Below are 254,451 nucleotides of genomic sequence, written 5' to 3'. Positions count from 1 at the left end.
CTGTGCCTAGGGCCTACGAAAAATTTGGGGGCCTGCGAAAACTTGGGGGAGGGCCTACGAAAATACCGCAGTGTGCCATAACTGACGCTGTACAGCATGTATGCATTGGCCCTACTATACGTATAAAATGTACGTGTATATCGTTCTGAAGCACGGTGCCAACCATGGGCGTCGATCGGTGGGGAACGATCAAACATCACCCTCGGAATTTTATGGAAACTAAAAAATCGCATGATGAAAAAGAGAAATATCCTGCAATAACATGGACATGTCACTTCCGAAAACTTTCGTGTGGACTCGTGGAACTCGATCACTCGTTTGAGCATGAACATTCATGGAATATTTTTTTGGCAGACAATTTTTTTTTGAACAAACTTGAAGGATTTATTTTTATTTACAAACACATCTAAATGACCGTTGATAAGAACTGTATTAAAACGTGATCCAAACGAAATCCACAACTCCATCAGATGTAGGTAGGTATTAAAATCTCCGCGCCGTTATCATTTTCGTTCTCACGCAAGTAATGCGCGATGTGAAAACAGACGTGATCGAACAAGGAGACCTAAGTACGAAAATAGGTCGCTTTTGCCAATTTTCAACTGATTTCTCATCTATTCTTAGGCAATTTTGTCAGTGTTTTAAATAAACAGATCTTATAACTTCATCCGTTAAAACAGTTGATAAAATTATACACAAACTGATAGGTGTGATTTCTGAATTTTATGATTTCTTTCTTTCTGTCCTTTCATTTTTGCCGTATCCCAATAATTTTTGACTCGCCAGCCGGGCTACTTAAGGAATAGTTTGACTAGCATTTGGCTAGCATTTAGCTAGCGGGCTTCCACTAATTTCGAACCATGTATTATGTCTTCGCCGAGTTCAGCGATGCTGTTTATGGGTAACTAAGTGCCTAGAAAATGACACAGAAGTAAGAAGCATACAGGCACCACCAGCCAGCAACGTACTCGAGCGCCCTCTATACTCCCAAAACGTCACTATTACATCCGACAAGGAGGTCATGTTTTCATCGGCGTACTTTAGTTTCGTTGGTTGGTTTGTCTGTTAACAAGATGACTCAAAAAGTTATGGACGGATTTGCATGAAATTGTTTTTAAGGGTGGTCCTTGTATTTTTTGGAAGTTATCCGGATCTGGGTCTGGATCCAGGAATTTTTTTAATCATTCTTCACCATTGATGCGAGTATTTCTTTTTGGTGTGCTGACAATATGGCGGGGAATTGTTTAGCCTTGGCGGAGGTTTGCGCTCTCTGAGTGCTTTTCATTTTGTATTATTGCTACAAGCTGGTATCCATAAAACGCAGTGGCGTAATCAAATCCAATGCGTGGGGAACTTGGGTTCCTTGTTTTCTTTAGGGGGATACTATGACAATTTAAGGAAAGCCCAAGTTATGACCTTCTCATTACCATACGTTATTGAGACGATCCGTCTATATACCAAACTGCTCAATGCAAATTTGTGAATTGGAAACCCCAGAAGCTGCCTGTGATTACAAATGCATATGAATTTCAGACTGCACACTAGCATAGACTGTTTCACGGGTACCGCCATCTTTGTGATCACATGACAAAACATGGGGCATTGTATCCGAAGCATGATAGGACGTATTTTCAATGAAATACCCCCACAGATTGCCACATGATCGCAAAGATGGCGGTGTCCGTGAAACGGTAAATGGGTTTACATACAAACAAAATTTGCTCATCGGAAGACCGATGATTCTGTTGAATTCGCAGCTACTAATGGCGCCCTCTGCCATTCCTTCTACACAAAGTGACTTTGTAATAATAATAATGTATTTTTTTTTATCAATGAATTTTTGAGCACACACACACACACACATATCTTACTTCAATAAAGTTTGTACTGAGATCGTACATCTATTGTTGAAATTCTTTGACACAATTTCTGACTTCACTTGAATCACTTGAATTATGTCAGACAAAAGACAACTGTGTGTAATCGGAAGGTGTTGTTAACTGCGCTGGTTTCTCTTCAGTTAATCTCTATCATAACAATACCTCACTGCTTCGCAGACAATAAAGTGCAGGGATGCCTATTAAATACCAGCGTAGTTTATAACATCATTACAAATGACAAACGTCTATGTGAGGCAGCAAAACTATATATTATTAGTCGCGCTATTTTTTTCACATAATGGTGGCCATGGCAACGTCGAATGCGGCAAACCAGTCGATTAACAACAAGGTGTTTTGTCATCACCTTAATAACATCAAGGTCGGAAATGGCACGGCACTAACCGATGACCAGCGCGCACACGCGTGCGTGGAAACGGAAAATCCGCCCAGGTACCTAAAAGCAGTCCTCCGTCGAAAGAGAGCGGCATTGTGTGATCAGTTCGTGCGACGGCGATACCCGGTACGTGACGTACCGAGGCTGTTCAATACGGAGATGCTGTAAAACACTGAGCACTCGCTCACTAGCTACGGGAGCTGATCTCCAACGTAAAGCAGCAATCGGTAGACGATGGGTCCGCTTTGGGACAACACTAAGCAAGATGAGACAGGTTTGTGGAGCAGCATGGATGCTTTGAAGTACAGGTCTGAGAAGTCTCGGATAGGAGATTTCCTGGAAACAGTCCTATAGTCGCATCAGGACCGGAAAACTTTGGATTAATTTCAACTCCAAAGTAATTGCGAGAAAAAAGGTGTTAGTGTATTTAACCCCATCGCACAACGTCACAGGTTTTATACGTCAACATCAAGTGAATTTCTTGACAAAGTGTAGTAAAACAGACTTGATTGCCACGATTAATTCCTGGTATCTGCCAGTTTCGATGACTCTGCTGCCGTTCCACAACCCTATTCCGCTATGGGCTCCCTCCTTGAGGAGGGCATGTACAATTTAACACATTGGCACCTGACTGAGATCACCACCGGAGCCTTGGAAGTTTCTGACGACGAGGCCTGCGATGATTATCAAAACAATACATCGGAAGAGGCGGTCGAGGGAATCACTTACAGCGAGGGGCAAGCGGTGCTGGTCTCTGTATTCCTACCAATTATCATGACACTCGGAATAGTCAACAATATTGCCTTCATCTATGTGGTCATACGGGTCCCCCGCATGAGAACGGTCACCAATTGTTACCTGGTGGGTCTTGCAGTGGCTGATATACTCTTCCTGGTGTTTGCCATCGGAAGCAGAGTGTGGAGCTACGCTAACTCCCCTATCCACAGAGACGACACGCCCCTTGGTCTCTCAGGCTTTCTACTCACTCAGTTTGTCATCAATACCTCGTACTTTACCACCCTGTGTTTCATCACGCTGGTGTCGTGGGAGCGATACAATGGCGTCTGTAGACCCCATCGTAAGCGAGACACCAAACTAAGGGTCTTCAAGCTCATGGCTGTATCCTTTCTCGGATCCAGTTTGATGTCAGCGACGTTGTTGCTCAGTTTGACCAAGGTATATGTTGTATGTATAACCTGGCCGGACAGACCTACGTACATCGATTGGCCGAGGCAGAGGTATCACTATTTCCCAGTATATGACTGGGTGGATAAGTACTCCTACGGTGCACAGACGATACCTTTCTTCATTTCACTCATCATCAATGTGATTTTCTACCACCGGATCATCAAGGGGCTTGACAAGTCCATGCATCGCAGACACACCCATCCCAACCACCGCTGCAGTGGCGGAGACACCTCGACTCGGAACCAAATCGCCCGGATGCTAGTCATCAACGGGATAGCACTCTTCGCGCTCCTGGCACCCTTTGAGATCATGTCGCTGTTCCAGCTCATCGGCATGTTCCGGGGGTTTACCTTCTTGTTAACACTGGAAGTCAGGGGACATCTAGTGGAGGTTGCTAGGATCTTCTCCTATTTCAATGCCGTGGTGAATCCCGTAATATACACAGCTCTGAGCAGTAGGTACAGGGAGTCCTTTAAAATCACCTTCATGCCGGCACAATGCAGGCCGCATCAGCGCCAGAGAATTGAAAACTCGGTCCATGGTAGCACAGTTACTGTACAATGTGGAGTGACCTCTAAAGTTCACGAATCAAGAATGTAGTCACTGGACATCACGTCAACAATTTCGTGTCTAAACCTAGCGGTAAAAATAACATATCGTGAAGAATATTCCTAATATAAGTACAACCATACAACCTTTCCTAACCCATATTTATTATTTTTTGAAAGTTAATTGTATTTGCAACATTTTTTTCAAAATGTAGAATGCAAACAAGGTTTCTCTTATTCCAAATAAGGAAGTATAAGTATTCGCAACCACGGACGTTCGTATTTGTTCTAAGTGTTCAAAAATATGATTACCAATTGTGTGTGTTATGACATGGCTGCGGTGACTGTAGCTTTGTCGCTTAAGCTAGATAATATATTAACTTTGCACGTTAAGAATGAAACGCCCAGGCTTAAAACTTTTATACCAAAGTGTGTCAAAGTTTTTTGTTCACAGAAGGTAGGCCTACACCACTGTGACTGAACTATGTCAAGATCCAAGATGAAAGTAAAATTCCAATTTCTTTCATTAAGCATTGAAAGCGACTTCACGACATGTGTTTAATCCAAAGAGTATTCTCATGATTTCTTAAAATCGTATAGAAGCACGTTGAAAACACGCCTCTCGACGGCTGTTACATTATAACGGTGTAGCACTATTTTTATCAAAGCTAAGACACAACAGTCATGTATAGGGAATCACAATTACAATTTACAATTTACAAAAAGCCGTATATAGCAAAAACAAATGGAATGATACACATAAAATACTAAAGCTACCGGCTGACGGCTGTTGAAGTTGTGAAAAACGCTTTTGTATATAAAATGCACAATGTGATCCCTACAACCTGAGAAATCACATGTGAATACGGAAAGAGCCGTATATCAAATGTTGAATAGATACAGTGTATCCAGATATAGGCCTAGGTTGTTGCAAATTGATGTTAAAAATGCCTCATTGTATCACTCTCTGACCATCAGTGAATTTCAACTTCGTTAGGACTAGGTTTAAGACCATTCCAGCAAATTCAATTTCTCCAGGAAACAGCTCGTACTAGACCTAGAAGCTTTTTGATAGAAAGGCTGTTGTTTGCTGAGACAAATTGCTCATGATGAAGACAAATTGGTAACTATGAAATGCATGACAGTTGCCATAGAAAGACCCATTCTCCAGTGCACGTTTACATTCCGTACATGATTGATCATTCGAAAACGCTAACCTTAAGGAACGATTTTTGGTTAAAAAAAACATCTTATGAGTAGAGAGGGGAGCTTAATGTTATAGATTTCATATGACGTCAGTAAAGAAACCGGTCTTATTTCCCGCATTGACCGGACACGACAATGACTAGCGACAATGACACTGGTGACGAAAGGACATGAGTATACAGATCCCCTTAAGGTTTTAGAAGGACGTTGACAATGGCATTTCAAGCAAAAATAACCGAACAAAATCAACACCTCATAACACGCGACGGAAACCTTTGACGTACCAACCACAGGTTATATTTCACGGTAAGTTGTAACCCGAGCGGTAAATTCCTCCAAGGAATATAATCCTTGCACAGCTTACAGAATTATAACTTGATCTTTGATGTATTCTGTTTCGTTCCATTTCATAGCCCAAAATCTCGTGGATTAAAAAAAAAATATGAAATGTACGACATCAACAAAGCAAGCAACAGAAAATGAAGTTTAATGATGTTATTTTTCAAAATATTAATCCCGCATCCGAAGGCTGAAATATCGTGGAAATTCAAGAAGATTTCCAATTTATACGGGACTTGATATTTACACAAGGGAATGTAGTAAATTTTCCAGAAACTTCAGATAAGGTGTAGAGCACTTAGCTCAATTTCATCTCCTCCTCGCTCAACAAACATATGTCGGAACACGCTGTGCGTATTGTGGACACCAACGGCTTTTGAACTATTAGTGATTAAGATAAGTGCAGGCTAGCTATTCCCGCTTTTTTTGGTGAGGAAAAAAAAACTGGTGAAAGCAAAATGTCAAGCGGCCATCGGTACTAAAAATATAATTTGTTGAAAGATGTTTATCTTGAGTGATTTGGTTCAGCACGAAGCGGAGGGTTTCAACTTCAAATTCAATATATTTCCATACCCCTCTCCTTCTATTCACACCATTACTTTCCAGCTAACCGTACACACAATAAATGTATTTGTGAATGCATCTCGCCGTCTGCATTTTACGCATGACAACTTTATCAAAACGAACGAGGAAGTCAAAACAAAAATCTTGGACGTGCAGCCAGACGACAGCATCCACTTTCACCAATACTTCTGCTCCCATGTCGGGACCGAGTGTTTTTTCGATGGCCCTGTTTCCCCTCTAAATTTAGGTTCCGCCTAAACCTCTCCAAACATCAACCTAGTTTGGCCCGCATCTCTCGGGATATGTACATCGTGAAAATGGCATTTCGAGGACCGAAGTACTCGTAAAGATCAAAGTTCTTTTGAAGGTGTTAGCATCGAATGTTGACTGTGTTTCGTTGCCCAGCAGCGGGCGATGGCAGTTAGATGAAATAAGAAGGATCACTCATTATCACTCTCCAACAGCACTTAGTATATCTCTGCCATCTAGGCCTATTCTCTCATTAAGGACATGCATAATGACCTGCTGTTTCGACAGCAAAACACACATCCGCTCCCCGTAAAATGCATTTTAGTAAAGAACTATCGCACTCGTGAAATAAAATAAGTGAAACCGAGCAGTTTTGCTTTTCTGAAAATGAGAAACATTTTTTTGTTTGCAGGTAGAGAAACATAATTAGTGTGTGAGTTGGAACCCGACACATATTTACACCAAGACCGGATTTCTAAATCACCCTATGATTAGGCTGAAATTATGTCGGCTAATTCCACGGGGAGAAAGTACACTTGACCGAGACCGAGACCAGACGAAATATTCTGAAGGAAAAGTCAGTAGACTTCATTCAATGACTCTTCACTCCGAAGGGTCCAAGATCCATCACTGATCATTGTCCCGTATCGGGCACGTGCGTCGTGGTGTTTTTTTTTTTTTTTTTTTTTTTTTTAAATCTCTGCCTCAGCAAACTCACCCGAGCAATTGCTACAGAAATTCACATCACATCGAAAATGCGCCTAAATTGCAATGGAATGATAAATGGCTCCGGACAAATTAAGTCTCAGATTGAATAACGAAGCATCGGGGGCGACGGAATTCTTGGTCGGGGAGGATGGGGAAAAACAGCGGCAGTCGGGACCTCGTTTTTTAGTATCAACCCATTAAAAAACGACTTCTAAGGCCCAACTCCAATTCCCTGAATGTACATTGACTGCACTTACGAGAATATAAAGGCAATTTATCTGCAAGCAATTTGACCAAATTGTATCCGTCGTCACAATGTTACTGAAATATGGTACACGAATTTCAGCAAATACACATTAATGAAAACAGAAGGAAATGCCAAGTCCATACTTTGGGATCGACGCTGGTCATATGTTTTCTTTAAAGACCACGACAAGTTCTCAAACCCCTGGTATGTTGAAATATATTAAATATGAATAAAACACAAATATAATCAGAGGTAATAATTTTGTAGAAATTGCAAACTATTTAAGCCTACATGTGATCTTTCAATCTTGCACCATCGACAAAATCGACATCGATCTTTTATTTGACAATATTGATAACGATTTTAGGGAGCACCATTTCGCAAGTGACAGAAATGCTCAAGTGCTGTAAAATGACCCTTGATACAAAAAGGAAGTAGGAAATCCAATCACAAAGTCAATCAGAATACGTGTGAAGGGCGTCCTCATCAAACAAAAATAGACCTAGTCGTCCGGTAGACTATTTGAAGACGTGCGTTTTGCTGTTCGTTTAGAACAGATCAATAATTGACAGCGACTTTTATCCCAATCTTCCAAGGTCATGAACACTGGCACCTAGACCAGGGAGATGGTTTAAAATTAAGAGCGCGTAATTCTGACTGAATATTGAATTTTACGGTATAAGCGTTGGTTATCCAAAGAAAAATTTCATCTCCACTTAAGGTAGAGTAACTCCTGTAAATTGCTACATTTTTCCAATTACATTGAGCAATTCATCGTAAGAACAATTCGTTGGAGCTTCGAACTCATTTACGTTTGCTTGACATAGCGCACATTGACTCAGCCATTAACCTTTCAGCGACTTGCTGTTGACGACAATCTCGACACGACTGTTAACCGGTGACTAGCTTTCAACTAACCGTGGCAAAATCGAACTTCAATTCTGACCAATCTCGCCTCCAGACCAATTTTGGGGAAAGCGTTTATAGTTACTTTAGTACCGACAATGCGACCCTGACCAGACATGTGGGCGAAGCTGATGCCATTTGACGAGAAAACATCACGAAACGGTTCTTCTGAAACCAAGTCTCCATGTAATGTTGTGGGATGTATTTTTTTTTTACATTTTCCCTTATGGTTACGCTCGCTCTCTTGAAGATAATAACAACTTAACAGAAGGATATACTTCTGTCGCGTAAGAACGTAGGCTCGATGTTTTATAACAAGTACTTTTTCTGCAAAATATTTTGATAACTTCTGGTTGACTATGAAAAAAAGTAACTGTTCATATGAATGTGTTTTAATGCTGAAAAAACGTCAATTATATATATATATATTTGACAGGTAATCGTTGTTGTATGTACATTAAGGTTTAACTTCAAATCATGTTGAACCATTGTCGGTGTTTAAAACAATACAAGACGTCCTCGTTAAAATCAACATTAGGTCTTCACATTATGGATTTCAGAATGAATTCCAAATGCCATGTTTTCGAGGCAGTAGTTGTAATTAGAGTTGAAATGTGTATCACTTCACATGAACGTGTCACTGTTAATGTTATACATGTCTTTTGATCAATAAATATAATTGAGAACCAAATTTTGAATTCCGGTGGTTTTTTTTTAAATCGTCGTTTATAGACATTAAAGTTCAACTACCTCAGTGCTTTTGTGAACTTAGGATTACTTAAGAAGCCGTTTTCAACATTGAGTGAGAAGTCAATCCACAAGCAAAGCGGGTCCTATAGTTTATAAGTGCAAGCATTAGTTGGGTCAATAAATTCTTTCAATACTGACTGTTTCCACGGTAACGCCTTTTCATAACTTAATTTACATATACTAACAAAAATGACAATCCCACACTGATACCACGGTATAGTCAATTCCTTCATTAAAACCTTTCACCCTAATACTGCAATGGTAAATCAAGCATTAAATCAAATCGTGAGCGAAATCTCTTGGGATACAGTAAGATTTATTGGGTGGCGCTGTATTGGATTGTAGGTAAAACCGTCAGCACTAGATCTGATTCCACGACCTTGTGAGGTCTACAAGGTTTAGACAAATTGAACTCTGAGAATGTATAATGCCCGAGACGTCATGGTTTCTTGGCTGGATATATTTGAGAAGCTTCACTAACATTTTAACTACTGATCTAATTCAGAACGTGCCAATAAAATTTTTGAACTTCATTGCTACACGAGATGGTATGAATGCAAATCGTGCGTAATGGTACAATTGTGGACCATAATTCCAGGTAACGTTTAAGGAACCAAATGATACAAAACCGCCAGTTGGTACACTGACGGACTTCTAAAATCCATGTACCACGTGAAAATAAGTACAGTACACTGTAAAAAAGTTGGGCAAAATGGGTTGATAATTCGACCAGTGCTGGTCGAATTATCAACTGCCTACACTCTTGGGCAAATTCTTCCCAATAGTTTGACAGTTTTTACCCAATTCAGCCCAATATGAGGTAATTTCATACCAATGTCGGGTAAATTACATTGTCCAACAGTATTTTACCCAACGTTTTTACAGTGTAAGACCTCATTAAAATAGAATTACCTTAACAAGGCTAACATTCAGATTCGGGGTTTAAGTTTATAATTGTCCTTCAAGTTTTGTTTTTCCAGGAAAAGATAACACATATTTTTGTGACAGGCCGCAGTATAATGACCTTCAAATATTGTAGATATAGGCCAATATACAGAAGAACTCAGATTCATATCAACATAAAGCAAATCGAATCGATTGAGTTTCCAGATAGTTGAAAACCGCTGTCACTTTCAAGTATTTGGACCGTCGTCTCCTTCATCATAACTTTTCATTAATTTGCAGGGGTCCGAATGGAAATAATTCCCCAGGAATCTTCAATACCAATATAAATCAGACGGGATATCCCTGGTGATCACTGTGACCTTATAACGGTTACTGTGTTCCAATTGCCACGGGCACAGGGGCTTTACTCTTGTAGCAAGGCATGAGATATAAAAGGAGTCGGGATTGGGAAAGACAAGTCTGCTGGAGTATAATATACGGCCTCCAGGCCACTAATAAGGTCGTACAAATTTGACGCGGGAACACTGATCGCAGAGGGAGATAGCATGCTCAAAAGGAAGAGCGTTCCGTGCTGGGGCGACACTCGCATGTATACCCGGCCTATATACCCTGGTAATACACTGCCTTTACGATGAACCACTTCAGACCAATGCATACTGAAGACCAAGTCATGTGTTATATTGCAGCAGACATGACAGGAAACATTCATGAGATGTGACCAGAGCTATCGACTCTTTTCAATTAAAATCTGACAGCAGAACGCCATTTCTGAGGCTTTAGTTTTGAGACTGGGAGATTTCCTGAGGGACGTTGGACCGAGCTAATTCGACGCAACAGTCGGTCTCTTTTTGGGTTGGATATATTTGATTGGATTGGATAGTTTCATTTTGATAACAAAGTACGGGTCAAACGATTCGGGAAAATTGGCAGATCAATTTATCATACTCAATTGGTATCCGGCAGGTAGAAAACTAATATCAAATTTTCTTAAAGGGCATGTGTGCAAGAAGTGTCAAGAGAAAATATAAAGACTTGAACCTGTATAATTACACGGTACAGGCTAGAACCAATGCTCACGTAGGCAAACACATCGAATTGGAAGCCATCGTATCGTGAGCAAGGGTCACTTGCGATATCTGCGGGAAAGTGACAGCTTCATAGCCACATGGTTGATTTAAGCGCAACCATTCAACCAAAAGCACTAGTATAGCTTTGTTGTTTTCGGAGCTAACACAACGCTTGCGTTTATGTCAACAAGTAGAAATAATTGCCTCTCAATCAGAGAGCCAGGGTCTGGCAGATGATTCCCGGAGACTTCATTAAAGGTAACACAAAAAGCACTTGACTGAATTACTGTCAAAGCAGGTGCTTCATAGAGTCAATAAAACTTGCCGCCAGTCGCTTGGATTGCACTTAAAAAGCTAGACGAATTTCATAATCCATACCCCCTCAAGTCCATGTTTTTGCAGTGTTCACTTACAGTGAGACCCGGGCACCGTGTGACAGATATGGCTTAAAAACACTTGACGGGATGATTGGAGAGATATTGAAAAATGGGCTCAGATTTCAGCCCAGTCAGCAAAATGAAAGGTGCATTTATCTTCTAAGGGTTGGTGAAATGCCACTGGAAAACATATTGCTCACAGCTGGGGATTAGAAAAAAACAAACAGAACGTATGTTCTGCTTAAACAGTAGCTTTTACCAATATTCTAATTGCAGTCATTATTAAAGAGCAAAGTAATCATGTCTCGATTGGATGGTCCGTGCTTGGATGCTGTATCGGTTCGCAAGGGTATTCGTCTTCTCCCCTCATGGGTTACACCCCAGTAAATAGGCCAACAATCTGTCCGCCGAGCTCATGAATAAAAGCTACACACTCAAAATAGCCTTAGAGAGTTCTGAGAGCCATGGACTTCGGGAATTAAAGACATGTGACACCGCACCTCTGGCCTGGTCTTGACTTGGGGCTTCCAATTCTGAGCATTTTAGATGCAATTGGGTCCGAAAGTGGCGCTATTTAGCCATGTTGTGGAGGGATCCTTTTTCAAAATGGCTGCATTTCCAGTTTGGGAAACATCGTTCGTTTTAAGGGTGGTCTTCTTTGGGTGAGAGTTTCTCCAAAAAGTCATCGGTCAACCCACACCAAAAATTGAAAAGAAAATGAAAGATGACATGTTCATCATCATTTTTCGGTGCAGCCCCAACACCTGTAAGAGTTCTGAGTATGTTTAAAAGGATCTCGAAGTATGGCGATTTATCACTGGTGTCTATGGGGATTTTTTTTTATACTGGGGTATTCACCCTTAAAATGGCTGCAACTAGACGAGAAAAAATACACAATATTCCTTAAAAGAAATCATGCCTCGAGAGATGTACTACACGCGCTGGTGATGTAAGCCTAATTGGAAAATAATTCCATCGAACCGACCTGGTTTACTGTCCAGTTATGTCAAGTATAAGGTTCTTCAACTTGACGTAAAAATTGCTTCGAGCTGAAGACTTTTATCTGGATATCGAGCATTTCAAATTTAAGAAATTATTAAAAAAAATTACTTCCCTCACAGTGATTGCACAAACACGTGGAAAAAGCACTAAAATGTGGGGGCTGTATAAAAAAGTAATGTACTTCTGAGAAAAGAAATGCCTTTGCTTTTCTGTTGAAAAGCAACAAAATGTAGGAGGAAATCGCGTTGGCTAGTAACTTCTGAAGGCCAAATTAAAGTGTTTGTGAAATATGCAAATATCGGCGGGGTGAATGCTCTTTGGTGCAAACCCTTCCTTGAGGAATACAAGGGAAAAACAGCGAGTGCTTTCATCAACTGTTGCGAACAAGCCTACGGCTTAAGATGGCAGGCCAATCCGAGTGTAACCAGCCAGTGAGGGAAATCTCTGAAATGAAAGTCCACGCGTGTATTATAAAGGTCAGGCTGACATCAACTGATGACTTGTGAATTGTACTTTGACTGAGGTTAATGGCTGATCCATCAACTGATTCACGCAAGTGACTGTTATAAGCAGTTATGAAAGGCTAAAGATCATAATATCATTAAGAATTTGTGTTTTCTACAATCCTTGCTTTACTGCGACGCGTCATTTGATTCCATAACAAGATATAAAACAGTTGATAAACTCCTTTATCCTTCTCATTCATCCATGCCTCTTATTAACAACTTCCAACATAAAATCAAAACTTTTTGATTATCTTTCATTCAAGTGGATACTTTCAGTAATATTGCCGTATAAGCCTAAACCGTACCGTGACAAACCTCAAATGTTATCAAACGTTTCGAGTATCTTGCTTGTTCTTGTTTTTAAGTGTTTGGATGGAGTTCTATATAACTGAGCTGTGACTGAAGCGTGTGCGCTATTAATTTCATCCACATATTTCATCCATGAAAATATTTATCTAGGTAATGAAATTAAATACTGTTAGGGCTTGGATGGGATAAACAGCACAATTTTTATGAAACCCTTAAGTGCACAGCAAACAGAACAAATTTTAGAAAACCAAACATGCGTTCCTGACCAACTCTGAATCAATTCTTTCATTTTTTTAAGGGAACCCTCGGTTTCAATCAAGAGTTCAAATATTTGAAGTCTATAAGCTTCAACTCTCCACTTAGACAAAATTGCTACATTTCATTTAACGCTACATTACACATACTCCCTTCGCTGAAAAAAAACCCCAGCGCGTTGAGTCAAGAGAAGGCTGCCGCTCATAAATTGTCTTATATCAAACATTTAAACTGATCGATCTTATTAATACACAGCATATTCGTGCCCAGCAGGCGTCCGATAATAAACAAAGTAAGAAGTCGTAGATTCCCGACATAAGCCACTTGTCTGAGACAAAGATATGATACGTGTTGTCAATATCGCCACATGTACTTTACTGTACGACAATGCGACAATAACATTCTTGAGAGTATGTCGTCCGAAAATGCATTCTTATTCATTTCCCAATTTCTATATTTTTATTTCGTGAGTGTAACATTTTATGTTACACATTTTTATTTGTTAGCTATTTTTTTTTACTGTGTTATGTTCTTCCCAGATATCGCGTACCAAGTTCAATACACGCCACTGATGGACAGAAGCAATAATTTGAGACTTTTGTTTATATTTCAAAGTTTATGCCCCTAAGGTGTGATCCGGATGTAAATAAGACACGCGTGGGAAGTAATGGTCACCCTGTGATCCTTGGTTCTTTCTGTGCTTGGTAACTAGATATCGCTAGTCGTATTACACTCCGTGGCAGTTTATCGAATTCATAACACGATACTTTGTTAATAGCAAAACTGCAATAAACTGCGACAGGGGTATGTCAGAAGTGATGTCCTGACTGTAAAATCACACTCAGAGGTTTTGAATAATGGAATGGGCCTGTTTCTCGTTCAAGGATGAGGCGTGAGGCCTGAATCATTCCAGCTGACTGGAACAACAAATTGGTAATCACGGGATGCATCCCACAGTAAAATCCAAACGTGAGTTGTCCCTTATCAAACCTCTTGAGAATAGAAGCCCTCGATCACGATGCAAAAGTTTTATACTGCACTGTGATCATTAGATTGGTGCCTGTTATTGGTTCCGCGATTATTTTACCGTTAAACTGTCTGGAATGCATCAACAGACGAATACGTGTAGGGCCGGTATCTACAAACGATCTAATAATAACTAATGGCGCATTTTCAAGGAGGTCGTGCACTTGATTTAATCAAGATCCCAGATAGTGTATATCAGAGCAAAATTTTAGAAATGTTTCAGAAATTTGTAGAAATGTCTAAATGCTTTATTCAAATATTGGCCTGCATTATTTCTATTGATATACAGCCTCATGATCACTGCTTTCGGATAGAGCATAGAAATAATTACTGATGAAGACATTCCAAACATTCTACCCAATTTCATAAAACCAAAAAGATCTTTAAATTCCCAAATGCGCAGTACATAAAGAAATGCATACAATTCGCATACGTGCATAATTGGTGACCAAGCAGAGAGCTCAGCAAGACACAAATTATATCATACAAATGCAAGTATGTATAGCACCAAGTGCATACAGCTTTCCATATACATGGCATAAGGTAAAAGGGTAAAGGCAGTGTTCCATTGTCATCCTGAATACCGAAGTAGGTTATCTGGAGTCACACATGGTATAAGTGGTTTAGTGGCGGTCGTCTATAGGGCAGCACCTGCTACCTAGTTTAGTTTGCATTAATGGCAAGGCTTCGTTTACTTCTTTATGGCGACTTAATCATTAATTAATTTTCTTTGAAAGTAGGAGTGGCACTGGTTTCAAATGATGCGAATAATGTCTTATAAAGTACTATTTCTTGCACTGGTAGTTTCTGGTACGATTATTGTTGCGTCATTTGTGTTCAAACACTTGACAATATAAGGTAAGTTTGAACACAAACTCGACAAGACTTAAAAAATCAACATTAGCACAAAATGGTGTATATTACTTGGAATGACGCACAGTGTTCGAACATGAAAGTTCGTTTCCAGTCCATCTATTGAATCATATCAATGGAAATGTACCTTGTATGGGCCTTGAGCATAATACTACTTTCGAGAATGACTATCTATATGAGCAGATGATGGAAGAGTAAACAACGTTTTCTAGTTGGCCTAATTTCCATTCAAAAGTACTTAGGCCCAGCCTACATCGGTTCGACGCACTGTGTATTGTCCTCTACATGTAAGACATCGGCAAGAAATCGATTCCGTGGATGGAAAGAAAGGCGCGGACCGCGCGGTAGAGCATACAAGCATACAACAAACTCAATTTAACGGTGATAAATTGCAGGAACTCAATGCGAAGCCCGATCCAACGACACGTACACGACGCAACATTGGCTCACAGTGTGCATCATCAAATAAAGGGCGTGACTCGAGACTGAAAACAGGAATTGCCAGGAACACGGAAACTGCATCACGAATCTTGGCTGCGGAAATCCTCCCAGATCTACAATAACGAGGAAATTGGGAGACTACTTTGACAAATGGCATGTACACGGGAGGGTTAATTAAGAAGCCAATGTTGGATCCATAAGGTCCAAGATCCTAGGCAGACTCAGTGACTCCATTAATGCGTTCGCTCAATAACAGACGACGAAGACATCAAGACCGGTTACCGTTTATACACTTGAAAAACATTAGGGCCTATATGCATCCCTATCGACACAAAACTCGGTTCTTCCTTCTTTAAATAGTCGGATAAAAACAGGCTCTTACTGCAGTCTCAAGATTAAAGTATCCCTCTTTGTGTCTTCAATTCGAGTGTTAACACGGCCAATAGTGGTTAGAGTTTACGTCCCATCAGGCAAAGACCAGTTCTACAATTTCCCTGCTTGGCGGACTGCGCATTACACACCGCGCTATCTAATCATAATCTAATCATATTGGCTATAGGTCATACGCACGCCAGCAGTTTTTAAGGTTTATCCTTCGGTCAATACTGTCCAAAAGGAAACGTCTCAAGACGGTCTTGGGGGAAACCTGCGCTAGATGAACATCTTGACTCCCCGAGCGTTAGGCGGTACGATGAAGTGTCGTGAGGCTGAGCCCCAAGACGCTTTAATCTGGGAATATAAAGTCTGCTTTACCGGCGCCAGCACCTCCCACTTGAGGCTTGTAAACTTAAATAAATGCCACCCGAGTACTACTCAGCCAAAAGGCAGAATATTAGCAGTAATATACATCACCATTTAAGTGATACATGAACATTGTTATTTAGGTGGAAGTAGATTCAGGATAAAAGCCTTTTTATGGTTTACCTGGAAAAACCACATATCCTACTAAAATGGTTAAAAGGGATATGTTGTCTGAAAGAATGTATATAAAAAACACATAGATTCAAACGGGAAGCCCTGCCGTATCTAATCAATAAGATGAGTACTTTGCCTTTCTGCACGTCTTCCATCTTCGTTATCAGTGTATGTTTTCACAAAACAGTGACATACTCTGAAATGTCAGATGCCCTTTTTCCCGCTTTCATAAGCCCCTGACGTCCTTAATATGGCAAACATGGCCCATATTCAGTCTTTGAGGGAAAGACATGATCCGATCTCTTGCCCACTATCTGTCTCCCAGGGGTTGCATCCTGACATTCTGTACACAACAGACTGAGACGCTACATTCGCGCCTTTTCGTGAAGATTGAACACATTGTTCAAACACGGGTCTGAAAGGATTTTTCTCACGATGAATGGTAGACCAAACAAGATGTGACAACGAGTTTTGATGGGTTCGTCGATGATATTGATATTTACGTGTACTCAACGGTCTCATATTTTTGGCCATTACACACCGCGACAGCGTCACTCAAATGTTTAGGTTTTAACTAAATCTGTCGGAACAAACCTCAACTGGCATTGTTATGTCATTGATAAAATCTAGTTATATCATCAAAACAGTAAAAACGCCATTAAAAGGGGTTACAGAGTATTTTTAACTGGCTTGCCATGGTTGACGTAAATGGTAGTAGAATTGTTCAAACCAAATGTCATTAGGCCGACACCAAAAATATATGACTAAAATACAACCTAAGTGTATCATTGCATATATAAGTTTTGATTTTTAGGGGGAAAATGAGGCCTATTATTTTGGTTTATGTTTACGCTGCAATGCGAAAATGTCTGTAGTACTAACACCATGCACCTGTCGAATAAATACACAGGTGAAGAATCTTTGCAAAATCCCTGGTGTCATTTCATCACTACATATTTGAAGTGCGGCATCATTGTAACGGTTTCACCTACAAAACAAAACAATGTTTTGCGCTACAGAATCGATCTTGCTCAGCGTTACTTTGGCCCCCAAAACCTTGCTTGCAGAACTGAATCTGACACCAGGGAGCAAGTACAGGTCCAGTTAATGGAATCTATCGAACTCCTGCATGTACCAATCAATGGTCGGGAAGATTGTACACTCGCACCGTCAAACCTGTGGCACAGAATGTGCCACGAGGTCCGTCAATTACTGGAAAAGGACTAAGTGAATTGGACGAGGTTTGGAAGATTCGGGATGGGTCAGCGTAACACTAGACCCAGGTACACAATGCCCCATACCATGCCCTGCAGGCCTACCAACAAGCTTAAGGTGTGCTGGTCAGCGCCGGTTTATTCACATCCTACATCCCCTATATCAAATCATCGTGCTGCCCATGCAATGCAAGACTCAAGCTCACTCAACAGTACTTAGTGCTCCTGTCTGCAAATCGCTTATCGGGATTATAACTGCGAGCAATCTCACGCTGCAGGTTTACAGGAAGGGATCGGGCAGAATATTGACCGTGTCTACAGTAGAGGCAACGCTACTTCAAGGCGAACAAGTATGTGAAAAGTTGCACCAATTACGAAAGCAGTGCAGGTGCCTGCGCCTCTCATGTACGGCACAGACAAGAAATCAATGACCGCTACGGGGCATCGATGATTAACCAAAGGCAAATGAAAACAAGAAATGAGAATGATGTGACACATGAACAACACACGAACCTGCCCAATAGCACTCCAAACTTTATCGGAACAAAATGGAAAAGGCTTTCTGGCTTTCGATTACAGATGGACTGCCTTCGGTTTGAGAGATTCTGTCAATTTGATAAATGACTCTATTCACACGGACGTGCTGCATCAAGTATTATGGAACATTATAACTATCATAAGTGAACCTATAGACCTCCAAATACCCATTCTCCGGAATCACAAACATCAATCAGCTCCTAGATACATACCTTATATATAGGCGATGTAGGTGCAAATACATGCATCCACGCTATTAAAATCGCAGCAGAATGTCAAACATTATTTCAGATATACAAATGAATTTCATAACCACGTTTCAAACATTTACAAAATCTTTTGATAGGCACGGTCTGGATTTGGATGCCCTATTTTCCAGGGGAGGATTTAAATTTGTTTTCATATTACTTCCAACGTCTGAAGCCAGTACGTGAGTGGTAATACACTGGCCAAACGGCCCGTGCTTTATCGTATGACTCTCGGATATGGGAACGGCATTCAGAAAAACGCTATGCATATGGACCGGCTTATAAAATGTGAGTAAAATAATACAAACTGCCTTGGTATATGTCATGAAATGACGGTAATAGAGCATGAGATACCAGCATACAGCAAGGAACAGCGAGAAAGGGAACATGGGGAATGAAAAGCGTAGATTAAAAGCTATCTATAAAGCTACCTACGATTGGAACAAACACAACAAATCACATTAATTTTGTTATTTTCTTTCTTCTATGCCACTTTAAAGATTTCCAAAGTGAAACTTATCTTTTCCACATTTATTTTGTTTCAAATGTCAGTACAAATACTAAAAGGGTTAATCGAGTCTTGTGTTCATACAATATATCTCAATAACAATTAAGGGTCGGCAGTTAAATTGTAGGCAAAAGTCTAAAGAGACTTCGAACAGAAAAGCAATAATACAATCCGAGCTTCTTTCAATATTGCTCAATCTCCAGAAGTAATTTGGGGACGTAAAGTACAAAAGTATATCTAATGCTACGGTCATTCATCTTTGAAAATTGCTTTTTACCAAGAGAGACGTCCGAGCGACTGAGTGTTTGGTACTCAAAAACGAGACTTAATACAGACTTAAGTACAGATTAAATTAGTTATCCTGTAATAAAACTGTCGTCTTAATGGTTGAATTAATCAAAATAGCCACTAGGGAACAATGTCTCTTAAAGTACTCGCTCCAAGAGCTCAAAGTGGGTTTTTTTTTACGAGAGAGGGCATGTTTGAGCAGTTTTTTTTATCTTTTAATTCTATGGTAAGGTATTTGTCCATCAGCGTAAAATGATGATGAAATTAAAACTTGCGCATGATGAAATTAAAACTTGCTATAGGCCTATTCGTCGGGATTATCGTAAAACCTCCTCCATGTTCTGATTTCTTGTCAAGCAACTACGGCGTTGTAGAATCTTATTTTTATTGGTAAGTGTAAATCATTTACGTGATCGGACGCGATGACTGGAGTTTAGGCCTAATGTAATTTGCAAAATTAGATTCCAAAACACTGAAAAAGTCATGCACTCATTGGATTTGTCTAACCTTAATTTTAAAAAAATATACCAAAGATAACCCAAAGCAGGTAGAGTTTAGCACCTTTAGTGTATTAATATTCCATATAACAAAGCAATATCTAAAAGCAAACTGATAACACGACAAAGTATAATAACACACAAAAATCACCCCCCCCAAAAAAAAAACCCCACCTAATTTGAAGTGTAAGACCATTGCAAGCCATAAACAAGCCCAAAGTAATTCAATGAAGTCAATTAAAAAAGTTCTTAAATATATTCAATGTAAAAAAATATGATGTATGTAGCACGGATCGGCAACACGTAGAAAGTGGCTCCTTGCTATAGGTCTTGGTACGGATATGTAATTTCCAATTCATGTACTTTGGTAACAACTAAACAACTTCATGCAAACGAATGATCGATAAATCCATGAACTGCCAGCCGCAAGCCCCGTCTCAAACTCAGAGGATATGAAATGTATCCGGCAAATTGATCGTCGGTCTACCACCTGAACACAAGGCGGGAAGTATTGTCACAAACGATCAAAATCCTGTCATTTATGAAAATGAAACTCATAATGCTGAATTTTACTGACTTCATGTAACATGCTGTGCTATAGGTGTTCTGTTTTAATAATATGTTTACTGTTCTGGCAATATGTAGCAACTGTTTTCATACAGAGTTGATTACTTAATTTCTTCGAATAAATAGCTTAATTTCTGCGAATACTTAAAAGGCGATTGAGACGCAAATGATGGCCGTATCTTAAACTACAACAGCCAGATTTGACTGCTGCTTTGGCTGTCGATTCAACGCTTAATGCACTACTTCTAGGAAATCACATTTGCGTAAACTAGTAGTAAAGCGAATGAGCGAAGCGCGGTAATGGCTTTCTTGCAATTCACCCTCCGGCAAGGCTGAGCCCTCTAGTTTCATAAAGGACATGACATTAAGTTCACTGCAGAAGGTTCGCTTGCCATTTACAATACCCAAATGCGCGATTAGCACGCAAAAAAGAAAGAAAGGAAAAAAAAGGATTCTTGTTTGTTGTAAAACGATACTTGGCCTCAGGTATACTGAAAGTCCCATCTTGTCCAGGATTGGAAAGGTTTCCGGACCGCAAATCCTGGGAATAATCTAGCAAGAAGCGGAAGCTATATATATACGAACACCGGTTGTGATCCATTTTCCAGGGATTAACCTTATTTTCAAACGGTCAGCAAACCCTACCTAAATATTCCTATATGGTATTTCATTTCACTTCTGATATTATCGGAATTTGTATTAATACAAATGCAATATTACACCCATTCAACCTACCAACAAACCAAGCAACAAACTGACACGCCTATACCAACCAACACACGGACATCAACCGATCAACAAAGCAACCACCAAGCCCAACTTATAAAAAAAGTGATTGGAGAAAAAAAAAAAGGTCTATTCTCAGCTAAGCAATCAAAAGCTAGTGCATCTTTACGTCTGTATTTGGGGTTTGGCAAAGACACTGGCCTACTTAAACTCAAATGAATCGCAAAAAAAGTAAACTTGACGTATATTCTGCGATATCAAATTGAGAAAAACTTTCATGATTTCAAAAAGAGTGTCCTTTTGAATGTGTTCAAATTCTTTACAACGATGATAATAACTTAGGCAAAAAGGAAGTAACATCTCTGTCAAATCACTAAGGTATTCAAGCAATTCCTACGGATAAAAGTCTCCAAATGAGACGTCATAAAAACCAGACCCGACAGGACTGTGTACGAAGATGAACAAGATAACGATCCAATGGGAAATCATGAACGAATACCTTTTTTTCTATAAAGTGCACGGAACAATTCTGTCAATGTGACATCGTCAAGGTTGACGCTCCTGCACGAAGCTGACTTTTACAGGGAGCCGTGCACGACTCGCGAATATTATCGCAAAAGCAAAATCCACTCAGGATTTCTCACCGCTGCCAAATTGATGTACCAAATGCATGCGACCAAACGTATAACGTTTCCTATTTTCACACGGTGTTGAAAGCATGCCTTTTTTGAACCAACAATGTACAGCGGCCACTGTTTGTTTTTGCTGTCGTTGCGTTTTCCCCCAAGATGTTAAATTCACATCGCAAGACTGCTGATATTTTACAGGATGCTCTGTATGACCCAAATTGAACATGTTACAAGAGTTAGTCCACACGAGAAATCTCACCAACGCCAAGAGTTGATGCACCAAATGCATTTCAGATCTTGATCATCACAACAGAGTCTCCTTTTTAACCAAAGGGTACTGAACAGTCCATGCTTGTTTTGGCTACTTTTGCCTTTCTCCTCGTGGTTGTTTACGTACGCCATTAGCTAACACTTGAGGCAAGCGTCGACTTCCAATCTTTGTTAGGGAGTACTTTTTTAACGCAGTATGACGTCACAATTACGCCCTCAAGCATGGACGTTTTTTTTAGACTCGGCGCCAGCATGCTGCCGATAACACAGCCAGTCGGCGTTAGTCCTGTCGAGAGGCTTGTCACGATAACTGCAAGCGGCGGGAACCTATATGAGCGAGTCAAAGAAAGAAGATTCATTGACGCCCTTAGATGGGCAAGGAAACAAAATGTGTCTACAAATTTATCTGAAACTTTCAACAATGTCCACATAACACGTTAATAATCCCAAAAGAACGCCAATGATTCCAGAAAGATTCCATAAAAATTACAGAATGTTGAATTCAAACGTTCATTTTTAAAGACATTTCCTAAACATTGTTGGAGCAAAGGCTTTGATCCTCAAGGCCAAGGCCAAGGCCAAGGATTTGACCCTCAAGGCCAAGGCTTTTGCCCTCAAGCGTCAAGGCCAAGGCCAAGGCCCTAAAAACCAGCCTTAAGGCCAAGGCCCAGCATCAAGGCACTACATCACTGTTCTAAAAGTGTCTGATCATCAGCTTATTCTCAATATTGGTTTAAATTCAGCCTTCCAATGAAACGTTACACGGTACAGAGGTGATGCATCCACACTCAGAGATTCCCCACTACATATTTCCGTCTGTTTGTCGACACATCTTATAGGTCGTGCGGTCTGTTGTTACCCTCACTAGATACACGCACTTGAACGAAGACACAATCGATTCTTGTCTATACGCATTGGTACAGCTTGCCGCGTGTAAGTGATGATAAGCATTTGCTCCCACATGCTTGTGTGCGATAGCAGCCACAGGTTTTGAAGAAGAAAGAAAAAACAAATCACAAACACGTTTTACCAGTTAAATCACCACGTAAATATTAACGCCTTGTTGTATTCTGCAATAAATGACTTATGGTTAATCGAAAATGACGCGAGATTTCAAGGTAAGTTGCAACTTATATTAAATACAATAAATTAATAATAAATTGGAAAGAGTAAATAGTATGTACTTATGCCTAATAGTGTAATTGTCCGCAAAGTAAAATCCAGAAATACTTTAAGTGCAGGATATTTCCAAAAGCAATCAACGAACACATAAAGCAATCTCTTAGGCAAACCTCGTGCGTCAACAGCTATAGATTAGGAGGTTGATTTATGGCAATGTCCTGAGAAATAATATGACAGTGCTTTAGAAGTCCAAGAAAGTTCAACGTTCAATTGCAGATTCGGCGACCACTCCGGATCAGATTGATATTGACTCACAATGAGCACAAACAGCATTAAGTCATGCAAGTGAAAGGGTCATGTGTGCATGAAGGAATACATGAACCGTGACAGAAACATCGTAGATCACTGAAAACAGAAATGCCAACTTAAATGCTAATTTGGAATTTTAGAATCCTTAAAAAAACCTAAAATAACTTTTAAAAAAAGGAACAACAGAAAAAGACAATTATTTCAATTGTAGGCAAACTCGAGTTTAATCGATTACAACAGAAACATGCTTTAAGTAATTAAACAGAAGTGGATTTTTTATCAGATTAATACAACGTAAAATCAACGAAGTGCCGAAAAGCTTGTTTCAATTTTGTGTTCAAGTTACAAATTTCTGAAGCTGTTTCGACTTGCAGTCTTGAAAATGATAATATTCTTACTCGGATTGTCCGAAGAAGCTGTAAAATAATCTTAACAACTGGTCATCTTTTAAATTTCAACTGTGCTTGTCAAAACAAACTTTAGAGAATATCTAACATCAAGCTGCTCCTCAAGAATACATACAATAAATAACGTCAGACGTAATATTTTATTTTAAAATTATATTTAAATGTCATTTCATTTATATTTCTAGCTTCCGTTTTCCATATGTATCGGAATAAAATACAGTTTAAGTTAATAGAATCTGGACACTTTATAGCAGCATACATGTGATGATTTGCTCTATTGGTGTCACTTATTACGCATTCAAACGGAAGAAATCATAATTGAATCGTTTATGTTCCTATTGCAACATCCTTTCGTTTGGACTTAGATTCTCCCCGTCTTGAAAAGTGATTTAAAAGTTATTCGCCTTGTCGAGAGATATACTGCATTGGTTCTTGAATCACAAAGTTAATTGTAAACTTAAATATATGCCTGTGAAACGATGCTCAGTTCTTAGATGGTTTTAATTACGGTAGGTCAAATTCAACTCTTCTCCCACGTTTAACAAATTGCCACGGGAATGCACTCTCGTGGTATCTCCAGGGGCTCAGGTAGTATTTATTTCCGTGTTAATCCTCCGACTCGTACATGTTAAAATCTGGCACATGGGAGCGACAGAACCGCGACAGTCGGGTCATGAAGCTCCTCATGAAGGCATCATTCTGCGTGGTAAAGCACAGACAAAAACCATCGCGAATATCGTCAGAAGGGTACATCATTACGCCACAATCCTGTTTAGAATAAGTTTAGGTTTTGTTCTGCGTGGCGAAAACAGAAACAAAATCTTCCTGAGATCGTGAGTGGGTTAATGAATTACAAGGCATCATTCTCAAACTCAAAATCGTCTCCCACAAAATCAGAGAGGTACAAGACAACACAATCCTTGATTAAGAACATTCCACCAGCCGGACTTTTAGCACATAGGGATAACGAGTATGGGCCTCTCATCCTGCAACCTGTTGTGAAGAGCCCATCCATCATATTTAGCCGATGATAGTTTTTGATTGATTGGCCTGCTCGACTGACAGGGAGCACACACGTCCACTCATTTGTGCCACTCTTGGTGTCATCTTTGTCATCTGTTCTGTTATGCGCGTGTGCAAACTGCAGCACTTTACAGAAGCGTTATGCGATTTATTTTAGATGCCTCACTGCTAAAGTTGACACGTACAAAGGTTTTGTGTATATACTTTAAAAGATGTTGGCAAATCCCTTCGTGGAGTAATGGGCAAATTCCCACTGATGTTACACTGGCGATTGCACAACACTCTACATTCGTTATATACAGACCTCCTCCAAATTCATTTTGTACAATATACACAAATCGAGCTAATTCGAGCTAGATTCTGAATAAATTCGAGCTAAATTCAGAATGGTATCAAATGTCGCCAACAATTTCATTGTCAAATCCTTTGTACGGCAAAGTCTTCCTGAAACTACTTTCTCAAGATTTATAGAAAGGATTCGATTCTCGCAGAACAGCACGTCTATGGTCTTACACACATCTTCAGGATATGGGAAAAGAACGGCATTGTTTCACTTTTATCAGTTTTTGTGTGTAAATTCGAACTTTTTAAAAACACAAACCGGGCTTTTTGGTAATCGTGTTGTAAATAAAAGATAAAACGGCACAAAGGGAGACCCTGAGCCTACTTCTTGTCAAAAAGAAACACATTTTTCCACCTTGCCCTGAGACTTTTTGTGACACAGTGGGACAAAATATACAGGTAAATAATTAGATTTCACGCGGTCTCTTGATAATCTGGCTCTTGAATGTTAGCGCTTCTCAGGGAGTTCTTAAAAGGTGCTGTCCATTAACAAGCCGTATTGTTAGCCAACAGGAAACACATCAATACACAATGAAAGGCACATAAAAATGTGCTGGGAAGACAATGCCCAGCATGGCAATATTATCATGATAATTGCAACTTATATACGACACTTGTTTACCATTCTACCAAAAAAGGTTTTCATTTGTTACGAACTTAACATTTGTAAAAATGTATTTGAGGCATTCTTGTATTGCTATTAACCAGGTCAAATTTGGAATTCAACCTACTCATGAAACTCACTATTATTCCACCAATGTGACTAGATGTGACTGATAAAACTGAAAGTTCTACCTGTTAAAACTAATTTTTTCCCCTTCGAAAAACTTGGTAAATATCCCCTTTGCGACCACCATTGGTAACAGCCAGACATTTACAACGGAAGAACAGGAGCCATGGGTTCCTGTGCCCTGATGGACAAGGCAAGGCTAAGTTTACGGACAACATCACAACTGATAAAGTCAGCCGTAATCGTGCAACAAGACGCGTGTAATCATGCACATTAATCCATGCAACTTGAGAGGCTCTTACACATCGCCTAATGGCAAAGGCAATTTCCTTTCGCTTGCCTTCTGTAGCCCCGATTCCCAGGCAACATTGAGAATGAGAATCAATCTTGTCCACATCACCAAGAAATACATCGGAGCCTTAATACAAAATGTACAAGGGAGGGATGTTGCAAAGTGCTTTTGCCAAGGGATATAGAAGGAAGACTTTTCGATGTCTTTGAAGGCTTAAGACGACTTATCGGGGGAACTTAAGAAAATTTCTATCTTCCAGGAAGAAGTCATGGATGCACTCCTCATTTTATTTCTATTCTAAGAGACAAATCTTTGTCGTACATCCTTCTTACCACTAAGAATGTGAAGATTATACAACATGAAAATGTAATTGATACGGATTTTGACCTTTTTTTTTAAGTAGCAAGTGACTTACCTCTGGTCCCAAGTGCTCTGAAATGTTGCCATCCCTGAAGTGTGGCTTACTCTGGATATTCAAGATGGAGTATCCTGTAAAAAAAAGTACCATATTTTTGATTTATCATAGTTTTACTTTTTGTATCTTAAAACACTTCTTACAGTCTGTGTGGATTAAATAGATTTAAGATCAAGGTATTAGGCCTACGTGTTTGTTTAAGGTTTTAAATTCAGGCACGTAACTTAATTTTGTAGATACTCTTCTGATAACAGGTTATTATATTTTAATCTGATGCTTAAATTGACGTGTTTCAGATTTTGCTGATTTTCTTAATTCAGAAATAATAAAGTCAGAAATGTTAACCAAGTACTTACTGAAGACTGAGCATTAGAGGCAAATCTGGACTTTATCAACCAAATAATCAAAGTTTGGGATAGAGAAAGTATATAACAACTCTCTGGTTTTTCTCGCAGCAAAAAACAAAAAAACAACTAATGGGTAGCCTTTTCTGACCTAAAAAGTAGGATCCTTAACCTTAACAGGTATTTTTTTTGTATTATATTTCTGATAAAAGCCTCTGGAGGTGGTCAAGTGTCCCGAGGCCTTTTCTTCTCCAATGCACCTGCTTCTAAGCTTTTACCATATCTTGCTGTCACCGCCTCTTCGTATAGGAGCACCGCAAAGGCTGCATCCTCTTCAAGAACTGTGTTTCTCAGGTTGAGTTTAGCAAGTGCCCTTGACATACAAGCTCTGTAGGGTAATTTCATCAGGCAGCCTTGGCATTATAAAGTGCATTGTACAGAATTCTGTAATTGGAATGTCTGAGAAAAAACCAGTTCCTTCCTTCTAATTGTACAGTACAGTACTTTGAGAATCAGAGAGTTAACCTGTCTCTGACTCATGTCACTCCCTGCAGGTGCCTGATGTGAATGCAAATATGCAGGCGCAACAAATGTGAATACATACAAAACCAAAGTGAAAAAGAGTTTTTTTTAGTGTCATCCTGTGTTTCATTAAGACAATTATAAAGATATCATTTCATTGCTATTCCTAAGTGAAAACTTTTTTAATTGACTCAATTACGGGAAAGGCATGCTCTCTGAGTAAGATAATCTCATCCATTAAACTAAAAAAAAACACCTTTAAAAATACCTGAGAAGAAATTTCAAAATGATTTCATTTAGAAATTTGTATCTTGAATAAGTTTCCATAATGTAGTTCACTTGTTGCTTATGACACAGACAGTTGGAAAAAAGTTTATTATGAAGTTGACCGTATGGGTCAGTGTTCCATGAGTTTTACAGGCCTTTGATCCTAGATATTTTTTTGAAAGAAATCCAAAAACCAGAAATTAAGTGAATAAATTCAAGTGATTCTCCACAAAACTTACAGAGTCTGAAGTGCCATTGGTGGAAATGGAGTACCATGCACCCCAGATGAACGCACCCGCCTGCTCCCCACGAAGTAACCCTTCAGCAGCTGCTTTGCTGGTGCTGAAAACTCCACAGTTGTGGCAGAGGCAATTTCAAGGAACTGCAAGTAAGATGGATACATGAATCTCCTGACGACGGGCAGAGCATACTGTTCGAAACGTCGAGTCCCTCCGGTTCTTTTCAGAACCACGCATACTCACAAAAGAGATTTATTCACATGGTGCTACCGCAAACTTATCTTGTCTTAATACATGAATCAGTTTACAATCTCGCACTTCACTTCATTTTTTGTTATCAAGGTTTACAGTACAAAATGTAATATCTGACCAATCCTACTAACAGTCTCATGGTTTTGAGCAAGCATGAGACCTAGATCCACTTAGCAAAAAGCAGCATTCAAAAACAGTATTGATATTTGGCAGGATTTTTGAAGACTTCTTCTACAAGGGAACATTTATATCTCCTTTGATTAAATTACCTAAAATTGATTTGATATAGCTGAATATTTTTGTTTTGTATTTCAAGTACAAAGGCATTTTTGTGTTGATTTTATATTCTCTTTCCTTTTTTACACCTCAACAATTAGACCAATGTTATTTATGAAGTTTAACGCTGTGGAAAAAAACCCAAGGGAAACAATAATAAAAGTTCAATTAAGAAATAAGTCCGGATGTTTACTCTCCCTCGGCTACTGCAGTTCATAAGGTTTTCTATTATACATGCATGTTGATAGAGGGCTAAGCAGGTGCTATTCTTTATGCCTGGGGATGTTGTGATTAGTTTGATCAGTCTTCTCAAGAGGGTAAAACATGACCTGCCGAACATTTACAAATCTGGAACTAATGCTTTAATGTCACTTATGCCAGGCAATTTCAATTATAACACTATGCTCACCCCTGGCACTATTTTAATAGCTATACAAAATTGCATGGTGTTATTTTTTTAGGAATTAAATCTATTTCAGTGATTGCGTAAAGGTGAATGCCATTTTCTGCGATATCAATCTTGACAGTATTGCTGAGAAAGATTAAAACCACAATCTATTAACATAAATGTTGAGAACACAGAACGAAGTGCAAGCTTCTGTGTTCTCAACATTTATGTTAATAGATTGTGGTTTTAATCTTTCTCAGCAATACTGTCAAGATTGCAGAATCGCAGAAAATGGCATTCACCTTTACGCAATCACTGAAATAGATTTAATTCCTAAAAAATTACATAAATCCTTGACCAGGTTTAATTTTATGCCCATGTTAAACCAAGACCATATTAAAATTGGCCATGGATATTTGATTGTAGCCGCTGATTGGCCTCGATCGCTAACCTGTTTAATTTCACTTGGACCGATGATTGATTTCCGACCGCCCAGCTGATCCGGGTCTGCCATTGCTCCTAGTAGTGTCTGCTTGATGATATTTAGCTCTGCGTGCTCATTCATGGTAGGGTTTGGGCTATCACACACTAACACCATGGGGAAACTCCTGAATAAGCATAACAATTAATAATTTATTTAAATGACATTGCCAAGTGTATGTGATGTTTTGTTCGGTTTTCCCTGATTTCATTCTCAACTCGAGGCGAGTTTATAAATATTTACTTTTTTGAACTGAAAATCTGCCAATTGTCCTTTAAAATAATACTTTTGCCTATTTTCATTCCGTTTCAGCAATATAAACTAACTTTTCTGTAAAAGCACTTTGCGAACTTTCTCCCTAAAAATACAATTCAGCCCACAAGGACTATATTTAAATATGCAGCCTGCGTTTTCTCAACAAAAACACATTGAGCATTGCCTCATATTGAGCTCTTGCTTTACATCAACAAACAACCTGCTGTTTCAGCTGCAGGACAGCCTCCCTAGATATCCCAAGCTATAAGGCCCTGTTTTCCTGACATTCTTCAAAACTCCCTATTCCCTTATTTGTCATGATTTTGTGGGGGGAAAAATCCGAGGTGTGCATTGAATTTCGATGATTCACATAATTCTAGTCACATTTTATGTGAAATTAGATTGGCGTGTTTGGGCAAGTAATTTGATTAAGCACATCGGACCTAACTCATCATTGCATTAATATATGCAGGGTATACTTAAATGGGTGTTCACCACTTACCCGCGAGCGTTATGATACTGCACATAAAACTGATAAGGGAATATCATGTATAACGCTTTCGGCAAGGAGAGGTGTTACAGGGATAGCAGACACAGATACAAATTTAATTCTCTCGGGGATAACGCTCTGAGTTGGGAGTCTGGGGTGTCTGGAGATGGCAGGTTGATTAAAATGACAGGAGTTTGTCTACTAGTAGAACAGGTGTTTACTAACCGATGCTGGATTGTTTGGTCAAATAAATTCGTTGGCTGTAATTTTTCTGAGTTTAAATTAGGGCTGTGGAAGAAATTGGAAAAGAGTATAGGCTTGGAAAAACGCTTCATGAAAAGTTTGAAATGGTTCATGATAATTATTTCAACGGAAGAATTTGTTTTCAAAGAATCCCGACAGTGGTTGTTGAATGATCAAATCATTTTCAAATTTGATATACAATTGTTACCAGTTTCCTTGAATAATTACTAAATAATCATTGCATTCAGAGTGAATAACAGACATTTCAAATTACACATGCTCAAAAGATAAGTCATCCAACCCTCTTCCAAAGCTGTTTAAAATCCAATTTGTTCTGAATTTCTTATGATTCATTAAAAAGAAAGCCACTGTGGGGGGGGGGGGGGGGGCAGTTAAAACAAAATGATTACAGTTTTGCTGTTTGAACAAAATGATTAATTGGTTTTCTTTCTCCCAAGACTTTATTGCACTGTATTGCACAAGTCATAATACTTACTCCACAATAGATTGCTTCGGAGTCCTCTTGACTTCCTGTATGAACGGTTATAAACGAGGTATCAATTATATCAATTACAACTGAAGACAGGCCGGCGTCTGCTTTCAAAAGGGGAAACACTCTTTCCTATCTGTTGCTGAATTGTACGCTGGTTGGATGGCTATCCCACAACAATCATTTAAAATTTTTAGAATTACAACTGACATACAGAGACTAATTCATTACAAAGCAATGAATGATAAATAAACAATGACTGATAATACTTTTGCATATAACATGCTACAAGTGTCTGATATTGAAGACATTTTAGAATCATTGTATGCATGTTCATGTGAGAGAATATCTTGGATGTCAAATCGAGTTAGTTGCAAACCAATATTTAAAAGTGTTTTAAAACTTAATTGTAATCATTTAAATCAAAGTTACACATGACATCCTATGGCACTTAGTTCATTTGAGGGGTTGCTTCTTCAATATTTTACACAGAATTTATCTAGTGTTTAGAAGTTTGCATAACAAACTTACAGAGGCAGAAAATAAAGACTCCTCATCAACCTCCTGAGTTTTGTAAGAGTTTGCATAGCCCCACAGATTACACTCCACAGGGAATAATTGCTGCTGGGATGATCCACTACTTAATTGTCTTGGTAGATCTATTTGGATGACTCTGTGTTCCAGCACTGAACCAAACAAGGAGGGGAAAAAAACGTGTTTTCAAAAAATTTAGCCCCCTGCTGAAAATGGAGACCACAATTCAAAACCAAGGATTTTCAAATGTTTGGCTACTATGAAATGTTGATTTTGTTGCAGTTTGCATACAAATTGGTCCTCTGTTTTCCTTTTAAAATACATTTTCATATTCATAGAAATTTTACAGGGAATAATGCATGATTAAGAATTCTTAGCAAAGTTTCTTTGTTTGTGTCTAATCCTTGAAATGCTTTTCAATAAAATGTTGATCTGCCTTTCTCCCCAGTGCATCAACAAACATGTGACAATACATAACTTGTTTCCCTTAAAATATACAAATCTAAAACGTAGAGGATTCATATTTTTTAATTTTTAAACATCATAAAAACAGCACATTAGATTTTTACATCTGATACATATTATCGAGGTAATATTTTGACATTCCTGATCCTTGTCACAATACGCAAGAAAGCACTTAAAACCTCCGTGGGGAATGACTAAAGCCTGCAAGCGATGTTTTGTTAACCAGTCACATTGGGTATTCATATAATAACTTGCTTAAGTAGTGCTTCCTCCATGTTTTATCTTTGGTTTTCCCAACAGGATACACATCTATCCACCACTTTTGCCCACACATACTGAAAGTTGTATTCTTGTGGAGACATATTTCTTTGTTCTTGTGTAGGATTGTTTCGAGTTTGAAAGTGAAGTTTCAAAAAGCTCTTATTTCAACCAGAATTAATTTCCTTGGCTGAAATTCGGACTTCATATCCCTTTTCTAAAACTCTACCATTTGCGACTGATCAACCAACCTTGGAAATTCCTAGTTTTTGAGTAAAATCCATGTATCTATTTCGTGAAAATCTTGTGGAGACGTATTCAACTATTGAAATTGCCCTGCAGAGACGTATACAATCGTTTGTTCCCTATTTATGTGCACGTCTCCAGAGGGCACGGTATATCAGATCCCAAATACTGCCACAGTAAACACATTTGATAAGCTTACCATTTTGAAGCTTCTGTTTAGCATCTCTTTTCAGGCTGTCTATTTCCCCCAGCACACAAACACCTTGATGTGCTAACAATGTGGATCCACCTGCCATTAAGGGGAAAACACCTGTTCTCAATGACATCTATACAAAAATAGTGATCGATATAGCTAACCATCTCTTCACTTTATACAACAAGCAGGTGATCATATTTCTTTTTCAGAAATAATATTTAAGAGGTTTTAAGGAAAGCTGTCATAACAGACACGGGCAAAAACTGGTTCACAAATTGAAGTCAGCCTGACATCTAGGTTGAAAGTCTGAACCTAAAAGTTGAGTCAGGATTTTTGTAGCGAAGAAAAGAAATCTTTATCAGTTTCTAGCACCAGTAAAGCCAGAACAAGAAACGGGCTAAAAGTAAGCTTTTTTTGTGACAACTGTGTGGTATGTGATTATTAATATTGAGTAAAATGCTTAAAAGTCTTACACTTATATATTATCTAAGAAGTTTATATATTTAATTTTTGCCTGCCATAAAAGTATAAGAAGAGGTGAGACGTCAATTTGCATATTTTGTTTTAGTAAGGCAGCTTACTTTTCTTTTCAATATTATTGAGTAATATCTAGTTTTTGTTCTTTTTACAAAATTCTTTATAAGTGTGCAGAAGAAAACCACAATCCCTTTTTCCATGAGAAGTATAAAAATGTTTTCTACGGCATCCATCTAAAATATTCAGGTATGACTTACGATCATCATCATTGTAAACAGGCTCACATACTTCATCAAATAAACATCTTGAATTTAAGCCCAAAGGCTAGAAATGACATTTTATGTAACAGGATTCCTCCACTGCCACAAGCAACAGAAACATTACGTACATGATACATACACTACAGATATGACATTAACACAGTTGATATTAAAGGGCAGTACCACGGCAATAAAATACCACAAGGTGTAGGGGGGGGGAGGGGCTAGTGATAAAGAAATCTCGGAGGAGCAATACTTAAAGTAGGGTTGTCACTTTATCACAGGCAAAGGTGGCCTATCATGATCCCATGTAATTGGCTTCAGTTGAAACAATATCCATTCATTACTGGCACTATACTTCACGATCAGGAAGTCTTAAGATTGTATCAATGTACAAACAAAAATGTAATACTGTTTATGATGAGGGATTAAACAAAAGTTGAAATTCCTAATCACTGTCAATCTATGGTTTCCTCCGACTCTCTTATATATCTTGTCCTCACTTATTTGCCTTTCCACCTTCACATGATATCAGTTCATCTCACATGCTGCTCATCAGCAAACAGATATCGAGTGTCTAGTGCTAAGATTAGGAAAGGCACATAGTCTTGTAAATCCATGTGGCAGGTGGGGGATCGATAAAACTGCTCAAATTGCCTGGCCATGAAAGTTAAAACATTCAAGGGGGGGGGGTATTCTGGACACCACATTACACATGGGGGTGCTGTTCATGATGCAGATGTACATCTTATGTTTATTTGCTAGGCGAGTTTTAACCTTACATCAAAATGGCGCCTTTCAAGTTTTGTACTTTCATCTGTTTATCAGGGCTATTTAATACATTTTGGGTGTCGACATGTTTGAAACAATGCCTTAACATTTGATTGGTTTTTTTTTTTCACCACAAAAAAATTGGGGGGGGGAGAATGATCCAATGGCCATCTCCCCCTTGTCAAAAAGTTGGGGGGGGGGGGGCTGATATATGCCCCCGGGGTTTTTGCCCCTGGCATATGTCTCATAATCATACTACCCTGCTCTGATGACAGTGATCCAAAAATATTATATAGTGCACACCTTGCCATTAAAACCACCTCGTCACAAGGTCTCAGAATTTCAATATGCCATTATCACTTCAGATTTTCCTGTCTCAAATGAGTAAATGTATCAATGGGAAGAAATTGATAAAACTGCAGCAACCAGACAATCCAATTAACGAAACAACTGCCCGCACACCTGCTTTAAAGGATGCAGGAGTGACACTCACCGTCGATAGTATAACAACCTGGGCCACTGGGGTCTCTGTGGAGGGAGGCAAGCAGGGGTTGACTGCCACTGTGAATGATGGCTCTCCGCGCATAGGATGCACCGTAGATCAATAACCTCCGGATTAGATTTGAATCAGCACCAACAGCCACTAGATCTAGAAAACCCTGGGAGTCCTGCAATAAAAATCAATTAACAGTCACAATTTTTTAAAGATCGTTATGTGCATCTGCTATAAGTTTACACCAGAAGATATGCTAAACAAGTAAAATTGATTAGGTTGAAATTCATTTAAATGAAAATGAATCAAAATTCTGCTAACTGCTCACTGACTGGATTGACCTGAAATGTAGAAATCCAAAACTTAGAATGGCCTGATATTTCATCCTTGGCAAGGACTTCTTCAGAGGCAGAAGAAGTCCTTAAGGAATTCCTTAAGCATGACCTTGCTATATGAAATATCAGGCCACTCTAATTTTTTTATTTGAACTTCATCCTGAAATTTCTCCAGTTATAAGAAAACAAATCATCTCTTACTTGTTTATTTTAAATAAGTTAAATAATGACAAATATTGATCATGGAATGATTGTCTTTGAATTTTCATTGTACATCAAAGGAAATAGAAGGGCTTCTTAATTGTTTCATGTTACATCATGACAAGTACCCGATGTCTTATCGAAATTCTTGAGCTGTATAATTCATGTCCTAACCACATATAGAAAGTGATGAATTGCCCATAAATGAGGTCTATGCACTTACAAATTCTCATCCACTTTAACTTGCATAAGACTTTATGTCAATTACCATCCATAACCTGACGCACGTGTCAGAGTTTGTTTATCAAGAGGTGTTTTATAGCTTCATCTTTGAATAATTTACGAACTTTGATGAGTTTTTTTTTTCTCATCCGCTGCATGAAATAGCCTGAAAGATGCCATTAGCATGCAACTGGCATTCCCACAACTTGCTTAAAGTGCTTGCTGCAATTGTAATTGCACTTTGAATAAGCTGGTGTAAGTATTCAATGACATTGTCAAAGTCATTATCTTTACACATTAATCTTGATTTAAAGAAACAGATTGATGTGTCTGGGTCTACTGAGGAAGTAAATAAGTGATGAGGGATGAAGCTGGGTGCACAATGAGAGATAACAGGGACGGAAGATGTCTTAAGCCACGTCCTGATTACATGGCTACGGCTAACAATTACACATGCCCCTATGGAAGAAAACTGAAGCCACTTTCCCATAAACAGCCAGCCCTAGTCATTGGGACACTGGCTTAATAGATTACGTTTTTGTAAGATCGGGAGGTGGCATCAATGATGCTGAGAAGTATGCACAGCTTGAGGCGGTGATAGGTGCCTGGTGGAGTGACCCCCTCAGCAAAGAGGTAAGCTAGACTGGCACTGAAGCTCCACGGTGACTGGGCCCTGTCTGCAAGGTGATCAAGAGACATTCGAGAGCCATGGTGAGATCTCAATTGGGTCAAGGGGGTGCATTGGAGAGGCTGTCTGGTGCGGCAGACTGGAATCGATTGTGTGGATGTCCATGCAGACGGACATTTAATACACCTTGGAAATGTTGAAAGGGCATTGAATCCTGCAAACAGGGACATGAGTTAAAGGTGCTTAACTGGCTCAGGGATTAAGACATTATGAAAAACCCCTAAATTGTCTATAAAAACTTAAAGGGAAGATACAACATTTGCAAACATCAAAAAATGAAATTATCAAATTATCACGAAATACCTTACTGGAATGGTTAAGGAATGACAGTCTGAAGCATCCTGCAAAATCGTGGCTCCTGGTGTGCTGACATTTTCAAGAAAAACTGTATTTTTCCAACGCTGGTTGGCCGACCAGCGTTGGAGAAAACTGGCTATTTTTAAAAACTGCTCCTATTTTTTTATATTTAGTTATTCCGTATTTTCTTTGCAGTTGATTACACACCTGTGAAGGGGTACAAGCCAGCTAAACTGATTCTCTGAACTTACAATTCCCCAAAGTCTATAAATTGGAAGTTCATCTTAAGTGGAGTCAGGGAACCAGACTACAAGAACATAATTGGTTTTCTTGGTTTTTCCAGCATCTACAACCCCAAAACGTGAAACAAGTCAGTTTAACAATATTTGCTATAACATACTAATCCTCCAAATCCATTTATTTCTGAAAATTGCAGCAAAAGCAAATGTTGTACATTCCCTTTAAATGGTGCATATTTATGCACATTTTTAAAAATATAGATATCCAGTTCTAATTTTAAGCAGTTGAATAAGTAATGCTTTATATTATGAAATTAAAATAAGAAGTTAAAAAAGATGTTTATGATTCAGTGCCTAAAACTTACATTTCTGTATCTGTAATTTTTATTAGTACGAAACTTATTATTAAAAGTGGAAACTTTTCACCTACATAGAATTCCAGTCCAAGTACGCAACTGAACTAACTGTGTCCAGCAGGAATTTTGTGAATGGAGCAATTAAGTTGTCACACCATGATAATGAAAGAGGTTTCCTGGTACAGTATAATGACATTAGCAATTAGTAGCACGCCACACGATAGCCAAATTTGAAATCAGACACTAGTCAATGAAGAGTCACTGAACTCAACTTAAAATCCAAGTTGTTTTTAACAAGTTTTGCCTCTGGGTGTCCGAAGGTGTTATGTTAATGGTAATTGGTTTCTTCTCTGATGCAGTAGGTCAGGCTAATTATTTGCATCAGTTTCCTCTGACAACTGGGGGTGTCCATTATCTGAAATTTTTTTAACACTTGAGCTATTAAGAACTGATGCTTTAGGTGATATATCTTTTATAATGCAAAAAAAAATGAGCCAGATCTTTATTGACTCTATCAAAAGATAATTTGTCCAATTCACAGATGATGAAAGAGTTAAGTGGCTAAATTTGAGATGCCCACAGGAGGCATACTACAAGAGGAATGGTTTGCAGAATAAACGTGATCCCCAGTAGGGGAGTTTTGATTCAGAATGTGGTATTTATAGATGACAAACTTGGGTGGGGGGAGTGGCATTAGGGGAGTCAAAACAAATTATCGCACTGACCAAAAAGAGTCCCCCGAGATAGATAATGTGATCTATGGAAATTGAGTAGTGTAGCCTGGGGTACCGAGTTATACAGGTTGTCATATGTTATGCCATGTTTTGACACAAGTAGGTGCTGCAATTCTTTCATTTGAGCTTCTTCTTTTTTTATTTTGCACATCTTCACAAAGAGTTAACTTGCTTGTATTCACACAAATTTTGTGAGAACAGCATTTTTCACTGTTTTGTTCTCATTATTTCACAAAAAAATATAATAAGATGTATTAAAACAACAAACATTTCACTTCATTTTGGGTGTAAAGGGATCATTAACAGGTTAGGACTTATTACAAAATCTAATGTGAATACGGTAAAAGAATAATTGTAGACCTACTTGCTAAAAGCTGTCTCAAGGTTTCTGACAGATGGATTCTTGGCTCTGTTGGAATCCTTGGTTTCATCTGGAACAAACAGCAAGATATATGAAATTTGTATATCAAATAACAAAAAAGCAATTTCTAAAGCACATTTTAATGAAGTAAAAGTTTTGATGATCCTTTTATAAATTCCTGAAACCATTTTCCCAGAAGGTAATAGAATGGTACTAGAAATGTTTTTAAGAACAGAGTTTCCATTCTGTGCTTTAATTAAATGAATACAAGAAAGAACAAAAATACTGACCTTGAAAACGTTGTTTGCCTGAAATTGAAAGAAAACAATATTTAAACTGTATTACAAATATTATTTCCTCATATTTGTAAAAAAAAACATAAGCAGTAATGTAGGCAAATACATCAATAAATACAATATGGGCATTACATTCATATAATTATTGAGAATCTGTACAGCAATATGACAACATTTTGCTTGTACTAGCTTCTTCAAGCTTGCTCTAAAAATTATTTAGTTGCTTACAGATTTGGTAAACAAACAACTGCAACTGATTTAAAAATAATCACACTTATACTGACAAACTATGCTAAATAAAAATCTCACCTCAATCATTACAGAGACCGAAGAATTTCCAGTAAATTCCTTGACTGGGATTCCAATCACACAGTAGCAGCCACCCAATTGCATGTTGAAGAACTCATCTGATGAGTAACAAATTAGGAAAGTTTGTGAAAAGAGAAGACTCACTTAAGAAATAAAAGGAAGAGTAACATTAAGGTACTTAGCTTCCAGTCATAACTGCTCAAGATAATGCTCCCTGTTTGATCATTTCTGTTGGCCTACCTCTCAACATAACGGTGACAGATTGGCAGTATCTCCCCGAGTGTGTGTCTCCATCTTGACGCTGAAGAGGAAAGACATCCCCCTCTACCATCTGCACAGTCACTCTCTCTGGAAACACATCAAGAAAAAAAAATGTGACAATAAATCTGATGTTTTCTTCACAGGAGGTTCATTCAACAGGTAGGGTATTAGAAAATATAATCCTGGAAATGTGTTTAAATCAGGAAACAGTGATTCTCTCAGGAGTACATTACCTCAGAATAAACTACATGGGTTATCTCCTGCATCAAGAAAATGACAAGTTCATCTTCCTGTCTTCCAGGATTGCTGGCTCAAGTGCAATTATAAAATATCTTTAATGTGTCTTTGATTCTTCACCAGAAATGATTACACTCTCTCAATTGACTGGGGAAAAATCAGCAACGTTACCTCCTAAGACTCGACACGTCACATCTTCTTTTAAAATCGACCCACAGTACACACAGTTAAAGTCCCGTCTAGGAAAACACAACAAGAACAGAATATCAGCCAATTAAAGCATGGAAGAGCAAGAAACAGAAGTATTATTGAGGCATGTAGATTTGCACTGCTATTTCAATCGCTTCAAACACGCACTTTATATTTCTACCAGAATAAATTAAACTATAGAAACTTTCAAAACTAGATCACATTCATTATGCATGAATTGAACATCAATACACAAGAAAGAGGGAGATACAAACAAACTTTATCAGGTGAAAATGACATGAAAAGGACTTACATTTATCAAACCAGCCACATATCCTAATGGTTAAAATAATATTGAAAATAGGTGAATTGCTTGAAAAATGCATACTCTTTCAAGTTACCTGACTGTTTGCTGCTCTTTAGCCCCCTCAATGTGACACCTGATGTAGAAGTTATCTGCTGCACCGTAGCATTTGCTCTCAGGGCATCTGTATTTGGCACATCGTCTTTTGAAGAGCAAATATTAGAATTGATTACAAAAACCGAATTGAGACAAAACTGATGCTGAAAGAAATAATCCAACAAAGTCACATAATGCTTATAGAAAAGCCAGTGAACAAAATGTGGAGGCCTCAAAATTATAGGTCTGATCAGAATTGTACACAACATTCCAACAATACAGTGCAATGCAGAACTTTCTTTTAAAGTTATGAATATATAAAACATTGTCCAAGCCAAAACATGAAAGTACTTAAATGGGAACATTCTTATTCATACAACATAGCTTGAACAAATTCCTGCGTTTTGGAGAAAGCTAAATGGCCCTCCTATATGATTCAATTTGTCAGTGCCTGAGAGTCATGTTGCAACCATATTCGCGATGATGAATGTGTTTTTATCATACTTACGAATACTTTATGGGGGACGAAATGGAGCACACCGTCCCGGCAAATTTGTAGAAACGAGAGTCAAACTTGCAACCAAGCAATTCTGCAGTGCTTAATTGGTAACTGTGTCAAAAATATGTATGAGATCCAGGATTTGCATTTAAAAGCACCTTTTTTTTCATTTTTGAAAAAATTTATGGTCATAAATGGGCAAGTATGGTAAAAATTAATTTATTTCTCTTACAACCACACATATATAGGACCTTTGGGAGACACTTTGGCGCCGTAAAATTATATATATTTGGGAGACGTGGAATTAGGGACACATTTCAATGTCTCCCTTATGCCTAAGCCCCTATTTAGAGGCAAAATGTTTTATTGTCGCAAATAGGCTAGATCAATTGCTCGTGGTCCAATAAGTTAAACCACCAACATTTGTGAGGGTGTAGGATAAGGTAAAATTGGGGTTGTGGGTCATTAAAATTGGAAAAAAATATGTGCACAAGTCTAAGGGAATGTCTCCCGAGTCACCCATTATCGGTAAAAATATATTATTATTATTATGATTTTTACAATTTTAGGACATTTCTCTGGTCATGGAATTATAACTTTTGTTTCATTTCTATTTAAGGATTTGTCATTCAATTTGCTTCACCTTCAAGCGTAAAAAATTGTTTATAAAACAACAGAATAATAAAAAAAAACCTATACATAGTTAATTCATGCCAACAACAATATTTCAGGCTGGCACTGAGTACAAATCTAACTTGTACATGTGGACGATACTGTAGTTCACAGCTTTAATTTCCATTTGCCTTGTTTGGTTATAACCAAGGTTCCCAACAGATCATACAGAAGACCCCCAGAGTAAATTGATCTAACCTTTTTAGGTGTGGTAAATCTAATAGCTGCAAATTCACAAGAACTTGACTGCAGGTCACTTCAGCAGGCAGCAAATTCAGAGACGTCAAGCTGACATAGCAGACCTGTTTCCAATATTGAAGTCCGATCAAAACAAACATGGTTTGCAAAGACTACAAAGGATTCCTTGTTGTAATCATTTGTGTAAACACCTTTTCTTCCCGAGGAAACTTTGAATCTGGGGAAGCTAAATGTTTTGTTCAATACTGCATTTAAGAATAAATATTAACTTTAGGCCCCCCCAAAAAAATAGTCGGTCTCAGGTCAGACCGAAGTTCTGGAATTGATGCGGCGACGCGTTTTTTGTTTTTTTTGGTGACTTTTTTTTTTTTCAAGCTTGTATTGTGCAGACAAGGTTGGTACTATTTTACTTTTGTGTGTCCTCATTATACATTGGTGTCCCCCATAATTTGCCTTGGTGCCCTTTATCATTTGCCTTGGTGCAATTTCCCCATTCCTTGGTTCTCCTTGGTACAAACATTTGAGAAGGCGCGGCAATAGAGGGCGCTGTTGTAGCTTCCGTGTTAATTTGAAGAAAAAAAAAGGTTGACGCGCATAATTAAAATCGACGCGCGCACTGACCAGAGACCGAGTATTATTTTTTTTGGGCCTTATCATCAGTTTTATTACTCTGTTAATTAACATATTAAAGGGCCTCACTTAGAAATATAACAGTCCTCACTTAGAAATATAACAGTTGTATATTTGTTTTGTGTTAAATATAAGAACATTCTTCTTCTTAGTATTTTTTTTATTGTTTATTTACCTCCTGGAAAATCTTTCTTGCTTCTTGAGGCTGATGTAGTACTACATTTCCAAGGATTGCTACAGGAAATAGATAATTACGATGAACGTTCATGAGTATTATTGAAAAAAAAAAGTGAAAAATGATATTAGCTTTATTAATGTTTCACTGTATTTCTACATTTTTCAAATTAATACAGTGGAAAAACAAAAATGACAAAAATTACCTACCATCAATTTCAGTTATCTCTGTACAATCAATTTTGATGATGAACGGATATATTGTACTCTGAAAAGAGAAGATTACAGATGAGTTTTTTTTAAATCTCATTTCAGTAAAGACCAGCGACTATTAAATTCCATATCAAGTTTCATTGTGATAACTTTGAATAGTGTTGCAGCTGGCTATTTTAAGAAAATGTTTCAACAAGAAAATCATATTGAAGCCAACAATAATGGACGAAAAATATACCCCTATCTTTATTTTGTTATAAATTTAGATGTCGGAACCACTGCAAATTGTCTCAAAAATATAGTCCATTAATTAGAAAAAAAACCTGAAAAAAAATTGTTTTTAGAATACTTGTACCAAGGTTTCAAAATCTAAACTAAAGAAGTGTTTTCCATTTTTGTTAAGATGTAAAGTTGTAGTTGTTTCCGAAAAAGTTAACAAATAATGATGTAAAAAAAAACATATATGGTGAAATATGTTTGAAATATACTGTAACACAATTTTTCTTCTTTTTAATTATAGAAAATTGGAACGGGTTATTAAGGGAATCTTACACAAACCTCTTTGCTATCACTGTGAGCCAGGCATTCTTTTTTCAGCTTTTCAAGTTGTTGCGTTTTGTCCAAGTACTTTAAGGAAGATTCCTGAAGTTGCAATTGTGAGTCGCTGAATTGATCTTGCATGCTTATTCATCCATTCCTGTGTTTAATATAAATATATCAATTAAACAATTTGGAATACAAAGCATTTCCTGTGTAGGCCCTATGATCAATATGATTTTGCATGTTTTTCTTTCCAATTTACTTTTTAATAAGAAAGGTTTTTAATCTATTGACGAATTTTCGCCAAAATAAAATTAGAAGTAGGCTAACTTGTTAAAATGAGCAAAATATCTAGGCCTAACCCACATAAAAAGTGGCAAAATGTTATTTGACATCGACAAGATTATCTGACGAGACAGGCCCAAAACAATGTGATTTAGGCTCTTACAAAAATCTCTTAGCCTCATCAGCCAAGTCCTTTAAATAATGACATTGACAATACAGGCATCATAAAGGCATTACACAAAGAAATCAATTAATAAACACAAAAGAATCAGAAAGTAAAGGAAGTGCAGTCAGTAATGCACCACGTCCGACTCCGATTATGCAATCGATATGCGCGCCTATACTTTTCACAACTTACAAGTTACAGTACACAGTTAATGCCAACAATATCAAAATAACATTTTAAGTGCTTCCTACCTGAAATACGCTTGCTACATTTGCAGAGAGACAGTTTACAGACTTCTGAAAATTGTTGCCATCGGCTGATTTAGAAAAAAAATAGTTAAACTAGAAAAATGATGCGCGGAAATGCGAGCAGACGAATTACGAACTTTTCCCTTTTCATTTTAAGGAAAGCGCCTTATCAGAGTCGGTTTCTGTCTGTATTAAGTATAGTATATACGGTTAAGACGTCTGGGTATCAGTCGTATTTACGTTGTCTACTCAGTAGAGGGCGCTGTATCAAGACAACGGTGCCAGCAATAAATTATTTTTAGTATATAATTATTTCCTTTATCGTATATTTTTAGTATCTATAATTACGTTTTTATAGTTCATATAAATGGACTCTTTGAGAAATTTCAGGGGGAATTAGAGGAAGTCGCGCGTGTATGCTCGCAAAAAAGTGAGCAGACGAATACGATTTAGCAGACGATTTTTAAGGGTCTGTTGCCGTGCGTAACATATTTGTAAATAAGGTTGAAGAAGTCAGGGTACCAGTTGTCTTTATATTACGATTGTTTTAAAAGAGGGCGCACTATCAAGTTTACGGTGTCGACCTAGAATTGTATTGTTAAAGTCCTGACAGATAATGTCGATTTTTTTCCCCGAATATTTTCAATTAAAACACTTTTGAAAAGATTTAAGTGAAAAAGGGCATAATGCGCGGGTATGCCACTCAATTGGCAGGGCGGATCTGTAGGGTTCGCGATTCAAAGACGCCGGAAATTGGGGGATATGGTTTATTAGTACTTTTTTTAAAAACATAAAAGGTGAAAATTCCTTTGAAGGAAAACTTCGAACTTGTTGGAGAGAACAAAAGTTTGATTTGACTGTCACTAAGGGCTCCATCGAGAACACGCAGTGTCTTCCTTCAGTAATAAGTGGTACATTATTTGTATTTTTATAGTCCTGTCACACATAGTCTGCATTATACCGAGCGACAACTTGCAGACTTGTTAGAAAATCTCAACAAAAGACTCTCTGAAAAGTTTAAAGTGAATTAGAGAACGATTTTAATGGAGCAGACGAAAATAAACTGTAGCAGACGAAAATAAACTGTAGCAGACGATTTTTTTTTACGAGAGCGCCATGTAAAAGTCAGGTTTCGTGAATACAAGTATTATTAAATCCATTTCTAGACGTCAGGGTATAAGTTATCCTTACAACTAATACAAGCCTCGTCGGCTGAGGGCGCTCTATCGAAAACATGGCGCTGCCCATGGCGTTATGGCGGGAGTGTAAGTGTTTTTCCTGGAGTTTATATTTTCCAATAAAATAATGTTTTTAACAATTTAACAAAGATATTATAAGTAGGAAAGTTACTCATGTGTAGACATAATTAATTTTTATTGATAACTCCTCTAAAAACGACACTGACACTAGACAGTGGCAGCAATTAATTATGATCGACATTATTCATTCATCATTGATCATTTTTTGATGATCATGATGATGGCGGAGTCAGCTTAAGTTATAGAATTATGCTTGTCATGCTTGTGAATGTTAATGCAATTATGATCGTGTATTGTAATTGTACTGGGCCCGTTCCCTTTTTTGTTTAAGAGAACAAAATCCACTTTTAATTTATTTGACTTGGCAAACTTGGCTTATTGGCGACACTAACTGACTAAGAACAAACAAACATGCTAAGAATACTTGATAAATAATGATAGAGGACAGGGGCAGGGCTTTGAGTTTTAAGGGAAACTTGTGGGTAAAACTAAAAAAATAAAATGACGATGACTACGACGAAACGCAACACAAAAAATAAGATGGCAATCACAGCGATGTACCATGAGACGCAATACCGCTCTGAGTCGCATAAAAAAATTGCAATTTCTACCCCAAAAATTGTTCATATTTTTTTTTGAAGGTGTCATTAGAATTAAAAGAAGTCTGCTTCAGGTTGAAAAGGTCATTTTTGAAGGATACAAAATACCCTTGACTCTAATTTGATCAAAACTAAAGAGGGGCCCTACACTACACGATTGCTGCTAGTCTTACAATAAACTACACAGAAAGGCCTTACTGTTCCGACATGAAAGAGTTCACATTTCATAAACATACAAGTTTTTTTACCACTTTTTTTCAAAATTTGATGGATCACTTGATGTAAATCTTGAAAAATGAATTATTTGGACTTAGTTTTTCTGTGTGGTCCGCCCTTTTGGGTCCTTTCATGAAAACAAAGTTATTCAAGTAATGGACTTTATTTGACAATGTCTGAATATCTTTGGGTTTTTTTTACAGGACTGTAGAGTAACAGCTTAGCCTACATGTGCTCGTCAGTGCTCCCATCGGCATCCAAACATGCCTTCCAGAGCTTCCAATTCCCCCATCACCCAATTCCAGAACTGCCGCATCCTGTACAAGCATAAGATTATCCGGGAAGACCTGTGGGTGCGAGACGGAAAGATCCTCAATCCAGAATCACTCTTCTTTGTCGAGAAAGGCTACGCAGACTACAAGCTCGACTGTAACAACTGCATCATAAGCCCTGGCTTTATAGATGCTCAAATAAATGGTAAATCAAATCAAGGCAATTTCTGCAGATTCCTGGTTGTAAATGTATCATTTCTTTGTCAAATTTCTTTAATTATCATTAATTTTTTGTAATGACAAACATTCCAAGGCAAGCTTCAGGCATGCAACTTTTCCTCGGATCCACTGATTTCCTCGTTTTTTTACTGCTCATGAATGCCATTACATGATTACAAAATGAAAAACACTGTACAAAGTCTTGTGTGGTTTGGATTTTCCTCGTTTTTTCTAAATTCCCAGTTGCATGCCTGAAGCTTGCTCTGTTTTATAGATGTACTTCTGTTTTGTCAAAAAGATGTGATGATAAAGTCTGTTTTTAACCTTTCCACCATTATTGTGTTTCTTTACAAAGGTGCCTTTGGTGTAGACTTCTCCTCAGACCCAGATTCTCTTGCCGAAGGCCTGCAGAGAGTCTCCAAGAAACTCCTTGCTCACGGTGTGACCTCCTACTGCCCTACAATCATTACATCCAGCCCAGAGACGTATAGGCAGGTACGGTCAAATTCAGTCTTTGTATCTTACTATAATTCCGAGAATCTCTGTCTGTCTGTATTTCAATTATCTCCAGAACCGGGCACAGTATGACGTTGAAAATCGGCGGGTGTATTGCTCGGGACCCCAAAATGTGCAGTGCTAAATTTGAAGCTTTTTAAATGAGCGATTCTCAAAAAAAGCTGCAATAAAAGCAGCATTTTCTGAGCCTCAACATGGAAGATTATAGCCTAGAACACGCACAGTCCTTTTCAGTTGTTTACGTCATGTTTGAGCTAAAGCGTGCGTGCTTAATATGACGCAACAATGGAAAAAGGATGGGCACGTGCATTGTAGGGCGATCAGTGTCCAGAGTATTGGTGAATAGCATGCACTGCGTACCATGTTTCCGGAACTCACGTACGTGAGTAGTTGCACGGGCACATGCATTTTGCAGGAGACTGAGCAACCATCACTGTAGGGTGATACCATTGTCCAGTATGGGTGAATATCAGTGCCGGGGATGGCCTGGCGACATGTACAAAGTGCGTTCAACCTGTGAGTGTGAGTTCAACCTGTGAAAACAACACAATTGAATTGTGTGTGTTGTTTGCATGAGCAGTTTTAAATTGCCCCCACCGAACAGGCGCATTTTTCGACGGGCCCTGCACTAGTTACTTTAATAACCTGCCAAGAGTTCATGATTGCAAAGGAAAACAAAAATGTGGAGAGGGAGTTTTATTATTCAGAAGGAGTTTTGTTTCCTGAGTGAGTTCTTCTTAAAAGAACTAGTCAAGTCTGGTTCCTCTTAGTTAATCACAAGTTCAGAACCACACAATTCACTAGAGTAATCAACAGTACCCAAAATCCTTTTGATTGGCTCCTTAAGATTTTATAAACCTCAGAAAGTGAGCTTAAAAGGCACTTACCTTGCAGTTCAGGATTATTGGCAAATTTCTGTCTTTTTTCCCCCTGCTTTAGATTCTTCCCCAAATAAGGAGAACGAATGGAAGTCATAACGGTGCTGGCATCCTAGGTAAGCTAAAAATGTCCCAAAAAACGAACAACTAGTGGAGAATGTACGATACGTTAATCTGTATTAAGAGTGTGCCCTCTTCCTTAGTAGCTAAACCAATTACACAAGTTTTGATCTGAATTGTCAGAATTGAATTTTGTCTGGCAATCGTTTTTCAGTGGGAGCAGTATAAAGTTCCATTTTTGACATTGTTGGTGAAAGTATTCCCTGGATCCAACCCTTGCCCAGACAATCTTTCAGTATCCCCTCTCCACCAGTGCACCATTTTCTCATCGACAGGGATTCATGTGGAAGGGCCATTCATCAGTAAAGACAAGCCCGGAGCCCACCCGGTGGACCTGATCCACGACTGCAGCCAGCCGAGCGGCTTCCAGCAGTTCCTGGAGGTCTACCACTCACTGGACAATGTCGCCATCCTGACTCTTGCCCCAGAATCTTGCCAGTCTTCAGATGTAGTGACGAGGCTCACGAGAGAAGGAATAGTCGTTTCACTCGGTATGCATAATTTGCATTAGTTTGCCATTTGCACTTGGAGGTGTTTGGCTCTAGGCAAGCCAACCTCCATCAGAGTAAGTGCAGATGCACTCATTCTGTTACTCTGCAAAGAAGAGAGGCAATTAACCTTTTGCGGTAGAATCACGTCAATGCAGCTTGTGAAGTATTGGCCAATTATATGATATACAAATGGACGTGGAAATCTGAGACAAACAAACTTAACGTAAACAATTCCATAGAGTTGTCTAAGGGGCGTGTCTAACTCGAAAACGGCGATATTATTGTTGTAGACTGTCCTGCCCAAGGACACAAGCACTGTAATTCCTTGTCTGGTTTGGAAAATGGACTCCCGCTGCCTGGCATCAAGCAACATGCTTTGAACAATTTCACCATGACTTGGGTCAGGTAGCTCGGTCAAAACTTGGTGACAAGCACTGTGAGAAATATCCACACGAACTCAAACTTGGCGGGGCTTATAGTCAAATACAGAGGGGGCCACTTGTCAAATTGGCATAGCAGTGACGCATTATTTAACCCATTAGCCTTCAAAGCGCCCACAACCGCCCTGCCATTGTACTCCTCAAACCGCCCCAAACCGCCCAGCACTCTGTGGCTGTATTGAGTTATGGAGTAGTAAATAAAATGTAATACAATTTCACACGAGTGCTTAATTGAAGCCTAAGTCGTCACTTGTCCTGAATTGTTTTAGTAGGGTTTTTCTCCTTATTTTCAGGTCACTCTGTAGCCAATCTCCCTCAGGCCGAAGATGCTGTTAGAAACGGTGCTTCTTTTATCACGCATCTATTCAATGCAATGCTGCCTGTAAGTAGAGTTAGTGATAACATTTTTGGCTTGAAACTTATTGATATAAAAAGAACTTAAAGGGAATATACATCATTGGCTTTTGCTGTAATTTTCAGAAATGAACTATTTGAGGGGTTAGTATAATAGATCAAATATTGTTACACTGACAAGTTTGAAGTTTTGTGTTCGTAAATGCTGGAAAAACCAAAAAAAAAAAACTGTTCAAGTAGTCTGGTTCCCTGACTCCACTAAATTTAAAATGGATCAATTTAGAGATGCCGGAAAATTGTAAGGTAAGGGTACCAGTTTAGCTGGCCTGCACCCGTTCATGAACATGTAACCAATAGTGAACAAAATTTTGACTGAATTAATGGTGAACTTGGAGCAGTAGTTGAAAAATAGTTAGGTTTTTCCAACGGTGGTCGGCCGACCACTGCTGGAAATTTTTACAAAAATACCATTTTCTTGAAAATGACTTCACACCAGGTGCCATAAGTTTACAGGATGCTTTAGACTGTTATTTACCAACATCCTATTAAGGTATTTCATAAAAACTTGGTAGTTTTATTTTTCGATGTTTGCAAATGTTGTATATTCCCTTTAAAATCAAAACTTTTTGTTAACAACTTGGATGTGGGACAGAAGTTTGTTGAAATTTGTAGAGAGCATGAATTTTTTTCAAACTTGAAATCGTCCCACGGCTGCTTGGAGAAAATGGCCCCTTTCCCGGTGCACATCATAGCTGCAAAACGTTCTATGAGTTCTGTATTTTTGAAGTTTGTATTTGGGCATTATTACTTTTTCACAGTTTCACCATCGTGACCCTGGTATTGTCGGTCTACTCACCAGTGATCAGATCCCGCCAGGCCAGACAGTGTTCTATGGCATGATAGCTGACGGCATACACACCAATCCTGCTGCACTGAGGATTGCATATAGGGCACATCCTAAAGGTAGGTGGTTCACTTGTATTGGTGGTTTGGGTATTCTTCAAATACATGTACTTACCATTGCATGTATTTGTTCTCCAACTTTGAAAATTAAAGGTCGGTGCGCTGTCCAAAAGGGGAAGGGGGGGCGCTATAATTATGTTAGGGGCCTATTTGCAGTCATAGGGGCACTATTTGCAGATGAACATGTACATTATGTACGGATAACAGCTTTTAGGCCATTTCTAATACAGTAACACTAACAACTAAGTACAATACTGGCTCAGCATCATCTTTTTTAACACATCAGTGACCAGGGACTCTGAGGCAGTTTGGCCTTGAGACTTTTGACCTGATTGATTGCTACAATGGGCAGGCTTGTCAGTTTGACAAATGTTCTATGTTTGGCAGAGTTTCTGGCCAAAATGTACCCTAGAGGGTAAGGGTAGTCCCACTCGTTTTTCTTTTTGATTATTTTTTCCTTTTTTGTTTTAAGCATGGCGGGCAACTTTTTAAGCTTGGCAGCAGCTTTTGAAGGTTGGCAGGTGCCTCAGAAAGCTTGGCAGGGCACCAGGTTATATTTTCAGGTTGGAGAACACTGGAGGTTGATGGTTAATTTTCAAATGCAACTTGTTGTTTCTCATGCATCGACTAATGTGCATCAGCAAGATAATCTGAAAAATATAATCCACACCCCCCCCACACACACAATTGAACCTGATGTGCTCCGTTGTCACATTGGATTATTGTTGTGCTTTTGTTCAGGTATTGTGTTGGTAACCGATGCCATAGCGGCTACCGGTCTGCCGAGCGGCATACATCAACTGGGGAGTGTGACGGTGCAAGTTGATGATGACAGGGCCTACGTAGCGGGCACACAAACATTGAGTGGAAGGTAGGTGTTCTTTCCAACTTAATAAATTCAATACCAATGCCATGGTGGCCCTTATAAGGTGCATACCGATGTTCCCCAATACCAATGTTCCCCGAAATCCTTACCCTATAACCCTAATCCTAACCCTAATCCTAAGGATTTTGGGGAACATCGGTATTGGGGAACATCGGGTAGACCCCCTTACAAGTACCATATGAAAGAAAGAAGACATTTTCTGTCTAATTTTGACAATTTTTTTTTGGGGGGCACAATGTTTTAGCTCATCACAGTTAGTGCTGTCATATAAAAAAAGGCAGACTTCAATCTCAACCAAACTTGGTGACAATAGTCTTTGGGTCGGGAGACTTGAGATGACTTGAGACATCTGAGGTCAAAGGTCATCTAGGGGTCAAATGAGGTCATTGTTGATTTTGGTTAGGTCAACTGAAAAGTGTGGTCACTAACCAACTATACAGGGGTGTGAAATCTCAGCTTAAAAGCCGATTTAAGCTTTTTTTGTTTTGGATATCAGCATTTTTCCCTCACTTGCTGTGTACAAAAGTATAGGAGATTTCCGAAGTTCAGCTTTTTACACCTTTTTTCAGCTGTTTTCAGCTGTTTTCAGCTATTTTTATCAGTGGTCACTCACACCCCTGTGTATAAATACTGCCAGCATGCTAGGGGGACCCCGCAAGTTTAACTTCCAGTATTTTTGTTCTGTCCAATAGCATAGCCACAATGGACAGCTGTGTACGCCACTTCAAGCAAGCTACAGGCTGCAGCACCGTGCAAGCCTTAGAAGCCGCAAGCCTGCATCCAGCACAGCTCCTCAAGATAGATCACATCAAAGGAACCCTGGACTACGGGACAGAGGCAGATCTTGTTTTTCTGGATGACGATTTGAACGTTAAGAGGACCTACATAGGAGGCAAGATGGTGTGGGAAAGTGCTAGTATCCCAACAGAGCAACTGACAAGCAGGCCGTACCTATAATCATGGATTTCAAATCAAGACAAAACTGCAAAATTAAAGTGACCGGGTTCACTATTTTAACAGTATTATGCTCGATATTGATTGGACCAACTTTTTAATATATTGTTTGAATCTCCACGATAAAAGTCTTCTAAATTTCATTGCGGTCTCTCCGAAGGATCCGTCCGTCCCAAATATTGCCATAATCACAAGCTTCAGGCCAGTTTATCAGAAGAAACTTCCAATCCATTTTTAAGGGTTTGTGAAAGATTTAATGTGCGAAGTCAAGATCCTGTTGAAAGAAAGCTCCAAGGATAGCTTATAAGGAATCGGAAAACATTTAAATGCAGATTAAATCAGGGGTGTGAAATTTCAGCTTTAAAGCTAATTTCAGCTTTTTTTGTTTTGGATTTCAGCTTTTTTCTCTCACTAGCTGTTTTCAGCTATTTTTATCAGTGGTCACTCACACCCCTGTTAAATATGATTAGGGTTATTAATATTTTGTAAACTTGTGACTTCATCTTAGAAAATGTATAAAACCCACTATTTTTATACCTAGCATTTTAAACATTTGTCCATTATAATATATGTAGGAACAACCTTCAGGTCTCACTCAATTTGCAAGTGAATGTTCAATATAATCAAAATATAAACAAGAATGTGGGAAAAGTAAAGAATCGTTTTTTTTTCAGCCTAACAAGCTCACTTAATAGCAAGATAGGTCTGTATCACTGACCAGTTTCAAAAGTTACCGAGACAACACGGAACATACACATTTGTGGCAAGTAACAATTGGGACAAATTAAATTACTTTTTGTCACACCGCAGTTAATTGTTGACACATTTAATTGCATTAATTACACTTTCCCACAAATTGTGCAAATGGTATAAATCAACAATATCTTCCATTATTTTAACGTCCACTGTCGCATATTTGCTTTCGTGGCAAAAAAAGTGAAACAGTTACAAAAAAAAAATGTATAACAATCAAATTGTAACACCCACTCAAAAAAAGTGTATAAACTTTTGGGAAGCACGGAGTCATGCTTATACTACAAATGTATCTTTACATTTACATCTTCATGATATGCACTCGTAAGAAAGAAAAGTGTACTGGTTGGAAAATAGTTTTACAGGTTTTATGGCCTCATATTCAATGTCAAGTGTGACATACATTATCCTTGATGTGACAGAAGCAGACTAAAGTGTGGAATAATTAAGTACTGAAAGTCTTGAATTGTTAAAATTAAAATTAAAGCTGTGTTTGGAACCCATATAGGCTTGATCCAGTTGTATGAATTTGTTAAAATTGCTTTACTGCCTGATCATACTGCACAAATGGCACGAACATACAGTGGAGCACGTATGCAGTGCAGGTTACTTAACAATTTTAACTAACAAATTTACAAATTTAACTATAAAAAATTGTGGTGAAGTAAAAACCTCATATTAAAAAAATTGGAACCTGTCTGCATTCAGAAAGAATTTTCAATTGTTTATTTATTCATTTGGCATCATAACCACTTAATTTTGACGACGTAAAAATCAAAGTGTGACATCAGTCACACAACACTTGATGCAAGTTCGCAGAGTTGAAAAGCCACATCCGTAATGAATGCACAAATCTCAGGGCTATGACTTTGATGATTTCATGTCCAATGTATACAAAAACGTCCAGCCTCATGGCTCAGTCCTGCTTGACTTCCCGTATAGGTGGTCCCGGGGCTGGCGGTGTCTCCTTGAACGCTGCCCAGAGGAACATGGCGAGGACAACGTGGACTGTGACAACCGATGCCATGGCTGCGTAGAAGATACTGTTATTGCTTTCCATACCAAAGAATCCTGAGAAATTAAATAATTCATATTTATTCATATTAATTAAATTATCAATATTTGTATTGTTTCATGAAGTAAAAAAGATGAAAGTGATCACTGCAATGATTTTCTTGTCTAAAAAAGAATATTTTCTAACTTGTATTTCTTCAATCAGCACACTGCGTTAAGAGCAACAAATTGTCACAAATTAACTACGCTAGTGAAAATCGGGTTACTTCAAACGTCTGAACAAATTAAACAAATTGCAATTGAAGTTTGAACCTACCATCAAAAATCACAGCTTTGGAGAAGAAGTACATAAAAATTGGGAAAAATAGCATGAAGCCAGAGTAGAGAAACATGGTCTTGAAGGGCGTCATTTTGGGAGGATTACCCCAATCCGGGAATCTGGTGGGGAAAAAGATGGAGAAACAGGTTATGAATATGAGGTTGACCAAAATTCCAAGTTGTGCAATGGTCATGATGGTCTTACTTCATTTTGCATATCCCTAAAACAAGTTTCTAGCGAAACTAAAATGCTTCTGAATATGTTGTGGATTTAATCAGAGTAGGCTAATTAAATGTAACTAAACTAAAGTAAACATAATATTACTGAACGAAAAATGTGCACACAAACCTATCCAGCCAAAACAACACCTGCTGATCTATTGTCGGTTGGTCGTTTATGTCTGTGGATCATCCACCGTATTTCTGTTGTAGCGCCCTCTATCATGCAGATGTCTGAACTTGGTGATCGCCGTTATTTTGTTATAGCGCCCTCTATCTTGTAGCTGCCAATAATCGCTGGTGATAAACTAGTTCCCAGTCCCTCCATCATCGATTTTTTCTTTGATCACTGTTATTTTGCAATAGCGCCCTCTAACATTACAGTAGCTTATCACCGTTATTCTGTTATAGCGCCCTCTATTGAAGCTGACATCGACAGTGATCAGTTTTGGCCTTTTTCAAAGCGCTGGCTTCGTCTGGTATGTGTCTTTGAGACTGGCTTTTTAAGGTCTCCTCCCACCCCCCCCCCTTCTCCCCCGACTTCGGGACCTCCTGCTAACTTTTGATGCTTGTTATGCTTCAAGAACATGCAGTCGTAAGATATGAGGCCAACAGTTAGAATATGTTTATTTAGTTTGAATTTGCTTCCCAGTGATTTAAGAATTGGAGACAAGCCGTTGCTGAAGACGAAGTTTCGAAAACTCTGATATCCCCGTTATTTTGTGATAGCGCCCTCTATCTTGCAGCTGACTGAGTGTGGTGGTTCACCGTTATTTCGTTTTCGTGCCCTCTATTTTGCAGTTAAAAGTGATCTGTTGTTGTGATGGCCATTAACTTTTTATAGTGCCCTTTATTGTGCAACAGACAATGATCCGTATTTAAACTAGTTTCTAGTCCCTCAACCATTGCTTCTGATTTTGACCGCAGAAATCGACGCGGGACTGGGAACTAGTCTATGGCGATCACCATTATTTTGGTATAGCGCCCTCTATCTTACATTTTGAGGGCTCTTTAGTCGGGCACTCCGTGAAATTGTCGTCCCTTTGTAAAGCATTATGCAGATTGTACATCTAGATATGGTAACGTTTGGGAACGCGACACATTATTAACACTACAAAGTGAAGAAAAACAAGGTCTCCCACGCGATCGCACGAAAAAAAACCTTGGTTTCAGGCACATAGACGATTATGATCACTGAAAATAAATAGTAGAAAGATGAATTTGCGAGGTCTATTTCAGGATTTCAATCCAAGGTAAGTGTCAAAATGATATAAGCCATCGAAATTTAAAGTTTGTCAAGTGTGTTTGTCCGACAACACATTATTGACAGTGCGGACGGGCGCACGTACAAATCGGGGGACAGTCCCCATTTGCCAGTACTGTCCCTACATACAGGGACGCACTTCGAAGTTCGACGTTTCCCCGACTTTCCTCATGCAGTGTTGCCAAACCTCTTTGTTGACAAACTTAAAATTCATTCAGTTTAATACTGTTATAACCTTAATCATGCTTGCTGTTATATAGTGTTAAACCTTTCGAAGTTGAACAATTTAGTGTATATGAAATTTAGTCCATGGCACGCGCACGTGAACAAATCCTACATTAAGAATTAAGAATTTCTTTAAACTAAGTTGATAAATTCTGAGAAATCATTATTATCTTCCTTCACATACCAAACTAAAGTTAGTCAGAAAATTATTTTCTTATTTTTCGGCGTATTTTAAAAGGGTTCACTGTGCTCTTTGAAATAAAAATCGGAAAACCACACCAAAATAGAGTTTAGATTTATGAGCGGCAATGTTTAGAGATTGGTGAAATTTTACATTCTGTGAAATTTGACGTAATATTTTTTTGCTCTATCAGTATCAAGGCACCAGATGCGAAAAATCAAAGTGCGCCATGTTGGGGGCTGTGCCAGCCACGTAAAGGGTACATCAACAATACTTCCAGAACTGTAAGGTTTTTACAAACCTTACAGATTAATAAATTAATAAAACATTACCTTATCACACAAAAGCAACTTATCCTTTTTATGTTTAAAATGAATCCCAATTATTAGTATGACACAATTGTCAAAACTGCGATTCTAAACTTGAAATGTAAGACAAAACTCATCTGAAACCTAACTTGGAGAAAGAATGAGAAACCTAACAATGATGAATACTGAAAAAGGGGGGGGGGGGTAGCCTCACGCCCTTCCCAAGTTTTTCAAATCTAAAAATGTCATTGTCATGGCCCTAACCAAATTCTGGCACGGTTGAGAATTGAATTTAAGGAAATAAGAAATTTAATTGGATTTACTGTACAATGTAGGTACCGTAAAATCAGAACTATTTTCGAGTTTTAGATAAACATGATCAATCATCACCACATTGCAAGTGGACATTGCATTCAAAACTGTAATGAAAATTCTATTCTTTCCCTTTCAGTAAATTCTTGGTGTATGTTTGCCTGTTGCTGTTTACATTGCTCTTCGCATTGCGACTAGACAACTACGTACAATGTGGGTACTGGGTGGTGTTTCTCCCCCTCTGGTTTTGGAAGGGCATGGTCATTGCGGGGTCGATCGTCGCTGGATTTGTCTGGTGGAGACATCCATCGTATCGGTAAGTTAGACTATTTTGAATATTCCTTATTCTAGCCTTTTGTTTCAATTTGTTCTACAGGAGCTTTTGTTGGTTGTTGTAAGGTTTCTTCAATTAACGTTGATTATTTTTGAAATGTTTTTTCAGAGTTGAAGGCGAGGGTTACGTTGACATGAAAGCGATCATCATCTGTCTGTGTCTCAACTCCTTACTCCTCATCTTTGAGATCCTCGCTTGCAACCAGATGGACAGTCTGCAAGGCAACAGCAAGTTGGTAGGGAACCACCTTTGGCTGGTAGTCTTCATGCCACTGTTCCTGACATCGCCCATGTCTATCGCGGCCTGCGTCTGGGGCTTCAGGCACGATAGAGGTTTAGAGGTGAGATTTCCTACTTACTTGGGCCTAAGTGTTTTGACCACACTTGATTGTTTCGCATGCCAGAAATAAATAAATGAAACTTTGTTTCTTCTTTTCCGTAGTTGGAAGCAATGTGCTCAATCAACGTCTTACAGTTCATCTTCATTGCTCTCAAGCTGGATGACATTATTACCTGGAGTTGGTCGGTGAGTAGATAAACTTTCTAAACTTTGTTTTGTGAATTTGAATTTAAAATCAACAAGAATATGGAAAGCAGGAATTTAGTATCTAGTTTTTGTTTTAATATTTAGCTTTCAAAGTTAGCATTATTTTGTTGAGACCTTCTTCCATACTTATCATCATCCTTTGTATTTTTCGTCTGTTTAAAAAAAATTGACATTAATTTCTTCTGGATTTTGATTTCTATTCCACAGGTTGTGTTTATACCCATCTGGATCCTGATGTGCCTGCTGTGCCTTATAGTTCTCTATTACATCGTTTGGTCTATCCTGATTCTCCGAGCCACCGAGATCATGGCGGAGCAGAGGAGGGCTCATCTGATGGCTGCCTTCACAGCGATGGCGCTGGTGGTACCGCTGTTAACATTTGAGGTGAGTATCTCTCCCCAACATACCCACTTCACCCATCGCTGCAAACTTTAAAGGCATATAGGATCATTTGCAATTATCCCAAAAGTAACCTAGCAAATTATTATCAAAAAACTGATTTGGATTTAAGATCGTACTTGTACTAAACACCCCATGAAATTATTCCGTCTGGTTTGCGGTCATTTAGAAGAAGTCAAGAAATGTAGGTGATTTCCAACAATCAGTCAATTGACTGATTTTTGGAAATGAAGAGTGCTTTGGACAAAATTGCGTTTCGTGATCAAAAAAGGTTGTGCGTGATTTTCACTGTTTTCTCAAAAAGTGTAATATCCATTGAGCTGAAACTTCAACAGGTTAGAATTTGAACATTCTTCTTTGGAATTTGAGCAGTGTTATTATTGGAAACAAACAAAATGCATGAAAAGCAAATGATCCTATGTGCCTTTTAAGTCATGTCCATCACAAGTCCAGTCACAAGTCAGTCACAAGTCAATCACAAGTCCAGTCACTAGTCAGTCACAAGTCAGTCACAAGTCAATCACAAGTCAATCACAAGTCAATCACAAGTCCAGTCACAAGTCCAGTCACAAGTCCAGTCACAAGTCAGTCACAAGTCAATCACAAGTCAGTCACAAGTCAATCACAAGTCAATCACAAGTCCAGTCACACGTCCAGTCACAAGTCAGTCACAAGTCCAGTCACAAGTCAGTCACAAGTCCAGTCACAAGTCAGTCACAAGTCAGTCACAAGTCCAGTCACAAGTCAGTCACAAGTAAATCACAAGTCAGTCACAAGTCAGTCACAAGTCAGTCACAAGTCAGTCACAAGTCAATCACAAGTCAGTCACAAGTCAGTCACAAGTCAATCACAAGGTTGTCACAAGTCAATCACAAGTCAGTCACAAGTCAATCACAAGTCCGTCACAAGTTCAGTCACAAGTCAATCACAAGTCCAGTCACAGATCCAGTCACAAGTCAGTCACAAGTCAATCACAAGTCAGTCACAAGTCCAGTCACAAGTCCAGTCACAAGTCCAGTCACATCAAATCACAAGTCAGGTCACAAGGTTGTACAAATTCGTCTGTGTTTTTTGAGCCGCAAGTCTAGAATAAAGCAACAACAGTACAATCCACGCAAGGCCTGAACAATGCCTAAAATTGGAGAATGATATTTCATTAATCTTGTTCAAGGTAAAACCATATGCATTACAGTACAGTATCCTTACCAAACCGTATTTTATACAAATCTATCTCAAGCTATTGCCTTCATATTAGTGAGAAATTCTTTATTTTATTTTTCGGTGGCCAGATTCTCCTAGTCAATCGTCTAGACCACATCACAAGTCACCCCTTTGTGGCAGTATTCTCACCGTTCTACATCTCTCTACTGGTTCTCATTCCGACGTCGTTTGGACAAAGGGGAAGCAACCACTGTAAGTACAAAATCTCATTTCAAGATTTGAAATAATGTTTTATTATTGTGGGTTTTGATTGTTCTCTTTTCTGCCACCTCCAATGTAAAACAGCTGAAACTGTTTGCCCAATGTTCTTGATGTTACTTTGGAGATTAATTTGGCGAGCAAAATTAGAAGCCAGTTTTTTTAGGTGGAACCACATGAGCCTAGTTCCACCTAAAAAGTGACTTCTTATTTTGTTCGCCGAATTAGTCTACAAGCAGATTTGTCTCCTACTTGAAACCAAAAAAATTGATTGTGTGTTTGACAAGTGAGAATGAAATTTCAGCTCGTGCAGGTTGCTTCTGAAATTCAGATTGCTTTCCAAAGTTTCACAGTTTAATAGTCTTAAGTTTTTAGTCTTGTCCATAACCTAAAATGTAAAGTACATTTTTTTTTTAAATGTATTGTCTGTAATTGTGTTTACAAAATTTCACTTTTTATCAAATTTATTGATATTGCAAGGTTTACATCGTGAAGATTTTGTTACAATTATAATTGACATTATAAGTTGGTTAATAAGTACCCGTATTAAAGGGAAGATACAACATTTGCAAACATCAAAAAGCGAAATGATCAAATTATCACGAAACATCTTACTGGATTGTTAGGGAATGACAGTCGAAAGCATCCTGTAAAATCGTGGCTCCTGGTGTTCTGACATTTTCAAGAAAACTTGTATTTTTCCAACGCTGGTCGGCCGACCAGCGTTGGAGAAAACTGACTTTTTTCAAAAAGTGCTCCTAATTTTTCATATTTAGTTATTCTGCATTTTCTTTGCAATTGATTACACACCTGTGAAGGGGTACAAGCCTTCTAGACTGATTCTCTGTCCTTGCAATCCTCCAAAGTTTATAAATTGCTCCGTTTCATCTTACGTGGGGTCAGGGAACCAGACTACAAAAACATGGTTGGTTTTCTTGGATTTTCCAACATCTCCGAACCGAAAACGTGAAGCAAGTCAGTTTAACAATATTTGCTATAAAATACTAATCCTCAAAAAATTGAAATCCATTTATTTCTGAAAATTGCAGCAAAAGCAAATGTTGTACATTCCCTTTAAGTACTGATTTCAGATATAACCGGTTGCCTTCAAAAATGCTGTAGCTAATTTTTACATATAATTTTCAAATTCAATAAAATCCATGAGTTGGGTTTGTAGAGATAAGGGATTCATCTTGCTACACAGCTGAACCACTATATTACTTTACATGATTTTTTTGGAAGTCAAACGAATGTAAGCGTGATTCATCTCCACTGTGGAAGATTTTGGAGGTCGCAGAAAAATTGTACCAAATCCCAAGAGAGTCATGGTTTATGTTTATACGTGAGGGTCATTTTGTAAGCCACCATGATTTCTCCCCACGTTTAGGGTGGTTTGGAATACGGAAAGACTTCTGCACATTCCTGCTGACGGCTTGTCCCTTCCTGCGGGAATACGGGAATATTTCTTACAAAATGGAGAGCATGGATAGTGTAACGCCGCCCGAGGATCAAGACATCAACAGAGAGATGTACACGACATCGATACGGACTGTCATGGACCATTCCACAAAACTCATAGTACCCGTTGTTTCAATTGAGATGCCTGACTGATAGCATCCCCAGACCACAAAGTGTGGTGCGGAGTTCAGGAACTAGACTGATCTACAAGAAGTTTCAAGAATTGTGAAACAAAACGGGACTTTTAAAAACAAATTATTGGTTTGCCAAGCAAGCCATGACGTCAGAACAAACCAGAAGTAGAACGACAAAGAGTGACAAGTTAAATACAAAGAATATCATGTGCGCACACTGTTGAATGTAATTAAACCAAATATACTAAAATGTGACAAAAGTACAAATGTAGAATGGGGCTGCAGTTTCACAGAATTGCTTGTCAGTTTGATATCCTGTGTATAGAGTAAGAGTATATGAAAGCAATATGTTACCATGATGACATGCAAGTCTTGTATTCGTTGATCGTGAAGGAAGCATCACGCAGGTTCGTGGTGTGACTGAATATGTTTTTGTTTTTGTTTTTGTTTTTGCCTTCCAAAGCTTCTATTAACACAACTGAGATGTAACTGTACATACATGTACTATTAATGCATATTTATTTAGAAATTGGGACAACTTTGGCCCAGTAATCTTCAACTTGGCTTCTGATTGGCTGAGATACACATATCAGGGTCAAGGGTCAAGTTAATGAATCCATATCACAATTTTGCAGCAAATCTGCTCCAGATTGAGTGTACATGTACATTGTACATACATGTTAAATACATTTTTGTGCATGTTTATTTTTTAAATGAACAAAGTTTGTTTTGTTTATTTGTCTTGTTCTGAAACTTGAATAGTTTGTTTTCGTGTACGTAGTACAAATCTTCCATAAAAGCCTGTATGGTGAAGCAGAGAAGTACATGTACGTGTAAACATTGCCACAAAAAAAAAAGTCCACACTCATTGGAGGGGTCATAATTTTGAATCTCATCGTCTTTTGATGATGATGACGTCATGTAGACCTTTGGGGAATGTTGTTGGCTACATTTTGATACCCCGTTTGCTACCAAAGACTGAAAATCGTCCAAGATTTACAACGGTTTATAAAAAAAATGATGCAGTTTTAAAAGTTATCAGCCACATATTTTTGCCACATAGCCTCAATCCTGCAAATTCCTAAGCTTTATAAAAAGGATTTTGGAGGATTTGGAAAGGTTAGGGTTAAGTTTTCAAAAATCTCGGCAAAATATCCCCCACATTTGGCCAGTGTTTGTAAGCTGTAAAGCTTGGTATATGGCCGTTTGAATTAATTGTAGCAGTGTTTCCCTTGCCCATTCAAAAATGAGGTGGCCCACCTCGCTACTTTCAGTGACCACCTCGCTCAGCTTTTGCCAATATCACCACCTCGCTGGAATATTTACAATATCAATTGAAACATTTTCATTTTGTGTAATTTATGAGCGTTTTCCTTGACCTCCATGTATCAAGAACTCACAATTTTGATGTGTTTTGGAATCATCGCGTATTTTGGTGAACTCTGCATTCTTTTCAGTTTGCAGACTGTAAACTTCGTTTCAAATCATCAATTTGAATTGTTACCACCTCGCTCAGTTCATTAGCCAGGGGAAACACTGAATTGTAGCAGTTGAATGTGGCCAGACCAAAAACAGTTGTAACTACACATGCAGGGGTGTCCCGTGATGAAAAATACTACTGTGATATATTTTTTTTATTTAACACATTTCAAAGACCGGCAAGAATAGTGGACATGAAATAGAACTTTACAGGTGAAGAATTTGTAGCTACACAGTTATGTAAATAAAAGCTCACTTTCTGTTTAATGTGACAAGAAAGTAATACATTTCAACTCTGTTTAAAACCAGATTGATGTTTCTTCAGTTTTTGTTATGTATTGTATAGAGACAGACCTGAGTGAAACGTGATCACAGTCATCATGTTATGTTTACGAGACAATAATAAGTAAGCACACATTTTAACAAAGCCTGACGTCAGTGCCTTTAAGATCAGCTGGCTACATTAAAGTTAGACCCTTTAGTTTGCATTGTCCCTTTAATATATCACGGCAAGTAGTATACCCCTTTAATTTATCAAGGCAGGTGGCGTTTCCTTTATGGACTATCTGAACTTTGACCCATTGCCCACAGCCAACCTGGGTACCAGCAGACCTAATCCTCCGGTGACCTTAAACAAAAAAGCTTAATCTAAACAAGATTGTTGGCTATTGGTTCAACATTGTATAACGTGTTCAAGTGTTCGCAAGCAGTAGCAATTGAGCTGATGTATTGCTATGAAGGAATAGGAACAGAGGAGAGATGTACAAGATACAGAATCTGAAGGTAAATCAAATTTCCTGTAATGTTTGTCACATGGGTGTGTTTAACCAACACTCTAGGTAAAAATGTTATACATCACTTAGCTTGCTGTTCCTTTTTTGTCACTAACTGGTTGCTTTTATCAATTTGCCTCATTACAAGTAACTTCCTCAAAATTGTGTTGGGCAAGCGTAAAGGCTGTGCAGGTTTAGGATGTAAGTTGATACATGTATGTTGTACGTCACTGCTACGCTACCCAAATATAACCCTTGAAACACTGGACGTGAGATTATTCCTCCATGCTGAGAGCGACTGAACTGTGTTGTCTTTGCCCCTCTTTATGGGGTGACATTTGTAGGCTGTGAGCTTTTATGCTGGGGAAATGTTAAGTCTTGAGCACCTTTTAAAGGCCCATAGATGACTCTCAACCGGCAGTCTTGGTTAGTGTTCATAAAATTGATTGATAGTACAGATTTTTACCAAAATTTCCTGAGAACATTTTTGAATCATAATTATAAAATTCTAAATCTAATTCACAAAAAAACTTATCAACAAATTCCACTGCATGAATAAAAATAGAAATTCCAAAGATAATATGTATGTGTGCATTTGCTTGATTGCAGCGTTGATATGTCTGCTTTGGACTATGGTCTATGCACTACAAAAAGTCAATACATTATCTTGGTAATAGGATAATAAGTCGTAGCATCATTAGGTAATCAAATGCACCAGGTCAGTACACCAGAAATTCTTACATTTATTCTCTGACACGAATACCTTTTGCCATGCTTGCTTGTTAGCAATGACACAATGAAACCCGAGCTGAGTTTATTGGCGTTCAGCATTTATCTCTCCCTCCGAGGGTTTGCAAGCGCTACCCTTGCTCCATGCATCAAAGTTGATGACTGCTCCTGCAGAGTCACAACTGATGAAGGGGAGCATGAAATAAACATCCGAAGCTTGGGCCTGGAGGATCAAAATCAAGCGCCAAGGTAAGATCTTTGTCAATTGAGATCCCCCTCTGTTGATTTCTGGCAGTCGCAGGCAAAAATAAGCTTGCTGTGTTGTGACCGATTTGCTGACTTCTTTTGAAGAAACTGTGTTACTTTTTCTTACAGTGAGGTGTCTTGTAATGCCTTGCATGTTCTAGTACTTGATTGAGTTAAATTTGACATTTGAGTTATTTGAGTAATTTTTGTATGTGCATCTTTTGACAGGTTTGGGTTTAAGCAGTATAATCCTTCAGAGCCATGGGAGTATGCTTATAATCCATGCTATGCCTGGTCAGATGGAACAGCCAACTGCCAAGATGTTGTTGTAAGTGCAGGCATAAGCAGTTATACAGGGTGGGTCAAAAGGACAGTGACCTAATGAAAATTTTCCAGTCTTGACAAAGACTGAATGCCTGTGTGTAACTCTAGTTCTCACTCGCCTCAATAGCTTTAAATGACATATTCCATGGACAGCTGTAAATATGAACTGTTTTAGTAATTTATGTGTAACTCCTCATAGCATGGATCAATTTCAGGAATTCCTTTTTTTTTGCAAATAAGTGCAAGAACATGCTCATTTAATATGTGCTTCACTGGTGTGTCAGATGTAATTGTTTTCAGGGGGAAAAAAAATCATTAATCCAGGTCGCTTTCTTTTTTACTCGCCCTGTACATGAGTGTTGGGGTCTTTAAATTTTCAAAACTGAACATGTTTTGCAAATTTGGTTGATAAAATGTTTGTATTAACCTAAAATTTGTACCTATTCTGAATACATATAGGAATGATTGAGTTTAGGAACAATAATTTTTGTTGTTTTAATCTGAATTTCCTCTTAAAAGTGAGTCTTCATTGGTTGGAGTCAGTTTTACAAATTACAAGTAACAGACTGCCTCATCTCTTTGACTTAATTCCGTTTACACAAATATATCCCTTCATAATCCAAGGTTTGCCAAAGATCAAGTACGCGTCATAATGACACCTTTGGGTTAGGGGATGCAGCCGCAAACTGGACAGACGATGGAACACACTACTACATTGTACATAGCCACACAACAAGGTACCATTTTCAAGTTTGCAGTTCAACTCAAACCAGTCCTAGAACCTTCAAAATCTACCAGGTAGATTTTTGAAGGATTTTGCAGGATTGCAGAAGGCAGCACCCAGCCACTTTTACTTAACCCTAACTCCCTAGTCATGTTTGCTAGGATGCAACCTCAATCCTGCAAAATCCTCCAACTACCTCCATGTAAAAATATGCAAAATCCTCCGTTATTTCTTGAACGTGGTCCTTGGAGGGGTGACATCTGCCTTAATCCTGCAAAATGCTCCAGCAATCACTGTCAATATGTTGAGGCAGAGCCAGTGACATCCTGGAGCAGTGCGGAGGATTTGGAGTATAATCTAGGCCTAAATTTATGCACAGCTGAACATAAACAACCAAGGTCCGGCCCAAGACCTTGACACAGTGCATCCTCCAAAATCAGCCACACACTTTTGCCATATAGCCTCAATCCTGCAAAATCCTCCATTTTGCAAAGACGATTTTGGATGATTTGGGAAGGTTAGGGTTAATTTGGGCTTGATTTCCCCAGAATAACTGCAAAGAATGTGCCATTGATATTTTGGCCAGTCTTATATTATGGATGATTCAGGAAGGCCAAAAGATGCCAAGGAAGTTAATAGATTTCTTCTTAATTCTACAGTTGATACTTTTTAATTGTCCAGTAATTTGCAAGAAATAGAAAAGCTCCTAGCTCTCTGGAGTGACCTGAAACATCTTCAAAGATCAGAGGGACTCATGTTATAATCATGTTAAATTCAAAATGACAAGGAGCAGAAACACACAGGGAAAGAACTAAGCAAGGAAAAATGGAGAAAGCGAGGTCAGTAGAAAGGAAGGAAGCCGTTAAAACTTTTGTAGAGCAAAATCACCTAGAAACCCACTGAACTAGTGATAACCTTTGTACATGGCAACAGCAAATTGAATTTAAGGAAGTACCAAAAAGGAACTGTTTGGAATAACAAACATAACTGTCACAGGTCAAATGCCGTGGTTCCAGTAATAAGACTGTCTTCTAATTTGTTTTCTACATGTATTATAGGACAACTTTTATTGAGTTGCGCTGTGATGTCAGTGCCACCACACCCAAGTTTGACTATTACAAAGACCAATCCAATGAATATGTAAGTTTCAAACTTCCAATACATTTGATACTTAATCAAAAAAGTTGAAAATGTTGTTGATATATTTACACATTTAACAGAACGGAAGAATGCAAAATTGAACGATCGGTCACTCGAAGTTGAAGAGATACCTCCTGTTTGCTGCAAAATTTGACCCTATTTGAAATTGGCACTTTTTCTTAAGTTTTTCAACTTCATAAATAGAAAGTCTTCTTCAATAAAACAACTTGAGATTTCAAATTGATTAAACATGTGAAGCATTTCAACACTTAATATAACCATTTAAAAAACAATAATCTTTGTTATTTGTTCTGAAGTACCTTTAGAGCAAATTTCAATGTCTTAACCCTTCAACATATGGATGTAATAGAATCTTTGTTGCATTTTTCTGTCTGCTTTGTTTTTTTCTTCTAGACCTTCACACTAACATCAGCGTGTGCCTGCCCTGGTGTGTGTGAAGCCTCACCAACTGTTGCACCCCGGCCTAACCCGCCCGGTACTCTCAGCGTTGGTTCTGTCCTCTGCATTATGTAAGTTCTGACCGATGCTCCACAGCTCTGCTAAACATACACACAAAAGTTGGTGCTTACTACAGAAAATTTGTGTAGCCGTGAGCATATTCCGATTTACGAAGGAATGTTGGCTTTGAACATGGGTGCATCCTGTAAACAGGGTTCTGTGCTTAGAGGGTAAGCGCAACATTTCCGTGCTTGCACTGTAAGCGCAAAATCACGATTGTAAGCACAGAATTTGGTTAGCAGTGCAATGAAATTGCGCCCTCTTTTGACTAGATCTAATCTTATTTGACTTTACGTATACAGGGTGGTGAAAAAAAAGAAGGAAAACCACTTTAGACAGCAATTTTCACCTACTTGTGGAGCATTTTTCAAGATTTAATGCTATTTAAATCTTGAAACATAAGTGACAAAAAAATTATTGCAAATGCATATTTTGTCTCTGAGATATGGTAGTTTTGAAATTTCATGTGCCAAATCTGTTTGTCCATGGATGGTTTTATTCCATCCGCTTGACTGAGCTGAGCATCCTGTAAAGTTGTGGCTCCTGGTGGGCTGATATTTTCAAGAAAAACTGTATTTTTCCAATGCTGGTCGGCCGACCAGTGTTTGAGAAAACTGGCTTTTTTTAAAAAAGTGCTCCTAATTGTTCATATTTAGTTCGTCTGCATTTTCTTTACAATTGATTACACACATGTGAAGACTACAAGCCTGCTAGACTGATTCTCTGATCTTACAATTCCCCAAAGTCTATAATTTGCTCCATTTCATCTTAAGTGGGGTCAGGGAACCAGACTACAAGAATATGATTGGTTTTCTTGGTTTTTCCAGCATCTACAAACCCAAAACGTGAAACAAGTCAGTGTAGCAATATTTGCCATAACATCCTCATCCTCCAAATCCATTCATTTCTGAAAATTGCAGCAAAAGCAAATGTTGTACATTCCCTTTAAGTAAGTAGGTAAAATCTCCTGTCAAAAGTTGGTTTCCTTCTTTTTGCACCACCCTGTATATGTTTATAAGTCCATCCACCATTAAGATAATGTGCTCAAGTTGTATTTCAAGTAAAAGTTTTGTCATTTTATACAGATTTTCTATCTGTCTTAAGCTTCTATCAAACACAACATTTAGTCTTTATTCATATAAAGTTCCCAAAACTCTTTTATCAGTTTGTTTTTTAAATAATCTCTATTGTGTGTTTGTTTCAGAGTATTAGTTGTTGTGGTCGTCTATCTAGTTGGCGGTGTTATGTACAAGAAGTTTGTCCGCAAAGCCGAGGGGATGGAGGTCATACCAAATAGAGAAATCTGGACTGGTTTGTTTATCAACATCAGGGTGAGTCAGTCAATGTTGTTTTCAATCACGGCACAAGCAATTTATTGTTGTATTATTAAGGAGTATTTACCTCTGATAGATTTAAGTAACAGCGATAAAAAGTTGGGTTTCTTGTGCCAAAAACGCTTGTGTCAGATTATTTCTTGCATACATTCCTAGACATGAAGAAAGAATTTTAGTATTACGTTGAACAACTTATCTAACCATTTTGATTTGGAAAATGGTTTTATCTGTCACCGCATTAAATTTTTGCAAATTTGTTGTCTCATATCCTAATGTTTTTGGAAATCCATTCAAAAGCCTTGTAATTTTGGTTTTATTGGAGATGAGGTTTGGAATGGTGATAATGTGTGACCTTGATAACATCAGTTTGGGTTTAAGGAGGTTGGTGAATGTTCATGGTGATTGGGTCTGGCAGGGTTTAAGTGAAGGTCGGAATGGTGGTAATGTGTGACCTTGATAACATCAGTTTGGGTTTAAGAGGATGGTGAATGTTCATGGTGATTCTGACAGGGTTTTGGTGAAGGTCAGAATGGTGATAATATGTGACCTTGATAACATCAGTTTGGGTTTAAGGGGATGGTGAATGTTCATGGTGATTGGGTCTGGCAGGGTTTTGGTGAAGGTCGGAATGGTGGTAATGTGTGACCTTGATAACATCAGTTTGGGTTTAAGAGGATGGTGAATGTTCATGGTGATTCTGACAGGGTTTTGGTGAAGGTCAGAATGGTGATAATATGTGACCTTGATAACATCAGTTTGGGTTTAAGGGGATGGTGAATGTTCATGGTGATTGGGTCTGGCAGGGTTTTGGTGAAGGTCGGAATGGTGATAATGTGTGACCTTGATAACATCAGGTTGGGTTTAAGGGGATGGCGAATGTTCATGGTGATTCTGGCAGGGTTTTGGTGAAGGTCGGAATGGTGATAATGTGTGACCTTGATAACATCAGTTTGGGTTTAAGAGGATGGTGAATGTTCATGGTGATTCTGACAGGGTTTTGGTGAAGGTCAGAATGGTGATAATATGTGACCTTGATAACATCAGTTTGGGTTTAAGGGGATGGTGAATGTTCATGGTGATTGGGTCTGGCAGGGTTTTGGTGAAGGTCGGAATGGTGGTAATGTGTGACCTTGATAACATCAGTTTGGGTTTAAGAGGATGGTGAATGTTCATGGTGATTCTGACAGGGTTTTGGTGAAGGTCAGAATGGTGATAATATGTGACCTTGATAACATCAGTTTGGGTTTAAGGGGATGGTGAATGTTCATGGTGATTCTGGCAGGGTTTTGGTGAAGGTCGGAATGGTGATAATGTGTGACCTTGATAACATCAGGTTGGGTTTAAGGGGATGGCGAATGTTCATGGTGATTCTGGCAGGGTTTTGGTGAAGGTCGGAATGGTGATAATGTGTGACCTTGATAACATCAGTTTGGGTTTAAGAGGATGGTGAATGTTCATGGTGATTGGGTCTGGCAGAATTTAAGTGAAGGTCGGAATGGTGATAATGTGTGACCTTGATAACATCAGTTTGGGTTTAAGGGGATGGTGAATGTTCATGGTGATTGGGTCTGGCAGAATTTAAGTGAAGGTCGGAATGGTGATAATGTGTGACCTTGATAACATCAGTTTGGGTTTAAGGGGATGGTGAATGTTCATGGAGATTGGGTCTGGCAGAATTTAAGTGAAGGTCGGAATGGTGATAATGTGTGACCTTGATAACATCAGTTTGGGTTTAAGGGGATGGTGAATGTTCATGGAGATTGGGTCTGGCAGAATTTAAGTGAAGGTCGGAATGGTGATAATGTGTGACCTTGATAACATCAGTTTGGGTTTAAGGGGATGGTGAATGTTCATGGTGATTGGGTCTGGCAGAATTTAAGTGAAGGTCGGAATGGTGATAATGTGTGACCTTGATAACATCAGTTTGGGCTTAAGGGGATGGTGAATGTTCATGGTGATTCTGGCAGGGTTTTGGTGAAGGTCAGAATGGTGATTATATATGACCTTGATGATGAATATTCGTGGTGATTGGGTCTGATGAATGTAAATAGCAGGGGTCAGAGTGATGACAGTGGTGGCTCACTGGTGAAGACAACGGTAAATTTCAAGTGCTTTTTGTTTTTTGTATCCCTTCTTTTTGTAGGATGGTTGTGTCTTTATTTTCTCTTGTGGAAGGAGATCCAGTGTTCCATATGCAAGAGCTGGTCAGCAAACTATTGAATATAGAGAATTGTAACTTCATTTGTATAATCATATCTTAAATGTTCCAGTTATTTAAATGGTCCATGAAATGGTTCACTTTCTACTCTTAAATGTATGAAAACTATTTTGTAAACTATTTTAACGAAATGCACCAAAGCTTTAAAGGAAAACTTTAAATTTTACATTTTGACATGTCGATAAGTGCAAACTTTTAACAGCCATAACTTGTCCATTGAGTGTCCAATTGAAGTGCAACAAACAGTATTGTAAGGAGAATATTATTTTGGGTCTTGTTACCCGTGAACCGAGTACTGCCTCGTAGTGTCTCATTTTGCCAGACAGAACGTCACATATGTATACCCGCTGCAACTTTTTGTTCTTGTACACATGTTTGATGTGTTGATTTGCAAAATTGTACTATTTAATGCAAACTTTATAACTTCAGCTGCGCTGTACACAATTACATGTACTTAAATTTCAAGTTTAAGTTCACTATAAATATGAAAAGTTTTAAAGGGAATATACAACATTTACTTTTGCTGTAATTTTCAGAAATGGATGGATTTGGAGCTTAGTATTTTATAGCAAATGTTGTTACACTGACTTGTTTGAAGTTTTGTGTTCCTGGAGAAATCAACAAAAACAATCACGTTCTTGTAGTCTTGTTCTCTGGCCCCACTTAAGATGAAACAGAGCAATTCATAGATGTCCGGGAACTGTAAGGTCAGGGAACCAGTTTGGCTGGCTGTACCTGTTCATAGGTGTGTAATCAATTGTAAACAAAATGTGGACTAACTAAATATAAATTGGGAGCACTATAAACAAAAATACAAAAATGTGCCAAGATTACACAAGATGCTTTAGACTGTCTTTCACAGTGCTAATAAGGTACCGGTCGTTTTTTTTTTTTTTTTTTTTGCAAACGTTGTATATTCCCTTTTAAAGCCGATTGTACATGTTTATAATGCAGTGCTCTTTTTTTTTTTTAAACAAACAAACTATTCTTTAAGCAGTCTTTGTACCCATGCAAACTCAATACATACTTACATATATGTACATAACACGAAGTACAACAAATGTTCCCATTGTGTGTTCACAAGACAATTTTTGATTCTTTGAAAATAGTGATAATTTAGATTATTACTGCATAAATTGTTACTGAAATTTCCGCAATCATGACAGAGCATAGTTATAGGTCTGAATATCTCCAATGGGTTTTGTCCCGTCAAACTCAATTTTACCTGATTTTACTGAGAATGGCAATCGAAACTGTTGATAAATAATGTTACATCAGTTTTGTGCATCCTGTAGAATAAAAAATTATCGAAACCACCATGTAGGCTGCAGTATAGCCTGAATGAGTGTATACAATCACGGAAGAATGGGATCAAGTTCGTAACGCCTGAACGGGCAAGTTGTATTGTATCTGTATTGAATTGGACTGTACTGTGTAGTGTGTGCTGGGTAATAATCAGCATGTGACACGGGTGTATAGGAAGTGAGCTGTGCTTGTTTACATGTACAGGTACTTCCTTGAATTTTGGAAGGAGGCAATTTTCCCAAGCTTCACCATGGGCTGGGCATTAGTGATTTATGTTGCTTGTGTGTTGCTCCGAGAGCTTGCCTATGGTGCAGTCACCCCATGTGAAAAAGTTGACGACTGCTCCTGCAAGCTGCAGAATTCAGACAAGCAAATTAACATTCGATCTTTAGGCTACAGCGATAAATCGGCGCCAAGGTAAGATATGCATACACTTTTTTTTCTATCGGTTGGCTTTATAATGATTGTTTGCATGCATGTGGCTGCCCTCTGTTGATTTTATCTGACAGTGGCAGGCAAAAGCCAGCTTAAAGTGCTGTGTCTTTATACAGCTTTGTTTTCAAGCCACGGTGTTATCAGTTATACTTCTACACTGTTGTAGAAGTAATGTGGAATCAGAGTTGGCTGAAACAAATTGAGCAGACAATTTCTAGGTAACAATTTAGCACAGAATGTTTGCTTCGCACTTGCTGATTGAACTGAGGTAATTACCAGTTCTAATGTTATGTAACACATTTCACATTTGACTGTTTCTTGGCTGAGTTTAAGCAATTTTTCTGCTCTGTAAGTTAATGAATTTTGAGGCCTGATGTATGAATTTTGTATAAACTGTTTTGAACTGTATTTTCTCTTGACAAACTTTGAATGCATTTTTCCTGGCAGGTTTGGGTTTAAACGTTACGATATTGGTTTTGATTGGGAGTATGCATACAATCCATGCTATCCGTGGTCAGATGGCACAAACAGCTGCAAGAGCGTTGTTGTAAGTGTTACCCACAATACATTGCTGTAGTATCGAGTCCATCACAAGTCCACCACAAATCTTCACATGTCCACCAAAAGTCCATCACATGTCCTCTACAAGTCCATCACAAGTCCACAACAAGTCCATCACAAATCTTCACAAGTCCATCACATGTCCACTACAAGTCCATCACAAGTCCACTACAAGTCCATCACATGTCCACTACAAGTCCATCACAAGTCCACTACAAGTCCATCACAAGTCCACTACAAGTCCATCACAAGTCCACTACAAGTCCATCCCAAGTCCACTACAAGTCCATCACAAGTCCACTACAAGTCCATCACAAGTCCACTACAAGTCCATCACATGTCCACTACAAGTCCATCACAAGTCCACTACAAGTCCATCACATGTCCACTACAAGTCCATCACAAGTCCACTACAAGTCCATCACAAGTCCACTACAAGTCCATCCCAAGTCCACCACAAGTCCATCACAAATCTTCACATGTCCACCAAAAGTCCATCACAAGTCCATATCATACATGTCAGCCACAGGTCTTTCGATCCTAGTGTTAGTCACAAGCTATTCCAATGAATTGAATTTGGTTGGTATTGTTCATCCAAATGTTACATGTGACTAAATTGACTTTGTGATGATGGACGGGTGACTTGATTTTGACTCTGCCAAAAAAAGAGAGGAAGTTTTGGAAAACTAATATTAATTTGTTCATTTCAATCACCATATCCCTCAGTCCCTCAGAACACTTTGTGCTGTGTGTAGTAATACACTGTTGTAATGGACTTACTCAAAATACTCAAAATATCTTTATGAAAATACAAAATGTACTCGTATGAGTACTTATAATTTTCACAGCCTATCTTCTGCTCAAAAGTGCTTGTAGTTTGTAAAACATTTCCCCTGGGCATGTTGGGCATGTAATAATACTTGACTTATTGACAAATTGTGACACCGCCAATACAGGGCTGGATAGCTCAGTTGGTAGGGCACAGGTATGTAGGGCTGTTCAGAATATATCAAATATTCAGATATATCATCAACCGAATATTCAAATAGATTTTGCTGGTTCAAAAATTGGAAAGAAAAACTACGCATGTCCACACACTCTGAGGTGTTATTTTAATCGCAAAGTTGCAGCGCTTTATTTTCAGATGCCACATTTTTTTGACGGTAACTTTTTTTGTTGACATCGGTTCATTGTTCCCATCCTTTTAGCATGTTAAAGCCAATGACGGTTATAAAATAGTTATTGCAAAACACTCCTGTGGCCATAACATTGACCGCCCTGCACAAATTTTAACTCACACGCTTTGCATGCAACTTTTGACAGGTGTTGCAGGCAGTTGCAATTGGCAAGTGTATACACTTGACCGCCGAGTTTCAAATATTTGAATATTCGGTCAAACGCCATTTCAAATGGGGCCGTATCATAAGTCCGACGCCTCATAAGTCCAAAATTTCGGACTTATGAGGCGTCGGACTTATGAGGCATAACATTTTATTTATTCCGCCTCATACATGTAGGTCCGACGCCTCATAAGTCTGACGCCTCATAAGTCCGACAACAGAAAAACGAGGCGTTTAATTTGTCGGACTTACGAGGCGTCGGAGCTATGAGGCGTTGGAGCTATGAGGCGTCGGACTTATGAGGCGTCGGACCTATGAGGTGTCGGACTTACGGGCCTTTATTTGGTTAGGGGAAACGATTTTGTCAGACTTATGAGGCGTCGGACCAATGAGGCGTCAGACTAATGAGCGGACCCCTTTCAAATACTTGAATACTAAATTATTCAAAATGGACAGCCATTCAGGTACGGTAATTCAGTGGTCGCAGATTCAAAACCCTCTCCAGTCATCTTCTTTGTTCACTTGTTGCGATTAATATTTGTGTGTGTCTGTATACACAGGGCTGCCAAAGAATATACAATAACCATAGCGCTACCTACGACATTGCAGATGTCACTGCAACATGGATGAACGACGGGAGCTTCTATTACATTAAGTATTCACATGGACCAAGGCAAGTATCACATGCCATAGCTTGCCTTTTTCTTAACTGAAAATTGGAGTGGTGATTTTCTGGATTGGTGCAGAATTTTTTTTTTTAGGGGGGGGGGGTGCGACTGTTCTTGTTGTACGCCCTTTCCCCAACTTAAGATACATTACAATATTTTATCCATCCTGTGCATTCATATGGTGGCACGGGTGGCTTGTGCGTAAAGTGCTCGCCTCTCACCAAGGTGACCACGGTTCGAATCCTGGCCGCGGATCGCATGTGAGTAGAGTTGTGCGTTGGTTCTATCCTGTGCCACGAGGGCTTTTCTCCGGGCCCTCCGGTTTTCCTCCCTCCGGAAAAATCAAACACTTTTGATCTCAGGCTGTGCTCCGTGGTCATATATGGGTTGATGTGGCCGGCAGCCATAGATGCCTTTGCGTACCAGCGGCCCGACCACATTGTAGCCGCGTCCTTCGCATCAGCATACCAGCTGCGAGTAAGGATGATTAGCCTCCCAAATTATTATAATTATTATATGGATGCAGTTATGCAGTTCTCAAACTTACTTAGATATTGACTTTATACAGTGTAATAATATAATTTTTTTGTTAATATAGGATCACTGTTGTCATGTTGGATTGTGATGCAACTGCCAAGACACCTACACTTGGGTTGAACATACAAAAGACTAATTTTTATGTAAGTTTCTATTTCTCTGTGAATCCCTTTGTTTTTTTCATTTCTGTACTTAAATTGAGCTTTCTATATTTTCCAAATTTGTAGACTGATGAAAAAACATAAATCTGTCTTTTTTTTCCACGGCCGGTACAATCAGACTCAGAGAATTCTGCAAACTCCACTAAACCAGATTTGAAACCAGATAATGTGTACCTGATGATTAGATTCATTATTAATCACCAAATAACTCATTATAAATCCTCTATGAAAATAGATGAAGTTCTTACAAAACAATGAAATCACAAGTTTGCAACTTTAAGATGATGTCAGAAATTAACAACAATGGATAAAAACTTCATGTAACAAGCGATTTATATACCTTCTTGTAGACACACTCTGTGACATTGGAGGTTTTTCTCAAGTCCCTGACAAGTCAATCAAAACGCAAGGACACAAGTAACGGGATGAACAATGAAAAAGAAATGCAATTGTCCCAGTTCATTTAAATAACTTGGACTTGACCTGGGACTGAATGAATTGTGATTGCCTTTTGATTGATTTCACATTGACTTCTGATGTTATTGTCTTGACAGCAATTGTCTCACAACTCTGTGAGATTGTCCTAACAGTAAACATGTCCCTTTTTTTTAAAAACTTTTCTTTCTTTTTTGAATGCTGTGAATTTCTCGCAGAACTTTACCCTAACATCTGAGTGTTGCTGTCCTGGTACGTGCAACCCCCCTGGTATTAGTGCTGGCTCTGTAATCTGTATAATGTAAGTCTCTTTGGAATGACCTCTGATTTTGTAAAACTACTTTGTGGATATGAAACATGACTCTCAAATGTCCAGCGGAAAAAAATCTACACTGGTGAAATTTCAGTTTGAAATGATTTCAACATTGCTTCTCCCAACCCAGGAGTGATGTCTACTTTAAACCGAAATGGCAGCATCAAGAAGGAATGTTTTATAGGTGCAGTGAGCAGGGGTAATAATGATGTTGCACCTTGGACACTTATTCCTGTATAAATATACGTCACTACTAGAGAATGCCTGTGTATTGATCATAATGGTTAAAGGTAATTACAACATTTGCTTATGCTGTAATTTTCAGAAATGAATGTAATTGGGGCTTAGTATTTTATAGCAAATATTGTTACACTGTTTAAAGTTTTGTGATCATAGATTCTGGAAAAACCAAGAAAAAATGTTGTTCATGTAGTCTGGTTCCCTAACCCTACTTCAGACAAAAACGGAGCTATTTAAAATTGTCAGGTCAGGGAACCAGACTAGCTGGCTTGCACCCGTTCATGGTTGTGTTATCGATAGCAAACAAAATGCGGACCAACTAAATTTGGTAAATTGAGGGCAGTATTTGAAAAAAGTCAGTTCGTTTTCAATGATGGTCGGCCGACCATTGTTTTAATTTGATACAAAAATTGCACTTTTCGTGAAAATTAAAGCACACCAGGTGAAAGGATTTCACAGGATGCTTGAGACTATTATTCACTTACAGTCAAGTAAGGTATTTCATAATAATTTGGCAGTTTTGTTTCTTATGTTTGCAAATGTTGTATATTACCTTTAACTTCTGACAATGTTTCGCCCATCTTTGTCAATTTGAAATGTATGGGCCGCAGGGTGGCACAGTGCTTAAAGCGCTGCTTCTCACCACTTTTTGCCTGGGTTCCATTGCCGACTCTGATCATTTGTGAGTAGAGTTGTTCGTTGATTCTCTCCTGTGCCACGAGGGTTTTTCTCCAATTTCTCCAGCTGTCCTCCCATCGCATAAACCAACACTTTCGATCTGGCTGTTCTCCGTGGTAATATATGCCTTCGGTTTGTCTATGCAATTCCCCTACTGCTTCAAGCAAGGACAATTAGCCCACCCCTTCCCAATGTTTGTATTTATTTATTCATTTAGTTATTTATTTATCATTTGTATATTTCAGAGCAAGTGTGTTGATAGTCGTTTACCTTATCGGTGGTGTGCTCTTCATGAAGTTTGTGCGGCATGCCGAGGGGTCGGAGTTGATACCCAACAAAGAAATCTGGGTCGGTCTGTTTGGTTACATTAAGGTGAGAACAAACAAATTCAATTTTTTGCATGACTAATTTAATTTCCATTGAGAGCTGTAGCCAACAGGCCAAGTCTAGTTTTGACACAAACTAGGCTATAATGCGCCTATCAATTGTTTCTCCCCCCCCCCCCCCCCAAGACCTGGGGATTGTCACTTTTGAAGTGACAAAATCCCCACCTTTGGGCAAAATTTGAGTGACAATCCCCGACCATGCCCCGACATACATGTACATATGTGGGGCGCACTAATGCATTTCCATGTAGCATGCCGATGATAACAATGTTGAGTGATTAAAATCCCCACCCTGGGGCATGAAAAACCTGACCAAATCCCAACATCAGACCTGGGGCTGTGGGGTTGGGGGAACATTTGAAAGGCGCATAAGTAACAGAAGATGAACATTGACGAGGAATGTCCAGTTGGAAAGTTTATCAACAACTTGAGATGAAGTACTTGTGATTGACTTGACTTCAATGCTGCAATTAATCATTTTTTTGTGATTTTTGTGATGATGTTTGTAAGCATATGTTAATACACATTTTTGAGTCATGCATCAGATTACACTAACAAATTTAAAAATGAAACTAAAAATGTGTTTTGGTTTTTGTTTTGTTTATTTGTTTTGTGTATTTCCACAGGAAGGATTTATATTTGTCTTCACTTGCGGCAAGACACCTGGATACACTACTTTCTATCCTGCTAAATAGAAAAATGAAATTTTACCTCTTGGTTCCTTGAACTGTGAATCCTTAGAATTAAGAACTTTAGACCACCACCCAAGGTCAAGCTATGGTGTGCTCAGGGCCGGATTTATAGTAAGCGCTGTGCCTGGGGCCTGTTTTAGGGCCAAAAATACCAGTGTGCCATGAAACACAGACATCAATCCACGCAGAAACAAAACTTTTAGCATCTCTCTTTTTGAGTTTATGATTTTGGGAAAGTTTCAAACTAGCTAGTACGTACATGTAGCTAATTACTGCGAACCTCAATACGTGTTATACGATGCAATAACTGGAAGCGAACCCAATTGTACAGGCTTCTTACCAGTTTGGCCTGGCTTGCTTTAGTTCAGCTTAATAGCGTAGATTAACCCTAACTCCCTAGGGGGTGTGCAAACTCGTATTGAAATTGCAGGATTCAGGACTGTTAGGGTTAATATCAACACGAAACAGGGGCGGAACCAGGAATTTGTGAAGGGGGATTCAGGCCCGTCAGATTGTTTTTTGTCCGATTGTTGTGGACAGTCGGACAATAGGTAATTATTGTTACTATAATAATGATAATTGTAATAATTGGATTTTTGTGTGTCAGAGCCTGTGTGTGGGGGGTGGTTTTGAACCACCCCCCCCCCCCCCCCCCCGCCCCTCCCTCCTCTGGATCTGCGCCTGTAATATGGGAATCTAAAGCTTTTAAGAGCTGTGAACTTGGTGCCAGTGCCTAGGGCAGAGTAGAGCGTACTGAACACTAGGGCCTACGAAATGCATGATCTCGCCCTGTGGGTGTGCTAGATTCTTAGTTTTGTGAGCAAGCTTGATTTAGATACTACAAACCGATCAGAAGGTTTGTACAAATTGCATGGTGTGTAAAAATTATGCACACTCTTGAAAATTCAGTCACAGTTTCATTTCTTGTGCCTTTGGGATCGGTTTCCTCTTTCGATTAAAAGTTTTAATAACATTTTGTGATTTTTTTTAACACTTTGTTGTACATGTACTTGAAAAAAGACACAGTTTGTGTATGTAATCTGCATGTTTGGTAGATGTAAACCTTACCCAATCCACTTCTTTATGAAAGAGTTTTGGCACATAAGTGTAATGAAATGAAAAGATAGTGGAGAATTATACATTCTTTTTTTTAAACATTTACAAGTCATGATCTTTCATTGAAAAAATTGAATTTTGTTTAATACATTTTAGTTTGTTTTCTTTAATTTATTTAGTTGATAAAACTTTGTTTGAAAAGTACACTTTTTCCCCCTGATTATAAATTGTAAAAAGTATTTGCAATGTTTTGATCAATAAATATTTTGTAACGACCTAATTCTATAAATTTGAATCTCAACGTGGGCTGTATCACTAGTTACTTTTGTTCATTAATCAGGTTTTTCTTTCAATAATTTTGTTTTTTTAAATATGAAATTTCATTCATCAATAAATCTTTGGTGATTAACCAAAATTATCATTTTCTATAAGAACCCGTCAGCTATGCAAATAAGGGGTAAGAAATTGTTTTCAAATGTAATAACCAAATATAATTTTAAAAGGAAAGAAGTCTAAAGTCTGAAGCTAAAATTTAGAAGCTTGATTTTCTCTTCTGTATGTATGCATTGATTCATGAATACTTAATGTCTAGGTTATTGAAAGCACCACTAATTGTTGACTTTAATATTCTTTTAATACCCCTCCCCTGAACCACCCTGACCCCACTACTTCTATCTCACATACACAAGTACCAGAAAAGGCTATTACTAAGTTTCCTGCAAATAGAATATTTTATATTTGGCTTGAACATCAAATATGCAGCAGAACCCTCTCCCCAACCTACAGCTATAACTTCTGGAGGATGTGATTTGAAGCATTCCAGAATTGTAAGGTATCCTAGTGGATTATTTGCATACCAAGAGGCTTCTCCTGCCTCCTCACCTATAGTTTAAAATGAAATCAAATACAATTTCTGCAAACTGTTCGATGACTGGTTAAACATATGTGCAAAATAAACAACATTTCAATCCCAATTAAACATTAGTCAAAATTAAAGGCTTTTTGCTTTAAAGATTCTGGTAGGATCGGAAAATCAGGATCAAAACATCTATTGTTTCTTTTTGATGTATCTTTGATTATTTCTTGTGGAATGCACCCTTTATGATTTCAGCGAAGCTAGAGTTCATATTGCATTTGTTGTGTAAATAAATCACAAGCGCTGTGTGCTGATAGACTTTGTTCGGTCTCTGACTTCATCGTGTCAAGTGCAGTGCGCTATATTTATACAACCACTTATCACTATCATATGACTCCCAAATCCGTTACAGATCATAGGGCCAATGTTATATTTCCTCACTGATTTTTTCTGAATTCAACTGTTCCCCAATCATGGGTTTGTATCAGACTTGGACTCTTTCTTTGATGATTTCATATGTGTTTCTGATTAGTATATGTTGTGCAGATTTAGAAGCATGCAACGCAGTTGATGATTGCTCTTGTAAGTTATCAGATGGCAAAGAGATCAACATACGATCTTTGGGTAGTCAAGGCGGCACTACTCCAAGGTTTGTTCTTTGTAAACTTATCTCATGTTTTTGCCGGTGTTTCAGTTTTTGTTTGTTTTTCTTGTTGGTTGATTATTACGTTGCAGTTCCTACCGAGCCACAAAAGAAATCTTTGATAATACTTTGTGTTTCTGTAATGTAATTTCCTTCCTCTTTGTGTCTTTCATTCATTCTGCAGGTTTCCATATGAGTTAGCGGGATCATGGAAGTATGCATACAATCCATGCTATCCTTGGTCAGATACTACTTCTTGTCAAAATGTTGCTGTAAGTATTGGTTTGCAGATTCAGTGCATCTATAATTTTTTTTTTGTTTTGGAAGGGGGTGTCGGTGTCAAAAAAAAAAATTCAACAGACTGAGTATCTTGCCTCAGCAGCTGAACTCTCTGTAGATATAGTTGTTTTCCAGTCAACTTGATTCTGAGAGCCTGCGGGTTTATTTTAACAAGGCTTGAATAGTTTTCTTGATGTTTGCAGTTTCGAAAGGTAGATTGCTGTTTTCATTTATCAGCGTGGTAATTACGTTTAAGGGGTAATACAGCATTTGCAAACATCAAAAAATAAAACTACCAAGTTGTTACGAAATACCTTACTAGGATGTTGGTAAATGACAGTCTAAAGCATCCTGTAAAATTAGGGCACCTGGTGTGAATTCATTTTCAAGAAAAATTGTACTTTTGTATACATTTCCAACGGGCGGTCGGGTGGTCGGCAAACCACTGTTGGAAAAACTGCTGATCCAAATTTACCAGGGTTTTTTTTTTCAGTCCAAATATTGTTTGCTATTGTTTGCATGTTCGACTGAACGGGTGCAGGCCAGCTAGACTGGTTCCCTTATTACCTTACAATTTTCTGGCAATTTTGATCCATTTCATCTTTAGTGGAGTCAGGGATCCAGACTACTTAACATTTTTGTCTTTCTTGGTTTTCCAGCATTTTCGAACACAAAACTTCAAACATGTCAGTGTCACAATATTTGATCTATTATACTAACACCCCCCCCCCAGGTCATTTCTAAAAATTACAGCGAAAGCCAATAATGTACACTCTCTTTAACAGTAAATTTCATCAGTGGACAGTACTGATTTCTTTCCAGATCCTGCCTGAGTGCTTGTGTTTTATTTGTTTTATTCATGCTTTTGGTTTATTTGTTTGTTTGTTAATTTTTTTCTTTTTATGGGGGATGTTTTTTTTTTTTTTGCTTCAGGCCTTATTGATTTTTCTTATCATCCTTCTGTTTTTGTTATATCCTTCTGTTTTTGTTATAGGCTTGCCAGGAAGGAGACCCTGACCCTACTGAGAAATATGCCATCGGCGATGCCACACCAGCAACGTGGACACAAGAAAACAATAAATATGTTGTTAAGTATTCCAGCACTGGAGGTGGCAAAACACGGTACATACTCTCAGAGTTTTTATGTAATGCATTGCTGAGCCCAATTCTAACGTCTTCCATTAAATTGTATTGCCACGTATATCACAAGTACATCATAAGTTCGATCACAATCAACTAAAGTAAAGGTCACTTTGCAAGTCTGGTCATCACAAGTAGCAGTTCATGAGACAAGTGACTTGACTAGGGAGGTACTTAATGACTATAGAGCCATTGCTAGGGTGTCGTGGGATGTCTTTTTTTGTTGGCAAAATTGTTGTCCTGTGGCATATGGTAATTTCCAGCATGAATGATCTGTAGGCAATTTGTTGTCATACCCCTCCCCTCATTCTTGCTTTTGAAAACTGGTGATCGATGAACTTGTAATGGGCTTGTGAGGACTTGGAGGATGGGCTTGTGATGGGCTTGTGAGGACTTGGAGGATGGGCTTGTAATGGGTTTGTGAGGACTTTTGATGGGCTTGTGAGAACTTGTGATGGACTTGTAGGATGGGCTTGTGATGGGTTTGTGAGGACTTGTAGGATAGGCTTGTGATGGGTTTGTGAGGACTTGTAGGATAGGCTTGTGAGTGGGCTTGTGATGGGCTTGTGAGGACTTGAAGGATGGGCTTGTGAGTGGGTTTGTAAGGACTTGGAGGATGGGCTTGTGAGGACAGAGGATGGAATTGTAATGGGCTTGTGAGGACAGAGGATGAGCTTGTGATCAGCTTGTGATGAGCTTGTGATGGAACTCGGCTTCAGTACCCTCTAAATTGCAAAGAGTGAAAATTCACTCCATTCGAGTGAAGATTCACTCCCACAGTCGGAAACTGGGGACTAGACGTTTTAGAGTTAAATTTCTTCAATCGTAAAGATCGAGCTTTCACTCGAGCTTCGACTGAAGTGCCTTCAGACTTTGTCAATCGAAAATAAGAGTGATTTTCACTCTAAAACGTCTGGTCCCTAATTTCACTCTTTGGAATTTAGAGAGTATACTGCTTCCCTATAAGTACATCATATCAATATCATGGCAAATGTCATGAACTGGTTTGCCTTAATGTTTTACTCAATAAGAATTCCTTACTTGCAGGCTCAGTAATAACAAAGATGTTTGTGCTAGCTACATATACTTTCACCCACATTTGAAAACCTTGGTCAAACTACAAACCATTTGCAGTTTTATTCCAACTTAATTGTTTTAATTTTTTGTAAAAATAGGACGTCAGTGGTGGTACTTGCATGTGATACATCTGCAACTGAACCCAAGTTAGAAAGACTGGGCTCCAAACCTGATCCGCAGGATCCAGACACTACGTTATATGTAAGTTGTGAACGACCTCAGTTTCATCCAAGTTTTACTTGCAGTGAATACTCATTAATATTGGTGTGTTCCAAATTGACTTTGTCTTCTGCTTCACCTCCATCTAGGCTTCTGAATCATTTGTAGCCTGTAATGTGAATACCTTATGGAAATATTTACGGAATTTTAACCTCTTGAAAGATTTGTCATCTTTTGTATAAATATATGAATTGAATTCACTCTTCAGGCATGCAACTTTTCCTCGGATCAGCTGATTTCCTCTTTTTTTCACTTCCAATATATGCCATTGAAAATAGCCAAACACTGTACAAAGTCTTGGAAAGATTTGAATTTCCTCTTTTTTTGTGCCTTCCCAGTTGCATGCCTGACTCTTGACAAATGAGAAATTACTGTATGAATAAATATTGTACACTGAAGGTATCATAGTGGACACAAAAAAAGGCAACTAGTGTGATGTAGCCCTTTGGGTGTGTGTTTATCTTGCCCACACTCATAGCCTGAGTCACGTTATATTCAGGATTGGATTTTTTTTGGGGGGGGGGGGGGGGCTGGTCCAAGAGAGGAGCAACCTATAGTCCTCTTCGTACCCCTCTGACTGACTCTTTAACGTTTAACTGACATGTGGATCCTTTGAACCAAAGAGGTCTTAGACCACCAGTATTGGCTTGACTAGTCCTGTTTAATATTGGTTATTGTTGCTTTTGTTTTTGATTGTTACATTGCTTCCAGGATTTTATTCTGACATCCAAGTGTTGCTGCCCAGGTGAATGTGGTTCCGTTGGCCCAACCAAACCTGCTCACACAACTAAGCATGCTCACCCAACTAAGCCCCATCCTGCTGCAGGAGGCATCAGCATAGGATCTGTCATGTGTATCATGTAAGACATGGAGACGTCCACAAAACCTTAGTTTCATCTGTGCTATCAGCTTCAGGTTTGGGGGTCAAACCCCCCCCCCCCACCACCCAAGCTCTGTAAAAAAAATGTTTGTTTTTTCCCCATAGAAATTCATTAAAAATAATGCAAACACCCCCCCCCCCCCCCCCCCCATGCTCTGACACCCACAAAATTTTTTACTGATAATAATGTCCGGCTGTGCACAAAATATGGACAGAGCCAGCTTGGTTAGGGGTTTATTTGTACACTATTCTGTAACATTGTGTTAATAATTGTCAGATTTGAACAGCGCCCCCATTGAAAATATGGTACGAGCCTCCCCCCCCCACCCCACCCCTATTGATTTTACGGAGGCCAAGTGTCTGAACAAGAAAATGTCTACATTTCAGCAATGATTTGCTGATGAAACCCCCCCCCCTGCAAAGTCCTGGATCCGCCCCTGTTTCAGGACCCTCAAACTTCAAATAATCCCATAATATGAAGTTGCGGGTACAAAATTTTTCAAGTGTAAAATGCAAAATAAGAAACAATTCTCTTTTTTTCTCTATTAATTAATTTGTTGAACTGAGACAAAATTCCCCTCGCCCTCACGGAGGGTAGGGGCACTATCCTCATTTTGCCATGCTTAACAGCTCAGATGATTAACTGTAATATATGTACATGTTTATATCAACTAGAAACTTAGGTATTTTTCAATGATTGTTTATGTTTTTTTTTATTCCAGAGTGTCTGTACTAATAATTGTTTATGTAGTCGCCGGTGTGCTCTTCATGAAGTTTGTACGCCACGCAGAGGGGATGGAGATAATACCCAACAGGAACATCTGGGGTGGTCTGTTTCGCAGCATACGGGTAAGGCAGCTATCCATGAGCAGCTCCATCAAAATGAGGAATAAAGGCAATGTTGGGAAAGAGACTTTTGTAAATGTGTGAATTGAACATGCCTCACTGTCAGAAAATGTGCACTTCCACTCGACCCTTGAGTGCACAAAGATTTCCAATTTACAAAGTTGGTGAAGATTTTCTATTTCTTATTGTTGTTTAGTATGCAACTGTAAGCAGTTAAATGAAATTTCTGTTTCAAAGCTAATTTTGTTTTCTGTATTATCTTTTCTTTCTGCAGGATGGCTTTATGTTTGTCTTCACTTGTGGAAAGAATTCTGGATACGACACTATGAAATAGTTGGAATGATACACCATCACACAAACATTTATATGTGTGCATTGTATAGTTCGAAAAACACTACACGTATTAATTTCAGTGATTTTACTCGTCTTTTTGTCAGTGTACATGTACATGTACTTCATTTTAATAGAGAGGGCATCAGTAAACAGGCGCGGATATGATCCCGAGGGGGTGGGGTCGAACTGCTTCCCTCCCCCTGCCCTGACACCAAAAAAGGAAAGAATTGTAATAATTATAGCATTTATAAGGTCCGCCCGTTTGCAACAAGCGGACATTAAGTAAATCCTTATGGGCCTACCCCCCCCCCTGTCTTTTAGTGACTGCAATATAAGTATATCGTTTAGTTATGTTCATACTCATCAGTTTCATTAAATTATAATTATCATTTATAAGCGTTTGATGTAATATTTCCCAACTCAGGAGACTATTAAAGTAAGATTAAAGATTCTGTGGGTGACATTTAAAACTTGCAATCTGCAAGGAAGGAAGAGATCAAATATATATAACATAATTTTAAAAAAAATTACTATTTTTATCACAATATTTTCCAAATGTGATTTGCTGGTAAAATTCCTGTGAATAATTTGAAATAGACAAATTTGTGCTTTTATGAAATGACCGAACTTTAAGTTTAAACATCATTATCCATTTGTTGAATGATACACGTACACCAAAGTATTACTAAGCATTTGTTTAACAAGTACTTACATTTATATGATTCCAGTTATGTTTCTTTTACGGAACGACAGTGACAAATAAAAACCTTAATTGTGCATGTTACTATTTTTTAAAGAAATTCCAATATAGCAATAAAATGTTAGTTGAAAGAACTACTTGAAACAAAATATAACTTAAGTATAAATTGTGCATGTATGTTGGCAAATAAAAGCTGTGCAAAACGATTTTACTCTGAAAGAAGCCAATGTCGTGTGGTAACCTCTATAATTTATGGTGACCTCATTATCATCTCCCCATCAAAAAAAAGGGAAATATGTAGCAGATCCCCCTCCCCAAACTGCAGTAATAACTTTTGAAGGATGTTATTTGAAGCATTCGACAATCTCGTACCAATTTCTCATGCTACCTCATCTATAGTTTAAAATGAAAATAAATACAATTTCTGCAAACATCGCGCTGACTGGATTGACGTGAAATATACAAATCAACAAATTTTCAACAAACACAACATTTCCATCCTAGTAGAACATTGGTCAAAATTAAAGGTTTTTTGCCTTTGAGAAAGATTTTGGTATAGGATCGAAACACCTCCTTTTTTTTTCTTTTTGATTCACCTGATTATTTGATGTTGAAAAAGTTGAAAGGTCTTTCTCTCGGAATACACCCCTCGATATTTCAGCTTAACCAGAGTCAAGATGTTTTTGTACACAAGTCACAAGCACAATACATGTATACTGATCTTATGAATAGACTTTGTATGGTCAAAGTCCATGCTATATTTGTACAATCACTATCACGATCATATGACTCGCAAGTTCATTACCAATCATAGTGCCAACTGGATTATAATTCCTCCCTGATTTTTCCAAATTGTTCCCCAATCATGGGTTTGTACAGGACTCGGACACTTTCTTGGATGATTTCATATATGTTTCTGATTAGTGTGTGTTGCGCAGCTTTAGATGAATGCAAGAAAGTTGATGATTGCTCTTGTAAATTACCAGACGGCAAAGAGATCGACATACGATCTTTGGGTTATAAAGGCACCAGTGCTCCAAGGTTTGTTCTATGTAAACTTATTTCATGTTTTCGCCAGTGTTTCATTTTTGTTTGTTTTCTTGGCTGATTACGTTGCAGTTCCTAAAGAGCCACAAAACAAATCTTTGATAATACTTTGCTTTTCTTTAATGTAGTTTCCTCCCTCTTTGTGTTTTTCACTCCACAGGTTTAAATATCAGTTATCGGGATCATGGAATTATGCATACAATCCATGCTATCCTTGGTCCGATACTAGCGCTTGTCAAAATGTTGCTGTAAGTATTGGTGTCCGGATCCAGTCTTCATAATTTTTTTCTTTTTGGGGGAGGGGGAACGGGAGGGGAGGGGTGTCAATGTCAAAAAAAATTCGACGGACTGAGAGCATTTTCCTTCAACAGCTAAACTGCCTCTAGATTTAGCTGTTTTCGGGTCAACTTGAATTTTTGAGAGCTTGCAGATCTGTGTGGAATACTTCTTTCTTGGGTGTTCACACTTTCTAAAGGCAGATTGCTGTTCTCGCTATATTTACTTATTAACCTCCTGTTTTTGGTGTAGGCTTGCCAGAAAGGAACCACACCCCCAATTGAGAGATTTGCCATCGGCAGTGCCACACCAGCAACGTGGAAAATAGAAAAGAATAATTATGTTGTTGAGTATTCCACCGTCGCAGGTGGACATACACGGTATGTAAATTTGTATGTTATGAATAGCTTAGCCCTATTTAAAGGGTTTCAATTTAATGTTGTACAGTAAAGTGTATAAGTAAACTTAAGATCGGACCTGTGATGGACAGTTACGTACGTCCGAACCAAAGTAAAGAACAATATTAAAGTAAAACCCTGGTCACGGTGCATACGGTCGGACCAGTTTGTGACTTCCGGTTATGATGATGGACTTGTGATGGACTTCGGGGCGGATCGGGGGGGGGGGGCTGAAATGTACCAAGCAGCAAACGGTGAAGGCAAGTTGTAGTACTACGCCGAAGGCCAAGGGGGGAGGACACATAATGTTATTTGAAGTAATGCGAGCGCGTAGCGCGAAGTCCTATGGGTCCGGGACCCGATTTATCTGAGTATCACCCGTTCTCCACGGAGCCAGTCTCCGGACGAACGTCTTACGTCTTTTCTATCTAAGCCATGCGTGACGTCATTTTATTTCAAAATCTGGACTAGGATTTTGATTGGTCAATTCGATGCCCCGTTTTTGTAACTACAACCTAATTCACGGTCAAAAAGTGTTCACTCCATTTATTCGAAAGTACACAGTAATGCCATCTCAATGCAAAGGAATCTGTCTGTTTGCAAACAACCTTCTGTTTTATGCTAACGTGCTTTTTAAAATTTTGTTATGAAAATAGGACATCAGTGGTGAAGCTTACATGTGATCAAGCTAAAACTGACCCTGCTCTGGCAGCACAGGGCTCTAGATCTGATCCAAAGTTTCCAGACACTACTTTTTATGTAAGTTGCCAATACAGGGTGCCCTCCCCCCCCAAAAAAAAAAATCGGAATGCTTCCACTTCATTGAGACTCAAACCACCTGTACCAATGGATGGAGAAACGTTTTAGAAGAATTATGATACCAAGATCTCCCAATTCGGTCCTGTAGTTTTTGCTGCAGAGCCTATTTTGTGAAGCACACATCTTGCAAGTGGATATTATACATCATTAATCCCGCTATCCAATTAAAGTCAGATTGGCGGGCGCGGCTTAGTAATTCATCTGGACAAAATGACTCCCGACTTTGTTTTATTCACAAAAAAGGCTCTAGAACAAAAATTACAAGACCGAATCGCGCAATCGTGGTATCATTTTTCTTTTCACAGAATTCCCCATGCATTGGTATAAGTTGTTTGAATCTCAGGGTGGCGGAAGTATACGCCGTTCCGTTTTTAGGGGGGCCGCCCGCGTTGACCACTTTTCAGCCGAGTTATACTTGCAGTAAATACTTCATTGGGATATTCCTAACATTGGCTTTGTCTTCAATTTCACCTTCATCACAGGCTTATTTTATTAAATGATTTTGTAGCATGTAATGTGATGACATAATTGAAATGTCGAAGGGAATTTCAACCTCTGGAAAGTGGCCATATGTTTTCAAAGAGTTGTCACTACCTTTTTCTTTGAATGATGCAATTGTATTAACACTTGACAAATGAGAAATCGTTGTGTGAATAATTAATGTAAACGCTGAAAATATCATGCTCTTATTTTGCTGGTTGTACAGGATTTTGAGCTGACATCCAAGTGTTGCTGCCCCGGTGGATGCGCTTCCGTTACCCCTACCAAGCACAGTCCTAGCTCTGGCGGCATCAGTGTAGGATCTGTCTTGTGCATCATGTAAGGAAGTTTCACAAAACCTCAGTTTCGTCTAGTGGTATCAGCTTCAGATTTCAGGACCCTGAAACTACATATAATCCCATAATATGATTCAAGTTTGTAGGAACACAATTTTCAAACCATTCTCTTTTGTCTATTAATTAATTTGTGGGAAATTCCCCCATCCTCATGGAGGGGGTGGGCAGTATCCTCATTCTGCCATGCTCAACAGCTCAGATGATTAATGTAAATGTTTATGTCAACTACACACCATAATTTTTTTTCAATGATTGTTTTTTGTTATTCCAGAGTGGCTGTGCTAATAGTTGTTTATCTGATCGGCGGTGTGCTCTTCATGAAGTTTGTACGCCATGCGGAGGGGAGGGAGATAATACCCAATAGTGACATCTGGGCTGGTCTACCTGGAAATATAAAGGTAAGGCAATGCCTTGTATTCATGAGCAGCTCCATCAAAATGAGGAATGAAGGCAATGATGTAAATGTGTTAATTGAACATAATCGCAGTCAGAGAATATCAACTTCCACTTTACCATTGAATACATAAAGATTTTCAATTTCCAAAGACGTATTTATTATTGTTGTTGAATATGCGACTGTAAATATCAGCTATCACTTTGTTTGAAATCCACATGCATATCTCTAAGTTGCATGAAATTTCTGTTTCAAAACTAATTTTGTTTTCTGTATTATGTTTTCTTTCTGCAGGATGGCTTTATGTTTGTCTTCACTTGTGGAAAGAATTCTGGATACGACACTATGAAATAGTCACAATTTGTTTTTATATATATGTGCGCACTTTAAGGTCAGAAAACACTACACCTTTTTTTATTTCAGTGATTTCTTTTTCATCGTTTTTAGTGTACATGTATATGTGCTTCTTTTTTAGAGAGAGTGCATCGGTAATTTTTCCAGAACCTTTCTGGAAGACTGTAATAAAACTGAAGCATATCATTTAGTTGTCTTCATTTTCATCAGTTTCGTTTAAATGATAATTGTCATGAAGGGTTTCATTCTTTCTAAAACAGTTCATATCCGACAGGAAAATCTCTTCGGAAAAAAAAAATTAAAAAGGAAGAGGTCCTCCTAAGTTCCCAACATTTTCATGGGAGTTGAGCATGTTGAAGTGTACTGCAAAATAGGATTGTGTAATCCAATTGTTTGAGGACTTTTTAAGTTAGATTAAATGTTGCAAACTTCAATATTGAGATTGGTTATGTAGAAGTAGAGGGGATCTTATAAAATACTACTCTCTGTAGTAAACGTGTTGATGATTGAATGGTTCTAATACAGTAATCCATTTAGCTTTACCTAATATTTCATCATTTAAAAAAAAAATATATACTCGCTGTGAAAGTTCCTGGGCATTTTTTCGTATTGAGAAATTTGACCTTGAATGAAATGACCAAGCTTTGAGTTAACACATCATCATTAATTTATTGAACAATACATATACACAGAAATATTACTCGACATTTGTTTCAACAATTAATTATTCAATTACTTTTACTGAACGACACTGGACAAATAAAAACCTTAATTGTGCATATTGCTATCTTTTTCAGAAATGCCAAATAAAGCAATAAAATGTTTTTAAAAGTTTCTTAAAACAAATTATAATACAAATTTACATTGTACATGCATGTTGACAAATAAAAGCTGTGCAAAACAATTTAACTCTAAAAGAAACCAATGTTGTGTGGTACCTCTTTAACTAATGGTGACCTTATCATGTCCCCCCCCCCTCAAAATGTCTATGGTACATCCATCAAATGTTTTCTTACCCCTCCCTTCCTGGCATCAAGATTAGGAGTGTGCATTGGAACTGGGTACCCGAGTACCCGAGCGCTGGTGTTATCGACTAGTTCTAGGGATCGGGTACCCAGTGGCTGATTGTTCAGCCCCTGACTTAATGTGACCTTAAATACAAATGAATGGTGCTAGCAATGCCCTGTGTTTGCAAGTGTTTTCAACTTAAAAGTACCTTGTTTATACTTGCTCAAGCCTAGTGAGAACCAGTTAAAACCCAAACACAAAAAACTTCATTCCGAAGTATGCACGTATTCCACCTGGTGTTCCCATAAACTAACTCCCTAGGCATTTCTGCTGGGCTCAATCCTGCAAAATCCTCCGTTATTTCTTGAATGTGGCCCTTAGAGGGGTCACCACTGTCTCAATCCTGCAAAATCCTCCGGCTATCAACTGTCAATAAGTTGATGCATAGGCAGTGACATCCTGGAGCAGTGCAGAGGATTTCAAGTATAATCAAGGACTAAGAATGAGCATAAACTACACAAGGTCTGGCCCAAGAACTTCACCAGTGCGTCCTCCGAGATCAGCAATGCACTTTTGCCATGTAACCTCAATCCTGTAAATTCCTCCAATTTGCAAAAAAGATTTTGGAGGATTTGGGATGGTTAGGGTAAAAGACCAACGCTGCCTAAGTAAACTGTACATGATGAAATAGTCAGGAACCCGGAGGCCTTCTGTCACGCAACTTGGAGTCCTTTCTGACTTGGGGCCGCCACCTCTTCTCCCTCCATGAAGTCCTCCTGTCCAGTGACAAAAAGTAGAAAATGAAGCAAAAAGCTAGCGTCTCATGACTTTAGAATTTCAAGTTGAAACCTTCAAAACTTTTGTTCCTCTAAACTGTCAAATTGTGTACTAATGGTTTTGCAAATAAGTTTTGGGATCAGCTACTAAAAGTTTGCATGGAGCTATGTGTCCGCAAGCTTGATAAACAAGCAACAAATTAATTAGCTCTTAAAACTTCTCTACAAATTTATAAGCACATACATGTAAGTGCATCCATTCCGTATTACTGCAACCAAGTCACTCTCAAGGACTAAATTAGACTCACCAAGTCATAAATTACTTTGACAATGAGGGAGCAGCTTGGACAGGTTGCTACATCTTCTCCTTGACTTAGCTCCTCCTACAAGACAAGAAAATATATGACGTTACCATGGCTACACACATCGAATGATTGACAAAGCGATTTTTATTCACAATTTTGATTTTTGCGGCATAAAACAAGATTGTGGGGACTGAAAATTGATGCGATCATGTAAAACTGTGTTACAGAATGCTGATATCAAAACACAGCAAATTCACAAGTAGCGGTGTGAGCGTACGTACACATGATGAAAGTAATACTGCAACTGGTCAATGACTTTTCCTACACAGTACAGCGCAATAATCGTAAAAGAAAAGTAGAAAACCGCTTAAAATTTACCTTAGTAATTTCAAATCTGTCACCACATGGACACGGGTAGTGGTAGGTCTCTGTTTCCTCATCATATTCGAAGTCTTCGATTTCGATTTCATCGTGATAAACGGTCATTTTGGCACTATGCAGTTTCACTGGAACTAAGTTGCACTCATCACCACACGTGTGCTGGCATTTAAATTTGTAAATAATGTCGCAACAATATGGCGCCTGGAAAGGATAATTAATCACGTAGTTGGTGCATCATTGGTCCGAATGTGTTCCGTCAAAGCTTTACAAAATTTTCAATAAAGTACGGAATTTTAATGTTACTCTTCCTGGTATTTACACTTTCCCTTTTTATGTTTTGAAATTTAGCAGTTTTGGGAATCATTTTTGAAGAAAAGAGTGGCGATCGATCTACACGGTCCTTTCAATAAAGCCGGTGAGGCGATAATATACGGCTGTTTTATGATAATTGCAACTATGAACATGAAACAGTCCACTTTCGATGCACGTGAAGATGGCCGCCGATTTCAAGTGAGTGCACTGCAGACTGCAGTTTTTAAATGAAAAAAATCGTGTGCTTTTGGACATTAACTTTGTTTGAATATTAACGTTTATGACAATAGAATATTAAGGAATTATCTGTGTGTTTTTTCGCCTTTTTTGTCCTATAGGACTGCTCAACCAGTTGAGTACTACAGAAAGTTTCTGGTAAGTGAATTTCATCATTCACCATCACACGGTCAGTTATACAGAAATCACAGTGCTATGAAAATGACCTAGCTTGTGCTAGCTTAGCCCCATAAATGTGGCCAATTTACTGGACTACCTCCGTAAATGAAGGCCACACTTGTGGAACATGTACCTGAAAATGTAGAACTTTGTCAAGGTTTTGTTTTCAAATTGAGACTTTATTTGTACTTTATTTACGCTTTGATTAAACTAAGTCTACGTGTGATTGATTCGGGAAAGATTGTAGAGTTCAGGGAAAAAATGTTGCAACCTGACGCCACTTCTGAGATTGTGTAAAAAGTCTAACTTTATGGAGAGTCAAGAAAATTGTCTGAGACTCTGAGTATTTCCTAACATTTTTGCAATGAATGACCTTCATTGAGATGATTTATAAGAAAAAAGTAGCGTCAGGTTGCAACATTTGCATAGTTGTGTACAAAATCTGGGGAGTCATAAAGTTGGCTTATTGTTTCAACGAGCTGTGTACAATTTGTTGTTTTGGTTTTTTTTTCAACAATTACTTCAAATACTGTCAGTCCATTAAATGTTGGCCAACAGATAGTGCCAGTGGATGAAGCAAAGTCTCAAAGTTTCTCGTTTAGGAAGATTAAATTGTGCATGAAATTTGCACTAATTGGCAGGTAACCGTGTTTGAACAATTCTCCATAAATTATTCACAAACAGAAAGAAGATATCCGCCCAGATGGCAGAGAGTTGGGGAAATTCGCCCAACCATCCTAAATGTTGGTGAGTTATTGTCCAAGCAATTCCACATATTTTTATGACGTAGATCAAGTAGTCTGTTGTCTATAAAAACAAGTATTATAATTATCATTTCCTCGATAATTTCTTAAATATGGAGCAACATGTAGTTTTTCCCCTGTCTTTTAATTTATTCAACTGCTGCGATTGTCTTTTTGTTATTTAAAATTGGAGTGCACCTTATTTGGGTACAGAAAATGTGTTTTTGTTTACTTCATCTGTGGTGTATTTTCTTCCTTGAGTCAGGTTCCATAACAACTGCAGATGGCTCGGCACTGGTGAAGCTTGGGAACACGACCTGCATCTGTGGCATCAAGGCAGTGAGTGAATCCCCTAAAACATCACGTAGTTGCATTCCTGTTGCATCAAATAAGATATTTCACCCAGTAACTGCATGTTGAGCCTAAACGCTTTAAAGGGAAAATACAACATTTGCAAACATCGAAAAATAAAACGACCAAGTTTTTACGAAATACCTTACAGGATGTTGGTAAATGACAGTCTAAAGCATCCTGTAAAATTATGGCACCTGGTGTGAAGTCATTATCAAGGAAATTGTATTTTTGTATACATTTCCAACGGTGGTCAGCTGACCACCTTAGGAAAAACCTAACTATTTTTCACTACTGCTCAAAATTTACCATTTTCTTCAGTCCAAATTTTGTTTGCTATTGGTTTCATGTTCATGAATGGGTGCAGGCCAGCTAGACTGGTTCCCTTATGGTACAATTTTCCGGCATCTGTAAATTGATCCATTTCATCTTCAGTGGAGTCAGGGAACCAGACTACTTGAACGTTTTTGTTTGTCCTTGGTTTTTCCAGCATTTTCGAAAACAAAACTTCAAACATGTCAGTGTAACAATAATTTGATCTATAACCCCTCAAATAGTTCATTTCTGAAAATTAAAGCAAAAGCCAATGATGTACATTCCCTTTAACTTTCCTATGCAACATATCCACCTGTGCCAAGGTGTCCTTTTAGTCGAAATTAATCAAGTGACGTACTGTTTTAAACGGTTAAAGGGAATATACATCATTTGCTTTTGCTGTAATTTTCAGAAATGGTTGGAATTGGGGGGTTGGAAATATAAAGCAAATATAGTTACACTGACTTTTTGGAGGTTTTGGGTTCGAAAATGCTATAAAAACCAAGAAAAACGATCATTTTCCTGTAGTCTGGTTCCCTGACTCCATATAAGAAGAAACAGAGCAGTTTACATACATTGGGGAATTGTAAGGTTAGGGAACCAGTCTAGCTGGCTCGTACCCGTTCATAGGTTTGTAATCGATTGTAAACAAGTGCGATGGTCAATTGGGGCCAGTATTTGAAAAAAAAGCCAGTTGTTTCCAACGCTGATCGGCCGATCAGCGTTGGAAATTGATACAAAAATAACACTTTTCTTGAAAATGACAGTATACCAGGTGCCATAATTTTACAGGATGCTTTAGACTGTCATTTACCAACATCCTATTAAGGTATTTCGCAAAAACTTGGTAGTTTTATTTTTCGATGTTTGCAAATGTTGTATATTCCCTTTAAAAGCTCCCAGCCTACATATTGCAGGATTGACTGTTAATGTAACTTGATACAGCTATGCTTTGACTGTAGGTGATTGATAAGCCAGCTGTGCCTACAACTTGTCTGCTATTGTCTGTTGACTGAATTTGACTAGTCACAGTGCTTGCTTGAAATACGATCTGACTGTTGGCGACTAGCCTTTGTAAAATGCATGGCAGGGGAAGAGGATTGATTTTCAACTGTCTGTGACTGTTCAGATAGCAGGAGGGTTATTAATGCACTGATCAGTTCTATTGATTTTTAACACCAACATTACATGTACTTGTATGTAATCATGTTTTGACTTTATCTTTCTCTCTTTTCTGAGTGATCCGTGATTGCAATTTCTAAGATACCAACTTTGTTTTTCAGGAATTTTGTACGCCGAAAGAAGACCAACCAAAGTGTGGAATTATAGGTAAACAGATTTTCAATATCTTTTCTTGGCGTTTTGTCCATTCTCCTGGAGAGTATTGTTTTGCCTTAGACGTTATGCACAGTAATTGATGTAGCACCTGTTTGTACCCTATATTTCCAGTTCCCAATGTGGAGCTACCCCCGTTGTGTTCCTCTCGCTTCAAGCCAGGCCCTCCCAGCGAACAGGCTCAGGTTGTCAGTCAACTGGTTGCCGACGTCATCAGCAAGTAAGTCCATTTATCTGTCACTTGTTAGGACCTTAAAAAGTGGCATTTCATCAAAAACAGATCTGTTCCTAACGTTCTTTCTAATCCATTCATGTCCACTTTCATACGTCCTGAACATCCGAACCTGTGAATCTTTGCATGGTTAGAACTTTTTACCTCATACTTTTAGAGATACGTTTTCTTGCCTTGTAAATCTGTCGTAAATTTTAAAGCATATCTTGGGTTTTTTTTGTTACAGTGCCAGAAGCATTGATCTAGAATCTTTGTGCATTGTTGAAGCAAAGGTGAGCATACGTTTAGATTAATTAAAGGGACACTAGGTCCTGGAACAGCCCAATTGGGCTACAAAACGCGCTTTGAACGAGATTATGTTGATCGGAAAGAACATTTAAAACTAGGATAGAAACATCCACACAACTATCCTTTAAAAACTGGGCGTTTTTGTGTTATTCCTGTATTATGCGTGCGAGAACGAATTTCGGAGTCCACTTTTGCGACCCCATAAATTTGAGCCGTTTGGATGCTAGTTGTGATTTTATTCGTACGCCTGAGTGTTCCCCTTTTGCGGACGTTGAAGAAACCAATTTTTTTTTGCATTGGTGATTGGTCACCGCAGTGTTCCCGAGACACACAAACGTGTATATCGTACACTGTATGAGAACGACATGAAAAGCGTATGCGTACTCCGTCGTGTCCGATTTAAACAACCGGGTTTTTTCCGTCTTTTCTCGGGAATGGTAAGACATTAGGTTGGTTTCCTTTCAACCACATGTTTGAAATAGGATAAGTAAACAATCCAAAACATGAAATTTTCGGGGATTTCAGGACCTCGTGCCCCTTTAACCAAAGACAAACAAAATCATTGCCCACATTTACAGATCTACTCCATCTGGTCTGTCCAAGTGCATTTACTATCATGCCCCGACGCCAAACTTTTTCTTCTTTTTGTTTGCAGCTATGCTGGGTGTTGTTCTGTGACATTGTATGTCTTGACTATGATGGGAACATAGTAGATGCCTGCCTGGTAGCACTTATGGCAGCACTTAGAAATGGTGAGTTGGACAGAATCTGTGACCAAGCCTAATTTTACATTTAAGCCCATTTTTACATTCAGTCTTTACAATTACATGTATATGTTTGTAAATTTGTTTTGATTGAGGTAGGCCATAAGTAGATGATTTGCTGTTCCAATTCTTAACCACTTCGCGCCGGGATTATATTGACATTGACCGGACCCAGGCGCGGGATTGTTTTTCACAAACCTCGATGCCAGACAGTTTCAGGTCGTCATCTGTGGGTAGCACACCCTGATATTTCCAGCCTCGCTCGCTGCGAGCGGGTTGCAGACAGATATTTCCGGCCTCGCTCATTGCGTGTTTATCCATCATCCGTTCCGAATACCAAAAACTCTGCATGTATACACGTCATCTGACCTGTACTGTTTAATTGGCTTTTTCTTTTCACTAATATTGTAGTGTTGCTACCAGAGGTGACTATAGATGAAGACACGCAGCTTCCAGTCACGACGTCAGACAAGACGCTGCCCCTCACCATCCACAACACACCTGTGGCTACCACCTTTGCCATCTTTGACGAGTGAGTAACCTGCCTTTGTTTTTTTTATTCCCAGACCAAAAAACACCAACCCCAACAAGTTCTTCATTTTGTTAGCTTTTGTATGTTTGCACACAACCTAGCCTTTTCACAAATCAACTCTCTACTTATTCATTCTCTTAATGACAATTAAATGTGATACGATCAAGCTAAATGAGTCGTTTGTCGGGAATACAGGCCAAAATAGGGCCACTTCATCACATCACTTCATCACATCTCTTGGTGTTCCGACTTCCATATTTTTGTAACTAAAGATGGTATCAGCATGCGGTTTTCACAGCAGTAATGCTGAGATTGAGCTCTTTTGAAATCTGTAATAAAAATTTTTTTGACCAGGGTTGACAAACGACTCATGTAGCTCGATTGCATCACAAATGATATTCAAAACTCCCATTCTCTGTGATTGCAGTTCTATTTTACTGGCCGACCCAACCAATGAAGAAGAATGCATAGCAACTGGTGAAGTGACCATCGTGGTGACTGAGGATGAGAGACTTCATGCAGTACACAAACCAGGTAGTATTTTTTATAAGCACCTGTAAGTTGATGCTTTGTAATTTTTGATTACTAACCTTAACTCTAACGTACCTGAATCCATCAAAATCCATACCCCTGTTGGAGTATTTCGGCGGAGTCAGGATACCTCCATATTTAAAAAGTTGGGAGATTTTGATGGATTCAGGACAGTAAGCCTAGCGGTACTGCAGGATTTTGATGGATTCAGGATACCTCCATATTGAGCAGTTGGGGGACTTCGATGGATTCAGGATCTCAACAGTTTAACTCCTTGGCTATATGTTTGGTGTGTATGAGGTGTATGTACTACACGGGTGGATTCTGATGCACTCAGGACACCAACATTTTTTGCATGACAATCGATGGATTTTGGCGGATTCAGGATACTTTCTAGTAAAAATACCCAAGGGGTTAGGGTTAAATGACCAGAAACTATCGATTGACCTTCTCTCTTTCGCCTACAGGGGGCAGCCCACTATCTGCTGACCAGCTACAAGACTGCATCACGAGAACACAAACCCGATCCCAAGAAGTACAGAGGCTGATACAAGACACAATTATCAGTGTAGAGAGATGAAAGAAGTCAGGTTTTTTATTGTTTTATTGTCTGAAAAGGTTCAGATATTACATTTTTTTCTTTTTAACCCCTAAAAAGTTGTTAAAGATTCAAGGTTTGTGCTCGGCAAAAAAAATATAATGCACAATTTTTAGGGATTCTCGCATGTCACACTTGATAAGGAATCAAAATATTTCTGCCAAACCAGGTGGATTAATTTTTACTTTATTAATTTCTTTACTTGAGTTTATTTCAGGGCCCCCTCAAATATTGAACATTTCTTTAACATTTAGTGTCATTAATGGTCGATGAAATGTCTAATTGTGCAGCGTGAAATAAAACAAATACTTTTCTATACATAAATTTGTTCATGTGCTTGTTCACTAGTGCCTTACTTTGTTTCAAAATACAATTGAGTACAAGTTTCAGAATTTGTTGACAACAGAATTTTATAAATGTTAATATCAGATTTTTTGCAGGTTCTTAGCATTTGAAGTTCTCCCTCCAATGTTTTCATTCTTCCTGCCACAATGCGATAAAAATAAACATTCAAAAATATAATTGAGGAAACAAGGTGGCTTTAATCGAAACTTAAGCACACAAACTGACAAAACCCTACAAATTGGACTATAAAAATGCTTCTCTGTTCCGTAAGCACCAAATTGAGAAAATCTTATTTCTTAAGACCATTCTGACAAAATCCTTTATCATGTCTGGGTAACCTTTTTCATACATGTTTTATTTGTACGCTTGAAATTCAGCAGGTCATAAACGGCTAATTTTAGTTGAAGCTGAACTATCATTTTTTTACCAGTAAGTAAAAAAAAAACCAATTATTTTCTCTCTAAAAAATTGGAAATGAAGGCCTTTTCTACACACTGGATTTACATGCAACAACCAGAACTTGTGTCTTCACTGAAATTTATGGTAAAAAAATGATATATAAAATCCAAATTGTAAAAATTCAAGCTGAAACACTGTTGATCAACATTTTGATGCATAAAAAATGTATAAACATGAACCATTTACACTAACATCTCGTATCTGCTGTAAGTTATAAATGACATTACCACTGAAATTTATATAAAAATCTTCATTACTGAAATGTCCATGATTACGAATACCCATTCTTCATCTACTATACTTGACGAATTCACTGGTGCATTTATCTTCTATAGTGCATAATAAGTTCTAAGAAAAAATACTACAAGTGTCAATACTTTCGAGAAGAAAAATAAAATATACTATAAAAAGGCAACGTATGCAGACTGCATATTCTGAACATGTACTTGATAATTACTCTTGTGCAAACTGTACACTGTGAATATGAAAACAATTGCACACATATTTATCAAATCGGGCGATTCACAATGCAGTGCGCCACCAAGAGTTTGCCACGGAGAGTTCATTTTTCCCAGTGCATTGTGGGAGATGGTCGACAAATTCGCAGCGCGGGACATTTGAAATTGTTGGTTTTTCCAGTCAGTAGTTTCGTAAGCGTATGATTCGAGTATCTGTTTGCCCTTTTGTTTTCTTTTTATCAATATGGTGTTTTTTTAAAGGCGGCAGAACGCTTTGCCCAAATCTATAACAAATTAGCTCAAGTTGTCTACTGACACTCATTCAAATTGTTCATGTTTTGTCGACCACAAACTTGAAAAATAGACTCTCCATGGCAAACTCTTGGTGGCACACTGCATTGTGAATCGCCCGAATTACGTAGCATTCCAGAACGTCGTCTGCTTTTGCATTTTCGGCGAGCATTTTCTTGTGAATATTTACATACGAAAATTTGAAACTGGAAAATGCACTCACATTTTACCACAAAGCATTGACAACAACGCTGTATGTGGTTTGTTTCGTACAGTCTCACCTAGATTTAGCAGGGATGGACACACATTGCACTGTGTAAACTTATCTTGTTCAAGAATGTACAGTTAACTAGCCCTTTTGGCATGTAAATACCATCCAAGTTAACCAGTTTGCGCCGGATGACGTGTATACACGCAAAGGTTTTGCGGTATTCGGAACGGATAACAGATAAACACGCAGCGAGCGAGGCAGGGAATATGAGTGTGCTGCCCGAGGGCGATGGCTTCAACCCGCCTGACATTGCGGTCGAGTGAAAAGTAATCCCGCGCCTCGTTCCGTTCTTGTCAAAATATTACCAGCGTGACCTGGTTAAACAGAAACGGACCAGTTGATGTACTGTACATGTACCAATATAACTTTATAACACATGTATATATGGCAAAGTGAATTGAGCATAAATTGTGTCGAAGAAGCAATGTGACCAGTATGCAAATTAAGCTCGGGAACCGAACCTGTTTAAACAGAACCGTTTTGCAGCCCACCAGCGAGACGTATGCACTTCACTTTGGTGGAGTTGGCGTGGTTCTTTTCTTGCTTTTCCCTTTGCTGCTGGCTGCATGTTGCTGTTGCTGCTGTTGTTGCTGGCGCAGTAGCAGTTGTTGCTGCTGTTTCTGGAAAGCCAGCTGTGCATGCAAGTGCTGTTGCTGTTGTTGTTGTTGCTGTAGGGCTTGCTGGTGGGTGGTGGTGAGCTGAGGTAAGCCCGCTTGTAGACCCTGGATGCGGGTAGCGAACAAAAAAGCGATGAGTGAAATCACTGATTACCGATTTTCCACAAACTTGCAGTTTTTCTAGGCTGCAGGAGTTTGTTATAGGGAGGAAAATGTGAAGGCATTGCATGGTTTTCTAGGGGTTAGTGAGCTATCTGCACATGAAGTGTTGACTGTGTATGGTTCACATCAAAATATTGAACCTTGATTTTGCTTGAAATTTGTATTTTCCACTTCTTGAAGTGGTTTAACATGTATCTGAAGCTGCCACGATCTGTCATCCACGAAACTAGTTAGTCAATAACATTTGAAATTCGCACTTAAATCATGTTGAAGTCAGTAATGCGTTTGCTTAATATAAGAATGTTGTTTTTGAAAACCTAAGTTCTTGTAAAAGAACAGTAAACTAAATTTCATAGTTTTGACAAGCTATTTACAGCTGACGCTGACAAACATCTTCAGATTTATTTTAGTTAATCTGATTCTTTAGGACGAGCAAAGATATTTAAGCAGAATTGGACCTGTGATCCCGATTCCACTGTACTAGTAACAATCCACCCCTATGTTCAAATACTCGTAAAATATACCTCAATTTCTTGTGCTACCTGATGTTTATCATACCGTTAATTTTGTCAGTTTCCCCCATGTCTCCAAATAATAGTTCGTGTTACCTGAATCGCAGTTAGCTGTGACAGGACAGTAGCAGTCTGTGATGCTCCCAGCGTGGGGACCACGGTGTTCTTAGCCCCCACGCTACTACCAGCCTGCTGCTGTTGCTGTTGCACGTTTCCCCCTTGCCGCTGGGACTGGCTGGCTGCTGTGGACTGCTGCAGCTGTTGCTGTAGTTGCTGCTGCAACTGTTGGTGGATTCGCTGCTGCAGGGTTGCATTGTAGATAATGGCCTGCTGCTGCCCTTGCTGCAATATTAAAAACAAATAAACATTTTGGAGTAAGTACTAAAACACAACTTTATCCTCATGTTGATACATGGGTACTTTTTTCTAAATACGAATCTGAATATTGACAGCTCATTCTGTTCTGCTTAAGCTTCAAAAGTAATTTCTCTTGTGTATTGTTTCCATCAGTTTTATATTTAATGACTGAAAAAAGCAGTGCTCACTAAAAACAAATATCAATTGAAAACTTGTACATGTAATTCTAAAACATTACATTTTCTTTATATATTCAAATGGCATCTCCAGGGAAAGTAAGTCATAAAAAAATACTTTCTTTTTCAACATTGATGTTAGACAATAAAACCTACTGGAAGCAGTGACAGTGGCCCCTGAGTTCTCAGCCCACCAGATCCCTTCAGCTGCGCCAGCCTGGCAGGTGAGATGCCTGTCGCTGCCGCTAGCTGCGCTCCCGTCGACAGACTCACCGAGCTGGTCCCCAGCAAACCTCCCTGGCCAGCATTGATGATGTTGATGGGTCCCGTCAGGAGACCCGCGGGGGTGGATATGATACCAGCCTGGGGTGGTGAGGATGTCGTGGTGGTGGTGAGACTAGAAGTCACAGCGGCGGTTGTGGTGGTGAGATTGATCACGTCTGAGGGGAAGCCGGAGAGAGTAGTCATGACACTGATGGGTGAGCTGATCAGACCGCCGGCCGTCTGCACAAGACCTGTGGATCAAAGAGGTGAATGTTAACAAAACATTTTCGTGATCAGTAAAATAGAACACATCATCCGAAGACAAACTATTGCCTTAGGTGAACTTCACTTTGCAAACTTTCAAATCTTATCTGCTGGTTCTGACTTTTGATGAATACAGTAGAGCCACTAAACTTCATAGTTTAAGGGGAATGTACAACATTTGCTTTTGCTGCAATTTTCAGAAATAAATGAATTTCGAGGATCAGTATGTTATAGCAAAAGTTGTTAAAATGACTTGTTCCACGTTTTGGGCTTGTAGATGCTGGAAAAAACCAAGAAAACCAATCGTTTTCTTGTAGTCTGGTTCCCTGACCCCACTTAAGATGAATCGGAGCAATTTATAGACTTTTGGGTATTGTAAGGTCGGAGAATCAGACTAGAAGGCTTGTACCCCTTCACAGGTGTGTAATCACTTGCAAATAAAATGCGGAATAACTAATTAGGAAAATTAGGAGCAGTTTTTAAAAAAAGCCAGTTTTCTCCAACGCTGGTCGGCCGACCAGCGTTGGAAAAATAACATTTTTCTTGAAAATGTCAACACTTCAGGAGCCACGATTTTACAGGATGCTTTAGACTGTCATTCTCCAACAATCCAGTTAGGTATTTCGTGATAATTTGATCATTTCGTTTTGTGATGTTTGCAAATGTTGTATCTTCCCTTTAACCCTTTCATGCCCACATTGTTTATTGACTTGGCTCTCCCCAGGACCGAATTGTTTGCTCAGTCATGCGGAAATCACTAGAGCGTGAACAAACTGACCACAAGTCCAAAACTTACTTTTTTCAACCCAGATTTTCACTGCCAAGAAGTGATTAAAATCATAGGTGTTGTGTGTAAAGTTTGTTCCTTGAACCTTACTCTTTTATCTGATGTAAAATGAAGTCCATATGCGCAAATATAAGAAAGTTATGCCTTTTTGTTCATCTGGTCCCATTTATCAAACTGCAAGCCATTTTACCACATGACCAAATGGCACTCCATACCTCAAATTGTGCATGGATACTTCTGAAGCACTTTTCTCATTTTTTTGTAATGGTAACCCTATAAATAAACTACACCATTAGAAAGATCCGAAAACACTCTTTCAGCTAGTATATGGTTGATGTATGGGCGGCCAAACATATCAACATACCGACTTTCTGAAAAGTAGTGAATATATCTGTGTTGAGGGTGTTTTGTGTGTGGTTTCCTGGTCGACTAAAGTCGCCCATGGGAACCAGCAGGGGGGTAGTTCTTGTCGACAAAAGTCGCCCATGGGAAGGAAAGGGTTAAGGCATTTTCCAATTGTTTCCGAACGGCATAAACTCGGTCACCAACCAAATCAACAAATGAATGGGGAGATCACATTTGATTATAATGCAGGACATATACTTGATTGTTGGTTTTATTAAACAAGTGTCAAATGCAAGAATATTTACACCATGTGCAATACAGCTTGAGAACTTCTTTTTTTCTGTAGAGCCCAAAAAACCCATGATACCTGCTTGTGAAGGAGCAACCAGTCCCATGGAAACCGGCACAGCAATACTGCCCCCGCCAGCCATGGTGATTGTCACCGCCACGCTGTGAGGCAACAGCCCTGATTGGCTGTTCACTATGCCGGTGGGCGTGGTCACTCGTCCAGTCACGCCCTCTAGGGTAGGTGTGGTCACTCGCCCGGCCACGCCCTCTAGAGTAGGCGTGGTGACACGGCCTGGGATGGGGAGGATGCTAGGGGAAGGCGAGGCGGGTGTGACTGGGGCTGATGGAGTTGAAGATGGAGGAGGTGTCGGAGGCGGGGCCATGGAGCCAGATACTGTATAGTAAAAGGACAGGATTGAAATCACATGAATATGCATGAAGGAATATATGTTTAACAATTAGCTTTCCACAAGAATACGTGGCACACTATCGAAATCAAAGGGCCTACGCAATAGCCTTGTTTTGAAGTAATCATTTTTGTGTCTCATTTTCTTCTTATTCAGTCTTTTTATGTACATTTCTAAGGTGAGTCTTATTTGTTTTATGCAAATAGACTATCCATATTCATGAGCAAAACGGGGGTTGTCTGCAACTTACATGGGGATGAGGCTGGTAGGGAAGTTGGAGTTCCTTGAGGTGAAGCCATCATAATACTGCCATCTGGAGGGGCGCTGCTAGCCCTAGAGAAGAACACAAAAAACTTATGTTTCTATGCAAATATGTAAAGTGCTTTTGGTCCCAAGCTGGTCATGTCTGATTACCTTTGAGAGATTCCTTTAGAAGAGATTATCAGTTGTTCAAGAAAACATTAAAAAAAACAGTAAGGTTATGAAATCAGTTTTACCTGGACAGGTTAAGGTATGCAGGTGGCTGTCTGCCTGCTTTATGACGCCCGCTGCTGAGTGGTGGGCTGAGTATAGGCACAGTTGGTTGAGTCTGAAGCTGCTGCTGTTGCTGCTGTTGCTGCTGTGCTGCTGCAGCAAGGGCTATTGTACTTGCAGGAAACAGTTGACCTGTAAATCAAAGTAACACCAATTTATTACACACTTAAATCTGCTTTTCTGACTCATTAAGGACATAATCTTTGGGGCAGTGTTTCCCCCTGCCCATTCAAACATGAGGTGGCCCACCTCGCTACTTTCGGTGGCCACCTCACTTAATTTTTGCCAATATCACCACCTCGCTGTGAATATTTACAATATCAGTTGAAACATTTTCATTTTGTGTAATTTATGAGCGTTTTCCTTGACCTCCATGTATCAAGAACTCACAATTTTGATGTGTTTTTGGAATCATCGTGTATTTTTTTTTAGCGCTGCATTCTTTTCAGTTTGCAGACTGTAAATTTAGTTTCAATCATCAATTTGAATTGTTACCACCTCGCTCAGTTCATTAGCCAGGGGAAACACTGCTTTGGGGTGGGTGTATGGATAGAATACTGGTTAAAATTTTTGAAACACCCATGATTTCACTTCCACAAGGAACTTAATAGGATTTTTGATTCGGGCATTTGGGTCTATCCTGGTTTGCTCTCACCTGGAAGTGAAGTCTGTGTGACTGGGCTGGCGAGGCTTGGGTTCAGGCTACCTGAGTTGTTGATGCCGAGAGACAACCTGAGGGTGTTGCTGTCTGGCTGCCCAGGCTCCGTCTGCAAAAGGTCAAAGGTCAGAATCATATTTGAAAATAACTTGCCATACCATCTTGCCATGATTTCACACTACGTGATTTTGTCATGGGCTGCAACAGGGAATTCTGTATAAGTAGTAACTGTTGGCCAAAATACTTTGCAATTCTAGTACACCAAGACATCGTATATTGTTAAAGTCAAGTCCACTAATATTTTCTGAAGGGTAGCTTGTGTATAATGCTACTAGATTTTGTGACATCAGAAACTTTACATCTTTCAAATGTTTTGACATGATTCTAAATACTTATTTATTCCATACCTTGATGGAAATACCAGCGTTCTGTCCCGTCTGGTTATTGCTGTTGTTCTGCTGCAGTGAGGCCTGCATTGCCGTGCTGCTGCTGCTGCTATTGCCAGCTGCACTTCCTTGTGTTGCACTTGCCGCTGACGGCCCAGGCATGGCGTTGTTGGCGTACTGGTTCTGGCCGGGTACTATGCGAGTAATCTTGACCTGACGACGACCTTCTTCGGTGAACAAGTCTCGGAACTGATGCAAATACCTACAGTGACGAGATATTTATTATCAATCAAGTATTTTCTTAACAATTGCCATTTTTCGGTTAGGCATAACCAACTTCCTATTTTAATAACATGAATTAAAATGTATACTTACATTTGTGCATTTTTAAATGAACCAAGTGGAAACCTGTAGTAAAAACAATTCAAACATATCAGTTAATATCTCAAAATCACCAAAAATGAAGACTCATTTAGTGCTTGCTTGGGTGGCATAAAAAGGACCAAAAATTTGGAGTGTTAAGTTACAGGAGACAATCAGAACTGAGTGATGGAAAGCGAAAAGGCAAACTGTAAAATATTTTTAAATGGTCTGGATTTTCCCTTGGATGGCTAGAATATTGTGGAGGGAATAAGCCAACTATCTACAAAACATACAAATATAAAGTCTTGTTCCTGTCCTCTTGTTTGAAATGCTAGAGAAAGGAGAGAACCAGCCTATCTTTGCATACAAAATATACAAAAGCTTGGTCAAGTTCCCGGCCCTTCTTTGCTAATGTTGTTAGGCCACGTAGCACTCGTTCGTTCACACACAAACCCAATACCTGCATGTGACCCCTGGCCTCTTGCCCTCATGAATATTGTAGTCCCGGTCATAGTACAGCTCGCCCACGTAGCTCTGGTCCTGCTGGTGCTGGTGGATGGAAACGCGGGCGTAATGCACCTTGCCGTTACCCCTGTCTGTCTCGAGAATCTCCTCCACTGTTGCTGTCTACAAATGTTAATCATAAAACGATGATGCTTTGAAGACAAATACCAGACATAATAACACAAATGCGAGCAGAATCTGTACAGTACATGAACTGTACAGTATTATGACTATTAGGGTACATAGTTTTCCATCTTGACTGCTGTTTTGTCTTGATTGCTGTTGTTTGACAACAATAAAAAGCACTGCTGATTGTTTATTGTACTTACAAGTGAATTATCTTTTGGTCTTGGTCTCTCTTGACATGTAGCATGCTGCTCAACCTGTTACAGAAAATCAAACTTGTTCTTTTCACTAATGGCAATGGTAATAGTTATTAAAATACCTGAAATGTGATTTTTTTTTTCTTTTATCAAAAAGCAAGTTTTTTTGGTTTATTTTATAAAAAAATAACTATTAAAAATGTAAAGTATGGCAACCAGAATGTTGAATTTTTACATACATGTACAAATGTATACTGCAATTCAACATACTGGTTGCCATACTTTACATATTTAATAGTTATTTTTTTGTGAAATAAAACCAAAAAACTTGCTTTTTGATACATGTATGTAAATAGTTAGTACAATTTGAGCAAACTTAATACATGTATTGAGAAATAATGACCTGTTTATGCAAGAATGGTTCAACAGGTTTTTTTCTCAGGTTCTTTTCAGAACCTCACATCTTCAAAAGAGTTATTCTCCACGGTGTCCCCGCAAATTCCACCTTATTGATCTCCACCATGCATAGCTTCAAGTCTTACTTTAATGGTTCAACAGGTTTATTGGAGAAGGTGCGTATTTGTCACCGTTTTCAACATTGAGGAACTCACCATGGAAACATCTGCAGCTGTGTGGTCGATTTCTCTCTGCCGCCACATATCAACACACTGTTCAAGCAGAAAAAAAGAACGGAACAAATATAACTCAGATACAAACAAAACTCCCTCATAAAAATTTTGCTGTACTGCTGTTCTTTTTACTCTCTTGTGTTACTCTCATATATTATATTTTAGAGAGGGTTTCTGGCCTTTTGTTTTTGGGTCATTCCAATAGAAACATTCTCATACCGTCTTGCCAACTTTCAAGTTGACAGGTACAGCCGGCGTCCTGTCCTTGCGACGGGAGAGGAAGTCAATCAGACCTAGCTCCTTGGGAGCAGGCAGGGTCTTGAGAATAGCCTGCCGTGACCTCATGATGCGAGAATGCCTCTTCATACACCTGTCGGTAAAACAAGTTTTTGTAACCTCACAATCTACTTTTAATGTGAAACACTTTCTTTAATCAACACGTGATTCTTTACAGTCTGTTTTTATTGCCACTTCATGAAGGAAAACTTGAAATTGTATGATTAACTGTCCATATACAATTAACTAAAATGTTGCTTACATTAAATACAGATAATTAGTGGCCATCTAGTGTAGACCAAAGTTTTTGTAAGTCCTAGCTCCTAGGATAATGAAACCTAGAGACCAAAGACAAATTCTTCTAGAACTTAAAGCAGGACTGTTCTTATCAGAACAAAAACTACTTAGCGAAAGTTGATAATAAGCAGGACAGGTTCTTTTCAGAACTAAATATCTTCTAAGCAGTAGTTATTACCACATGGTGTTACCGCAAACCGAAACGATACCGATACTCCAACAAGCAAAGCCTCAAATCTTATATGAAACCTAACTCCCTTGGTTTTTGGGCTAGGAACTTTCCGGAATCCTGTGACAATCACCCACAGGAAACTAATGGCAGTTCTTTGTACCTTAAAATTTTAAGGCACATCAAGTAAAATGTAAAGTGACATTCGATTCTACCTTCATCAATCCTTCCTCAAAACCGCCTTGAAGGATCTCGGAGAAATAGGGTGAAAGACAATCGTATCTTTATTGATCCTGTCGTTTTTTTTTTATAGGACTTTGTCACGGTACCTTTTGAGTGGTCTGCCGTTTAGCCTATGCCTGTCTTGATGTACTTTATTCTCTATACAGGTGACTGCTATAGACGGCTCTAAGCAAAGAGGCTCTTGGGTGGCTAGGAGTAACTGGCTCTCAAGATGAAGCTTCTCGTCCTTCAAGACAAAGAAAGAGATGTGAAATCACTTACAAGATTTTTAAGTCTGCCATCAAAAGATTGCACAATTGGTATGTTGAATACATTATTCTCAGATTAATATAAAATACCCTGAAAAAATTTAAAAGAAAGTCGAAGGTAAGTCATCAACTTACATTTGTGAATCTTTGGCCTTCATTCACGATGGAGTTTATGTCACAAAGCAAAGTCTGAAATGAATGGTTAAAAAAACATTATTGTTCAGATCTGCAAGTGAACGACAGAATAAAATGAAATCAGTGAAATCAGTTGAGAAATCTGATATACTGATTTGGAAATGACAACTCAAAAATAGCTGAAAAATTTAGTAGCCCTTCATTAACCTTGATCGTTACCTAAATAGCACCCTCTTAAGTGAATGCGCACATTTTGTTCCCTATTGTGCACATGTCTCCACAGGGCACCGTGGACCAGATCACTGAGCAAGTAACACACTCACCTGAGCAGTTGGTCTAAGCAGCACGTAGCGCGTGGTGTAGTTCTGTCCGTTCCCTGACTGCCGGTAATCCCTGACCTCGGTGATGACGCAGCCGTTGTAGAAGATGTTGGCCTGAGATTTCTCCAGCAGATCCACAAGTACTGGCGGAAGCTGGAAAGACAGACCCATTGTTTTAAATAAACACTCACATCTCAAGAAACAGAACTATGTGTACATATTAATTCTTAAAAACATTGTGATCATTTTAACATGAATTATATTTACCTCTTCTGCATCCAGGTACTCAAGAAGCTCGGATTCCTGTAGTCATGGAAAATACAACAAACTTGATCAGGTTATTTATTACTTTATAAAAAGCAGACAAGTATTTGAATGATTCGTTTCATCCAGGCATATTCTGATCAAAATACTGGTGGTGCTAATATGTAACACATCACCAGAATAGTCGACTCATTTTTGTATTGTCATTTTGATCAAGATCTACAATCCATCTTTTTCATATTATATAATAATGATTTTAATTGTCGCAATTAAAATCTTACCTCATAAGGAAGCCTCATAGTTTCTGTCTCTGCAATGAAGAAAAAAAAGGTACATCAGTCAGTCAATTGAAGCTAAAAACACACATTTGGTTCAAGAAAAGATAACCTTTAACTCTTATACCCTAGCATCAATAAAATAGATTTTTCCAGCTTTTACACAAATGATGTGTAGGTCACACAGTACCTCAATGTTGACAGTTTAAGGGGGCAGCAAATGATGCTTGCTCCAAACTCCAAAAAAAGTTGATTCTTTTTTGACCTACCTGCCCCGTTTTCTCCTCGCAGCATGAGCGAGTAACCATCGCTGCCAAGGCTGACAATCAGACATGTCAACTTCTCTCTCTTGGCAAGCTTGTCGAGAAGATGCACTCCGGTCTTCAAGTGCTGCAGATAACGGAAAAACAAAATACCATTATTAACCAAATCATACTTCCCTGTTAACCATTTGCAAATAAAAACTGACAATATTCACAGCTCGTCGGAACGTATCTAACCTTATTGCCTGACTTGCTACACTCTTCTGCATACAGCTCATGAAGTCTGTGCTGAAGTGACTTCCTGTAAGAGAATTGTAAAAATGCAACTGTAATATTTTGAAAGTAAAAACCCTGATAAATGTAATGATAAATTAAAAGTGAACCGGAACACTTTGTATGAGTTTTGCAACACTCACAGATAACGTACCATTTACTGTTCCCGACTGATTTTGGCGGCTTTTGGGGTTTGTGTTCAACTTGCTGCAGAATGGCCTGAAACAAAAAGAGAAATATAAGAGTAAGGCCAAAAAAAAAATATTCGGTCTCTGGTCAGACCAAAGTTCCGGAATTGATGCGGCCACGCGGTTTTTTTTTTTTTTTTAAAGCTTGGATTGTACAGACAAGGTGGGTACTATTTTGCTTTTTTTGTGTCCTCATGTACATCGGTGTCCTCCATAATTTGCCTTGGTGCTTTCGATCATTTGCCTTGGTGCAATTTCCCTTTCCTTGGTGCTCTTTGGTAAAAAAAAAATGAGGAGGTGCGGAAATAGAGGGCGCTGTTGGAGCTACCGCGGAACATTTTGTAAAAAAAAAAATCGACGCGCATGATTAAAATCGACGCGCGCGCTGACCAGAGACCGACTTATTTTTTTTTTGGGCCTAATCTCAAATTTATGGACTTTAGCAATGGGTTGATATTCGTTTCAGAAACAAGTTCTGTTTTCCGTCGATGCTTCGGTTCTGCCACACATTTAATCGACAAGTTCAGCAGGAAATTATCGGGTTCAAAAATATTAGGTTTTTTTTAGAAAATCATTCTGAAAGACAGTTTGATCATAATTTAAAGTGTTTAGACAAACCTCAGCCTTCTGTATGGCCTCTTCCATTTCTGATGTCTGGGGAAAAAAGGAAAAGAAAAATCATGGAAAGAATTTGAAAAAGGTGAAATAATCTATTACTAAGATGGGCAATAAATACTGAGCAAACATTCTTACATAAATTTACAAACATTTGACATTAGAAACAAGGCAAGGAGTGACATTAATGCAACGTGTTTGTTCTAATTCTAAAATTGAATGTTTCTAAACTTAAAACATACTCTCATATTGTTTGTATCTGACAAATGCTACAATCAAACTCACCATCTTTCTAAGAAAACGGACGATCTATCCATCTCTCTAATGTCACAAAGGTGCAAGTAACTGGGTTTCCTGAAGCTGTTTCTACAGATCGCTGTAAAAAAAAAAAAATTATCGTGTGATGAGTAAACTTGAAATCATCCCAATTTTTAGTCACAATGAAAATAAAATATTGGAATTACAAAATGGAAGTGTCTATATTACCGTGAACCGGTCCCGAATTTTTCCGTTCTTAATCTGGCACATACTAGCCCAAGTGGACTCCCATACCGCACTATGTTAGTCGTAATGCAAAGAAGAGGGCATCCAAACTAGGGCCTGGCTAAACTGCATACCAACTTGAGTGCTTTGGTATCTCGATTCGTTAAATACTTGACTACCATGTCAAAGGTCCCGGGATCAAATCCGTGCTATGTCAAACCTTATTTTTTTCTCCTGGTTTGTTCTTTTAAGTTTTAATTATAGGCCCTAACTGTTAGGTTCATTTACTTTTATGTTTTTAATGAAATCCTACTTTTTATTGAACTTGATTTCATTTCTTCTTTGTAATCTGTGGCTTTGAACTTGAAGGATATTTTTTTAAAGCGAAATACAGTCCGAGAACCATTCACATGATTCAGTTGATAGTCTGGTTCCAACTTCCAAGAGCCAAAGATCCTGACGTTGTATAGTCAGGGAATCAGACAGTCGACTGCCGTAACAATAGCCACTGCGTAAAATTACATAATTTCAAAAAAATTTCAAAAATAATAATTAAAATTATGGGCGATTTTGCCTCAGATTATTTTTGCTTTGAACTGGGATCATTTGTTATGAACATGCATGAATTTGTGATTAAAAATTCTAAGGAGTAAGAGGAATGAGCGTGTAGTTTGATTATTACGCGCAGTTTGTGTGCGCTCTGCACATCGTCATGATCGACACGAGCATGTCAAGTCAAGACAGTGTTACAGACAAATGTCAGAAACGGACGGAATAGACTTAAATTTCAACTGACATTTTCACAAAATTGAGTGAAATGTCAGTTACCGATCTAGGTGCTCTACAATATAAATACGTTCAATTACCTCGATCTTGATAAATGCTTCAAATGTGATCAGTCTTCTCATCAAACTATGACGTTTTGAGTACAGCTTTTCACTGTTTGACACAAATCATGTGTGTTGCTGGACGTCCATCTTTGTTTACCGGCATGCATTGCGGTAAACACGGAGGTCAACTGAGGTCACTTTCTTAAAGGAACTTTCCGCAAGTGCGACTGCGAGGTTGTCTGTTGTTTGTATTTCGACTGAACACAAATGTTGTTATCCAAGCGTAAAGTATCTTTAGGCCTACATGATATGGACGTGGAGACTGAGAGGACTGGAATGGAGACACTAATGTTCGTGTTCCGTCTGCAAAACGTGCTGAAATGAAATTAGGCGCCAACTTTCTCTGTCAAGTTTTTGTCATGCTCAGATGTATTTAGCCCGAACACGGTGGCCGTCCCCGGACCCCGGTAAGTACTTCTTGTGCTCAGTCATGTTTTTTTTCTGAGTTGAATGTATATACTGTAATGTGTCTTTTCGGACAAAATTATGATAAAGAAGTACAACATAGCATTGTCTGATTGTAGGGATGTGTTTCCCATAGACGCCAACACATATAATTTTAGCATTTCGAAAGTGAACTGTACAGTTCCCCAGCTGACCCCAATTGGCATATTCAGTTCATTGTGTTGATGTAATTGATGATGCTCCCCTCGGGGTCCATGAACATTCTTCATGCGGTCCTCTTTCAGGAGGGCAGTATGGGAAAACAGGAAAGTGTCTCAATTATCAAACAAATTTCAACAGAAGCCCTTCAGCTATGTTCCCAGTCTATATGCTGCTTTTCATTATGTTTGTAAAAAAATAATTATCTCATATCATATAACCGTCCAGAATGACCAAACCCGTGCCAAAAATGTTTCAGCAAAACACATCAACTTATTTCTTGCTAACAATCCGAATAAAGCAAGAACAATTAAACTAACAGCTTGTTAAATTGAAGTTCAAATTTTTTTTTTGGGGGGGGGGGGGTCAGTCTTTCAAGAAAGGGCGTGAATTGTCTTTCTTTCATTTGGCACAGTCTGAAGCAGTGAAAAAACATAGTTTTGCCGGCCGCGCTTTGGGCGGGGCCACCCCCTGCAACAAGCCATTCGCGACGAAAATAATACTTCCCGTGCGTTTGACAGAGCGCCCTCAACGTTACCGTTTGTATATTGCACGAGACTATAGGGAGCGCATGTTGTCTGATTTTAATTTACGTATTTCATTTCCATAAAAATTTACACTTATCTTTTAAGTGCTTTTATGAAAAGAGAGAGAGAAAAAAGTAAATAACAAATAATACGGTCATCACTTGAATCTAAGTTTACACAAATGCCAACAATCAAGTGGCTGAGGCACCGAAGTTTGCCTTATCCGGCCCGAAACCGTGGTTGAACGACTCCTCCCAATATTTATTCAAGAAGTCGACTCAATCGAAGTTCAACAACATGGACTGTGAAAAAAATAGCACACCTTCAAGCACACATCATCGGCTTTTGCTGTCATTTTCAGAAAGGAACTATTTGAGGGGTTAGTATAATAGATCAAATATTGTTACACTGACATGTTTAGAGGTTTTGTGTTCGAAAATTCTGGAAAAACCAAGAAAAAGAAAAATGTTCAAGTAGTCTGGTTCCCTGACTCCACTAAAGATAAACTGGATCAATTTATAGATGCCTGAAAATTGGAAGGTAAGGAACCAGTCTAGCTGGCCTGCACCCGTTCATGAACATGTAACCAATAGCAAACAAAATTTGGACTGAAAAAAGGTAAATTTGGAGCAGTAGTTGAAAAATAGCCTGTCAGGTTTTTCCAACGGTGGTCGGCTGATCACCGTTGGAAATGTATACAAAAATACAATTTTCTTGAACATGACTTCACACCAGGTGCCAGAATTTTTACAGGATGCTTTAGACTGTCATTTACCAACATCCTAGTAAGGTATTTCGTAAAAACTTGGTAGTTTTATTTTTCGATGTTTGCAAATGTTGTATATTCCCTTTCAAGTAACCAGTGCATCCACGACCCTCTTTGAAAGCTATTAAAGAAAGAAAAGAGTGTGGTGTAACATAAGGGTCATTCAATCGAATGTGAAAGCTATACTGGCAGAAAATGCAAAACAATTTGAAAGCTCCGAGAAGGCAGGGAAAATGCAATTGATGTTGAAGCTTATTTTTATAAAGGTTTTGGTTGCACAAATATTGACCGAAACGGGATGGACAATTATTTCCATTGCAGTAAACATCGGTGCCCGCACGCACCCAGACAGTATTTTTAGCCGAAATAATCATGTCAATTTAAAATGTCTCCCGTTTAGCCGAAGTTGTTGAATGATCTGAGCCTTCTCCCAATGAATCTCTAGGCTCTTATCAGTTACTCCAGCAGTATAACCACCAGCAACTTTAATTATGTTTTTCCACTTTTTCCCCCCATTCAAGTAGGGACAGCTTTCCTCTCCAAAATGTTGGTTTGACGTTCGGCAGACATCGAGTACTTGTCGGTTTATGTTAGGCCGGTATTGAAATCAAACATCAATTGTTTCACCCCCTGTCACATGTCATTAAGGATCATTTAGATCGACACAATGTATGCCTGTATTTCCTATGAGCAACAATATGAGATTATTTAAATCGGATGTAGGCTTTTAAGGCGGTACAGTCTGGACCGCCCAACTCACATCGAGCAGTGCCAAGGTCCCATTGAAGGAAAAGAGGTTCGATCCAGATGAAAGAGGGGTGGGGAGTAATTACGTTACACGGAGGGGGTGCACAGGGAAAGGCTTGGCCAAAATATTGTGTCGTCACTGCTTACACCTGTTTTCTTTTACTGATTTTTACTCAGCCCATACATTTTCTGAAATGCGATTCTTGTAACAACAGTTTTTACACGTTTTTTCCACCTAAAAAATACTGTAACATAATAAATGGCGCGCTAAACATACCACAGCTGCAAGGGCAATTTTCCTTCCCAGCAGGATCGTGTTATTTCAGCCCTGGGTGATCCAACTCGATGTGTTTTCCTGAGCAAATTAGAAGGTGTATCATCAACAAGCTTTGATGACTCGCCGGTACTACAATTTCACGAATACCCCGTGCCCCTTTGACCCCTGTGTGTGCCCGGGAAAGCCCTGGGAAGGGGATTTTGAATTTGATCAGAGAAGAGCATATTCCTCCTTCCCAAAAAAAGGTCCACTTCCTCCCTGTTTCCTCTACAAAATCAGAGAAATAGGAAACACGGGAAGTTACGTGGGTATTATCACATTTAATATTATTGGATACTCTATGTCGAACCCTCTCCAGTTAATTTTCCAACAAAAAGATTTTTATTTTCCGCTCATTCATTGTAATACATGTATTGTCAACTCCAATCTGAACTTCAACAACGAATGAATGAAAACACGTCAAATCCCCCCCCCCCCCCCGTGCCGATATTAGGGGAAAAACTATCTGAGAGAAACGTAAAATAAGCCCTACAGTTCTCAACTGTTTATTTAAGCAGATTTTGTAAATTGTTTACTGTTTAGCAGCTGAGTGAACTTTGCACCAGATTAAAGACCTGATGAAATGAGTCCAATATGAATGGGCGGTACAACATGCACTAAATCAAAACTGACTGAACAAGACTAAACCCAACACCCCGCTTCATTACGGACCCCCTCACGGGGCAATTTAGTCAATATCTAGGCCAATCTATCAAGTTTAATGGTCGCTTAATAACGGACGTTTAGAGAACACCTTATTTTTCCAGAGTATACTTGTCTCTCGGGAGTGTGACTTATGAAAAATATTTAAAACATGCTTTGCTGCTTACGAGCTACGACGATGTATTTCACCTTAATTCACTGACCTATCACAGTACTTTCCCAGTTTCTTGGAAAAGGTAATAGGTAACTGATGACGAGAAAGAAATTTCATTACAAAGTTTGGAGCTGTTTTTTATTTGGTTGGAGTCATGGTTCTTTGCTTGCCTTTTAATTTGGTGACTCGGGTTAGATTCCTACCGGGGCCGACGAGAAAACTGGCCTTCGGTCTCCTCTAGTTTTCATGAGTGAAACGAGTTCGTGTAAATTGTAAAAATTGAAAAATCGTTTCTAAGAATGTTTGAAATTTCTATTTAGTCTGGCTGAAATCGTATTCATTATGTTTCAGGTTATTACAGCTGTACTCGCTAGAACAAGTGGACGTTGCGTTCAAAAGGAACATGATTCGGTGAGTTCGTTCTTTTCGTCTTAACACTACAGCTATACATAATATGACAGTTTTGCTAAACATCTGAAACATGTTACTTCCATCTGTCAAAAATCATTTAAGTTGAAACGCACAATTGCAACATTCGCGTAATTAGATTTACTGTGCCGAAACATACCCTACAAAACGAGTGCCCGAGTTCTTTTCACTTAACCCCGACTACTTTGACTAATTTGCCATTCCGAGTAATTTATCAGCTCAACTGGGTTAATTGGCGTGTCGCGGAGGGTAGAGGCGATCGGTGGCATTTGCTCGGCCGTGCGAGCCCCCGTGTGCCCAGCGCTGTTTTCGGTCAGACTTGATTTGCTCGATTTCCCCGGACCTCCCTTAGACGTGTCAGGTGTAATTTCCTCTCTGCTTTGCAAAGATGAGAATTACCTGTCTGCGGCGGAGAATGTTAACCTCATTTTTGTGTAGTTTGTATGCTAGAAAACAATTACGGCCAATCTACCGGCAATTTGAGGGGCGGAATGATACTCCCTCCGCACAGCGGAGCCTGAAGCGATTGGTCAGTGGTTCATTTTGTCATATTTTCGCAGCAAGTCGTGAGATGGCCGATGTTTAAATTTGTTCGGATCTCCCTGAGGATACTCAAGAATGTCTGATGTCTAAATGTGGCCGATCGTGTTTGAATGTGAAAGTCAACCATTTGCTGTGTGTAGAACTGTTTCAGTACGACTGAATTGTGATTGACAGGTTACAGAATACAGAGACTGGAGTTTTGATCTTTTTTGGGGGGGGGGGGGGGGGGGGGCTTAGTCGTATTAGTTTGGACAGTTTTCATAAAGGGTTTTCCGAGTTGCCCAGATTTTCGTTCTGAGGTCTTAGGCAGATCGCATGCCTGATGTACATCATGCATCATTCGTTTGTGCCTTTGGGTGATGATACCTCTGTGAATGTGGTCCCATTGTTTCGTTTACTTCTTGATGTCTAAACGATGTCATAATTGTGTTGGAATAGTTACATGTTTGAGAAATGTTTTCGGGAGCCGTTGAAAACCTGTCACCGACAAAATGGTATCGAATATTTCTGATTCGAATATGAAAATGTGAACAAAGAACGTTCTTAAGTTGTCAGATGAATTCAAAATAAAGAACCTTTTTCCTTTGACGAAACACCGAGTCTCCAAAAAATACGACGACGCCTAGCCTAGAAGATCCGGCGGCGACCGGCGCAGGTAAAGTCGGTAAACACGATCTATCAAACGCGGTTGAAACTTGACAACAACTCGAAGGAATGGAGACGGGTAGTCTACTACGGGCAAGAATGGACAAAAAAATGTGAAAATTGTCGAAATTGTCAGAGATAAAAGGCCGTTGTTGATAAACGCTTTTCTGTCTGCTCGATTAAGATTTCGATGCGTAAGCCGTATGGCTGTAGGCAGTGGTGGCTCCAGACGAGATGTTTACACTTCTATAAAAAGAATATGTATTATTTAAGTGTGGAGATTGTGACTGAATGCCTGACTTGGGGATACTTCTAGTCTACCGAGGGTGTGTTTTCAGAAAGGTTATTTGGCAGGTAATGCTTTCCTCCAAGGACCCATAAAATGAACTTTTTAAATGCCCCTTTGAGTCCAACTTACCTTCACTTTTAAACTTTGTGCGGTGTCCCATAAACGAGTGTTTCAAGGTCCTTTCATGTTCGTGAGAAAAACAGTGATGTCAACAAATTAAGATAAACTGTTGCTGGGTAGGTTGACTTGTTTTGGTCGTGCATTGTAAATAGTGAAATCTCACTTCGAAATTTCAATTTTTTAAAAAGGGTACCATTTTGTAACAAATCGGGGCTTTAAAGATTTTCACAAAATGGGTTTCAAGTAAAAAACTGTTGTTACGATCCATTTTAACTTACACGTGAAAGGGTATGAGGGGTTATGGGGTGTCTAGGGGTGGGTGGTTGGCCCATCGTTGACCCATCGTTGCTTAAGTCTTACTAAAAACCTAAGTTTTTCTCTTATAACGTGAAAACATGTAGTCTGATTAATTGGCCTAAATTATTTGCCAGAGTTTTGCATTCGATAGTGCTAACGGTTAACATCAGTAACACATCCGTCAGCATGCTGCGCGTGGGTTCGAGTGTGAAGTGTGTCAACTCAATTTGCACTCGCAACTCCTTCCCTACATTTTGATCGGCTTTAACAGCAATCGCGGATTACGAACAAGAAGTCGACTTTAATCCACTTTGATTGGAGGGATCATTTACACATTTTCACACCTTTCACAGGATTTGATTTTATCCCATTTTCCGGGGGCTCCACTGCAGGCTATTGCCATTATTAATAAGTGCTGGTACACAATGCACTTAGATTGGAAGTTAGATATCAGTGGAGTTGGGCGTCAAATCTATTAAGGATTCTCGTAACCACTAGTTCATTTGTATTTAACTGTTGAGTGAGTGGTTCCAAAACGTATACGATTTAATGCTTTTGCCAGTGCAAACTACAACCATAAAACCGTGGGAAAGATAATTTTGCAAGCAACATTTTCCGTCAACAGATCTGTGATATAGACGTACATGCACACTTTAACACGCCTATTATACGTTTGCAGAGAGACTTTTCCAGATTAGTGTCGAGTGCCTGGAATTTTTGTGGTATAGTTTGAGTGGGAAAATTGCAGTAAGAGCCGTTTTGAGTTTTGAAATCGACATTTTTTCATGCCTTGGGTTATTCCAGCAATGTTACCATGACTGGAATTGTAGCAGCCCCCGTCTGTTGTAGGCAAAGCGCCCAATAATTCCCGTCGTAAGATATTGAGACACGAGGTCCGCTATACGGAATCACCACAGGTGTCCCCTAATCAAACTTGAAACAAAAGCCCTATGCCCCCCCCCCCGATATTTCCCCCGAAACTACTCAACACACAGCGCCCTTGAACCCATAAACGGGCACGGCACGACCTGCTGGGGAGAAAAGACAGACAGAAATCATGTTATAATGGAAGTGACTATGGGAATGTGGTCTGGGCAAATCAAGGCTTGATAGCAGCTGATCGGGTTGTATTTCATGCAGGCCGCTTTGTGGATTGGTTATTGTTTGTCGATTCCGGAACATCAGGGTACTTTTTTTAATTTCGGCACTCCACGTCTGCACTAGGTTATACTCTAGTCTACCGCCGTTTTTGTTTATTTTTAAGGGACATTTTTTTTTAGTTTTGTACTATAGAATTAGCTTAATTCACAATAATTCTCACTACTCTTAGTTGCTCGTTCCCGCTAAAATACTCGCTCCGTGACCTGTCAGTGTCATTAGCATACAAAGAAAGAAACACAAAGCATTGTGGGTAGATTACTGGCCAAAATCAATGCACGTCGAATTGCTGACCACGGATCACCGGTTGTCCAAATGGCATACACGCCAATGAAGACCCTGTGGGCACGAGCGAACTGCCTTAAGACGGAAACCGCCCTCTGTTGGTCGTCTGGACAAAGTCCAATTTAAACTTTACCAGCTGATGTTGCATAGGGTCTTTGAATTACTGTTAGTTACCCACAGTATCCACTTGATGTCAATCTCAGATTCACATGAGTGATGCTAGTTCTGTGGTCATTGAGGACAGTCCAGTTTGCAGAGCTTTAGGCCCATCTGTGCATGAAGGTCTCAGTATGATTTTGGTGCCACAGCTAGTGTTTGCTTTAAGTTTCTGAGATCGTTACAATCTCTGCGTTTCTATGAAGAAATTATATTTCAATCAAAAAGTCGATTGCTGTTTCCCTTTTATTGTTTATCGGCTCGTGAAAAACAAATAAAAGCTGCAGCGATATGGTAAGCTGAATCTTTTCAAAAGAGCCCACACGAAACGACCTGCCAAAGCATTGAATCTGTTCATTCTCAGAGAGTTGCCGTGAGATTTTCATTTTCATATAAAAATGGCCCCGTAGAATCTCGTCGAGCTGGAACTGATGGAGTCAGGTATTGCGAGCGGTCCTGTCAACAAGTTGTCCCCGAGACTGAACGGTCTGTGCTCGGCGACAATCGGGACTAGCTCGTAGGTCAGTCGTAATTTTGGTCATTTTCCGTGAATTCACGGGCTTAGGCCAGTTTTCTGTGTCCCTTGCACTTTTAGCCAGTAACCTCTCCGGCAGTGTATTATTCCTTTTTTTGGCTGTCCCGAGGCGTCTTTTCACATGTGACCTTGTCTTGGCCTTTACGTCAGAGCAGTGACCTGTCATTGTTGTTACTGGAGCAATATTTTTGGGGGGTTGAGGTAGAACAAAGGTTTCAGATCTTCAAGCTAAAAGCTTAAAAGCAATCGCCGTCTGGCATGTTATTGGAATGTTATTTTTTTGCATTCCCGAAGACGTGATTCTCATTAGAAAATCATGGTTGCTGGGTTTAGGTTTAACAATCCAGATTTGTGAAATGAGAAAATGAACATAACGAAAAGTCAAACTGTTGGAGGGGCTGCTCTGAAGACGATCAGACCATACTGATCGAAACGTTGACTGTTTACTAACAGATTTCCCTAAGAACCATCCACTCATAATCAAGTGATATAACTGTCCATTGTAGGTCTACTGCAGCAGACATTAATAATTGTGTGCGATTTATCATCCACCAAGAATCGAGTGGAATTGAAGAAGACATTTTTAACGTTTTGGACGAGCAAATAAGAATGTTTGGCAGTTCAGAACTTTGATCGGTCAGGGGAGGACTCTGATACGAAAACCACTGTTTCAAAGGCTTAAAAACTGAGCAGCATCCCTGGACCATGTACCCATATGAAAATTGGGTTAGACAAACAAACAGAATCCTTTGAAACCTGCCTTTTTGGGGGGAATTCATAAATGGGAGCAGTGACCCTTTCCAGTCATGCGCAAAGCTTGAGATTCATTTCCTTTTGTTCTATAATAATAATCAATAGCCATTTTAAATTGGCCGAAACACACCGACAACTTTCTAAAGGCCTTTAGACTCTGTGCGAATCTTGCAATTGAGATTCGACAAAACAGTTTACAGCCAAACTTTTGCCACTTTTGTTAAGTTGGCATCGGCGTCAACAATAAATTAACTTTAGTATTCACTGAGTGTGTGAACCAGACACAATTTAAGGCACCATTTTCGGTGGGTGGATTTTCAATTTCATGCGTGATGACCGCCACAAAATATAATTTTAAAAGATAATAGCCCATTCACAAACGAAATCATCCTTCAAATGGGTCCTAATGGGAACACTATCTCTTTGGTCGATTCTTTTGGTCGTTGGTTTAATCGGCTTAAATAACAGCAACCCAGGGTCACTCGTAAGTTTCGGGTTATTTTATAAGAGTCTCGAACCATATTTCTTTGCATTTCAAAACTGCGATCTTCTTGAAAGTAAAACGGTACGTGGATCAATTTAAATGACGCAAACCTCGGATCGCGCGCAGCAGCAACTTCGCGCATAATGCATGTTCGTTTGTTTAATACATCCCTTTATTTTATTTGACAAATACCTGCTGTCAATTATTTTCGGCCAATTAGAGTCCGCCACAGAACTGCTAAACTGGCGTGGTTTTCATTTGATTTTCCAGCACGGTGGCTACACTTTGGCACCAGTCTGAGTAGAACCCTGTTCATCACTTGCACTGAAGCTTAACTTTGCTGAATAAATCGAAGGGCCCCAACGATCAAACCATCCAGTTAGTGTGTCATGGGCCTTTTGTACAAGATAATGAAAGGACGGGTCAGTTTTGAAACTTTCAGAAGACAGTTTTGGTATTTTATTGAAAAGCCCGCGGTCCTTGCCAGGGGCAAAATACTTTCTCTTTTGAAATTATAAAGTTCTGAAGGGGGCGTTTTGAAAATACATTCATTCGTTGTTCTGCTCTAGTAAGTTCGATAAATTGAGAGGGAAATCCACATGTAGGATACACAGAAGTATCGATTCGACTGGCCTCCGTTAAGGTATTACTATACTGTACGACGGGTGTTAGAATACTATGCATGGATAATGTGCATTTTATACGATTGCTGCGTTTGACATTGAAATAGAATAATCTAACATATACGTAAGCACGAATAAAGCGTGATCGTTATCAATTTCAGAGGTAGTCGCCCCCTCCAAGGTTGTACCATAACCGATCCAAGGGCGCTGGTAAAGGCTGATCTCTTTCACAATATATTTTTAAAGGAAGTGCAAAGCATTGTGGGGTACTTTCCGCTCTGCTTCATGCACGTTTATTCAATGCGCATGCGTCGTCGTGCGTCGTGGAAGTACTGACCAAGGTCACGGTTTAAACGAAATCTAGCCAATAAGAGCTAAAAGACTATGAACCGTCACCAAGCGCCACAGAGCAACGAGTGCGATCGAATGAAGGTACACGTGGCGAGGTTCAATATCAACAAGTGAGGGCACTCCTGCTTACTAGCTTTTTTGTGTATTGCTGCAAAATAATTGCGCACTCCTTGACTTTCTTGGGCTATTTTCTTATTGTCATGTGTTCCCTCAGTGAATTTTTTTTTCATCGTTCAGCCTATAAGTGCAACTTTTGCAGAGGCATTTTGAAGCTTTACACGAAATATTTGAATAAAATTATGCAAAGTTTCCTCTGTTAGATCACCCAATGCGTTATACTGGCATTGGGGGTGGGGGGTGGGGGGAGGGGAAGGTCTTACTCTAATTCTGTAGTCAATAGCGTTCTGCTATGTGAGTATTCAACTCTCCCAGGCTCGAGAAAAAGTACACAAACCTGATGCATTAACTAACTACTATAGCAAGGAGAACCATAAGGTGTAATAATTATCATCTTCCATTATCGGCTTTATGCAAGCTTTGCACGCGAAGTATCTGCGATGATGCTTTGAATTCAAGGAAGGGACCAGAGAAACCGACTACAGTGCTGTTCAATTGTATCAAGGTTTTATGTTCTTATAAATAAAATAAAGAATGAAGAAAAAGTTTGTCATTGTGTAAAGTTCAATGCAGCATCGCCATCCATCATGTGCATGTATATGAGATGAAAGCATGGAATGTTTTTACAGTCTACATGCATTTCTTATCAGACAGAATAATACGTGTTTGTTGTGCGAAAGTGCACCAACAATGTCCCTTTGGAAAGTTGGCGATTTTCCCCCGATTATGTCTACATTGACGACCGTGCGTCGATGCATTATGTCGGTTGCATCAAACGGATTGACTTTGAACGAACGTGATTGCAGGTGAGTTTGGGTTCAAAACACCCGCCATTGTGTCGAGGCGGCAGAGCTGTTATCCATGTAATTATTTCATTTCAAAATAATTCAAGTTCCGGGTTTCATTTGCTTTGCGACAATTCCTGCAACATTCCTGGCAGAATTGAAGATTTGCATGTAGACGGTTCAAGGACTGGCTAAACTGGCTCGGAATAATGAAAAGTTTGGCCTGATGGTGAAATGTTGGAGTTTGAAAATTCACACTTTGTTGACTAAAGGGTGACAAAGAACTTGGAATTAATTCACGTTTAAACTGATTATTACAGGTCTTGACGAGTTTGTTATCATAAAATGCAATTATAGTTGATTGGAAGATTTGGCCATCACTTTATTCATTATAAAGCTGATTGTACATTGGAAAATTCTCCTTCAAATTCGCCTGGCTCTCGTTTCTATCTTGGTAGGCTAAAACTGACCCAGCCTCAACTGACCCTGCTGTATTTAATTAACTCTTTAATTAAATTTAGCCTATGCATTATACAATGTTTTTTTTTGCAAACTGTGACGAGGTAAAGAGCAAATCTCAAAACTTAGTCAAAGATTTGCTCCAGACGATTTAAAAATTGGCTGCAAACATTTTGCATACTTCTGCATCTGATATGTCTCTGGAGGTAAGCTACCTGTCTTCCTGCATGAAATAACGCCACTTTTCCCATGATTTATAACATTCTCCGTGCATGGGTGATGAGGGAAGTAGGTCCGTTAGAACGGTTCAAGGGCGGTGAAGAACAGGCACAAGTGTTGACAGAAAAAGAGGAGACATTTTGACTAAAGAGAGCTAGAAATAGGGGCGGCAACGGTCACAGAATTCGATAGCATATGGTTCGGGGGTTACGCAGTTTTAACTCGGAATACCTTGCATTTTTGTGTAAATTTAGCCATCGATACGGACATGTTAGGCGTACCTTTTAAATAGCGTGCACGGCCACGTGTAATCATTTAGTTCGTCATCTGTGGTGGTTCCAAAGGGCAGGCTTATAGACCATTATCATGTTGCAGCCATTTGATTTTTTCCCATTCAAATCAATGTAACCACAGCAAGACTGGAAGGAAAAATAGTCTGATTCCTTTTTGCACAAAAACATTATCGTTATTGGATACAGGGAACATGACTAAAATGGTGGAAGCATGATATAGGCCTATAGTGTCCTCTCGCACTTATCCCAGTGACTGACTGACTGCCTGACTGACTGACTGTCAGTTGTGAACCGAGCAGTGCTGTCATATAGGATAACCCCGTAACGTCAATGGGCTAAATCCGGCACATTTAATATATATGCAAGAAAAGACTTCCATTGAATAGCCATTCTGAATCAATTGACCTATCACCGTTTGAGAGTTAGCCACGCCCCTTAGACAACCATATGGAATTTGTGTGCGTTAACTTTTGTTTGTCTCAGGTTTTGCGCGTTGCGCGTCCATTTGTATATCATGTAATTGGACAATATCTCAAAAGCTGCGTTGACGCGATTCTAACGCGATTCTACCGCGATAGTTCAATTGAATTAACCTATCGCAGTAGAATTGCGTCAACGCAGCTTGTGAAATAATGTCCAATTTACATGATGTACAAATGGACGCGAGTTAGCCACGCCCCTTAGACAACCCTATGCATTTGTTTCGCAAAGTTTTGTCTGTCCCATGTTGCGCGTTCCGCGTCCATTTGTTGACGCGATTTTTACGCGATTCTACCGCGATAGGTCAATTGTATGCGCTCTGTGACCAGCTTTACCCTAGTCCTGTTTTGTTGAATTGAGAACCTAACCTCGGCTCTACCAAGTACACTTACGTATGCATGTAATGGATGACACTCCCTTGGGGCACATTATCATAAAAATGTTGTCCGTCGATATACGTCTTAAATGTTCTCTACAACTTGATTTGACATCCTGACCTGACCTGCCTTTCACCAAACAGGTGCCCGACATTTCGAAGTTTGAAAATAAGGTTAAAGCACGATACACTGTTTTCGTTTCTGGAGCTCAAAGGTCGTCAGAATGAGCCGTTCCGATCCGTACTCGTGGGTGATTCATTAGCCTCGTTATAACTGCCATGATTTATCGTAGATTGTGTGCTGGCAAAGGGAAGGTAATTATAGTGCGTCCTGAGCCCTGGGGCATTCAAGTACAGAGCTGCTGAGAACAAAACAAATATTGCTTAGCACAGAAAGTATTTGCAGGGTTTTTACCAGGTCGTCAAAAGTTATCATTAGTCAATCACAAGTTCCTTTAAGTTTTACTGGTCACTGCTCATATAGTCAGTCATTCAGTCTGATTCTTGCATTTGACTTTTAATTGACTTGACTACATCACATATCTTGACTTTTTGCTTAGCAAAAACAGATTGGCTACTAAAATGACACGTAGTGTATAGTGGATATGACCTGCTTAGCACTTGAATCTGCCAACGCTGCCCCTCTGTTAAGTGCTTATCCGGGAAAACTCGGATGCATATTGTGCTAGTCGCCTGCATACAAAACTGTACATCTACCCATACTGTCGTATCCGCGTAATCGGTTGACCTAATTGATTTGACATTGGGCCTAACAATTTCAGCAAGTGATCTTACATAACCGCAAAGTCATATTATTTTGTTAAATGCTTTTTCCAAAATGTTGTGCCCTTTTTCTATAATAGCATATACTTGGGGACCACCTTAGTTTATACCCCCTCGCTTCATCGATGCAAGGCCGGCTGCCTACGATGTAGGCCCATCTCAGCCAGAATACCTCATCGCAAAGGGGAATTACATTCCGTGAAGCCTTTCGTAAATCGTTGGAAAATTACAATTCTGCGTTCGCCTGATAGCAGGCCAGCCATTCCATGCTATGTCAGCTACATAACTCCTGAAGTGTATAGCTCTTGAAACTTTCATGAGATGGGGTGAAGTGAGTAATGTTGTTTTTCGTTGTCACGGTATGCAGCGGTGATGCATGGCCAATCACTGGGGGTAAATGATGCGTCTGGCCCCGTTGATGATGATGGTCCATGCTCGCCAGATCGTGTCTGCGAGAATTGTGTATTGGCCTGTTTATGGTTGTCCATAAATTGGCAATACGGGTCAAGTCATTTTGTTTAAGATGTTTGAGTCTTCATAAGTACTTCTATAAGATGCAGTGTGAACAGAGGTTCGATTTTGATGATAGAACGAAGTTTATTCTAATCACAACTTGGTTTCGATAATAATTCTGCTTAAATCAAAACATCCGACTTTCGAACTCATAAGAATGCAACCTTCTGTAATGTATTTCTTTACCATTCAATAATTTCAGCAAATGTGCGACATTAAGGGCGTAGGTGAAAGTAAAACGCGTATATAGGGTTTTTGAAAAGTAGTATAAAAAGGTGCGTTTTTCGGTTTTGATTTCTTCTTTTTTTCTTTCTTTTTCTGTTAAGTATTTTCCTGTCTTCCCCTTGTTTAGTAAGCGTCCTTCGACGACACCATCTTGGCTAATTTTCGCTGCGGGACACGTCTAACCTTTAGCCCAATAAATCAAGACCCCCTCATGAGATAATAAATAAATGTATTCAATTCAGGCAGATCGTGGAATTTGTTGAAATGGATGATAAATTCTGACCCGTTAACACCAGATAAAAAGTCTGATTTCGATCAGGAAAGAGCAAGCACAGCAAATCGGATTTGGAGATTTGAGAGTTGTTGTACCAACGTGTGAGTTGAGAAGCATGGTCTTTTGGGGGTAAGCTCACCCTCGACCCTGACACCTCTCTACCGTGCCTGGGCAGGCCGACCCCGGGGGCTGAAACCCTCCATGTGTCTGCCTCATGTTCGCTTCATGTTCACGTCCCTTGGTCATTGGGCCCGATTGTGTTACCCTGGCTACTGCTGTTTGTTTCAAGGACCCCAACCCCCAAACCTACCGTCAAAAAATTCTCTGTTGTTTTATTTGTCTACTGAGGAAAAATGTTTTCATTTTCTTCTCTGGCAAACAGGCCTCATGTTGCATGGGTAAGGCCAGGGTGAAATCAATAATTCATCAAACGCCAATAATTCCTGGATGCATTTTTGGCATGCAGTGGATGAACGGTGAACTCACAATGGGTACAATCCTGGAATGTCTGCGACAAAAACGGCCCCATGATTTACCGCAAATAGTACGATATCAGTGAGTTCGCACGGCGAGTTCAATTTTATACACAATGTGAGATATCTAATTTTGGACACAATACCAAGAAATGCTGTCACAGTGGCCAAGCAGCCACCCTGTAGACTTTATATTATTTCAATGTATAGATATAGGTTTTGCATAATAGCAAAATACGTGCTGCCCTTTTTCTGTGGAAAGCTGATTCTCCATCAATATTTCAGCGCTGTCTCGTCTAGAAAGTCAACAAATCACTCGGGTTTGTCACACTTCGTCAACGTCAGGCGAGTTCGTGAGGACCGCGACCCATTTTCCCTCCGGTAACTGTTTCTTTTGAGATCTGAGGGCCTCCCGTCTTGCTCCTACCATTCAGGGTGACCCTGTTGTTACGCGGTGCCCTATTCACCAAATCTGCCAAAGTAGGCTTGCAACAAACTTTTTGACCCAGTTAGGAGAAATTCCCCGGCGCGACCTGACCCCTAAGGCCTCAGGGAAGATTCGATTTTTTCCCCCCATTTTTGTTTTTTAAGATGTGGAATCTTAATGTAATTTCCATACGTCGTGAAACTGAGGAGTCTCGAACATTGGCCCCGGTCGGTCAAAATCGTGACTGGTCTATGGCAGCTCGTCTCGACCCCAAATTTGGCGATGTTTTGATAACTTTGTAGTCATTGTTTCCACAAATCCTGCCGTTTCATTTTAGTCAACTTTATTTAGATCGTCAAAATTAACTTAGAGAACCCAACCCCTTGATATGGAAAGGATTTTGCATACAAACAAAATCGTTCATAAAAAGAAACGGCAGACTAAACCACAACCAAACCAAAGCACCTGTCGAAATCTCCAACGAAATATTTGCTTTCTAAAACAATTTTATTACAATAAAAATGTCATATTCCAGTGAAACCGTGCACCATATTCCATTTTAGCTGCCCCACACTTTTCACGCATGGAATTCACCTTCCCATCTTACTGAGGAGTCTGATTTTGTGAAATTCATATGGATTTGCTCAATTAAGATTGAGTAATTGTAGCCTTAAAGAAAATCGTTCAGTTTTGCGCCGCTTGCCCAAGGGAATATTAATTGACTCTTTTGATAACTACTCGCCGTGAAAACTTCCAAGTATCGGACGATTGTCCCAATAGTGTAGCCTTATCCTCTGCTTCAGTAGTGAAGCGATCTGCGCCTTAAGCGATCGGAGATACCATCGGACCGACCAAGGAAATCGGTCTTGTATCTGATCCTTATCAGAGGAAATAACATATGTAACTGTGTCAAGTATCCCGCCTCCAGAATTTGGCTTTTGTGATTTATTGGAGCTTGAGCTACCTCGTATTGTGGCACTAATTTACAACCTTGGTGCGGCCCCTATTGAAGAACCAAAGAAAACTGGGTGGCGATAAATTGCAACATCGTTCGAAGAGTTGTACTTCGGATTCCAAATTCTTTCAGTAAATCACCTGACAAAAAAAAATTATCGCGCCAGTTTACAAAGGAAATGCTGAAATATGCGCCAAGCCAAAATTGCAATCGAATTTGGCATGGTTTCACTTGAAAAAAAGAAAGCACAAGTCTGTTTCTGTTGTTGGGATAATGCCTTAATATTCATAGCTTTAATATTGTAAAATAGTATTCCATTTTTTTAAATTATATCTTTTTTTAATTTTAATTTTCTTTGATATCTTGAGTTATTGGCTTGGGATAATGCCTTAAAGGGAATGTACAACATTTGCTTTTGCTGCAGTTTTCAGAAATAAATGGATTTGGAGGATTAGAACGTCATAGCAAATATTGTTAAACTGACTTATTTCACGTTTTGGGCTTGAAGATGCTGGGAAAACCAAGAAAAACATATCATGTTCTTGTAGTCTGGTTCCCTGACCCCACTCAAGCAATTTGTAGACTTTTGGGAGTTGTAAGGTCAGATGATCAGTCTGGCAGACATGTACTCCTTCACAGGTGTGTAATCAATTGCAAAGAAAATGTGGAATAACTAAATATGAATAATTAGGAGTATTTTTTGAAGCAAAAAAAAAACGGTTTTCTCCAACGCTTGTCGGCCGACCAGCGTTGGAAAAATGCAAGTTTTCTTGAAAATGTCAGCACACCAAGAACCACAAGTTTACAGGATGCTTTAGACTGTCTTTCCCTAACAATCCAGTAGGGTATTTCGTGATAATTCGATCATCTCATTTTTGAAGTTTGCAAATGTTGTATCTTCCCTTTAATTAATATTCATAGCTGTAATATTGTAAAATATTCATTGCTTTTTATATCTTGAATTTCTATCCCTCTCTGTTTGCTTATAACAAAGTTGTGTGAGTCCTTGAGTTGTTCCCCATAGTTTATATAGACAATCATGTCAAATGGGATGTGTTGTTCTTCAGATTAAATCCTTGACATGGTGTTCATATAAGGTCAAAAAGGTAGGCCACATGACATGACCAAAAACAAGTATTGGACCTGCAAAAAGTTAGAGCTGATTCCTAGATCGCGAATGTGGAATTATAGGTAATGTGTAACAGCCCCCCGCCACTTACCAGCAACCTTGCTCCGCCCCTTGAAGGCACAACTTGCTATATAATGTCATGTTTTCAATAGCAATGTCGATATGCGTGCTTCAATAGTTTGATTCCGCAGAAAAATGCGACTGCATATTTTGAGCATGAGTCCTGGATGAATAATAATGTAGGGGTTTGCCAAACTTGCCGAGAGAACATTCAGTAGTGATTTGAAGCATGTTGACTGAATCAAGTCTGGCACCTTGGCGACGGTGCTAATTCACATGTTCCGAAAGCGGGCGGTGAAAGTTTGGAATTAAGATGACTCCCGGACGGGTTTTAAACACGAGGCCTGCCCCTGTAACGGAAATTTTGTGTTAGGCTGCAAAATAAGGAACACACTCAGACAAGTACAAGCAACCGTACTGTAAGCACACTTAGTGTAATATTCCGATTAAGCAGTGCAGTTTCTTCATTTTAACCCATGTAAATTGCAAATGACCATGGGATAAGGATCCTGTTCTCTAATGGCTCCGTTTTAATATATGCATTCTAACTTACGAGTGTATGATGCAATTATTTTCACAAACTTCTACATGCTGTACTTCTAACCAACGAATTGTTGCAAGAAACACCCGCACGGTAGAGTTAGAATTAGGGATTTTTCTGACACCTGTATTTCAAGAACTGACCTTATGCAAATGTTCGGTTGTATTTTCTGCCGTAGCAAGTCAGATGGAACAAACTCAAAGACAATGCCACGGTTGGCAAGGTTCAACTTGGCCACTCACGAAGGCAATTGCCATCGTTGTTCTTGTCTTGCCCCCCCCCCCCCCTCTGACCCCCACCCACGCACCTACTGCTGAAAATATTTTTATTCAGACGTCAAGGGTTGTTAACGTCACACGCGTTTTTTTCTTCTACAAATTGATTGTGTAAATATGCTTTTGCGGGGAGCCAGTCCGTAACAATCGGCTGAACTTGGCGATTTGTAAGTTTTAATCACGAAGTCATTCATAATTGTCGGGACCATTTTGAATTATTCAAGGCTGCATAACATACGTGCTGGCATAACTGTGGCTTTGTTACGCGTTATGCAGAAACCTGCAATGTCACGCTTCTAATTTGATCATTTTAGTCGTTAAACAATATGGAAATGTGACCTTTTAATGAACTGCGAGACCCAACATGGACAATGATCGTGGCAAAACTGTGAATCGTTTCGATTCACCTATACTACTTGAACGTTTGTTGATCGTGTTCTCGTTGTTACTTGTTAGGAGCGATACATATTGGAAAAGTTGCATAGGCGTAGCCAGCGGGGGGAGGGGGGGATTCCCCCCCCCCCCAAATATTTTGTAAAGACTGCCTTTTTCCATTCAAATGCCCTTTTTCAACGGGCTTACCCTCCCCCCCCAATAATTTGTCAAGAGTGCACTTTTTTTTTACACGAAGTGGCCTTTTTTCTGAACAAGTGCCCTTTTCAGAAAAGAAGTGGTGCCCTTTTTTGTGGCATCTGCCGTTTTGGGTGCCATTTTCAGAATTTCGCACATGTATCGCCCTGAAAAGCACCATATATTGGCCCTTTTGTGTGTATAATTGTCGGTTTTGAACATCGCCCCCATCGAAAGATGGTATTAGACCCCCCCCCCCCCCCCCGCTTTTTGATTTTACGGAGGCCAAGTGTCTTTCACAACGGATGTGCAAGTGCCCTTTTCAAAAAATGTTTACCCCCCCCAATAAAAATGACCGTGCTACGCCCCTGAGTTGGTACGTAAATCTTAATGGAAAAAAAATCGTAAAAATTGTTTGTTCTTACTTTATTGTTTGCTCTTGCTGTCAGATTACCGTGTAACCAAATTGCATATCGAGGCTGCAAAGACCCATACATTTTGTGGAGTATATTTCTGTTGTCTTTGTGTATAAACCTAACTTTTCATTTGGATTGCGGTCTGGGTATTTATAAGGCAAATTTTCTTGAATGACATGCCCCGGATATAAATTCACCATTTTTTTCTCGAAATGGTGGAGTAACAAAATTATAATGTTACTAATAGTCAGCAGTGGTTTGCAATAGATGTTGAATTCGGACAGGGCCAGTATATTAGCCCAGTATTTCGCAACATACTGCAAAATGTTGAACAGCCCTCAACTGTTACACACAAAAAGATCCCTAGATTGCTCCAGTATCGACCAAAAGGCTAATTCTCGCCAGTGGTCATTTGGAAAATCCTAAATGATCGGAGTATAAAAGCCCTTTCTTGGTGCGACCTCAAGACGGGGATGCGTCTTTTGACTGCCGCCCCACTGATCCTAGATCGGCTTTGTACCCTGGATCACTTTATGACCCCCTTAATCTTGCCCAATCTAACCCTACCTGCCACCTCCACACAAAACAAGATTTAGCTTTGTAAATAAAGGCCTTAGGCTGGGATTGCCTTAATAGACCTCTCTCAGATATTACAATATTTATTAGACCTGCCCTTACAGTCGGTAGGTGATGTTGTGAGAGACCTGTGCAGTTTTCATATTGGTATAAAACAAAGGTTTTGGTTTGGTTTTCTATTTTTCTTTCCACAAGATGTTTGATTCGCGTCTCAATCCATTACTGACCAAATTTGATGACAAACGAAACGCAACATTTCAGTCATTTTAACACCTGAAAGTTTATATTTTGCAATGTTCTCGTTAAGAATCACATCCCTTGAACTATGATTGCTGGTACGATAGTATGAAAACATTATTTTCGCGGATATGAGTTTAAAAAGGAAGCAAAACCATGTCTACTCGTTGAATCAAGTTACTACCATCGTTAACAATTGTAAAGAAATTGCTTGGCATAACTATCTGATCACGACCTCCCATTAACGAACCCTGACAATTCTTGTCAAAAGCCAATCCGTCTATAAACCTTCACTTCATGGACAGCATCCGTCGAGATCACTTAACCTTTGAAATCCTCTTCCGTATCATTTCAAAAATTGAAAAGCAGACTTGTTGAGTGGATTTGTCGGTGTCTCTTTGAATTATCTGATCGGGAGAGTTGATCCGTAGTTAAGTTTACCACCCACCGACAACACGCCGACAATGCGATTCCATCATCGGACCGTAAGCCCAGTAATCCCCGTTAAACATGAGCACCGGGTAGAAGGGCTGGTTGAGGCGGGACCGAGCGGCTGTTAACCCGGGAGGTGTCAAGTCGGCCGTGGCGGGTGTCGGACGGGGATTGAGGATCCCCGAAACCTTTTGAGTAGGAAAAAAAAATATTATATGATGCCTGAAACTTTACTCTTCTAATAACACATCATCAGTAAGTTGCCCATCCGTTAAAGCTTCGGTCGAATCTCCTCTGCCCTCCGGTGCCGCCTCTGTGGTACAAGCGTGCGAGTATTGAAAAATGGTCGGGTACGTGGGATGCCGTCTCAAATGCCGGGCATTAACCCAATAAGAGCATCAAAATATCAACGGTGTTGAAAGTGGTGCGATGCGGTCATTTTATTTGTGGTTGGGATCAAGAGGCATAAGATGGGATAAGAGATGGAAGTGACACAGAAGCGAACCCTTTTTTTCATTGCTTCAACTTTGAGGCGTTTGTGGATACAGAATGTGACGTTCTATCTCTAAACCGACCTTAAGTTTTGTTCTTCTCAGAAACACATATCGCCGTCTCGCAAATTGTGTTCTCCACCATGCAAAGCCACGAATAACAATTTGATTGTCATAGCATATCTGAGAAGTGAAAGATAAAGTTCTAAAACCTTTGGCTTAAAACCAACCGTTTTGAGGGAACAGAAGTAGGATGCCTCATTTTTCTCGTGTCAAAATAGCGTGAATTAAGAGTATTATATAATAATCATTTAAATACCTTCCCGCTTATTATTTTGCCTATACAGGATTTGTGCAGAACTTTGAGTTTGGAGCAAAGTAGACTTTATTATTGCCTCCTTAATTTGGGAATTTGTAAATATGACGCATTAACCTATCGACACAACGACATAACGACCAACAAACGAGCAGCCAGTTCGATAACTAGCCAATCAACCGTCCAAGGGCTAAGGAGACAGAAGGCTAGCCTAGGAGCACAAAGCCACCCATCCCTCCCCTCTCGATCACTCCAGACGCCGGAAGATATTTGCGGTATGGAACACACACACAGACACTGACACTCAACGTGTTCCGAAGAGCTTGATCTTTGGTCCTCGGGCTGATCGAGCGAACACCGCTGCAGCTAGGAAGTGATAACAGCCGGCCTCTTGGGGGAATCAAGACGGCGCGAGATGAACTTACCATCAGAGTTCATCAAGAGGTGTTAGCGTTGACGTTACTCTCACCAACTTATCGTATCTGTTTAGCCCAAATGATATGAACAGATAGGGAGTATACTGCTTAGCAGATTCTATGCTAAAATTATAGAGCCAGTCACAAGTAGAGTATATATCCCATGAGATCTTGGCTGGAATCTCTTTTTGCTCAGCACATATTTTCAGCACTTGAAATTTCACCTAATTTCTCTGAATCCCAAATGTACATGTAGTTGGGCGGATTTATTTCAATAGATAGAACTTTCCAAGTTGAAATCTCAACTTGTCTATTATCATTTTTTTTTCTCTCAACAGATTCAAACTATGGTTAAGGATAAAAACTCTGGTGTAATGACCATCTTGTCGCATTGATAGTCAAGTACCGTCAGTAACTTCTGAGTAAGGTAAGAGTACGTCAAGCAAGTATGTTTCAAAAATAAAAGTACTTTGGGGTACTAAACATGCATTTTGGGGTACTAAACTTATTGGTGCGAATACGTCTTCCGAACACGATACCGTGCATTCCTATGCTGTCGGCAATTGAGATTATGATATTATACAATTGAGATCGAACAGCCCTTTCAAATTTGGACCATACAATCATGTCATCAACAAGCAAATATTCAGAGTGCATGACAATCAGAAAAAAAATGTTCATCGTTGCGGTTGATCAGACTCAAAAGTAAAGCTTGCCGCCCGACAATGCACCCATGACCCTCATCATCATCATGGCCCTTTTGTCCTTTACCGCCTCATGTCACGGCGGCATAATTCGAATGTGCTCCCCTGACAAGGGAATGGAATAATGTCAATCGTCGCACCCAATTGGATTTCTACTCCAAGTGGTTTAAGAAGAAGAATTGATTCCATTACCCCTCCTCCGAGAGGCAGAGGCGAAGCCCAAGAATTTTCCAATCAAATTTTCGTCACAATTCTCCGACATTCTGTTTAACCAGAATTGGGATCGGCGAATGTAGGCCTGGCAGTGATGACTAAACATTGAACAACATATATTAGGAGAGACATTGTAAACACGAAAGGTTAAGTTAATTGCAACAGGTTACGCCACCTGTAAATACATTCGTCACCAAAGATGAGAAGGAATTGTTAAAGGCAGTCTCTCTCTTCAACAAAAATCTGCTATATTAATTTCAAACTGTGTTCTATTAACACTTACCTACTATTAATACCGTTAAGTTATCAAGCCAGTATTTGCAGTGTTAATGCACTCTAGGTTGAAAGACATATGCAATCTAAATCAACGCTAGTATTGAGGCATTTTATAATGCCTTCTTTTGGAAATGGATCCATATTGAAATGCAGTTCTCCAACCAAAGTTAATCAAACCATTTGTACTCAATTTGCCAATGTAGGTGGGGGGCAACGGGCCCATTCCAGTCCAGATCTGTAATTGTAAAAATGTGTCCGTACCAAAATGGAGGTCACCGGCTAAGGTTTGCTGCCATGGGCAACATGGTACGATGGGGAAAAAAAAGGCGGCCATAGCGTCCCAGGTGACACATTTCTTGGGGTTCACCTGGAATCCCTTACCTACTTCACCTGTATAACCCACCCGCTGTCCCTAACGATCGGTTGTAAACTACCACCTCATGGGCCACAAGAAAATAGTTATTATTTTGTATCCTCAGTTGTCTTTCAAATTGTGCTGGCGGCCCGGCCGTTGGTTTTTGGACGGTCGCATTGGGGGCAACACGCACTCTGTGCCCGGGCCAAACGCCGGCCCTTGAACTACTTTGTCACCTCCAATAAGAAAGGGCATCAAACCATCTGCTGGGCTAGAGAGGAAAAAAGTGTTTCGGTTTCTTACCAGCCGGGAGGGTAGAAACTCACGAACCGGCAAACAGATGGTGCAAGACCGCCCCCTCCTACAAAACACCGGCAGGGACGTGCAATGACACACGGGGGACACTGAGGAGGATTTGGGGCTTTTTGGGGAAAAAGAGCACCTTTTGGCCCAATCGCTAGACGCCTTGACTCTACCGACCAGACAGAGCCAGCCGGGAGCCAGGATCCGGCTGGGATATTTTGTCTTATTGAGATCAGGGATTTGTTTACTTTATAACGAGAAAAAAATGCAGCCAAATTGAATAGGAAATATTTCGGGGTTTTTCGGTGATCGAGGGTGACTGTCCGCGAGCGTGCACGGGGGTCAACCACAGTGATTCGCTCGGAATTGGAAATGTAATGAAGGCGATCCAGAAAAGTTTAAGGGCAAATTTGGCTCGGTATTAAGTGACATATTTCAAGCCTGACTCCTAACAAGTCAAACGCGAACCATAATTATTTCACAAAAACACCTTAAGCTTCATGGTCAGCGAACCTCAGTCCCGAAATCAACCTTGTTTGTCTCCTATCCCCGGTACAGAACTCGTACAAAAGATCAGGATATGTATCATCATGGAGACAATACCTTGTCACTCTAACCCCAGACACCTGATCTTTCTAACCCAATTAATAACTACAGGTATGGACCCATGGACCGCTACCTTATTAATGATCTCCTTTTGTAAGACGTAAGCCTTTTCAAATTAGGTATTTTTGTATAGGAGAAGAAATTGATTCCCCATTTGTCACCTCCTGGGGTGGCAGCCGATCTTGCCCACTTCACCACTTCATTGTTGAAAACTCCTCAAATGATTTTTTACCGTGTATTCTTGTGGCTTCAAATTGCCGGTACTTAGGCCAACCACAATATTTTTTGTAAAGAAACGATGTGTGGCGCGTTGCCGATTGATTTAAAGGGGAAGCATCTCTCGTTCCCTTACCTTCTCGCTGTGGTAAATTGCGTGGGATTTGCTGGAAAACGATACGCCTATATCTAGTTGGCATTTTTGTAATCAAAAGACCAGAAAGCCTCCCACACCCATAAGCCACTGAGCTGGAGTTTGTGGTTAAAGAGCTTAAGCCTAGACGCGGTGTTTTTGGTAATATTTCTTCGGAGGGGGCGTATCTCTGAGATGTCAACTGGAACGTCCGAGATATTTGTTGAAGTTACATATTACTCCAAATGCCGTTGCTACTCCTTTCCTTTATCGGCTGCGCCCAACTCAAAAATGTCATTGTTGTTGAAATACCAACGAAATGTTACGCAGAATGGTTGGGAAATCAAGGCAGTTACGGATGTAAGTTGCATCTGTAAGTACTATGGGAAATGTTAAAAAATTTGCGGTTGTAGAAAAAAAATTAATGTTACATTAATTTTTTTCTTTCCACAACCGCAAAACAGTTGTTTACGTTGACGTATTCGGCATTTCAAATGTCAGGATTCACCATGGCATCAAAACCCAAACAACAACATCGTGATTGCTTCATGAAATATGTTGTTATTGGTTGTACGTGATATCCGATTCAGACCGCAAAATTCTTCGACAACCTCCGAGTTAACGGATCGACGAACCGCAAGGGGCAGTGAGAGAAAAAAAAGAGAGCATCGGTAAAGTTGGAGTGAGGACACCCGGTGTGGGCAGCGATGGGAGGCTTAAACAAGCCCCGAGGGACGGTTCGGTTTCATTCGGGATTGGTGTGAATATCTTATTTGATTTCTTGTTCCGCGCGATTCTGCACTGATAATATGGTGTAAATGTAGACCTTCAATCATCGACATTCTACCGCACTCCTAATAGTAGTATTTGTTTCTTGAACCCCGCGTGGTCCTCAACAAACAGTTGAGCAGCAGCAACTGCATTATGAGTGCAACCAACAACACCGAAGCAACAACAACAGCAACAAACAGAACACCAGCAATAAGCAACAAGATACAACTTCGATGACAAGATGTCAAGGAACCATAAGATATATTTAATGCCAACAAGAAATTAAAGTAAAGCGTATACAACCATGTAACCATGATCAAAGCGTGAGCGATCTCTAAAGATTAAGCACTTGAATGTTCTGCTCAATGTTCCCCAAACATTCTGACCGTCCCCCACCAACCAAAAATATCACCGACACTTCTCTTTTCTGACAGTCACAATTACCTGTCGCTCCCCCAGCCTGGCATTCGTTTCACCGTAAACGATGCATCACAATTCATGTTTGTGTTATACACGTCGCGGATGGGTTACCCCAGTCAATGTTTAACATTACATCGTCCATGTGATAGTCCATGTTCACTGCTACCTCCTAGGGCGATTCCAGGAGGGTGTCCTGGGTTCCACAGTTACAAGGTGGAAAACGATATTGAACAGTTTCACACACTGAGTAAAAATAGACTGCTGTACGTTGACGTTGTTTGGATTTGGTATATACTTACGCCTCTTCTTTGGGTGATCATGAACTTTCGTGAGTCACAACAGTTCTTACCGTTGTCATTTAAGGACAAGTGATTAAAGCAAGTCATTAAGATGCCAATCCCAAGAATGTTTCAGTAATTGTAAACGCTTGGTCAACGCGTCTACGCACCGCTTGATACCTTGGCAAGATTGAAATTAAATCAATATTGAATTCGATAGGTTCGCATGGTTATAGAAAGAAATTCTGAGGGTTTTCTTTGGAAAATATTTGAGCAGCAACTGTCAATATTGTCAACGCCTGCATGGCTGATGTAATTTGCATCACGTCACTGCCTGCCTTGTTTACCATCCAGTGCCTAATGATGCGTCCTAGAAGGTCTTATCAATCAGCCAGCTTTCCTCCCACGTCTGCAAACGCATGGTTGGCTCTGTTTTATCTTTACTGAGTATGAACTTGAAAGTTCAGGGGTTATTTCTTAACAGGAATAGCCAAAGTAATTAATTGAAGGTTAAATGAACTTTTACATTGTAATTACATAGTGATGCGAAGGATAACTAGAAATCCGGTGAAGTGTGAATTGAGGACTCATTGGTAGTATTGCGCATGCCTAAGTGAAGATAATTAGGAGAGTGACTGGTCACGTGTGAGGGTTCAACCAATAAAAGGGTAAAGGAACAAGATTTCGCAAGAGTCCATATTTCATGTGACACCAGGACAAAACATAACTCTCAAGACTTGTGCTGTTCCTTAGTTTTTCTGTATAGGTTTTCTTCCAACAAAATGACACTGACACACCCACTCTCAGTTTGTGTCTGCTTTTGTGTGGATATATTTTAGGGCAAACCCATCAGTTAAGGAATATATCCATTTCATTATATAGGTGTTGATTTGGATAGACCGGCATATTTGCTTCGTTGTTGTTTTAAATTGTGTACCTTATCGACAAGGATCCAGTTGATGGCGTGCCATTTGAAATCCATCAGTAACGTATTTCGACAGGTGCAGGAAATTTTCGAATCTAGACCGAGAGGGTTCAGAAGTCTTGGAGACTCATTCGGATGTGGCGGCTGATTGCTTAATGCTTCAACTATATAGGGTAGAAAACCTTAGTGTATATGCGTATGCCCCCTGCTCGTGCCAATCCAATATGTGTAAATGTTGCATGTAGGGTTGCTTAAACAGTTGAAACGATGTGGAATAGGGCCTATGTAAATGTGTTCAAGAGGGATATACAGTTATTAATTGCATTGACCACAACGGGGTTCCGCAGGTTATTTCTGGCACATCCGCGGTGTGTAAGTGAGGGGGTTCGGGGGGGGGGGGGGAGGTAAGTTCGTTACCAGAAGCCCCCAAGCGGCACCTTGACCCTAGTTTGACCATCTCTATGGTCTGCGTTCTTATTCCTCCATGGTCAGGATAAGCCGATCTTTCACTAACTCAATCGTATTGCGCAACGCATCCGTTGTCATGCACGTGAGCCGTTTCAGGAATGCGCGGCAAGACGACGACGTTGAGGAATTGAAGGAAACTCGCGCAAACCCCTAACCGACGTCCAACAATTATAGAATCGAGCGAGGTAAATTACAGGAGTCCGGTCAATATTTACTTCTCTATCAAGCAGTCCAGTTCTGGGCAAGGTCGGGCAATATTCTGTATAGAGCCTGTACCTTCTGAGGTGCGTGCCACGCAGCATCTGAAATATCCATCAGACGGCTCGTTGTATCGGAACTAAATGTGGATTATTTCCTTTCCAGACCCGTTGAATTGTCTGGGAGTTTCACCGTAAATAATATTGGTACAAGTCACCTCTGTGTAGGCAATTGTGATTGTTTTTATGGAGTGGGTGGTAGGTTAACCATGTTAACCTTCATTGTGCCATCCCCTTCCTTCCCACGTGCGTGCAGTATTGCCATGCAGGGAGAAGTCCTTGGTTGGGAATAGAACGCTCCCTGAAACCTGCTCGATATAGCTCGTTGGTGGTTCTGTGTTATGCTCTGGACTTTACATTTGTCTTAAATGTCTACGTCTGTTGGTTAATACGGAGAAGTACGCTTCATTAAAGAGCATAATAAAGCTGCAGTAAAGTGCTAGCTCCAAGTTGATAAGTAGGGGGCTTGCTACGGTATGGGATTCGAAATCCTCAATATGGTTCGCCGACCCCCAATACAAATCAATTCGACGAAAACATCGAATTGATTTTTTTTTTCAAAAAAATCTCGATTATTTCCTTAGCACCCTATAAATATCTGCTTATCGACAGATTCATGACTACATTTGACCGAAAATCAACTGTGACGGCTCTGATAATTTTCGAAATTTGTTTTACCATCAAATTTTGTAAATTACAAATGTAGAAAACACGAAGAGTTGCACGATTATTCCTGGGTGTTAATTATCAAGAGTACCACACAATCTTGGCTGCGGTGTAGCGGCTTTTAGACGGCCAACATCTCAGACATCCCCACTTTTTCTAAATGTGACTGCACTCGGAAGCAGAATATTTCCCCTCTGAACAAAAAAAAAATCGACCTGTGCCAGATGTCTCAGGCATAATTCTCTCCCATTCGGAGAGCCTTGGCATTGGTCGTTTTGTATATCAAATTGCCTAAATAATACAGTTCGTGCTCTCAGGGACCCGGTCGACTACGTGGGAGCATGGCAAGCCTTTCTATTTCCCAGGTGAACCGGGGGGCACTCATTTAACACAGCCTCCGTCGTATATTTCCATCTGTTTGCTCCTAGTTGGGTATCGGCAGTGACTGGGACACACCGCGGACCGGACCGGGGTAGTTCTATATAGTTCGGGTGCACAGCATTCTAAAAATACATCCTTGTGATTTTTTTTTGTTTTATAAGTCAAGGTATGTTATGCTGTATGTGGATTTTTTGTGCGTTGGTATTTGGTACCACTAACTCAATGCTATCGGAGACGCCAGTAGTGGAGTATGTAGCCTACTGGAGGCGTGTATGAGCTCCTAACGTGATCTTGCCGATGGCAACATTTCTGTGTATGCCAGCGGGGGTTTTCATTGGCAACATGAATGGTTGTTGCCGTATCGCCGACTTGATACCCAATCGGGCCCGATAAGGTGTCAACCTGCCGGAGGGTCTTTGCCTTCGCTCTTTTTTCCTTTTTAAAAGGAATCAGCATCCACGCATCTGCGACCTGCAATTTGCATTGTGTCACCCGACCAACATGGGCCCGCCCTCCTGCTTGCAGCCCATAGGCGCTAGCCGGCAGTGGGTCTGATGAAAAGGGGAGTAGTGAGGGATAAGTTGAATAGCTACGCCACACATGTTCATTATTGCATCTAGACATTCACTGCATCACATAGTGCGACACGAGGAGGGACGCTGATTTCGGCTTCAGTCAAACCTGTTTGCTTGCTTGCTGTGCTGTGGATGTTTTATAAGTGGACACGTTCATGCATCTTTGTTTGCAGAAAAGGAAATAATGCAAGCCGTATAGGGATGTGTTTGAATCGTCACAAAGCTCGCCAATACGCAACAATCAGCTTCCTCATTTAGAGGTAGAACTTACATCCGGAAAGGAGGACCTAAGCACAAGAGGAGAAAGTGGCTGGCGTGTTTGTGTTTCCTGATGGCGGTGATGTATGGGGCAAGGCAGGCGATGCGTTTGCGTAGGTAACGCACCACTGATCACTAGTTGGTTTTTCACCCTGAGCCGTCAAGCGAGAAGGCCAATTGGCAATTTTTTTTTTGCCTCCATGTGAAATTGATGCATAACTAAAAAAAATTGTCAGTGCGGTAGCGAGGTCTATTGTGTGGTCCTCGCCTGTTTGTGTGGATTTTTTTTTTAATACACTCTGTTTGTGTGTGGGGAGTAGCAAAAGGGCAGAGAAAGGCTATAAACTACAGACAGGAGTGACGCCGCTTCATAGCTCCACTGCAGATTCAGCCAAGTCTCATGAATGAGGAATACAAGTGCGCAGTGACAAGTCTTTACTGTGATAAGTACATCGGTCTCGCGCGTTGTAACATCTCACCAGAACTTCAGAAGGATACTAAAATATGTAACTTGTATCTACGAGTGACAGGTTGATAGCCAATTTTTTTTTTTTAAATTCTATTTTTAAAGATGAACGGGCAACGAAGCGAGACGTGTTTAAATTGGTGCTCGGCGGACTGGGAAAAAAGCTCCATCACCACACGGGATACAGAGAAGAGATGTGATTGCACACACACTACAGCGGTGATTGGCACAGGTAGTAGGCAGGACTGTCCTCAGCGGGCGCGTCTGGAGAATCACCGCGGGGGGAGTGAGGATAGGGACGGTAGTTGCTGCATCAAAAGGACCGGTGGTGATAGGAGTAGTGGACTCCTTGTGACCAGGAGGTCGGGTAGGCTTTGTCAGTCGTGTGCCACCCGGGGTAGCGGCCCCGATGCAGGGACCGGTATGGCCGGCAGGTTAACCGCCGGAACCACCGCCGCTAGGCCCACCTGGCGCCAGGCCAAGGGGATTCGTCAGCAAGGACACGGGAGTTTTCATTCCCAATCGGGCGCGTTACTTTGCCTTCACAGATGGATGTCTACGACACGAGTCTTCTCCCGAGGCTGGATAGTTTATCTTTTCTGCTACCTCATACTTTTTAATAGCGCTTTGTCTCTATCACATGCGTTGGAGGATCCACGCCAGGTAAGACCAACAATTAGCTCCATTCAAATATCACCTTTAACGTTGAAAAAAATCACCTCTAACATCATGAGAATTACGTAGACATAGTATAGCTTTCGTACGTATTGCCCTGTCCAAGATCATAGCGTGTAACATACGCACGTATTACGAAATGAGCACCGCAGCCAACAGCTTTAAAAGGAAAACATCACTCACTTTTAATGAACAGAAAAAAATTACAACCTTCGGCTGTATATCACAGTTGACATTAACTGGCGCGATAAATACGCGAACTCGGTGGGCATCATTCCGACAATTCTGATCATGGCTTGATATTTTCATGTGATCTATTTTTATTTTTATTTTCATTTCAAAGATGCCTACCTCTTGAAAATGATTGATCATTTGTTTATGATTCATCGCTGTCCTCTGACTGGAATGGTTACAATGTTTCAGATTACTTGTGCAGCAGACTGTTTAATAAGTTGTCTCTCCAGTCTCAGTCAGTCACCATTCATATCAGGCGGAATATTAAATGGCACTGCCGTTTTCTCTTACGTTGAAGGGTGGGTACTGGGCCTGCGGTCCATTTAGGCGATAAATGGTTACTCCAATGGCTCATCTTTGGTATTTGATGCTATATAAGCAGTTTGTCACACAATGCTAGTGATCGCTGGGTGAGATTTTAAATGGGCTTGATAGGGGTGGTTAAGCCCAATAATTTCCCCAGAACCAAGGCCATGAGATTTTCGCCTGACGAGGTCACCGAAATTCTAATAATTGGCAGTTTATTTTTGCACCGCAATTGAAGGCTACCATTTTGTACCATTACTGTGCGTATGTACGTGTGAAGCATGCACGGTAGAGGCACTTTGGAGCACACAGAAACATTCAAGAAAATATAAAAGAAACTTGAGTAAAAAGAACGGAGAAGGTTTAAGGACTTCCAATAATTTACCATAGAATATACATTCATTATTTATAACACTGAAATATCTAGTGTTTAATTATGGCAATGTGCTTCTTAACATATTGCCAAGCCACCAGACAGATAGAGTTTAATGTAAATTTAGACCGTATTTTTATGCAGCGCGCTAAAACGAGATTAAGACAACGAGATTAAGACAACAGCTTGAATATGTATTAATTACGATGTGGAATTTCTCGACTGAAAAAAAAAATCATTCCTCAAATGGGATAATCGCACGGGCTTAGTTTCTAAGCGCTTGGATTTTCATGATGCGATAAACTGGCGGAATAAATCGCAGGCCTCCGGGCAGGACTGGTTGCCTGTAATGCTCCTGTCTGGATCCGTTGGGAAACACCATCAGTCATCGCATTAGACAATCATACTCAGTATTGACTGCTGGACACGCAAAGGCGCCCCTGCTTCCACTCGACTCTCAACTCCTAGACATTTCAATTTCTATTTTCAGACTTCGTGCATCGATTCTCCCCACTCCGCTACACGATATTGAAAGCCTCGTATCAACACCTTGTTTGCCGATTATGTCAAACAACTAGCAACATTCCTGTTTCTATTAATACAAAAAAGAAAAGTGGCTACTTGAAAACACAGGAAAGTGCAGTCCGACCTTGACTCGAGTCCCATGAACCTCTCAAAGTGATGACGTAGCCACTTTGGTAAAGGAAGCCACGTGTGTGGTAGGAACCGTCTGTTCTCTATAGTTCTTTTTCTTTAGCTTATCGTGTATGTTTCTTTTTATTCAGCGGCACAAATCGCGACTGATTGAGGAAACAGTGGTTATGTTCAACTTGGCAAGCCGAACTCGATCTGTACCGATTAAGTACTTCTAGACGTTTGTGTTTGCTCATCAAACTCTTGGGAAATGCATAGGGAGGATGTATGGGTTTCCCTCCTAGTCATATAGGAACTAATTCATATATTCCGGCTGGCGATAGTCATGTTGCATTGTAAAGCCTCCCGCAGGAATATTTCATATTTGGGTTACCATTCTGTCTGCATGTAGTGTGCGTTGTTCTTGCAAAAATGTCGGCTCCTTCAACTCAATAATTTGGAAATTGGAATGGAAGAGTAATTTTTTATCCCAATTTCATAACCCCTTAAGGCTTAAATGCGGTGACCCACGATATTTTTTCCTAATAAATCTGACTGGTTATTAACTAACATTTGAAAGAGAAACAGACTTTTATAGCATTCATGAAGTTATAAGCATTTGTGTTTTAATGCTGTATTTTTGCGACAGTTAGGTGTGTGTTTTGCGAATATCCTGCTTTTAGAGGTCGCAGGTTCACATCCCTAATTTCGATGAATGTTAACATGTAATATTTTTTTTTTGGGGGGGGGTATCATGTCGGCTGCTGGCAGACATTTCCTCCCTTTAAAGAAAATAACCCTTTCAAGCGATATTAGGATCAAAAAATGTCTTTCCAATATCGTTAATCAATGTCTGAAAAAGTCGGCCGCAAGGGGGTTCACCCCACCGTCTGTTTTCTGGTGTCGATGTTTACCGAGACGATCCATAGACCCACCGGGTTCTTGCTCGGCTAGGGTAGGCCTGGTAAGCCGCAGAGTTTTTCTTCTCTTTTCGCCTGAGGTACCTCCCGGAAGCCGGGGCCAATCCAGGCATAGCCCGAGGGAGACGGCTGGTATAAGTTTGTAACTGATTGGGGTCATGCATGAAGCAGTCGTTAATTCACGGAGTGGTGCCATGGTTTCTGCTGGCAAAATACTGTAGAAAAGTGCAGCCGTCTTGTACATGTACATTATGTCTTTTTGAAAGGTACTTATGCGAATGCAGGTGTTTAGGCCTACCTGCTTATTGGTCACAATGTTAACTACCTACTTTTTTGGCACATTCTTCTGCACAGTCGTTTGCATTTTACTCGAATTAAAAAAGAAGTTATTTTACACTGATCGACCGATAGCAACTGTCATCGGCACTTTCTTTTTACTGTTTTTATGTTTTCCTAAAAGGAGGTATGGTTGCACATGCATAAATTGACAAATTATAGTAAGCCCTATATGCGTGTTTTTGAGGCATTACATTTCTCGACCTAATGATCATTGCATCCAGTGTGTGGATAAATAATGATCGTTTTATTTCTTGCATGTATCAATCTTCAGAAGTGCAGAACATTTACCGACCCTCATTTTGTATACCTCGCAACTGACGGATGATTCATTGCCAGAAATCGTTTGCTATCCATAATATTTCTCTGGCCATATTCAGAGGCGAATTACAAGTATCAAATAACCAAGGCAATCAGTTGTTGGAATTTGTCTTGGTCAATGTCTCATCATCAAGCCGTATAGCCAGGGATGGGCCACCGAGGTGGAGATATAGCATACAGAAATGCAGCTCTTTATCCAGGGTTGGTTAAATAAACGGCGAGGCACTGCACTTACGGAGAAATCATTTGGAAGCAATGCATACCATATCTTATGTTAAGCATCTTGCAGAAGTTGAGATAGATATCCGTACCGTAAGGATTGTGACCCAATTTTACAGAATTGCTAAGCTGAAAATGTCCCGAGCTAATCTGCATTCTATAACCTCTTACAATGTTAAAATTATTTGTGTAAAATCTAACCTGTTTGTCAGTCTAATTCGTATGTTACATTCGGTACCATGAACGCAGTCTCATAACCCAGTGCTGACGTACAGTACACTGCAGACATTGAAATTCTTTGGGGGAAAACATTCTCGTAGTTTAAAATCATCGACTTAACGAGGGTTGTTTAAGGGGCGATTTCCTCGCAGAACTTGCGAATTCATACGCCAAACTCTGCGTGAGAGACGCCTATGGGCCCACACGTCGAAATTTAATTTATCACTTGTCCACTTCAACACTGATGCACTGTGAAGTTAAAGGAACGTCCCCTGATATTCATGGAGTATTTTCAGCATTTGATAACCAAACTGGTTGAAGTTACAACTAATATTTCATGGACCGAACTATAATTGAACTGTCTGTTGACGTGAACTGGCATTACATAAAAAACCCAAAAACAGTGGCATGGTGGGGGGGGGGGGGGGGGTGTCGCTGAGCCATGAGGGATGGAGCTATGTACGTGTACATGCATGATCTGTATCGTGATCACCGCATAATGCGTCGAATAAAAATGCCCCCACCACATTTTTTCAGGTGAAATGTATGGTAACCTTCCATAACAAACTTCCATATTTGGTTCTTGCCCGGCTTTGTTGGTTCGCATCAAAACGTAAATGGGGAAAAAACTCACGTATCAAATCAACGAGGCAACGCGGAACAATATTGTTGGTTACCATTCGTTGCGAAGCGCAAACCATAACACTTGAAAAATTAATCCCAAATCTGACGTCAGCTGACTAGGTCAGATACACATCGTTGACTTTGAATGCACGTGTCTGACTTTGCATGTTCTTGCATCAGTTGCGCATTGTGTTAAAGGGTACCGCCAAAAAGCAGGCAATGTGACGAATTGTGTATCGTCCCTACCAAATCGAGCTGTAATAAATGTACATGCTGTGCCTGTCAAAACATGTACTTTCCAATATTGAACTGTTTCAACTTGTGTTTGGCACAAACAAATTGTCGCGTTTGTACTGCATTACGTGAAGGATTCTTAAACGGTATGCGGTGTCTGTGTGCCAGGTCACGTCCAATAAATCTTGACATTATTTATGGATAACGCATGTGCAACTGAGCTACTGAAATTGGTTTGACCTGTCATACCACCAGGTTGACATTGTAGCGTGACAATAACAGCACTAGAACAAAACAAACCAATCAATTATAAATATATGAAGTTTGTGTCATTGGGCAATGCAACTAGTTTTTAAACTATACCAAAACAACTGTGTAGGCCTAATCTCTACGGACTAACCTGGCGCACATCTGAGATGGTACCACGCTTGGCACCAACCTTACTGCGTTTACAATTTGCTACAAGTAACTCAGAAATGTCTTCTAAGTTATGGATTCGATTGATTTGTATTTGACTTAATTGTTCAGTATGTCCCTAGTAATGACGTAGGTATTTTGTCCATATCTCCAAGTGCAATTTCCGTCCATATCGTCTGTAAACGGGTTATTAGATTGAACAGTGATTGAGCGTTGTTCTCCATGAGTTCCTACAAACCTCTCCGCTATGTGCCTAAAAAAAATAATATCGTAAAGTGACTAACGAGAGAGATGTAGTCTAAAAGTGGATTAAAGTAATCATGTAAAACTGCAAGTACTAAAGCAGCAGGAGACACGATACCAATGTAAACTGGTAGTATATAAAGCTAAGCCACAACTATGTATAATACATGGACTTCGTTTGCATATCATAAGACCACTTTTTTGCCGAAAGACCACTTTTTTGCCGAACACTTTCTGAAACTAATTATTTTGACAACGAGCGTCCTGTGTGCGCCTTTAATGTCTCGCGTTGCTTCCTTCCACCTGCAGAGCAAAGCCAACTTTTTGTGCGCGCTCCCTCTCTGAGACATGGAACAGAATACACAGCGACTAATTTGCCCATACTCGACGGGACGGCAGGTGTCGCCAAAACAGGCAACACGAACCGGCCTCTTCCTGACGCACTCTAAGAAGTGTCAACTTAGTTTTTCATCTTTAAGATACATTGTCTAGAACACCAATTTTATACCGAGTTTAGGTGGCCGGGAACAGGTTAGGGTGTTTTCGAAAGTTTCAAATGTAACAGATTTCCAGACTTTTCTAATAAAATGCCTCGATATGCACTTGTGAAGCACGTGCGATATTGGATGGATCATCGTAATTGCATATTCCGCTGAACTAACCGATTTAAATTCAAGACTGCAATGCGTTACGTTATGATTTCAGTTAAAGTACTGTTTATGGATAATGTGGGTGTTACAGTGTTAACAAGAAAGTTTAACGTTAACCGTGGATTGTTAACACGCACTACTGCAGTCGCGTACGTCGTGCGCTTTATTAAAAATAGAGCTGTTCTCGTGCTTTTTATGATACGGGCTGAATCCATGTTAAAATTTTATGATTCTTTTCAGAAGTCTGTCAAATAAAGGTCATATTGCTGGACTGCATAGGCTCAGCAGGATATCGTGACTCTGAATGGCAAAAATGGAAACACAATCGTAGAACAGACTTCCCATTTGGTTTAAACTATTACTCTGCTCTAGCATTGGTAATTGGTCCGCTAACAATTGCCAGAGCCAGGTCTGAACCGGTCCAGAAATTTGCATAAAATGTCTTGAGTCAGTCATGATGTTGTCAGAAGAGAGTGGAAGTTATATTTCCAGTCTGGAAAGGTTTGCCTCCCCTTTTTACCGACCCCTGGATATCAGTCGTTAAAGAGACTATATGTAATAATCGCATCCTGTCAAAAGCAGGTTGCTATTTCAGTATGTACCTCCTTGTTTGTACCTGATTATAATTACATAATCCACTGTGACATTGAGAAAGGCAAGGCTTTTTTAACCTGAAAATATACCATTTGCTTATAAAGAGGTACGCAGATTTTTTTCTTTTTGCAGAGCATTAAAAAAAAGAGCAATCCAAGAACTTGTCCCGTCCGTGACCTGTAGGATCGGAAATGGAGCACATGGAAATTGGATTAGGCATACACTATTAGCCTAAATACCGCTTGTAATTTCGTAGGGTTGCACGGCATACTTGTTGTAGTCCGACCGGCACCGGTCGTATTTTGTCGGATGCCGTTAGGTAACCACGCTACCGTCACCATACCTGAAAACCGACCCTCCTCCTCAGTTAAATTTGAGAGGACAAGTTGACATAATTTGTACCCCCTCCTCCCTTCAAGACGCAAGGGTCGGCCTTCGTGTCCTATCCCCAGTGATATCGTCCGATGATGATTGACGAACTGTCGTGGTACATGTCTACCCTGGATGCCAAATATTTGACCAAGAAGTTCAACTCGCGGGAGCAGGGTCCTGTCAGCTTGATATTTATCCAATTATAGAGTCATTCATCATGCGTTTAGTAGAACTGCCATGAAGTAATTGAATGAAACAAACCATGACAGCCAACAGGTCGAACCGAAAACATTTTTCAGAGAGGGGTCAAAACGGCTGAATTTGTCCCCCAAAAGGCCTGTATTCCTTCAAATTATAACCCTGTCAGGGTTAAACTTTAACTTTTGAAATTCGATACCGATTTCATCCACAGCCCTCTATGTTAAGAAGGAAGAAGGCTACAAATTATTGATCTCACCTATGTGTGCCTACTAGACCCGGCCTAATTCTGGTGAAACTGTTGCAGCAACACATTGTTCTCCTCCTTCGGTGTTTCTGTTCAAAACAGCCAATCGGTAATTCCCTACAGGAAAACCGCCATTAAAACAGCCCCATTTTTTTCTGACATAGAATTATATCAAGCTAAGAGTATAATTAAGTTTACCAGAAGTTCTTCGAGTAAAAGTTCAGCCACTTCAGGTTCGTGCCAAATAACAAGATTTTTTTTTGCTATAGTGCTATAGTGTTCACTTTAAAAGTGAAAACTGGCGTCAAAGGCATTAAAGCTGCAACAGGTGTTCTTTATTTTCTGCATCATGTACATGTACTCTTTAAGTTTAAACAGCTATGATTATTAAAGAAATTTGGACAGGAAAATTGTGAAAAAAAGGTGAAAGTGATAAAAGGAATTTTGATAAGCCACCTCTTTAAGTACCTGTGTTTTTTTTGTTAAACCTACCCCGACTAATTGGACTGCACGTTAGTGCAGGTGTAATGTGTTGTGCCAGGTCAGGGTGATAGGAAGTATTCTGAGAGGCAAGTGGCTGTGTGTTAATCATAGAGTCCCCGTCTCGTGATAAAAAGTAGTGCAGCTTCATTCTAATGCTAGCAAGGAAAACACAGTTTTACTTTGGTTTTGAAAGTATTTAATTATGTATTCATAAATACCTGAGACAGTTTACCCATTCCTATTGGTCAAGCGCCCGTCACGTGGTAGGTTTTATACACAATTCCTGCGTTCTGCGCCATATCGCGCAGTACGCGCAGCGCGCGTGCCAATTTCCATATAAGGAGATTTTTAGCACTACGCGCGCGAGGCACATACCATAGACAAGGCCAGAGAGGTTGAACATTGTTGAACAAAATTGTTGGAAATTTGTGCATTTTTGACTTGTTGACCGAAAGGTATTTATAAATTCTGCTCGGACCAGACCCCTAGCCGGTTTTAAACGTATAGTTATATAAAACCGGCCAAGAAAATATTATGTTATACCCTTAGTATAATGTATGTTACCGTGGCTAGATAATTCTGTTGAACATAGCTGCACTAGTACTGTTATCAACCTGCCTTGACTTTCCACAACGCCCGCCTGAAATTCGAAAAGAAACTTAGCACGTATTAAAAAAAGACCATTACCCTTGATGATAAATTTATACCACCAAAACGCAAATATTTTGACATTAATATGAAGATTAAAGTGCATGTTTACATAAACAACTGTGTTGTAAAAAGTGAGATACGGAAACTTTCACTTGGAAAGCTATGTAGTTAATTGAAAAATCACCTACCCTTGAAATTTACGGATACCTGTTGCATAGGAATATTCAAGAAGGAGGTGACAGTGAGGCCTGCCAGTGAGGGCTTAAGATGTATAGCAAAACATCAGGAACCCACTTTAAATTTGGTCCTAATGAGCCAGGAAACAAAACAAGCCCCTGAGAGAAAATGGGAGACTCCGGGCCTAGCAGGCCGGCCCGTCCTCGGCATCGTTTGATCTGTCGCTAGGGGAAAACATCCCGTCCCCCTTGCCATGTATTTCATTTCATATTTCCCCACTCCCTCGGGCATCGCGTTCAATCATCGCTACTTAAGATATGGTTACAGTCGCCAAGCGCGTAGGTGCATTGACTTCATCCCCCCAAATTTGAACTTTTTTTTCGGAGGGGGTCATTTTAGTGGCTCGTAGAGTGCTGGATTTGGACTTCTAGACACGCCTCTCTTTACGCTTGATCTAAATAAAAACCCGCTTTAATCTCATAATTTGTAACGCGAGACTTTACCAAATTAGGTCCGCAAAATATGTATCAACAGTCTGGTGCGGACACCTGAAATTCATAAAATATTCGATGCGGTTTTGGGCATGTCCCACACAGTGGAAGGAATTCACTAAACAGCCGCTTCATATCCTGGGGCCATGGACACAGTTGCAAGGTTATTTTCAAAGATATCGCTAGCTTCTTTTCAACGCTGATGAAGCATAACCATACCAAATTTTATTTTCGGGTGGCACCGCGCACCTTTTTTTCACCCCACAACCGAACTTTAAACAGGTAATTCTTTTCCAGAAACAGTTTAGCTATTATGGTTCCCATTCCCAATTACGGCCGAATTCCAGAGGCTCTGGCTGTCTATTTGACTTGAATGTGGGTCAGTAGAATTTGGCTCTGACGATTATATTACCACAACCCCCCTTGTACTGCCTAGGCGGCAAAACTTGTCTGTTCTGACTTTTGGGTGGTTTTATACGTGTGTCATTTCGCGCCTTTTGTTGGCCGCACAAAAGGTGTGTTTTGTGCCAAGGCTACACGTCTGGTGATGTCTGTAAGTACGGGTTAGGGCAATAGGGTACATTGGCCCTCAGAAACATGTGAAGTTGAAAGCAGAATGACATATAACAACCAGGATTTAACTTGACAAACGGACGAAATTTGTGTGTGTGTGGCAAGCGTGACAAACTTTGTGTTCTGTGTACAGTACAGTATAAGTGACAAATCTTTCAAAATGCCGATTGAATACACCTTGGATACCAAAGTAAGGTTCGATGCAATTTGTAAAAGTCACTTGTTCTCTTGAAATTAATTCCACGAAACAGTTGTCTTTTCTGACATTAAATGAACTTCATCAAAACCAACGAATTTCCCTTTATAGAAAGTTGCAGTTTTATTTTGTTTACTGAAGCCGTATTTGTTTTTGTTTGTTTGTTTGTTGGGTTATTGGAGGTGTTTGTATGGGTTGTTTGTTTCAAGTCGTGCACTTACCAGACATGGAGAAATCTCCAAACATCGTTTGAAAACCCTTTTTCTTAATAACCTAGAGTCGTACATGGCATAATGGAGTTGTAGATGTTTACTCATTATAAAAACTTGTACAGCGCTTGCGCATTTTGCCTTTTCAGACAGATTTGTGACTTGATACATTGCAGGTTATCTCAACACAGCCAGAGTTCAAGACTGTTTACATTCGCACCTCTTCTATTTCTACAGGGCTTTTCTTCTCGGTGCCTGTCACAAGTTATGCCGGCCTGACCGACTCTCTGTCTCACAAACCGAAGTTGGCTGAGATTTATTGCCGGGCGATTTTCATATCAGTGATTGGAATTGTTGGCTGTGTTAGAAGATAGCTCCTAGGCAAAAGAAATACACTGCAGAGCTTACGTGCTTTTGATGCCAGTCACCTGCAGCACAGGCGAAATATTGACTGCCATTTTTCATCTTGACTTTGATGGGTTGCATTGCGTCTTTCTCTAGGGGTACAAACCACTAGTTGATTATTTATAGCACACTTCTAGGAAGAATCGGCAAATCCCGTGAGGATTTTGCCTCACAAAATGTCATACACCACTGTTGTATCCTAAATGAGTTATATTTGTCTATGATTAAATTAAGTTAGGTAAATGTTTTGTCCAAGTTGGCTGGACCATCGGACTGGCGCCTGACCATTGTGAAGGACCTCATACAGAGCATCTGTGAATCTTCAGGGAATACGACCAAAATTGCCGCCGGGTCCATTTCTATTGTTTCAGGGACTCAGGGTTTAGATAACGATGACATTTGAAATGATGAATGTTGAAGCTCGTAACTACTGCAATCAATTTCACAATATCCGTGTCAACTTGTTAGGTATTTCCATGTTAAGTTACCCAACTGTCCGAGACCACCAACAGTGATTCTGTTGAAATGTGGCGATGTGTCTCGGCCGTAGCTTGTACGGGTGGATATATCCACCTTAGCGTATCAGTAGCTGTGACCCATGGGAGCCTGACCGGACGTTTGCCCGATGGCGTGGAGCGGATGATCCGGTGAAATCACGGGGGAACGATAGGTGAGACGAGAATGGAAACGGACTTTAAACTCTCCCGTCTTCAACAGCTACTTTTAAAGTCTCTGTAACGTCCCGTGCAACAGTCTCGACTCTCGAACAGAATGACCTCAAGTGACCTCTCAAATGTGTGCCGTTATACCGAGATGCCATTGACCTAGTATAGTTTCCACATTATGATCCATATATTTTTTTGGGAAAGTAGGGCATTGCCTCTATTGTTTTAGCTTGAGTTTATTGTGGATCTTACGGAGTTTTTTTTTGTACAGTGCAAAGGCTCATTGGGTCTGGAAATGTGAAAACTTCATATTTGCAGGAAAAGGTTGTGTTGAATTCATCAGTGGTATTATGATTGCGGTTGCTATTAGTATGTGATTTGCCACTGGATGTGGTTTCTGTACTAGACGATTGCTGTTTCGGAATGTCATTTAAAGTCAGTTTGACTTTTGACATCACATTTCTGTAGGCCTACCAGTCTTTGTTCAACTCCCACTCAAATGCGAGGAAAGGTCTTATTCAAAATGAAACTCAAAACCAGACGTGTGTGTGCTGTTAATTGCAGCAAAAATGTACCACAGTTTCCTGCTCTTCATTCATGCGAAATTCCAAAGTGGTCAGTATTAGACCGCATATGAAACTTGTCGAATTATCTTCCAAGTGTATTGTCTACGCCAAATTCAGTTAAATGTCATGTAGGACGATGTCCTCAACTTGCGTCCTCTTCGGTTTTTTCAAAACTGGGTCTGCCTATAGCTTTGTCTTCATCTCATTTGGAATTAATAGTAAGCTTCCAATGTCCAGAAGCACGTTGCATATGAAATCTGATTCCTTAGCCGGAACAAAGTCGTGGTTTCGAAAACCCATCAGACAGAGAATGTACATTGTATAGTACCCACAGGAACCCAATGCTATTCCAGTCTTTATCTGTTTTGAAATAACAATTTGATAGTCGGGTGAATTGTGTAAGCAGGTCTTAATTATAGCAGGAATGGGCAAAGATGGCATAGGAGTATTGATGTCGTCACACATGGGCATTGTCGACAATTCCCTTACAAAGGAAATCTCTGACATCATTTACATCCGACCACAGTACTATAAATCCCAGACTTAAAGGTGGTCTGCAATTTTAAAGGAGCTGACTAGTGGTTCACACTGACTCAAGTAACAATGTTAAATGATTAGAACAGCGCCCTCCAGAGGATTTGCACCGTCAGTCCGCGTCGTTTTCGTGAGAGAACGAACTTGATTGAAAGTCTTGAGAAGCTAAAGCCGGTCTTAAAAGCACGCATCCAGCTTCAACCACTTCCTTTCTTCGATAATTCTTAGTTAAAGTAGCTGTTTTCATCGTGTACTTAGGGGAACCAACAATTAAGACTCAACTTGTTCCATGCCCTATAGTCTTCATGATAATGATAGTTTCGGTTCTCCCCGTCCGTGCCAAGCCGCGAAAAAAAAATAATAATAACGCCTGTGGTTGACCGAGAAAATATGTCCGCTAACCCACATCTCACCGACCGCATGAACTGTGAGCTGAACTCCGCTTAAGGCTAATCCTGAAAACTGAAATGACTGACACTCTTAACTCCGAAATAACACCAGCAGCTCTGGGCATATAACTCGGTGTCTCCTTTGTGAGCGGACAAGATGAATTGCTGGTCACCGCAGTTCATCTCTTTGATGAAGTTGATCTCTCTTGCCACACGAGTAATGGCACACTTCACTCGTGTTGACAGCATTTTGTCAAGTATTCATACACAGAGTTCAACGAGAAGGTTATGTCCATTTACACACCCACCAACCACCAAACCCACATCAATTTATTTACCGCCTATTTAGTATCCCACATTACAAAGCTAAATCTCAATTTCGAAACCGATATTCATTGAAAGAGATATACATGTTCATGCAAAACATTTGCCCTACAATCAACTGTATTCAAGTCTTCATTTCAATGAAGAAATCACAAAGTTGTGTAACTTCAGCGATTACAAGTTCCTGTATGGAGTGTACTATGTCTGTCCTTTATAGCCAGTTGACGAAATGCGTTGCTTGAAAATATAACATGCGCACAATGACCGGTTTCTGCCCAAAATAGTTTAACAACACAGGAGAACAAGTTGCATGTGATTTTTTTCCCCTGTCAAAACGGGCAAATGGCAAAATGTCAGAGGGTATCTGGCGCACAATCAGTCTCCAAAAGATTGACTTTGTTCGTTTTTCACTGACTTTGTCAATACTGGTTCCTACGTGGCTGGTGCTTTGATAGGCCACGGGAGCATTGCACCATTAAGTACATTCAGAGTTCTTCTTTTGACCCATTTCTACGATTGAAAACCTTGAAATTGTAACCGCTAAATATGCTAGCTGTAAAGAATTCATTTACTCTCCTTATCATTTCCCTGTATCTGAATAGCGAAACACGTCATTGATAGAACCGTTGAAGAAATCGAACGGAAGCAGGACCGGCTTCTTGTGTGAATCGAAAACTCTTTCAATTAAGCGTATACAGATTCGCTGAGAGAACTCAGACTCGGGTTCGTGAACTTTCATTGAAGCATAAGTTACCTATCCCATAAAATTCCATCCACAGTAGACCGCCATACCTTTCCCTTTACTGTATTTCATCTTTCATAGAACTGTTTTGTTCCCTTGGCGAGACTTGATAAAAGTGAAATGAAGATGAAATTCCACTGTAAGTCGTTGGCAACACCCATTGTCAGTGGCAGCGCATAGATTTTTTTTTTTAACTATAGTACAGGCTCAGTTGAAAGCTTGGTAATGGCATAATCAGTTTACAATACTTGGATCTATATAATAACATAAGTGGAGTAGTCCACAATTTTGATGAATTGCCGAATTTCCTAGCGGGAGTCTGACGCACTTGTCCTAGAAACCTAATGACAAACTTGTGTGCACTAAACTGGTAACATTTATTGTAAGTCAAAAAGGAGCAGTGAATCGACTCAAAATAGGGACTAAATACAGCACAAACGTTAACAGCTGTTTTTATACCAAACTATACCAACAAAATATGGTTCTACTAATCAAAAGTTAACAATTAACGAAGTAGTCGTTTTATAATTACAGAATTTTACTTGTACACGGGACAAAGATGCAATGATATGTGTTGATGTAAAATTTTAGATCATGGTAACGAACAGCAACAACAGTTTGCCAAACAGGTTGCACTAATTAATTTCGTACGCTACCCTATAGCACCTCATAAGGACCCTAATATACACCACACAGGCCCATAGTCTCCAATGCGCTCCCCTAGGCTAATATCGCGTATATATCTGCTTAGGCCTGTAACCCAGGCAAGACCGGCAAAAGGGAAATTATTCGTTACTTGTTGACAAACCTAACAAGGACAAATACTTCCCGTGGCAGGGGCAGCCCTGGACGAGCCTTGACCGTGTGTATGGGAAAACCAAGCTCTCTGTTCCCCGTGCGGTGCTGGCTTCCATCGGCCCTCTTTTGTGCTCCCAATGTGCCATGGGCACAAGTCAAAATTCAGATTGATATTATTTTTTTGTCCTCGCTCAGAATAACCCGGACGGGGTCATAAATAATGCCATCCACTTAGTATGACAGTATTAAAGCACAAGTTATTCCGCCAAGAGATATCCCTTTCAATCATTGTCGGGTGCATAAAAGAAGGTTTAATGAAGTAATATCTGTTTTCACGACTGGGCGAGCTCACCATACCTTGGTCAATGCCAACATGAAAGAATATAGATGGAATGGCGTGAGGAATTTCCCAACTAGCCGCTAAAATAGAACCTCTTTGGATCCATTGGACTCGCGGCAGGTGGAAATTCTCTTGTTGAACATGACTTGACAAAAGCAGAAGTGGTCATCAATAACGCGCGTTTCTTAATTTTTTGAGAGTGCGGCGTAAATTTTCAACCATTTAAAAGGTACCAGGGGAAAAATTAGTGTCATTAAAATTTATTTGCAAAAGAACGATTTCCAAGAAACGCGAGAACCTGCACTTTCTTATCTAAACTTGTTCGTGACCGACGATTGAACCTTCTGCGTTACCTTTTGACCTGTATGGAGGTTCTACTATATTGAAATGCGAGTGTTGATTTGTGGCAGTTTACGCTTTTCAGAACTAACAAATTGTTAATGAATAATGATGATGTTAACCAGACGTTTCGATCACCCTGCTCTTACCATCATCAAGAGGAGATGACTAAACCACACTAACTGAAACGCGCGTTTCAAACCTCTTGTTTCTTCCTTAAACTAATTCTCTTCACAGGTGAAGTCAATTCCAAATTGTAATTTCCACCATGCTAAGCCTCAAATTATGTACACTTTTTTCTGAATTCTATGGTTTTTCCTTTTCTTTCCAACAGTCAAATCACAAGTCCGATGGAACGAAAGGCGGTGCCAAGACGGTGGAAGAATTCTTACAGAAGAACTTCCCAGAGAGATTCAACGAAAGCGACGATATGTTGTCTGAAATCCAGAGTGACAGTGCTATCAATAACAGAGTCAGACTAGGAAGAGCAGGTGGCAAATTCCGAGGTAAGCTGGAATCTAGGCTACCACAACCTTATAGGCTAGTTATAGGATCAATAGTCTCTGAGGGTTTTCGAAACTACGGCTTCGCGTCAGGCTTCGGTTTCTCCCCTGTCTGTACATAATTGAAAATACTCAATACAATGGCCTCATGTGAAAAGGTTTGAAATAACATATATATCAAATGAATTACCCGGAGTAAACATGATAGAGCAGTTTAATTCCAAAATTGAATTTGGGAATCGGGTTTGACTACCACTGAAAAGATTTTGTATTTTCCCGATGAGGCTTCATGGAACCATAACCAGCTTCTTTCCTGGTGGGTCACGAACGAGCTCAGAGCCCCTCAAGCTATGGCAGCAGGGACCCCTTGCTACACCTCCCCGTGGGAACTCCGAACCAAACGGCCCGGGAGGAATTCCTCAACTTCAGTATAATCCGACTTATTCCATGTTCGTCTACTGAAGATAGCAACTGATACCCTATATATATATACACGCGCATCGCTCCTCAAGTTGGTGTTTACGTTGAGGAAGTGTTGAAAGTATGCCAGGTCACCGCCCTCCAACTTTGAAATTCCCAGCATTTAGCAGATCTGTCAAAGAGTAATATGATATGCCAAACTCATCAATCTTGCTATGTCCTTATTTAAGACTTGCACTACCAAAACAACATCAGAGAGATGGTATGTTATCAGCAATTTCTTTCTTAGCTCCTTGCACGCAATCGTCATACAGGAACCATATCGAGTCTGCACAATGTAGGTTGCAGTATTAGCTATTATGTATATAAGAATTCTTCCAAGTAACCAAAGCTTGGCAAGTTCAGCCTCGATCTTTTTCAACCCAACATATATTGACTCTAGCTGTATACAAAATGTCTACATTCTGTAGGTTGTATCTTTATTTACCTAACCTGAGGTTTTGCATAAATAAAGTATAATAGAGTGAAGAGAGTATACGACATAAATGAATTAATGTGATGATACTAGCATATTAGTTTTGCTACAGTGTGTCGGGTGTTTAGGGTTACCCTGGAATTCTTGATCCTGAAGAATAATGACCGAAGCTGCAAAGGCTATACCCAAAGATGAGTGATGGCAGATTGGTGAACCCGATCTCACCGAATACCTGAGATGCCTGCCACCAACGAGTACGTAGACCATTGGGTGGCAAGTGAGTAGCGGAACGCGCCAATCTAAACAGGTGAACCAACAGCTGTGACGCTGCTGAAATCGCCGCAACCCACTGCGACATCACCTGGTGTATGCGTTGTGACCCGGTGCGCACAAAATAGCTCCACGTCTGGTTAGCAACACTGCATCTTCAAATTCCCCATTACCCAGAGGGGATTTCCCCCTTGAAACATAAATATACGCGCCTGGTGAGAAAATATTAATAAAGTATCTCCCTCGCTCAAGTTCAAATTCCCAAGTGTTAAGTGAAGGCCGTGTGCATATGGAATGTTTCAGGGAAAAGTCTTCCAATAACTAAAGTAATTCGGTGTGCTTTGCTAGGATGAAATATATACTGCTGGTAAAGAAGAGAAAACATTGATCAAAAATGTTTAATCATTTGTTGAGTGCATAATTCCCTTCATTAAAATTGCACGACAGTGCGGCAGTTTACATAAAGTTTGGTGAAAAGAAGTTATGCAATGTATTTCTGCCCAGTATTTTGTATAAAATTATTTACTTCTGGTAAAATTTTATCGAACTTTAAAAGAGTTAACAACAAAAACCTGTGAACTTATGAAAATTTGTCCAAAACCCGCGAAAGCAATATACTAACGTTCAGTCAATTGTCAAATTCCGCGAACACGCACATATTTTATTTTGTGTAGAGACCAATCTCAATTTGCACTAATAGTGCCTCAAACTGTGATATTAAGAACACATAAAAGTGTCCTGTCAAACTTATGGGCCCATTGCAATCACATCATGGCGGATAGTGATTGATGTTGAAGATGTACCGTGACAGATTGCAGCGTTTGTTGGAAATAGTTGGAAGGACTAGCGCCTATTTTTGCAACCCCCATCTGCGCATGAATTTCCTCAAGGAATGTTTAACGCACATAGTTTGGAGAACTCTTTGGAGAACTCGAGTACACGTCGGTATTCGTTTTGACGGAGTAGGATTTTAAAAGAACAAGAAAGCGACACAAAGTCAGTTTTGATTTCGTCGACAATATCATATTTAGCATGTGCTCCATTGTCCCATGATTCATTTGGCTAATTCGAAAGCTCAATGACAACAGAACAAAATGATTATATCCTACTTTTCGTTTGTTCTTAATCAGTTCTCTTTCTGCAATTTCATGGTTTTTTTTAGATAGAATAATGGGCCCCATAGTCATATTTTGCTCTTTACTACTTTTTTTCACGGTCCCAGTTTAACCAATGTCATTTAGCACGTGGGTTATATACATGTATCTGTAAAAGAAACAGTGAAAGAGAAAAAAGAAGAGTTTTCATGCTTACGTAATTCATATTTTGACGTTCAATACATGCTTACGTAAACCATTCATATGTTGACGTTGAATTGTTAGAGATACCTTTAGCATAACATATTTTCTCTAAGGAAGCACAGAGTCAGACTGGAAACAAGTCTAAACTTCTGTCAACTTTGGTTGTACATGTACTACTTTATCTCTTACATGCCCAACGAATTTTGAAGAGAAAGTTTAAACATCTATTTTCATCGACAATTTGAAAACACTTTAGAGCCAAGTACAAGTACACAGACTATAGAGCGATAGTAGCCGAGAGCTAACTGGTTATTACTCGGCAAAATGCTGTACGAAGGCTTACGTGACAGAAAGTAAAAAGAAAAGTCATCAAAGTATTGTCTTTCCGCTTGGTTTATTGCCTATCCTAGAATTGGGTATTGTTCGCAAAAAAGGGGCTAGAACTAATCAACTTACAAAGCTTGAACTTTCAATGAGAAAAGACGTCTGAATGACCAAACTTACTGATCTTGAACGGTGTGTATTTATTCCATTTCGCTGGGCTTGTACTGAAAAAAAATATATAGATTAACAAAAACATGGTCCCTGGAGTTCGGGACAATATACTTTTTGCAACAATAATTATCGGTCCGTGGTAAGACGTGGGAACCATTTGATACAATAATTGTTTCGTAACAACCTGACAAATGTGTCTCGTGAACCGGTGCCAGTGCCGGCCCCTCCTGCCGACTGTTTCTCGCCACACCACGCGATTGTGAGCCCACGGACCGTGTCCACAGACGAGGTCTGACGGTATACACAGTTCAGCGGATGTGGGATCTCTCGCCACCCAAATTTACAGCCAGATTTTTTTTTCTAAAGTCAGGCAGAGGCATTCAGTAAAAAACAAATTAATAATACTTGGCGTCACGGCTGATTATGATGAGAGACAGCTTGGGAATGACAAGTTTGGGCAAGGGGAACTCCACTTTGGTGCACACTCAGTCAAGCTTGACGGTCCTAGGATGAGAAAATTAACACAGAAAGATGGGTGCAGTGCTAGTGCTGCCCACTCCCGACTGGACAATAATAAGCTTTTCAAATCTCTAGTTAAATTTTGTATGAGACACTTTCCTGTGCCCAATTTTTTAAACCCAAATACTTTCTTTCTACTGACAACAGAGCCAGCCGTTTTGTTCTCCCTAGGTGCCCGGGCATGGCCGGTCGAGGATTCGGATTTGACCGGCCAAAGAAAGTACACCGCTCTAGGATTTGTTTGTTTTTCCATTCCATTGTCATTTTTTTCTTATAGGCGACAGGTACATTCATTGTCGTGGTATTTCGGATCCTTCAAAGAAAAAAAATCACACACGGCCTATTTTCAAAAAACGCATAAAGGGCAAGATCCGTGTCGGGCTTACATCAGGATAAAAGTTACTCGGCTCTTTGAGCCTGAAGTCGATACTGTAATCCGTTCCAAGCGACAAAAAAAGAAATACATTCCATTCGATAAAAGCCATAAAAAGTTCAGTATTGTAAAGTATTTTTTATGTCATAAAATTTAGTTTTAGCCTACTTGTTGTACCAACGTAAATGTGCAAGTCATGTAAAAATGTAGACACAAAGAAGGCAAGATTTAGTCAACTGTATTCAAGGATGGTCATGCCTGGGCAGATCACAAAAAAAGGTTTGAGATTTAAATAGGATCATTTTTGTGTTGAATAAAATATAGTGACGTGGTGTAGATAGTAATGGTGACGTTGGTGGCGCTGTTCAAATATAGCAAGTTATATTGACAACCACGACGGATAATAGTTTAAAACGTGGTACTGAGACACAGTTATGTGGCATAGTTACGTTTCCTAGTGGACATCAGGAAATATTTTGTTTTAAAGAAAGGAAACAATGATCTTGTAAAAGCTTCATCTCGCGGTTTAGATTGACTTTAAAGACAGAGTAGCTCCAATTAATCAAATGGGCTTTTGAACTGATACAAATTTAGAAGAAATTATACTGAATGTTCAGCCTAACAGACGGCTATTTTTTCCACGAGAAGTTTGAATGATTTATGGCTGACAACCGTAAATCCTGCTGTCTGGTCTAGTCTGAATGTTGAGTGAAAGCCCCTGTCAAGAATACTGCGTGACAAGGAAATACTTTTCATTTCACTAAGCTATAGAAAACCTAAACTAGCCCCAAATTAGAAGTATATCGAACAAGGTTAAAATTAAGAAGTGTAGAGTAGACATTCACATTGAAGTTCGGTAATGTTATGTCTCCCGTCTTGCTTAATGCTGGTAAAAAAAAAAAAGTATCGACGACCTTTAAAAGTTGGTAAACTCTTTCGAAGTACCAACATAAAATTAGCGAGCATTGTTGCTCCATTTTTACAGTACTTTGATATCTATCATATGATTCTCATCGGCAACGAATGTGGTTCGGTTCTGCGAACTTGCAAACGAACATTGTGGACACAATTTATGATCGTTCAAGCTAGACCAATCAATTATTTGATGAAGAAGGTCGGGTGAGAGCTTCTTGGCTTCGATGTTTTGACATGTGGGGTCCGGGGAGGCTTTTTTCGAGCAATCTCGAGGGGCATTCTCTAGGGGACAGTGGCTAGGTTCACCCGGTGATCAGCCGCTAAAATCCTCTCCCTCAGCGATGGGTTTGGTATCGATTTACTGCCTCTCTGCAAGGGGTTCTTAATATGAGACAACCTTCTCCCAAAACCAGGCTCAATTTACTGGAAAACTTGGCACGAATAGTGACATTATTGCACATAAGCAGTGCATAGATCGCTATTCATATTGTCCATAACTGCCAAGTCGAAACTGAGTTCCTCTTTGCTTGAACTGTCCTATATGTTTTTATGTAACTTTAGTATAGGCATTATTTTGCAGTTTGCACTCATGTCTCACTATTAATTGCACCGACGTAATGTAGGCCTATACTGTCTGCTCTATTATTTTATCTTCCGAAATTGGTAAATTCTAATAGTAAAGCACGTGCCACTGTGAAGTGTAAGTTCATTTCTCAACTTGTGCACCTATCAGGCTCCAAACTATCACCTTCACAAGAGCCAATTTAATTGATCTGATAGCACTATTGATCGCCAACAAAATGTAGACCAGAGAATCAGAGCAAAGAAGCCGACTGCGGCACAGGAACCTTTGGCGCATCACCAATTAAATACCATCGGACAAAGGAAGGGTGCTTCAAAGCGTAATATTGGAAGGTGTTAAGCATCATAAAATACCAAATTAGCTGCCTCAGGTGTGTTAGCCTCAGGGGTGTCAATCTGAAACTTTCCAGTGTTTGTCTAACTCTCAGTGGGGTGGTTGGTGTTACAGTTACGGGACCTCGTCCTTTTCTTTGTTCCCCTGAAATGTACAGCTGAGTTTCGGCTTGTGAATTAACCATTGGGAATTATTTTCGAGTCACCATCAAAGAACAAAAATGTATTGAGTCGACATTTATATTCAGTATTGCAACTTGGAATTATTTAGCCATACATAGTTTTTTTTTTTTTTTATAGCTTCAGTCGATTTGGTTTTTATTAGCAAAACATATGGGAATGTAGGCTAATGTAAGTCATTCTTCAAATGGTATCCAGCGACTTCTGATTTTTACATCCCTTTTTCATTGCATGTGCGTGCATACGGAGAGCCGTATTCTCATACAACTGTATGTTACTGTTAAAATTAGTATCTTGCGTGTTTTATTATGCATCCAGATTCGAGATTTACGAGATATTTATATTATTTGGTATGGAAACAACATCCAGTCTCCTCCGAGACAACTGCTAATTTATTACCACCTTTGGTAAACGAAAATATCTCCCCACTCGCCCCGTTTGTAATTGCAATTTTATATAATGTTAGTCGTAAAGATTGTGGAATGCCGCTGCAAATGTCGAGCCTGAACTTGAGCTATGTCTGATCCATAACCGGCTCAAATACTCCATGTGTCGTACCTCTGGGTACGGGAGCCACATTGAGAGTGAAGCAAAATTACATTCAAAGGCATTGTGCAAGGTAGACCGCATAAATCAACCACTCGTGGGAAACTTGTACCCTTTACATACCAACTGGTCCCTAAAAACTATTTAGATTGAGTCCATTGCAATACTGAACATAGATAATAGACCTTTAAGAGGGACGAGAAAAGATCCTATACAATAAAAGCTTTTAACTTTTCTTCCAAAACAATATTTTAGGGACACAGTGTATTAGAAGTTGCGTAGCAAATCACGTTCTGAAAGTACCGCTCCTTGAAATGTTCTGGTTGAAATGTTCCTTTAAATGCATACACAAAAAAACCGATTGTGATTCCCAAAAAGATTGCCATTGATGCGATTCTTAAATTGATTGCTAGAAGGTTTTGCGGACAATGGAGACTGTTTGAGCTTTTAATATTGCGGACTTGCCATCCGTGTGCTCTTGATGCTCAAAACGTGGAGTTGCTCTTCGTTTTCTGAGACATTGAATGTTCTAGTTTGTATGTCTTAAAAATGTGTATTCTCTTTCTGAGCAGCCACGCCGTCATAATTTGAATGCTTCCTCAATCTTAAACCCTAAACCTGGGATTGCCAGTTAAATGTTGGTTTCAAACCCATGAATAAAACGTAAGCTACGTGCACTTGAACTCCAAAACTCCGACAGAGAAACTCCCGTCATACATCACGCATCGAGTCGTTTCTTTGTCTGCAAAGAAATCGACAGAGCGCATCCAATTATCTTCGCTGACGTTGCCGTAAATTCATTTTACAATCGAGAAAGCTGTACTTTGTTAAAGGATGAATTTGATGGATTGAAATCATTCCAGGTTTATTTAGTCAAATAAAAGAGTTTCAAAATTTGCATTAGTTTTTTCTTTGGGGAGAATAAGTGTTGCAGTTTGGATGGACAAATGATCTTTTATAAAATTGTATTTCTGTTGATTTTTTTTCTTCAGCGGCTTCCACAAACTACAACATGAAACTGATCGACAAGGAGAGCGCGCGGGCAAGTTGCCAACCACGTGACACTGTCCTGGATAGCTACGAGGAGCTGAACATCCCCAAGGGTTACGACACCAAAGTCTTCCCAGAATGCATCGTGGTCCGGCGCTGTAAAAATGGCGGCTGTTGCCGTGACGACCAGGAGTGCGAACCGCGCAGCAACGGCAGGCAAAATGTTTCTAAACTGGTAAGGACCATTCAAATCATTTTTATTTCAAATTTTTTTCAACTTAAATGTGTCTTTGATCGGTATGTTATTACTAATTCTAACCCGCAGAAACTACAGGAAACTTTTGAAGTCTATTATTTTTTAAAGCAGTACCGACTGATTAAAAATGGATACCAAGCTCGTATAGACGCACAACTTGGCACGAGTTCTGAACCGAGATCTGAAGATTGATGTAATAGCCAAACTTGGTATGAATGTTAGAAATATTGATCGTACTCTAGCCTGCAGGCAACCTGCAACACCTGTTACTAATAGGTGGTCCCAGGAAACTCTGTATATCATATGGGCGGTGTGCTCCAATATTAAAGCCAAATTACTGTCAATCTGCCTTCTGGCCGTGTTAGGCAGATATACACGAGGACTGAACTATGGTAAAAGATCCATCTCGTTTAGGTGTTTGACCTTAATCGGCCTTTTTTATGCGAACTCCGAACTTAATTAAAGAGGAAAATGATTCTGCATCTCGCGTCTTTTCAGAAGCTTCCATCCATAAAACGCGGCATTTTACATAGGCCTACACGTGTTTTTAACACCACGGATGCAGCCTTTTGTTGAAAAGATGGTGTTGTTAATTTTATTTCCCCATTATCCTTCAGTGTCAGTTGTAGAATGAGGAATCACCAACTTTAAAAAGTAGGTCTTCGTCTCCCCTGTGGTTTAGAGGCTTTCTTTAAAGCTATACGTTGTGGTCCACTGGCTAAAATGCCGATTAAAATTGAGTGTTTACTTTAAATTACTTTCTTATTGTCATTAGCGGTGGATCAATGGCTGGAAAAAGTCACGCAGGATTGACAAAAATTAATAGAGTAGTAAACAGGATAAATTGAAAACCGACAAAAAAGGGTGCGAAGAGGCGTGTCTAAATTGGTTTTGGGACTTAGTATATGATCAATCTAATAAGGAATAGAATTACTTATTAGGACTAGAATGCTTGCAATTCTGTAGAGAAATACATGGGGTTATGGATTTGTGAAAACCAATTTACTCGACAGTGTCACTCAATAGAAATTTTTGATAATAAAGGTGCTGTGTCACCGTAGCAAAAATACTGGATATGACCTAGAGATTCGGAAAATAGAAAGTTGGGGGCGTGTCCTTGTGGAAAGAGTTTCGAAACGAGGTCGGGTTATACAAGGTCTCGTTGCAATGTTGGAATAGTGTGGAATTTTAAAGTTGGTTGTTTTTTAAAACTTGAAACAAAATTGCAGCACCCCCCACCCACCCCACCATCGGAATCAATCAATTTTCGAGTTGCTTGTGCTGATTTCGGTTATAGAGTCCTTGAAGTTAAATTTAAACGGAATTCTTGATTTCCGGTGAGGCCAATTTGTATTGTCAGATTTTTTTAATATCCAATTTGAAGGAGGTTTCTGTGTCTTTTATGGTCTTTATGCTAATGCGAATTAGAATATAGGCAGATGTACATTTAGTCTTGCGTTTGATTTATTGGTGTTTTTCTGTATTGCCTGTTTGTATGTTGATACGGTACATGACTAGCGGACACTATGTACAATCTCATACAAGTAGCTTCAAACAAACTCAATGCTGACTGATTTCTTTGTTTTTTTCTTCGTCATGTACCTCTCAGTTCCTGATCAACACCCGGATAACCACGCGGTACATCGAGGAGGACATAGACTGCGAGTGCGTGGAGAAACCTGACTTCTGCTCCCCACCTGAGACGGACTGCCCAGCTGGCAAGATCTGGAGCTACGGTCAGTGCGGCTGCATCTGTAGTTATCGCTGCCCCAAACCCTTCCTACAGGACGAGTCCACGTGCGCATGTGACTGCCTGACCAACAACCGAGTCTGCAAGAACATACAGCGGGGACGGAAGGATCAAAGAATCGTGGCTGAAGAGTGCGAGTAAGTACATGTACCTACAAATTGTTTTCCGAAGACTGATTGGTATACCACGCCCACGCGCAATTCGTACGCACGCACTCGATGCTGCCTTGACCAATAGGGTTGTAAAATTACGCGCGCCTCGATTTTAAGCCGCGTGGGACAGGTGCGAGCATGGTTCCACCCCAGTAATAACTGTTTGTCTTCATAACGTTGTGGGTTACATCAAGGTATATTTTGACTACACGTGCATCAAATTGGGTTTTTAAATTGGCCTTAGAGTGAGAAGTGCATGCCTAATACAGTGTGTCCTTAATGAGGAACTCATCGCATTTATTGAAGAGTGCCTTTTGCATTTACTACCTAAATTTCGTTCTAAAGATCACGGATTTGTACAAGTTTAGAAGAGAAATATTGGATTGAATTCGTGTAGCTCTGGTGACACTTTAAGGTGACTCCACCCCCCTCCCCCCAAAAAAAATAGTAGCAGAAGCAATGTAAAGAGGGAACTGCCATATATTCATATCGTGTTTATTTTTGGTATGATTTATCTCTTATCTAGATGTATAAGGAGAGGAATGTGCGGCATCCCCAACTGCGCCAACGGCCGATTTTCCTCCAGCAAATGCAAGTGTGTTCAGGAGGAGAGGCGGTGGAGTTAGCTTCACATCACTAACTAGGGAATACACACAGGACAGTTAGCTCCGCCATGTTGGAATCCAAAGCGAGACTGCACATCCAAAGCGAGTGAGCGGGGGCTAATTGCCCGTTCAGCCTCTCTGTCAAATTCACAGGGCCCATTGAAGAACTATTATTTGCCTGGTGTTGTGTTGCATGGACGGGCTATACTGTGTGTCATGATGGTAGTGTTAGGCTATACCTAAGATACAGCCGGCCAGTTCTATTATCTTAAGAGCATAATAGGACCTGCCAGCATATGGAGAATAGCCAACAGTTGGGCAGTCTGCCTCCTGCAAGATTTGTTTCCATTTTAGAAAATCTCAGTGTCCAATCCCCTCATATAACCTTCTTTAACATTAGCTGCAAACATCACAGAAAACAAAACACGAGATGGCAGGCCAACAGACCATAGACCAAAGCATTTTCGGGTGTCATGCACATTCTACAGAACAACAGGCTTGTACCACTGCAAAATAAAAGGCATGACAACAGCATTTTGCCTTAATACAGACAATTTGGCTACATTGTTGTATAGTCCATATGCAACAACGCATCAGGTACATACTTTCTACTGGACTCCTGTATAGCTCACGACATGACAAGCAGCTAATGCTGTAGATAAAATAGCCCCAAATTATATGTGTACTTATTATAAAGGATCTCGTAATGAAGAGATGGCGTGGGATATGTAATGGTGCTTATAGGTATTTCAACATTATTTTTTATCATTGTTTTCAATACAATTTCATATGTATTCTGTATATTCTGTTATGAAATGTAATTATTGGTAAGAAAGTATGAGCTCTGAAGTCGCATTTTAAAATGTAAAAATTACTCTATAGTTAAAATAGAAATACTAAAAACATCAAATGTGTACTCGTAATCGTATCGAAAGCATCAAGTAACAAGAAGTACTTTCATATGTCAGATAACAGATTGTAAGTATAAAGTAACGAAATACTTATGTAGGAAGAAGGAATCAGATTTTGGGGCATTCCCAAAAGAATTGCATTCTTATTTTCTGACCCTCACGGTTGCATATAAACCTATCCAACATGTTTCTAAATCTACTGCTACATAAACATTACTTGGCAAACTTCCTGTAAAACTTTCTCTGCATATAAGAAGGAGGTACTTTACAAGTCGAAATGCGAACACTTGAGGGCGCACGTTCTACTTTATGGACAAAACATAACCATGTGACTACTTCGGTAGCAAACACAAATCGGCGGGAAGCGGTTGTCACTTTTAGCGTTGTGTGTGGTGAGATATGTGACAACACGAGTTACTACTCGTGGGTAAATATTGGAGCTTGCTCAAGCTGAACTTCACTGACGCTACAAATCACAAATGAAGACTTCAGTTTCAGGTAATTCTTGGTTTTCAAACTGATTTTCAAGTGCAAACACTCGGCAACGGATGCGCCGTATAATTACGACACCACATCTACCGCACGTGGCAATGAGCATGTCCGAAGCGCATGTTGTAGAACTACCTGAGCCTGAATATTAAGTTTGGTTTGGAAAAAGTCTGCTTGCTAAAACATTATGTCCATGCGTAGGCCTACGTCAGGTTATTGCAATGTCGCGTCGACTTAATTTGGACCGTAGTTCAACACGATATCCGTACCGTGCGCAGTAACGGGGCACGGAATGAATTCTGAGTCATGTTACACCTGTTGAGCGTGTGACTTGTTTCATTTCATTTATAATATATTTCTTTAGCACAAGTCGACTTTCCTTTGGGCTAGATATATCTAACAAGCCTTAATTAAAATACTAATTCTTTTGTGACAAGAACGGTTAATTTTGTCAAAAGTGCACCACGTCATTATTTAAAAAAAAATAGAATACAGAGATGTAATTTTATTGTTCATTATTTATACATTTTCCTGAGGTACTTTTCCTGAGTTTTTAAATGTATTGACTTATTTTCCAGTGTCTTTATTTTGAATAATGCTAGACATGCACAATTTGACAGCTTATTGCAACGGTTTAACATTGTACAGTACAGTGCATTCATATAAAAATAACCTGTTTTATATTTGAATCACACATAAGGCTAATTAGTAGTATAATTATGATATTAATTCTTGTTAGATAAAGCGTTTCGGCGCTTCGTCAGCCTAATTTGTTTTCTAACGTTTGCATTGATTGTAATGAATTTGTATGCAAAATCTAAAAAGGTCTTTGACGCACTTTAATAATAACCCAAATCAGAGTAAAAATGATCAAAAGTCTTACAATTTTTGCCAAGATAGGCGGCGTGTTACCTAAACATCTTCGGTTACTAAAATTGCTTCTGCGGTTTATAATAATATATTTCACCCTTCTGAGTGCGACAACACTGGACGTAATGGACCAGTTAATGAGATGTATATATTTATTCTTCCAATATCTGTAACGACTTGTACATGTGCATGTATTATAATATGGGTGAAAACCTATTCAGGTTTTCCGGGTGATAATGTACATGTACATAATGAGAAATATTATTAGTATTATATTATTACAATTGATTTGTTGTAAAGTGGTTGTTGAGGATTATTTGGAGATTTTAGCACAGGCAAATGGGACTTAACTAAGTCCTCTAAGAAATACAGTCATTTTTTTTTTCAAGTTAAAGGGCACTTAGTAGTGAGTTTTTTTTATTTATTTATGGTTTGTTTGAAAATGTTTTGGTAAAAAAATCTTCCAGAGATTTTTCTACATTCTGCATAAAGTATCGCTTTATTACTCTTTACATGAAAGTTAGGTTATATACTTGCCTTTAGAAATGTTACAAAATGCTTAAATACTATCAGTGAGTGTTTATCGTTATCCAATATTGACTCAATAAACATACTTTTGTACCATGTATAATTAATAGTTACGGTGAAATACAGAATTTGTCCTTCAGATCGTCGTGATTTTTAATGTGCACCATGCAGTGATGAACATAAAGCATCATTTCCATTGATAAATGTTATGGGATAGGAACATTTCGGTTTACATCCAGCAATGACATCCATTCTTATAATAAAAAAGGATGCTCTTTGACATCAATACAAAACAGTTCCTGATTTTTTTTTTCCGATTCCTACACTCTTAAACCACAATCCCTTAAAAAAAAACCCCGATTCAATCTAAATAGACCCAAAAAGTGACGATTTCAATTAGCGTAGTCTGGTTCCCAGACCAAAAGATTCTGACTATTTCTGATGAATCTTAGGTCAGGCAGCCTCCTTGGCTAAAAATAAACATGACGACATTGATGGCCCTTTTTCAAAGCTCGGCTTCGTTTCCGATTTCGCTTCATCACTTTTAGCTTTTAATGTTCGATCTGTCTGATCAAGTAAATCACTTGCTTCGTAATATCATACAGTTATGATAATACAGTTTGATGTTTCTGTATGATAACATTGACTAATGTTGATCTGAGATCTTCAAAATTAGGCACCCAAATAGCACTGTTAGCAGGCGGAGCCGAATGAAGACCGAGTTTTGGAAAATCTCAGTAACGGTCGTCAAATCCAAATTGTACATGACGCAGCAAAAAGTTCGCCCATACGATCCGAGTATATTTGATGCACAAAATCGTCGTTGAATTTCAAGTTTTCTAAATGAAAGCAATGAATATTAATTATCAACTCATTTTAAAAAAAAATAATAAGCAATTAGCAGTTAATTAAACCTATATTATATTCGGAAATACTCGGGCGCTATCCGATTGTCGACGAAACGAATTCGGCAAACTTCGGAAATTTTCAGAAAAAGGAGGAATTCCTCCCGTTTTAGTCACGTGACGTAAATTGTAATACAATGTATTACCGGAGGCTACCGGACCTATAAAGATCCATCGGGAATAGTCAGAATCTTTTGGTCTGGGAACCAGACTACAATGAGCGTTGTGTGCCCTGTTGTGTGCCTCGATGTGTGCCCCGATGCCTCGTTTTGTGCGGTATTGCGTGCCCCAATAAATGAAAAATTCAGTAAATTAATCGTGTCCCGATATAGACTGAATGTTTTGGGGGATGTCAAATAAGATATACATGTATCGAACAAAAAAGATATTTAAAAGCGTTGTGGATTATGTTTCCGTGCGTACGGGAAACCCCTGCATATACGAATCATATTTCTTGGCTTATTTTCCCGTACGAAACTACACCGTATATACATGTACATGCTTAAACCATGACTTTTTGAGCTTTCTGATCCATCCTGTGGTATAGGTCTGTTTGTAAAAAAAACCCAACAATTTGTGACATGTCTGGAGAAGCTACAATTATAAAAGTCTTTCTCTAAATGTTCGTTTGAATAATGTAGTGAGTAGATGAACGATAGAGGGCGACATTACTTAAAACTCACTGCAAAAAATTGCACGACCTGTATGTCGGGTCCACGGGCGGTGTGGACGGTAATTCTGTCCCCCGGTAAAAGTGTCCGGGGGGACAGAATTACCTAGGTAAAAGTGTCCCCCCTGTCCCGTTAATTGTGTCCCCCTCCAGGTAATTCTGTCCCCTCCAGTTAATTCTGTCCCCCTGGTTTTGCACGCATAAGTTGTTATATTGATGTTATAAATTCAGCGCACAGGTATACATTTTTAGATTTTTCCACCCTTCATCAATAATTATCAAAATGAAATTAACGTTTAGATGTTAGTCAACCGATCTATGTTTCTGCAAGAAGGCACGCGTAGTAATACTCAACCTATCGCTAGCGCGCACGCGCATCAGCCGCCGATTCGCGTGTGACTGTCATGGCGGACTTCAATGAGGAGAATTGGCAAAATTATACGCGACACGGGTCACCGCGCCGCAGGCCTGCTGCTGGTGCAATGTTGTCCCCGTCCCCGGCCGCGGCCCTGGCGCGGCCCGTAGGTGCGGTATCGCGCGCACGCCCACCATGCAAATTGTTCGCTCCCGAAGTCGTCATCAAAACGGGAGTTGTGCTTTGACGTAAGCACCATTCCCGAATTTAGCAAGGCGCCGCGCAAAAACAGTTAATAACTTCACTAATATACAGTCTGGGTGCTAGACTTGTGACGTTGCACGGGGACACATTTACCAGGGGGGACACATTTAACGTCGTGCAGGGGGACAGACTTACCTAGAGGGGGACAGGTTTACCTAGTTAAAAGTGTCCCCCCGGACAGATTTACCGGGTCACGACCCGATAGATCTGTCCGGGGGGACACATTTACCAGGGGGGACAGAATTACCTGCCACAGCGGCACAATCACATTAGCGAAACACTGCGTTTGTTCAAAAGTGGGTGCAGTTTTATCCTTTTTTTCACTGAGCAGTTGATAGTTAAACAAAACGACCTGTATGAAGAAATTGCTTGGCTATGCACACCACATCTGTTGTCAACAGGTATTACACCACCATTCGCCTGGAGCGAGCCAAAGGGGGCGCTATGATATAATTGAGGACGAGTTACAGGAAGAGGGAACTGATGGCGCATAATGCATCAGCCCATTGGTCTCAACCTCCGATGCGTTATCTCATATGGTCATCAGCACGTGCTTTAGGCGAACGGTTATTGAATGATCCCAGACAACGCTGGACACAGGCCTAGAGTACTTAACTTATTAATCAGATGAATTAAGACTACGACCCCTCTGTATTATAGATCTAACCAAATTAATTGTATGGGCCGTTTAATCATAGAGTCTTTAGTCTTCCTTGCTCTATGGTTTAATAGAGCATTTAAAATCTATGTGAAATTTGATATTTGTATTTAGCAACCAAAGGCATTTGGGTTGACCATAGGCCTATACTTATACAGGTACATGAGACAAGTAAGGTAAGGTGTTTGATTTTCCTCCGAATGCAAACCGCATCTTGCTTCGGGGTGTGTTTTGGCACATCGAAATGACATGTGCGGTACACCGCAGGTTATTAGGACGCGTCCGAGTGATTGGATGACACTCGCGGTAACTTCGAGGAGTCCAGCGAGAATCTTGAAATGACAACGAGTAAGACAAAATCTATTTGTAGTACTAGACAGGAGCCGGAGTTGGGTCGTGACTCACGTATAGTATGCCCAACAGCTGTTGCCAGTAATGCGCGATTGCCTACAACCCGAGAACTACTGTAGTAGCGTGTTGAAGACTCGACCCGCACTTCATGACACCGCCATGTCATGTCAAGTGCGCTCAGCACTCGCAATTACCCAAAAGCTGGTTGCCAATCATAATCGTGGAAATCAAAACATTCCAGCTGATACCAACTAGTGGAGGGCATGCCGAAGTCGGAAGTTGGTGACCCCGTTGTATTTCCGTTGGTAAGCAAAGCACAGGAGGACATCCCAGACTCGAACTGCGCAACTACATAAATTTAATCCGTCGTGCTCAGACGAGATATCCAAAAAGTACGGTGGAGCCGGGGGACGAAGTCGTAAACAATGGTTCGTGACCGTTAGTAACGGCCATTTACGTTCAAAGCAAACCTGTGCATTGTGTGCAAACCAAATTATATTTCACAACTACCATAAAGACATAAGCATTACGCCGCAAGCAAACACGATATCGCACCATGATGGATGCCTACCGGTCGATAACATACTGCAGACTGTTGCTCCTAGTACTCGGTGTACATGCGTCTTTATCGTTGGCCAAGCCCCGGGCTAAGGCAGAAGTGGGCGGAGGTAGTACCCGGGTCCAATCTGAGACATCTGCAATGATGGTGGCTAGCAGTAGACGAAGCCTGCTTCGGCGGAGGATGAGCTCTCCCATGTCGCCACAGGCAATCAAGAACTTAGCGGTAAGGTCGATTCTAATAAAGGTACAGAACTAGTGTATAACTAAACCTGCATTAGTCTGAATTTCGAATTCAATGATACCTGTAGAGCGATAGTTTTACCTCTGTATAAAACGTAGTGTCTCCTATCTGTCTTAAAACCTGTATAACATTATGACCATAGAGCCAAGTATATGTAGAGGCCTATACTAAAGTCTCCTCACTGCGAATGGGAATTCAAAATGACTGCGGGAAATCCAACTAATGTGACATCATTGTGTAAATCCTCCTGGCATACATAGCTCTACCGTGTCTATCTACAAGTTTATAGTTATGCCAACATACCAACATCGATAATCAACCTTAACTAAGTTGGGAATCGGCGTATTTATAGTCGTGGGGAAGTTAGTCTTGAAACTTGTTCAGACTGACGTACTACCACTTTTTGAAGGAATTGTATTTTAGATCTAATACACAGAACGCTATGGATCCCAGTGTTGATAATGTTTTTATTCAGATGAAGAGTGTAAATACTGAATCATATTAAAAAGCCCAGTATGGGTGATTAATTTTCAGAGATTTTCTTCATGATTTTAGAGGCTACCATAGAAATAATTTATTCATAATTGTTAGACATTGTAGAATGTCGTCGCTGTAAATACGCGTATAACTGAATAACTGAAAGTTGTTTGGTAAATGTTGCTTTGTTTTCATTAACAACTGAATTGTTGTTTTGAAGACTGCAAATATTTCAGTTGACCCTGAACCCAGTCCCGAAGAGGTCACATTAAACAACTGAAAATAATATAATCGGTTACGTAGGGCCTACATTTTGAGGAAGCATTGTCGTTCTGTTTCCTCGTTTAAATTCATCTGATGAATGGTATTGTTTTTGGACCGATCCCAAGTAACCCATTGCATTCAATTCAGATTTTTGGTTCGTAGAAGTTAGACGGAATTCGGGACGGAAACGTTGAATTACTGTTCTGTCGATAATAATTATTCGTGACATGGTGAGTCAAAGCGCTTGTAAAACGTGCGCTGTGACTGCAGTTTTACCTGATGGTGACATGTCGGGGACACGGTAGACTGTGTGTACACAAAGCGCAGCCAGTATTCCAAGAAACTATCACTAAATCGTGTATTGAGCCGACATAATGTTAACCTCTTGAACTTTCTGTTATGCTACCAATTAAGTTTACACAGAGCACTGACATTTTACCTTAAATAAACGGATTGCAAAACGTTGGATAACACGAGGAATTTTGGCAACGGTATAAGGAAATTGAATGAGTTGGCTACACGTTAGAAAAAAAGTCCGTGCTCACTTCAGATCAAAATTACAAGGTCTGGAACTTCGGGTGGGACATAAAAATGTCAATTTTAATCACTATAAAATGTTGTCATGCTTCCTGAGTTTGACATTAATTTCCATGGCTTAATTTATATAGCTGTATACTTAAAGGGCATGAGGTTCATTTCATGCAGTTCAAATCGTTCCAAAATTACTTGTCCTCTTTGGGTTCACATTACAAGGTCACTTAATTTCATTGTTCGGTAAGTCGGTACAAGGTTCATCGTAATTGTTCTGAGCACCATATTTCACCCGAGGCAGCTTCCGTTTTGTACATACAGGGAAATTCAAGTTCACACCGTACCTTATACCATCACATGCAATGCGTGAAGTACTACACACTTATCTTACACCATATTTCTATAAGGAAATAGAGATAGTAAAATCAGATTCATGCAGTCAACTTTAAACGTGTTAATCCATTGTTAGCACATTTGCAGAGTTCAAAAACGCACCCCCAAAAAATATTCTCCAATTAAAAAAAAAGTGTGCTCCGAGCAACCTTAAAAGTCTAGCAAGGCGTATAAACCTTAATTAAACTGTCAAGTACGAGTTTTAAACTTGGGAAAAAAATAACTTTTCAGTATAATTTTTTTTGTTAATTCTAAAAAGGCCCATATATACAGTACACACTCTCGTAAAAAAAATGGTCCGGGTCCTCTGACGCCAGGGGTTTGTATACGTAAAACTTTGAGAGTTTTTTTGGCCACTTAAAAAGTTGGCTTGATACACATGATAAATTATGTGCAGCCTCCTATACCCGGCGGACAATTTAATTATGTCGCTCATGATTAGAAAAGAGCGATTACAATCGTCAGTCGGGGTGTTTTATAGACAAGGACATGAAAAAGAAGGTCATGATCTTGGCCTAAACATAGTGTTCCTGAGACGTCGTAGAACATGGGTAGGCATACAAGAAGACTCCATAGATCAGTTCATGTAGTATGTGTGCTAAGTACATGTAGGCCTATATCCGGCCTACATTCCTGTGACCCCTGTGATATGTACCCTGGGGCCTACTAGTGGATATGACAAGCACAAGAGATATTTCTTAGCAAAAAAGAAGTCTCCAATCGAACTCGAAAGGTCATACCGTGTATTGATCTTGATTTGTTCTAGGCCCGATCTTTGTTAATAGCACACTTTGCCCGATGTTTGTTAATTAATAGCACATTTTGTTTCACCAAATATTCTTCTTAGCAGTAACTGTTCTTTGGTCCCGATCGTTGAGTGCACATTGTTAGTTACATAGAAAAAAAAAACACGAAAGAGTTCTCTTCAGTTGGTCCCTGGCTAAAAGTGAACATTCTTTCAAACCCCGAGTGTTGGAAAAATATTTTGTATACTCGTGGTATCTTTGGGGTAATTATTTTTCAATTTATTGTGAAAGCATTACCAAATGACCATAAAACCGCATATTTCAAATTGTTATGAAGGGCGCCTAGCTTGGCTATGCTTTCACGTCTCAAGAGGGCTCTTGAAAAGGATTTACTCCAAAAGAAAAAAAAATATTGTAAATAATTGAAACGCAGGAATGCTATCTTTACGCGTTGTTGCATTGTAAACCACTTTAAGGTGAAATCGCCCTAAATTTTATTGCACCATAAAGACGAAGAAAAAGTAGGTTAATTCCCTCAGTATTTAAGATGAGGCGGGGCACGAAATTCTCGCATTCCATTGTAGAAGGGGGCTGAGGTGAATGGCCTGAAACACTCATATAAAATAAACTTGGAACTATTTAGGCCTAGGATTGCATTTTATGTCATGAGGGTGTTTTCTCGTAACCCAGATTCTTGAATTGTGCGTAATCATAGCGTGTTATCTGTATTAGGCCAGTGAAAACTCCAAAATCTTCGTTTTTGCCTGTTTGATTTTTGTCCATTACGTCACTAGACTATAGGGAGACTAGTAAACCTCATGCGTTGTAGGTGTCTCTTAGGCTGTTCTTTGTTATTCTAATTTAGTGACAATGAATGCACACAAGGCTTACTCATGCCTATCCAAGCAATACGGAACCATTGCTCCCTGACTCCGCCTTAACGCATAAGGTCTATACAGAGCTTGAACAGAGCGCCACCTCGGTGGAAAGTCATTGTTCCTCTGTGATACCCATGACTATACTCTGTGTACTTTCATAGGGTGCGTTCGTTTAGCTCACCCGGGTCGACACGGGTAAAAGCAGACGGGTCAGCCACGTCAGCCGGGCTAACCGAACGCTCAACCGCCGGTGTGGACGGTAATTCTGTCCCCCGGTAAAAGTGTCCGGGGGGACAGAATTACCTAGGTAAAAGTGTCCCCCATGTCCCGTTAATTCTGTCCCCCTCCAGGTAATTCTGTCCCCTCCAGTTAATTCTGTCCCCCCTGGTTTTGCACGCATAAGTTGTTATATTGATGTTATTATAATGAATTCAGCGCACAGGGTATACATTTTTAGATTTTTCCACCCTTCATCAATGATTATCAAAATGAAATTAACGTTTAGATGTTAATCAACCGATCTATGTTTCTGCGAGAAAGCAGAAAAGGCACGCGTAGTAATACTCAACCTATCGCTAGCGCCCTCACGCCCTAGGTGCGGTACACTCGCGCGCACGCCCACCATGCAAATCGCTCGCTCCCGAAGTCGTCATCAAAACGGGAGTTGTGCTTTGCCGTAAGCACCATTCCCGAATTTAGCAAGGCGCCGCGCAAAAACAGTTAATAACTTTACTAATATACAGTGTGGGTGCTAGACTTGTGACGTTGCACGGGGACACATTTACCAGGGGGGACATATTTAACGTCGTGCAGGGGGACAGATTTACCTAGAGGGGGACAGGTTTACCTAGGTAAAAGTGTCCCCCCGGACAGATTTACCGGGTCACGACCCGGTAGATCTGTCCGGGGGACACATTTACCAGGGGGGACAGAATTACCTGCCACACCGGCCATCATGATCCTCACGTGACGCCCTTAGCCGTGGCCGTAGCCACTGACATAACGCCCGTTTCGGATTGGGTCTTAGTTTGAGATTTACTGCTTTTTTTAGTCAATTGCAAAACTCAAAAAAGTTGGGCTGAAATTATAGCCTCAAAAGTTGCAATGAACTCAATAAATAATTACCTTTAGACTTCTAATAAAGTCAACTTTTAAGTCCACTTGAGGTTTCCGCTGTCCGGCCGCCATATCTGTCCGTTTCTTGGGAACGAACAACGCATGCGTGACGTACTTCCACCAGTGACTCTACTCCATGAGCAAGGTCTGTGGTGGCTGACCCGGGTGCGGTGAGCCCCGAGAATGACGTCAGAGCTAATCGAACGGCACGGTGCTGACCCGTGTCGACCCGGGTGAGCTTAACGAACGCATCCATTGACGCTGAAATTAAATAAGGTAACCTGTCCGTAGTGGGCGCTCTATGCAGGCTCTCTATGCAGTAAGATAATGACTTTATTTTGTTTCGCCTATCAGACACTCACTCCGCTTGATTCTTTTCAGGAATACAAGATGGAAGTCGCCCGTAAGATGGCCCAGGTGCGGACGCCAGAGGAGTTCCTACGGGTCTTCTTCCCCGTGGACTCCGTCAAATCACGCTGGACCAAGATGGTGAATGAGTCGGTACAGAACGCCTGGCGTACCGGCAGGACGCAGGGCGTGGGGCAGGCTGATCGGCCCACGTTTACACCAGAAACTGCCGAACAGGGTACGTCATCTTAATATTTCCATTTAGCCTAAACTATGCCAAACAAAATGTTTAAAAGTTACTGAAATACATTTGAAATGTCTAACTAGAATACAATGTTAAGAATGGCTCGAAAATGGCCTTGTCAACCACTTGTCCAAAAAGTTGTACCAGTGCATTTCGTATAGGCCTATATACGTTTAAGATCGTTCCTTGGTATTTGACTAACCAGGGTCATCAAAGAGTTCCAGATTCTGTCTTGTAACTTCCTGACGTGACTTTTATCGTTTTACCACAGAGATGGAGGAGGTTGGCCGGCATGGCGTCAGTGTGCAATGTCGCGAGCCCCTCCCAGTCCTGATAGACATGTACGAGGAGCTGAACCTGACACGTGGTGGCTTGGTCTACGTGTACCCTGAATGCACCAAGGTGCGACGGTGTGAGGGGAGCGGGTGCTGTCAGGACGGTGCGCCGTGCGTAGGGAAGGAGACCACCAGGCAGAACATCACAAAGTCGGTGAGTAGATGTACCAATCATTAGCCTTTGAGCAGTCAACAAACATGATGGATCATATGACTTAATGTGCAGTCTCTTTATCTATCTTTACAAGACGCCTCACATTGTGGGCCTGAATAAAATATAAGGGTGAAACAGATGTGCCGGAGAAGCTGTGAACATTTCTACCCTCTTCAAAAGCTGTTTAGTGTGCAGGATTAGGGATGGAGTTTAGTTGGAAGTCTGTAGCGACGTATCTTATGTGGGAGATACTTTAAAATCTTCCAAGTGTAGAAGTCATTGTTTAATGTATTAAAATTAAAACAAAAATGGGTTGATAGGGAAAAAAGATACTTTGTAGGAACATCCAGATTACAGCAGTAAACTTACTTTACGTATGGGAGCATCATCTAAATCGAACTTTGCAACCATCCTTTTCCTTTCTGTTCTATTCCTTATCAGTTTATCATCATGACAGTTAGGCCCGACTCCAAACACAAGGACGCCCGCTACGTCAAACACTCTGTCTACGCCGACACAGAGTGTGTCTGCAAGGATAGGTCGCAGGTACCACTCTGCCAACCAACCATCTGCTCACAAACCATGACTTTTGATGAGGTCACGTGCCGATGTCTGTGCAACAAGCCCTGCCCTAGGCCGTACATACAGGACCCGGATACCTGTGATTGTAGGTGCGACCAAAAAGATAGCGGGTGCAAGAAGATCAAGCGCTCACGAAGGAGAATGGCCGCCACCGAGTGCACGTGAGTTTGAAGTTTGAACTTCAATGAGCTCATTTTAATTAGTATGCCATGACTGTCATTGAAGGACACTTCAGCGCCATTTTGGTCGTGCACCCATGCTCAGCTGAGCTGAGCATGGGTGCACGAAGTCAGCTGCGTACCTCAGACGCTCCGGTTCGGCGGCACACGGTTAAAAATGCGCACACGATCTGTCCTTCTTTGGCTTTCGTGAGTAGTAATGTGTCATCTACACTTCCGTTGAATCATGGTCATTTCTCAGACTACGGCTCATCCTCTCGAACCACTTGAAGATCTTTATTAGGCAAGAGCTTAAAGCAAATCGAAGGAACTTAACATCAATTAAACTCTTCATTGAAATGACCTTGTCTTTTTTGTTTTTAATGAATAGATGTGTGATGGATAATCGGTGTCTACAGCCAGCTTGCAACAAGGGCTACACGTTCTCCACAACGTCCTGTAAATGCTCCGCTAATGGAAGCAAACAGCGCAACCCCAATCGTAAACGGGATCGAGAGCAAGACAGAAACGGACGAACAGACGAAGCCCAGTTGAACCTGCCCTACCCGCCGCCTCCTTTGCCTAGAGGGCGCACTAACATCAACCCGGTGCTGCTGCCGTTCGACTCGTCCAGTTCAGAGGGGGAGGAGCCTGGTATGACGGGAGGTGGACACACTACTTTCCTGGAAAACTCGTCTTCTGGTAGCGATGACCAAGACGTGCCAGCCAGCCCGGATGAGCTGATCGTGAGCTGGGCCTCCGAAGCCAGTCCATCCGAAGATTGTGGGTCGTCGTGCAGAAGCCAAACGGTTCATCAGGGAAATGACAATGGTAGTGGTGGAGGGGCTGGGGGAGATCTCTTGGACTTTTAAATCATTTGTAAGATATTAGACGGAGCCACTGGGAGTGAATGAAATAATGTACTTCTGTTGTAATCGTTTCAAGACGAACATTCATCGGGTACTTATCTCCAGTTTTATTAACTTCTTGAACTCTTTTATCCCAGGTTTAATATTCGGACAATTGGCAGAGTTTGATGTATATAGCACTGGGTAAAAGTTTTTATTTCGGTGATAGCAGTGCATCTGAACGACAGCAAATTAATTGCACTCACTGCTTTCTGGAAAATTGCGGGGAACCAGCGTCTCCCGGTTTGCATAAACTCTCTGCGTTCCTCATAAAATGGACCCGACAAATGCACGTACACCGGCGAAATGTGGCGCCATCAACTAACCATGTGGTAGTTGCACAGCGCCCTCTATACTCGTGCACGGAGCTTATTGCGCGACGACATGTGTCTCTTCAATTTCGGGTTATATTGTGCTGAGTGGTGATTATTATAACCGTCCGTTGCCGTTTTGTTTGCATGATTAATGTGGTTTGTTCTGATTTTTATCCATTTAATAGATGGACTTGAGTTAAAAAAATAATAATTAATTGTTAGCTTACGGATTCATTTGTTTACAACTAAGAAAAGGGCAACGTAGATTTAGGCTACCATTTTGTTTTGCATCCTGCTTCCCATAAATACGTTGATCACCATTGTGCTGCTAGCATTAACAGTCCAGATAGCTATGGGAGGGGAGGAAGTCGTCGAATCCAGCATCCAGTTTTATTTTGCACAGATGGCTTTTGCCTCTAGATGTAGCAATACATCTCGCTTATTTATTGTCCCCTGTTCCAACTGACAGTGCTTTTCCCCCCTTTTAACATAATTGTTAATACAAAAATGAACATTATTACAAAACAAGTTCAGCCAAAAAATACTTAAGTGGTTTTTACTGTCGGTACAACAACGATGCTGAAATAAATGATCGATCTTTTATTATTACTTGTTTGGTAATTGTGTCAAATTTGACATACTTAACATCACTGTGTTTGACATCACCAGTAGTCCATCTTATTCAATCACTTCAAGAAATTTTGAGTTTTGCTCTAAAGAATCTATAAAACATCAAATATAAAATCTTTAAATGGACCTCAGCACACATTGATTATTCATCTCCTTATACTTCATGGAGCCTAATGGTAATGATTAAATAATACTCCTCGAGTTATAAAGAGAAAATGAAGCAACATCAGTAACAATTAATACATGATTGGACAATGTCTTAAGGTGTCGTGAATCAAAATAGGAATGTGAAAGCTTTCTTGGCCCAACTGAGAGTTCTGACTGCTCAACTGAAAGTCCTGTTTGATATGTAAGGAGGTACGCTATACCCAAATAAATGGAAATCGGTAGAGTAGCGTTGGTAAAGTGCGTCGATTTCATCCTCTGTCAACTGAGAGAAGTACCTCTTTATCTTACTCTGCTTGGAGCTTCCAGTTGGGTTGGTGGATTCGGGAAAGGGCTGGTTTAATTTGGTAGTCTTAATGATAAAATCGGCATCTTCTTTGAGAGAGCTGTAGTTGCCTATGAAGTCGTACTGTATCATGCATGGTTGGCACTGGCGGTACATTTCCTGCCAGTGCGGTTCCAGGTTTTGGTTTATCGGGTCACTGACGAAGCGGGAGAACTGTTGGAAGGTGATGTTCAAGGTTCCATCTTTGAGTCTAGACGTCTTGCTTAAGTCACCGTAACGCGCTATCTCGACAGCACTGGTCTCTCTAAAGTGCTTACTACTTGGGTAGTCCAGTTGAAATTTGTCAATGTAAGCCGAGAGAATGCGCTCGAAAGGATGACGGACGAACATGAACTTCTTGTACTCTTTGAGAAGACGGTTGGCAGTCTGCAGTGGGTAGGAGCTCAAAGTGCGCATGAGCGCATCGGTTGCTAAGTGGGTCCTCCGCTGCTCGATGTCTTGGACGGAGGGGAAGATCCCCTTGGCAACGAGAAAAATCCGCTTCCAATTGGTGCAGCTGACTTTCGGGACGTAACAGTAGATGAGCTTGTGCGAGTCTAGCACCAGAAGGTGCGTCATGGTGCGGAGAGTCTGCGACGTTAGGTAGTAGTGCACCACCGGCTGCGTCCGCTTGTGCAACGCATCAGCGCAAGTCTCCTGGACGCGCCGTTGGCGGCGCTCTTGCTCACGCCACCAACGGCAGGTTTTGTCACAGGATTCATTGGCAAGTGTCTTGGACGTCTGTACTTGATTTCGGCTAGTACTGGCCATAATGTCCAGTGACACTGCATCTGTTTTCGTGTCCGGGTTAGGCATCTTTGTTGCTCTTTTCCATGTCTTGGCAACAGCGAAACTCATCTCTTCCGTGTCCTCCTAAATCGTCAAAAAAAAGAACATGGATAATCACGATTGCGTGAGTGTTTTTTTTATTACAATCCCATGTAACGCAGATGTAACGAAACACTAGTCCAGTTAGCCACATAATAAATCCTTTGACTGAACTCTCTGAGATATTGCTTTAAACCCAAGTGTCTTAATAAACTATACCCCAGGTATAGATCAAGGTAAATCTTAAATTATAGTAAACTTTGAATACAATTTGTTCAATCCTTACCTCAATCTCGCTCGATTCGGATCTAGATCTGTTGACACTATCAATTGTTTTGGTTTTCTTGAATAAAGCATTTTTCTGCAATCCATCCCACCAATCGTCTTCCAGTCGGAGAAAATCTGGGCCAGGAGCCCTGATGGGGACACGATCAACCTTGACTTTGGAAAAATCTACGAGAGTAAAACAAAGAAAAAATCGTGAATATCTTTCCTCGGTTCCCTGCAACACAAAGCAAAACGCCGTATTAGTTAAACGGTATCAAAAACAATTATCTAGTTTGCAATTGAGATCACTTCAGAATAACAATAGTTTCTACTTCTGGTGTTTGAAAGGTTCTCCTCGAAAACAATGTTCGATAACAATTTTCAAACCCAATAACATAATGAACAAGAACCGGGGTCTGATCGAACTGGTCCATGTCAACTTTTTAATGTTTTGCTGACATCCACTGGAAAATTGTGAGAGAGTTATAATTATGAGGATAAACCAATAATGCCGGTAATGATTTCGTCTATTTCGTCCATTATCGGTGACAAAAACCATAACTCCCCCTTTTTTTGTTTAGTCTTTTTTTTTTTACTACTCCCTGATTTTATCTTCTTGTGAATAACGATCTGTGTTAAAACAAAATATCCTAAATATATTTGTGAAATATTCATGTTTGTTTGACAAGAATTTAAATACAGACAGAGACGCGAGCAGAATTTCATTTTGTCCTGATTCAGGGGAAACGTTAACTGGTTAAGGAGGTTTAAAACATCCACGCGGCGTGCTCTCATTCAATCAGAAAATACAAACGAACTAGCATCCTGCAAGTGAATTTTAAATTATCATTTTGTGATGTTAGTGTTTAAACAGGCCTCGTACATGTACATGTACTTCGTTTGGCTGTATCGTTCATACTGGCCGGATATGCTTGGTCATTGAAAGGACTTTCACACGTCGCTATACGTGTATATGAAAGTCCCATATAGTCTTGCATTATGAAGATCTTTCTCGATGAAGTAGGTCGAGTATGGGGCTAGGTCAGATGTCAAGACACAAGACACTGAATGACCAACCGTATTAAATTAGCGCGTACACTGTACATGTAGATTCGACCAAAGACGACCATGGAGGTACTAGATACATGTACATGTAGACCAGTGGCTCTAAAGCACGGAAACACAGAACAGTACATGTTCTTAATACGGGTACACGTACATGTACAAAATGTACATTAGTCATCCATAGTATCTCAACTCATGGCTAGTTGTCAATGTCAGGCATACACAAGCGCTGACAAAAGCAAAGGACAATTTTAAGCGGCTTACTTGCCCATCGCTGCAACTTACCAACTCCGCTCGGGGCATGCATTGTGTACATCAGGCCCACCGTTCCCACCACAGCTACAGCCAAAAGAAGGATGAAAACAACTAGCTTGGAGCGGGACAGTCTGGTGCAAATACGGACAGCCATTGTTGACTGAGTTGAGTTCAGTCTCTCATAAAATCAGGCATCAACATACTGCATGCAATGTTCGCACATTGGTGCTGTGCACTACCGTTACGATCGATAGTCTAGTCTGTTCCTTGCTCTGTGGTGGGATGTACATGTACGGACGTCTCCTTTCTGATCTGGTGTAGGGCCTGTTATCAGACTAGAGGGAAAGAACACATGTACGGATCAACGATGAAGCTCAAGTTTGCGGATAAAAGACATGAGTGACACATATATCAAGATCTTTTCATACATTGAATTGATCTGTTTCACAAGTGAACGGTTCCTTGCATCTTTGAGACGTTGGGTCAAAGTGCAAGGCTTATAATACTGCTTAGACTTGTTCCAGTCGCTGTAGGGTCCTCTCTTGCGTGACAGGCATCAGTAAACTTTTGCAGATTTTGCTTTTATTTACTGCTGCGACATGCAGTATCCACTCACTGTAAACCACAGCATAAACAAACATGCACTATCTTGACCTCGCCATAAATCTGTAGATTTTACGATTTAATGTCGATAGATTGCACCCACGTTTGCGATTTCTGTTCAGTGATATTGCATTCATTAAGTTACTGCCAACACGTCCTATACTAGCTAGGCTAATTAAACCATTCCAAAGTTATATTAATATATTAATGACTGAGGAATTAATACGTATAGAAATTGTGGGAAATTTAAAGCCTGTTATGTCACGTCGCATGGGGTTACCTCAGCCCGGTGGTTTTTTTAAGTCCATTTCGATATTCGGAAGAAAAAAACAAATGAGTATCGTAGCCGCTTCAGCTAGCTTGCAAACATCATTGCAGTCTGCCGCTCACGGTACGTACGTCCTCCATATGTCAACGTTTTGTCATGATAACACTAGACAGCGCCCTCTACCAGGATTGTCTGTTCAGTTTTGTCTCAGTCGTCCTCCCTTCCTCCATCCATGGTACAAGTCATTCGATACAGGCACAATTTTGACAAAAAAAATTCGAGCTGGGTACATGCTTCTCTTAGATTTTTTTTAAGAGCATGTGATTTTTTGTTATCTTGTCTGACTTGGAAAGAACCATCAGCAAGACTGCTGGTTATTTTCTCTGTGCTTTGTCGTGCTGGAAAAAAAAATAACAGCAACTTGGACTTTCAAAAGAACTTGGACTTTCAATTTTGAAACGATGGTGGCGTCCACAGGCTTACTATAATATATATATTCATCGGTTTTGATTGTTTTCTTCTATTTGCGAATATTCTTTGATTTGTATTTTCCAGACCTCCTATTTTGCATGCAATAGCAAGTGAAATTTAGTAGCTTTCAAGTTCATTTCAATCCCTGCTGCGAAGATTTTGATCGCAAGACTGATTCCCCGCGCTGCCCCCGCAGCCTGAAATTTTGTAGCCCGCGAGCGTTTTTGAAACCTGCACAAACAGTCAACAAAAGAGCGGAGCTGGCTGGCGGGGCCGCGTTACGAGTCGTCGCTATTGTGATTTTCTTCGCTTCAATGGAGAAATTTCCAAGGTCGGTTGTGGGGACCACTAGCTGTGACTGAATATACGTATACACAAACAGCTCGCTTGCACACTGCACTCCGTGATTATTATTATCAGCCGCAGCAGTAAATTGTGTGCAAAACAGCTATGACTGCGCTTGTACGCTGCGGTGTTACGCTGTCAGTAAGGTAAGATGCTTTTGTTCATGCTGTTGAAATAATAGAGCTTTCTTTGGTAAGTGCATGTGGTGAACATGAAGTCAGTTAGGTTAGAACTCATGATACGTTAACGCATGAAGGTAGAAATATTCTACCTCCATGGTTAACGATACCCATGTTCATGTTGCAATCGCTAGACATTCCTTTACGAGTATGCCAATTGCTAGTATCATTTCGTTATCCAATATCCATTTTGATCGGTGTTTTGGTATTGCATATGCAATATAATGCTTGTATTGGTAGTGCGGTATTATCCAGTTTATCTCGATATATCTGTAATGCGATAAATACATTCCAAACCTACATCTTCCATGCAAACATGTATGATGAAGTACATGTACCAAATGTAATGTACAAAGAATGTAGTTCATGCAGGCTAACACGTTTATATATTGTACCATTACCAATTTGAATTGAAATACACATCAATCTACTTTGACCTTTGACTTGCCAAAGTGAAAGTATAATAAGCTCAGTGTAGTCGCAAACGTGTAGAAAAACACCAAGCGAATTCACTATCCTGACGCCATCTTCAATAATATTTTCAAGGATTGTGCATAGTTAAAAAATACAACAAGTGTCGATAGAGGAACAACCAATGAAGTTGCATCTTATTACATTGCTTTCAACAATACAATGGGTTGGGTTGCACTATCAAATTACCTCTATTTCTTTGCATAATTAATATCGGCGTGTGGTACATTTTACCTGTTCATTCCACCTGTTCGTTCCATAGTGTGGAGGAGAATAGCAGAAAAAAGGTGTGCGCAAAAACTATACATGTACAAGAAATTACAACATGTAGGCCCTATACTGTCTGTGCTATGAGTATGAGCAAGGTTTGTGACGGTACACAGAACTGACTTCATCAGATGTATTGTTATAAATCATTTGAAGATATGTGTAATTGACACACGAAAATATGTGACTTTCAAAATTCTAGTATTCAGTATTGCATGATTACCTAAAGAGCCGTGCAAAACTGCTGACTTGCCCCTCAGTATAATTCGGCCAGTCTAGCCTTATATCCTTCCCGTTTAAATTATGGCTTAAGAAGTGTAAGCTTAAGGTAGCCTGATTATAACTTGCAGGTTCCCCGTGCTTTAAGTCTCGGTTTGCTCTATGCATGTTCATATTGGCTGCATGAACGATCTAAATATTTTGTTAGATGCTTTGTGATTTTTTGAAAGCTCATAGAGTGGAAAATGCATGATGTATACCCAATTTATTATGAAGTTCATTTAATAAAAGGAACTACCGTGGTACAGCAAGGCCTAATATTCCAGCTCTCTCGCTTTTGCGTCGCCGATCCATTAGGAAGATTAATTGCTTACTGTGTAAGTGCACTTGTTCAAACAAGATGCAAAAACAAATGTGGTATCGTCACTTGGTAACAATTTGTTTATATCTACCAAGCGATTGCATATACATGTACATGTAGCAGCTTGCAAGGTTGACTCCTGCATGACCGAAAACTTGGAATTCGGCCGTAAATACCAAGCAGGGATTTATGAGCAGACTGCTACTGGCCTCCTAGGCTGGTCTCTGCTCTGACAGATGCACCTCTCATCAACAATGTCACAGTCACAACCTCTGCAGCCCTCTTGGTCTATAACCCCGCCTCTATTTACATCAACACTGTGCTTGGGGGAGGCCCGTGGGCCAGGGTGTGGGAAGATCACGGTTGTAGTTTATCGTGTCCTTCAGACTTGAGACCAATGTGTGTTTTTCTAATCAAAGATTAATAGACCTTTCTTGCTCGACACCAAAATATTTGAGGCATGATTCTTGGAAGGTCGTCAGATAAAGGGATCGCCACTGAAAATGTATGATGCAAGAAAACACTCGTGCAAATGATTAAAAAACGTTCTTTCTAGAGTTTGTAAATACAACTCAGCTAGATATTTCTCTGCTTTGCTCTTTTGAAATATTTCCTGCATTTCCTCCTTTTTGTGTTACAAAAACCAGCTCAGTAAATTATTTCGGCAGGCCAGCATATATTAAAAAAAAAAAAAAAAAAAAAAAAAAACACACACAAAAAAAACACACAAAGAAACGTCCACATTCAGGCGTAGTTCTTTGTGGGGAATATTAAAATGATTTGCATTAAGAAGTTCGAGGACCCATTTTCATATTGCAGATCTTTTTAGAGGAAAATACCTTTTTAAGAAGATACGAGCATATGAATATCATGATTTTTGAGAATTGCATTTTTCCGTCTCTTGACATTACATTTTTTCATTAATGTTGAGATGTTTTAACAAGACTTGTGTGCTTATTTTATCGTATCATGCAAGTTATTTCAATGACTCAGTTGTCCTTTTCACGGAGCAACACATAACTTTGATCTAGATGATAAAAAAATGTGATCCTACCTTTTTTAGGGAGTGTCCCATACCCTACTGTGTTCCAGTACCTTTGACCCGACAAACTGGTGCAGTGCAGTGCAGTGCAGTAGCTATCCCTAATGTCAACAAGTGAAAACGACGATTACATCGCTGAACTTTTGTGACTCGCGTTGGAGGTGTTGAAGGAATCAGTGGTGCATTACAAACCTCTGTGGTAATCGAGAAACCACAAACCTTTATAGACTTTAAATTTAGCATAAGAATTTCTATTTTGCCGAGTTATATGGCATTCGTGTGGCGTCTCTTATAGGTGCGGTTCACCGTTTCAATGCCATGATAAGTATAATTTATGCAAACTTACCGTTTCAAGCCCCAGGCAAAATGTATTTTTTGTAGTTTGTGAATTTTAATTGACTCATACCGTGTGCACTCTTTATGTATACCTGACATTAACAGATGCTTTACGCTTGATGTGTTTTGCAGTGGAATACTAATACAGATGCCACAAGGCAATGTATTGCTTTTGAAGGTTTTATCGTCACAGCGTTGGAGCTGGCGTTGTAAAAACAAAATATGATTATTTTTTCGGTAACCTGATCCGTACATGTATGTCTATTTATGGAAGCAGATAATTAAATATTTCGTGAGTTGTCACTACAGTGCGTTAGTCATGTTACTACGCACGAACGTGTCACAGTATTAAAACAAAAGTGAGTACCTTTAATTACTACTTCCGCCAAGGAGTTTATGTTTTCATAGGATTTGGTTAGTTTGTTTGTTTGTTGATTGGTTGGTTGGTTGGTTTGTCTGTTAACAAGATAACTCAAAAAGTTAGGGACGGATTTGCATGAACATTTTTTTAGGGGTGGTCCTTGGTACAAGTACAAAACGATTAGATTTTTGAAGTGGAGCCGGATCTGGGTCTGGATCCAGGATTTTTTTAAAGGATTCTTCACCATTTATGCGAGTAATTCTTTTGGGTGTACTGACAATATGGCGGGGAATTGTTTAGCCTTGGCGGAGGTTTGCTCTCTCTCTGTGTGCTTTCTAGTTTTCCATGGATATATTCTATATTTTTGTGCCTGTTGAAGAACTTGAGCAGCTTCTAATGTTATGTGAACTAGAAAAGCATTTTGCTTGCAACCCATGCATGTACAGCTTTTCATACATATAAGGAGCCAGTGCAGTTTCCACGTATAACAATCAGACGTGACTCGTGCAGTGGTTTACCAGTCTCCCAACCACATGATGATCCTTGTAATCCGTTTGACCTGAGTGACCTATGGTGTATCCTTTATCCGTGGGAAAGGTTTGTGGTGCCTGGGTGCAGACACGTTCACATGCACCAATGTTGTTCAGAGCTTGAACATAACACCAATAGCTCCATGTTAAAACAGACTGATTGAATTACATGACCATGTTCATCTTGTGTGTACGTTTATTTGTTTATCATGACCTGGTGTCGGCGCTGCCTTGATTAAAAACCTTGAGACCACGTCGGGGAATTTTGACTAATGAAGAAGAGGGCGTAATGAAATCACAGAGGCGGAAGTAATAAATGTGCATTAAAGGCAGTGTGCCATAGTGTCTGCAATTTGTTTTTCCCTAAAAGAAGAGGTGTATTTCTTCACGGGAAGCATTACAAAGGTGTATAAATTCTAGTCTTTAAGTTAACGATGCTTTTTCGTGCATTTGATTATTTAAAATTTGTGAGCACTATATCCGCGTGACATCACGTGAGTAGTGAGCCGTGAACACTATCATTTTCTTCTTGTTTTTTTTGTGTCAATCATACTTAATTTGCTCGCCTGTAAGACCATTATGACATACCTCGTTTAAATCAAAAGAAAAAAACATCTTGCATTTAGAGTGGCAACATCCAAACTAACAAAAAATGAAAGCAAAGTTGGCTATTAAATCGGTTCTTGAAGGTATGTCGGCCGTACATTGATTTGATCGATTTATATTAAACTTTTCCTCGACGCATGTCGCGATGTTAAACATGATTTATTAGTGGGCCATAAACCCCTAAAGATAACTGGTATTCTGGAGGAGGCCTTTCTTCCACCACATGTTTAGTGAGCATTCCTGAGCTGTCTTTTAACATCAAGATAGCAGGACAGTTTAACAGGCATAGCCCATAGCTGACCCTGACTCTGCGGCTTGTAATGGCTTCATGCAGTGCCTAGCACCAGGTGCTCAGATCTCATCAAATAAATAATTCTCCCATATAGCCAATAATATGCAACCGCTCGTTTTGCACCTAAGGTGTTCCGGTAGCCCATTTCGTTTGGAGCTGTACATTATTTGATCGTATAATCAAAGGAAAATATTTTTGGTGACATCTTATCTTTTAAGTTCTATTGGATCAAAAATCTCCTACATTATTCTCTGAAAACTTTTATAAGGTAGTTGTTACAATCAGTTTTTGGCCAGGTTGATATTTATTGGCATGCTTTACATTGTTGAGGTTCAGATATTAAATTACTTGTATCGATTTTAAAAATTAAAATCTAACAAATTCAGAAGTTGAGATTGTGATCTAGGCAAGATTCCTTTTTTCTAATTGAAGGACTGAGGTCAGTAAGTCATATGTAAATGTGGGTATTCTGAGGTGTCTGCGGTTGTGCAGTAAGGAATTATATCCCGGATTGGGATTTCAAAGAACTGCATGACCTATTTTGGCAGAGCTTCCATAGGAGTGAAATGTGTCTCCATCTCTCCAAGTTTCAACTGCAAAGTCAAGCTCCACTATAGCAGATGCCTGGGGTACGATCTTCAAGAAGTTGACTTGAAACCCCACGATACAACAATGTATCTTACCAAAGAACCACTACGCAGCACATTGTAGAGTCGACCGGAAAGTTCTCACTCTCAGCACCATAACCCTTGCTGATCTTCATACTGTTTAATTTATTTTCAGCTTTAATATTGCCGTGTCTGATTGAGGTGAATTAAAGCGAATGAACGTCTGTTTCTCTTCACGGAAATCACGCATCATCAAAACAAGATGAATGGAACACAAGGTATGCAGCAGGGTTGTTGTGGACATTGACAATACTTGGTTGCAGAAAAAAATAGTTCCGTTCCAGAACGGGGACTTTTGTGTGTTGTTAACAAAATTGTCTCCTATACAGTATAATTACAATACATTTATTGCCCACGGCAAGGGCTCCAATAAACAAACAAAAAAGGTAAGATCCAAGCGAGTGAAAATTATCACGAATTGAAGTAACCAGACGTAAGAGCCCAGAATATTGTGATGTTTTGTGTGGTTGCTGACCTTCTTTCTATACCGTGCATAAAAGAAAAGTAGGAAAGGTATCGTGAAAAGAAATATTCAAAGACACGTCCGGCATTAGTTAGAGACTCGGGCACTGATAAACACCATCTTGTAGGCAGAAAGAAAGGGTTTTCGATGTAGTTTTGGCCTTTACAATTTAACAAAAATATTTTCCTGGAAAATATGCAACCATTTTAAAGTTTTACACCATGAAATCAGTTAGATTTATTACTTTAATTCACCTTTTATATTTTTGTGAAGTTGAAAATAATAAAAGCAATGTTGTGGACGGCAGCCGCTTCGTCTTCGAGGAGCCCGGCCTGGACACCCGGCGGGCCGATGAAGCCACCCAACCCATGCTGCAGAGCCAGCCCTCCCCCGACGCCTTCATGCCCCGCCCCACTCGACCCTTCCCCATCTCCAGCCGAGATGAGAACCCCAAGCGGGGCAACTGGTGGAACAAGATTGAATTCATCTTTGCCTGCATCGCCCTCTGTTGCAGCGGAACTACTTTCTACTCGCTTCCGTTCAGAGTCCTTAGCAACGGTGGAGGTAGGCGTCAAGAAATATACATATTTTAACGAAATGAAGGACTTGTCAAAAATATCTTTACGTATTACGCTGTAACACAAAGTGTTTAAGAATGTAGGGATATGACTTTATTTCTGCATTCAATAGGGGACATTGAACAATAGAGGACAATAGGGTCCTCAATTTCCGAAGGTCCACAATTGATGATCGTGTACAAAACATATGGGATGTCTTCCTAAAAAGTTAGTATAAAATAGGGACAATAAGGGGTCCACGATTGTAGGTAAATACACACACATGTGTGGGTGTGTCTTAAAACAGAAACATTTTGGAAAAGGGTAGCTATCTGATATTTACATTTATCCAAAACGATCTCCAAAGAGATTTATGTCTTGCGTTAGCAAAATGTGTTTTTATGAATGCAACGATTTTTCTAAATTTGATTTTGCAGAAACTAAAGTGTGTTCTTGAATTGTACATGGTGTAAAGTTTGCCACATACATGTACATGATGGATTAGTTGAATTTCTTCTATCGTTTTTTTTTTATTTGCAGGTATCTTTCTGATTATGTTTGTTCTCGCAATGATCTTCTTTGCGTTCCCTTACATTGTTCTGGAAATGGCATTGGGGCAGTTTTCCAGCTCGGGAATCATTTCTGTGTGGAACCTCTCGCCGCTATTTAAAGGTTGGTATTTCATGGAAAAAACTCTTTATACAACTTGGATAACTGTGTGTGTATTATAAACAAGCGGAGGAACTGGTGCACAAAAAAAATGAAAGTCATGTAAAAAAAATCGGATTTCTTTTAAATTATATATATTACTGAACATTCATGTCATAGTTTCTATTAGGTTTCGATCATCGTACATCGATGTGAAATGCATTCTTTGTGTTAAACTTTTGTGACTTATCGTTATGATGGTAAACTTTTGTCCTTGTTAATGTTATTATGATCAACATTCAGGATTTGGTGTCATAGCCGCTCTGTCCCTCGCATTGCTGAACGTCACGATCAACGTCTTCTCCTCCTACCATCTCCTGTACGCCTTTGTCACCATCAAACACTCTGTCCATGCCACGCCCCTGCCTTGGCTCGTCTGCTCTCATTGGTGGAACACCGCTAACTGTTACGACATGATGTCTCCAGTGGTGCCAGTGACAACGATGAATAGGTCTATGCCAAGCATTGACACAGGGATTTCGAGCAGCGCCTGGCAAAACTCGCAATATTTGCAAGCTGACATCTACAGGAATCCATTCTCGCCTGCAAAGGAATACTTCAGGTACATTGTTGGATTGCTTTTTTATCCCCAGGAATTGTTTACTACTTTCTGAGCTTTTGCTTGTTTTTGCCTTAACTGCAAATGTTTCCGACATGACATTATCGCAAAAGGAAGGTCAATTTTGGATGGTGATGTTTACTTGAATAGTCTTGTTCTTATTCTAACCTCTCTTTGGTGCTCCAGTAATGAAGAGCGGCAGCCTCATAGAACTAGTCACATTATAAATTATTGTGATTAGCTGGTTATTTGTCTTTTTTCAATAGCTATGAAGTGTACAACACCAATGATGGTGATTTGACGAGTATTGGCCCTCTCAGGCCCAGTCTGGTCTTCGCCCTGCTAGCTACCTGGGGCTTCATCTTGGCACTGACCTGCATGGGAGCCAAATGGACAGGCAAAGTGAGTTCTGAAGTTCTTTTCTAAAAAAAAAAAACGTGTACAGATTATAATCAGAATTAGTTTTTTTTTACCTCAGATGTGTATATGCCTATGGTTACGTATAATTATTATTGCCACCTATGATGCATATAGGAACTGCTGCATTGTTAAACCAAAATTCATGAGTGTTCGGACTGTAAGGAAATCTTTAAAACTTCTTGAAACTCGTATCATGGAATTAATGGATTGTTTCCCTCATAAAAATTATATAGACATAAAGTGTTGAAAGCTCACCTAATTTTACACGAAAGCGAGTGTCAACCTAAATTTAACTGTTCAACCCCAATCTTGTTTTGTGAAGGCATCCGAAAAATCCACGGCTCTTATTGTTACTTATTCCCCATTGCTTTGAAGTAGTTGTGAATTATACAAGTTTGAATCTAACTCTGTGTTTTCTTTTTGGTTTTCTCCAGGTGGCGTACTTTATCGTGCCAGCCTCCGTAATTCTTCTCTTTGTTCTGCTCATACGCGGAGCCACTCTGCCTGGCGCCCTTGACGGTCTCATCTATTTCTTGCATATCAGTGATGTGCACTCCTTTACGAGTGTCGAGGCATGAGTCATTCACGATTTTTTTAGTTTATTCATCATAGTTTGAATTGGGATCAGCAAAGGGATCTTGATGCAGTATGAGTTGTTTAAGTTACGATTAAAGCTTCATGTGTAGCCATTGATACCGCCACATCATTTTTATTAGAAAACTTGCTGCATGCTCAGTGGAACGAACCTATTTTGCCGTTTCAAAGTATTGAACAGTTATTAGAATAACACATGTACATGTACTTTACCGCACAATCCTTTTGTCTTGTGAGATACTAGCATTCTTGATTTTGGTAAAGTTTGTGTATGCCTGTACAATATTTCAGAGTGCCAAAAATGGAGACTTTGTACTTGACACCATTTTCAAAAACTTAAATTAAAAGAAAAATTCCTGTTTAGCATTTTAAGCATGCGTTTGAGACATAGGTCGTCAGTAATGGGTGCAAGTGAAACTTTTATCCAAATAACTGGGTAGATTTATTTACTGGAAAATCAACGGCGGAATGTGAATCTAGTCCAAAATTGAAAGATCTGCGTGTTTTTTGTGTGTGTTTCGTCTTCTTCTTTTTCGGGTGGAAAGGTGTCCAATGTATGGCGAAGATATCTTGCAAACTTTAAACACTTGAATATTTGGTTTTCAGTTATGGCAGTCCGCGTTTGTCGAAGCTTTCAACGTTAGCTCAATGGGATTGGGCGTGTTCATAGCGCTGTCAAGCTACAACAAATTCCACAACAACTTATGCCTGTAAGTTTTCTGCAGTTTTTCCTTTGTTTTTCTTTATTTAGTTGTATTTGTATTGCAAGTACAAGTATTTTCATAATTAAAGCCTACTGTTTTGCGATTCAAAACTCCCTTTCTTGAAACTTCATGATTATGTAAATTGAATGTCAAACCTTGTAATTTTGACAATTGCACATCAAGTTTCAGTAAATTTGTTAACACAACTGATTGCTATAAAAAAATTGCAAGGCCAATTAATTTTGGATCCTGATTTTATTTTGACCACTAGGGATGCCTTCTTCGTTGTAACTGCCGCTGTGGTTATCAAGATCATGGTACTCCTGATTGTTGCAACTTTTGCTGGGTTCTATATCCGTCATGCTGGCATATCCGCAGGGGACATCCTATATGAAGGTAAGATACCTGTATTCGGATTAGGCATGAATTTCTACTTCCATCTTCAATCTCTTTTTCTTGACATGAAAAGCATTGTTCGAAATACTTAAAATGCTGATGATGGTGTTAAATAAAGTGTTTACATGAAAATGCAAGAGCAGCAGTGACCATGTTTACAAAACAGTTGTAATCACGTGACGCTGATTACACGACAGGTATGACATCACAGTGACATTTGTGACAACATGTATGATGATACTTTCTAACTGTGTACATGTATTCCTTTCCGTATCAACCATAACCGCTCAGAACAATGTTATATCTTGGTACAATCGTATATACCCTTTCCATAAAGCACGGTTCTTAGCCTTTGCCAAGTATAGATACAATATATCAAGAACACTTTTGGACAGTGCGTAAACCATATCAATATGTACATGTATAATAATACATTGTGATTGGTTGTCTGTTATCTAAAGGATCAGGCGCACCCATGACGCTTACCATTCTTCCCAGCATCATGGGTTCCTTGCCCGTGACCAATGCTTGGACTTGCGTCTTCTTCATCACCATGTTTCTTCTCTTCACAAGCGCCTCTGTAAGTAGTCTAAATACCAGAAGGAAAACCATTGTGCAATGTGTAAGAAAACCTTTGAAAAATGTCTTTCACACAACAAATCTAAGGTAAAAGCTGTCATTCCAATCTCTTTAAGATAATTATAGCACAAGAAGAGCATGTTTTTATTACATTATGATCAAGGATGATTTAGATTAAATGAACAGTATTTCTGTCAGATCATAATACGTTGAGAATATGATTACTACATGTTGTTGGAAATTATATTGTCGCATAGCTAAATCTTAAAAGCTAGATGTGATAAATAAATATACTTGATGATGTTCAAGAGAATACATTTATCAGTTTCTTTCTTCTGCCAGATCTTCATGGTTCAAGCTTTGTTGACCACACTGCTTGACCTATTCCATTTGCCGCATTCGGTCATCTTTCTGCTACCAACCAGTGGTATCATCTGCGTTCTGAGTTTCTTGGTATCGTTACCCATGGTGACAGAGGTGAGAGTAATTACATTAGCCTGGTATCTCAGAGTTCTCCAGAACCGTGTGATGATAAAGTTATAGTTCACTTGGGCTGGACTCGAACCCTTAAACTGTTTATTGTAATAATTGTCTGCAACTCATGACCAATCCGAATCATTTGAGAGTGGCAGCCATCTTGGAAAACATTTCCTTATAGTTGATTCCCCAAGTATGCATGAGCAAAATGTTTAATCATACCCGTCCTATTACAAGAAAAGAACTGTAATCCACGATGGTCTTTCAGGTCTATAGGTATGTTTTACTATAAAACCTAATTCTATGATAATATTTTATAGGGTGGATTCGGCGTCCTTACAGCTGTTCACACGCACACAGCACTTTGGGGTGCGTTTGTTGTCGCTATCATTCTACCACTCGCCTCAGTGTGGGTTTATGGTAAGGAAAACTAAGATATATATTTTAAAATGTTGCTTTTGGTAGAACTTTGTATAAAGAAGATAAATATAAATCATAGCAGATTTCCTCCCTTCGGTGCAGTCACTTCAATTTTTTAACTTTTCTTTTTGTCACCTTGTATTGACTGATCAGATTGTATATATTAAAGTGTCCATGAAATGAATTTTTCTTATGAACACATTTTGTTCAATTTCCCACTCCTCTTAAAATGTATGAAAACTATTTGGTATCCCGTTTTGGTTAATTTTATTCAAAAGTGCATAGTCTGTTGTCCATGCATTTCCGGACAACTGAGGGCGCTGTTGCTTTGATGTCATATCAGGATGGCGCTGTTCAATTTAGATGTTTTTCTGTTCAAATGTGAACCCAAAGTCTGCTCATTGAAAACATTTGTGAGAAAAGTTTGCTCTTTGGCTCACTGCCATGTACTGACACAACGAATCACCCCAAAAAAGAGCAAAATATCAAAAATTCCTGTAACTTTTTTGTGCTGAAATAGCTGTAACATAGTGGTATTTGCCTGAAATGACGATCACACTTTTGCTCATCGATATGGAATTTTCATTAGCATAAAAACCAAAAATGCACCAAAATATCCTTGAAAATGGCAAAACGAAAATTGAAAATAAGTTTGAATGAGTGCATTTTCAAGATTGCATTAAACAAAAATACATTGCATGGGCCTTTTATATCAAGGTGTTCCTGATCACATGATAGTGTTTGATTATTCCATGATGGTTTATTATTAACCAAACGTCAGATTTACTGTTCCATAGACTAGCTTTGAAGAGAAAATCATGGAAAATGACTGCATATTACCAGTATTTTTTTGTTAACTCCAGGTACAATCCCGAAATGGAATATCATGCGTCTGCCTCGAGAGATTCAGAAGATGGTGGGGTTCTTCCCGCTTCCCTTCCAGATCGTTTTTCTGCTGTTCTGGGCTGCCATTATTCCACTTGCGACTGCGGTATGGAGCTCCTAAATTTTACCCCCAAAATATTTTTTTTTAAAACACACGTTTACTTTTCTTGTTTTAAGAGAATAGTGGCTGAATACCAATTACATCGTTATTTTTTGTAAATGTGATGAATAAAGTTATGTCAGTATAATCTTGCGTGTCATGTTTGTTAAAAACATTGGTTATTTTATGTTCCGTGTAGACTCTTATAGCTTGTACATTGTACCTGTTTCCTTCAACTGAATATCCACACTCGTTTTCTAAACTTGAAAGTTTTCTATCCATTATGCAGTTGTGCTTCTTCAAGATGTTGTCTGACATTCCGTATAGCCTAGGCTTCACCAGGCCGTATTGGATGGAGTATATCTTGCTAGCGCTTGGTCTTCTCCCTCTACTGTTGATACCCATACTCGTTGGGATATGTCAACTGTTGAAGAAGAGAAGAGGCTATATGTATTTCACACAGGTATATGCACTGACAAACTGATTGGACCACTGATTGGACCATTTATTAATAAAAAAATATAGCGGCCGAAAGAAGTTAAGTTGTTAAATACATGCACGTAGACTTAATGATGGTATTAAAGCCCATTTTGATTTGTAATTGTGGAAGTTTGGAATAATGTTGTGGTCTTTGAGTGTTTTACAATTCCGTTTGATTAACCATTTTTTCCCTTCAGTTGTTTTGGAAGGCAGCGAGGCCTTCGGATGACTGGGGTCCTCCGATAGAACACCACCGTCAGCAGGTCGGCTACGCACAAACCATCCCCAGTGGTAATCGACATCAGCTCAACAGCTCTGAGATCCACTTCAACCCTGCCACTAACACGCCTGCCGTCACCGTTCATGACCCCACCGCTGCCTATCCACCACCACAAAGGCAGTTCGGCCCACCTCCCCCGGCCTACAACGACTATCCGCCCGGACAAACTAGTCCGGGGTCCGCTAAGAACCTCTCGCCGGCGCCGAGTTCTGTTGGCTCCGGGATGCCGATCATCTACCCTTCAGCCTTTGCCGGGGCCGGTCAGTCTGTCTCCCCTGCCACTGTCTCAGCTACAGACACGCTGGACTCTAACCGTCGTTATCCAGCAGCCACTGTTGATTACACGACTGGCGCTGAGACTGATGTGGCCCTATCTGAACCCGAAGACTCGCTGTTCGTCAATGTTTCCTCTCATGAGACCACCCTCTGAGGCATCCATCTCAAAGAAAGCTCAAGAAGAGAAATCCATATCACTTCATATTTAAAATTTTTACCCTTGCCTCAAGATCTTTTAAAGCAAAAAATAAGATTAACATCCAGGCTTTTGACGAACGTCGTCAAAAACAAATATCCATTTGATCAGGGAGATGAGCCAAGGACTTTCAAAATTAAAATAGGAAACCTTGAGACCGAAACCTTTCGTTCCATTGGCCAGCAGAGGCTTTCCATCTATGTGAGATCAGTGGGTATATCTTGTTCTTCTCTATTGATATCAAAAGAGGAGCTATTCTGAACTTTCACAAAAAAATAATCTCTCGGTTATGATGTATAGGAACCTTCAATCATCGATTTTGAAAGAAGATGAAAGGAAGATCGGAATTAAGCAGGAAAACTCTAACAAGAGATCCATACCACATGATTTCACCATGATTGGATTCAAATTGAGGTCACACAATGGTTGAGGTCGAGGAAGGTTTTTGTACATCATTCCCACCCAAAAGAGAACACTTCTCACTTTTTAGTTTTATATGAATAACTTACCTTTACATATATACTTACGTATACGAAGATGAAGAGCCACAAACTATTCTCAAATCTCCATACTGCTTTCTTCAGAGACACCCGTACTTGCCGCGGTTTGTAAATAGCCTTCTTTTTGATAATGTAAAATGTAAATACTTTTTAAAGCAATTTAATTTTTGTATTATATCACGGTTTTTAGAGGTTTTATTAAGGCACGGGGAATGTTTTTAGTTTGATTTTGTTTGGGAGTATATTGAGTGGACAATTAATTTGTTGCTGTAACGTACATAATACGTCGCTTTAAATGAGCACAGCATAATGTAAAAGAGTATGCTCGAAATTGATGTATAATGATTTCTTAGAAGCAAGTTTAAATACAAAAGGAAAACAAATTTGATTTCTGGATAATGCTCGTCTCATGAGAACGAAAAGATGATAATTGAAACGGACAAAAAATAAAGGTAAACACAATCACCGTCACCACGAACGCACGAAGTGACACTAACATCGAAAGATCGCTATTTTGCGATTTCGAATTTGTTCATATTTGGTGATTAATTCACAATCTACGGTTCACCTTAAGAAGTTAACATTAATTTTTGTAACTAAATGGGTCCAAACCAGAAAATGAGTTTTCACGAAGTGTACTATATATGCCTGCAATATGCATCAGAAACGAGTTTTGCGTTTTCACGAAGTAAACACAAACTGAATGTCATGTGATGCGCGACTTACTTCTGGCGTTTTCACGAAGTAACGAAGCCCATAGCTAATGTACATTGGTTTAATAGCGTCACTTCGTGAAAACTCGAACGCAGCGTTATCTGATTTTTGAGTTTTCACGAAGTGTACTTGTGATTAATTAGTTTGATAACTCATTAATATGTTGTACAATAACAATCATACATTAACGTGTCATTCAAGATCCCAGCTTTCAGAAAATGCAACAAAATATGAATATTTTTTTAGGCTAAAACGATATTCAGATCACCGTTTCGAAACATCGTCAACTTAATCAATCGCTTGTATCTCGAAACTACAGATTGTCCACTTTACTGGGGCTAAGGTCACTTCCTAGTGACGGTGATAATGATGTATGTTTTCAGACATCCGGATGAAAATATCAAATGAATCTTATTCTGGAACTTACGTTTTGCAACTTGCGACTTTGCGTCTGAATCGGACTTCGTAAGGCAACTGTTGAGCCGGTGTCACGGTCTCACTTCTCCGGCGTGCTAGCTTCTCCAGATGGATTCGGCGGACAGTTGAGCACGTTATGATTGTGTCCGCTGTGCTTACTTTTCCTCGGGCTGTATTACCAAGCCTATTAATAACACAGTGAGGGACATCCAAGAATGTGTTATGTAACACTTCCCCCATGGTCTTGCAAGCATTCTGATTTGTGTTCCCAGCTTACGGCATGTGTGTGTGTTCATGGAGGAATAATTAAGAACGAACTCCTTGGTCCGTGTTCCTTTCTCGTTCGTGTTCCATTTTGTCTTTATTTTTGCAACCATGCGGCTTAAAATTAATGTGCATTTCAAGTCTTTTTTGGTTATTGGGAGTTGCGCGCGCCACGAAAATAATGGATTCGACTGGTACCCTGTAACTATGCATACAAATATCCTATGATATTACGTGCACCAGTACAACCCCGAAGAACTCAGCACACAAATAAAGTTGACAAAAAAAATGTACACCACTGCGCAATTTTGTGTATGCGTGTTGAAGCGAAATTTCCCTTTCCGGAGAAGCTAGCACGCCGGAGAAGTGAGACCGTGGCACCGGCGGGCTTGTAATATTGGGCTTGTAATATTGGACTTGTTATGCGCATGCTTAACTCATATTAACTAAAAAAAAAAAATACTGACATTTAGTACAAATTAATGTATGACAGTGTGATATTTTTTTCGTACAGTTTTATTGTCAAAATATTCATTGAGCTGTACCTGAATGATAAAATTTACGTCTAGTGAGTATACATGTACATCCTAGGTATTGATGCTGAATCAAAATCGTTTTGTAGGCCTAATGCACTTTTTTTTAAACATAAGTATTATTGTCACATATATGATAACTTAGAAGTGAATAGAGAAATTATTCGTCTAATTGAATTCGTTTACATGCATGTTGTTTAAATCAATTTCAAATGGAAATGTCTGATGATTTACATGCTTTCATTTGGACTGCCGGCAGTTATTTTTGGTGATCAAAATCATCACTCAATCGTGTTTTATTTTTTTACAAAGCTTCATTTGCATTCAATTCGTTTAATAGCATGTAGTTTTCAGTCGAGTTTCAAAACTCTTGAAACGAATTACCGTATTTATTGTAACCTTGCACAGCGTCATTAGGTTGATTACATGTATAAGTTAAAGAACTGTGTTTTAAACTGTTTTACCCTAAGTTTGTAGATGCACAGTTTTAAGTTGTAGACAGCATTGCAATACTGCGTCAACATCATCCGGAAAGTTTAGATGAAGGAAATTGCTTTACTTGCCAAGGAGACTTAAATAATTTTGGTGACTGCAGTAGGAGTTTTGTTTCCCTTCTTGAAACATCTCCGGGGTTCATTCTTTAATTATAACGTTACTCTCGTGGGATATTTTCCTTTTCTGATGTGTTGTCGGAACTTTCAAATTCAACAGTTTAATTTTTTGTTAAAGTTCATCGTTCCAGTTTTAAAATAATTGTCAAAGTATTTTCAGCGATCTTTCAACTGTAACATATTTTAATTTGCTGTATTTTTTTTTACATCCACTGTCCGGGTTTGAAAATAATAATTTGTACTGTTTGATTTTAATTTCGGAAGCGGTATTAATTATGAAGATAGATTAGATCGCACCAGATGTTTAATCCAAGTCGCTTATGCGTAGATCAGCAAAGGCCGGTAATGCCAATTTATATCAAAAGAGGATTAAAACAGCGTACAATGTTACAATAGATTTAGTACATGATGCCACACAGATCAAGGAACGCTCTTGCTGTATTCATTTTTGAAGTTCTCGTTTTACCTTTACAAGTATTAAAAAACCAATGAAACAGATATTGAGATATTTGGTAAATACAATGTACATTTATATTTGTTTGTTCTCGCGATGAGTGAAGTGAACAACACTTTCCATTTTGATGATCTTAGCATTGCTATTGAGACATTTATTTTCTTCTGAGTAAATAAATATATCTGTCTGACAGCCATAAAACGCCGCTAATTAGTACCGGTAGGCCTCCCAATCTGCATCATGAAGAGCGCCCTCGTGTGTAAAATATTTTTCACTATCCGCCCCCCCCCCCCAAAAAAGAGAAAATCCCATGCATGTAAGGGTTCGTTGTGATCAATTTCAAATATTATTTTTTTTTTTTTATATTTTGAAAAATGAAAAGGTTAGTCTACATTTTCCAAATTATCTCGTCCCTGCATTCCCTATTTGCACATCGTGGCCCAGCGCAGCAGTCTAATTTCCATTCCGAACGGTTTTACAGCCTAGCCATCATAATTCTCCGCCGCCAAATATCAATTATATCCCAACCAAGGTGGCTGGCACTGTGCCAACTGAAAACCGCCATGACTATATTTATGCATTGAAAGTAATGAATGGAGCATTCGGCGCATGCGTAGTACTTGCACGTGGTATACAACGTGGCGGCTAACGTTGTGCTTGTAGTTGTAGTATTTGCATTCATTCTTTGCGTGCGCGTGCACGTACCACGTACACACGTACATATGTACATGGCCGGCTAGAGCTAGTGAGTAGTTTGATGTTTACATTTTATCGGATGCATATGCGCATGATATACGGCCGGCACCTAGCCAGCTCCATGGCTGCAGATAGTATCGAAGTTACTGTTTACAAACACCAATGTACTAATCACATCAGACTCACTTTCCCATCGCTGACACGAGGGTGAATCTGTCGCTAGCGCTACTAGTAATAGGCAGGAGTGCCGAGCAAGTTTGTCGTCGGCCATTGCATCTTTTCGTCCTTGGTCAGTCATCGAACTCAGACCAGCGTAAAAACTCGTCGAGATATCAGTGAAAGGACAACACCGTCTGGCCAGTGTCCTTGCGCCGTGCCACAACGGAGGACCAAGACAAAACTGTTTACTCCAAATAAATTGTGGTGAGTGTACTATTATCAGCTATGTCCAATTCGGATGTTTACGCTGTTTTTTATGTCCTGGTTCTACCCAGATATAGATATGGACCTATGCCCATCTTTATTTGCAATGCATCCACAGAGAATAAATTACAATGTAAATTTTACAATAGACCTTGCTCTATGATTTTACCCTTTTTTGTTTTAGGAAAGCTGTTGTCAAACAGTGTACAAACTCTATGGAGAGTCAAGAACAGTTTTTCAACGTATTTTAACAAAATTTGAAATGTTTCTTTTTCTAAGATTCATGTATTCTCGACATTTTTGCGATGACTGAACTTCATTGAGATGATATAGTAGGCCCCTTAATAATGAATTGTGATGAAAAAAGAGGCGTCATGGTGTAACATTCTTTCCCTTTCTTTAGGATGAAATTTCTCCATACATACAGTACATGCTTTCAAAGTTTCAGGTTTAAAGCACTTTCGCACCAGGTATTTGACCTCCAGTTTTTTATACTCTTTTGTTCAGACAGGGTGTCGTTACCTTCAAGTCCAATATAAAAACTCTGCTTTGTCAGTCGACCTAGTTCTAGCCATCCGTAAAAGATTGCCCGGTTCCAAGTTGAATCCAGTTTTCTGCAACCAACCTTGAAAAGGTTTTTTAGCTTTCCACATAGACTTTTTTTCACTGCCTTATTGTTTGTTGCTCATATCTTTTAAGGATTTAAAGTTGTCACCAAAGAGTTGTTTGTTATAAAACCGGCACGATTTTTCCCCGGCGGAACCACTGAAAAGGAGCGAAGTGCATTGGAAAAACATACCAAATAAACCGGAAAAATCACATTGAGAAAAATGCCATATTGACAAAAAATATTGTGCCAATATACATGTAGCCTACATGAATTCTTTAATAATTGATAAAGGCCGTCACAAATTAATAGTGGTAGTTATTCTTTATGAGGAATACATTTTTGAAGTAGGCCTATTTGTTCTTTAATCCAGGATGAGCACGAAAATACCTTGAAAACATTAAACTGTAAATGTTGCTGATCAATAAACTTCGCAATTTTTCTGCCCACATCAAATGCGTAGGGTGTTAAAAAGAAGGCATTCATAATATTAATAGCCCTATTTTTCCATTAGTTTCATTATATGATCAATGAAATCGTCAATAATTCCCAGGTGTGGATAACGTACAGGCCCTTTGTTGAAGAGATCAGGGTAAAACCAAGGTTATCGAATATCGTGTATTGACAAAACTGAAACGACGTACACTACTTAAAAAAAAAAATTCACCTTGCAATTACCATAAGTTGATTAAATGAATTGATTACGTGTGGCATGTGAAGTTAATTTCCGGAATTATATGCAACAATATTATCTTCCAGCAAGGAAGGCACTGTCGATTAGGTTAAGCTTGATTATTTTACTATAGCTTTCCAGAGTTCAGGTTTTTTTGTCAAGCTTTGCTTTTCTAGACAAATCCAACCCTGCTGTGATGACCAATATCATAACACATATGGCGTTCGTATTAGTCTGAAAATTTTGCAGACTTTGCATTTTTGTGAATATGTCCCAAGAAATCCTTCAGTAGTTTTGTTCTGTCGACGCCATGTGGTTGGGTGTAGAGTCCCGCTGCGAGTGTTAGAAGTATTCGGGTTCCTACGAGTCTTGAACTTTTGACCCTTCGTCTGGAAGGAAACCATCAAGTAATTGTGGGCGGCCTGATGGTTCAAAACAAGGGTCTTGTTTTGTGACCAACTTAAAAAATAGACCACGAAATAATGTGTGATTGTGGAAGCGGAAATTCGTCCCCAAGGTGACTCTTAATTCATGCTCCGTGTTGAATCTCCAGTACTGTCTCTGGTACATTTTGTGTCTGGTAATTTGAGGGGGACATTGTTTTTTGTGTGTTAACGATTAACACCCGTCTTCCAAATATCATTCCGCCGTGTGAAAGAGTGATCTGTGAAAGAGTGATCACTTTTTCTCGGATAAGATGCCGTCGAAAATAACAGACTTGTTACTGAATTTCTTTTCGCAATTAAGTGTGCATTATTTTGAAGCTGATGCAATCATCCGACCGTACATGTAGCTAGTTCGTAACTACTTCATACCCTACCAGCACGTTCCACATGCGCGTGTCTTAATGCCATTCTTTGCTCGTACCCCCCGCCATGCAGGGCGGGGGTGGGGGTACGGGTACGATAGTGAAGTGTCTTTTGAGGTCAATCACGCACATGGGCCGTGTCTTGCTGCAAACTGTGGAGTACGAGTGTGGACATTCGCTTTGACACGTTTTCCATGGACAGTGTATTTACATTGATCAAGATGTCTGGACTCTGGTTTCGAGTAATGAGTGAAGAAAGCCACTGAGTGAAACAAAAAAAACTTTTCAACGCCACTGACTTATCAGGAAAATCGATGTGTTGAAATCGAAAACGGTTCATTCGTAAAGCTCTTGGAATACCTGTATCAGAATATTGGCGTAATGGTAGTCATTTATTTCGTATGTGAATAAAAAAATGCAGTTTCGCTGAAATCCTCGGACACTTTGGAAATGTTTTATACAAAGTTAAATATTATGTTTAGACAAATATTGATTTCCCAGTTTGCTTTTTTCTATTTCGTTATGCAAAAATCGATAAGTGATGTTTAGACGGGGTTTTGGCGTTGATATAATATTCTCGCGGTCTCTGGCCAGACGAAAATGCCGGAGATTTTCTCGTCAATTGCATTGGATCTGTGCCAAGTTTGTGTGCGCAAGTCCTGTACTGATGTGCTACAGTAATATTTAGTCTGACCGTATTTTGACCTCAATACTGTTCCCGCCCATACTTGTCTACACTGCATATTTATACCAAAAACGAGACAGATGTTGCAAACAGTATACCACGTCGTTATTGTGTCTCTTTTCTTTGAATTGTTTGATCAATTATTGATTACATTCAGTAAAGCTTATCTTATCTAAGAGGAAGTAGACGACACTTCAGTTCCTTAGCAACAGTCAATTCTGATTTTTTTTTAATGATAAAATGCAGTTTTGAACATGCCACTGTGTTATCGAATTGAACTTAGAACGTGAATTTCTTGTGACCAAATTTTCATCCAAAGTATTCATCCAACAAGTTAAGATTATTTCAGTATTGCTTAGGAATTATTTTTAAAGACATTATTATGTGCGAGACACTTTTAGAAAACGATTTAAAGTGATGTTGACCTTTGGTACGAACTTCGAAAACCTATTTTTAATTGAGTTTGTTTTAATGAAATAAACCATAAGGAATAACAAACATGTTTGATATTCTTTGCGTATAGCATATGGTAAGATATTATAAGAATACCTTTACGATGAACTATTTTGTGAATGGGTTCAAAAGCTCATTAGACCTGTAAGTATCATTTTTCAAAACTGTATGCCATCTGGTTATCATTGGACATCAGATATAGTACGATTGAATTTTTAAATTTGCAGACTGGCTTTAGAAAGGCAATTTTAATACAGCGTGTTTATGTTTACAATAATTTGCAGTATCATACCTGCCACCCCTGTTGTGTAAAATGGTTGCGTCTTCAAGACAAGCCCCCACCACGCCTCTATTGTATCAACAAACGTGATGACGTCAATACTACAGAACGCACGTGAAAAATTGTACCGATGCGTACGTGTGTACATCGAGAACACTCATTATGCTAAAATTGCATCCTTTTGGCAAACTGCCAGTGAATGAAAAAAAAGGAGAAATGTCAACATTGCAGTGTGACAATCAATACCAACATGCGTCAGGGCCGACAGTCAACATAGCTTGTGCTTCTTTTACTTTAGAATGAAAGGTTAAAGATGGTAAATATTGTGGAGCTGTCTGCAGAGGTGTGGAATGTAGTGGGAGTACATACATACACGTATATGGCTATAGTAGATAGCACCCACTTGGATGAAAGAGTTACCAAATTTCACCAGAAGGTTTTCTTGGTAAAAGGTCTTGCGGTTCATTTTATTGAGGAAATAGTATAAATGTTAAATAAATCGTTAACCAAGGAATAGATAAAGTATTCTCATTTCATTTTCAAATGCATGCCTATGGGATACAAGCCGGTAGTCTTATAAAATTCATCTGAGAATATTAAGCACAATTGAAGAAGAAGCAAAAATGCTTTTGGCTGATTTAGGGTGAAGCATCTTCAGTAACCGCAGAAGACACTTGAGATATTCATGACATTCAAGTGAGCGACTTGACGCTGGCAAGGCAATGTGCCAAATATGCATGAGCTGGCGTTGAAGAAATTGTTGGGAATGCGAAAATAATTATTTGTTGGCACGACAAGACGAGCACGAGTCAGAACATGTACATGTATATTGAAACCCATGTCATGTGCTTCCAACTTACGTCACTTTTGTCACTTTTGACTCAACGTCTGACCTAAAATATTTGTGTGGTCAAGAATGGAACTTTGCCAGGAAGTTTTGGTTGTTTTGAGTCCGGGGAAATGGAAGTACCAATGTATTTATTACTTTCTAAAACAGAAACTACAGTCAAACCAAACCCTCATGAATGAGTTTGCAATAAAGTTGGTGGACGAATCTCAAGGTCTTTAATTATCATTTCTGTGGATTGTGTAATCCCTGGATAAGGCAGGGGTTAGGTCATTTGGCAAATTTCACTCTCGAATGACCTTCAGATCTTGCCTGTGTTTTGGAGGGAAGTAGGGCCAAGTGGAAGGGGAGGCCAGACTGAACAGCTGGTCAAAATGTTGAGGTTGGCATTGTTGAGGGCAGATAAGAGAAAGCTTTAAGTTCAACTGCCTGGAATGCTGTCTTTGCTTGTCAAGTCAATGATGTTGTGGCCTTACCTTTACTCCAAAAAACTATAATCAAATGAAGTTAAAGTCGGCAGTGATCATACAGACGTAATTTAGGTTCCTCTTTTCATTAGCTGGGACCCGCCCACCTATTTATGACACTTCTGGGGAACACATTAAAATAATAATATCAGGACTTAAGTATGTTATAAGAAATGACATATTAGCAATGTTTGCAAGTGAAACAAATTGTGTCTGTATAGAGGGCCATGAACCATCTCTAAAAGTGATGCCATCTTAAATGTCTTGGGGAACTATACGTGTACATCCTGTCGTAAAATCTATATTTACTTTCTTGTAATTTGTCTTTAATGTGTTTGCTTTTCCTTTTGATGATGCACTAATCACATTGCCAATCGACCGTAACATCGCTTGGTAACCATCCAGGCAAGATGTTCCTTTGTGCAACTCACGGCAGTGACTTTGTAACACTTTGGCATCTCTAGGAGGACTGATTTTAAGCAACATCATTTCCCTTTCTTTTCCTTTTAGTGTCGCTGAGGGGACAATGACTGAGACACATGGTGGGGTAGTAGCACCACCAGATGGGGGCAAGTACATGATGCAACTCAACGACAGCGAACTTCAAAACGGCATCAAACCTGCCCAGGGCAAAGGGGATGAGAATGAAGCCCGAGGCAACTGGAGTGGGAAATTGGACTTCCTTTTATCCTGTGTCAGCTTTGCCGTCGGACTGGGGAACGTCTGGAGATTTCCGTTTCTCTGCTTCGAGAACGGCGGGGGTAAGATATTTTTTGTCATTTCTCAGAAGGCTAAATTATTTTGCCCTTAGACTGCAATCTTAAATTTGCCCGCAGCGATGAAAATGCAAAGCATATATAATTGAAGGGATGTGCTCAGCTCAGGTGCGTTTCTTTCCTGCGAAGACTCTTGGGCTTATGCACTTTGTTGAACAACTTTGTGACGCTGCACCATACACACTCGTGAATCAACACGCGCATGTGATCATTCATTAAAATTAGAGGACAGACCCATTTAATTATTAAATTTGTCTGGCATACCAGCTTTGTTCGGTTTGTAATTAAATCGATTAGTGTTACTGGTTTCCTTAATCCACTTAAGCCTACCCTCATTTTTACCTTGGATCTTCGTTGTAATTTGCCTTGCAGGACAAACAGAATTGTGTATGAAATACAGGAATAATAAAGAATACCCGTACTAAAAATCATGTGAAATTGGTTTTTTTTTCCGTGTCATTCCATAAGGGTTCAATTTGGTTGTTTTCATTAGGTGCATTTCTGATCCCCTATATCCTGATGATATTCATGGCTGGCCTGCCCTTGTTCTTCCTGGAGCTGAGTTTTGGCCAGTTTGCCAGCCAGGGATGCCTCAGCATTTGGGCAATTTCACCAATCTTCAAAGGTACATTCAAGCTTTCTTCCAATTTTGTGAATACATGTATACTTATAGTGTCTCACTTGTATTGAAAAACCACGATTAGACTTGTCTGGTTGAGTTGGACACGTATATTTAGGACATTTGTACTCGGTGACTTAGTTAGTCAATAAATTAGGTCACGAGATTGCTATGTGACCTAGTAATGTGATGGTGAGTTTTATGTATAGTGGTACAAAACGAGGAAAATATTTGACGAAGAGGACCATTAGTACATTTGTACATGAAAAGACCTGATATACGGTACATGTACTGTTTTCAAATATTTGAAAGCTGGCAGAAAACTGACCTGTCGTACATTACAATATACACTGTCTTTCTGATATCCTAAAGAAAAGAGTAAAATGTATGTGGCTACACAGGAGACTTCTAAAGGGGATTGAGCATAATTATTCCCTTCAAAATGAAAGAAAAATCCACCGTTGTGAAACTACATTCATTTACATCCCAAAGTGTCCCGGTGAGCATTGAGGTCGTAATAATAAAGTGGTTCCAAATCTTGCCGAAAGCAGCTTCCTCTGTCCTTGTTTTTTTGGTCTGTTCAAAAGGAAGACGGCACCCACTATACCTGAGCAATGCATCAAGAAGTTGTTCTAAGAAATGGCCAGGCCAGTTTGTAGTGTCTAGGAGCAATGAATTGATCCGCTGAAGGTACATAGAGATGGTCACCAAGGCGTGGAAGGGTAGTCAAATTTGCTCAAAGGTGTTCTGCTTTTGTGCTGCAAAAACTTGGTCATTTAAGAGTGTCTGGGGTCTAAGCCGGTATTGTGTCCGGATTACATGAACTGGAAGGAAATCTTTTCTTAACCTTTCTGACAAATTGGGGCTCCAATTAGGCTTGGGAAAGTAAACTTACAACATAAAGTGTCACAGTGCAAATTTTTGATTCAGAATAGGGCTTCTGTGATACTTGCTCATTGGCAGTTTGTTAGAATAGCCTACTCTTTGAAGTTTGATACTCTGAAACAGAATGGAATTGTTTTTTTTTTTCTTGATATGTTTTGGGCATTAGTGTGTTCTGATCAATGGAGGTTCACAGCATTGGTTTGCAATTTCAAGGACAAATTCAGTAAATCATATTACTAGCCAAAGTCCCTGTCTTACTCATAAATCCTATCATACTGACCGAGTAGGTTAAAAATGGCAAAACCGTGGTGAATTACAGAAACCAGAATAACAAAAGTGTCCTTTTGAGTTCAATGATAAGTCTGTGGGTACATGTTTCTCTGTAGATCTTACTAATAAAATTAATAAATAGAGATAAACAATACATTGACGAAACACATTGTACGTCGTTCTTCGTTCAAAACATGTTGCTCTTCAATTTGTGCTGGTAAGGCTAGTAAGATCTGAGGCTACATGCATCAAAGGATATCTAGAAGTTGTGGGGGTGGGGAAGGAGTAAGAATAAATGCATTTTTAATTTCTCAATATATACCAGAAAAAAAGTGGAGTAACTCATATCATGCCATTTGGATAGAGTCACTTTGTTTTTAAAATTGTGAGCTGAATAAAGTGACATTATTCTTCAACTCAACTACAAACATGAAAATATTATTTATGAAATTTGATACAGAAAAGCCTTTCATGGAAGGATGGGGGTGTTTTGTAAGCCTACGACTGCTTAAATGTGTTGGCTCTGAATTGCACAAATAGGATGTGTAGGCCCTACATGAAATGTCAATGCTTTCTCTAAAAACAGATCCGTGTAAGAAGTTTATGCTGAATAAGAGATAGCTTTCGCACGTACAAGGTTTTATGATATTGTTTTGATATAGCCTTTACATGCTTGAGATTATTGTTAAAATGTTATCCCAGACAAGGATTTAAATGTCATTATATTGTCTGAATGTCATGAAAACAGGAGTCAATGATTTTGTTTTTCACACTATTTCTGTTAATTTCCTCCTTGATGCTAACATCCTCAGCTTGCTCTCCTCTGTCGATAGCAGTGCGTCAGTGCATGTTACCATGGTTTTCTTCCTTTTATTTGTCTTCTTCATCCTGTTATTCTCTTGGTCAAGGCTCAACATGGATTTGTAATGATACCCATGAAACAAGGGATTCGTTTTCAAACAGTCTTTCCTGGTTTATTTACCTGTAGATCAGATATTTTCTTGACGGTGTTGTTTTGCATTTTCCTTTTCCTAGTGTCGTTTCTTCTTTTGATCCTTTTTTTTTTACTTAGAAATAAAAAGATACTGCACATATGCTGACTTGATTAACCTGAAATACCCGGTATATACAAAATTATAAAACTTAGACCTAATGCTTTGTACGGTTTCCAGTGTTGGAGTCGAGTCCTCAAAGTTGAGTACCGAGTCCTCTGAGTACTTTAGGAGCCGAGTCCAGGGCTGAGTCCAAGTACACTGTGACGAGTCCGAGTACCAAACTGTCTAGTCCACGCAAAATTTGAGTACGAAGAATTGAGTACAGGCCAAGTCCAATTGTTTGTTCGAGTCCTGATATATAGTCGAGTACGGGCCGAGTACTTGTGTATACTCGAGTTGTACTCGAGTACGAGTACAAGTACTCCAACACTGACAGATTCTGCCAGTATAAATATTCTTATGCCCTCTAGCTCAAACTTGTGTGTTATGGTGTCTTCTGAAATTGTGTTGGTGTATTCGGCTGCATCCTAGGGTGTGAGTTTCATCAACATAAAAACTGGAGTGATAAAATACTAAGGAAAAATAGCTGACGTTCCAATTTTTTCCCGTGTTGTTTATTTGTAGGACTTGGCTTTGGCATGTTGATCGTGTGTGCCCTAGTCACCTTGTACTACAATGTCATCATCGCATACGCACTCTTCTACTTCTTTGCCTCCTTCACCAGCGATGTTCCGTGGAGAACCTGCGGGAATGAGTGGAACACTGACAACTGTACAATCTTTGACAAAGACAACAACATGACAGTGAATGGGACTTATGAAAATAATACGCATGCTGTCCGCCCCAGTCAGGAGTTCTTCAAGTAAGTATCTTGTTAAATTTGAAACCATTTCATGGTTGAATTTGGTTGAATCTGTTTGGGCATCAAGGTGATGATTTAATAATTCAGTTTCACTCTTCAGTAGTAAACAGAAAACTAGCATTATGTTAAGTGTAATTTGAAGCGTTGCTTCGAAAATGAGGTTTTCATACGGACACCATGTGTCTATAGATCTATTTCTTTAATGAAGAAGTGTTTGCCTAAAAAAAATTAGTTTGGAAACTTCTTTTAAAAATAAGGCTTCTTTATCAGAAGGTTGCGTACTTGTATCGCATCTGGGTCACCAATTTGTGGGGTGCCAAATTAAATGATAATTCAAGAATTCATTTTGTGACAAACTTTGCCAAAAAAGAAATAAAATAATTGGTAGTCCTTTTGTCTAGAAACAATGAAATAACTTGGGCAGTTCTTTTGCCAGTGAATAATTAATGAGGCTTTGTGTTACGTTTACAAGGAGCAAATTAAAGTAACGCCCACCTGGGTTAGAAAAAATCTACAAATATTTAAATAGTATGTGCAATGTCATCTTAGCTCATTCTCCACCTAAACTTCTGGAGGAAGTTTAATAGAATCCATGTCATCAGCCCGTCTCTCTTTTTTATCCACAGTAAATATGTCCTAGGTATGTCAGACGGCATGCATATTATGGGACCAGTCAAGTGGGATCTTGCCCTGTGTTTGCTGCTAGCATGGGTCCTTGTCTTTCTTAGTCTGGTCAAGGGCATCAAGACATCTGGAAAAGTAAGCTGGATACATTTGTCATCTTTCCCCAAGGAACAGAAAGTCAGCACTAGCATAAATATTGTACCTGTTGCAAAGGCCTTTTTAGATTCTTTGAGAAACAGCTGCCTTCTCTGTGAACTTTTGCCCCCTCAATGGTGAAAATGAAAAAAGAGTGTCAGCACTGGACGAGTATTATTGCCTGCCTTGCACTTAATGATACATTGTAACAATGATAAAAACCTGGTGCTGGTATTGGCCAAGTAAGCTCATGGTGCATTCTACATAATAAAACCACCAAAGTATTGTGTAATCTACTGAATGATAAATAGAGACAATGAAGACTGAAATGAAGAACATTAGCGTGATTCAATCTGGGCAATTCACAGTGCAGTGCACCACCAAGAGTTTGCCACGGAGAGTTTATTTTCCCAGTACATGGTGGGAGATGGTCGACAATTCGCAGCGTGGGACATCTGAATTTGTTAGTTTTGCCAGTTAGTAGTTTCATATGTGTGTGATTCGAGGATCTGTTTGCCCTTTTCTTTTTAGCAATATGGTGTTTTTTTTGTAAGGCGGCAGAACGCTATGCCCCAATCTATAACATATTCGAGTTGTCTACTGATGATGACACTCATTCAATGGCCAATGTTTTGTCAACCGTAAACTTGAAAAATGTACTCTCCATGGCAAACTGTTGGTTGCGCACTGCATTGTTAATCGCCCGAATTGCAAGATTGTGCCTCAGCTTGGAAGTGGCGTGTGAAAATGAATGATCCCCTTCCCATGAGTGACTGTGTCTGTGGAGCAATCAGCACACAGTGTTGTGGCTGAACGGAGGCTGCTTTATGGTCTGTATGAGATCTGTACGAGTTGAATGAGATTTGACTTGTCTCTCGCTCAGACGCTGGGTTTCTGCGAGTCAATCTCAAAATTAAGTCATCCAATATCAAATTAAATGACTCATGAGCTGTCATGCAAGCATTTCTTTGTCACTCCTGTTACTTGTGGCCTGTTGACTTGTGATTGCTTAATTGTGTTGTGATTGAGATTTCTTAATAGCACCGAGTTTCACATTAATAAAGATTTCTTTCATTGTTGTCGTTCTTTCTCTAGGTGGTGTACGTGACTTCAATCTTTCCCTATTTTGTCCTACTCTGCCTGCTGATCCGTGGAGTAACGCTAGAGGGGGCTATTGATGGCATCATTTATTACATCAAGCCTGACCTAGAGAGACTGAAACATGCAAAAGTATGTTGTAAAATATTGACGATTTCTTGTTGTGGAAAGGCAGGGATATTTAAGTTCCACGGGTTAATTGTGTTTGTGCGTGTCTGCTGCCCTGTCCAAGGCGCAGATGACTTGTTATTTCTTTAAGCTTTCTCTAGACAGATTTGTTTCTGAACCAGCAGGGTCTGTGTTCACATGACACATGCGAAAGGGCTTAATACGATTTCCTTTACAAAATCTTGAAACGATCATCAGCACCCTTACATAAGGATGGGCCACGGGGGATGGGAAATCTTTTGTTAATAATCTATTACTGTAATGCTTGACAAGTTGTATGGGATCTTCGTAAATCCGATCGACCTCAGACTTGATACACACTTAGACCACCACCCACAGATGGTCCTAGAAGAAATGCGTGACCGTGACGTCATCAGGTGTTGGGTTACGTCACATTAAAGATGCATTTTTCCCCATAGGGTTTGTACACGTTTTAAAACATTCTACTTTGGCACTTTCGTAAATACGATTGACGTTCGACTTGGTACACACTTAGACTACCACCTACAGATGGTCCTAGAAGAAATTCGTGATCGTGACATCATCAGGTGTAAGGTTACTTCACATTAAAGATGCATTTTTCCCCATAGGTTTTGTACACGTTTTTCTATATACTTTGGCACTATATATCTGATTGCCTTTTCACTTGGCAGATGACATTCGAAGTAACTTCATCAAGTGTTCATCACGTGCACAGAGTATTTCAAATAACCGAAACAGCTTGTGTTTGTCCACAAACACATTTCTAGTCTATTACTGTAATTCTTGACAAGTTGTATGTGATGAATATGTTTTTACATTTGTTTGTTGTACTTTTTTAGGTGTGGCAGGATGCGGCAGTTCAGATTTTCTACTCTCTTGGCACAGCCTTTGGAAGCCTGCATACTCTGGCAAGCTACAACAAATTCCACAACAATTGCTACAGGTGATGAGACACAACTTGCACTGTGTTTAATTGATAAACTGTATGCTTTATTTGTCATTCTATTTCCTTGGAATCTTCTGCAGATATCCATCGTTATTTCTTGCATCAACTACCCATCAAGTTCTGGTGGATGTAAACTTTATAGTGTATTATTTCATTCTTTGTTGCTTGATACTTTCCATCAAGACACCATCATCCTGACTTTTTATCAATTGCTATATTTGTTGATTTTAACTCAGTAATTGTTGTTCATTGTTTTTTAATCATGCTGTAGGGATGCCAACATAGTGACTTTCATCAAGTGCTAAATTTGTCATCTTTAACAATGTAACTTGTTTGTTCTTCGTTTTTAAATCATTATGTAGGGATGCCATCATAGTGACTTTCATCAAGTGCTAAATTTGTCATCTTTAACAATGTAACTTGTTTGTTCTTCATTTTTTAATCATTATGTAGGGATGCCAACATAGTGACTTTTAGCAAGTGCTAAATTTGTCATCTTTAACAATGTAATTTGTTTGTTCTTTGTTTTTTAATCATTCTGTAGGGATGCCATCATTGTGACTTTCATCAACTGTGGCACCAGTGTCTTTGCTGGTTTTGTCATCTTCTCTGTCATCGGCTTCATGGCCAACGATGCGGGAGTCAGTGTGGAGAAGGTTGTGGCCTCTGGTAAGCGCGTGATGAAATGCACCCAATTGTAGAAAGTTCCAGAAAGGTTTTCTTTTTCTTGGGGGGGGGGGGGGGAGGGCGGGGCTGCAGAGTACTGTATGTTATTCTCTTCAGTTTGGGATCAACCAAGTGGGACTTTTTTTTAACTTGGAAGCTTTTCTGCCATCACTGAATCAAACAGGTGTATGTGTGAAACCCATTGGACATTTGACCTTAACTTGGGAAGACTTATAGTTTAGGGAATGTTTATCCTTTTGCTTTGGTTGATGAAACCAGTTACATTTTGGCCTGGATAAATCAGTGTAACTATCAGTAAAATCATTATTGAAAGTAAATATTCTCACATCTGGGACAATTCATGTATCAGAGCCTTGATATACATTTGCTGTTCTTGTTCCACAGGGCCAGGTCTTGCATTTATTGCCTATCCTGAAGCCATAGCACGCATGCCGCTATCCACCCTCTGGGCATTGCTCTTCTTTATCATGATCTTGATGCTGGGAATAGGAAGCGAGGTAAGCAGTCGTTAAGTTGTAGTCAAGTTCAGCATCAGTCAAATCACAAGTTAAAGTACAAGTCCAGTGACGTACAAGTCGATTCAAAACTCAAATCACAAGTTCATTACAATCAAGTCGAATCAAAAGTCAATCACAAGACAATCACAACTCAAACACAAGTCCAGTCACAATCACAACTCTAATCACAAATCCAGTTACAAGTCAGTCACAACTCAATCACAAGTCAATCACAAGTCAATCACATGACAATCACATGACAATCACAAGTCAATCACAAGTCAATCACAGGTCAATCACAAGTCAATCACAAGTCAATCACAAGTCAATCACATGTCAATCACAAGTCAATCACATGTCAATCACAAGTCAATCACATGTCAATCACATGTCAATCGCAAGTCAATCACATGTCAATCACCAGGTCACAAGTAATGGGTTGAATGACAAAGCAATGCCTTTGTCACACTTCATGATAGCCTGCGACTTGACTTGATGAGACTGTTCAACTTGTGACCAACTTGTGAGTACGTAACAACATCTCTGTGGAAAAAAGGTCAAAAAATATATAGATCAAAAAAACAAAGTGTGATTAAAACAATTGAAAAATTTTGGTCAGCTTTAATGTTCTTAATAATTATCAGTGTTTAAAATTACTTAGTATTTTTTCTTTTGTTTTGTAAAAAAAATTCAGTTCTGCATGTTTGAGACTGTCATTACTGGAATGGTGGACGAACTGGAGAAATTCAACACAGTCTTCCGTAAGAAGAAATGGCTGGTCACTTTGGCAATGGCTGTAGTGATGTATCTACTTGGACTGACTATGGTTACCAGTGTAAGTAACAAGCTTGGATGTTAACAATGTCACTTCTTTAGGCTGCAGCCTGGCCAAAACTACTGTACTTTTCATTTTTTCCTTTAAAAAGAATGTGTTGCAGGCCTGCCCTCTCTAGTTCAAATAGGTCCTGCGCAGGCGAAATCACAAGACCATTAGTCAGTCGCAAGTCAAATCAAGAGTTAATCACTGGTAAAAACATATAGCAATTGGGAATGCACATAGCAAAGGCGACGTCATTGTCCCAGTGTCATTTAAATAGCTTGTCAGTGGACTTAAGAATGAATAACTTGTGAATTTCGGAAGACCTGATGAAATTTGATGACTTCACCACGATAAGAAGACAAGCACAATTAAGGCGTAGTTTGTATTGCCGTGGTAATTTTTCTTGCAAGACTCAACCATGTCAACTCATAATAGATGCGAAAACCAATGCTGTGACGGACGTACATTTTTTGGCGAAAGGGAGAAAACTGAAAGGTATCTTTTGTCTGTTTTGTGACACAGGGAGGAATTTATCTGCTGACCATCATGAACGCATTCTCTGCTGGTCTATCGGTCTTGATCATTGCAATGCTGGAATGCTTTGTGATCGCTTACGTGTATGGTAAGTATTTAGAAAAAAAGTAATACTTGTAGGTAGTATGAGTGCAAGTCATGAAAGCAATAACATGTATGACATTGTATTATAATATTTTTCTAACTTCAGCCAACCATTCAGTACAGTTCCATTTGTTCTAAACACAAAGCTGTTTTCTCTTCTTTCAGGTGCGGACCGCTTTCTGGACGATCTGAATGTCATGTTAGGCTTCCGTCCTGGTTTTTATTGGAAAGCCTGCTGGAAGCTTGTGTCTCCAGCTTTCTTGACGGTGAGTCTGGAAAACAAAAGCTAAAAACGGTTGCACTCAAGTCCGTCACAAGTAAATCACAGGTCAATTTACCAGTCTTGTCGGGAGGGGATGAACAGTAATGAAGGAATTCCCTTGTCACAATTCATTTGAATAGCTTGAGACTTGACTAAGAACTACATGACTTGTGTTGGACTTGTAATGAACACTTACTACAACACTGCCAACTAAGCTATCCAACCCTTTGTTGGTAGAATCCCAAGCTGTCTATGTTTTTGCGAGGATTGTGTACATCATAGATAAAAGCAGCATTTCGTCACCGTTTTCATTTCAAGAGGCGAATTTAGTATTTCACTGTCTGAACAAACATTCGAGATAATCGCGTTTAAAGTTGGTCCTTTTTTCATTTGACAATTTGAAACTTAAAGATGCATAAAATATGCAAGATTTAGGTATCAGAGGAAAGAAGAGCTTCTAATCTTCCTAAATGTAGCAAACTTTAAGAAAAATAGGTGATTAATTTTGCAGAATTAATCAATTAAGAGAAGTGGCTGTTCGTGAAAACGAAAAAGAAGACCATTTAGCAAATTCGCCCCTTCGTGAAAACGCTTAAGTGCCTACACGCAGATTTCGCCCTACTGCGGGCTGAGTCAATGCATTTTTTGTACAGTACGCGCAGATTCTGCCCCACTGCGCATGCGCCTTGAAATTCGCCCCTTCGTGAAAACGTTTTATTGCACGCGCATGGAATTCGCCCTTTCGTGATATACGCGCTATTGTATTACAATGTATTTATTTACTGAAAATTTATCAATACCATAGAGTGCGGAAATTCGCCTCTTCGTGAAAACGCAAAACGGCACTTTTGGCAAATTCGCCCATTCGTTAATTAGGTTAATTAAGATTTGTATTAATTTTTTGAAAGTATAGCCTCACCAGGTTGTAGATATTGATATCTTTATTCATTTTCACCAAAAAAACAACAAATTTCGAAAAACAGACGATTTTCATGAAATTCGCCCTTTTGTGAAAACGGTGACGATTTCAATATTCAAGAGGTTGGAATCCATTGTTGGTAAAAATATTCCCTGGTCAACCGAAAAACTGAATAAAAGTCAACCTAGTCAGTTTCGACTTTTGGTTAATTTGATCAAATGAGACCAAATAAGTGGGTTTCCTTGTGGGGAAAAAACTCAAAATCTATGCATGTTTTAATTATCTAGATGCCCTGGCCAATTCTAATAATACCTTTCCGATTTTTATATTGCTCTGTTCGCAGTTCATCATCATTTTCACCTTTGTGGGATACTCGCGCATGACGTACAACAAGGTCTATTTGTACCCTGTTTGGGCCGAGTGCCTTGGTTGGCTGATGACCCTAGCTTCAATACTACCCATTGTGGTTTACCCGATTTACTACCTTCTGAAACAGGAAGGAACCTTTATGGAGGTAAGCCTACTCAATGTACCATACATTTCTACATTATCAAGACTAGGCATGACTAGTCAAGCAGTCAAAGACAATACTAGGCTCGCTAATAGGGTGTATCAAAATGTTCTTGATGGTGCTTTTAGTACCTATAGTGCTGTATTGGTTTTGAACCAGCAGTTGATGCTTGCAAGCTCAATGGGCGATTCCCAATGTAGGTATCACCAACAGGTTGCCACGGAGAGTCCATTTTTCAAGGAGATCCCATTTTTCAAAAACATGAATGACTTGCCACGATTTGAACAATGTCAGTAGACAACTTGAGGAAATGTTTGATAGATCAGGGGATAGCATTCTGCCGTGTAAAAAACACCATTTTGATTAAAAAAAATTTAAAAAAACATACTTGAATCATACAAAACTACCGACTGGACAAACTAACAATTTTAAGTGTCCTGCGCTGTGATTGTGTCGAACGCCTCCCAAAATGCACTGCGAAAAATGGACTCTCAATGGTACACCTCTTAGTGGCGCACTGTATTGAGAATCGCCCAGTACAGTATTGTTGAGTTGTAAAGCATCTGCACTACAAGATAGCGGGTTCGAATCCCACCCGAGGTGACCATGTAAGTTTTTGGAACTGAGCACCCATTGTACAATTCAAGCCATTAGAGTTGATTGTTAATTGATTTTTTTTTATCCCCTCAGCGCCTGAGAAAGTCGCTGCGCCCAACCAAAGAATGGGGACCAGCGCTGGACTCTCACCGCAAGGAGGCGGGTTTCCCTGTGCTGCCTGAGGACAACCATGCTGCCAACCCAGACGAAGTCAGGAAACTATACAAGGAAGCCGAATCAAACGTCTAAGGGACCGTGGACTAATTCCGATTTGTTGGCGCCCCCGGGCACACACATGCGCCCCCATGCACTTTTGAGCAACCCCGTGCCTCAAGGGAACGCAAGGGCCCGTGCACTTGCGAGCAACCCCGTACCGCTCACAATTGTACGGGCCCTTGCATTCCTTTGAGTGCAAGTGCGGGTGATTGCGTGCCATTGCCATAGCCAGAAATGCTTCTTATGGACACAGCCATAGGTGAAACTCAACAATAGTAACTAACAACTCTTAGATCTCCAAATCTTGGTGTATTTAATGGTTCTCCTTAGCAGAAAAACGCATATGTTTGCTCAGTGAAGATCAGCTGTGAACCAGCCGAAAGACATCCCATGACATTTTGGCTGTTACTTTGGTTTGGGTAAGCAAAGATCAACCAACCAAGAACTACAAATGCTCCCAAAGTTGCCTGTTTGTTTATGAGACTTTCAGAATTAGGTGACACCTGGGGCCAATTTCACGGCGCTGCTAAGCACAAACATTTGCTTAGCACAAGAAAAGCCTGGCTTATAGAAGCAGGTTACCAGCCAAAACTCCACGTGATGTATATTGCACATGATTAGTATTCAGCTGTTGTTTGGTTAGCATGAAAATCACATGGAGTTTTGGCTGATACTGGCTTTTATAAGCCAGACTTGTTTTGTGCTAAGCAAATTGTTGTGCTTAGCAGCGTGGGGCAAGTTTCTCTGCTTAGGATTTCCATGAAACTATCTGTGAAATTTGCTTTGCAAATTTACATGACGGACAAAAGTCAGCCCCCCTAAAAACAAAAAAAACTAATTAACAGGGTAGCCCATGACTTAATAGTTGTCCGTTAGTGGTTTGCAGTGCAGAATTCTTTATGAACTGTATAGGCCTAGCCTTTTGTTTAATGTAAAATTTTCAATAATTGGGTAATTTGCTGTAGTATAAAATCTGATGAAATTCCCAAATTAATAAAAGAGAAAATGTGGGAGGGCTGTAACTTTGGCGGTGGGTGGGGGGGGGGGGAGGTTTGGGAGTGTCCTCCCCTATAGTCCTCTTGAAATGCCCCCTTTTACTTTACTTTTAAAGTTGCTTTTCTTGCATTACTTGGAAAGAAAATTCTTTATTTTGAAATACATGTACCCTTAACTATATTTTGAAATACCCTTTAACTTTGTTTTTAGTGCAGATGTTTACCAAGGGTCGGTCAGCTGTATTATAAGTATTTCAAGAGGGTCTATTTTTATAGAGAGCAGCAGACTCAAAATGCACTGTCAATGCAAGGTATTTGTCTCTTACTTAGATGCCTACATCTGCCATTATCTCTAGAGGTATTTGAAGAAGAAGGTCTATTTTTGTAGAGAGCAGCAGAATTCGAGTGCACTATCAATGCAGGGTACAAAAACTGTACTTCTCTTTTTCTCTCTGATGCGTACCAGTGCTATTTCAATTCTGAAGATGAATTGATTGTCTCTCAAATATTACTTCTACGGTGCAAGTATTTACAGCAGTTTTTCCTGATTATTGTTAAATTTAGATCTTTTAAACCAGATGTATTTTGTCTTCTAATTACTTTGTTTTCCTTTTTTTTTTTGAATTTATGGATTAGTTTACTTTTTATTTGCCTCCCTGTAGGTGTTTGTCCTGTGGGTGTTGGTGTTTGTGTATCCTGTGGGCTTATATTATTCAAGTTAATTGTACATATGTAAAACAGAAACCAATGTCAAGTCTTCCTGAAAGGTATACAACATTTGCTTTTGCTGTAATTTTCAGAAATGGATGGATTTGGGGGTTAGTATTTTATAGCAAATATTGTTACACTGACCTTTTTAAAGTTTGTGTTCATACATGCTGGAAAAACCAAGAAGAAAAAAAGATTTTCTTGTTGTCTGGTTCCCTGACATGTACTTCAGACAAAAATTAGCAATTTATAGACGCCGGGGAATTGTCAGGTTAGAGAACCCGTTTACGGATGTGTAACCGTTCGCAAACAAATGTGGACTAACTAAATTATTTGGTAAATTTGGGGAAAGTCAGTTTTTTGCAACCATGGTCGGCCGACAATCGTTGAAAATTGATTCAAACATGTCGACTTTTCTTGAAAATGACAGCACAGCAGGTGCCATGATTTCACAGGATGCTTGAGACTATTATTTACTTACAGTCAAGTAAGGTATTTCATAATAATTTGGTAGTTCTGTTTATTGATGTTTGCAAATGTTGTATAACTTTAATACTGTGTTATTTGTATTAAGTATTTATGTATACCCAGAGCAACCAACAACTGATTTGAAATGTATTTCCATGTTGTGTTATCATTCAATAATTCTTATGAACTACACTCGCATGATATCAATATGTATGGCATACTAAAAATTACTTCCGATTGATGAGACATTTAAAAAAAACCCACTAATTTCCCAACGTTAAGTGACAATGAAGGACTAAGTTTGAGGAAAAAGTGATAAAGTTTGCTGTCTAGTAACACTAAAACAAAAATACATACTTAATTTGCATTTTTGAATTGTACACAGTTCACTTTTTGCATGTCCTGTGTGTGAATCTTCTATGTACATGTATTTATGCATAAGTATTCGTTCTCTGTACAATATGGAAAAAACACCATATTTTGGTTTTCGAGTTTTCTTCAGCATGCTACTATCGTTAACATACAATCCACAAGTTGCAATACGATGGCCATGCAATATACAACTATCTCGCCACAAACAAAAAAATAGGAAGAACTATTTTATGTTTAACCTAACAGAGTTATATTTTTAAGAAATATAAAAATATTGGGTTGACATTAACAATCCACTTTTAAACTCAAGAAATGTGTTCATCTCTCTATCAATGCAATTTATCAAACAGTTTATGATGTGGAAACTGTAATGTAAAGCCTGTACAGCCATATGTTCTTATATAAATTGAGATTATGAAAAAACAGGGTGAAAGTTGTAATGTTAGTTTTGTAAATATATTACTAGGATCTAATTGTCTCAGTAGAGAAGACACATTCAATGGTTTTGGCTCATGGTTATCAAAATACTTGTCTTAAGAGTATTTTAATTCCATATGTAACTTTAAGGTCCAATTTCAATTTCCATCTGTACATATTTCCCTTACAGTAAAGATGAAATGTTGATATATATATTTAAACGCGTACATGCATATTAAGCGAGATGTATTACCTGTGGGTTTTCCTTTTTTGAGGTATTTCATTTTGTTTTTAGTTGTTGTAGGTCGTTCATTTACATTGGAAAAGTATTTTCTGTGATTGAGGAACTGAGAAGACTATTTCAAGCCGAAATCTGTAGATACCCATGTTGAAAAAAAAATGCAATAAACTTGTTTCAAAACACGGTGACAACAATTGTGAATATGTTACAAATAGATGCTCTGTTGTTTATGCTCCGCCCCCCCCCCCCCTCAAAAAAGAAAATAAATAAATAAATAAATAAAAATTTAAACACACAAACAAATCCCCCCCCCCCCAAAAAAACAAAAAAACAAATTGCGGTACCATCCCCATCATCATCTTCTTATACTGTGCAGAAACCTCCGGAATAAACTGTTCTTCGTTTTCATCTTAGACTATTTCTTTTCCGCGCATTATTTCCATTCAGTCATCTTTGGGGATTGTTTTTTTTTTTCTTCTTTTTTTAAAGACTCTTTTGGGTTGTTCGTGGCAATTGTTTATCGCAGATGTAGTCCTGAAATATATTCCTTCCAACCAATGGAAAGCCACCATATCCGCGTTTCCTAAGCTGAGCAATGCGGTGTATTGTTCCAACACCTGTCACGACGTCATTTGCATAGCGTTCTAAAAATAGAACACAACCGCCAGTTTGTTTTCGTACGTTGTGATTGCGACATGTTCGCACGTGTGCAGTAATGGCGGACGGACTTGTCAAAACTGACAAGTTGCAACTTCAAAAACCGTGTTTTGTGCGGTTATTCTTGGACGAGAGGAGGACATTTTGGCTGAAGCTCGTCGGGTTTGCAAGATAGAAAACCTTGGAGGATCTAAAATGTCGAAGAATTGTGAATTGTGGTGTCGAAAGATGGAAAACTGTAGACTCGACTGTCGTCTGCTCACGAATAGTTACAGTTTGTAGTCTAGTTCTCAATGGGAATTTAAGACGTACAATGCTATGGAGTTATCGGACTGTTGGAGTCTGAACTTGGATATATATGTTTGTGAAAGTATCTTCGGGCCCATTTGCAGCAAGACAATTGGAGAAAGACACGGAATATGACACGCAGGATGGAAAAAGCACAAGGTAAGAACTGCCACACTTCGCTACTTTGGGGCAGAGTTTTATTTTCGAATGCTGTACATGCGGTGTCAGCTAGAGAAAGTTTGTCCAGAATTGGTTGCCTATAGGCTTAAATACGAGAAGCTGCTGAAACCCGTGCGCATATTTGAAAAATAAATATATGAATGTAATTAAACAAATAAATTAGTTTAAAAAAAGGAAACTGATATGATAAGTTCAAGTTTTCTTTAAATTATTCACCAAACAATGACGAGAATGGTGCATCATGATATGTACTAACTGCGCTATGCTGCCCTATACGTTAATGTCTCACAGTCTAAGGATGCTAGGCACTAGCAGAAGTGAACAATAAAATTATGTCCTTAATATATACATACATTTTAAAAAGCATGTCTATGGCGTTTGGCTAAAGATATCATTATTTCATTTCAATACGTGGCTTGTTTATCACATAATTGAGGGCGAGGCATTGGCTGAAGGTCAAGTAACGTCGCTCCGTGGTTTTTGTTTTTTTCACAATATTTAAATGGGAATCAAATATTTACTTTTACACTGAATAAACAAATTACAAATCGACACCTTAATTCGGCTATCTGTATTTCTAGGCCCTGAAAGTTCATAGTGATATCATTGATTTAATAATAATAGTGAAGTTCTGATATAAATACTAGCGAACAGAAAAGGGCGCCCTCAACCTCAAACTAGTGACTTTTATTTTCATCGCGAGGAGCAGGTGCGTGGGACTTGGAACAAATATTTATCTCATATTGTAATTGATTTGGCCCTGGACGTTACATGTTCCCCATTCTCATTGTATGAATGAGTTTCAATTAGGTCATGCATCGAAGATGGCATTATTGTTACAACAACCCATTGATCATTGTATTGCTTTGGTGGGTTTTTTTTTTAATGGATATAGGGCCTATTCGCGTTTGGAAATATACATAAATGCCTCCCAAACACATTTTTTTCACAGTAACAGTGACATTAAATAAAATGTCCTTTTTTCCTGAACAGTTAAGATTTTGCAAATGTAACTGTTCTGTAGTGTAGAATAATAAAACGCCGATGGTTTTAATGGGAATATACAACATTTGCAAACATAAAAAAAAAAAAAAAACTACTAAATTATTACGAAATACCTTACTGGACTGTTAGTGAATGACATCCTGTAAAATCATGACACCTGGAGTGCTGTCATTTTCAAGAAAAAGTGAGTTTTTTTCAGTTGTATCAATTTGGGAGATTGGAGATGGTCGGCCGACCAGCGTTAGAAAACAAACTTGATTTTTTTTTAAATACTGCTCCCAATTTATCATGTTTAGTTAGTCCGCATTTTCTTTGCAATCGATTACACACCTATGAACGGGTACAAGCCTGCTAGATTGGTTCCCGACCTTACAATTTCCCGACGTCTATAAATTGCTTCGTTTCATCTTAAGTGGGGTCAGTGAACCAGACTACAAGAACACGATTGTTTTTCTTGGTTTTTCCAGCATCTACGAACCCAAAATGTCAAACAAATCAGCGTAACAATATTTACTAAAAAAATCCCAAGCCCCAAATCCATTCATTTCTGAAAATTGCAGCAAAGCAAATGCTGTATATTCCCTTTAAAGGGAAGATACAACATTTGCAAACATCAAAAATCGAAATGATCCAATTATCACGAAATACCTTACTGGATTATTAGGGACTGACAGTCTAAAGCCTCCTGTAAAATTGTGGCTCCTGGTGTGCTGACAGTTTCAAGAAAAATTGTATTTTTCCAACGCTGGTCGGCCGGCCAGCGCTGGAGAAAACTGGCTATTTTAAAAAACTACTCCATATTCCTTATATTTGGTTATTCCACATTTTCTTAGCAATTGATTACACACCTGTGAACAGGTACAAGCCAGCTAAATTGATAATCTGGCAATACAATTCCCCAAAGTCTATAAATTGCTCCATTTCATCTTAAGTGGGGTCAGGGAACCAGACTACAAGAATATAATTGGTTTTCTTGGTTTTTCCAGCATCTACAAGCCAAAAACGTGAAACAAGTCAGTTTAACAATATTTGCTAAAACATATAAATCCTTCAAATGCACTTATTTCTGAAAATTGCAGCAAAAGCCAATGTAAAATAAAAACCCGACATTTCATTACTAGGTTTTATTTCTTAATTGAAGCGCCAAGCTATGTAAATAGGGGCCCATGCTCAAAATGTCAGTGTATTTACATTATATAAGAGGAACTTAATTTTCTACCAAAGGGCAGTTCCGCAGAGTTAGATGTACATCAGTACTGTGCATAAATATAATTATAATGGAGTTTAGTTCTGACAAAACGTAGCAGTTGGTTACTATACAATGATTTAAAATAAAAATTATTCATCCAATTTCTTTTGTTGTTGTTGTACAAATTGGCTCCAAACACCATGATGTCGGACAAATTAAAAAAAAATATTTTGTTTGTGGACCCATTAACAAATTCTGCAGACTTATATTCGATCATGTTGTAAGTTAGTTTACTTCTGCTTTTTTTTCTAATTCTTAAAATAAAATACAATCACTTCAATCCTAAAACATTAGGCGTACGCGATAAACCAAATACATCCAGTGGCGGAAATCCGTGTCGGCGAATGGGGGATGGGAGATGACCATTTTCTAATGGTCATCCAATTTTCCAATTTCTAAAATTGGAAATTCGGAGGGGGGGGGGGACCAAATGACACTACACGGACGCTGTTTATGATACAAATTATATAATATATTTTGCAAATTTGCGCGCTAAATTTGTCTCTTTACCTTACATCATGAAGGTGCATTTAAAGTTGTTGCATGTTGTTTTCCGTTTTGAGAACATTTTTTTTGTTTCTCACCACATTTTTTTTTGGGGGGGGGGGTTCATTCCGACTGCCATCTCCTGGTCAAAAAGTGTTGGGGATATATCCTCCCCAGGCGGGATTGCAAAGTTACAATAATCATAATACAAAAATAATGAGCTGAAATAAACTGCACATGACGTGCGAAATTATTACAACTCCTAAAACGTTCGAATACCACGTTCAGCGTGGCGATTAACGTTTATCCTAATTAAAACTTCTGTTAATGCTGTATACAGCACAATTTTGGAACCACTTAATAGAACAAAGTAACTTCTGCAGTAATTTTGGTTCCAAAACTGTTTAACTGTTACATATTTGTACCATATTTATACAAATTATTATTTGTAAATTCTATAATTAGTGTTGTTTGTCTTGCTTTAGCTTGTCTTGTTGGGCACATCCACCACAAGCTTCGACTTTTTGGGATGATGCCTCCACAGAGTGGAAATAATGTTTATTGAATTGAAGAAAAAAAAATCTCAATACACACCTCCGTCGAGCATCCCACCAAACGTTTCTCTAGGGTAAAACGTCTACAATTTTACAAAGGATGAAAGAGGTTAAATTAGCTCTTCAGGCATCTTATTGAGAGGCATCGCTTCTACAGTACCCAAAACACTGCGAGCATGTTTTTAAGAAGGCTTTTCTGTACCTAGGATGGACTGTATAAAAGATCAGAGGATTCACGGCAGAATTTAGGTAGGTCAAAGCCCGAAACAAGTAGGTGACATCGATAAAAGTTTGAGTGCGACCTGTTACGAACGTCGAGACTAATGAGAGACATTCGAATGGAGACACAAGTAAGAACCAGGCTAGGTAGTTGATGACCAACATGTGGGCTACCTGATTGCGAGCTCGAACAGGAAATCGAATCGGTTGATCGGATGCCGCAACTCGCCTCCTCCTATACAGGATCTTCATGATGCGAGCGTAGAGGACGGTATTCACTACCAATCCGACAAAGAAGGGGGTGGTCTGAATGGCGTTGCTTGCATTTTCCACCGAGTCGGAGACGCCTACGCAGTTGCCTACAACGTTTGGTAGATGTTGATACTCTCTGGAGGTCGGCCAGATAACACAGAACTGCTTAAAGACGCAATGGGAAGGGATTCTCAGGACAGATACGAATGTAGCGATGGCCCAGCAAGCTGCAGTCAATTTGATGGTAAGTGATCGGGTTGTGATCGAGCGGTGCTTGATCGGCTTGCAGATAGCCAAGTACATCTCTAGTGTCACCAGAGTCAGGAATGCGAGAGAGCCGTATTTTGACATGGCTTTGAGGAAAGGGAGCAGTATGCAGCCGGGTACCAAGCCTTCCGCTCTCTGGTCGAAGGTGACAGGGGATGAGATGTACCTCCAAACTCGTTCCCCGATGGAGACGACCAGATTCACGATATCCGTGAGTGCAAGTTGAAGCAGGAGGTAATTGGTGACGGTCCGCATGTGTTTCACACGATGCACAACCAGCAAGAAAGACAGGTTGCTGATCAAGCCAAACACTAGAATGCAGGGCATTATACCAATCACTATCGCGGCAACAAAATCCGTGTACATATATATCGCCACGTCTTTCTGCGTGAAGTTATAAACCTGTGTAGCGTTGCAGATGGAGTCCAGATCCATGTTGGCTCTTCGGTGGCTATTGCTGAAGTAATACCCTGTTCCACTTTCACCGCCTTCATATGGTGTGGTCAAAACAAACTCTGGCGGCGCTGGGATATTTCTGAGCAACGCAAACGTGAACGATTTCCAAGCAAACAACACGCTTCTGGTTCTCCTTGCATACAGAGGAAAATGTACTTATACCTCTTGACTTTTCTTCCGTTAGGCCCCACTTAAGAGAGGAAAAAACAGAGTGGATTGGGAGTCTCTATATATACAGTTCTCAACCCATGATTGATATCATGTCAACCTCGATATCGATTCCCGTTTCTAATCCAGCTGGCCTGTTTTCACTGCCATGGTTTCAAGAGTTTGATAAATGAGAGACTGTACTTGTTTCCTGTTTTATTAGTTATCCTAAGCACGGTTAGGGTTGGCAAATCGGGGCCACATTGGAATCCGGTATTTTAGACGTCATTCCTTAAAGTGGAATTTAATGGAAAGGGCGTTGTAGGTTTATTTTGCGTGATACTTTGCGGTGATTCCATTGGAAGCAAAATAAGGACAAATCCATCATATCCAGACATTTTAGTGTGTAATCTTCAACGCAACATTTTGATGGATTGTCCACGATCCAAACCTTAATTTCCGCATGTCTCTTCCATGTTTTATCCAGAAAGCCTTAGCAGGAAAACACTTTCTTGAAAGCCTTACGGTAACACTGATTTGTAGCTGTGTAGATGAAAGGGTTAATCGCACAGTTAGCGTAAATCAGCATCCTGAACACGTGCATGACCTGACTGGTAACTCCCTCCTTGAAAATCAGCATCAAGAGAGTGTTGACCTCGAAGGGAGCCAGACACAGAAAGAACGTTGCCCCCGTTACAACGAGCATCAGAGTCACTTGATCCCGTCGTCGTTTGGCACCTGCTCCCCCAGTGCTCATGCTTCGAGTGTGGCGCCGCATCCTGGTGACGATTTTCCAGTACAGTACAAAGTTTAATACAAACGCAGCGAAGAAGGGCAGAATTTGGGAAAGACATCCGATATAAAGCCAGGTAACATTGACAGGCGTACAGAATCCAATGGTTTTGGGGAAGTCGGGGTTACTCAGCGTAATGTTAGAAGGCACTGAGTAAACGGCGAAAGTGGAAGAACTTGGACCAGCGAAACATGCAGTAATGGCCGCGGCGATCCAGGAGAAACCTGCGTGGCGGCACGAGGCACCGGTCATCTTCTCTTGAAGCATGTAACTTTGTGGTCTGCAAACAGCCAAGAACCTCTGCCAAGACACAAGCGTGATCAGGATCATGGAGACCATACAGCAACAATCCTGAAGGATCTTGAGTGAGACACAACCAGCGTTCCCCATGAAGGCATCATCCTTCAGATAAGGGGTACAGAGGTACCTGGCGACCTTCTGTGATACCGAAACGGTAAGAAAGAGGGTGTCTGCCACAGCCAAGTTGATCAAGAGACAGTTGATGGCCGTGCGCATGTGGCGCAGTCGCCCAACGACGAACAGGAATGCAACATTGGCAGTGAAACCAATCGCCAGAAAAATCGGTTGCAAGACGATGGTGATGATCGTCTCTGAGGAATCAAAGACGTCAAACAGGTCTAATTCAGGCATCACAGGAACACCCTCGAAGTCAGTATCGTTCGGCATGGTTCTCCGCTGCAAACAGTGTCAGTCACCAGCACTTATTGGTTACAAGGATTTCTTTTAGCTGAATGTCAGCTGAGTGTCAGTTGACTGCAACTGTTAATCTTGTGTGTTTTCCATGGCGACTGTGTTCCAGACAATTCTCGATGTAAGTCAGTCTCGGAAGTTTCATAAAGCATTAGTATATGACTACGTTGCTTTTAGTGTAGGAAATTGAGTCCAAGAGCAGGAATAAAGTGCAACAGCTGGGTAGGCTTAAAATAATCAATTCAACTGAATCAACTGCAGGTTCGTCGAAATTGGGTTCGGCTAAGCTTCACAATTTGCTATCTCGGCGTTTGCACGTAAACTGACTTATTAGCTCTAGCTAGCAGAGTGGTCGTTCATCATCGCATACGCGTCCTTGTACTACAAATAATTATTAAGTGTGAAGCATTCATCGGTTTAAAACGCCGTGCTGGAAATGATGAGATCCGACACCCCTCATCCACGTTTGAAATTTATCGTCCATGGTGTAATTCTCAGAAATAAGACAAATCATCCCTCGTAGTGCTCAATTCTATTAACATCAATTAGCATAATGAAGCTTTTAGTGAGAGTCTATACATGTCAGAGCTTCCCGTGGGAGTCATACGGGCATAGAAGAGATCATATTGCATTGTTTGGTCATATACAGGCATGCAACCTTTCCTCGGATCAGCTGATTTCCTCTTTTTGTACTTCCCAAGTGTGCCATTGAAAATAGAAAAACACTGTACAAAGTCTTGAAAAAATGTGAATTTCCTCTTTTTTTTGTGACTTCCCAGTTGCATGCCTGCATATAGGCTACCAATTTTTACATCATTGCAGATGATTGTAATACCCACGTTGTCTTTTATCTGATTGTCATGCTAATCGTTGACATGGATTTTTGGTGTGTGCATCTGTGCACAATAGTCACATCAGTTATTGACTGAAGAGCTAGGTCTTCTGCATAGGCCAATCAAATGGTTCCTGCAGCTCAGAGATATATGTGCAACTGCATATGCCATTTCATTCTTCATGGTTTATTAATATTATATTAAAATTACCCATGGCAAACAGGTTTTGCACCTTTCAACTTCTCCCTGCTTCTGTTTATATATTTCCTGGTAATGAAAGGCCAATCACTAATTAATTACCAATTAATACGATTGCGCGTAAATTATGTCGGTTTATTGGAAAGGGTATCGACTCGTCGGTTATTAGGGAGGTTTCGCAAGCGAACGGATACGCTTACACTTACGCTTAGCTATCCGTATCCGATTTTTACTTACGTGTAGCGAGCGAGATATGCGTGTCGTCTGCACGTTTAGCGGATAGTGAGTGGCGTATGACGTCATACGTGCAGACGACACGCATATCTCGCTCGCTACACGTAAGTAAAAAACGGATACGGATAGCTAAACGTAAGTGTAAGCGTATCCGTTCGCTTGCGAAACCTCCCTATTATTGAGACATGACGTTTGATTTCTCAACCCTCCGAAAATGACTAGGAAGTTATTTCTTCTAAAAGAAATGTACATCAAATAATCCCAATAGGTTTCTTTTTGCCCAAAGAGGAGAATATACTGGCAATCAATATTTTTTGAATTTGTTGTGTATTGTCACCTTTGTGTAAAACATAATGTAAGTCATGTCGACTTTTTAAATTCAACTTCGCCCGTTTTGTGGAGATACCTTGCTATCAAGTGTTCTATACTCCTTTTCCCTTGAATTTTGATCACCACGATCGTGTATTTGTTCAAGCCAGCTCAGCAGACATTCAACGGCCGCATGTGCCCAAGAGAACTAAATCGAAATTGATTATGTGAAGCAAATTATCCTTCTCTATGTGGTGTTTACGTTAATCTGCCCCGAGATGATTACTGAGAATCGTATAACTCGATTACTCGTCACACTTACCGTAATTAGACAAACATCTTCAGTATGGATTGTCTACAGATTATGTCAGGTTGTTGCCCTATATATTTGTCATAGAAACTGCATAATTCCCGACGATCAGTCGGAGAACAGGGGCATCTTTTTTGACAATTCTTTTCTCTATTGAAATGAAAACGCCAGCACTTCACGAACTCAAGTATAGCACATCGTATACCCCCTCCCACTTTGAAGCAAATCGGACGAAAATAGGAAAAATCCTAAACCAAGTTCTCATTTTTGATTCCTCTTCAGCAACTTTCGATAATTCCCTGCAGAAGCACAGTTGATAGGTTCAGATTAATTAATGATTGTTAGAATGATTTTACTACTTTATCGATTACTATCCGTGATGTACAAAGTGGTGCAACAAACAGAGAAAAATACATGTGCCTATGAAAAGTGAGCCACATGGAGCAGTATTGCCAACTATTGAATTAAATCGTATACTGCTGACAATGTAAATATTCTTTGGAAATGTAAACTTTTCCCTTTGTTTTCTTTTTCTTTTTTTCTTCTAAGTTTTATCCCAAAAGACTAACATTTATTATACAAGCAGTGTTCCTGTCAGCATAGAACAAACATTAATGCAATCAAAATAGAATAAATGATCTGGAATGTTATCTTTTAGTCCTGCCTCTCATATTTCCCCATCCTTGACCAAAAGTACTCCGATAATTCACTCGTCGTTCGTCCGTCACGCCATCTCTATTCCCTCCGCTCCTGCGCTGCGTTCGCTGTTGATGCCGTGTCTTCGCCATCTCGCGGGACACTCTTGGACAGCGCCGCATTTGATGCTCTGCCAAATCGATACTGATCCCCGCGGAAAGCGGAAAATGTTGCAAGGTGCATTTTGCAGAGATCTTTTTGAATACATATCTTGGGATTACACCTGTAGACTGCAAAAATCAAAGGACTCGTGAGGGAACATTATGCAGTACAGTGAATTATCGTTCACCGCTTATCGCTTTGTTTTTATTACACACTATTTTTTGTTTGATGTGTGATCTTCACTAACTCATCAAAAGCTCCTGTGTAAATCTACATCATCTGAGAACTATATTTAACTTGACATTCGGATGTAGATATCATTAGGGAATTAATGCGTCGCCAATGGTGCCACATTAACGCGTGTGCGGTTCGCGTGCAGCTGCTTTTCAGTGCCATATTTGGGTATAATCTAGCATCTGGGAACAATCATAATTAAGTGATTAAGTTTTGTGATTCCTAATACGTTTCAAATCGCAGTTTTTTGTTTTGTTTGCGTATTTTTCTTTTCTTTTTGAATGTGTTCAATTATAAAGTAGCTATTAATTTGACAGTTGGATCCTTTGACAGGTGGTAAGGCTGAAAGCCTGTTTTGATCATCGTCAATTAATGACTTGAAGTGTTGAAGTGTGGTCGAAAGTTATTCTCGCGTCGTTTTCTGTAATTTTCGTAAGTAATGTTAGGCCTAACTGTTTTCCGCGGGAAGTCTCGGTACGTATCGGGGGGGGGGGGGGCTGTGTGAGAGCATGTATTGAGCGTTTCAATATGACATTTTACAACTATGGAGCCGCTTGATTGTGTAAATCCAATTTATTTGCTTTCCAGTGATGTGAAAGATGCTTAGGGTTGCATGTACACCGAGAGTTGAGTCTGTGTTTGCAGCAGTAGCCTATTACGGCTAGGTTCGATTATTTTTCAGTGTCGTTTCTATGGCACCCTGCTGTGTGGATGATTTTTGTCTCCGTGAGTCTGCAACTGCAAGCTGTAATGACATTAATCGAGTCAGAACTGCCTCACTGCATTGTAGATGACCAAATGGTTGACAGACAAGAACTCAATATGGCAGTATATGACAGTTAGAGTGGACAGTGATGTCACAAGACGAGCACATGGATGAATCACTAGATCTATCTCGACCAATCGATGGACAGTTAAGCAAAGAGTACTCATGGTATGGTGCGTGTATTTCGACTCGTTGACGTATTGGCTCCCTCAGTGACACATGCCCTTCGTTAATTACCTACATGTACGCTGTGAGTGTGTATTCTTTCACTTGTACTTCATTCTTGTGTTTCGAGTTCTGGTGAAACGTGTTCCAGATTCTAGATCGTGTAGCTTAAAGCTGAATTGAGAGGAAGATCTTTCCCTTTTCTGTCCACACTCTTTTAACTCTCTCTTGAATTTAAGACTTTACCTTCATCAATGCTTTGATGCATCAATACCCAGAATTGCGGATAAAACAACAAAGTCACTTTCTTATTGTACTTTGAGGTGTATGTTTACAGGAGTATAGTTGAGTAATAAACACATTTGGGACTTTTTATTTTAAAATATCATTGGTTCAGCAACCTTCATGCGCATGTCATCAGTACTACTTACAAAGAGTTGTCATTATAATTATTGATTGTTTTAAAGCGCTCTGCATCATGGCATCTCATCCAAGAATTAGAATGATGGATCCTTTAAAGTCAAATGTTCTGGTTTTGTTCACAAGGCCTTATTTTCAACACGCGTTTAAACATACTGACCCAGATGGTAATAAATCACAGAATGATGTATGATAAAAGAACATGCATGACTGCTGATAGAATTGACCCATATTTCCCATATACAGCAGATCGCTCGGCGCGCCGCGTAATAAATGGCGTGAACTAAATGCCTCCACAGAGTGATGGAAAGTTATTCCTTAACTCCTGACAATATTCAACCATCGTTGAAGGCACATTGCCTGCTCAGTGGATGCCGTATTTCAACATTGCGTATATGGCGTCGGTTGCAAGTTCACTGAAATACCGCCCTAAAAACACGCTAAGTGACGGTTGAAGCTGTTGGGGATTGCCTGGCACTTCTCCGTTTCCTAGATATAGAAATTGCTACCCTAACTCCATCGTGAGGCACAATTCTCGATGTAAGTATTTAAAGAGAAAAACGAGGCCCCAGGTCAGACTCTAATTGGCGTTGCTATGGGAATTCCTTAATGGGACTCGCTTTCACTCCTTTAAGCTTATTTTTGTAGGTTCCTCTGTGATAGATACGTCGTGAGTCCCAAATAAGAAAATGATCTGAACACAGGATGAAATATTTGCTGTTGCTTAACTATATAAATTATAATGCAATAGCATATTAATTTGAACCTTTTTTGGCTGTGGTTTCACAATAGATCTCAAAATCCAGCGATATATTTAGTTGCTACCTGTTGTTATTGACCATTTAGATAATTCTTGCTGGAGTTTAAAAAAAAATGGTCACCACTAGACATTCCTGTACTCGTACATGTACATGCATGCGAAGTAATTTTCGACATTTTGGTTTAAATATTTACTGCCTCATGCTCTTCATCAGGGTTTTTTGCCTAACATTGTCAATCTGTATATTTTATTTTAACGAGGTGTACTTTTTTCTATTTAAGGTATCTGGTGCACCAAAATTCTACCTTGGTGTGTGTGTGTGTGTGTGTGTGTTAACTTAACGTTAAACCATTGCTATGACGTCACACTATTGTTAAAAGTGTGGATTCGGATCTACGAATCTCTTACACTGGTCACAAAGTGTGGATTCGGAACTACGAATCTTTAGTAAAGTGTGGATTCGGAATAACGAATCCACACTTTGAACACGTCGGACAATTGTTCACCATAATGAGCATGATAAGACCGTCTGCGTGAAAATTTGCTTTCCGAAAATTACCAATGCATCTTCACTGTCAGATTCTCCGCCGTCACTGCAAAATCTACTCTATAGTCAGAAAGAAATTGTCGTCTGAACTATCCATTTTGATAAGGAGCCTACACACACAAAATGACTTGGTTGTACGGGTGTACGTGTGGCATACACATGCTATAAAACACGCCAGGAAAAAATGTTGCAACCTGACGCCACTTCCGCGCTTGTGTACAAAGTCTATGGAGAGTCATTTCAAGTATTTCCTAACAAAATTGGAAACATTTCTCAGTCCCAGAATTCATGTCTTATCATCATTTTTGCAACGAATGACCTTCATTGAGATGATATATGAAGGAAAAAGTGGCGTCAGGTGGCAACATTCTTTTCAATACTTCTGTTTACGCAATGGTTTAAGTCGAAGAATACACGAGCAAGTGTGGATTCTTAATTTACGAATTCACTCGGCGCTTCGCGCCTCGTGAATTCTTAAATTACGAATCCACACTTTCTTGTGTATTCTCCTTAACGTAACAGGCCAAAGTTTGTTCAATTCTTTTAGAATCAATCGAAAAAGCTATCAGTCTCGGTGCGATCGTAAAGGCCTAAAACGTAAATCCCAGGGCCGTTGCTTGAAGTAATCCATTGATTTCCTTGCGCGATCCGTTCTAATACTTACTTGCCTCGTTAGGAATTCTAGACACGGACTTTAAGCAAAGATTCCTGCTGCTGTCTCGGCAGCCTGTCGTCTCTGGGATAGTAATCATCATCTGTACGACGACAAACTAATATTGGTATGGTATTACCATTCACCATTTGCTACCGTAATGGGGTCATTTTGGTCAATTGCGGATTACGCTTTAGTCCTCGTGGTGTTAACGTTGCATTAAAGACGAGTTCGGTAAAGCAACTTGGTATTTGTGTAATTTACTGGGTGATTTTCAGTATTCTATCACACATACCCTAGCACGTTTGTTTATGGTGTAAATCGAGGGTTCTTTTTTTCTCTTCCCTTTTCCTTTGTTGTACAGCTCTCATTGGTTTTGTACACGTTTTCTAATCGAGGTCGTCCTCGATTTGGTTCCTGTCCTCGATTCACCGATGATGTTGCACGTGTGTGTCCTCGATTTACACCATAAACAAACGTTTTGTTTTGTGTGTTTCGCATGGTTGTGTACATCTATACGACTCGCTTTAGAGCAGATTCCTTACACGTTGGTAAATTTTGAGCAACCAACTTTAAGCTTTGTAGGCCTATATTGAACTAAATTCTTAATCCAAACTGAAACGTGTAATGATTAAGCGATCAAAATGTGAACCCATGTACAATTGCGTGTTTTCGAATAAGCAACTGATCATGTAATATAATCCCGGGACATACCGTTATTTCGTTTTACCGTTTTGGATTTCCTCAAAAGAAAAACAGTAAACAAACCATTGACCGTTTTGTCGCTTTACAGTTTTGTAAAACGGTCAAACGGTATTGAGATAAATACGGTTTCTCTGTTTTATAAGTTTAATAAAATTCATTACAGCATAACGATCAATGATTTCTGTTTTACAGTTTTACACAAATAACTTTGAAAAACAGCAAAACGGTCAGTATTGAATACAGACTGTTTTTTTGTCATAGTGAACAGTCCGTGGTGCATTTTGTGGTGCTGGGCAAGGGGGATGGAGGGGGACCATGCTTTACATGAAAAAGTGTTACCTCGGCATAATGCGTGGTGTGATGATTCCTGGCGTGACCCTGACCCCCTTCTCACGCGATTCAGTTGGTGGGGCTTAAGAGTTGCAAGCAAAAATGGCGCTGGAAAACTTCAAGGGAGGACATTACTTTTTAACAATGGATACAGGATGGTAATACGTTTGAAGAAGTTGCAGATATTTGAAGGAAATTGGGGTTCGGCGCGGCTCTTCAGTTCGAAAACTATGTCGTGAGAACGAAATGTGAGGAGGGTAATTTGGGTCCCAGGCAATGGCTCGATCCCATGAGGACGCATTAACATTCCTAAGTGCATTGCTTAATTACAGAACCTAAATCAAAAAATGGTCGACAGGACTATTGACCGTTTTTCATTGTCATGTTCTTGTAAAACAACACTCTGAAATGAAGCAACTGACCGTTTATCGCTTTCAACAATTAAGAAAAACAACAAAAAGGTCATTGTTTTTTGTGACCTAATACCGTTTGACCGTTTTACAAAACTGTAAAACGACAAAACGGTCAACGGTGCGTTTACTGTTTTTGTTTTTGAGGAAATCCAAAACGGTAAAACGAAATAACGGTATGTCCTGGGATTCAATCTGATCATGCGTCTGAAATTCGATTATATAAATATTATCATCTACTTCGTATTTCTGGCAAAAAGCTTGGGCAATATTTTTTCCACGGTGTGTTTTTGTTTTCCAATGGGTGTCCAGTAGAATCTAACTTATTTGTGCCTCCCTTATTGGCCTATATTACCTCCAGCATAGAGCCTCGTTCGATCAAATTGGGTCGCTCTCACTTTAAATCACTCGCTCCTCATCAATCTGAGCCAGCTCCCAGTAGAATATATTTTTCTTCGGATATTAGTTTCGCCTTCCTTGAGACCCAGCCCAAACAAAATCCAAGTCCAAGCTGGTGGAATGTGCCAGACGGGTATTAAAATACACGGGTCGGCCTGAAGCGTGTTTAGAGATGGTGAATTTGTGTAAATATCGTCACGGGGTCTAAACAAATACCTTGTCATCGGTTGGAGAGCCACAAAATAATTAGACGGGGGGAAGTGAGATGTGAAATGTCATATATGGGGTTCAAGCACCTGTCGGCTAGAATTGTCTCCAGGACTCAGATATAATCAATTTGTTTTTGAGGCTTTTTGGATTTTTTTTTTAATAGGCGTGGACAGGATTACGTCAGCCGGTGAAAACATTCTATTCTTTTGCACACCAGGTTTCATCGGTTGCTATGTGTAACCATTCAGCACTCCAGACTCAAGAACCATTGAGTTTCAAGAAAATGGGTCTGGGAGCTAGATAAGCCAATGTAAACCAAAATATCCCGGATGTCCGCGCCTGCCTATTACTAGTAGAAGAGGCATAAAAGAAAACAGCTGAAGCCATATTTAGTGATTTTTTTGTAAGCATTTAAATAAAATAAGAGATTCATGTCGTGCAGCATCAGCCTGTTAACGTTAAGGTGAGACACTGAGTAACCAAAGTCAAAACAAACTGAACTACGCCTATCGATTGAATATTTGTCAAGATAACACAATCAGTGTTTGTGCTGATACTACAATTAAACAAAATAGGAAAATGATACTTTCATAATCTCAAACACCTTTTTGTATTTAAAGAGTCTAAAAGCGCATTTTGATATAATGTTAACATGCCATATTTCTGATAAATTCATTCTTGCGCTTGGTATTAAAAATCCGTGATTGCGTGCCATGATTATTTACACAGTTTTGTTTGTTATATTTATACAAATTTCAATCAGTTGAATTGACTGCCAATATACCTGTGCGCTTTACTTAAGGGGCGGACGAACTTGAATGTACTCGTTCGACAAGGAAACAGTGCTGCACAATGATGCGAATGAATGATAAAATCGTATATATTTAAGTGTGATATTAGCAAGAGAATACTAAATTACAGAAATTTCGCCCCGTGAAAGCGTCTTTGCAAAATCTGGTCTGCATCTATAACTCTATTGAATAGCGTAAGTTGAAAAACTGCATCCAAGTTAACTGACAAGCGTTTCAATTTCATTAAATCGTCTTTGCAGTGACATGTAATTTTGGTAAAGAATTTGTTCCTTCGCCCTTTATAAATACGTAAATTTTGTTGATTTTTGCTCATAATAAAAAGTTCCTTATGTTTTACGGTCACAATTTATATGTATAGAATACGCGCAATATAAGCCATTTTAGTGTGGGATAATAGTGCCACGAATGCTCTTATAACATTCAAATATGAATGTGTGTAATTATGCCTCATCATAGCACGACGCTTGATCTACGATATTCCTCCATTGACAATACTGAGCGAAAGCGTCTTGTCCTAGAACTCATAGGACCCGTGGTAAAGGCAAGTCTAAAAGCCATCCGATAGCGGGAGTTGGTACAGTTATATACAATTGGGTTAACGGCCGAGTTGAAATACATGAGGACGGTACTCACTGCCTCGAAATGAAGGACTTCGATGTTGAAAAAGGCCCGTAGGAGAGACGCTGTTTGGAACGGTGCGAGACAACAGAAAAAGATGATGCCATTGGCGACCAGCATGCGGGTCACCTTGTTGCGGTCTCGCAAGGTGCGAGCCCGCAGGTCCGCAGTATTAGCGTTGGCTTTGGTACTGTTCAGGGACTGGATGATCTTGAAGTACATGATGGAGTTACCTGCCATGGCCATAAAGAAAGGGACAGTCTGTAGACAGTTAGCGAACATAGCAGACCAGGACCACAGGGGATCACAAAGTAACATCGGATCAGGGTAAGGTGGGACACTACTGGTGTTAGTGAAGTTGTAGATCTCCCATTCTACGCAGTAGGTTCTGACCACACTCTTGCCGGGGATGAGGAGACAGGAGAAAGCACCTCCTAGGAACCAGGAGCAGGCCGCTAGCCTCTTAGAGTGATGCCTCTGTCTGGTCATGATCTTCCCCATCGGGCGACAAATTGCCTGCAGACGCTCGTACGAGATGATCGTCACCACAGCGATGGAGGCAAAGTACGCCATTGCCTGGACCGGGTAGAACACAAAGCATGCCACGGGTCCGATTCCACTCACGTCTTCCATGTAAGGAGAAGTCAGATACATCCAGAGTTTCTCCCCGACTGTGAAACTCAAGAAGATGATGTCGGCAAAGGCCAGGTTCATCAGGTAGAATGTGATTTCACTTCGCATCCAGCGAACTCGGTACAAGACGAATAGGAAGATGAGGTTTCCAGTCACCCCCAAGACGAGGATACAGGGTAGAATTATCGTGATCAGTACTTTGCTGGTTTCAGTGTAAGTCCAGAAGTCCAAGGAAGACTCGTTCGATAGTAGGTAGAGGACGTCACAGCCGTTGGTCAAATTCGCCATGGCGAAACAGAATGGATTGAACCACTGAATTCTTTAAATTCACAGAGCTGGATTTAGCTGCTGATGTTTCACTCAATGAATAAAGTACGACCGTGAAATGTCCATTCTCATCTATGTATAAGGGTTGACATTATTATTGAGGTTCACCGGCACCTTTGGATGAGTAGACGGGAAAGCATGCCGTCCTTCACCCTCCAATCATCTCACTATTACCGCAGAGGCGTCGGTGTCCAAGCCAATACTTTCAACCGTTGTAGCGATGAACGCGGCGAGTATGTCGTGCCCTCGTGGGAGGATCTAATGCATCCTCAAGTATCGGTAAGCAACTTTTGTCGCCGCAGAAAATCCCCCCTTATTAGATTCTGACATTCACTTGAAGTTGTGATATCTAACCGTGAATATTCTCTTCCACTTTCTCGGCGTTCAGGAATCGGTCTGTTGCCCGAGCCAGGCCAATTAGTTACCAAGAGAAACTGTTAACAGTCGAGCGGAGGCCTTGGATTCAAAGTGTTGTGTGGTGTTTAGTTGTCAGCTCCGTCGTGGCATATCGATGCAACTGGCAGGGTTAGCGCTGACGGGAGGAGTGATATCAGTAGAAGTGTCTCCAGTATATCGTTGCTTCATTTGCTCGTTGATTGGTCGCTAGGTAGTTGCTGCATATATTAAAGATCGGTGGCCATCGCTTTGGTTCTCTTCTGTATAACAACACGGCAGTAGAGAAGGACTCTGCGCTTGTAGGAAATGAAACTCTCGACCCTATAGAGAAAAAAAATGGAAAATAATATAAAGAATTATCAAAAATAAATGGAGTTTGTATCATCCTCGCCAACGGAAATTTGGTTCGTTATAACGGAGACGAGGTTATTTCCCTCGTTATCAATGAAAACCAATTTTTGTAACGGAAATTACCGTGGCTAGAATTATAATGGAGGCCGGTCGACTTATTAACCACAAAATGAGATTTGATGCTTCAAATTGACCGATAGAATTATAGGAATACATTTCAATTTTGTACAATTTTGTCTGGGTTGAATTTGTTGAAGGTTCTCATTACATGCTGGGCTCTACCACTCCAACAAAAATCTCATTTGGAAATAATGGCGGTTTGCAGATTGCCTATTGTGAAGATGCCAATTTTGTTTAACATGTCAGTTGATATGTTTCATACAACCACGACAAAAAAAATGAGATTAAAAACTACTTTAACATTGAGCTCGGAGGAAAATAGCTTGTACAAGATTGATTGTGCAACTGGAAATACAGACATGTCGTGTATGTACAGTGGCATAACATACCGCTAAACTGACAAACAATAAATTATTGATATCATGAGATAAGTTTCATCTTGTGTCAGGAACTCAAAAACAATCGATAAAATACAAAAAAAGGCTTACGCAAATTTTAAAATAGATTGATGGGTGGACACGGTATCAGAGAAATTATTTTGACTTCTTTGCTTTTTTTTTTTTTTTTACATTTATACCCTTTTCATGTTTTTTCCCTCCTGATCTTGACGCTTTTACTTTGCCGATTATGTCTTATCTTCGGTCTAGAGTAAAGCCTATAAGTGGCTCGAGCGCTTGACGTCCATACAATGTGACTCTAGTCAATTCTGACATGTGGTTTTGTCAATTGTCGTTTTTAAAGACGATTAGATCTGACTGCAAAACAAAACAGAAACGAGCCGCGCATTTTCGTGTATGACACAGACGTCACCGGCCACCATTGCCGTTGATAATGACGTTGAAATCGATATCATCTGAACAAGTTGCCAACAGTGCGGAAAACATATTGTTTTGGGAATCTCACTCATGCGTGAAATCATAGAAGTTTACAAAAACGCGTGCTCGTTAGTCAGTTTTTTTTTATACAGTCTTTCTTTCCTGTTGACTGATCCAGAAACAAATTTTCTCATTAAAAGATACCACATGGTGTTTTTTGGGTGGTTGTTGTTTTTATAATTTCCTTATTATATGGAACTGTAGTTTTAAGGTTTATGACCTTAATTTCACCTGTGCTACATCCGACAGGTTGACATCATAGTGTCGTATCTATTGAATTTAATATTACAAAAAAAAAGGACACACGCGTTTCGACACTTTTGACTGCGCCCGAATATTTCATCGAATCATGCATTGAAAGAAGACAATTCCGGTGCATAATTTAAATGAACAATAACGTCCTGGAATGTGCCTAATTGGGCTACAAAACGCGTTTTACTCGAAATAATGTTAATTGGAAAGAACATTTAAAAGTAGGACACAAACGTCCACACAACTATCCCTTAAAAACTGGGCGGTTTTGTGTTATTCTTGTGAGAACGAATTTCGGGGTCAAAATATTTTTACTGTCACAAATCGAGCTGTTTTGTGCAAGTCGTGAATCCTGCCGCACATGTTCAACGATACAACGCATTCTGCGGACGTGAGAGAAACAACATGTCTATTGGTGCTGTGTGTGACACACGCACACAACGTGTACCGTATATTGAATGAACACGGCTGGGAATACGTACATATGCCACAAAAGGTCCGCCTCGTCCGATGTACACAAACATGTTTTTTTGTTTCGTCTTTTCTCGGGAACGGTATGACATTAGGTTATTTTCCTTTCAACCAGGCATTTGAAACATTGTAAGTAAACTATCCAAAACACAAAATTGTCGCGGATTTCAGACCGTAATGTCCCTTTAAATTCCATTTCAGAATCAATCGCGTGGCACTTTTCAGCGCACGTTCCCACGCATTCAATGTTAATCATCGCTTGGACGCCAAAAATTGCTAAATTATTTAATACTCATTAAGACAAGGAAGGTCATATTTTTCCAGATAAAACCCCATTCGTATATTATGTTCCTTACACGATAGCCCGATAGGTTATCAAACACAGCGATTTTGCTTCATATACTTCCGTACTTGTGTACACGTATTTGATGTTAGGAATTCAGTAATATCGCTAATCGTTGCCTTGTTGCGTTTAATAGTTTATTAATTATTAGTTATTTCAAGCGATTGTGTACTCGCCATCTGTGTTTTAATGCAAGTGGCGTGCAGAAATTACACTACCACTCTGTGTATTTAATAGAGGTATATGCAGAGACTATAACTGTTTGAATAATTTGAGGGAAAACTTCCCATATGCCCAAACATTGACATTATGAATAAAGAAGCTTACCATAATCGATTTGTACTATAATTTTGTAATATACCTTTAAGACAGGGAATATGTAATATAATTCTTTTTTCCTCAGGGACATAACTTGCCGTTCACCGTGTCTAACATTCCAATGGTGGAAGAATCGATTTTTTTTTTCAGACTGAAATGACGATTTCTTCAAAACAACGCGGCGAGCCATGCTAGTAGGTTTTCTTTGATGTGCCTAGCGTAATACGCAATAAAATGGAGCCATAATTTGAAATAATTTCTTGTGCGTATGTCCGGTAAATATTGTGATGGATTTTTAAGCAAACACATGTTCGAAGTTCAGCTATGTTAGTGAACATTCGATTAGCAGTCTCTCGGACAACACATGCGGTGTGTAATCAATAAAGCCCGCTATCTGTCCAGCATATTAAAAACAAATACATTAATGCTTCCTATAATGAATAATTCAACATTACACGCTGCGGACTCACACGACTAATGATAGGTCTGTTTCGATTGGTAATTAATTAATGCTAAGTAAACACCGATGCTGAAATATGTTTTTGTTTTTATAAAATGCGTATCACCAAATTCCTCTGCTCATTGTTACAATTTCTGTGAACATTTTGCATCAATCTTCTTCATACTCCAATTGGCGTTTAGTAATTTCAACTCGAAAATTCTCTAAATTCAGTTGTCTTGTTTTTTATATCCTGGTAAAACAGCCGGCTAAAATATCAAGAAAGCCAAATGATTTGGGTTTACCGACCGTTACATTTTTGCGTTAGCTGGCTACATGTTCCTGGTGGAGTGGAGTTCTGATTGCTAAGAAACTATAAGTATAACGCATTTCTTTTTACTCAAGGCGCTGTCATGTAACAGCACTTTGAAAGAAAAACTATATCTTTAATTAATACACTGAGGAAATGTTTTGTTATTCATCTATTGTTAGAATAGTTAAGTACTCGCCAAAAAGTGCCGTTCCATTTCTCATTACTGCAACAACTAATACAAGTTAAAGTGGTGTACACACTGGCGTCGAGGTTACTGACCAAAAACATGAACAACAATCCTGGTTGCTTACCTAGAATGCTCGTCGCTGCTGCTGTGGCTTTGGAGCACTGGAACCCTCTTACTGATGTCAATGTTTTCTCAGATCTACCTCCAGGTTTTTCTCATGAAAACATTTTCAACATCATCATGCTAACTCCTTTTTGTCTGTGTTACGTTGGTGACTTTCTTTCTTGAAAACCGGTTAACGGGCACAGACAACGTTAAGTATGGCTTGAGATTCACCTTGTGTACAATAGTCCGTTGGTGATGAAGTACTCTTGCGAAGTAAACCACTCTTGCCTCATGTACCATCTCTCATCCCAGCCTCCAGCGCCCGCATGTAGATGTGACGAACAGGCCCACTTGTTAGAAACATTCCATCACGGTACGACCGTCTTGACTGTCACGGACGTTGTACGTTGACCCACATTGGGCCACTCGATATAGTCTTGCTTCAAGTCGCACGCCGTCGAAACCCTTCTTGAGCTGAGACTACGTAACTTAATAATGGTTTCCAAACCATATGCAATGCCTACGGGAATAAGTTACTGACTGAAAAATAACTTCGCCAATACTTAAATGTCACTTCAGGGCATTGGTTTGTTTTAGATGTACAGTGTATCAGCAACTTCCAAACGGATTGTCTTGGCAGTTAAAAAAGAAGAAGAAGAAAACAAAACACCGAACGATGACTGATGAACTGACAGTTCACCTCGGGCTTACACCTGTTTATCAGCCGTTTCCCGAGGACACATTCCTCGCTGAAGGTTTCACCTCGCCGCCCGATATCAAACGGTGTCGTCCTGTACGATTTGGAATCAGTTATCTTTCAGGCGCATCTGCCGGAGTCAATTTCGTAAGCGAATATGCCCAAATTCTATCCCCGATCAATGTTCATCTGGCAAAAACAAAAGGATTGGCGCGCCTTAAATTTTTGGTAAACACTTATCTATCGACACTTAGGTGGGTGACTGCGTAGAAGATTAGCAAGACAAAGCAAGCCTGATAAAGCTGGTCACAGTGCACACAAAATACTGCTCAGTTGATTCAGAATAGCTGTTCATCAGAACGGCTACTCAGTGGGCTGGATTGAGCCCATCATGTGGTGCAACATGGGGTCAATCCCACAGGGGAGTGAGTCAGTAAGGCAGTCAGTCAGTCGGTCACTCAAGCAGATGAGTATAGGCTGGCCTCTTGGACCTCAGTACCAAATTTACCAAAAATTGTGCTTATTGTGTCCTTTAAAATGCACCTTTGTGTCCCATTAACCTTATTTTCAATTTTCGTCTTGCCGTTTTGAAGGGTATTTGGTGCCTGTTTTCTTCTTTTCTGCTAATGCAATTTCAATTTTCATGAGCAAAACTGTGATGTCATTCCGGGCAGAAACCTCAGTGTTACAGTAACTGTTATTTCAGCGCCTGGTGATTCGTTTTGATTTTAAGTACATGGTAGTAGGCCAGTGAGCAACACTTTCTCACATATGTTTTCAATGAACAAATTTGGGGTTCACAATTTGAACGAAAAACTCCTGAAATGAACAGTATCTTCCTGAAATGGCACACAGCAACAGCGCCCTCAGTTGTCCAGAGAAGCATGGACATTTATCAAATGTTTAAAGAAGTGCACTTTTCAGTAGAATTAACTAGTAAAAAGGATGTCAAATAGTTTTCATACATTTATGAAAAGTAGAAAGCTGCACAAAATGTGTTCCTAAAAAAATTCATTACATGGCCCTTTAAATACATAAACGTCGACAAGGTTATCCGCATATCCGCATATCAACTTAATTAAATTGTTTGTACTGTCCTCGCCCAAAATCGTCTCGGCCGTATTTTACGAAGGTATCTCCTTCCATGCGTTTCCATAATCGCTATGGGATAAACACATTCGGTTTCACATTTCCTCTGCGTAATACCCATTGCCCTTGAAATGATATGCCAACTTGAATTGCCTTCAAGATCGGTTTGATTGCCACGTGAATGGTTTTATCCATTACTTAAAAGGGATTATAGTTTCTCATAGAGAACAAGCCGAAGCGTTATTAAAAGGCTGTATTGAAATGGCAATTCAGATGGATGTAATTCTACTCCGGAACGGGGCTTAAGAATGAGCCAAGCTAGACTACAAAAAAAGGATCTTTAATTTCAAAGGAATTAAGGAAACAAAAATCGGTAGGAATTTTTAACGATAATTTCTGTCCTCGCGGTAAGACATTTAAACAATAAGTACAGTGCACGAAATTCTCTTTATTAACGGCGCACAGAACAGACTATTGACTTAATTTGTAAAACAAAATTAATGATAAATATATTTGCAAAGTACTTTGGTTTAAAATAAATTTAAAGTGAGCGGCTTGTGGACGTTTCAAAGAACGTGACTGTTTTTGGATACTTTCGCTGGCTTGGAATAAATTGAAACCTGATGCATTCCTCAATCGCCGTGCTGATAGGGAATAATTTCGTTTTAAACCGATCGGATGAAGGCTTATAGTGCGCCAATTGCACTTACGATGAGGTCTGTTCTGGCCGTAGCAACGCCAAAATGTCGGTGGCCTGGTTATGAAGCTGTGAAATAAATAACAAATGTTTGGCTAATATCACCAAAGTACGGTCTGTACTTTATTTTCTATTTAGTTGTTAATTTATTTTGCTAATCCTGTTTTGCGAGCGTGTTCGCACTGAAAGGTGACGCATCCCCTGGTTTGACTGTCATATTTATCAAATTTCTAGACGTACCGGTACCTATCACGCGATTTGGACCCAAATCTGATAAACAGACAGGCGCTTGGGGCGATATAGTTCCATTCCATCCACAGCTTTAATTGTCCAGCCGCAGAAATAGAGGGTTGAAAATTAACTTACTACGTCGATGCTTGTTCTTAAACGCCAATTCATCAAGTGATAACCAGTAGAATACCGGAGGCGGTGCCTGTCTCCTTATAGTCTCAGACATGGCTCTGCGAGTTCTAGAGTAATTACGATAAGCGCTCTGATCAATCAACTTTAGTCGCACAACTTGAAAATTTCTAAACTTGAACCTTTTCAACTATCGGTGCCAGACGACAGGTAGTTGCAGAGAAAACTATCCACAATGGTTAACTTTTGTCACTGAAACTCTGAGGTGAGACCCCCTCCCAATAAAAAGATAGATATTGGGGTCGTTTTTAAGATGTGTAAATAATATTTCATAAAATACATTCCAAAGTACCGATATATTCGTGTAAAAAATAAACCTGCCGTTCCCGTGCATATGGTAATGCGAAATACTGTCTTGGTGTAAAACTTTATGTTCCTTTTCAAATTTACTTTTCATTAGGAAGGCCCATCGGGTCATCTGGTACGAATTATTGGGGGGGGGGGGAATAATGAAGAAAGAACAGGTATACGAAAAATCAGGAGAAATAATTCCAGTATATCCGCTTTGCTGAATCCTCAATGGATTAGTTTTCAAATGACTGGATTGAGTGCCGTTATTTCGTTGTGAGCAAGACGTGATGAAAATGATACCTTTAGCCTATAAGGTACACCTTATACTGCGCATTACAGCTATGAGCGAGCTGGAGAAATTAATACCAACGTTAACCTTTAAGCGATGCAAATTGTGTTATTTCAATAGCTGTATAGAGTCGAACATGACACTAACGAGAAGGGAAAACAGCCATTAATTGATTTTGATATGTTATGTGATAGGTTCCTGGAAAGAGATTGATAGTATGGATTGATAATAATGGGCAAGAAAGAGAGACTCGTGGTATATTCGTCTTGGTGTTCATTAATGGATAATCTAGAAGGTTATGGAAACAGTGGATGCACAATTTAGCGAGACGGTGTAAGGTTCCATGCAGTGAGATTCACAAAGTGTCAGAGCAATATTGTGTTGAGTGCCTTTTTTAAGGGATATCCTTTTTTTTTTAAAGGGAAATCCATTCCTGGAAGAGAGGGTTGAAAGGGTTTGAGACTGTCAGCCACTTCCATCAAATTGAGCTTTTCAGGTATTCGACTAAAGCAAATATGCGGCGTTGCAAACGATGAGATTCTATCTTTAATTCCCCGAAGTGTTTAACAGGATGTGAACATTGTTGCATCTTTGAAAACAAACCTTGTTTTCCCCTAAAAGTATTGATTGAGGTTATTCATCCAAAGTTCCTCCTCATCCTCATCTTCCCGTTCTACTCCGTCCTTTATGTAAGATTTTCGTCACTATTTTAGACTCCAGAGGTGGGCATTATTTTCCTCTTTTTCAATGAAAACGCGTAAAAGCTCCCATACTTTGCAGCAAGATGTGAGGCCCCAGGGGATTTTGTT

At 39.6% G+C, this 254,451-nt stretch overlaps 17 protein-coding genes and 1 long non-coding RNA gene across 22 annotated transcripts; 11 read left to right on the top strand and 7 right to left on the bottom strand.

Annotated features, from left to right (window-relative positions):
• The first annotated feature begins 2,125 nt into the window (after window positions 1-2,125).
• Window positions 2,126-7,019, top strand: LOC119727324 (somatostatin receptor type 5-like). Its single transcript, XM_038199179.1, has one exon. It carries the CDS (start codon window positions 2,854-2,856, stop codon window positions 4,060-4,062), a length of 1,209 nt encoding a protein of 402 aa, XP_038055107.1. The 5' UTR covers window positions 2,126-2,853; the 3' UTR covers window positions 4,063-7,019.
• Window positions 7,020-24,517: 17,498 nt separating this feature from the next.
• Window positions 24,518-42,919, bottom strand: LOC119727867 (minichromosome maintenance domain-containing protein 2-like). The gene is made up of 21 exons (XM_038199942.1): window positions 42,797-42,919; window positions 42,236-42,293; window positions 42,027-42,085; window positions 41,222-41,325; window positions 40,361-40,462; window positions 39,854-39,958; window positions 39,435-39,502; window positions 39,006-39,113; window positions 38,766-38,863; window positions 38,451-38,468; window positions 38,164-38,230; window positions 36,020-36,162; window positions 34,728-34,902; window positions 32,730-32,819; window positions 31,559-31,713; window positions 31,034-31,068; window positions 29,520-29,676; window positions 28,153-28,295; window positions 27,403-27,512; window positions 26,781-26,854; window positions 24,518-24,677 (listed from the first exon to the last, which is right to left on the bottom strand). The coding sequence occupies exons 1-21, from the start codon at window positions 42,917-42,919 to the stop codon at window positions 24,585-24,587; spliced, it is 2,085 nt and encodes a 694-aa protein (XP_038055870.1). The 3' UTR covers window positions 24,518-24,584.
• A 1,766-nt stretch (window positions 42,920-44,685) lies between these two features.
• LOC119728332 (N-acetylglucosamine-6-phosphate deacetylase-like) lies at window positions 44,686-52,057 on the top strand. Its single transcript, XM_038200532.1, has 9 exons — window positions 44,686-44,742; window positions 45,755-46,028; window positions 46,398-46,537; window positions 47,498-47,552; window positions 47,832-48,047; window positions 48,781-48,869; window positions 49,660-49,804; window positions 50,546-50,675; window positions 51,383-52,057. The coding sequence occupies exons 2-9, from the start codon at window positions 45,815-45,817 to the stop codon at window positions 51,645-51,647; spliced, it is 1,254 nt and encodes a 417-aa protein (XP_038056460.1). The 5' UTR covers window positions 44,686-44,742; window positions 45,755-45,814; the 3' UTR covers window positions 51,648-52,057.
• A 2,917-nt stretch (window positions 52,058-54,974) lies between these two features.
• On the top strand, window positions 54,975-60,719 carry LOC119728816 (transmembrane protein 185A-like). The gene is made up of 7 exons (XM_038201214.1): window positions 54,975-55,201; window positions 56,378-56,554; window positions 56,681-56,912; window positions 57,014-57,097; window positions 57,326-57,502; window positions 58,807-58,930; window positions 60,324-60,719. The coding sequence occupies exons 1-7, from the start codon at window positions 55,164-55,166 to the stop codon at window positions 60,545-60,547; spliced, it is 1,056 nt and encodes a 351-aa protein (XP_038057142.1). The 5' UTR covers window positions 54,975-55,163; the 3' UTR covers window positions 60,548-60,719.
• Window positions 60,720-62,437: 1,718 nt separating this feature from the next.
• On the top strand, window positions 62,438-90,429 carry LOC119727866. The gene is made up of 28 exons (XM_038199941.1): window positions 62,438-62,790; window positions 63,567-63,758; window positions 63,984-64,083; window positions 64,704-64,816; window positions 65,862-65,943; window positions 66,358-66,473; window positions 67,667-67,793; window positions 69,940-70,028; window positions 71,500-71,736; window positions 72,202-72,301; window positions 74,216-74,328; window positions 74,922-75,003; window positions 75,675-75,757; window positions 76,933-77,059; window positions 77,700-77,766; window positions 80,224-80,326; window positions 80,505-80,592; window positions 81,594-81,721; window positions 82,915-83,017; window positions 83,747-83,895; window positions 84,638-84,764; window positions 86,609-86,835; window positions 87,002-87,089; window positions 87,370-87,497; window positions 88,172-88,274; window positions 89,041-89,153; window positions 89,442-89,568; window positions 89,859-90,429. Exons 2-28 carry the CDS (start codon window positions 63,577-63,579, stop codon window positions 89,916-89,918), a joined length of 3,162 nt encoding a protein of 1,053 aa, XP_038055869.1. The 5' UTR covers window positions 62,438-62,790; window positions 63,567-63,576; the 3' UTR covers window positions 89,919-90,429.
• Window positions 77,767-85,313, top strand: LOC119727523. The gene is made up of 7 exons (XM_038199424.1): window positions 77,767-80,326; window positions 80,505-80,592; window positions 81,594-81,721; window positions 82,915-83,017; window positions 83,747-83,895; window positions 84,638-84,764; window positions 85,036-85,313. Exons 1-7 carry the CDS (start codon window positions 80,151-80,153, stop codon window positions 85,093-85,095), a joined length of 831 nt encoding a protein of 276 aa, XP_038055352.1. The 5' UTR covers window positions 77,767-80,150; the 3' UTR covers window positions 85,096-85,313.
• Window positions 90,430-90,561: 132 nt separating the features above from the next.
• On the bottom strand, window positions 90,562-92,600 carry LOC119727521 (DPH3 homolog). The gene is made up of 3 exons (XM_038199423.1): window positions 92,386-92,600; window positions 92,011-92,085; window positions 90,562-91,702 (listed from the first exon to the last, which is right to left on the bottom strand). The coding sequence occupies exons 1-3, from the start codon at window positions 92,491-92,493 to the stop codon at window positions 91,640-91,642; spliced, it is 246 nt and encodes an 81-aa protein (XP_038055351.1). The 5' UTR covers window positions 92,494-92,600; the 3' UTR covers window positions 90,562-91,639.
• Window positions 92,601-92,820: 220 nt separating this feature from the next.
• Window positions 92,821-99,941, top strand: LOC119727520 (exosome complex component RRP43-like). The gene is given in 12 exon segments (XM_038199422.1): window positions 92,821-92,898; window positions 93,039-93,075; window positions 93,781-93,820; window positions 93,823-93,843; window positions 94,105-94,178; window positions 95,789-95,834; window positions 95,955-96,060; window positions 96,299-96,344; window positions 97,016-97,112; window positions 97,536-97,656; window positions 98,084-98,190; window positions 98,655-99,941. Coding segments are annotated over 12 exon segments (837 nt in total). The 5' UTR covers window positions 92,821-92,869; the 3' UTR covers window positions 98,768-99,941.
• Window positions 94,736-113,235, bottom strand: LOC119727519 (transcription factor SPT20 homolog). 2 transcript variants are annotated; one of them, XM_038199420.1, is made up of 25 exons: window positions 113,101-113,235; window positions 112,037-112,127; window positions 111,755-111,790; window positions 111,103-111,167; window positions 110,913-110,976; window positions 110,682-110,802; window positions 110,419-110,447; window positions 110,141-110,176; window positions 109,877-110,026; window positions 109,554-109,607; window positions 109,257-109,396; window positions 108,405-108,555; window positions 108,168-108,224; window positions 107,563-107,616; window positions 107,190-107,356; window positions 106,742-106,774; window positions 106,388-106,628; window positions 105,978-106,089; window positions 105,286-105,454; window positions 105,039-105,121; window positions 104,461-104,775; window positions 102,590-102,948; window positions 101,997-102,242; window positions 101,079-101,331; window positions 94,736-94,796 (listed from the first exon to the last, which is right to left on the bottom strand). In XM_038199420.1, exons 2-24 carry the CDS (start codon window positions 112,037-112,039, stop codon window positions 101,119-101,121), a joined length of 2,898 nt encoding a protein of 965 aa, XP_038055348.1. In that variant the 5' UTR covers window positions 112,040-112,127; window positions 113,101-113,235; the 3' UTR covers window positions 94,736-94,796; window positions 101,079-101,118. The 2 variants fall into 2 exon arrangements, with proteins under 2 accessions (XP_038055348.1, XP_038055347.1); XM_038199419.1 differs by lacking the exon at window positions 94,736-94,796 and having other exon boundaries at window positions 100,351-101,331.
• A 71-nt stretch (window positions 113,236-113,306) lies between these two features.
• On the top strand, window positions 113,307-135,827 carry LOC119727522. Its single transcript, XR_005270981.1, has 3 exons — window positions 113,307-113,531; window positions 117,252-117,311; window positions 135,745-135,827. It is a non-coding gene; the product is annotated as an uncharacterized LOC119727522 (long non-coding RNA).
• Window positions 135,828-142,974: 7,147 nt separating this feature from the next.
• Window positions 142,975-173,129, top strand: LOC119727517. Of its 2 annotated transcripts, XM_038199417.1 has the most exons (6): window positions 142,975-143,328; window positions 143,783-144,340; window positions 159,709-159,880; window positions 167,276-167,508; window positions 169,139-169,416; window positions 169,958-173,129. In XM_038199417.1, exons 2-6 carry the CDS (start codon window positions 143,783-143,785, stop codon window positions 170,055-170,057), a joined length of 1,341 nt encoding a protein of 446 aa, XP_038055345.1. In that variant the 5' UTR covers window positions 142,975-143,328; the 3' UTR covers window positions 170,058-173,129. The 2 variants fall into 2 exon arrangements, with proteins under 2 accessions (XP_038055345.1, XP_038055344.1); XM_038199416.1 differs by having other exon boundaries at window positions 142,975-144,340.
• LOC119727516 lies at window positions 171,312-184,896 on the top strand. 2 transcript variants are annotated; one of them, XM_038199415.1, is made up of 5 exons: window positions 171,312-171,445; window positions 181,626-181,830; window positions 182,108-182,325; window positions 182,767-183,068; window positions 183,457-184,896. In XM_038199415.1, the coding sequence occupies exons 2-5, from the start codon at window positions 181,635-181,637 to the stop codon at window positions 183,935-183,937; spliced, it is 1,197 nt and encodes a 398-aa protein (XP_038055343.1). In that variant the 5' UTR covers window positions 171,312-171,445; window positions 181,626-181,634; the 3' UTR covers window positions 183,938-184,896. The 2 variants fall into 2 exon arrangements, with proteins under 2 accessions (XP_038055343.1, XP_038055342.1); XM_038199414.1 differs by lacking the exon at window positions 171,312-171,445 and adding an exon at window positions 175,899-176,821.
• LOC119727518 (carbohydrate sulfotransferase 11-like) lies at window positions 184,817-188,381 on the bottom strand. The gene is made up of 3 exons (XM_038199418.1): window positions 187,853-188,381; window positions 186,522-186,688; window positions 184,817-186,280 (listed from the first exon to the last, which is right to left on the bottom strand). The coding sequence occupies exons 1-3, from the start codon at window positions 187,974-187,976 to the stop codon at window positions 185,243-185,245; spliced, it is 1,329 nt and encodes a 442-aa protein (XP_038055346.1). The 5' UTR covers window positions 187,977-188,381; the 3' UTR covers window positions 184,817-185,242.
• A 1,038-nt stretch (window positions 188,382-189,419) lies between these two features.
• On the top strand, window positions 189,420-206,480 carry LOC119727515 (sodium-dependent proline transporter-like). Of its 2 annotated transcripts, none has more exons than XM_038199411.1 (15): window positions 189,420-189,655; window positions 194,957-195,059; window positions 195,578-195,868; window positions 196,402-196,533; window positions 196,813-197,131; window positions 197,395-197,530; window positions 197,983-198,120; window positions 198,749-198,852; window positions 199,118-199,242; window positions 199,704-199,822; window positions 200,164-200,298; window positions 200,619-200,718; window positions 201,582-201,709; window positions 201,993-202,166; window positions 202,381-206,480. In XM_038199411.1, exons 2-15 carry the CDS (start codon window positions 195,044-195,046, stop codon window positions 202,891-202,893), a joined length of 2,430 nt encoding a protein of 809 aa, XP_038055339.1. In that variant the 5' UTR covers window positions 189,420-189,655; window positions 194,957-195,043; the 3' UTR covers window positions 202,894-206,480. The 2 variants fall into 2 exon arrangements, with proteins under 2 accessions (XP_038055339.1, XP_038055340.1); XM_038199412.1 differs by lacking the exon at window positions 189,420-189,655 and adding an exon at window positions 189,677-189,701.
• Window positions 206,481-207,094: 614 nt separating this feature from the next.
• On the top strand, window positions 207,095-225,394 carry LOC119727616 (sodium- and chloride-dependent glycine transporter 1-like). Its single transcript, XM_038199575.1, has 14 exons — window positions 207,095-207,547; window positions 212,878-213,128; window positions 213,637-213,768; window positions 216,537-216,774; window positions 217,401-217,533; window positions 218,629-218,763; window positions 219,621-219,724; window positions 220,272-220,396; window positions 220,799-220,911; window positions 221,606-221,746; window positions 222,254-222,353; window positions 222,515-222,615; window positions 223,874-224,044; window positions 224,732-225,394. Exons 2-14 carry the CDS (start codon window positions 212,894-212,896, stop codon window positions 224,885-224,887), a joined length of 1,884 nt encoding a protein of 627 aa, XP_038055503.1. The 5' UTR covers window positions 207,095-207,547; window positions 212,878-212,893; the 3' UTR covers window positions 224,888-225,394.
• Window positions 225,395-232,606: 7,212 nt separating this feature from the next.
• On the bottom strand, window positions 232,607-233,647 carry LOC119727865 (thyrotropin-releasing hormone receptor-like). Its single transcript, XM_038199940.1, has one exon. The coding sequence runs from the start codon at window positions 233,645-233,647 to the stop codon at window positions 232,607-232,609; it is 1,041 nt and encodes a 346-aa protein (XP_038055868.1).
• A 661-nt stretch (window positions 233,648-234,308) lies between these two features.
• LOC119727864 (neuropeptides capa receptor-like) lies at window positions 234,309-235,295 on the bottom strand. Its single transcript, XM_038199939.1, has one exon. It carries the CDS (start codon window positions 235,293-235,295, stop codon window positions 234,309-234,311), a length of 987 nt encoding a protein of 328 aa, XP_038055867.1.
• A 9,309-nt stretch (window positions 235,296-244,604) lies between these two features.
• LOC119728776 (neuromedin-U receptor 2-like) lies at window positions 244,605-246,703 on the bottom strand. The gene has a single exon (XM_038201157.1). It carries the CDS (start codon window positions 245,948-245,950, stop codon window positions 244,862-244,864), a length of 1,089 nt encoding a protein of 362 aa, XP_038057085.1. The 5' UTR covers window positions 245,951-246,703; the 3' UTR covers window positions 244,605-244,861.
• Between the last annotated feature and the right edge of the window lie 7,748 nt (window positions 246,704-254,451).

The sequence above is a fragment of the Patiria miniata genome, unplaced genomic scaffold, assembly GCF_015706575.1.
Source record: "Patiria miniata isolate m_02_andy unplaced genomic scaffold, ASM1570657v1 HiC_scaffold_20, whole genome shotgun sequence".
Lineage (NCBI taxonomy): Eukaryota > Metazoa > Echinodermata > Asteroidea > Valvatida > Asterinidae > Patiria > Patiria miniata.
The sequence above is the reverse complement of the archived record's forward strand: the minus strand, read 5'-3'. Positions and strand labels throughout refer to the sequence as shown.

What these genes read in the sequence shown, in the direction of transcription:
- LOC119727324 (XM_038199179.1), top strand. Translation starts at nt 2,854, where the DNA reads ATGGGCTCCCTCCTTGAGGAGGGCATGTACAATTTAACACATTGGCAC.
- LOC119727867 (XM_038199942.1), bottom strand. Translation starts at nt 42,919, where the DNA reads ATGCAAGATCAATTCAGCGACTCACAATTGCAACTTCAGGAATCTTCC. An exon ending in CAAGAAAGATTTTCCAGGAG is followed by an intron (nt 41,326 to 42,026) that starts GTAAATAAACAA and finishes TATTGGAAACAG; the next exon opens with GTCTGCTATGTCAGCTTGAC. An exon ending in TCGTCCCCCATAAAGTATTC is followed by an intron (nt 39,959 to 40,360) that starts GTAAGTATGATA and finishes GCTCTTCAAAAG; the next exon opens with ACGATGTGCCAAATACAGAT.
- LOC119728332 (XM_038200532.1), top strand. Translation starts at nt 45,815, where the DNA reads ATGCCTTCCAGAGCTTCCAATTCCCCCATCACCCAATTCCAGAACTGC. An exon ending in TAACGGTGCTGGCATCCTAG is followed by an intron (nt 47,553 to 47,831) that starts GTAAGCTAAAAA and finishes TCTCATCGACAG; the next exon opens with GGATTCATGTGGAAGGGCCA. An exon ending in ACACAAACATTGAGTGGAAG is followed by an intron (nt 50,676 to 51,382) that starts GTAGGTGTTCTT and finishes TCTGTCCAATAG; the next exon opens with CATAGCCACAATGGACAGCT.
- LOC119728816 (XM_038201214.1), top strand. Translation starts at nt 55,164, where the DNA reads ATGAATTTGCGAGGTCTATTTCAGGATTTCAATCCAAG. An exon ending in GGCACGATAGAGGTTTAGAG is followed by an intron (nt 56,913 to 57,013) that starts GTGAGATTTCCT and finishes TCTTTTCCGTAG; the next exon opens with TTGGAAGCAATGTGCTCAAT. An exon ending in ACAAAGGGGAAGCAACCACT is followed by an intron (nt 58,931 to 60,323) that starts GTAAGTACAAAA and finishes CCCCACGTTTAG; the next exon opens with GGTGGTTTGGAATACGGAAA.
- LOC119727866 (XM_038199941.1), top strand. Translation starts at nt 63,577, where the DNA reads ATGAAACCCGAGCTGAGTTTATTGGCGTTCAGCATTTATCTCTCCCTC. An exon ending in GGTTCTGTCCTCTGCATTAT is followed by an intron (nt 66,474 to 67,666) that starts GTAAGTTCTGAC and finishes TGTTTGTTTCAG; the next exon opens with AGTATTAGTTGTTGTGGTCG. An exon ending in ATCCAGACACTACGTTATAT is followed by an intron (nt 83,018 to 83,746) that starts GTAAGTTGTGAA and finishes CATTGCTTCCAG; the next exon opens with GATTTTATTCTGACATCCAA.
- LOC119727523 (XM_038199424.1), top strand. Translation starts at nt 80,151, where the DNA reads ATGGGTTTGTATCAGACTTGGACTCTTTCTTTGATGATTTCATATGTG. An exon ending in CTTCTTGTCAAAATGTTGCT is followed by an intron (nt 80,593 to 81,593) that starts GTAAGTATTGGT and finishes TTTTTGTTATAG; the next exon opens with GCTTGCCAGGAAGGAGACCC. An exon ending in GTCTGTTTCGCAGCATACGG is followed by an intron (nt 84,765 to 85,035) that starts GTAAGGCAGCTA and finishes TTCTTTCTGCAG; the next exon opens with GATGGCTTTATGTTTGTCTT.
- LOC119727521 (XM_038199423.1), bottom strand. Translation starts at nt 92,493, where the DNA reads ATGACCGTTTATCACGATGAAATCGAAATCGAAGACTTCGAATATGAT. An exon ending in ACAGATTTGAAATTACTAAG is followed by an intron (nt 92,086 to 92,385) that starts GTAAATTTTAAG and finishes CTTGTCTTGTAG; the next exon opens with GAGGAGCTAAGTCAAGGAGA. An exon ending in TCAAAGTAATTTATGACTTG is followed by an intron (nt 91,703 to 92,010) that starts GTGAGTCTAATT and finishes GTCACTGGACAG; the next exon opens with GAGGACTTCATGGAGGGAGA.
- LOC119727519 (XM_038199420.1), bottom strand. An exon ending in TGCTTAGACCAACTGCTCAG is followed by an intron (nt 109,608 to 109,876) that starts GTGAGTGTGTTA and finishes CATTCATTTCAG; the next exon opens with ACTTTGCTTTGTGACATAAA. An exon ending in AAGGCCAAAGATTCACAAAT is followed by an intron (nt 109,397 to 109,553) that starts GTAAGTTGATGA and finishes TTTGTCTTGAAG; the next exon opens with GACGAGAAGCTTCATCTTGA.
- LOC119727517 (XM_038199417.1), top strand. Translation starts at nt 143,783, where the DNA reads ATGAACGGGCAACGAAGCGAGACGTGTTTAAATTGGTGCTCGGCGGAC. An exon ending in CGTTGGAGGATCCACGCCAG is followed by an intron (nt 144,341 to 159,708) that starts GTAAGACCAACA and finishes TCTTTCCAACAG; the next exon opens with TCAAATCACAAGTCCGATGG. An exon ending in GGCAAAATGTTTCTAAACTG is followed by an intron (nt 167,509 to 169,138) that starts GTAAGGACCATT and finishes TGTACCTCTCAG; the next exon opens with TTCCTGATCAACACCCGGAT.
- LOC119727516 (XM_038199414.1), top strand. Translation starts at nt 176,594, where the DNA reads ATGATGGATGCCTACCGGTCGATAACATACTGCAGACTGTTGCTCCTA. An exon ending in AGGCAATCAAGAACTTAGCG is followed by an intron (nt 176,822 to 181,625) that starts GTAAGGTCGATT and finishes GATTCTTTTCAG; the next exon opens with GAATACAAGATGGAAGTCGC. An exon ending in GGCAGAACATCACAAAGTCG is followed by an intron (nt 182,326 to 182,766) that starts GTGAGTAGATGT and finishes ATTCCTTATCAG; the next exon opens with TTTATCATCATGACAGTTAG.
- LOC119727518 (XM_038199418.1), bottom strand. Translation starts at nt 187,976, where the DNA reads ATGGCTGTCCGTATTTGCACCAGACTGTCCCGCTCCAAGCTAGTTGTT. An exon ending in GCATGCCCCGAGCGGAGTTG is followed by an intron (nt 186,689 to 187,852) that starts GTAAGTTGCAGC and finishes TTACTCTCGTAG; the next exon opens with ATTTTTCCAAAGTCAAGGTT. An exon ending in CCGAATCGAGCGAGATTGAG is followed by an intron (nt 186,281 to 186,521) that starts GTAAGGATTGAA and finishes TTGACGATTTAG; the next exon opens with GAGGACACGGAAGAGATGAG.
- LOC119727515 (XM_038199411.1), top strand. An exon ending in AGTCCTTAGCAACGGTGGAG is followed by an intron (nt 195,869 to 196,401) that starts GTAGGCGTCAAG and finishes TTTTATTTGCAG; the next exon opens with GTATCTTTCTGATTATGTTT. An exon ending in CGTTACCCATGGTGACAGAG is followed by an intron (nt 200,299 to 200,618) that starts GTGAGAGTAATT and finishes AATATTTTATAG; the next exon opens with GGTGGATTCGGCGTCCTTAC.
- LOC119727616 (XM_038199575.1), top strand. Translation starts at nt 212,894, where the DNA reads ATGACTGAGACACATGGTGGGGTAGTAGCACCACCAGATGGGGGCAAG. An exon ending in CCCAGTCAGGAGTTCTTCAA is followed by an intron (nt 216,775 to 217,400) that starts GTAAGTATCTTG and finishes TTTTATCCACAG; the next exon opens with TAAATATGTCCTAGGTATGT. An exon ending in AGGAAGGAACCTTTATGGAG is followed by an intron (nt 224,045 to 224,731) that starts GTAAGCCTACTC and finishes TTATCCCCTCAG; the next exon opens with CGCCTGAGAAAGTCGCTGCG.
- LOC119727865 (XM_038199940.1), bottom strand. Translation starts at nt 233,647, where the DNA reads ATGGATCTGGACTCCATCTGCAACGCTACACAGGTTTATAACTTCACG.
- LOC119727864 (XM_038199939.1), bottom strand. Translation starts at nt 235,295, where the DNA reads ATGCCGAACGATACTGACTTCGAGGGTGTTCCTGTGATGCCTGAATTA.
- LOC119728776 (XM_038201157.1), bottom strand. Translation starts at nt 245,950, where the DNA reads ATGGCGAATTTGACCAACGGCTGTGACGTCCTCTACCTACTATCGAAC.